Here is a 237,842-nt window from a genome sequence, read left to right as displayed (position 1 = left end):
GGCGCCCCCCGACCCGGCACAGTGGGGTCCGGACCCACAGGGCACCCCCTCAGCCCCACACACTGGGATCCGGATTCATAGGGCACCCCTCAGCCCCACACACTGGGATCCGGATTCATAGGGCACCCCTCAGCCCCACACACTAGGATCCGGACCCATAGGGCACCCCCTCAGCCCCACACACTGGGATCCGGATTCATAGGGCACCCCTCAGCCCCACACACTAGGATCCGGACCCATAGGGCACCCCCTCAGCCCCACACACTAGGATCCGGACCCATAGGGCACCCCTCAGCCCCACACACTGGGATCCGGATTCATAGGGCACCCCTCAGCCCCACACACTAGGATCCGGACCCATAGGGCACCCCCTCAGCCCCACACACTGGGATCCGGACTCATAGGGCACCCCTCAGCCCCACACACTAGGATCCGGACCCATAGGGCACCCCTCAGCCCCACACACTGGGATCCGGACCGTAGGACACCCCTCCAACTCACACATTGGACCCATAGGACACCCCTAACCCAGCACACTGGGGTCCGGACCCATAGGACACCCCGCAGCCCGCACCCTGGGGTCTGAACCCATAGCCAATGGGACACCCCCGACCTGCACAGTGGGGCTCAGACCCATAGGAGACCCCCCAACCTGCACAGTGGGGCCCAGACCCACAGGACACCCCCCGACCGAGCACACTGGGGCGCAGATCTATAGGGCACTACTCAACCCAGCACACCGGGGCTTGTACAGCTGGGATCCCTTCTCAGCCCCACACGCTGTGTGCCAGACCTATAGGACACCCCGCCCCCTGTACACGGGGACCCCTCCTCCCCAGCCCCACACCACAGTGTGCCCTGTGTTCTGGGGGGCACCCCAGAGAGATTGAAATGCCACCAGCTCTTAGCAGAGCGGCCCCTGTGTTTCGAGAGGTGGTGCACATTGATCGTGCCTTGGTGCACAGCACAAAATTTATTCCGCACACGGATGGGGATAATGTGGGGCCGGTGGGGACGGAGCTGCCCAAAGGTGCCGGAACCAGGCAGGCCCAGGGAGGTGGCTAAAAGACCAGAGCATCCCTCGGGCCCCCGCCTTGCGCCCCCTTTATTCCCCGGGCAGCCCTTCAGCCCCACAATCTGGGGTCTGGACCCATAAGACACCCCCCCAACCCAGCACACGGATCCAGACCCATAGGACACCCCCTCAGCCCCACACACTAGAGCCTGGACCCATAGAGTGCTCCCCAACCCGCACACTGGGGCCTGGACCTATAGGACACCCCCAACCCAGCACATTGGGGTCCAGACCCATAGGGCCCCAGTGTGTGGGGCTGAGGGGGTGCCCTGTGGGTCCGGGCCCCACTGTGCCGGGTCGGGGGGCGCCCCCTGGGTCTGGGCCCCAGTGTGCTGGGTTGGGGGGTGCCTTGTGGGTCCGGGACCCAGGGTATGGGTTGGGGGATGCCCTATGGGTTCGAGCCCCAGAGTGTGGGGCTGAGGGGTGCCCTACGGGTCCGGGCCCCAATGTGCCGGGTCGGGGGGCGCCCCCTGGCTCCAGGCCCCCATGTGTGGGGCGGCGGGTTCCCGGGGCGCCGCGCCGCGGGTCAGTTTCGTTTCCCGGCGGATGCGGGGGGGGGGGGGGGATCGAAACCGACCCGGGGCCGCGGCTGGTTTCGGTTCCCGGCCGGGGGGGCGGAGCCGGGGGGGATAAAAGCGGAGCCGGCGGCGGGGCCGGGCGGAGCGGAGCGAGAGACCCGCGGGCTGCGGACATGGTGAGTCGGGGCGGGCGGCCCGCGGGACACAGGGGGGCGGCCCGCGGGCCGGAGCGAGAGCGCGGAGCGGCTGCCTGCCCCGGGGGGCCCAGCCCCACCGATCCGCTTCTTCCCCCTCCCTCGCCAGGCCGGGCAGCGGCTGCAGCCTGGATCCCTGCCCCTGCCAGCCCCACATCTCCTGGTGACCCCCAGATCCAGCGCCCCACGGCCCCTCCCACCGCATCTCTTAGTGACCCCCAGATCCAGCGCCCCACGGCCCCTCCCACCCCATCTCTTAGTGACCCCCAGATCCAGCGCCCCACGGCCCCTCCCACCCCATCTCTTAGTGACCCCCAGATCCAGCGCCCCACGGCCCCTCCCACCCCATCTCTTAGTGACCCCCAGATCCAGCGCCCCACGGCCCCTCCCACCCCATCTCTTAGTGACCCCCAGATCCAGCGCCCCACGGCCCCTCCCACCCCATCTCTTAGTGACCCCCAGATCCAGCGCCCCACGGCCCGTCCCACCGCATCTCTTAGTGACCCCCAGATCCAGCGCCCCACTGCCAAGGGCACCCCCTAACCAAGCACACTGGGGTCCAGATCGATAGGGCACCCCCTGGGTCCTGACAGCTCCGGGGCTCTGACTCCTTGAGGGGAGGGTGCCCGATCCCCCTGGGTCGGATGGCTCTGGGGCTCCGAGTCCCTACAGGGTGGGTGCCTGATCCCCCTTGGCTCTGATGGCTCTGGGGCTCTGACTCCCTGAGGGGCAGGTGCCCGATCCCACTGGGTCCTGACAACTCCACGGCTCTGACTCCCTGAGGGGCAGGTGCCCGATCCCCCTGGGTCCTGACAACTACACGGCTCTGACTCCCTAAGGGAGCAGGTGCCCGATCCCCCTGGGTCCTGACAGCTCCAGGGCTCTGACTCCCTGAGGGGCAGGTGCCCGATCCCCCTGGGTCCTGACAGCTCCAGGGCTCTGACTCCCTGAGGGGAGGGTGCCCGATCCCCCTGGGTCCTGACAGCTCCAGGGCTCTGACTCCCTGAGGAGTGGGTGCCCGATCCCCCTGGGTCCTGACAGCTCCGGGGCTCTGACTCCCTGAGGGGCGGGTGCCCGATCCCCCTGGGTCCTGACAGCTCCGGGGCTCCGACTCCCTGAGGGGCGGGTGCCCGATCCCCCTGGGTACTGACGGCTCCGGGGCTCCGACTCCCTGAGGGGTGGGTGCCCGATCCCCCTGGGTCCTGACAGCTGCGGGGCTCCGACTCCCTGAGGGGCGGGTGCCCGATCCCCCTGGGTCCTGACAGCTCCGGGGCTCTGACTCCCTGAGGGGCGGGTGCCCGATCCCCCTTGGCTCTGACGGCGCCGGGTGTCTCCTCCCCAGGCGTTGTCGCTGCGGGTGACGCTGCTGACGGGCGAGACCCACACGGTGGCGGCCTCCGGCGCCACCCCCCCTGGCGGCGTTCAAGGCCCAGCTGGCCCGGCAGACGGGGGTGCCCGCGGCCCAGCAGCGGCTGGCCTGCCCCGACGGCGTGGAGCTCCGCGACGGCTCCCGATTGGCCGACTACCCGCTGGCGCCCGGCGACACCGTGCTGCTGATGGTGAGGAGGGAGGAGCCCTGCCCCGTTTTCGTGAAGAACCCCAAAGGCCGCACCAGCACCTACAGCGTCCTGCCCTCCGAGGGGGTCGCCTCCTTCCGGGCCCGGGTCCAGCAGCAGGAGAGGATCGACGCCGGGCAGTTCTGGCTCAGCCTGGCGGGGAAACCGCTGGAGGACGGCCACACCCTGGGGGACTACGGCGTGGCCCCCCACTGCACCATCTTCCTGCACCTGCGGCTGCGGGGGGGCCGAACCCCACGGAATGGTCCTGCCTCCCTGCCCCCTTCCTCGGGTCTGATCTCGACTTCGTAGCTACACCCCCCTCGCCCAGCTGTGGACTCGTGGAGGGGGGACCTCTTGAGGTTCGGGGTGGAGCGGTGCCCGGATCTGACACTTATGGGGTGCAGAGGGGGCACCGGGAGAGGGTCCTCCCTCCAGCTCCTCCTCCGCCGTCCGTCCGTCACGCTCCAGCCGGGCCTGGTGGCCAACCTAAGACTGGGCTGGAGAACGTGGTGGAGATATCTCCCATAGCTTCGCTCAGCTCCTACATGGGAACGAGGACCTCCCGACCCTCCCCGTCTGTTGTGCGACCTTTTGTGGTGCCACTTGTGTAGCAAGTTGTGTGTGTTGTGGGTCCCCTGGAGGGCCGAGTGGCCGACGTCGGGCTGGGTTGGAGAACGTGGTGGAGATATCTCCCATAGCTTCGCTCAGCTCCTACATGGGAACGAGGACCTCCCGACCCTCCCTGTCTGTTGTGCCGCCTTTTGTGGTGCCACTTGTGTAGCAAGTTGTGTGTGTTGTGGGTCCCCTGGAGGGCCGGGTGGCCGACCTCCATCTGGACTGGAGAACGTGGTGGAGATATCTCCCATAGCTTCGCTCAGCTCCTACATGGGAATGAGGACCTCCCGATCCTCCCCGTCTGTTGTGCGTCCCTTTGTGATGTCAGTTGTGTAGCAAGTTGTGTGGGTTGTGGGTCCCCAGGCACAGCGGGAGGGAGCCAGGTCCCAATTCTGGCGGACCAGGCGGCCCGTTGTCACCGATCGGACTCATCACCCCGCCATCATCCCGAGACGGTCTCCCACCCGTCCCCGTTGCTGCTCCCTGGCGGTGTGGCGGCCGATGTGTGCCATCCCGGGGGGGGCGGGTCTGGAGTGAATAATTGCTTAGGGGCGGGGCTAAGGTCCGCCCTCCCACCAGGGGCGTGGCCTGTGAAGCAACCAGCAGGCGGATCTGGCCCCGGCCGCTAGGAATCCTGCTTGGCACGCTCCCGGGACCCTGCGCAAGGCGTTGCTGCCCCGATGTCTGTGTCCCTTCGGCTTCTCCTGCCCACCCTGGCAAAGGGAGGGGGCTACTACAATTCCCAACACCATGATCTGTGGTCGGGACTGTACGTGGGGACTCAGCCGGCGATGGGGGGGTGTTACGCCGGGCGATGGGGGTATGTGGGGGGGTCAATAAAGAAATCGCCTGACATCCCGCCTCTTCTTTTCGCGGCTGACTGGGAGCAACCCTGCTGGGGGGCTGGCCCCCCAAAAAGAGAGGGGGTCCCCCCGGTAATTTTTGATGCAGGGGCCACTCCAAGAATTCAGTGAGTGGGCAAGGGTCGGGCTCTTCCTACGATTTGAACAGAGGAGGTGCCGGGACTGGGATGGAGGTCGGGTGCAGGAGGGGGCTCGGGGTAGGGGAGTGGGGTGCGGGAGGAGGTGCGAGGTCTGGCTAGGAGTTGGGGTGAAGGAGGGGGTGGTGACATAAGGCAGGGTGTGTGAGGGGGCGTGGCTGCCGGAGAGGCTGCTGAGTGGGAGGGGGGATGCAGGAGGGGGTGCAGGATCGGGGAGCGGTTTGGGGTACAAGGTCTAGGAAGAGGTTTGGGTACCAGAAAGGGTCTAGTTGACCTGGAGGAGTTTGGGGGTGCAGGTTCCGGGAGGACCTTGTGACCTGGAGCAGGAGTTTAGGGGGTGCAGGAGTTTGGGGTGCAGGGTCTAGGAAGAGATATGGTGCTGGAGAGGGTGTGGGTGACCCAGAAGAGTTTGGGGGTGCAGGATCTGGGAGGATGTTGTGACCTGGAGCAGGAGTTTAGGGGGTGCAGGAGTTTGGGGTGCAGGGTCTAGGAAGAGATATGGTGCCGGAGAGGGTGTGGGTGACCCAGAAGAGTTTGGGGGTGCAGGATCTGGGAGGATGTTGTGACCTGGAGCAGGAGTTTGGGGTGCAGGGTCTAGGAAGAGGTATGGGTGCCGGAGGAGTTTGGGGGTGCAGGATCTGGGAGGGAGTTGTGAGCAGGAGTGTAGGAGGGGGTGTAAAGATTTGAGCGGTGACCTGGGGAAGGAGTTTAGGGTGCAGGGTCTAGGAAGGGGTGTGGGTGCAGGAGAGGGTGTGGGTGACCCGGAGGAGTTTGGGGGTGCAGGTTCCGGGAGGACGTTGTGACCTGGAGCCGGAGTTTAGGGGGTGCAGGAGTTTGGCGGGTGACCTGGGGAAGAGATTCGGGGTGTCAGGTCTAGGAAGGGATACGGGTGCTGGAGAGGGTGTGGGTGACCTAGAGGAGTTTGGGGGTGCAGGATCTGGGAGGGAGTTGTGACTGGGAGCAGGAGTGTAGGACAGGGGGTGTAGGGATTTGGGGGTGACCTGGGGAAGGGGTTTAGGGGGCAGGGTCTGGGAGGGGCCATGGGTACAGAAGCAGACGTACAGAAGGGTCGATGACTGGTCCCAAAAGTCCACAGCTCTCTGGGGCGTCTCCCCCCCCCAATCCTGCCGGGCCCGATTTCCTCCTCCATCCCCCCCCGGTCCACTTCCGGAGTTGAGACCCGCCTCCTACCCGGCCCGGGGAGCAATCTAGGACCCCAAATCCCTTCAGGTCGGAGGAGAAGGCAGTTTGGGGCCCAGCATCTAGGGCACCGGTACCCCGCTGGGAACAGAACCCCAAAGACACCCCCCTGGCGTGCAGGCACACACACCGACGCCCCCCCGGGTAGCGCTGAGTCACACGGGCCTGGCTCGTGAAGAGCGGTGACCGAGGAGGGGACCCCGTCGGATTTAGGGGGTCGCCGGCGAAAACCCCTCGACGCCGCGTTTCCAAGAACCCCGGAGCCAATTCGAACCCCCGAAAAACGTGTGGGCAACTTGCCCCCCAACCGGCCCTGACTTCAGCCAAACGTCCAAGCCGGGGAAGATCGTTTTGGGGGGTCCTGCCCCTCGAAGGCCAAGAGCCGGCAAACTTTCCATCCCTGTGGGGCGGGGGTCTTCGGTTCGGCGCTCTCCCCGGCCGTGGGACGTTCCCTGGCTGGCTCCTTCGTGTTGGGGGTCACACGGAGTCCGAAGGTCAAACACGGGCAGAACCGGCTGTTTGGGGGAGCCCCCGACGCTGAGGGAAACCTCCTGGGTGGCTTCCTTTGGACATTTAAACCCCACAGATTACCCCCTAGCCCAGTGGGTCCCAGTAGGGCCATTGTCCCCCGGTGGTCCGCCACGGTACTGCAGGAGGTCTGTGGGAAGTTTAAAAATACGGCTCGGGCCCACCACGACGCGTCAGATCCTTTCGTTTCCTCTTTTCTCTCTCTCTTTTCTTGGTTCCCTCTCTCTCTCTCTCTCTTTCCCTTTTCTCTCTTTTTCTCTTTCCCTCTCTTTTCTCTGTTTTCTCTTTTCCCCCCTCTCTTTTCTTTTCACTCTTTCCCTTTTCTCTCTCTCTCTCTCTCTCTCTCTCTCTTCTCTCTTTTCTCTCCTTTTCTGTAGTTTCTCTCTTTTCCCCTCTTTTCTCTTTTTTTCTTTTCTCTTGTTTCTCTCTCTCATTTTCCCTCTTTTCTCTCTCTCTCTTTTCTCTCTTTCCTATAGTTTCTCTCTCTCTCTTTTCTATTGTTTCTCTCTCTTTCCCTCTTTTCTCTCTCCATTCTTTTCTCTTTTTTTCTTTTTTTTCTCTTCTTTCCTATTGTTTCTCTCTCTCTCTTCCTCTTTTCTCTCTCCATTCTTTTCTCTTTTTCCCTCTTTTCTCTCTTCTTTCTTTTCTCTCTTCTTTTCTATTTTCACTCTCTCCTTTTCCCTCTTTTCTCTCTCTTTTTCCTATTGTTTCTCTCTTTTTTCTCTCTTTTCTATTGTTTTCTCTCTTTCTCTTTTCTCTCTATTCTTTTCTCTTTTTTCTTTTTTCTCTCTTCTTTCCTGTTTTTTCTCTCTCTTTTCTCTCTTCTTTTCTCTTTTCTTCTTTCTTTTCTATTGTTTCTCTCTCTCCTTTTCCCTCTTTTCTCTCTCTCCCTTTTTCCTCTCGTCTTTCCTATTGCTTCTCTCTCTCTTTTCTATTGTTTCTCTCTCTCCTCCCTTTTCTCCTCTTTTCTCTCTTCTTTTCTCTTCTTTCTTTTCTGTCTTCTTTTCTATTGTTTCTCTCATTTTCCCTCTTTTCTCTCTCTCTCTTTTCTTTTTTCTCTTTTTTCCTATTGTTTCTCTCTCTCTCTTTCCCTCTTTTCTATTCTCTCTTTCTCTTTCCCTCTTTTCTCTCTCCATTCTTTTCTTTTTTTTCTTTTTTCTCTCTTCTTTTCTATTTTCTCCTTTTCCCTCTTTTCTCTCTTCTTTTCTATTTTCTTTCTCTCCTTTTCCCTCTTTTCTCTCTCTTTTTTCTCTCTTTTCTATTGTTTTTCTCTTTCTCTCTTTACTCTCTATTCTTTTCTCTTTTTTCTCTCTTCTTTCCTATTGTTTCTCTCTCTCTTTCCCTCTTTTCTCTTCTCTTCTTTCTTTTCTCTTCTTTTCTATTGTTTCTCTCTCCCCTTTCCCCTCTTTTCTCTCTCTCCCTTTTTCCTTTTTTCTCTCGTCTTTTCTGTTGTTTCTCTCTCTCTTTTCTTCTCTCTTTTCCTTTTCCCCTCTTTTTTCTTTCTTTTCTCCTCCCTTTTCCCCCCCTCTCTCTCCTTTTCCCCTCTCTCTTCCTTTCCTCCCCCAAAGAGGGGCAGTCCGTGAATTTTTAATCGATTGAAAAGGGGTCCGTATGCTCCAAAAGGCCGGGAACCCCTGCCGTACTCTATATTTCTAACTGTGCATACAATGGTGATCTGTCCCCCAAAATACAGATCCAGCAATCTGGGCCGTTAAGATTGAGGGGGGACGGGGGCGAGTTTGTCCCGAGTGGCGTCGAGCGAGGCGTATTTGTGGCCACGCGTCAATTCCACAAAACACCAGTGTGTGAGTGTGTGTGTGTGTGTGTGTGTGTGTGTGTGTGTGTGTGTGCGCGAAACCGACCCACTTTTGATCACGCCGATTTCTGGCGCGCGCTCTCTTGCAAGCGCCGGGCCGGAGTCTCAGTGCATTCCAGCAATCGCTTACCGGTCTCCCCCCAGCGGGTCGTGCCCCCCACGGCAGCTGCCTCGTTCATGCGCCAGGCCCCATTAGCCCGACTCGAGCGGCATTCACGGCTTCCCTTCCCTCTCCGTCTTTATTGATCGCGTCCTGCACCAGCTGCTCCATTAGGCCCGCCCTGCGCCGGGTCAGGCTGAAACGGACGAGGTCGGTGCGTTTCGCCGAGCCTGGGGCTGGTTTTCGGGCCTCCCTCTCCCAGGAGGGAGCAAATTGTGGGCGTGACGTAGACGCATCCGTGCTGTACAGATGGGCAGCGTCGGGCGCTCCGGGGCGGTGTGTGTGTGGGGGGGGGATCCCTCCAGATGCCACAGAGGCGGGCGACGACTTCTTGGCTCTTGGGGAGGTTCAGAGCATGAACCCGCAGCCGGGAGAAGTAGAGGCGAGACAGGAGAGGGAGGAGCGCCCCCCAGCCTGCTTGCAGATGGAGAAGGCCCCACGGCGGGGGCCCGGGGCTAGGGGCTGCTGGCGTTGCTTCTGGGAGTTCTGGGACTACGAGACCCCCAAAGTGATGGTGGTGAAAAGCCGCAAGCTGGGCGTCCTGTACCGAGGGGTGCAAGGGCTGATCCTGTTCTATTTTGTCTGGTAGGGGCCGGGCCGGGGGGCTGGGCGGGGTGGGGGGAGCAGAGGGGCAGGCCGGGGGAACGGCGAGAAAACACACCGGGAGGGGGGGATCGGGGCAGGGCAGAAGAGGCGAGGCAGGAGGGGGGCCGTGTCCGCGGCCTGGCCCGGGGGCAGGTCTGGCCCCTGCCCTGAGCAACGGGCTTTGATCCTGCCTCATCTTCCCTTGCCGGGACGGGGGAGGGAAAGGCAATTCTGGGTTGCAGGGATGTGTGTGTGTGTGTGTGTGTGTGTGTGTGTGTGTGTGTAACTGACCAGAGAATGGGAGGGTGTGTGTGTGTGTGTGTGTGTAACCGACCGGGGAATGGGAGGGTCTGTGTGTGTTTGTGTGTGTGTGTGTGTGTAACCGACCGGGGAATGGGAGGGTGTGTGTGTGTGTGTGTGTGTGTGTGTAACCAACCAGGGAATGGGAGGGTGTGTGTGTGTGTGTAACCGACCGGGGAATGGGAGGGTCTGTGTGTGTGTGTGTGTGTGCGTGTGTGTGTAACCGACCGGGGAATGGGAGTGTGTGTGTGTGTGTGTGTGTGTGTGTGTAACCGACTGGGGAATGGGAGTGTGTGTGTGTGTGTGTGTGTGTGTGTGTGTGTAACCGACCAGGGAATGGGAGGGTGTGTGTGTGTGTGTGTGTGTGTGTGTGTGTAACTGACCAGGGAATGGGAGGGTGTGTGTGTGTGTGTGTGTGTGTGTGTGTGTGTGTGTAACTGACCAGGGAATGGGAGGGTGTGTGTGTGTGTGTGTGTGTGTGTGTGTGTAACTGACCAGGGAATGGGAGGGTGTGTGTGTGTGTGTGTGTGTGTGTGTGTAACTGACCAGGGAATGGGAGGGTGTGTGTGTGTGTGTGTGTGTGTGTAACTGACCAGGGAATGGGAGGGTGTGTGTGTGTGTGTGTGTGTGTGTGTGTGTGTAACTGACCAGGGAATGGGAGGGTGTGTGTGTGTGTGTGTGTGTGTAACTGACCAGGGAATGGGAGGGTGTGTGTGTGTGTGTGTGTGTGTGTGTGTAACTGACCAGGGAATGGGAGGGTGTGTGTGTGTGTAACTGACCAGGGAATGGGAGGGTGTGTGTGTGTGTGTGTGTGTGTGTGGTGTGTGTGTGTGTAACTGACCAGGGAATAGGACTCTGTGTGTGTGTGTGTGTGTGGTGTGTGTGTGTGTAACTGACCAGGGAATAGGACTCTGTGTGTGTGTGTGTGTGTGTGTGTGTGTGTGTGTGTGTGTGTGTGTGTGTGTGTATAAAACTGACCAGGGAATAGGACTGTGTGTGTGTGTGTGTGTGTGTCTGTGTGTGGTTTCCCGTTAGAGCGTTTTGCTTTCTTCCTCTCCGCCACCATCCACACCAGAACCATTTTTAAAAATTTCATCCCATCATTTTCCGTCAAAACGTTCCTCTTCTTTTTTGTCGGCCCCGTTGTCGGCCGGGAGTTGCAACGGAGCAAAATGTCTCCCAGGGGATTTCGATTCCTCCGGTTCCCTCTTTCCTACACCCCTCGCTGTCGGAAACCAAGTCCGTCCATTTGGGTGGGTTATTCCTTTTGGAGGGAAGCGTTTCTTTCCATCGGAGGGCAAAATCAGTGATTTTTTTTGGCCTCTCTCTCTTGCCTGGCCCCCGTTTGATTTTTCGGTGGGGCAGTGGCCCGACCCAAAAAGACGCCCCATATCTGGTTTCTTAAAACCAGACGTGTCACAGGAAAAAGGGCGCCTGAGCCCGAAAAACCAGCCATCCTCCCGGATCAGTCCATAACTAGATTTTGCCCCAACCACACGCAGTGGCTGATCTTTCAGGATCTCAAAATGTAGCTGTAAAAAGAAATGCGAAAAGGCGAGCGTCGAACGTGTTAAAGACGCGTCAGGGGTGGGCGAGTTAGTCTGTACAGAAAAAACAACAAATGGTCGGGTGGAACAAAACACGTCAACGGCATCACGAGCGTCCGTGGTACAGCCCACTTCTTCGGATGAAACGTCAGATTAAAAACTCCAGGCATCTGAAGAAGTAGGCTGTGCCCACGAAAACTCACGATACCACGAAAGTGTTCAAGGAATTCAATTTGGGTCCAAGTGCAATGTGGAAGCAGCGCTAGACAACGCCCGATGTCACGTTTCTGGTGACTTCCGAATCATCGAAAGGCTCCCCGGAGTCTGGCGAGAACATGCCGGCGATATATAGGTTCGGAGAGCCGGGCAGTCGAGACGGTGGAGAGGAAAAGAGGCGAGGACAGGAACGAGACGAAAACGGTGGCGTTCCCAGGACCGCCATTGGTCTGCCTGTGGAAACGTGCAGCCACAAGATGGTGCCCCGTCGCACGCTCGGTCACGTGGGCAAATCCCCAGAGCACGACTCGGTTCCTCGCCGGTAGAAGGCAGGTTGAACGCTCCCGAGAAGGCTCATCGGACGTGTCTTCCAAGGTGCATTGTCAGTCAAGAACAACTCGCTGGGCCGTTCCGCACGGGCCCTTTGCAATGTGCCGGCCACATGCGTCCCTCAGCCTCACACCCACTGCCACAAGAGTGCGTCACGCTACATGCCCCCCTGTATCCTGACAAGTACGAGACGTGCGTAGGAATTGTGTGAAATCAGCAATCCTTTTTTTTCTCTCTTTTGTTGTTTCCCCATCTCTCTTTTTCTCTTTTCTCTCTCTCATCCTTTTTTCTCTTTTCTTTTTCTCTTTTTTCTTTTTTTCTTCTCTCTCTTCTTTTTCTTTCTTTCTCTCTTTTTTCCTCTTTCTTCCTCTTTTCTTTTCTCTCTCTTTTTTTATGGGCACCTCGCCTGGTATACTTTGTGCCGGCAGATCTAAGGAAGTGATTATTCCCCTTTATTCGGCTCTGGTGAGGCCACATCTGGAGTATTGTGTCCAGTTCTGGGTCCCCAATTACAGGAAGGCTGTGGACGCATTGGAGAGGGTCCAGCGGAGGGCGACCGAAATGATTCGGGGGCTGGAGCACACGACCTATGAGGAGAGGCTGAGGGATTTGGGTTTGTTTGGTCTGCAGAAGAGAAGAGCGAGGGGGGATTTGAGAGCAGCTGTCAACTCCCAGAAGGGGGGTTCCACAGAGGATGGCGAGAGGCTGTTCTCAGTGGGGGCAGACGGCCGAACGGCTCCCCCGTGCAACGCACGGTGGGGCGTGCGTGGCACGAGGGAGCGGGAAGGGAGACCCCGCCCACCTTCGCACCTGTGAGATGGGAATAACTGGATCCAGGGCAGGATTCCGACTGGGCCCCAAGAAGTCACGTTGCACGGCCCAGCAGGACGCCGGCGGCCTCGCCAGCTATTGGATGCAGCCAATAGGCCAGGCCAGGGGTTCCCAGCCTGTGGGCCGCAGATCCCTGGGGGTCCACGATGGTACTGCAGGGGGTCCAGGGGAAGTTTAAAAATAAGGATCAGGCCCAATGTGGCGGGTCCGACCCTTTCTTTTTCTTGCTCTTTTGTTGTTTCTCCCACTCTCTCTCTTTTCTCTCTCTCTTCTTTTTCTCCCTTTTTTTCTGTCCCTTTCTTACTTTCTTTCTCTTTTATCCTCTCTCTCTCCTTTTTTCTTTCTTTTGTCTCTTTTCTTTCTTTTTCCCTCTTTTTTCTGTCTGTCTTTCTTCTCGCTCTTCCTTTTCTTTATCTTTTTTCTCTATCTCTTTTTCCTCTTTTTCTCTTTTATTTTCTCTCTTTTCTCTCATCTTTTCTCTCTTCTTTTTCTTTTTTCCTTTTTCCTCTCTCTTCTTTTCTCTGTTCTCTCTTTCTCGCTCTCTTTTCTTTTCTCCCTCTCCTTTCTCTCTTCTTTCTTTCCCCATCTCTTTTCTCTCTTTTCTTTTCTTTCTTTTCTTTTTTCCCCATCTCTTTTCTCTCTTTTCTTTTTTCCTCTCTCTCTCTTTTCTTTTCTCTCTCTCCTTTCTCTCTTTTCTTTTCTTTCTTTTCTTTTCTCCTCTTTCTTTCTTTCTTTCTTTCTTTCTTTCTTTTTTCCTCCTTTTCTGTCTCTCGTTTTTGGTCTCTTTTCTTTCTTTCTTTCTTTTTTCCTCCTTTTCTGTCTCTCGTTTTTGGTCTCTTTTCTTTCTTTCTTTCTTTTTTCCTCCTTTTCTGTCTCTCGTTTTTGGTCTCTTTTCTTTCTTTCTTTCTTTTTTCCTCCTTTTCTGTCTCTCGTTTTTGGTCTCTTTTCTTTCTTTCTTTCTTTCTTTCTTCCTCCTTTCCTCCTTTCCTCCCTTCTTTCTTTCTTTCTTTCTTCCTCCTTTCCTCCCTTCCTCCCTTCTTTCTTTCTTTCTTTCTTCCTCCTTTCCTCCCTTCTTTCTTTCTTTCTTTCTTTCTTTCTTTCTTTTTTCCTCCTTTCCTCCTTTCCTCCCTTCTTTCTTTCTTTCTTTCTTTCTTTCTTCCTCCTTTCTTCCTTCCTTCCTTCCTTCCTTTTCTTTCTCTCTCTCCTTTTCTCTTTTCTCTTTTCTCTTTTCTCCTTTTCTATTTCTTTCTTTCTTTCTTTCTTTCTCCCTCCCTCCCTCCCACAGGGAGAGGGTGGGTCCACAAAATGTCAATAGATTGAAAAGGGGGCCGTATGCTCAATACACCCCCTATCTGAGAGCCGCATGGCCGGTAGCATTGGTAGGTAGGGGATTCTGTCCTCAGAGCAGATCGGGCCGTGTTTCTCCGGGGCGGGAGAGCAGACAACTCACCATGCCGGGGCCCAGGGGACAGTGCGGGGCTCCCAAGGCCAGCAGGAGGTGGGGATGGGGTGTCCCTAACACTGTCCCCCCTACAGGTACGTGTTCATCGTCCAGAAGGGCTACCAGGAGCGCGAGACGGGCCCCGAGAGCTCGGTCGTCACCAAGGTCAAGGGCGTCACCCGCTCGCCCAGCCGGGTCTGGGACGTGGAGGAGTACGTCAAACCCGCCGAGGTGAGGCTGGGGGGCCGGCCCCCTCCCCCGCCAGGCTGCGATGTCGCCCCTCCCTCACAATTTTGTCTCCCTGACGCCCCCTCCACAAAGCAGTGACCCCTCCACTCCGTCATTGTCCCCTCAGGGCTCCCCTTGAACCCTGCGGGGGGGTGGGGGGTGTAGCAGGATCCAGCGTGGGGCGCGCTGGCCCATCTCCCCCACCAGACCCAGAGCTGCCTCCCCACAGCTGGATTGGCTCCTCCAAATCACCAGCTGGGGGGGCTGTGCCTGGCTCATCCAGCCCCCCACACCCACCCAACCCGCCCCTCATGCAGTCAAGTTTGGCCCTCCCAGCCCTCCCGAGAGTACCTCTCTAGGACCAGCAGGCCCCAGGCTGTCTGGCAGTGAGCATCACCCACAGCTGGGGGGGTAGCACCTCCCTCAGGGGCACTGGGCGCCATGGCTTGGGGGGGGGAGGGTCTCCCCACGGCAAACGCGCCTCCCTCTCTCCTCCTGTCGGCACTGCAGGGCGGCAGCGTGTTCAGCATCATCACCCGGGTGGAAGTCACCCCCTCCCAGACGCTGGAGACCTGCCCCGAGGTGAGGGGAGGCTGGGGGGAGCGATGGGGCAAGGCCCCTACTTGGGGGGGAGGCGGGAGAAATGAGGCAGGGGCTTGCCCTAGTGAAAGGGTGTGGGGAGGGCGCTCTACACACGGCGCATCTCGGATCACGGGGGGGGGAGGGAGAACGGCACAGTCCAACTCCCCCCCTCCCCCCCTTCGCAGCCCCCACCCCCCAGGACCCCCCTGACCTTGGTTTTGGTCCCCACAGAGCCAGGAGGTCCCTCACGCCGCCTGCCGTGCCGACAGCGACTGCCTGCCTGGGCACATGGACATGCTGGGCCACGGTGAGCCTGCGGGAGACGAGAGTCGTCCCCCCCCCTTCCCGGGCACTGCCCCCAGGGCCGCCCGCTCAGGCCGTCCGTCTGTCCCCACAGGGGAGAGGACGGGGCGCTGCGTCCCCTATTACCGCGGGCAGGGGAAGACCTGCGAGGTCACCGCCTGGTGTCCCGTGGAAGACGGACACACGGTCAGGTAGCGAAGGGGAGGGGGGCGTGGGGCGGGGCCTGGAGCCCCACTGAATTTGGAGCCCCATAGGGCTGCATAGTTTGCATGGCGGGAGGGAGGATTCTGGGAGGGATGACCCTGTGAGGGTCAAATCACAGCAAATTGCGTAGAAATAGGGCTCCTTCCAGCCCCAAAGGGGTGTGTGGGTCCCCCAAACCAGTCCCACAGGCCCACGAGAAGTCACACAAGCAAAGCCACTTGGACACACCCGCCTTCCCTGGGCCCCAGCCAGCCCCGCTCCTTCCACAGGCGAGAGGTTATGAAAACCCATCGCCCCTGATCAGAGGAGGTGCTCCCAGGCCCAAAAGCGTTCGCTAGGCGGATGCTGTAGAATTTAACAGCGAAAAGTGAAAGAAAGAAAATTGACTTGAAATAGAAGAGAAAAGAAGGAAGGAGGCGGGGGGGGGGGGGGAGAAGAGAAAGAAAGAGGGAAGGAGGCAGCGGGAGGCGAAGAGAAAGAGAAAGAAAGAACAGTCAAGGGAAGGAGGCAGGAGAAGAAAGAAAAAGAAATTGATTGGAAATAGAAAAGAAAGAGGCAGAGAAGGAGAAGAAAGAAATTGACTAGAAAGAAAGAAAGAAAGAAAGAAAGAAAGAAAGAAAGAAAGAAAGACGAGGGAGGGGGAGAAGAAAGAAAGAAAGAAAGAAAGAAAGAAAGAAAAAGGAAAATGGAGGGAAAGAAAGAAAGAAAGAAAGAAAGAAAGAAAGAAAGAAAGAAAGAAAGAAAGAAAGAAAGAAAAAGGAAAATGGAGGGAAAGAAAGAAAGAAAGAAAGAAAGAAAGAAAGAAAGAAAGAAAGAAAGAAAGAAAGAAAAAGGAAAATGGAGGGAAAGAAAGAAAGAAAGAAAGAAAGAAAGAAAGAAAGAAAGAAAGAAAAAGGAAAATGGAGGGAAAGAAAGAAAGGCAGGAGAAGGAGAAGAAAGAAAAAGAAATTGATTGGAAATAGAAAAGAAAGAGGCAGGAGCAGAAAGAAAAACTAGAAATTGGAAAGAAAGAAAAATAAATCGACTGGAAATGGAAAAGAAAACAAAAGAAAAAGAAAGAAAACATCTAGACTACAAAGAAAAGTCAGAAAAAGATACGCAAATTGCGTCCCGTTTTCCACTTTTCTTTCAAAAGAGGCTTTTCTGAAATTTGGCGCGTCTAATATGGTGCCAAATTTCGGAAAAACCTGTTCTTCTGAGCCATCCTCTCTTCCACGTAAAATGAGGTTTGCAGGGATGGGGAAAGAATGCGTCCGCTTTTTTGGAAATTCTTCCGAAAAAGCAGACGCGTTCCTTAGATGGGGCATTGCTTTTCTGGGATAACTCCAGTATCCCAGAAAAGAGCTGCAGTCTAGATGTAGCAAAAGAAAGAAAGAAACTTGACTAGAAATTGAAAAGAAATTGTCTAGAAAGAAAAAAATTGACTAGATTTGACTAGAAAGAACTTGAACTTGACTAGAAATGGAAAAGAAATTGACAAGAAAGAAAAAGATTGACTAGAAATGGAAAAGAAAGAACTTGAACTCGACTAGAAATTGAAAAGAAATTGAATAGAAAGAAAAAAATTGACTAGAAATTGAAAAGAAATTGACTAGAAAGAAAAAAAATTGACTAGAAATTGACTAGAAAGAACTTGAACTTGACTAGAAATTGAAAAGAAATTGACAAGAAAGAAAAAAATTGACTAGAAATTGACTAGAAAGAACTTGAACTCGACTAGAAATTGAAAAGAAATTGTCTAGAAAGAAAAAATTGACTAGAAATTGAAAAGAAATTGACTAGAAAGAAAAAAATTGACTAGAAATTGACTAGAAAGAACTTGAACTGGACTAGAAATTGAAAAGAAATTGACTAGAAAGAAAAAAATTGACTAGAAATTGACTAGAAAGAACTTGAACTTGACTAGAAATTGAAAAGAAATTGACTAGAAAGAAAGAAATTGACTAGAAAGAACTTGAACTCGACTAGAAATTGAAAAGAAATTGTCTAGAAAGAAAAAATTGACTAGAAATTGAAAAGAAATTGACTAGAAAGAAAAAAAATTGACTAGAAATTGACTAGAAAGAACTTGAACTCGACTAGAAATTGAAAAGAAATTGACTAGAAAAAAAAATTGACTAGAAATTGAAAAGAAATTGACTAGAAAGAAAAAAAATTGACTAGAAATTGACTAGAAAGAACTTGAACTTGACTAGAAATTGAAAAGAAATTGTCTAGAAAGAAAAAAATTGACTAGAAATTGACTAGAAAGAACTTGAACTTGACGAGAAATTGACTAGAAAGGAAGTTGCAATTAAAGTTGTTCAAGGGCCCACAGTAGATACAAGAGTTACAAAGTTCCTGGTGCAGACCTACGGTAGAGATGGAACAATCTGTGATCTTAAAAGTCTCTGGAGTGCAATCTTCGGCCGGATGGGCCTTTAGTCCTTCGGGGCAGATTTCATGGCAAGGACGCTCCTGTGCAGGGAATCCCATTGTTCTCGCTGGGCGAAGGCTCTGGAGAGTGTCCCATGAGCAAGTCACCGGCCCACGTCCGTTTCTTGGCCACCAGTTCTGTGGGTCGACAGATTCACAGCAAAGTCCCTTGGCTACGGATTGCCCCATGGGAGGTGCATTGTCAGTCAAGTGCTGTATTCCTGACTAGCCGCCCTTCCACAACAGGCGGGCGAGGCCTGTTGGCATCTCTCAGAGCTGGGTAGAGGGGAACAAGATACCCATCCCAGAAGGGGCGGGCGCATAAAGGGGATTTGGGTTTCGGCGGGGGCAGGGGCCGGCATTTGTGGCCGTGGAAAGACGCTTTAGGGAGGGGACCCCCGTTCCCAGCGAGTGGCTGACTCTGGTTTCTGCCCTGGCCAGCGAGTCCCTGGGGGAGATGGCCGCCCAGTTCACCATCCTCATCAAGAACAACATCCACTTCCCACGCTTCCGGTTCTCCAAGTACGGCCCCGCCCCGGAGCAGTGACCAGCGAACGGACGTGCCCAGACCTGGCAGTGCCAGTCAGGAGCCGCGCCGGGCGGGGGTGGGAGGCACTGGCATGGTGGGGATGGTGGTTGGGGCTGCCGGGTTACGTGGGTACAGCCGGCGGGCGACCTGGCTGGAGGCCGGCCCCCTAGAGCCGGCCTGGCACTGCGGCTCAGCACCCTCTCAAGACGGCTGTGGGGTGCGGGTATAGGTGTCTGAAAACATGGCTCTACAGCTGGGCAGGTGCATAGGGGGGTGTTTGTGCACAGGTGTGTGCACACCTGCCTGGGAGTGCCTGCACCTGCACAGGTATATGTGTACACAGGTGTGTACCTGCACAGGTGTGCATACTTGTGTGTGTGTGTGTGTGTGTGTGTGTGTGTGTGTGTGTGTGTGTGTGTGTATATATGCACCCACACAGGTATGTATGCACCTACCTGGGAGTGTCTTTACCTGCACAGATGAGTATTCACAGGTGTGTACTTGCACAGCTGTGCATACCTGCATGTGCGTGTATGCACCTGCATAAGTATGGGTATGCACCTGCACAGGTATGGGTATGCACAGCTGTGTACCTGCACAGGTGTGCATACCTGCACAGGTGTGTAGCAGCACAGGTGTGTATGCACCTGCATGGAAGTGTATGCTCCTGCAAAGGTATGCACCTGCACAGCTGTGTACCTGCACAGGTGTGCATGCACCTGCATAGGAGTGTATGCTCTTGCACAGGTATGTATGCACCTGTACAGGTATGTGGACCTGAACAGGTGTATATGCATCTATTTGGGCGTGTCTGCACCTGCACAGGTATGTATACCTGTATGTGTATGCACCTGCACAGGTGTATATGCATCTACCTGGGAGTGTTTGCACCTGCACAGGTGTGCATACCTGTATGTGTATGCACCTGCACAGGTGTGTGGACCTGCATAGTTGTATATGCATCTACCTGGGAGTGTTTGCACCTGGACAGGTGTGCATACCTGTATGTGTATGCACCTGCACAGGTGTGTGGACCTGCACAGGTGTATATGCATCTACCTGGGAGTGTTTGCACCTGCACAGGTATGTATACCTGTATGTGTATGCACGTGCACAGGTGTGTATGCACCTACCTGAGAGTGTCTGCACCTGCACAGGTATGTATACCCACAGGTGTGTACTTGCACAGCTGTGCATACCTGCACGTGCGTGTATGCACCTGCACAGGTCTGGGTACGCACCTGAACAGGTCTGGGTATGCACAGGTGTGCATACCTGCACAGGTGTGTATGCACCTGCATGGAAGTGTATGCTCCTGCAAAGGTATGCACCTGCACCGCTGTGTACCTGCACAGGTGTGCATGCACCTGCATAGGAGTCTATGCTCTTGCACAGGTATGAATGCACCTGCACAGGTATGTGGACCTGCACAGGTGTATATGCATCTACCTGGGCGTGTCTGCACCTGCACAGGTATGTATACGCACAGGTGTGCCTACCTGCATGTGTATGCACCTGCACAGGTGCATATGCACCTGCCTGGGAAGGTCTGCACCTGCACAGGTGTGCACACCTGCCCAGGGTCCGGGGGCCTGTGGGTCACATGGAGGTCCACGTGGCATGTTGTTCCCTTGCACGGTGGGGGGCAGGGGGAGGCTACTCTGCAGCTCCGGGCGTGTCTCCCCAGAGGGAACGTGAAGGACGATCAAACCGGCTACCTGAGCGCCTGCACCTTCAACGAGACCACGGCCCTCTACTGCCCCATCTTCCGCCTGGGCTCCATCGTGGAGCAGGCGGGTGAGAACTTCACGGCCTTGGCCGAGCAGGTAGGGTGCGCGGGGGACCCCTTACCCGGCCCGGGGGGGGGGGGGGTTGAGTGGGGGGTCCGGCCAGTCCTGCCCTTCTCTGGGCCCCCTGCAGGGCGGTGTGGTCGGGGTGATCATCAGCTGGGACTGCAACCTGGACCTACCCCGCTCGGCCTGCAACCCCCGCTACTCCTTCCGCCGGCTGGACCCCAAGGCGGCCCGCGGGTCTGTTGGCTACAACTACAGGTACCTGCTCCCGGGCAGTGCCCCTCCCCGCCCCGCAGCACCCCTGCCCCGGAGCCTCGCTCGGCTCTCACCCCCCTGCTCTCTCCTGCCCAGGTTTGCCAAGTATTACAACTGCAACGGGACCCGGGCCCGGAGCCTGGTCAAGGCCTACGGCATCCGCGTCGACGTCATCGTGCACGGCCAGGTGGGGAGAGAGTTCTGCCTGGCGCCGACCTGCCTGCCACCTTCCTCTCCTGCATCGGGGCTGGCACCGGGGGGCCCGGCCTGGCACCTTCCTCTCCCGCATCGGGGCTGGCACCGGGGGGCCCGGCCTGGCACCTTCCTCTCCCGCATCGGGGCTGGCACCGGGGGGCCCGGCCTGGCACCTTCCTCTCCCGCATCGGGGCTGGCACCGGGGGGCCCGGCCTGGCACCTTCCTCTCCCGCATCGGGGCTGGCACCGGGGGGCCCGGCCTGGCACCTTCCTCTCCTGCATCGGGGCTGGCACCGGGGGGCCCGGCTGGCACCTTCCTCTCCTGCATCGGGGCTGGCACCGGGGGGCCCGGCCTGGCACCTTCCTCTCCTGCATCGGGGCTGGCACCGGGGGGCCCGGCCTGGCACCTTCCTCTCCTGCATCGGGGCTGGCACCGGGGGGCCCGGCCTGGCACCTTCCTCTCCTGCATCGGGGCTGGCACCGGGGGGCCCGGCCTGGCACCTTCCTCTCCTGCATCGGGGCTGGCACCGGGGGGCCCGGCCTGGCACCTTCCTCTCCTGCATCGGGGCTGGCACCGGGGGGCCCGGCCTGGCACCTTCCTCCCTTACACTGGGCCTGGCCCTGTCTGGCACCTCCCTCCCCTGCATCGGGGCTGGCACCGGGGGGCCCGGCCTGGCACCTCCCTCCCCTGCATCGGGGCTGGCACCGGGGGGCCCGGCCTGGCACCTCCCTCCCCTGCATCGGGGCTGGCACCGGGGGGCCCGGCCTGGCACCTTCCTCCCCTGCATCGGGGCTGGCCCTATGGGACCCTGCGAGGCCAGGCCGGGCCCCGTCGCCAGCTCCCCTGCCCAGTTGGGGAAGGCCGACACCTCTCTCCTACTGCCTAGGCGGGCAAGTTCAGCCTGATCCCCACCATCATCAACCTGGCCACGGCGCTGACCTCGGTGGGAGTGGTGAGTACGTGCCAGGGCGCTGCCCCCATCTCCTGCCCCCCCCCAGGGCTCTCTTGGGCACTGACCCCTTTTCTCTGGTCTCTCTCCCCACCCCCAAACCAGGGCTCCTTCCTCTGCGATTGGATCTTACTGACCTTCATGAACAAGAACGAGGTGTACAGCACCTGCAAATTCGACCAGGTACCGTCCCGGCTCCTTGCTCCTGCCAGGCTGGGAGGGACCTACCATGGCCCCCTTCCCCGGCACGGTGGTGGGGGGTTACTGTCCACATCACAGCACAGCTGGAGCAAAGCCATCCCGGCTCCCACCACTAGACTCCACTGCCTCTAGTGAGAAATCCTAGCAGGAAGCCATGGACCAAGCCTGAGTCATTAACTGCTCCCTCTCCTCTATCCGGCCAGATGTCCAGTTGTGTGGAGAAGACCCCACCAGCAGGCACCATGGAAGACGCCTGCCCCGGCTGGGTCTCTCGGCCGGCCCCCCGGGTTCCAGACCGCTCTGAGCTTCCTCCGCCCCCCCACCTGCTGCTGTGACATTGTCGGATGTTAGTAGGCATGGCGAGGCGGGGGGGTGCTCCAGATTCGGGGCCGAGGGCGGTGGCCAAGGAAAGCGCCCACTTTGCCGACTCAACTTCCGTGATGCCTGTGCTTGTAGGATTTTGGTTTGCGAAGTTACGCCGACGGTCCCGGCCCTCGTTTTTCGACATTTCGCTCTGGGAGAGGGCGGCAAGGGTCCGCCCCTACTTGCGAGGGGTGGTGGCGTGAAAAATGGCCCATAACAGCAGCCAAGAAACTTCTGAATTCTGCTAGTTGCTTCCAAAGGACCATGGCCAACTTTGTTGAGCACGGGACCGGCTCCCTCCGGGCAGGTCTCTTCACCCAGGAGGACAAAGGATTTCCCTCCCCGTGGGCAAAATTATGGATGGATCCTGCCTCCATCTGTCTTCATGCCTGCTCTGAACTTCAGCCGTATCTTCATGATAAAGGACTCGGAAGGATTGGTTGACCCATCTTGACATCGGACGTACTCTGGAGACGTTGAAGCCGGCAGTTTGTTCCGTCTCGACGAAGAGCCTTCATCAGAACCTTGGGGATTGATGTATGTCACGAGCTTCCTTTAACGACCCTACGCTCAACCTTTTCTTTCTTCTTCCTCAATAAACCCGTAGATGGTAGATTCTAGAGGATTGGCTTGGTGGGTTCTTTTGGGGCAGATCTGAGGCCTACGTTGACTGGGTGGGCGGGCCCTTCGGGACTGGAAGAACCTGTTTGGATCGGGTGAGGTGGGTTTTCAGACCATATTACCTGTGGAAACAGTGGGACTGGTTGGAGTACAGCCAATGCTGGAGTGTCCAAGGGAATTTGGGGCGATTGTTCATAGCACACTAGAACTGGAAGTGGCCTCAAGAGGTCAAGTCCTGTCCCCTGCCTTCATGGCAGGACCAAGCACCGCCTAGACCATCCCTGGTAGAAGTCTACCCAATCTGATCTTCAATATCTCCAGTGACGGAGACTCTACAACCACCCTTGGCCATTTATCCCAGTGTTTCACCACACGGACAGGTAGGAAGTTTTTCTTAGGGTATGTCTAGACTACAGGGTTTTGTCGACAGATACTGTCGACAAAGCTTCTGTCGACAAAGAGCGTCTAGACGACATCCAGTTCTGTCGACAAAGCAAGCAGCTTTGTCGACATAGCAGTGTGGACGCAAAGGACAGTATAGATGCAATAATGCCTTCTATCGACAGAACTCTGTCGACAAAAGGCGTTACTCCTCGTAGAATGAGGTTTACATACGTCGACAAAATGGCTGAGTTTTGTCGACGTTATGTTGACATAACTCAAAGGCAGTGTAGACGCAGATATAGTTTTGTCAACAAAAGTCCACATTTGTCGACAAAACCCTGTAGTCTAGACACACCTTTAATGTCCAACCTAAACCTCCCTTGCTGCAGTTTAAGCCCATTGCTTCTTGTCCTGTCCTCAGAGAACAATTTTTCTCCCTCCTCTTTGTAACACTTGAAAGCTACTATCCTGTCCCTTCTCAGTCTACTGTTATCGAAACTAACCAAACCCAATTCTTTCAGTCGTCCCTCATAGGTCACGTCTTCTAGACTAATGGTTCCCAACCTTTTTGAGCATACGGACCCCTTTTCAATCGATTAAAATTTCACGGATTGCCTTCCTTTCCTGCCAGAGAGAAAAAAAAGAGGAAACAAAAAAAAGAGAAAAGAATAAGAAAAAAGAGAAAGAAAAAAGGGATACAAGACAGAAAAAGAGAGTAAAGGAAAGGAGAAAAAAGAGAGGATGTCTACAGTGCAGGCTTCATGTGCAAGAACCTCTTGGCAGAACAAATCTTCCGCAAACATGTCTTGTACAAAAGCGCATCCACACTGCAAAAGCGCCTCGAAAAAGCAATACGCTTTGCGCAAGAGCGCATCCAGCCTGCCTGGACACTCTCTCAAAAAGGAAACTCCGATTTCTATTTACAGAATGACCACCAAGGCACCTGTGCTTTTTTCGATTGTCTCTTTTTGCACAAAAAAAAAACCCGTTCCCAGCCCCACACGCCTTTTTGCGCAAGATCCCCATCCACACACATCTTTTTCCAGGCCCCGATCTTGCGCAAAAAGGAGTTATTCCTCGTAGAAGGAAGAATACCTACACTGGAAATCCCGCCGTTCTTTCATTTTACTTACGGAAAAACGTGCTTGAAGAGTGGACGCTCCGCAAGTTTTTGCGGAAAAATGGCCGTTTTTGCCTCAAAACGCTGTAGTGTAGACCTAGCCTAAAAGAGAAAAAAGAAAAGAGAGGAAAACAGGAAGAGAGAGAGAGAGAGAGATTGAAAGGGAGAAAAAAATTTAAAGAAAAGAGGGAAACAAGAAGAGAGAGAAAAGAAAAGAAAAAAATACAAGAGAAAAAAGAAAAGAGGGAAAAAGGAAAAAAGAGATGGGGAAAAAAAGAAAAAAAATACATGAGAAAAAAGGAGAAAGGGAAACAGGGAAAGAGAAAAGAAGAAAGGAGAAATAAATACAAGAAAAGAAAGGTGAGGGGGAAAGAGGAAAAGAGAAAACAAGACAAAGAAAGACTTGGGCCCACCGTGGTGGGCCCGATTCTTATTTTTAAAGGTCCCCCATACTCCTGGGGTACCGTCGTGGACCCCCAAGGGTCCGTGGACCACAGGTTGGGAACCACGGCTCTAGACTTTTCATCCTGTGGTTTTCATAGGAACGGCCGTACTGAGTCAGACCAAAGATCCATCCAGTCCAGTAGCCTGTCTGCCGACAGTGGCCAATACCAAATTGCCGAGAGGGAGTGAATCGAACAGGTAACGACCAAGCGATCTCTCTCCTGCCATCCTTCTCCAAACAGAGGCTAGGGACACCAATCCTTACCCATCCTGGCTAATGCCATCAATAGACTTAACCTCCATGAACGTAGCTAGTTCTCTTTTCAGCCTTGATATAATCCTGGCCTTCACAACCTCCTCCGGCGAGGAGTTCCACAAGTTGACTGTGCACTGTGTGAAGAACTTCCTTTGATTTCTTTTAAACCTGCTGCCTCTCGTTCTTATGCGATGGGAACAAGTCAATAACTTTTCCTTAGTCACTTTCTCCACACCGGTCACAATTGTATAGACCTCTATCCTCTCCCCTCCGTCTCCTCTTTTCCACGCTGAAAAGTCCCCGTTCTCTTTAATCTCTCTTCATATGGGACCCGTTCCCAACCCCAAATCATTTCATAACCTCTCACCTGTGGAAGATAGGGGGCGGCCCAGGTACAACCGGAGTGTCGACGGGGGTTGCTTGTGGGATTTCTTGCCGGCCAGAGGGGTGCGTGTGTGACTGGTTTGGTGCCTCACGGAGGATCCCCCCGACTTGGGCTGCAGGGAGCCCTGGTTCTAAGCCGTTGGCCCCGATTTGATCCTCACAGCACTGCCCCACACAACTGTTACAAGGCGGGAGGCCAGGAATGCCCCCAGCCCACTCCGGATTTACCCCTGGGCCGCAGAGCTCAGCCAGGAACTCGCCCTACGGCTGGCCAGCCTCAACACCCCCTAAAACTCCCCACGGCTGGATCAGCTCCTAGGAGGCCAGAATGCAGGTGGGTGGGCGCTAGTCCGGTGCCACGCCCACCTACTTCCCCTGATGGGGCGTTGCCAACTGCACTCCAGTTAGCACCGAGGGTGTGGGGTGGGAACACCAGCCCTGCGGTCCTCAACAGGGGGGTGGGGGCCTAGACACCCAGGCAGGAACAGTGGCTGGTGGTGGTGGGGGAAATTATAGTTCCCTGGGTACCCCGTTACCAGGAGTGCGGGCGCAGCAGATGTGCCAGCAGGGGGCGCTGTGGGAAGGCCGGGAGAGCCGTGTCTAAGCCCAGCCACAATCCGCCACCTTCCCAACCAGGCCTCCCTCCCCCATCACCCACTCCAACCCCTGCCTCCTTTGGATCCGGCCCCCCCATGCACCCTGGGGACCGCTAAGTGCCCGGCCAGCGCGTTAAGTCAATTAGAAAGAGGCAGGGAGGTAATTGAGAGGAAGCTCGGAGGAGCCAAGTATAATCACATTTGCCGGCTCTTCTGCGTCTGCGGCAAAACTCGGCGCATTAGCAGCTTGCTCCCGAGACCTCTGGCGCCAGCCCCACCGGGAAATGGGGCAGGGGCGGCTTGGAAGCCACAAGCCTTTGGCATCTCGGCTGCAGGCAGCTTGGTTTCACAAGCAAGGGGACAGAGTCCTGCTACGTCCCCCCCAGAATCCAAGAGCCGAGTCGGGGACGTCTCCGATTGGCTTGAGAAAGCGGCGGAAAGTTATTTCTGCTCTTAACGGGATGCTGGGTCCCGATCCGCTGCGGGAAGAAGGGAAGGAGACCAGCTGCCTTTGGGCAGGGCTGAGAGGAAGGTCCCAGGAGCAGAAGATGGGGGCGGTGGCGGTCTCTCGTGGTCGATTTCGTCACGAGGCAACGGCGTTAAAGACAGAGCCAGAAGTGCTAAGCCCGCTCACACCGGCACCGTCCGTCCGCTGCCGGGAAAAATAAGGCACATCCACTGAATCATTTCACACGTCTCGCACCGACACACAAGCGTGCGAAAGCACCACGTGCGCCGGGAAGCGGGCGTAGGTTCCGTTGCCGATTCACGTGCTTCCAAACTAGTGAATTCTGCTAGAAAACGGGACAGGGAAGAAAACGACAGACCCGGTTTTGGCATCGAGGGCTGTCGCATGTGGGGTCGGCTGCGGTGTAGCGTAGACACACAAGTGGGCACGTTCACGGTGACTCACGTAGATCAGACGCCGGGCCACGATTTCACTACACGCCAAAGCCCCCGGGGAAGACACACTGGTGGGCAGGCAAATACCACGACCTCCCACGCTGGCATTTTGCACACGCACCGGCTTACTGCACGGATCGGCTGTGCCGTTCATCGACAGCTCTGATCGAGGTTCGAGCTGGCTCACGACAGCTTCCTGGAGGCTTCTATTTAATTCCTGGAGTCTCAAGAGCAATCCATGCTCTCCCTCACAAGGCAGAGACCTGATCTACCTGCAGGGATCGCTACGGCTCACCGAGCCCCGTCCGCCTGCTGTGTGGGGCCTTTCCACCTTGCGCCGGGGGCTGCCGTGGGTGGCCACAGATCTAGAACCGCCCAACCCAGCGTGGGAGTCCTGGGAGGGGAATTCACAGCCGACACGCACCGGCAGGAAGCGCTGCTTCCCAGAACGGCCGGCCGGCGTCTCCTTCAGCGCGATTCCCGACACAGGACCATTAGGGTCGGGTTTCTCGGCCCCGGCCGGCCAGCTCCAGTTCCCAGTCACGCCGGGGGAGGGAAGGCGCAGCTGCTGCACGGGCTGACTGTGCATCTGGCCCTTGCAAGAGAGATCCCTTTCCCCTGTCTGGTCAACCCGTGGCCCACCGGTGGGGGCAGCGGTGGGATCACCGATGGTGGCAGCGGTGGGATGACCCGCAGCGAGAGGCCGCTGTTAAGTCTGAGCTTGGATCTGCTCAAAGACCCCACTTCCCTCCCTGGTGTGGCCGTTCTAAGGCAGAGCCCAGGCACATAGGATGGGGGGCAGGGGGGGTATAGCGTTTAGGTAGGGGGCAGCATTGGCGGGGAGGAAATGCACATAGGTGTTTGATTTAGGAGGGCAGGGGCTTGGTTTTTCCACAGCAGGTCTGGGCTCTGCAGAGATGGGGCCCTGGTGGCTCCCCGCCCGCCCCCCCACCCCAGCACACTGGGGCGCAAGGAATCAGGGAGTGGGTACGGGGCGGGGGCGGGGGGGAAAATAGCTGCAGAATATTTCCATAACAAAAAGGTGGGGCAGGGGTGGGGGTGTGTGTGACGCCAGCTATAAATCGGGGCGGGGAAAAGGGGGCAGAGTCCAACATCTCAAAGGGAGCAGACCCACAGAAATTACGGCTCAGGCGGGGTGGGACGTGACCAGCGACCCCCGGGACAGAAACCGACACACCAGAGCATTCCCAGCTCCCCAGGCGGCCGCAAAAGCAGGCGACCTGCGCCCCCTGCTGGCCAACACCGGGAAACGGGCTCTTCTCCTTTCCAATCAGGGATGCAGGAGGGTCCCCGGAGCCACCCGACAGAGAAAACCGTCAGGCCCCGGGCAAGCGGGGGCCCCGATCCGAATCAACTCGAACGCGTGTTCAAAGGATGCTGCCGGATGCTCCCGTGCCCGCCGCGTCCTCGGCTGTCGCATCGCGCCCCGTACGGCCCCCTGCCCGCCCCCCACAACGGGGGCAGCTCGTTAGAGGCACTTTATTCCCAATTATCAAACATCCCAATAAAAAAACACCCCCCCCCCTCCACTACCCCCACCGTATCAGCCGCCCATCCTGTAGGACAGGGGCACCGAAAGGAGAGCTGCCGGGTGCCAGCGGCCACAGTCCGTGCCAGAGATGGGTGCCCCCCGCCCCCAATTTGCCTGCCAGCCCCATGCATTTGTCCCTCTCCAGCCCCCTCGGGCGGGCCTGGCCGAGCTGGGATTTCGGCTGTCGCGGGCAAGCCCAGGTGCCCACGATGCCCGAGGCTGCTGGAAAAAGGGGCCTTTGAGTGGGGTCTTTGAGCAGGTCCAAGCTCAGACTTAACAGCGGCCTCTCGCTGCGGGTCATCCCACCGCTGCCACCATCGGCGGCCCCCCTCCGTCATCGCCGGAGCTGGGGGTTCATCTGCAGCAGCCACTCGACGGTCTCCAGCAGGTGGGCCATGCCGAAGTGCTGGGCGATGCTGCGGAAGACGTGGATCTGGTCCACGAAGGCCTGCCGGCGCACAGGGAAGAGTCAGGAACATCAGGAAGCCCTGCCCTGATGTGGCGGGGGAGGCGGGAGAGGGCCAGGGTGGGGGAAGAAGGACCTACCTGGGTGGAGATCATCGGGGTGAAATCCCCGGCGCAGCTGCAGTAGATGGGCATGTGAGCCTCCTTCACGCCTTTGCACTTGGGGCACACCTGGGAGTGGAAGAGATTTGCTTAGGGCGGAGATCTGCCATGCTCGCCTCGTGCGGTTCTGGTGCCGGCCACAGGGCGTACCAATGCAGAGCCCTCCCCGTCGGAAAGAACACTCCGTTTGGCACAGAATGGGAAGCGAGTCTGTTTTTGCCAACCTGTGGAACTCCTCGCCAGAGGATGCAGGAAAGACTAGGACATGAGCAGTGTTCAAAAAAGAGCTACATAGATAGATTCCTGGAAGTGAGGTTGGCCAGGATGGGTAGGAATGGAGTCCCTCGCCTCGATTTATCTGGAAACGGGCAACACGACAGGATCACATAATGATTCCGTTTGTGTTCCGTCCCTCTAGGGCATCTGGGATTGGCCACTGTCGGCCGACAGGACACAGAGCTAGACGGACCTTTGGTTTGACCCAGTGTGGGCGCTCTTAGGAACGAGTCCTGCAAAAAGGGATCCGAGTGGACCACAAGCTAAATATGAGGCACCAGTGCGACTCGGTTGCCAAAACCAGCCAACGTGATTCTGGGACGCACCTCCAGGAGTGGGGTGAGCAAGACACAAGAAGTCGTTCTTCCGCTCTACTCCGATTGGCTACATCTACACTGGCATGATTTTCCGGAAATGCTTTTAACGGAAAACTTTTCCGTGAAAAGCATTTTCGGAAAAGCACGTCTAGATTGGCAGGATGCTTTTCCGCATAAGCACTTTTTGCGGAAAAGCGTCCGTGGCCAATCCAGACGCCGCTTTCCGCAAAAACGCCCCGATCGTCATTTTCGCGACTGGGGCTTTTTTTGCCGAAAACACGACTGTGCTGTCTACACTGGCCGTTTTGCGCAAAAGTTTTTCAGAAAAAGACTTTTGCCCGAACGGGAGCAGCATCGTATTTCCGCAAGAACACGGACGATCTTACATGAGATCGTCCGTGTTCTTGCGGAAATTCAAGCGGCCAGTGTAGACAGCTGGCAAGTTTTTCCCGCAAAAATCAGACGATTTTGCGGAAAAACTTGCCAGTCTAGACACAGCCCTTCAGCGTAGCCAGGTGGGCGATGAAATGTTGGCGCGTAAAAAGTACAAAAAGAATACGTTTCATAGCGCTTCAACACAAAAATCGTTTTCTCCAAATGTCAGTGGTGTTGACACCCCTCTCCCTCCAGACTTCTCTCGAGTCCCCCGTGGGAATTCGGACCACTGGTTGAGAAACACTGCTCTAGAGAACATGAGTGAGGAGGGAAGACAAAGAATTGGGCTTTAGTTTGGAAAGGAGAAGACGGAGAGGGGAAGTGATAGCAGTTTTCAAATATCTAAAAGGGCGTTATAAGGAGGGAGAAAAATTATTCTCCTTGGCCTCTGAGGATTGGACAGAAGCAAGGGGCTTAAACTGCAGCAAGGGAGGTTGAGGTTGGACATTAGGAAAAACTTCCTAAATGGCCGGGTGGTGAAACACTGGAATAAATTGCCCAGGGAGGTTGTGGAATCTCAATCATTGGAGATACTGAAGAGTAGGCTGGATAGACATCGACCAGGGATGGTCTAGACGGGGCTTGGTCCTGCCGTGATGGCAGGGGACGGGACTCGATGACATTGCGAGGTCCCTTCCAGTTCTATGATTCCATGGATATCTACCAGGGATGGTCTAACTCTAGACCGTGCTTGGTCCTGCCGGGAGGACAGGGAACTAGATTTGATGACTTCTTGAGGTCCCTTCCAGGTCTATGATTCTGTAGACATCTACCAGGGATGGTCTAGATGGGGCTTGGTCCTGCCATGAGGGCAGGGGACGGGACTCGATGACATTGCGAGGTCCCTTCCATTTCTAGGATTCTATGGATATCTACCAGGGATGGTCTAACTCTAGACCGTGCTTGGTCCTGCCAGGAGGCGAGGGAACTAGATTTGATGACTTCTTGAGGTCCCTTCCAGTTCTATGATTCCACGGACATCTATCAGGGATGGTGTAGATGGGGCTTAGTCCTGCTGTGAGGGCAGGGGACTGGACTTGATGACCTCTCGAGGTTCCTTCCAGTTGTATGATTTTGTAGATATCTACCAGGGATGGTCTAGATGGTACTTGGACCTGTCATGAGGGCAGGGGACTGGACTTGATGACCTCTCGAGGTCCCTTCCAGTTCTATGACTTTGTAGATATCTACCAGGGATAGTCTAGACAGTGCTTGGTCCTGCCATGAGGACAAGCGATGGATTTGATGACCTCTTGAGGTTCTAGGATTCTGTGATTATATAGCCATCTACCAGGGATGGTCTAGGTGGGGCTTGGTCCTGCCGTGACAGCAGGGGTCTAGATTTGATGACTTCCTGAGGTCCCTTCCAGTTCTATGATTCTGTAGACATCTACCAGGGATGGTCTAGATGGGGCTTAGTCCTGCCGTGAGGGCAGAGGACAGGACTCGATGACCTCTTGAGGTCCCTTCCCGTTCTAAGATTCTACGATTGTCTGATTCTCACCAAGTCCTGGAGCGTGAAGGCCATCAGCTTCTTCTGCAGGGCCTCCACCAGAGCCATTTCGATGCCGTCGCGGTCATACTCTGCCTGGCAATTGGAGCACACCCAGCCGGGCGGCACAGCGCTATCCTATGGGCAGAGACAGGGTCAGAGGGACACGTGCCCAAGTCCAGCCCAGCAAGGCCCCGGGCTGGGCAAGCCCCCAGTACCTGAGACACGCCTGGTTCTTTGCATAGGTCCAGGTCCCTGCAGAAGTTGCAGTTGCGGCAGATGACTTCGGAGAGGACGTAGGAGCGGCAGGGGTCGCGGAACTGGGCCTCCTCCGAGAACTCGCCCACGTCCACCAGGCGGAGCAGGTCTCGTTTGAGTTTGTTCACCTGGTTGGTGATGTTGGCGTCCAAGGACAGCACCTACCGGAGGGGAGAGCTGTATGAGCCACCTGCCGCAGACGGGTCCCGGGCAGGCGGAAGGAACTCCAGCCGGAAGGCCCACCTTGCAGACGTATTTGACGAATTCCAGCGCCGGGTTGTTGAGCGGCAGGTAGGAGCCGGGCAGGACCGGGAACATGTCCGAGGGCAGCGTGGCGTGGCGGGAGCCGGTCACCTTCTTCTGGATCTTCTGGATGATGGTGAAGAAGCTCTGGGTGAGCTCGTTGGCAACGTAGTCCTGAGAGAAAGTGATCACGCCTGAAGGGAGAAGAGGCACTTTCAGCCAACTGGATGCACCGGGGTAGCTCGCTTCCTGGCGGGAAGGGTTCACTCACCGGGCAGGGCGCCCGCTTCACCCGCGGGCTCCTGGGAGGCCTGGCTGCCGGCCCGTCTCCGGACCGGGGTGGCGCCGGGGGCATTGCGCCGGAGCTCCTCCTTCATGCTGTGGTACACGGCGACGACGTAGGCTGGGGAAGAGGGGAGCAAGATGGACACTTAGAATCATAGAACTGGAAGAGACCCCAGAAGGTCATCAAGTCCAGCCCCCTGCTCTAGGCAGGACCGATCCCAACTAAAACAACCCAACCAGGCCTTTGTCAAACCGAGACTTAAACACCTCTAGGGATGGAGACTCCACTACTTCCCTAAGTGACCCGTTCCAGTGCTTCCCCACCCTCCTCGTGAAATAGTTTTTCCTAATATCCAACCTGGACCTCTCCCGCCACAACTTGAGCCCATTGCTCCTTGTTCTGCCATCTGTCACTACTGAGAACAGCCTCTCGCCAGCCTCTTTGGAACCTCCCTTCAGGAAGTTGAAGGCTGCTCTCAAATCCCCCCTCACTCTTCTCTCTTGCAGACTAAACAAACCCAACTCCCTCAGCCTCTCCTCGTAGATCATATGCTCCAGCCCCCGAATCAGTTTGGTCGCCCTCCGCTGGACCCTCTCCAATGCGTCCTCTTCCTTTCTGTAGCTCAGAACTGGACACAACACTCCAGATGTGGCCCCACCAAAGCCGAATAAAGGGGAATAATGACATCTCTGGATCTGCTGGCGATGCTCCTCTTAATGCAACCGAATATGCCATTAGCCTTCTTGGCTACAAGGGCGCCCTGTTGGCTCATCTCCAGCTTCTCATCCACTGTAACCCCCGGGTCCTTTTCTGCACAACTGCTACTTAGCCAGTCGGTCCCCAGCCTGTACCAATACTTGGGATTCTTCCATTCAAGTGCAGGACTCTACACTTGTCCTTGTTGAACCTCATCCGATTTCTTGTGGCCCAATCCTCCAATCTGTCTAAGTCACTCTGGACCCTATCTCTGCCCTCCAGCGTATCTACCTCTCCCCCTAGCTTAGTGTCATCCGCAAACTTGCTGCGGGTGCAATCCATCCCCTCATCCAGGTCATTAATAAAGATGTTGAACAAAACCGGTCCTAGAACCGAACCTTGGGGCACTCCACTAGAAACCGACCGCCATCCTGACCTCGAGCCGTTGATCACTACCCGCTGGGCCCGGCCTTCTAGCCAGCTTTCTATCCATCTTACCGTCCATTTATCCAATCCACATTCCCTTCACTTGCTGGCAAGAATATTGAGGGCGATCGTATCGAAAGCCTGGCTAAAGTCAAGGTCTATCACATCCACTGACTTCCCCATGTCCACCGAGCCAGTTACCTCATCATAAGCTAATCCGATTGGTCAGTCACGACTTGCCCTTTGTGAATCCATGCTGACTATTCCTGATCACTTTCCTCTCATCCAAATGCCACAATATGGATTCCTTAAGGATCCCTGCCATGATTTTTCCAGGAATCGAGGTAAGACTGACCGGCCTATAATTCCCTGGATCGTCCTTCTTCCCTTTTTTGAAGATTTGCCTTGCGCCACGCTCCCCGCTATGGCGGGCACCCACCAGGCGAGCCCCCCCGGGGCGCACTCACCCGACACGATCATGAGGAAGTAGTTCTGGCAGGAGGCCGCCTGGGGGAGGTACTGCACCACGTTCCAGTTGTTCTCCAGCAAGTCCTCCACGCTGGTCTCCTCTTGATCTTTCTCCTCCTCCTCCTTGGACTCTTCTTGCCTTCTGTTGGCCTCCGCCTACAAAGGGTCCCGGGCAGAAGAGATCGGCCCCATGCCTGGCCCGGCGGCCCTCCACCCAGCCCTCTGCCCCGCCCGGACTCTTACCTCCGCTGAGGGGGCACTGGAGGGCACCCTGCCCTTGATGCCCCCATAGTTCGTTGGGTCCATCCACAGCAGGAACTCCCAGCAACGGGAGAAGGAGATGGTCAGGGAGTGGAAGATCTCCTTGGAGTGAATGCTGGAGGGAAAGAGACGACGGTCAGCCCTGCTGGCTTTGAGGGACTAGGGGAGTCGGGCACCGGCTCTGCCCTGCAGAGGCCAGGGGAGGAAGGGGCAGCGTCCACGTCTCCACGGGCCCCGGCGCCTTGGCCCACCTGTTGGTGACGTACTCCACGTAGGCCAGGGCGTCCTCGATGCGCCGCTTCTTGGTGCACAGGACGAGACGGTTGAAGTTGGCGTAGACTACCGTGGAGCCGAGGCGCTTGAACTCGGCCACCAGCCTGGGGAGAGGGAAGACGTGAGGGGAAACCTGGATTGGGGAAGGGGGGCCCGATGGCGTGCAGGGACCCGGTAGGCCAGCTCCTCCCCACCCCTCCTGGCCCTCACGCACTGCAGGAAGAGCTTCCTCATCATGGTGTGGAGGGTGCGGTGCAGGGCCGGGTCGTGCAGCAGGGAGGCCGGGGAGCGGAGCCAGCGGTAGAAGTGGATCACCTGGTGGTCGGCGTAGACGTTGTGGTACTGTGTGATCTCCTTCACCCAGCCCACCACCATGCTCTTCAGGATCCTGCCGGGAGAGAGGGAGACCACCGTCTTCTAAATGCCACCAACCTCCTCCAGATGCCACCAGAGGAACCCACATACCACCAGAGGAACCCCAGATGCCACCAACCTCCTTCAGATGCCACCAGAGGAACCCACATACCACCAGAGGAACCCCAGATGCCACCAACCTCCTCCCGATGCCACCAGAGGAACCCACATACCACCAGAGGAACCCCAGATGCCACCAACCTCCTCCCGATGCCACCAGAGGAACCCCAGATGCCACCAACCTCCTCCCAATGCCACCAGAGGAACCCGACATGCCACCAACGTCTTCCAGATGCCACCAACGTCCTCCAGATGTCACCAGAGGAACCCCACATACCACCAGAGGAACCCCAGATGCCACCAACCTCCCCCTGATGTCGGGTTCTTCTGGTGGCATCGGGGGGGATGTTGGTGGTATCTGGAGGACGTTGGTGGCATGTCACCAACGTCCTCCCGATGCCACCAGAGGAACCCCAGATGCCACCAACGTCCTCCAGATGCCATCAGAGGAACCCCACATGCCACCAATGTCCTCTAGATGCCACCAACCTCTTCTAGATGCCACCAGAGGAACCCCACATGCCACCAACGTCCTCTAGATGCCACCAGAGGAACCCCAGATGCCACCAACATCCTCCAGATGCCACCAGAGGAACCCCACATGCCACCAACGTCCTCCAGATGCCACCAATGTCCTCCAGATGCCACCAGAGGAACCCCAGATGCCACCAACGTCCTCTAGATGCCACCAGAGGAACCCCACATGCCACCAACGTCCTCCAGATGCCACCGATGTCCTCTAGATGCCACCAGAGGAACCCCACATGCCACCAATGTCCTCTAGATGTCACCAGAGGAACCCCACATGCCACCAACGTCCTCCAGATGCCACCAATGTCCTCTAGATGCCACCAGAGGAACCCCAGAAGCTCCCCCCCACCCAAGACGGAGTCTGCGCTCTAGCATCCCTGCCCCCACAGAATGGCCAAAACTCAAGGGCGGGGAGATGCCTCCTGCTCCGCCAGCCCCAGAACACCCGGGCCGGAGACGGCCCTTAGCGGCGCTCCCTGCGGAGCCGGGCCGCACCTGAAGGCGTTGGAGCACAGGGCGGTCTCGTCGTAGCTGGCCGGGAGGCCGGCCGCCTGGTTGCCCGTCACCATGTCCTCGAGGGAGGCCTGCGGGAGGACGTCGAAGCTGACGCTGGTGCTGGCTGCGCCCTCCATGTCGTTGATGTGGTGGGACTGCAGGATGGTGTTCACGGCTAGGCTCTGGAGGTCCAGCTCCACACACACTGGAGGAGAAGCCGCCCGTCAAGGAGGGCGAGAGGGGGCGGAGCAGCAATGCCCCTCGCCACGGCCACGCCGGACTCCCGCCTGGGCCCCCACAGCCCCCCAAATCTTGGAGGGAGCGCTGGGCCCAGCCCGGAATTGCAGCTGCGTCTGGGCTGGCACGCCGCACGCCAGCTGGGACCACAACAAGTCTAGGAACCTGTTAGCACCAGGGGGCGCCTCGGCCAACCGCAGGGAGCGTGGGCGGAGCCTGAAACCCGCCACCAACCAGACGGCTCCTCGGCTGGCCAGAGGGGGCGTGGGAGGAGCCAGAAACCCACCGGCTCTCTGGGGGAATGGGCGGAGCCAGAAACCTCCTCAGCTGGCCACAGGAGGTGTGGGCGGAGCCTGAAGCCCGCCGCCAACCAGAGGGCTCCTTGGCTGGCCAGAGGAGACGTGGGAGGAGCCAGAAACCTCAGCCAGCCACAGGGGGCGTGGGTGGAGCCTGAAGCCCGCTACCAACCAGAGGGCTTCTCGGCTGGCCAGAGGGGGCGTGGGAGGAGCCAGAAACCCACCGGCTCTCTGGGGGAATGGGCGGAGCCAGAAACCTCCTCAGCTGGCCACAGGAGGCGTGGGCGGAGCCTGAAGCCCGCCGCCAACCAGAGGGCTTCTCGGCTGGCCAGAGGGGGCGTGGGAGGAGCCAGAAACCCACCGGCTCTCTGGGGGAAATGGGCGGAGCCAGAAACCTCCTCGGCTGACCACAGGGCGTGTGGGCGGAGCCAGAGACCCAACCACCACCCAGGGGGCTCCTTGGCTGGCCACAGGTGGTGTGGGCGGAGCCTGAAGCCCGCCACCAACCAGAGGGTTCCTCGGCTGGCCAGAGGGGACGTGGGAGGAGCCAGAAACCCACCGGCTCCTTTGGGGAATGGGCGGAGCCAGAATACTCAGCTGACCACAGGGGGAGTGGGCGGAGCCTGAAGCCTACCACCAACCAGAGGGCTCCTCAGGTTGTGTGGGCGGAGCCTAGGAGGTCCCGCCCCTCAGCCAATGCGAAGACCCAGGAAACTCGCCAGGAAGCCCCAGGCCAGACACCTGCTAGCCCCAGCGAGTCACTAGGGCCGCCCCACGGCGAGGTGGCAGGGGCTCACCGGTGGAGTAGCAGCCCGGGTTGTTGATCTCCACCGAGGCTCGGTCGTCGAACTCCATCACCAGCCGGTTGTCGTCGGCCTCCTTGCCCCCCAGGTCCGGGCGGGCCGCGGGCGACAGCCACAGCAGGTGGTTGTGCCGCCGCAGGTGGCGGGCGAAGAAGACGTCGGACCCGAAGGTGGAGATGTCGTCGGGGAGGTTCCCGATGGGGATGTGGTAGTATCTACGGCGGGGGATCAGAGCGCGCTAGCACGGGAGAGGGCGGCCGGTCCCGTCCCCCGCCCGGACCAAGCACCGTCTAGATCAGGGGGTCCCGAGCTGTAGGGGGTCCGTGGGGAGTTTAAAAATAAAGATCCGACCCATTGCAACAAGCCCGATCCTTTCTTTTTCTCTCTCTGGCTATGTCTACGCCGCGGGGGGTTTTCCGGGATACCTCCAGTATCCCAGAACCCCCCCTGCTGTATCCAGGGAACGCGTTTGCTTTTTCGCTTCTTTTTGTAGAAGAGCCAATTAGCTCTTTCGGGGAGCCCGGTCTTCCTCGTTCCACAAGGTATAAGGATTCCTCCGAAAGACGAGGCTTTTCCGAAATTTGGCCCACTGCAGACGGGCCGAATTTCAGAAAAGCCTCTTCCGGGAAAAAAAAAAAAAATCGGAAAAAGAGCTTTTTGCATAGCTTTTCCTGACAAAAACCGCAGTCTAAATCTCGCCTTCCTCTCGTTCTTCTCTCGTCCTCTTTCTCTCTCTCATTCTCTCTCTCTTCTCTCGTCCTCTCATTCTCTTTTTTCCTCTCTCGTCCCCTTCCTCATTCTCTCTCGTTGTCTCTCCTCTTTGTTCTCTCATTCTCTCTTTTTTCTCTCCCCCCTCTCCTCTTTTTTCCTTTGTTCTCTCCTTTTTTCTCGTCCTCTCATTCTCTCGTTTTCTTCCCCCCTCTCGTTCTCTCTCATTGTCTCTCCCCTTTTTTCTCTCCTCCCCTCGTTCTCTTTTCCTCTCCTTCCTTTTTTCTCTCTTGTTCTCGCTCTCCTCCCTTTTTCTCTTTCGTTCTCTGCCCCCTTTTTTCTCTCATTCTCTCTTTTCTCTCCTCTTTTTTCTTTCATTTTCTCTCCTTTTTTCTCGTCCTCTCACTCTCTCGTTTTCTTTCTTTCCCCTCTCGTACCCTCTCTCATTCTCTCTCCCCTTTTCTCTCACGTTCTCCCCCCTTTCTCTCTCCTCCCCTCGTTGTCTTTTCCTCTTCCTCCCTTTTTCTCTTTCGTTCTCTGCCCCCTTTTTTCTCTCATTCTCTCTCCTCTTTTCCTTTCATTCTCTTTTTTCTCTCCTCTTTTCTTTCGTTTTCTCTCCTTTTTTCTCATCCTCTCATTCTCTCTCGTTTTCTTCCCCCCCTCTCGTCCCCTCTCTCGTTCTCTCTCATTGTCTCTCCCCTTTTTTCTCTCATTCTCTCTCATTGTCTCTCCCCTTTTCTCGCTCGTTCTCCCCTTTCTCTCTCCTCCCCTCGTTCTCTTTTCCTCTCCCTCCCTTTTTCTCTTTCATTCTCTCCTCTTTCTCTCATTCTCTCTCTCCTCTCTTTCTCTCTCTCTCCTTCTCTCGTTCTCTCCCCTTTTTTCTCATCCTCTCATTCTCTCGTTCTTTCCTTTTCCCCCCCTCGTCCCTTTCTCGTTCTCTCTCATTGTCTCTCCTCTTTGTTCTCTCATTCTCTTTCCTCTCTTTTTTCTCCCCCCACCCACTTGTTTCTCTCCCCGCTCGTTCCCTCTTTCCGTTCTCTCTCCCCCTTTCTCTTCGTTCTCTCCCACTTTTTTCTCTTCGTTCTCTCGTTTCTCTCCTCTCTCTCATTCTTTCCCTCTGTCCCTTTTTCTCTTTCATTTTCTCCTTCCTTTTTCCTCTCTCGTTCTCTCTCCTCCCTTTTTCCTCTCTCCTTCTCTCCCCTCTCGTTCTTTCTTTCTCTTTTTTCTCTCGTTCTCTCTCCTCCTCCCTCTCCCTGTCTCCTCTCTCTTTTTTCTCTCCTTCTCTCTCCTCCCTCTTTTTTCTCTCCCGTTCTCTCTTCTTCTCTCCTTTCTCCCTCTTCCTTTTTCCCCCGCTCTCTCTTTTTTCGTTCCCGCAGGCAGGGGCGGGTCCATGACATTTTAATAGATTGAAAAGGGGTCCGTATGCTCGAAAACGTTGGGAACCACCGGTCTAGATCATCCCTGGTCCATGTCTATCCAACCTGCTCTTCAATATCTCCAGAGATGGAGACTCCACCACCTCCGTCGGCAACTTATTCCAGTGTTTCACCACCCGGACAAGCGGGAAATTTGTCCTAATGTCCAACCTCAACTTCCCTTGCTGCAGTTGAAGCCCATTGCTTCTGGTCTATCCTCAGAGGCCAAGGAGAACAAGTTTTCTCCCTCCTCGTGACACCCTTTTAGATACGTGAAAACCGCTATCGTGTGCCCTCTCGACCTTTTCCTTTCCCAACTAAACAAGCCCGATTCTTTCAGTCTTCCCTCATCACTCGTGTTTTCTAGACCTTTCATCGTTTTTTGTTGCTCTACTTTGGACTTTCTGAAATCTTTCCTGCAATGTGGTGCCCAGAACTGGACACAAGACCCCAAACTTTTCCAAAGTAGGGGAGCAGGAGGGACGGGCGGCTGACCTCCACCCGCCCCATCTGAAGGGCGCAGCCAGCCACGACTCCCCGCACTGGGGCACAGCCCTGCCACCCCCGGACACCCAACCTGCTCATCTCGAAGGCCTGCGACAGGCAGGTGTCCAGGCTGAGGTAGTGGCGAATCATGCGGCGGGCGGCGTGGCGCTGCCAATCCAGGACGGCGTAGCTGATGTCGTCCGTCACCCGCATGGGCACCATGGGGAACTCTTCCAAGACGGGAATCCCGCTCGCCAGCTGCTTCACGGCCCAGTTGGACTGCACGGCGATCAGCGTGGGGCCTCGGCGCTCGTCCTGCACGGGGAAGAGGGGGAGGGGGCCGTGGAGAGGCAGTCAGAGGTGTGCCGCAGAGATGAGAGTCTAAAATGGCCGCCCTTAAAGGGGCAGGCAACTTTTTTTTTTTGGCTCAACAAAAAATGCTTGGCGTTGCTCATAAAAAGATTGGTGTTCCTCGGTCTTAAAAAAACACACTGTTCTGGGGGGGAACAGCTGTAGGGGAGAAGGAGCAGTCGGAGGTGTGCCACAGAGAGGAGTGTCCAAAATGGCTGCCCTTAAAGGGGCAGGCATCTTTTTTTTTTCCCCCTGTTAAACAAAAAATGCTTGGTGTTGCTCAAAAAAATTGTTTGGTGTTTCTCGGTCTTAAAAAAACCCAACTCTGGCCAATGCCAGGTGCACCAGAGGGAGTGAACCGAACAGATCACGACCAAGCGCTCTCCTGCCGTCCATCTCCACCCTCCGACAAACAGAGGCCGGGGACACTGTTCCTTAGCCATTCATGGACTTAACTCCATGAAAGTATCTAGTTCTCTTTTCAACCCTGTCGCTTTCACCACCTCCTCCGGCGAGGAGTTCCACAGGTTGACTGCACCACGTGAAGAAGAACGTCCTTTGATTTGTTTTAAACCTGCTGCCCATTCGTTTCATTCGGCGGCCCCTAGTTCTTATATGATGGGAACGTGTCAATAACGTTTCTTTATTCGCTTTCTCCAAAACCGCTCCTGATTTTATAGTAATAGAGATGTAGCCGTGTTAGTCTGGTCTTAGAATCATAGAACTGGAAGAGACCTCAGAAGGTCATCAAGTCCAGCCCCCTGCTCTAGGCAGGACCAATCCCAACTCAATCAACCCGGCCAGGGCTTTGTCAAGCCGAGACTTAAACACCTCTAGCGAGGGAGACTCCATCTACGAGCTGCATAGTCCTGTCTTTTGTTTCAGCATGATTTTATAGACCTCTATCCTATCTCTTTTCCAAGCTAAAAATTCCCCGGCTCTTTAATCTCTCCTTATAGGGGACCCGAATCATTTTAGTTGCCCTTCTCTGAACCGTTTCTAATGCCACTCTCTCTTTTTTGAGAGGAGACCACATCTGTACGCAGTATTCCAGATGTGGGCATGCCACGGATTTATTTAAGGGCAATACGATATTCTCCGTCTTATTCTCAATTCCTCACATCCTGTTTGCCTTTTTGACGGCCGCTGCCGTCTTCCGAGAACGATCCATGACGACTCCAAGATCTCTTTCCTGATCAGTTGCAGCTAAATTAGCTCCCCATCATATTATGTCTAGTTGGGGTTATTTTTCCCCCCAACGTGCATTATTTTACATCTATCCACGTTAAATTTCGTTTGGCATTTTGTTGCCCAATCACTCAGTTTGGGGAGATCTTTTTGACGTTCTTCACCGTCCGCTTCGGTCTTAAATACCTTGAGCCGTTTAGTATCGTTTGCAAACTTTGGGGAGATCTTTTTGACGTTCTTCACCGTCCGCTTCGGTCTTAACTACCTTGAGCCGTTTAGTATCGTTTGCAAACTTTGGGGAGATCTTTTTGACGTTCTTCACCGTCCGCTTCGGTCTTAACTACCTTGAGCCGTTTAGTATCGTTTGCAAACTTTGGGGAGATCTTTTTGACGTTCTTCACCGTCTGCTTCGGTCTTAACTACCTTGAGCCGTTTAGTATCGTTTGCAAACTTTGGGGAGATCTTTTGGACGTTCTTCACCGTCCGCTTCGGTCTTAACTACCTTGAGCCGTTTAGTATCGTTTGCAAACTCTGAGGAGATCTTTCTGACGTTCTTCACCGTCCGCTTCGGTCTTAACTACCTTGAGCCGTTTAGTACCGTTTGAAAATTTATCGTCCGCCTCCACCAATTTGCCGCCGCCACCACCGCTTGGCACCTTACCTTGTAGGCCAGCAGCAGGCGCTGGATGGCCCGGGAGACCGTCTTGGGGTCGGTCTCGGCCCGCACCTCGAAGGAATGCTTATCCGGCGGGAGTAGCTCCTCGCCCGTTTTCTCCGCCATGTTGCCGCGCTCCGCCGTGTACAGGTTGGCGAGGTTGGGCATTTGGTTACTGCGTACCTGGGACAAGAGCAGAGGTGCGTCAGCACGGCAGACCGGCCCAGGGAACCCGCCGAAAAGACCCCGCTAGTTCCCACCCTTACCGTGTCCAGCACGAAGACGGAGGCCTTGCGCTGGGCGGGGACGAAGAGGCCAAAAAGCGCCTTGCTGCCTTGGGCGTGGTGGTAGAGGTAGATGTGACGGATGCTCCCTAAGAAGGCAAAACAGATAAGTCAGCGTTTTGGGCCGCCTGCCCTGCGGAGACCCGCCCTGGCCGCGAGGCCTCACCTGGCTCCAGGTAGCTGAACTGGGCCAGTGAACGCATCTCCAGGTGCTCCAGGGCGAAGGTGTCCGCCTCCCGGCCTGTGAGATGCCGGACCAGCTGCCGGCTCACCATGCACACGCAGCCCAGGTGGATCACGGCCCGGAGAAGTAACGGCACCTGGGGAGGGGCATCGCGCGTTAGCCTCCTTGAGGACGCAGAGCAGAGCTCCGCCCCCAATTCTGCACGGGAGCAGGTTCCGGGGTCCTGTGGGGGGAGGCCCAGGAGAGCCGGCTTGGGAGGGCGGCCAGGGTCCGGCCAGTGCGGGGACAGGGAGGGCCGGGCGCCGTCACCTGAGTCTCGTACACCCCCTCGATGTCCGGGGCGGCCAGGCTGGCGTTGATCTCGTTGAGGTGCTCCTGGTAGAGGTCCTCGGGGACGGAGTACTCGTAGAGATGGTAGAGCAAGTTGGAACGGGGCAGGACCCTGTTGACCTGCCGGGGAGCGCCGCCGTCAGAGGGCGCCGCGGGCCCGGCGACAGAACCACCGCCGCTTTCCGAGCTAGCTGCGTGGGCCGCCTGACTCGAGCCCGTGCCCCCAGGGAACCGGGCGTGCGGCGGCGTCTCTTGCGCACGTCCCCAAATCGCCGTAACAGTCGTGGCCAAGGCGGGTGCAGGTGGGTTGGCGGGGTGGGGGCCCGCTGGAGCTGTGGCCAGGGTGCCGGGGGCCACTGGGGTGGGGGCCAGGATACAGGGGCCCGCCGGGGCGGGGGCGCCCGCCGGGTTGTGGGCCAGGATACAGGGCCCGCTGGAGCTGTGGCCAGGGTGCAGGGGGCCCGCTGGAGCTGTGGCCAGGGTGCAGGGGGCCCACTGGAGCTGTGGCCAGGGTGCAGGGGGGCCGCTGGGGTGGGGGCCCGGGTACAGGGAGCCCCCCGGAGCAGAGGCCCGGGTACAGGGGGGCCCCCCCGGAGCTGGGGCCCGGGTACAGGGGGGCCCCCCCGGAGCTGGGGCCCGGGTACAGGGGGGCCCCCCCGGAGCTGGGGCCCGGGTACAGGGGGGCCCCCCCGGAGCTGGGGCCCGGGTACAGGGGGGCCCCCCCGGAGCTGGGGCCCGGGTACAGGGGGGCCCCCCCGGAGCAGGGGCCAGGGGTCCAGCGGCGGAGGCTGCAGGGAAGACTGAGGGGCACTCGAAGAGCTGGGGGGCGCTGGCTGGGACCACGGGAGAGGGGGGGGGGGTCTGAACCAAGGAGCATTAGCAGAGCTGAGGGGGGGGACTGGTTGGGATACCGGGGGGCTGCGGGTCGGAAGGGCCGCGGCAGAGCCGGGTTGATGGCCTCCGCCGGGCCTCTAGCTGACAGGGGGTCACCGCCCGAGAGGGGGCAGGGAGGGGCTCCCCCCACCTTGCGATAGACCGCTCCCTCCTCCGGCTTGGCCACCCGCTGGTTGACGTAGAAGACGCGGGGGATGCTCAGCTTGAGGGAATGCAGGTCGCTCCCGATGACGGCCCACAGCCGGAACAGGCCCGGCTGGCTGGTCTCCGCCACCTGTGTGGGGCGGAAGGAGGGCTCGGTGGGCGAGAGCGTAGCTCCTCTACACTGCCCCCCCATGAGCTCAGAAAGCCCCGCCCTCTCCCCGCCCCACGGATGTTCTCAACCGTCAGGCCCGCGGGGACAAAGCCGGCCCGCCGGGGGGGACCGGTACCTGCACGATCTGCCACGGCAGGTCCAGGATGCTGCGGGCCGTCCGGCGCAGGTAGCTGCCCAGCCCCGTGGCGGGCCCGTCCCGGACCGCGCCGCCGCCCGGCGCCGCCTGGCCGTCCGCCAGCCGCCGCTTCTTCCGGCGCGCCTGCCGCTGCCGGGCCTGCAGCTCCCACTTCTTCTTGTGGTAGCGGAGCCAGGCCTGGCGCTCCTCCTAGGGGGAGAGAGCAGAAGGGGGTGACCGGATCCCGGAGAGGGGACGGCTCCCTAGGGGACCGCGCCTTACCTTGGTGGTGCCGGTAGGCGGGGGCGGGCCCAAGATCTCCCGCCACGACTGGGTCAGCTCCAGGCTCTCGGACAGCTCCTGGCTCTCCCCGGCCACCGGGACCCTCTTGCGTTTGCTGGAGATAGGGACGGCCGGCTGCAGGGGCTTGGGCGCCCCAAAATCCTCCATGTCGGCCACCTGGGAGCAGGAGGGGCCCTCCTGGGGCTGGTTGGCAGTGACCTGGGTGGGAACAAGGGCTCTCAGCCATAGTGGCTAGGGTGTAGGGGGCCACAGGGGGCCGCCAGCCAGGGCACCGGGGGCCGCCGGGGGCCAGTGGCCAGGGGGCCGCCGGCCAGGGTTCAGGGGGGTGCAGAGGGCCAGTGGCCAGGGTGCAGAGGGCCGGCGAGGGCAGGGTGCAGAGTGCAGGGGGCCGGCGAGGGCAGGGTGCAGAGGGCTGGCGAGGGCAGTGACCAGGGTGCAGGGGACCGGCGAGGGCAGGGTGCAGGGGGGCGGGGACCGGCGAGGGCAGTGACCAGGGTGCAGGGGAACGGCGAGGGCAGGGTGCAGGGGGGCAGGGACCGGCGAGGGCAGGGTGCAGGGGACTGGCAAGGGCAGTGACCAGGGTGCAGGGGACCGGCGAGGGCAGGGTGCAGGGGACCGGCGAGGGCAGTGACCAGGGTGCAGGGGACCGGCGAGGGCAGGGTGCAGGGGGGCGGGGACCGGCGAGGGCAGTGACCAGGGTGCAGGGGACCGGCGAGGGCAGGGTGCAGGGGGCCGGCGAGGGCAGGGGGCCGGCGAGGGCAGGGTGCAGGGGGCCGGCGAGGGCAGGGTGCAGGGGGGCAGGGACTGGCGAGGGCAGGGTGCAGGGGACCGGCAAGGGCAGTGACCAGGGTGCAGGGGACCGGCGAGGGCAGGGTGCAGGGGACCGGCGAGGGCAGTGACCAGGGTGCAGGGGACCGGCGAGGGCAGGGTGCAGGGGGGCGGGGGCCGGCGAGGGCAGAGTGCAGGGGACCGGCGAGGGCAGTGACCAGGGTGCAGGGGACCGGCGAGGGCAGGGTGCAGAGGGCTGGCGAGGGCAGTGACCAGGGTGCAGAGGGCCGGCGAGGGCAGGGTGCAGGGGGGCGGCGAGGGCAGTGACCAGGGTGCAGGGGACCGGCGAGGGCAGGGTGCAGGGGGGCGGGGGCCGGCGAGGGCAGAGTGCAGGGGACCGGCGAGGGCAGTGACCAGGGTGCAGGGGACCGGCGAGGGCAGGGTGCAGAGGGCTGGCGAGGGCAGTGACCAGGGTGCAGGGGACCAGCGAGGGCAGGGACCAGGGTGCAGGGGACCGGCGAGGGCAGGGTGCAGGGGGGCGGGGACCGGCGAGGGCAGGGTGCAGGGGGGCGGGGACCGGCGAGGGCAGTGGCCAGGGTGCAGGGGGGCGGGGACCGGCGAGGGCAGGGTGCAGGCGAGGGCAGGGTGCAGGGGGCCGGCAGCCAGGGTGCACAAACACAGGGCCCCACGCGGCCCAGCTAACGCATCACCCATTACCTGTCTCTTGCCCTCGCTAGTGAACAGCTCGTTGATTTTCTTCTGCTTGTAGACGTCGTTCTTCTCCAGGAGCTTCTTGTGCAGCCAGTCGGGGTGCCGGATGCGGGGCACGGGGTTCTTCACCTGCAGGGACAGGGCGTGTGATGGTAGCCGCGGGGAGAGGGGCCCGGCGAACCAGCCCCTCCCGGCCCCGCCGCCCCTCACCTGCTGCAGCGCGGCGGGGATGGTGATGATTTTCTGAATGGTGTTGCCCAGTCGCTCGATGTAGTAGTCCCAGTCCAGGATCTGGGGGAAGAGGAGGTGCCAGCCAGAGCGTGACCCCTTACCCGCGTACTAGCTGGGCACCAGGGCCAGGCAACTACCCGAGGGGAACACCTGGCTTGCGGCCACTCACCGTGCGGATGTTGAAGTCCTGCAGGGAGGGGCTCTTCAGCCATTTGCGGAGGTAGTGCTTCCGCACGCTCAGCTCAGCTTGGAAGATGGCCAGCGGGATGGCCCTGGGAGAAGCAGAGAGCGCTGGTCACCCATGGGTGCCTGCAGGGGGGGCTAGAGTCTGCATAGCCCCCTTCCCACTAGGGCTCACTGCCCTTTCCAATCCTAGAACCGGAAGGGACTTCCAGAGGTCATGCAGTCCAGTCCCTGGTCCTTACGACAGGACCAAGCCCCATCTAGACCATCCCTGGTAGATGTCTACCCAACCTGTTCTTCAATATCTCCACTGTCCATCGATGGTAGATGTCTATAGAATCATTGAATACTAGAACGGGAAGGGACCTCGCGAGGTCATCAAGACCAGTCCCCTGCCCTCATGGCAGGACCAAGCACCATCTAGACCATCCCTGGTAGAGGTCTACCCAACCTGTTCTTCAATATCTTCAGTGGCCATTGATGGTAGATATCTATAGAATCATAGACTCATTGAATACTAGAATGGGAAGGGACCTCGCGAGGTCTTCAAGTCTAGCCCGCTGCCCTCATGGTAGGACCAAGCACCATCTAGACCACCCCTGGAAGATGTCTACAGAATCAGGATCCTAGAATTGGAAGGGACCTCGAGAGGTTATCAAGTCCAGCCCCCTGCCCTTGCGGCAGGACCAAGCACCATCTGGACCATTCCTGGTAGATGTCTACCCAACCTGCTCTTCAGTATCACCAGTGTCCATCGATGGTAGATGTCTATAGAATCATAGAACACTAGAACTGGAAGGGAACCTCAAGAGGTCACCAAGTCCAGTCCCCTGTCCTCACAGGAGGGCCAAGACCATGTAGACCAGTTTCTTAAACTGTGTTACGTGGCACACTGGTGTGTCATGGAAAACAGAGTCCAAAATGGCTGCCCTTAAAGGGGCAGGTGACTTCTCCCCTCTGCCCCCAATAACTCCCTCCCCCCTGGCCTTTTTTTTTTGCTCAACCAAAAGTCCTTGGTGTTCCTCATAAAACAAAATATTGTTTGGTGTTCCTTGGTCTAAAAAAGCTTTAGAAACACTCATCTAGACCATCCCTGGTGGATGTCTATAGAATCATAGGATACTAGAACTGGAAGGGACCTCGAGAAGTCATCAAGTCCCGTTCCCTGTCCTCACGGCAGGACCAAGACCATCTAGACCATCCCTGGTTGATGTCTAGAGAATCATGGAACACTGGAACGGGAAGGGACCTTGAGAGGTCATCAAGTTCCGTTCCCTGCCCTCACGGCAGGACCAAGCCCCATCTAGACCGTCCCTGGTAGATGTCTATAGTTTCATGGAACACCAGAACTGGAAGAAACCTTGACGGGTCATTGAGTCCAGTCCCCTGCCCTCATGGCAAGCCCCATCTAGACCATCCCTGGTAGATGTCTACAGAATCCTAGAATCCTAAAACTGGAAGGTACCTTGAGAGGTCATCGAGTCCAGGATCCTGGCAGGACCAAGCCCCATCTAGACCATCCCTGGTAGATGTCTACAGAATCCTAGAATCCTAAAACTAGAAGGTACCTTGAGAGGTCATCGAGTCCAGGATCCTGGCAGGACCAAGCCCCATCTAGACCATCCCTGGTAGATGTCTACAGAATCCTAGAATCCTAAAACTGGAAGGTACCTTGAGAGGTCATCGAGTCCAGGATCCTGGCAGGACCAAGCCCCATCTAGACCATCCCTGGTAGATGTCTACAGAATCCTAGAATCCTAAAACTGGAAGGTACCTTGAGAGGTCATCGAGTCCAGGATCCTGGCAGGACCAAGCCCCATCTAGACCATCCCTGGTAGATGTCTACCCAACCTGCTCTTCAATATCTCCAGCGATGGAGATTCCACAACCTCCCCCAGGCAATATATTCCGGTGGTTCACCACCCAGACAGGTAGGAAGTGTTCCCCAATGGCCAACCTCAACCTCCCTTGTTGCAATTTAAGCCCGTTGCTTCTCCGATCCTCAGAGGCCGAGGAGAACAATGTTAGATACTTGAAAAACTGCAGTCTACTCTCCCTCCACCCCCATACCGTCTGTCGCCCCAGGAAGAGACTCCTACTTCAGCCCCTCGGTGGGAGACTCCTGCGCCCTCCTGGGTGGATTTACCTCTCGGTGACCGGCGCCCCGTCTGGTTTCTTGGAGATGATGAAGCGACAGCTCAGCCCGGCGTCCTTCACCATCTGGTCCCCGAGGAACTCGGCCAAGCGCTTGGCCGTGCTGATGGAGGTGGATTTCTGCTCCCCGTAGTCCTCCAGCTTGCGGGACATGGAGCGGTTCTCGGAAATCAGCTCAAACAGCTCCGAGTCCGGCATGTTGGCAGCCTGGGGGTGAGGAGGGGGAGAGAGGCCTGATGCTTACAGAGGCATTCTGGGAACAGACAGGTTGCAGCTTGCTTTGCTGGGGAGATGGGCTCTGGGGAGAACCTGGATTTACATCGGGGGCCGGGAATGACAGAACTGCCATGGTCAGGTAACTTGAGAACATAAGAACGGCCATATTGGGTCAGACCAAAGGTCCATCTAGTCCAGTGTCCTGTCTGCCGACCGTGGCCAGCACCAGGTGCCTCAGAAGGGGTGGACCAAATAGGTAACGATCAAGCGATCTCTCTCCTGCCATCCATCTCCACCCTCTGCCTTACCCATCCTGGCTAATAGCCATGAATGTATCTAGTTCTCTTTTCAACCCTGCTAGCCTTCACAACCTCCTGGACAGGGCGCTGCCCTTCACAGCCTCCTGCAGCGAGGAGTTCCACAGATGGACCGGGCGCTGCCCTTCACAGCCTCCTGCAGCGAGGAGTTCCACAGATGGACCGGGCGCTGCCCTTCACAGCCTCCTGCAGCGAGGAGTTCCACAGATGGACCGGGCGCTGCCCTTCACAGCCTCCTGCAGCAAGGAGTTCCACAGATGGACCGGGCGCTGCCCTTCACAGCCTCCTGCAGCGAGGAGTTCCACAGATGGACCGGGCGCTGCCCTTCACAGCCTCCTGCAGCAAGGAGTTCCACAGATGGACCGGGCGCTGCCCTTCACAGCCTCCTGCAGCAAGGAGTTCCACAGATGGACCGGGCGCTGCCCTTCACAGCCTCCTGCAGCGAGGAGTTCCACAGATTGACGGTGCGCTGCGTGAAGAATACTTGTGGAGGAGGGGAGCGTTACAAGATAGAACGTGCCACCCCCCACGGGGGTAGAAAATTGTTCCTTTTGTCTTTCAGAACATCACAAAGAACTGCTACCAGCCGAGGGTACGTCCAGACGGCAGAGTTTTTCCGGGATACTGGAAGTGTTTTTCGGAAGAGCCGACGCGTTTTTCGCCATCCCCGTAACCCTCGTGTTACGAGGATGAAGGGATGTGCCGAAACAACTACCAGCATGAATCGGATATACGAGAGTGACTAATCACTTTACTCTTAAGAATCTGTACCAATACACAACCCTAAAAGCAATGCCGCACAAGACCACTTGTTGTCCAGGTTTGCTCCTAAGTAGGTGTGAGGAAGTGCAACAGACGTAACCTCCCTGACCCAGCTCTTTTTTGAACCCTGTTGAAGTCCTAGCCTTCACCACATCCTGTGGCAAGGAGTTCCACAGATTGACTGTGTGCTGCGTGAAGAAAAACTTCCTTTGGTTTGTTTTAAACCTGCTGCCCATTAGTTTCACTTGGTGGCCTCTAGTTCTTATATTATGAGAACACGTAAATAACGTTTCCTTATTCGCTTTCTCCACACCACTCACGATTTTATAGACCTCTATCCCATCCCTTCTTAGTCTCCTCTTTTCCAAGCTGAAAAGTCCAAGTCTTTTTAATCTCTCCTCAGATGGGACCCGTTTCCAACCCCAAATCGTTTTAGTTGTCCTTCTCTGAACCGTTTCTAATGCCAGTAGATCTTTTTTGAGATAAGACCACATCTGTACACAGTATTCCAGATGTAGGCGTCCCATGAATGTTTACAAGGGCAATAAGATATTCTCCGTCTTATTCTCGATCAATTTTTTTAATGATTCCTCTCATCCTGTTTGCTTTTTTGACGGCCGCTGCCCACGGCGTGGATGTCTTCAGAGAACGATCGACGATGACTCCAAGATCTCCTGATGAGTTATAGCTAAATTAGTCCCCATCATAGTGTATGTCTAGTTGGGGTTATTTTTTCCCCCAACGTGCATTACTTTGCATTTCACCACATTAAACGCCCCAAAACGACAAATGAAATTGATCCCCCCGACCAGGCAGGAGAGCGGCCGTTGGAGGCTTCGAAGTGTCCTCGGAGGATCTGCAACCGTCCTTGGGTTACTCATGTCCTCCCAGTTTCTGGTTCCTTGTCCATCAAAGGTCTCCCGGTCTGAGTTGGGAACGTGGCCGGACTCCATAAAACCCCATCCCTGTGGGTCAGTGACGTGAACCCAGCCAGAGTTGGGCAGATAGGAGAACCAGAGAGGTCTACTTCATCACCCGATTCCACCCGTCAGGAACGTCCTACCGGGCTAGCGTCTTCACAAAAGATTAGGGTTGGAGAAGACTTCAAGAGGTCCTCAAGGATCAACTCCAACTCAATCATCTCAGCCAGGTCTTGGTCAAGTCGGGACTTCACAACTTCGACGGATGGAGATTCCGCCCCCTCCCTAAGGAGCCCATTCCAGCACTTCCTCACCCTCCTCGGGAAATCGTTTTTCCTCCTCTCCAACTTCGACCTCCCCCACTGCAGCCTGAGACCGTTGCTCCTCGTTCTGCCATCTGAGAACGGCCGCTCTCCGTTCTCTTTGGCATCAGGGAGTTGAAGGCTGCTCTCAAATCTCCCCTCACTCTTCTCTTCTGTAGACTAAATCCAAATCCCTCAGTCTCTTCCTCATAGGTCAAGAGCTCCAGCCTTCGAATCATTTTGGTCGCCCTCCGTTGGACTCTCCCCATTTTCTGTAGTGGGGGGCCTAGAACTGGACGCAACACTCCAGATGTGACCTCACCAGAGCCGAATAAAGGGGAAGAATCGTGTCTCTAGATCGGCTGGCAATGCTCCTCCTAATGCAACCTAATATGCCGTTAGTCGTCTTGGCTACAAGGACGCCTTGTTGACTCTCATCCAACTTCTCTTCCACTGTAACCCCAGGTCCTTTTCTGCCGAATTGCTACTTAGCCAGTCGGTTCCCAGACTGTAACAATACTTGAAATTCTTCCATCCCAAGAGCGAGACTCTGCGTTTGTCTTTGTTGAACCTCATCCGATTTCTTTTGGCCCAACCCTTCAACGTGTCTAGGTCACTCTGGACCCTCTCCCTGCCCTCCAACGTGTCTACCTCTCCCCCTAGCTTAGAGTCGTCCACGAACATGCCGAGAGCGCAATCCCTCCCCTCATTCAAGTCATCAATAAAGATGTTGAACAAAACCGGCCCTAGAACCGATCCTTGGGGCAACGTGCTTGATACCGACCGCCAACTTAACATCGAGCCGTTGATCACGACCCGTTGATCTCTGACCAGGGCTTCCCTCATCCGATTTCTTTTGGCCCGACCCTTCAATGTGTCTAGGTCACTCTGGACCCTCTCCCTGCCCTCCAACGTGTCTACCTCTCCCCCTAGCTTAGAGTCGTCCACGAACATGCCGAGAGCGCAATCCCTCCCCTCATTCAAGTCATCAATAAAGATGTTGAACAAAACCGGCCCTAGAACCGATCCTTGGGGCAACGTGCTTGATACCGACCGCCAACTTAACATCGAGCCGTTGATCATGACCCGTTGATCTCTGACCAGGGCTTCCCTCCTCCTCGGATGGAGGTCAGGTCACCAAACCTGACACCTCCGCATCCTTGTCTGACCTTCCCGCAGAATGGGAGAGGGGAATCCATTCTTGGGGTCCTTTCCTGGCTCTGTCTCGCAACGTGTTGGAGACATGCCCACCAAGTGAGCCACCTCGGGGACAGTGGGCTACGCTCATCCCGGGATCGGAGTTGCTGGAGAGGGGCAAACATGAACCCAATAGGGGCAACGGTTGCTAAGGGAGTGCTACAAACACGGGTCCTGTTCTAGTGTGCCGTACTGCACTCGGGGAAACTAGGGGACTTCACGCAGCGCACGGTCAACCTATTTCTTCACACAGCACCCAGTCAACCTGTGGAACTCCTCGCCAGAGGATGGGGTGAAGGCCAGGACTTCAGCAGGGTTCCAACAAGAGCTAGATCAAGTCATGGAGGAGAGGTCCACCAAGACTTATCGCCAGCATGGTTAGAAATGGTCTCCCTAGCCTCTGTTTGTCTGGAAATGGGTGACAGAGAGGGATCACTCAATGATTCCCTGTTGTGTTCACTCCTTCTGGGCACCTGGCGTTGTCCGTTGTCGGAAGACAGGACCCTGAGCTGGATGGACCTTTGGTCTTACCCAATATGGCCGCTCTTACAACTTCCCACTCTCCCATAACTCCAGCAGCAGGGATGTTGTCCGTTCCAGGGGACCGTGCCCAACTCCCGGAGGAGCAAACGGGCGGCCACTCACCTTGCTGTACAGCACGTCCAGCCAATAGTCGGCCACCTTGGCCACCGAGGCGTAGACCTCCTCCAGCGTGGTGCCCTTGAGGAAGGCCTCGAACACGGACGACTGGAAGATCTTCACCAGCTGCAGCTCCCCGCGCCGCTTCACCTCGAAGCCTTTCAGCTCTGCCAGGGACCCGTCCTCGTTGAACACGGCGTACCTGGGAGACAGCGGCCGTCAGAGGCCTGCCCAGTGCTGGAGGACGCGGCCTTGCTAGGTTCTTCTTACCTAGACCTCACCAGGTTCTTGGACTCCCCAGCGACCAGCCCCCAGCGACTAAGGGATAAAGCCGGCGGTGGGCAATTATTTTTGCCCAGGGGCCACTTAAAAATGCGTGAAGTAGCCTCAGGCCACACAGGAAGGGGCGGGGCCTACACAGGAAGGGGCGGGGCCTACACAGGAAGGGGCGGGGCCTACACAGGAAGGGGCGGGGCTGCCTTCAAAACACCACATGCTGCTAGCAGGGTGGGAGGAGGGTTCGCGCCCTCCCCCGCCCCCCCCAGGCCTTAATTGATCCAGGCCCCCTGCTCGCCGGCCCCGGATCCGGGCCCCCTGGCCCATTTGCCATCCCCGGGTTAAGCCCAGGTAGCTAGCAAAGCCACAGGCAAGGCGCCAGAGAACCAATCGGCATCCGGTGTTGCAATCTAAGTTGGACACAGATTCCCTGCCTGCTTTCTTTGTGTGGGGGAGAGAAACCAAGGAGTCGAGAGACACAGAATGATTTAAACCCAGGCAGGACTACCATGCCTCCAAGGAATACGGGCATGGAAGTAGACCGAATCAAGAGAAAATCAGAGGTAAGTAACGGGGAAAAAGTGAATCCAGTCACCTTCGTCGTAATTTTTCTTTATTTTATGGTTTGGTCTGAACTCGTGTGTGCGATTCTACGCTCCAATTACCATCTAAGCCTTGTGCCAGAGATTTTTCTCTGTTTTAACTGGTTTTCCTTCGTTGCTCGGTAACATCTCGCAACCAAGTCGGCTCTCTCAAGTCTCTCTTTTGGTTTGGAATAATAAAAAAAAAAAAAATCACTCTCTTTTACGGTGAGGGTTTGCTTCTTGTGTCCTGGAAGATCGGACTGTGTGTATCGGAGAGGTCGGCTACCAGAGACTGCAACTTGTTTTTCTCTTCTCTGTTTTCAAGTACGTTAGGGGCAAAAGAGCTTGGAGTACCTCTGGGAGTGACTTTAAAGTGTCTCTCCCCGCCCCCCCCCCACGCCCCCAGTTTTAGGGATAAAAAGCACTTGATGGGGGCAGCAAATTCCCCAAAATCGGTGTACCGTGATTCTGGGGAGGAAGTTTTTGTTAAAAAAACTTCCTCTCTACATCAGAGGGGTAGCCCTGTGGGTCTGACGAAGTGGGTCTTTGCCCACGAAAGCTTATGCTCCTACACTTCAGTTAGTCTATAAAGTGCCACAGGACTCCTTGTCACTTTTCCTCTCTACAGACACTGGTTCTTGTCAACTCTTTGTGAGCCCCCATCTTCTCCATGCGGACAAGTGGGGAACGGCCCCGACAGGCCATGGTGTCCACCCGGGTCAGCAACCACACCCACTTGCCCCCATCCCGCAGCCATTTTCGGATCAAAGCAGAAATCAGCATAACAGCACCCATACTGAAAGGGGGAAGGAGAAAAAAATCCACGCCCAGAAGAGGGGGACAGAAGGTTTCTCAGCAAAAACGAACTGGTTGAGGGGAACCACAGAAGACCTCCGAAGCACAAGAGTTGGGGTGAGAAATAATGTTGTTACAAAAGAGTCAAGACAGAGGACGACAGTGGACCCCTCAAGACAGAGGACGACGCTGGTTTGGAGGACAACGACGGACCCCTCAAGACAGAGAACGACGGTGGTTTGGAGGACGACGACGTACCCCTCAAGACAAAGGACGAGGGTGGTTTGGAGGACGACAGTGGACCCCCTCAAGACAAAGGACAACGCTGGTTTGGAGGACAACGACGGACCCCTCAAGACAGAGAACGATGGTGGTTTGGAGGACGATGACGTACCCCTCAAGACAAAGGATGAGGGTGGTTTGGAGGACGACAGTGGACCCCCTCAAGACAAAGGACAACAATGATTTGGAGGATGACGGTGGACCCCTCAAGACAGAGGACAGTGGACCCCCTCAAGACAGAGGACGACGATGGTTTGGAGGACGACGGTGGACCCCTCAAGACAGAGGACGACAGTGGACCCCTCAAGACAGAGGACAACGGTGGTTTGGAGGACGACGGTGGACCCCTCAAGACAGAGGACGACAGTGGACCCCTCAAGACAGAGGACAACGGTGGTTTGGAGGACGACGGTGGACCCCTCAAGACAGAGGACGACAGTGGTTTGGAGGACGACGGTGGACCCCCTCAAGACAGAGGACGACGGTGGTTTGGAGGACAACGACGGACCCCTCAAGACAGAGGATGACGGTGATTTGGAGGATGACGGTGGACCCCTCAAGACAGAGGACGACAGTGGTTTGGAGGACGACGGTGGATCCCTCAAGACAGAGTACAATGGTTGTTTGGAGGACGACGGTGGACCCCTCAAGACAGAGGACAATGGTTGTTTGGAGGACGACGGTGGACCCCTCAAGACAGAGGATGACAGTGGACCCCTCAAGACAGAGGACAACGGTGGTTTGGAGGACAACGACGGACCCCTCAAGACAGAGGATGACGGTGGTTTGGAGGACGACGGTGGACCCCTCAAGACAGAGGACGACGGTGGTTTGGAGGACGACGGTGGACCCCTCAAGACAGAGGTCGACGGTGGTTTGGAGGACGACGGTGGACCCCTCAAGACAGAGGTCGACGGTGGTTTGGAGGACGACGGTGGACCCCTCAAGACAGAGGACAACGATGGTTTGGAGGACGACAGTGACCAACCCAAGAAAAGTATTTCCCATGGTGATACCTACCAGAGGTCCAGGAACTAGGAAGAGAGGATGAGCAAGGAAACATTGGATGAAGAAAGACGCAGAAGACTAACGAAGCGAAGAAGCTGGCATAAGACAGAGCGGTGGAAAGATTTCCCAAGACCCGTGCAGCGCTGAGCAATGACCAGCCACCGCCCAGCTCGCCTCGTGCTCCTGTCCATGAACAGCCCAGGTGCCTCCCTCGCGATCCCGCAGAGACACTCACCGTTTCTTCAGCTTCTTGCCCTCCTCCTTGGAGGCGGGAAGGATCATGGCCAAGTAGGGTCCATCCACTTCAAAGAAAATGCTGTTCTCGGAGCGGGTCACGTAGGTGAGCGTCGCCGGGTCGGCCAGCTCCTGGTACTGATCGTTCGTGAAGCCTTCCTGCCAACACAGCACCACGGGACTCCGTCACTGCAGACCCGGCCTGGCGAGCCACCGGGAGCACGGTTCAGGCCAGCGGAGGCAAGGGGAGCAGAGAGTCCCCCACTGGTCCTGACCTGGCCACTCCTCCCAGCTGGGGCTGGCCTTACCTTCACCAGGATGTTCAGCATGGCGCCGGGATAGGAGATGGTCACCTTGGGCTTCTTGGCGTTGGTCGACTTGATGACGAAGTTTTCTGGGAAGCTGTTGGGGAGGACGCACCAGATTCCGTCCGTGTCCAGCTCCAGCGGTCTCCTAGGAAGGGAAAGCACATCGTGGAAGAGGCAACACGGGCCTGGCCGATCTGAAGAGCATGCCCAGCCAACGTGGAGGCACCTCCATGTGGGAGAACGTCTGTGCCCATCTGCAATCCACAAGCCCTCATGCCACGGGGTCTGCAGCCAAGTGCCCCCTTCCGCAGCCCCCCGCCCGGGGGCCGTAAATCCCCTCCGGCACTTACCCAATCTGCTCAATTAGCTCCCTGGCTTGCGTGATGATGTTAGCGCCAGTGAAGCAAACGATGCCGGCCATCTCCATGGAATACCAACGGGCCCTGTCGGCGAGAGGGGCCAGGCTTGAACCGGGGCCAACCAAAGGGCACAGCCAGCAGCCCCAGAAGGGCAGGTTGAAGAGCAAGAAGGTTGCCCCTGGAAGGTCAAAACTCCTATCCCCTTCCCCGGGACCAGGCCGTGGGGCCTTCCTCTCAGTTGGCCTCTTGGGGCCACTACAGCAACGCCAATACGGCTCATGGGGCCTTCCTCTCAGTTGGCCTCTTGGGGCCACCATAGCAACGCCAATACAGCCCGTGAGGCCTTCCTCTCAGTTGGCCTCTTGGGTCCACCATAGCAACACCAATACGGCCCGTGAGGCCTTCCTCTCAGTTGGCCTCTTGGGTCCACCATAGCAACACCAATACGGCCCGTGAGGCCTTCCTCTCAGTTGGCCTCTTGGGTCCACCATAGCAACGCCAATACGGCCCGTGAGGCCTTCCTCTCAGTTGGCCTCTTGGTACCCCCATAGCAACGCCAATACGGCCCGTGAGGCCTTCCTCTCAGTTGGCCTCTTGGTACCCCCATAGCAACGCCAATACGGCCCGTGAGGCCTTCCTCTCAGTTGGCCTCTTGGGGCCACCATAGCAACACCAATACGCCCCGTGGGGCCTTCCTCTCAGTTGGCCTCTTGGGGCCACCATAGCAACGCCAATACGGCCCATGGGGCCTTCCTCTCAGTTGGCCTCTTGGGGCCACCATAGCAACACCAATACGCCCCGTGGGGCCTTCCTCTCAGTTGGCCTCTTGGGGCCACCATAGCAACACCAATACGCCCCGTGGGGCCTTCCTCTCAGTTGGCCTCTTGGGGCCACCATAGCAACGCCAATACGGCCCATGGGGCCTTCCTCTCAGTTGGCCTCTTGGGTCCACCATAGCAACGCCAATACGGCCCGTGAGGCCTTCCTCTCAGTTGGCCTCTTGGGGCCACCACAGCAACGCCAATACACCCCGTGTGGCCTTCCTCTCAGTTGGCCTCTTGGTACCCCCATAGCAACGCCAATACGCCCCGTGTGGCCTTCCTCTCAGTTGGCCTCTTGGTGCTACCATAGCAACGCCAATACGGCCCGTGGGGCCTTCCTCTCAGTTGGCCTCTTGGTGCTACCATAGCAACGCCAATACGCCCCGCGTGGCATTCCTCTCAGTTGGCTTCTCGGGGCCACCATAGCAATGCCAGACCGGGGGTGGGAGGTGGGGGGTGCATGCCAGGATCCCTGTGTCACCCACAGGCCCAGGGACCAGCTGGATGAAGGCACCGACTCCCCGGGGCGACCTGTGCCCAGCACCCACCCTTTGCGCATGACGTAGCCGTAGAAGGAGTTGAGGATGCACTTGTGCGCCAGCTGCAAGGAGTCGTAGAGGATCTCCATGTTCTTGCAGCGCTTCGCTTCCGAGGCATCTCCCGACTCAACGGCCGCGGCGAGCTTCTTCTTCCATACCTGGGAGGAGAGAGCGCCGCACGGGTCAGCGTGGCATATCAACCCGTCTCCCTTCACCTGGGCTGAAGGAGCAAGACTTCACAGAACATCAGAACTGGGAGGGACCTCGAGAGGTCATCAAGTCCAGTCCCCGGCCCTCCTGGCAGGACCCAGCACTGTCTAGACCATCCCTGATAGACGCCTATCCAGTATCTCAAAGGATGGAGACTCTACAACCTCCCTGGGCAATTTATTCAAGTCTTTAGCCACCCAGAGGGTTAGGAAGTTTTTCCTAATGTCCAACCTAAACTTTGCTCGAAGCAACGGGCTTAAATTGCAGCTTGGCCTATCCACAGAGGCCAAGGAGAACACTTTTTCCTCCCTCCTTGTATCACCCGCAAGTTTGCAGCTGACACTAAGCTAGGGGGAGAGGTAGAGACACTGGAGGGCAGGGATTGGGTCCAGAGTGGCTTAGGGTGTGTCTAGACTACATCCAGTTCTGTCGACAAAGAGCATCTAGACTACATCCAGTTCTGTCGACAAAGCAAGCCGCTTTGTCGACATAACAGTGTGGACGCAAAGGACAGTGTAGATGCAATAACGCCTTCTATCGACAGAACTCTGTCGACAAAAGGCGTTATTCCTTGTAGAATGAGGTTTACAGCCGTCAACAGAACTGCTGAATTTTGTCAACGTTATGTCAACATAACTCAAAGGCAGTGTGGATGCAGGTATAGTTTCGTCGACAAAAATCCACTTTTGTTGACAAAACCCTGTAGTCTAGACACACCCCCACTGAGGGTGTGTCTAGACTACAGGGTTTTGTCGACAAAAGTGGAGTTTTGTCGACGAAACTATACCTGCGTCTACACAGCCATTGAGTTCTGTTGACATAACGTTGACAGAACTTAGCAGTTCTGTTGACGGCTGTAAACCTCATTCAACGAGGAATAACGCCTTTTGTCGACAGAGTTCTGTCGATAGAAGGCGTTATTGCATCTACACTGTCCTTTGCGTTCACACTGTCATGTCGAAAAAACGGCTTGCTTTGGCGACAGAACTGGATGCAGTCTAGACGCTCTTTGTCGACAGTAGCTTTGTCAACAGTATCTGACATACCCTGAGTTCTGTCGACCCAATGTCAACAGAACGTGGCAGGTTTGCCGACGGCAGTACATCTCATTCTGCCAGGAATAATGCCTTTTGTCGACAGAAGACGTTATTGCATCTACACTGTCCTTTCGTCTATACCAGGGGTGTCCAAACTTTTTTCAAAGAGGGCCAGATTTGATGACGTGAACATGCGTGAGGGCCGACCATTTTGCCTGACATTCTTTGAACCATTAAAATTAAATGCAAATGAACTATTTTATGCAAAGTTTATTGCAAACGGCATACTTTTCATTTCGTCACATGGATGACCAATCTAAACAGGTGTTAAATCACTCTGCCTTTCATATCTGAAGGCCAGATGAAAAAAAAATCCAGGAAGCTGAAATGTGTCAGGAACATTGTAAAGTACATTACATATTATTGGTAATAAAGGTTGTCTGTCAACTTTTAAGTTCAAAAAATATGAACAGGAACATAACACCAAGTATACATGTTGTGTCCAAATATATTTATAACTGATTTAGACCAATTAACATTAACTGAGATTTTACAATGTATTCATCTCAATACATATGGATTCGTTGGGGGCCATAAAAGATAGATATTGCCAAATTACCTGTGGGGCCGTATTAAACCGGAACACAGGCCGCAATTGGCCCGCGGGCCGGACTTTGGACATGCCTGGTCTATACTGTCATGTCGACAAAGCGGCTTGGTCTGTCGACAGAACTGGATGCAGCCTAGACGCTCTTTGTTGACAGTATCTATCGACAAAAGCCTGTAGTCTAGACGTACCCATAGACACATCGGAGGATTGGGCCGAAAGAAATGGGATGAAGTTCAACAAGGACAAGTGTAGAGTCCTGCCCTTGGGACGGAAGAATCCCAAGTATTGGTACAGGCTGGGGACTGACTGGCTAAGTAGCAGTTCTGCAGAAAAGGACCTGGGGGTTACAGTGGATGAGAAGTTGGAGATGAGTCAACAGGGTGCCCTGGCACACACGACCTACAACGAGAAGCTGAGGGATTTGGGTTTGTTTAGTCGATAGAAGAGAAGAGCGAGGGGGGATTTGAGAGCAGCCTTCAACTTCCTGAAGGGAGGTCCCAACAGGATGGAGAGAGGCTGTTCTTAGTGGTGGCAGAACAAGGAGCAACGTTGCAGTGGGGGACGTCGAGGTTGGATCTTAGGAAAAATGATTTCCCAAGGAGAGTGGGGAACCCCTGGGACGGGTTCCCTAGGGGAGTAGTGGAGTCTCCATCCCTAGAGGTGTTTAAGTCCCGGTTTGACCAAGCCCTGGCTGGGTTGATTGAGTTGGGATTGGTCCTGCCTTGGGCAGGGGGCTGGACTTGATGACGCCTGAGGTCTCTTCCAGCCCTGGGTTTCTATGATTCTTTCAAGTACTCGACAGCTGCTCGTCTGTCCCTTCTCCGTCTTCTCTTTACCAAACTAAAGAAGCCCAATTTCTTCCGTCTTCCCTCATGTCGCCTAGACCAATGGTACTCAAACTTTTCGGCACGACGCCCCCTTTTTGAGAAACCCTCACGCCGCGCCTCCCCCCTCCCAAATAGCAGCCAAACTTGAACCAAAAAAAACCAAAAAAGCAAGGGATGGGGGCCGAAAAACAGACCAATGTTTTAAAAAAAAAAAAAAAAAAAAAAAAAAAAAGTTGCCCTTTTAAGAGCAGAGCAGGCATTGCCCTTTTAAGGCAGCCATTTTGAAGTCTGCCCGGGACGCTCCATCCTTTCTCTGTCCCAACATGGATTTTCTGAATTTTTTTTTAACTAGACAGATGGGGCTCTTTCTTCGGAGGGGGCTAGGTCACCTCGTGCCCGCCGTAGAATTTCTTCACACCCTCCCTCCCACCCAGTTTGGGAACCTACGGTCTAGACCTTTCATCATCTGGATTGCTCTTTTCTCGACTTTCTCTCATTTCTCCACCTTGTCCGGGAAATGTGGGGCCCACGACTGGACTTAAAACTCCAATGGAGGCCTAATCGGCGCAGAGCCGAGCAGAAGAACGACGTCTCGTGTCTTGCTCACTACAAGGCCTCCCCGACTCACGTTTGTTTTTGCAACGGCGTCGCCCTGTTGACTCATATTTCGCTTGTGGTTCACTCTCCCCCCCCAGATCTCTTTCTGCCGTACTCCTTCCTAGACAGTCGCTTCCCGTTTTGTAGGTGGGACGCGGATCGTCCCTTCCGAAGCAGAGAACTTCGCATTTGTCCAGGGCAGAGGGATCCAAGCGCCGTACCTTGTGCAGCCCTTTAAATTCGTAGCGCCGGTCCCGGAAGGCCCGCACCGTGTCCACGTAGAAGGAGTTCTCCCGTTGGCAGATGGTGGTGACACGTTCTTCCACCTTGGTGACGTGCAGCTTCTTATAAGCCTTGCGGCAGTAATCTGCGCCAGAGAGATAAAGCTGTTCTACCCACACCCCCACTCTGCCGGCACCCCCAGCATAGGGGGCTGTGTCTGCCCCACAGTGCCTCATAGGCAGTAAGAGCACACACGTTACTGGCCGACATTAGGTTTCAGAGTGAACGCCCATCAGGCATAAATCAGCTGTTCACACGGTAGGCCAATGTTTCTTAAATTTTTTAAGACCGAGGAACCCCAAACACTTTTCTTTTTCATGGGGAACACCAAAGTTTTTTTTTCACCCGACAAAAAAGCAGCCCCCAAAGAAAAGTTGAGGTTTTAAGAAAAAAAAAAAGAGGCTTGGCCTTTTAAGGGCAGCCATTTTGAATTCTGTTCTCTCCACGGCACACCTCCGACTGCCCTGCGGCATACCGGTGTGCCGCGGAACACACTAAAACGCTGGTGTAGGCCGATCTGCCCGCGTTCTCCACCAACTAGAGCAGGGAGCTGTGCCTCGAGGGCGTGGTTCACAACGTAAAGGGGTTGACACTCCGCGCCAAGCACCCAAACGCTGGAGGGGCCCCCCGAAGATGCTGGCGCAACCGTGTCCGACCTGCTAGGCGCTTCTTCTCAAACTTGGCCTGCTCTTCGCGGGACAGCTCGTGAAAGGCCCGGGGCGGGCCGTTCGGGTAGAGCGGCGGCAGCTTCTCCGACTCCAGCTGTTGCTGGATGCGGTGGTACTCGCTACGGCTGGCGGGCACTGCAAGGGAAGGGCAGCCGTGAGCGCGCCGGGGCAGGAGGCGGGGAACAACCGCTCGAGGCCGGCGCGGCGACACTCACTGAATTCCCCTCGCCACTGCCAGGTCATCCGGCGCTGGCAATTGGCACCCGGCTTGTTAAAATCGCAGGCAGCACACGTGGCCTCGTCCACCATCGCCGAAGGCTGGAGAGGGAGGGAGACAGAGAAAGATCAGAGAATCGGGCCTGCGGCTAACCCTGCAGCCTAGACAGCTAGCAGCTTCAGTGCTCTGTCCCCTTAGAGACATCTCTCCTTTTATAGCAACACCAAGACACTGTTGACGTTACCATCCAACATTAGGTTTCAGAGTTAACATCCATCCAGCCAATATTAGGTTTCAGAGTTAACACATGTCCAGCCAACATTGGGCTTCAGAGCTAATGTCCATCCAGCCAACATTAGGTTTCAGAGTTAACGCCAGTCCAGTCTACATTAGGTTACGGGGCTAACACCAATCCAGCCAGCATTAGGCTTCAGAGTTAACACATGTCCAGCCAACATTAGGTTTCGGAGCTAACGCCTGTCCGGCCGGCATTGGGTTTCCGAGTTAGCATGTCCAACCAACAATAGGTTTCAGAGTTAACACATGGCCAGGTAACATTGGGTTTCGGAGCTAACACCCATCCAGCCCACATTAGGTTTCAGAGTTAACACCAGTCCAGTCTACATTAGGTTACGGGGCTAACACCAATCCAGCCAGCATTAGGCTTCAGAGTTAACACAGGCCCAGCTAACATTGGGTTTTGGAGCTAACACCAATCCAGCCATCATTAGGTTTCAGGGCTAACGCCTGGCCAGCCAGCATTAAGTTTCAGAGCTATCGCCTGGCCAGCCAGCATTAGGTTTCAGAGTTAACACCCAATCTGAGCTGAAGTCTATTGACACTGTTTTATAGCAAGCCCTTCCAAACGCCCGCCTCGACCTCAGGGCCCCGCCCTCCTGGCCCGCTACCTACCTGCAGCCTGTTTGTCAGGATGATATTGGGGTACATGGCCCCCACGTCAAGATGGTAGATGAGGGGACACTCAATCCGGTTTGGGATGTCCTTCAAGGAGCTCAGCTTGGCCTTGATTTCATCACACACCTACGGGGAGGGGAGAGAGGCAGAGGCCAGACAGGAGCGGAAGGGGTCACACCACCTTCCCGTGACCACAGAGCGCCCAAGGACCCGGCCTACGAGCCCATGGAAGAGCATGCTTAGGGTGAGCCTCAGGAGACGCAATACCCCCTCGCTTCTGAGGTCGAGTGCGGGACACAACGGCAACGGGGCCAGGAAGGGAAGAGGCGAACTCAAGACCGAAACGGGGAGCTAACACACCTCCAGGAGATGGGCTTGTGCCCCACCCAGAAGCAGGCCAAGGCCCGAGTTACCTCCTGGAGGTTGGTGACCTGATCCAACGGCAAGCCCTCCTCCTCCTCGATAGCGTGCCGAAGCGTCTTCTCCACACGCTGCAGCAGGAAGTCGAAGGCAGCGGGATTCTGGGGGGAGGCGTGGGAAGGGATGGAGTAACAATGAGGCCATCTCCAGCTCTTCTCACCCCCCCTGGTTGGTGGGGACGTAGCTATGGAGCTGTAGATGGGCCCATACAAACCTACAACTCACTCTAGGAGGCATCTCCCTTCCTTGGCTAAGACATACACTACCTAGGAGGAGAACAGAATCCTAGAACACTAGAACGGGAAGGGACCTTGCGAGGTCATCAAGTCCAGTCCCCTGCCCTCCCGGCAGGACCAAGCCCCATCTAGACCACCCCTGGTAGATGTCTACAGAATCATAGAACTGGAAGGGACCTTGAGAGGTCATCAAGTCCAGTCCCCTGCCCTCCTGGCAGGACCAAGACCATCTAGACCATCCCTGGTAGATGTCTACAGAATCATAGAACTGGAAAGGACCTCGAGAGGTCATCAAGTCCCGTCCTCTACTCTCCTAGCAGGACCAAGACCATCTAGACCATCCCTGGTAGATGTCTACAGAATCATAGAACTGGAAGGGACCTCAGGAGGTCATCAAGTCCAGTCCCCTGCCCTCCCGGCAGGACCAAGCCCCATCTAGACCATCCCTGGTAGATGTCTACAGAATCATAGAACTGGAAGGGACCTTGAGAGGTCATCAAGTCCAGTCCCCTGCCCTTCTGGCAGGACCAAGACCATCTAGACCATCCCTGGTAGATGTCTGTGGAATCATAGGACTGGAAGGGACCTCGAGAGGTCATCAAGTCCCGTCCTCTACTCTCCCAGCAGGACCAAGCCCCATCTAGACCATCCCTGGTAGATGTCTACAGAATCATAGAACTGGAAGGGACCTTGAGAGGTCATCAAGTCCAGTCCCCTGCCCTTCTGGCAGGACCAAGACCATCTAGACCATCCCTGGTAGATGTCTGTGGAATCATAGGACTGGAAGGGACCTCGAGAGGTCATCAAGTCCCGTCCTCTACTCTCCTAGCAGGACCAAGACCATCTAGACCATCCCTGGTAGATGTCTACAGAATCATAGAACTGGAAGGGACCTCAGGAGGTCATCAAATCCAGTCCCCTGCCCTCCCGGCAGGACCAAGCCCCATCTAGACCATCCCTGGTAGATGTCTACAGAATCAAAGAACTGGAAGGGACCTCGAGAGGTTATCAAGTCCCGTCCTCTACTCTCCTGGCAGGACCAAACCTCATCTAGACCATCCCTGATAGATGTCTACAGAATCATAGACCTGGAAGGTACCTCAGGAGGTCATCAAGTCCAGTCCCCTGCCCCTCACAGCAGGACTGAGCATCGTCTAGACCAGGGGTTCTCAAACTCGGTGATACCGCGACCCCACTTTAAGTTGCTCGCAACTCCCGAGGGGGTCGGGACCCACAGTTTGAGAAACGCGGGTCTAGACCATCCCTGGTAGATGTCTGCAGAATCACAGGACACTAGAAATGGAAGGGACCTCGAGAGGTCAAGTCCAGTCCCCTGCCTAACGGTAGGACCAAGCACCATCTGGACCATCCCTGGTAGATGTCTACAGAATCATAGAACTGGAAGGGATCTTGAGAGGTCATCAAGTCCCGTCCCCTACTCTCTTGGCAGGACCAAGCCCAATCTAGACCATCCCTGGTAGATGTTTACGGAATCATAGAACTGGAAGAGACCTCAAGAGGTCATCATGTCCAATCCCCTGCCCTCACGGCAGGACTAAGCCCCATCTAGACGAGTGTTTCTCAACTTTTTTTGAAAAAGGAGTACTTCATACAAAACACAACAAAAATTGAAAACTGTAGCTACTGGGGGTACTTATAGACACGCAACATTTTTTTCTACCGTTGCAACACATTTGTTGAAACGACTTCATCGTAGCCAGGCAGGCGATGAAATTTTGAGGTGTAAAAAGTACTAAAGTAAGAAAGCACTGTAAAACGTAAAACAAAGTCAGTTTTCTCCAAATTTCAGTTGTGGTGACGTACACCCCAGACTTCTCTCGAGTACCCCTAAGGGTACTCGTATCACTGGTTGAGAAACACCGGTCTAGACCAACCCTGGTCGATATCTATCCACCCTGCTCTTCCATATCTCCAGCAATGGAGTTTCCACAACCTCCCTCGGCAACTTACTCCCGTTTTCCACCACCCGGATAGATAAAAATGTCTTCCTAACTTCCAACCTAAACGTCCATTGTTGCAATTTCAGCCCGATGTTTCTTGTCCTATCCTCAGAGGCCCCGAACAATTTTTCCTCCTTGTGAACCCTCGTCGGTACAGGTAGTCCCCGACTTATGAATGCATCGACGTACGACCACCCGCCCTTACGACCCACCTCCCGGACAGCCGGTCCCCGACTTTCGAACAGCGCGCCGCGCTTACGAACAGCGCGGTGTCCCATTTCAACGAATGGAGTCCGACTCCCGAACCGATCGCGTTCCGACCAAGTGTTTGGTACGTAACGCGTTCGTCAGGCGGGGACTCTCTGTACTTGAAAACGGCTCTCGCGTCCCAGGGTCTAGCTCAGCGTTTCTTAAACGTTTTAAGACTGAGGGAATACCAATTTTTTTTTTTATACGGGACAAAGATTTTTTGCTGCGCGCAAAAAAAAAAAAATCGCCTGTCCCTTTAAGGGCGGCCATTTTGAACTCCGGGGAACACCTCCAACTGCCTCACAGCAGGAAACACAGTTTAAGAAACACTGATCTAGCGGCACCAAAGGGGATGGGGGCTTCTCATCCCCCAGCGAGGCCAGCTGGAAAGCCACACCCCCCGGGCGTGCATTCGGGACTGTAGGTAGGGCGTGGAGGAGGACAGGAGGTTGTGTGGGGTGCTGAGGGGACAGGAAGACAGGCGCTGCCCAGGGTGGCCGACTGTAGGGTTCACTCCGATGCTGTGAAGTCCCGAATCCCAGCATTCCCTTTGGGTTGGCTCCGTCTCCGTTCCTTTCCTAACAAGGTTTTTTGGCTCCGTCTGGATTCCGACGCCCAGGTCCGCAAGATCCCAACCCAACCGAAAATTAAGGAGGAAGAACGACTACACCCCACCGCCCCCCCGGAGAAGGGGAGAGCGCGTCCTGGCGCGCACCATTTTAAAGCGGCAGGGGATGTCGCTGCGGAAAACCCCCGACTCCAGCGCCTCCACGTGGCCGCCCACGTAGGTCTCCGAGTCCAGCACGTGCCCGTCGTCCGTGAGCTTGTTGAACTCCTGCTCCTGCTTGTTGGGGAAGATGATGTTGGCGTGGTAGGCTTGCACCATGAGCAGCGCCTCGCACAACGTCCCGGAGCCTTTCCGGAGCACCTGGCGGGGGGAGGAGACAGGCAAAATCGACACGGGGCTGTAGTGATGTTCGGGAGTGGTCGCATGCGCACGGACACGGCTTCCCGGTGGCGAAGTGTGCGGACGTGCCAGCGCCACCTCTCCCTGCATCACCAGGGCTCGTGCGAGACATCGCAACTGCCTGCGTCACCAGTATTAGTGCAAGGGCAGGAAACGTCCTCACGACTGGTAGTACAAGCAGCTTCCCTCGGGGTAAAGATCAAAACCCTGCCAGCTGAAGACGGATCTCCAGGTCTCCTGGACACCCACCACCAATGTTCCCTCTCGTTATTGCCATCTGCACGTGGAATAAATTTTGTTGCGTGCACCAAGGTGCAAGTAGAAGTGCATCACCACAGAAACGCAGCTCTGGGCACTCTACCAATTCGTCAGGCGGCACCTGAATCTCTCCTGGGCGCCCACCACCAATGTCCTCTCTCGTTTTTGCCATCGGCGCGCGGAATAAATTTTGTTGTGTGCACCATGCCGCACACGGACATACACCATCCATAGACACACAGCAGTGGGCACTCTACCAACCATCCAAGCAGCACCTGAATCTCTCCTCAGCGCCCACCACCAATGTTCCCTCTCGTTATTGCCATCTGCACGTGGAATAAATTTTGTTCCATGCACCAAAGTGAAGACAGAAGTGCACCACCCATAGAAATACAGCTATGGACACTAGCAATGAGCCGCGGTGCACCTGAATCTCTCTAGGGGAGCCACCCTGCCAGCTGGAGACCGATCTGCAGGTCTCCTGGACACCCACCACCAATGTTCCCTCTCGTTATTGCCATCTGCACGTGAAATAAATTTTGTTGCGTGCACCAAGGTGCAAGCAGAAGTGCACCACCACAGAAACGCAGCTCTGGGCACTCTACCAATCCGTCAGGCGGCACCTGAATCTCTCCTGGGCGCCCACCACCAATGTCCTCTCTCGTTTTTGCCATCGGCGCGCGGAATAAATTTTGTTGCGTGCACCAAGATGCAAGCAGAAGTGCACCACCAGAGAAACGCAGCTCTGGGCACTCTACCAATCAGTCGGGCGGCACCTGAATCTCTCCTGGGCGCCCACCACCAATGTTCCCCGTCGTTTTTGCCATCAGCGCGCGGAATAAATTTTGTTGCGTGCACCAAGGTGCAAGCAGAAGTGCACCACCACAGAAACGCAGCTCTGGGCACTCTACCAATCAGTCGGGCGGCACCTGAATCTCTCCTGGGCGCCCACCACCAATGTCCTCTCTCGTTTTTGCCATCGGCGCGCGGAATAAATTTTGTTGCGTGCACCAAGCTGCAAGCAGAAGTGCACCCGCACAGAAACGCAGCTCTGGGCACTCTACCAATCAGTCGGGCGGCACCTGAATCTCTCCTGGGCGCCCACCACCAATGTCCTCTCTCGTTTTTGCCACCTGCGCATGGAATAAATTTTGTTGCGTGCACCAAGGTGCAAGCAGAAGTGTACCCGCACAGAAACGCAGCTCTGGCCACCCTACCAAGCAGTCGGGCGGCACCCGAATCTCTCCTAGGTGGCCGCCCTAGCGCTCAGCAGAGCGGGAACGCTGCCCCAACTCACCTCGTCGGGCTCCATGGGGATGATGGTGCACAGGGCGAAGATGAAAGGGTGCACGTACTTCATGTACATGTAGTAGGTCGCGACAGCGTCCGACACCGAGTACGTGGCCAGGGTCTGCCGGGGGAACAGGCGGATGAATTCAGCGGCGCGGCGGACACGGAGCCTTCCCCGCCACATCGGAGGCGGCCCCTTCGCCACCGGTGAACGACCGTGGAACTCGCCACGGCGCCCGGACGGATCCCGCGTCCGGCGATATCGCCCCAGGCCCGTCTCCCGTTACCTGCGGCTCTTCCGTCGCCATCCGGCACATCTCCTCGGGGTCCAGCTCCACCGGGTCGTAGCCCAGCTTGGCTTTGGCTGCCGCTTTGAGGTTGTGGCTTCCCACCGGCAGGTAGCTGTCTCTCTTCACCCACCTGAGAGGAACAACCGTCAGGCCGGGCTGTGTTCGAAAACACGAGCCGGCCCGATCCCGGGAAACGGCGCGTCGGTCCCCAGCCCTCCGACTTTCCCCCAGAGCCAGGAGGGGAAGGGACGGGGTGCCCGGGTACCTCAGACAGTCCATGTGGATGCACTGCGAGGCTTTGTACTCCCCTTGGTTGTCCTTCTGGAACCCAATCTCGTTGTACATATTCAGCCCGTGCGCGGCGGCTCGGGTCTCCACAAACGGCCTGGGGAGAACATAAGAACGGCCGTACTGGGTCAGACCAAAGGTCCATCTAGCCCAGTAGCCTGTCTGCCGACAGTGGCCAGCACCAGGTGCCCCAGAGAGGGTGGACCGAAGACAATGATCAAGCGATTTGTCTCCTGCAGCAAGGAGTTCCGCTGGTTGTGCACGGGGCGCCGAAAAACCAGCCTTTTGTTTGGGTTCAGCCTATTCACGTCATTGGCTGATGCCTAGTTCTTAGGTGAGGGGAACACGTTTCCTTGGGCACTTTCTCCTGGACGCGGAGCTGCCAAATCAAGCTTTTTCATCTCATCCGCATGGCCGTTCTTGTCTCGTGCCATCCTTCTCCCGCCTCTGACAAACAGAGGCCAGGGACCCCATTTCTATCCCCTGGCTAATAGCCTTTTATGGACCTAACCTTCATGAAATTATCTAGCTTCTCTTTAAACTCTGTAATAGTCCTAGCCTTCACAGCCTCCTCCGGCGAGGAGTTCCACAGGTTGACTACACGCTGTGTGAAGACAAACAGAAGCTAGGGACACCATTTCTATCCCCTGGCTAATAGCCTTTTATGGACCTAACCTCCATGAAATTATCTAGCTTCTCTTGAAACTCTATTATAGTCCTAGCCTTCACAGCCTCCTCCGGCGAGGAGTTCCACAGGTTGACAACACGCTGTGTGAAGAAGAACTTTCTTTTATTCGTTTTAAACCTGCTCCCCATTCATTTCATTTGGTGTCCTCTAGTTCTTCTATTTAGGGAACTAATAAATAACTTTTCTTTATCCGCCCTCTCCACACCACTCATGATTTTATAGACCTCTATCGTATCCCCCCGCAGTTGCCTCTTTTCGAAACTGAAAAGTCCCCATTGCTTTAACCTCTCCTCATATGGGAAGGAGGAAAGGGGAGATTAGTCGGGAGGTGACGCCGACCTTCGTCCCCCAGAGAAGAGCGCTCGGAGGGAGGAGACGCCGACCCTCGCAGAGAGGAGACGCTGACCCTCGGCCCCCAGAGAAGGGCGCTCGGAGGGAGGAGACGCCGACCCTCGCAGAGAGGAGACGCTGACCCTCGGCCCCCAGAGAAGGGCGCTCGGAGGGAGGAGACGCCGACCCTCGCAGAGAGGAGACGCCGACCCTCGGCCCCCAGAGAAGGGTGCTCGGAGGGAGGAGACGCCGACCCTCAGCCCCCAGAGAAGGGCGCTCGGAGGGAGGAGACGCCGACCCTCGCAGAGAGGAGACGCTGACCCTCGGCCCCCAGAGAAGGGCGCTAGGAGGGAGGCGACGCCGACCCTCGTCCCCGGGAGATGGGCGCTCGGAGGGAGGCGACGCCGACCCTCGTCCCCGGGAGATGGGCGCTCGGAGGGAGGCGACACCGACCCTCGGAGAGAGGAGACGCCGACCCTCGTCCCCCAGAGAAGGGCGCCCGGAGGGAGGCGACGTCGACCCTCGGAGAGAGGAGACACCGACCCTCGTCCCCCGGAGAAGGGTGCCCGGAGGGAGGCGACGCCGACCCTCGCAGAGAGGAGACGCCGACCCTCGTCCCCCGGAGAAGGGCGCCCAGAGGGAGGCGATGTCGACCCTCGCAGAGAGGAGACGCCGACCCTCGTCCCCCGGAGAAGGGCGCCCGGAGGGAGGCGACGTCGACCCTCGGAGAGAGGAGACACCGACCCTCGTCCCCCGGAGAAGGGCGCCCGGAGGGAGGCGACACCGACCCTCGTCCACCTGGAGAAGGCCTTTCACACCTGGTGGGTTTTCCCGACACGGAAGTCAGAGCTCCGCCCAGTCCCCTCCCCTTCCCAGACGTTGGGGCCTGGATGCCCCTCGGCACAGCGACTCTCTGGGGGCAGGACTCCCCAGGGAAACAAAGGCAGAGGACACAGCCGCCTACCAGCTCCCGGCTGACTTCTCCCCTACGGCGTCCCCTTACCAGTCAAAGAAGTCCCCGTTGTACGTGACCATGATGGTGGGTTTGGTCTCTTGGACGTGCTCAAACCACCTCTGGATTAAGCGGGCCTGGATTTCGGAGAAAAGCGAGACCTGTGGCTACAACGTCACCTGCCCGCTCCCACCCTCTGCTCCTCTTGCAGGCCCTGAGCAGCCGCAGCCCGACCCCACGCCGGGAAGAAAAGCGACTCAGGCGCCGTGATGACATTGTCCGGCCCCAAGGAAGCAGCGTGGTGCCTCCCGGCCGGCTTAGAGCCGGGAGGGCGACAGGGAACAAGACGGATTTCGGCTGCCCCAGCTCACCTCGTCGGGCTCGTTAAAGACGCAAAAGGGCCCCTCGTACTCCGGCTTGGGCGTAAACTCAAAATCTTCAATGTCCTCCGAGACGATCTCCCGGTTTGTGATCAGGTAGCCCTGGGAGGAGGCAAAGCAGAAGAATTAGCGGACGGGTGCCGTGTCCTCAGAACAGCTCCGGCGCCCAGAGATGGGGAGTCACCAGGGCCTGGATTTTGGGGAGTCACCAGGGCCTGGATTTTGGGGAGAGGGCAGCCCAGAGACACGCCAGGTTGGCAGGCAACATCTCCGCCCTACCTGGCCATCAACCATGTAGGAGATCATCATGATCTGGTCCGTCTCCGCGTCGGGGAACTTCAGGGGCAGCTTGGTGGTTTCGATGTCGAAGGCCAGCACCACCGGGTCCTGAAAAAGACCCGAGCCGAGCAGCTCAGCACGGGCGCCTGGCTCCGCGCTGCCAGCCGGATGACGGGAGGCAGACAGACCGCCGGTCAATCCAAGCAGCCGGTAGAAAGAGGCGAGTCCGAAACAAAAGTCCACGTAGCACAGGCTGGTAGGTGGGAGGTCTGAGGCCTAGATAGGTAGGTAGGAGGCGTAAGGGCTAGGTAGGACTAGGGCCTTGGCAGGTAGGTAGAAGGCCTAGGTAAGAGACTGGAGGCCTAGGTAGGAGGTCTTACACCTCAGGCCTAGGTAGGTGGGACGTCTGAGACATAAGGCCTGAGGCATAAGACCTAGGTAGGTGGAAGGCCGGAGGCCTAGGTAGATTGGTAGGCTGGTAAGTAGGAGGCCTGAGGCCTAGGTAAGAAGGAGACCTGAGGCGTGAGGCCTAGGTAGGTAGGCCTGAGGTCTTGGTTGGTAGGTAGATAGGTAGGAGGCGTGAGGCCTAGGTAGAAAGGAGACCTGAGGCGCAAGGCCTAGGTAGGAGGCCTAGGTAGGCAGGCCTGAGGCTTAGGTAGGTGAGAGGCCTAGGTAGGAAGGAGGCCTAGGTAGGTAGACATGAAGTTTTGATTGGTAGGTAGGTAGGCTGGAGGCCTTGTTAGGTAGGTAGGCAGGTAGGTAGGAAGGAGGCCTAGGTAGGTAGACTGGAGGTCTTGGTTGGTAGGTAGGTAGGAAGGAGGCCTAGATAGGTAGACCTGAGGTCTTGGTTGGTAGGTAGGTAGGCTGGTAGGTAGGAAGGAGGCCTAGACAAGTAGACCTGAGGTCTTGGTTGGTAGGAGGCCTGAGGCGTAAGGCCTAGGTAGGAAGGAGGCCTAGGTAGGTAGACCTGAGGTCTTGGTTGGTAGGTAGGTAGGCCGGTAGGTAGGAAGGAGGCCTACATAAGTAGACCTGAGGTCTTGGTTGGTAGGTAGGTAGGCCGGAGGCCTTGGTAGGTATGTAGGCCAGTAGGTAAGAAGGAGGCCTAGATAAGTAGACCTGAGGTCTTGGGTGGTAGGTAGGTAGACCGGTAGGTAGGAAGGAGGCCAAGGTAGGTAGACCTGAGGTCTTGGGTGGTAGGTAGGTAGACCGGTAGGTAGGAAGGAGGCCAAGGTAGGTAGACCTGAGGTCTTGGTTGGTAGGTAGGCAGGCAGGAGGCCTTGGTAGATAGGTAGACCGGTAGGTAAGAGGCCTGAGGCCTAGGTAGGAAGGAGACCTGAGGTGTAAGGCCTAGGTAGGCGGCCTAGGTAGGTAGGCCAGAGGCCTTGGTAGGTAGGTAGGCCAGAGGCCTTGGTAGGTAGGTAGGCCGGCCTGAGGCCTAGGTAGGTGGAAGGCCTGAGGTGTGAGGCCTAAGTAGGAAGGAGGCCTAGGTAGGTAGGCCTGAGGTCCTGGTAGGTAGGCCAGCCTGAGGCCTAGGTAGGTGGGAGGCCTGAGGTGTGAGGCTTAGATAGGTAGACCTGAGGTCTTGGTTGGTAGGTAGGTAGGAGGCCTGAGGTGTAAGGCCTAGGTAGGCCGGCAGGTAGACCTGAGGCATTGGTAGGTAGGCAGACCAGTAGGTAGGTAGGTCCTGAGGTCTTGGTAGGTAGGTAGATAGGAGGCCTGAGGCGTAAGGCCTAGGTAGGTGGCCTAGGTAGGTAGGTAGGCCAACCTGAGGCCTAGGTAGGAGGCCCAGCTAACAACACTCAAGACTTCACTAACATGAAGCGAGCCGAACCGGACACAAACAGGCCCGAGATGGCAAACCCCGAATTGGCCACAGGCGCAGGTGTCACCCAGTCACTGGTACGAGGTACTGGCTGGAAAACAGTCGTTGGGCATGGGTTGAAAGCCCAGTCCGGAAGGATGGTACCACCCCCTCGTCAAAAGGACCACCCGCTCCCTACAGGTAAAAGGGACACACCGACCCACAATCAGAACAGGGTCTAACACGACAACAGGCTGGACAGAGAGGGTGTAATCAAGTCACCCGGTGACGGGTGGCTTCTAGGCAACGTCAGAGGGTGACACAGCAGGAGTGAGGTGTACTTTGTTTGTACCTGTACGTAAGGTTGTATTTTGAAGAGGGTGTCTTTGTCCGGCATTTTCGGGGGTACATTCACATAGTGGTTCCGGGGTACATACACATAGTGGTGCGGTACAGTCTGACAGTGACCATTGTACTTCGTTGGACAACACACCTGGCTGGGCGCCTTGATTTTTGTGGCCGACGGGGGCGCTCCCGGTGTCTGTTGCGTGGACGACTCACACAAAGCCAACGCAACGCACAGGAGGAACCCACCCACGCACCGCTGAACGGTGACCACCGATCTGTCAGGTCTCCGTAACGGTGACATCCGACTGCTACAGAGCCCACCCCGGCACCATGGAGATTGTGAGCCGGTGGTAGGCGATGGAAAAGGCCACCATCTCCTGAGAGAAGCCAACTTCACGCAAACGATAACGAACCACCGATTAGCTCCCCTCCCGAATCGGGGTACTCACCGGGCGCTCCACCAGGTCATCCCGGCGGGTGATCTCCGGAGGGTACGCGCTGCCCCGGTAGCGGACGTTGTACCAATGCGCCTACCACAACGGGAGAATTAGGAGAAGCGAAATATCACCATCGCCTCTACCCTCCCGGCCCACCGGCTTCCTCACTCACCACGTGGATCTTCAGGTCGATGGACAGACGGATGTGGTAGGGCACATCGTACTCCCGCATGTCCACTATGTTGTCCATCTGGTTGATGGTCTTCTTCGAGGGCCCCTCTTCATCCATGGTCAGGCTGCCACCGATCAGAGCGCTGAAAAGAGCGGAGAAAAGCACGGTCCCAGGACAGGTCTTAGGCCCGGAAGAGAAGAAACAAAGCAGCAGCTCTAGGTAGCCGGTTGAAAAACGAAAGGCCGTTTTTCTTCCCGCAGCGCACCGTTGACCTGCGGAACTCCTCGCCACAGGATGTGGGGGAAGACCAGGGAAAGCACGGTCGCAGGACAGGTCTTAGGATCGGAAGAGAAGAAACAATGAAAAAGCAGCTCTAGGAAGCAAGTTGAAAAACGAAAGGCCATTTTTCTTCCTGCAGCGCACCGTTAACCTGCGGAACTCCTCGCCACAGGATGTGGGGAAGACCAGGGAAAGCACGGTCACAGGACAGGTCTTTGGCCCGGAAGAGAAGAAACAATGAAGAAGCAGCTCTAGGAAGCAAGTTGAAAAACGAAAGAGCATCGTTCTTTCCTCAGCGCACCGTTAACCTGCGGAACTCCTCGCCACAGGATGTGGGGAAGACCAGGAAAAACACCGTCACGGGACAGGCCTTAGGCCCGGAAGAGAAGAAATAGCTCCAGGTAGCAGGCTGAAAGGACAGGTCTTAAGCCCGGAAGAAACAATGAAGCAGCAGCTCTAGGTAGCAGGCTGAAAAATTCAGGGCCGGCCCACAACATTTTGGCACCGGAGGCAGGGAGCTCAAATGATGCCACCATGACCCCTCACTTGGGCCAAAACTTGGAAAAGTCCCTTGTGCCCTCCTTCCTCCAGCACAGCACTCCACCATCTCTGCGCATCCAGGAGCGGAGAGAATACATCTGCACCGGCAGCAGACACAAATTTCTACACTCTGGGGCTTAGTGGTGGCCCCCCTCCCCCCGCCCACAGCCTGGCACACGAGGCAGCCACTTCAGTTCACCTCATGGTAGGACCGGCCCTGGAAAAAAAACGAAAAGCCATTTTTCCTCCCGCAGCGCACCGTTAACCTGCAGAACTCCTCGCCAGAGGATGTGGGGAAGACCAGGAAAAACACAGTCACAGGACAGGTCTTAGGCCCGGAAAAGAAGAAACAATGAAAAAGCAGCTCTAGGAAGCAAGTTGAAAAACGAAAGGCCATTTTCCTTCCCGCCGTGCACCGTTAACCTGCGGAACTCCTCGCCAGAGGATGTGGGGAAGACCAGGGAAAGCACGGTTACAGGACAGATCTTAGGCCCGGAAGAGAAGAAACAATGAAGCAGCAGCTCTAGGAAGCAAGTTGAAAAAGGAAAGACCATTGTTCTTTCCTCAGCGCACCGTTAACCTGCGGAACCCCTCGCCACAGGATGTGGGGAAAACCAGGAAAAACACAGTCACAGGACAGGTCTTAGGCCCAGAAAAGAAGAAACAATGAAAAAGCAGCTCTAGGAAGCAAGTTGAAAAACGAAAGGCCATTTTCCTTCCCGCCGTGCACCGTTAACCGGCGGAACTCCTCGCCAGAGGAAGTGGGGGAAACCAGATCTTTCACGGGGTTCAATTAAGAGCTAGATAGATTTGTGGCCGATAGATCGATCTATGGCCATTCGCACCAACAGATGCAAGAGTAGGCACCGGTGACAACACATCCCTCCTAATCCAACGTCTACCTGGACAGCATGGTCGTGTAGGTGTCGCTCGCCTGGTCTCGTTCCCGGTTCTTCTTCACAGCGGGCGAGATCTCCCTCCGCACCTTCACCAGGTCATCCACCGTGTTGAAGGACAGTTGGATGTAGCTCCGCTTGAGGCCCACCAGGTGATTGGGCTGCGAAGGGACAAGACGGACCAATGAGGAAAAAAGAGCAGGACTAGGGGGGAGGGATCGTACCGGCGAGAAGCGACTGAGGAAGAACAGAAGAACGGCCGTACTGAGTCGGACCAAAGATCCAACCAGCCCAGTATCCTGTCTGCCGACAGTGGCCAGGTGTCCCAGCGGGAGTGAACCGAACAGGAAATCAAGCGATCTCTCTCCTGCCGTCCATCTCCACCCTCTGACGCACAGAGGCTACAGACGCCGTTCCTTACCCATCCTAATCGCCATTCATGGACTTAACCGCCATGAATTTATCGAGCTCTTTTTTAAACCCTGTTCTCGTCCGAGCCTTCACAACCTCCTCCGGCGAGGAGTTCCACAGATTGATCATATGCTGTGTGAAGAACTTCATTTCATTTGGTTTAAACCTGCTGCCCGTTCGTTTCATCGGGTGGCCCCGAGTTCTTATATTATGGAAACACGTAAATAACGTTTCCTTATTCGCTTTCTCCACACCGCTCATGATTTTATAGACCTCTATCCCATCCCTTCTTAGTCTCCTCTTTTCCAAGTCTTTTTCATCTCTCCTCCGATGGGACCCGTTTCAAACCCCAAATCGTTTTTAGTGGTCCTTCTCTGAACCGTTTCTAATGCCAGTAGATCTTTATGGAGATGAGGAGACCACATCTGTACGCAGTATTCCAGATGTGGGCGCACCATGGATTTATATAAGGATAATACGATATTCTCCGTCTTATTCTCTATCCCTTTTTTTAACAATTCCTCACATCCTGTTTGCTTTTTTGACGGCCGCTGCCCACGGCGTGGACGTCTCCAGAGAACTATCCACGATATTCTCCGTCTTATTCTCTCTCTCTTTTTTTAACGATTCCTCACATCCTGTTTGCTTTTTTGACGGCCGCTGCCCACGGCGTGGACGTCTCCAGAGAACTATCCACGATATTCTCTGTCTTATTCTCTATCCCTTTTTTATCGATTCCTCACATCCTGTTTGCTTTTTTGACGGCCGCTGGCCACGGCGTGGACGTCTCCAGAGAACTATCCACGATATTCTCCGTCTTATTCTCTAGCCCTTTTCCTCACATCCTGTTTGCTTTTTTGACGGCCGCTGCCCACGGCGTGGATGTCTCCAGAGAACTATCTACGATATTCTCCGTCTTATTCTCTATCCCTTTTTTTAACGATTCCTCACATCCTGTTTTCTTTTTTGACGGCCGCTGGCCACGGCGTGGATGTCTCCAGAGAACTATCCACGGTATTCTCCGTCTTATTCTCTAGCCCTTTTCCTCACATCCTGTTTGCTTTTTTGACGGCCGCTGGCCACGGCGTGGACGTCTCCAGAGAACTATCCACGATATTCTCCGTCTTATTGTCTATCCCTTTTCCTCACATCCTGTTTGCTTTTTTGACGACCGCTGCCCATGTCGTGGATGTCTCCAGAGAACTATCCACGATATTCTCCATCTTATTCTCTATCCCATTTTTTAACGATTCCTCACATCCTGTTTTCTTTTTTGATGGCTGCTGCCCACGGCGTGGACGTCTCCAGAGAACTATCCACGATATTCTCCGTCTTATTCTCTCTCTCTTTTTTTAACGATTCCTCACATCCTGTTTGCTTCTTTGACAGCCGCTGCCCACAGCGTGGACGTCTCCAGAGAACTATCCACGATATTCTCCGTCTTATTCTCTATCCCATTTTTTAACGATTCCTCACATCCTGTTTGCTTTTTTGATGGCCGCTGCCCACGGCGTGGACATCTTCGGAGAACTATCGGTGACAATGCCAAGATCTCTTTCCTGATTCGTTCTGGCTAAATTAGCCCCCATCTTATTATATGTATAGTTTGGGTTATTTTTTTCCCCAATGTGCGTTATTTTACATTTATCCACATTAAAGGACTTGTACCGCCCAGGTGATGGGGGGTTAATTGAGCCACAACTCATCAGGAAAAAGATCTGGGCATCATCATGGAGAGTTCTTTGAAGACGTCCACGCCGTGGGCAGCAGCAGTCAAAAAAGCCAACAGGATGCGAGGAATCATTAACAAAGGGATCGAGAATACGACAGAAAAGATCTTATTGCCTCTATGTAAAACCATGGGACGCCCACATCTGGAATCTGGCGTACAGATGTGGTTGCCTCCTCTCCAAAAAGAGACGCTAGCATTGGAAAAGATTCCGAGAAGGGCAACTAAAATAATTTGGGGTTCGGAACGGGTCCCATCTGAGGAGAGATTAAAGAGATGGGGACTTCTCGGCTTGGAAAAGAGGAGACCGAGAAGGGGACAGGATAGAGTCTATAAAATCGTGAGTGGGGTGGAGAAAGCGAATAAGGAAAAGTTATTGACTTGTTCCCATAATATAAGAACTCGGAGCCACCTAATGAAATTAATGGGCAGCAGGTTTAAAACAAATCAAAGGAGTTCTTCACACAGCGCACAGTCAACCTGTGGAACTCCTCGCTGGAGGATGTGAAGGCTAAGACTTTACCAGGGTTCAAAAAAAGAGGGAGATAAATTCATGGAGGTTAAGTCCATCAATGGCTATTAGCCAGGATGGGCAGGAATGGTGTCCCTAGCTTCCGTTTGTCAGAGAATTGGTGGCAGCGGTGGGATTACTTGATGATTCCCTGGTTCCCTCTCTTTGGGGCATCTGGCAGTGGCCCCTGTCGGCAGACAGGACACTGGACTGGATGGACCTTTGGTCTGACCCAGTCTGGCCGTTCTTACGTGAGAAGGGACCACAGAGGAGGCTGAGATATTCGTGGCCAGGCTGAGGGACAGGTGACTCACCAAGTCGAGATCTTCTTTGGGAACCGTTTCCAGCTTCGCAATTTTTCCTTGGTACTTCTTGGAGAGGAAGGAGGAGACTTCTCGCTCGCAGCCCTGCCAAGAGACGGGCATGTCACTTTTCTTTAAGGAAACATTTTTTCCCCCCCCGGTTGGCTCGTACGCACGTGGCCAAAAATCAGCATTTATCGATAAAACCGTAATCCTTGGACGTCCATTGTAGCGCTGGATTTCTGTCTCCCGGCCAGGACCCCTCTCAAGCGACTGTGCCCCAACCTAATTCACACCCCTCCACGTTCTCCACCACATGCGACCCCCCCCCCAGCCCGGCGTGGGGCCACCCCCCGACGTCCACACCCACCTTCCGGGTTGCGATGTAGAAGTATGGTTTGTAGGGCAGCGCCACCTAGAAAAAAAAGCAGAGACAGTCGGGGGGCAAGACAGGAGACAGCCGGGGGTAGGACGGGAGACCTGTAGTTCAGCACAACCGCCGGTTACGTGGTAGCCGGTCCGACTCACCTTAAACCGGCTCCCGTCGTCCTGGATGAAGTAGTAGTCGACACAGCTGACCAAGCGTTTGTCGTCGTCCAGCGTCTCGGTCTGAGGGGGAGAGTGTGTGTCAGAGACCCCCCCCCGCCCTGCCGGCACAGCACCCCGCTCTCTGTCCCCCCCCGGATCTCCTCGCGCCCCAGCGACTGTCCCTCGCCCCCCCCGGATCTCCTCGCGCCCCAGCGACTCTCCTTCGCCCCCCCCGGATCTCCTCGCGCCCCAGCGACTGTCCCTCGCTCCCCCCGGATCTCCTCCCGCCCCAGCGACTCTCCCCCGCCCCCCCCGGATCTCCTCCCGCCCCAGCGACTCTCCCTCGCCCCCCCCGGATCTCCTCCCGCCCCAGCGACTCTCCCTCGCCTCCCCCGGATCTCCTCCCGCCCCAGCGACTCTCCCTCGCTCCCCCCCCCGGATCTCCTCCCGCCCCAGCGACTCTCCCCCGCCCCCCCCGGATCTCCTCACGCCCCAGCGACTCTCCCCCGCCCCCCCGGATCTCCTCCCGCCCCAGCGACTCTCCCTCGCCCCCCCCCCCGGATCTCCTCCCGCCCCAGCGACTCTCCCTCGCCCCCCCCCGGATCTCCTCCCGCCCCAGCGACTCTCCCTCGCCCCTCCCCGGATCTCCTCCCGCCCCAGCGACTCTTCCTCGCCCCCCCGGATCTCCTCCTGCCCCAGCGACTCTCCCCCGCCCCTCCCCGGATCTCCTCCCACCCCAGCGACTCTCCCTCGCCCCCCCCCGGATCTCCTCCCGCCCCAGCGACTCTGCCCCCTCCCCGCCCCCCTTATCTCCACACGCCCCAGTGACTCTCCCCCCTCCCCCGGATCTCCCCGCGCCCCAGTGACTGGCCCCCCTCCCCGGATCTCCTCAGGCCCCAGCAAGTGGCCCCCACCCCCAGGAATCTCCTCCCACCGCAGTGACCTGCCCCCTCCCCGGGAAACTCCTCTCCCCCCCCACCACTCCCACGCGCCTACAGGGTGCATGTTGATCAGCCAGCCGGTCTTCTCCCCCGGCTCCTTGAGGCGCTCGAAGCCGAACTGGGCGTCCAGCCGGTCGGTGCGCTGGCTGCGCTCCAGGCGCTTGAGGGCGGAGAGCGAGGAGCCATCGTCCCTGCAGGGAGCAGCCCGTCAGCCGGGGCAGGGCTGCCCGGGGGGGGGGGGGTCGCGTGTGGGGGGGAGGGCCGACGGAAGGGGGCGTGGCTGAGTGGGCAGACAGAGGAGGGGCGGGGCTGAACCGTGGGGAGGGGGCTGGAGGGGCGGGAAGAGGCGTGACTGGGATATGGGGCACGGCTGGGGGTGCAGGCAGGGGAAGGGGCCGTGGCCAGAGGATGGGGGGCCCTTGTGAGGGGCATGGCTGTGGGTGGTGGAAGGGGTGGGGCTGGGGGGGCTGGAAGGGGAGTTCAGGGGCCATTTGGAGGGGGCGTGGCCGGAGTTTGGGGGTTATTGGGAGGGGGTGTGGCTGGAGTGCAGGAGGGGGAGTGGCTAGGGTATGGGGGCTGTCGGGAGGGGGCGTGGCTAAGGGTGTGGGAGGGGGCGCAGTCGGGATGGGGGGGTGAGGCTAAGAACACGGGAGGGGGAGGAGGTGTGGCCGGGGTATGGGAGCCATTGGGGGGCGTGGCTAAGGGTGTGGGATGGGGAGGGGGTGTGGCTGAGGGTGCGGGACAGGGCGTGGCCAGGGCATGTGGGGGGGCTGTTGGGAGGGGGTGTGGCTAGGGGGGAGAGTGGGAGTGGCCACTGGGAGGGGGCGTGGCTAAGGGTGCAGGAAGAGGAGAGGGCGTGGCTAAAGGTGCGGGGGCGTGGCCAGGGTATGGGGGGCTGTTGGGAGGGGCTGTGGCTAGGGGGAGAGTGGGAGTGGCCATTGGGAGGGGGCGTGGCTAAGGGTGCGGGAGGAGGAGGGGGCGTGGCTAAGGTATGGGGACCGTTGGGAGGGGGCGTGTGGCCGGGGGATGGGGGCGGTTGGGGGGCGTGGCTAACGGTGCGGGATGGGGAGGGGGCGTGGCAAGGGTACGAAGTGGGGGCCGTTCGAAGGGGGCGTGGTTAAGAGTGCAGGCGAGGAGGGGGCGTGGCCAGGGTATGGAGGGGGCCCTCCCGCTGGAAGGGGGCGTGGTTAAGAGTGCTGGAGGAGAGGGGGCGTGGCCAAGGGTACGAGAGGAGGAGGAGGCGTGGCCGGGTATGGGGAGGGTGGCCGTTAGGGGGGGAACGCGTGGCCAAGGGTACGGGAGGGGCACGGCCTGGGTGGAGGAGAGGGAGGGGGCTTGGCGGATATGCGGGGGGGGCCGTTGGGGGCGTGGCCAGGGCGGAGGCGGGCCGGGGGGCGTGGCTAAGGATGCGGGGGAGGGAGGGGGCGCGGCCGTTCCCGGGGCCGTTGGGGGGCGTGGCCCGGGCCCATTGGGGGGCGTGGCTAAGGATGCGGGGGAGGGAGGGCGCGCGGCCGGGCCCGGGGCCGTTGGGGGCGTGGCCAGGGCGGAGGGTGGCCGGGGGGCGTGGCTAAGGATGCGGGGGAGGGAGGGCGCGCGGCCGGGCCCGGGGCCGTGGGGGGCGTGGCCAGGGCGGAGGGTGGCCGGGGGGCGTGGCTAAGGATGCGGGGGAGGGAGGGGGCGCGGCCGGGCCCGGGGCCGTTGGGGGGGCGTGGCCAGGGCGGAGGGTGGCCGGGGGGCGTGGCCCGGACCCGTTGGGGGGCGTGGCTAAGGATGCGGGGGCGGGAGGGCGCGCGGCCGGGCCCGGGGCCGTTGGGGGCGTGGCCAGGGCGGAGGGTGGCCGGGGGGCGTGGCCCGGGCGCTCACCGCGGGGTGTCGGGGTCCCCGCCCCCGGGCTCGCCGCGCCGCCTCCCGCTGTTCCTCAGCACCATCCCGGCGCCGCCGCCCGCGAACTTTCCCGCGCTGCGGCCGGATCCCGCGAGATCCGCCTGGCCCCGCCCCTTACGGAACCGCCGCCCGCCCGGTCCCCGCCCCCCCCCGGCGCTGCGCCAATCACAGGCCGCGCTGGGCGCACGCCCCTCCCTCAGCCAATGGGCGAAAGGGCCCCGCAGCCGGCCTGATACTGACCCCGCCCCTCGCGGACCTGGCCCCGCCCCCGCGCCGCCTGCCTGGGCTCTCAGAGCCCCGCCCACAGTACCCCCCAGACCGGAGCCGCAGGGCGCATGCGCAGTGGCGCCCCCCGGGCAGCCGGTACCGCAGCGCGATGAGCCCGGCGCTCTCCAAACCGCCGCTGCCCCGCCGGCTGCTCGCGCGCTACCTGCTGCTGCTGCGCATGCGCCCGCTGCTCACCAAGGCGGCCTCCAGGTGCGCGCGCGCGGGCGCGACCCCCCCCCCCCCCGCCGGGGAACCGGGACCCCCCCCCAACCGGGGAACCGGCCCCTCCCCCCCCGCCGGGGAACCGGGACCCCCCCCAACCGGGGAATCGGCCCCTCCCCCCGCGGGAGACCGGGACCCCCCCCCACCCGGGGAACCGGCCCCTCCCCCCGCGGGAGACCGGGACCCCCCCCAACCGGGGAACCGGCCCCTCCCCCCGCGGGAGACCGGGACCCCCCCCCCACCCGGGGAACCGGCCCCTCCCCCCGCGGGAGACCGGGACCCCCCCCAACCGGGGAACCGGCCCCTCCCCCCGCGGGAGACCGGGACCCCCCCCCCAACCGGGGAACCGGCCCCTCCCCCAGTGGGAGACCGGGACCCCCCCCAACCGGGGAACCGGCCCCTCCCCCCGCGGGAGACCGGGACCCCCCCCCAACCGGGGAACCGGCCCCTCCCCCCGCGGGAGACCGGGACCCCCACCTCCAGTAGATCAGGACCAACCCCCCTGCCCTGAGAGATTAGGAACCAGCCCCTCCCTCGGGAGACCGTACTGCCCCCCCAGCTGTGGAGCCAGCCCCCCTCCGGAAGAGACTGGGACTGACTCTCCCCCCCCCCCCCCCCAAGCTGGGGGACTAGCCCTCCCCGGAATAGATCGGGGCCAGGGATCCAGCCCCCCCCATCACTGTGGGAGATTGGGAACCCGCCCCTCCCTCGGAGGGAGAAACTGGTCCTGACCCCCCCCCGCCCGACCCCCCATGAGTGCCCTGCCCTGCTGTGACTTGTGCCGTTACCCCCATTCCCAGCCCCCTTGGCCGGGCCCAGCTGGCACCTCCCTGCCCCGCCTGCCCTAGGGCAGAGTCCTGTGAACACGCTGTGCCCCCCCCCCCCCGGCCTGGCTACCCGGGACTTGGCTTTCACCCCCTTGCTCTTACAGGCCCCCCCATGACTCCCCCCCCCCAGGGGCTGCCGGGGACTTAACTTTTACCCCCTTGCTCTAATGGGCCCTCCCCCTGTGCCTCTCCCCCCCCCCCCCCGGGGCTGCCGGGGACTTGGCTTTCACCCCCTTGCTCTTACGGGCCCTCCCCCTGTGCCTCTCCCCCCCCCCCCCCCCCGGGGCTGCCGGGGACTTGGCTTTCACCCCCTTGCTCTTACGGGCCCTCCCCCTGTGCCTCTCCCCCCCCCCCCCCCCCCCCGGGGCTGCCGGGGACTTGGCTTTCACCCCCTTGCTCTTACGGGCCCTCCCCCTGTGCCTCTCCCCCCCCCCCCCCCGGGGCTGCCGGGGACTTGGCTTTCACCCCCTTGCTCTTATGGGCCCTCCCCCCGTGCCTCTCTCCCCCCCCCCAGGAACTGCCGGGGACTTGGCTTTCACCCCCTTGCTCTTACGGGCCCTCCCCCCGTGCCTCTCTCCCCCCCCCCCCCAGGAACTGCCGGGGACTTGGCTTTCACCCCCTTGCTCTTACAGGCCCCCCCTGTACCCCTCCAAGGGGCTGCCGGGGACTTGGCTTTCACCCCCTTGCTCTTACGGGCTGCCCCACCGTCTGCCAGCCCCTGTCTCCTTGGGCCCGGGTGCAAGGCGCAGCCTTGAGCAGACTTGCTGGACCCGTGGGTGTTTTCCTCCCCGGGGTTCCCTTTTGCCCCGGGGGGGGGAGGGGTATTTGCCCCGGGCTACGTCTAGACTGGCATGATTTTCCACCAATGCTTTTAACAGAAACGTTTTCCCGTTAAAAGCATTTGCGGAAAACAGCGTCTAGATTGGCACAGACGCTTTTCCACGTTTTGCCGAAAAGCGTCCCTGGCCCATCTAGACGCGCTTTTCCGCAAAAACGCCCCGATCGCCATTTTCGCCAGCGGGGCTTTTTTGCGGAAAACACGACTGTGCTGTCTACACTGGCCCTTTTGCGCCAACGTCTTTCGGAAAAAGACTTTTGCCCGAACGGGAGCAGCGTCGTATTTCCGGAAAAGCACTCACGATCTTCCAGGAGATCGTCAGTGCTTTTCCGGAAATTCAAGCGGCCAGTGTAGACACCTGGCAAGTTTTTCCGCAAAAGCTTTTTCCGCTTTTGCGGAAAAACGCGCCAATCTAGACTGGGCGATCTCGCCAATCTAGTCTCCGCCCCTCTGCCTGCAGTGCTGTGTTGTCCGCGCTTGGCAGCCTCTTGTCCCAAGTCATCGAGAGGAGCCGGCGAAAGCCGGGGACGTCCAAGAGCCTAGACCTGAGCGGTCCCCTGAGATTCGCCATCTATGGGTAAGTGCCGTTCCGGAGCCAGCTGCATCCCTCCTCGCCCCCAGCCGGCCCGTGGACTCGGGAGACTCAGCCCTCAGTCGTGGAGGAGTTTAAATTAAGCAGCCCCGTTGCCCACAAGAACCACAGCGCCACGATTTCGTTACTCCCCGGACCAGCTGTTCGTATTTTGTGGGTGCGTATAAGTAATCTCTCCGCAAAACGACTGACCGAGTGTCGTTATTGTACGCACCACAATGGGTCCGTAACGAAGGAGAATCACCCGGATTCGCTGATACCTTAGGGCAGGGTCCCGAACACGGTTCCTGCGGGCGCCATGGCGCCTGCGGGGGCATTTATGTGCACCTGCCAAAACATCTGGGTTGGTCCCTGCCCCGGGCATGCGGCACATGCGCGGTGCCGGCCCAGTGCGCGTGGGTGGCCTCTGCCCCGGGCGCACAGCACATGCGCGGTGCCGGCTCTGGGAGCGGCACCACCCCCGGATGCCCGGTGCATGAGCGGCCCAGGCACCCGGCAGCCACGAAAGGTTGGAGACCCCTGCCTTAGGGTGTGTCTAGACTATGGAATTTTTTTTCGAAAAAAGTGGCATTTAAAAAAAAACAGTCCCCTGCATCAAGACTGCCATCGCGTCCTTTCGAAATGAAACCGAAAGATCGCGGCGGGGTTTTTTTTTGATATTGGTAAGGCTGCTTTTACGAGGAGGAAAGAGCTCTTTCGAAAAAAGGCATCCTGGAACGCAAACACGGCTTTTTCGAAAGAGCGGTCCTGGATTGCCTGGGTGCGCGCTTTTAAGAAAGCGGATCGCTTTTTCGGAAGGCTTGTGGCTGTCGAGACGCTCGCTTTCGAAAGAGGCTTGTACAGTAATGACTCGTTTAACACGTGCCCGCTTAACACGTTTTCGCAATAGCACCATTTTTTTTAGAACGTTTTTCGGATAACATGACCGTCCCTGAAATAACACGAAAATAATCAAGTGGCGGACTACTTCGTGCCGCGGTATAAGTTGGTTAAAACAGGCGTAATACGCACGAGCGGCTGAATTCACGTGGTCGCAGCGCTCCTCCGCTCGCTCACGTGTTTATCTTCGTGTTTTAACAAACCGCAGCGACTCGTGTGGCGAGTCATCTTGTGTTGCTAGATAGCTAATGTTGACGTTGATGACCCAGCACCAACAAAAAACTGACTTTGCCGCCACCCCGTGAAACGCAACCCCCAACTTTTCCGTTACTTGGAATGGGAACATTGACCTCGCGTAGTACGTTTTTTGCTTAGCACGAGCATTTTCAGAAACGCATCTATAGTGTTAAATGAGGAATTATTGTAGGGTCTATCCAATCCCAGCATTTTAGTGCTGTGGGAGTTCCATTAGCAGTGGTCCCCAACCTTTCGGGGCCCCAGCGGGTGCCATGGCGCCTCCGGGCACCGCATTGGGGACCATCGCATTAAAGAGCTATTTCCTGTGTCCGAGCCAAAGACCGTTTTTTTTAAAGTACCTTTTTTTGTGTGTTTAAATATCAGTACCCCCAATACCTACAGTTTTCCGACGCACAGAAATTTTGTCCACCATTGCAACACGTTTGTTTCAACCACTTCATCGTAGCCGGGATGGCGATGAAATTTTGGGGTGTTAGAAGTATAAAAATAATGAAGCATTGTAAAACTTAAAACAAACATTGCGTTTTCTCCAAATTTCAGTGGTGTTGATGTAACCCCCCTCGCCCCTCAACGTTTCTCGGGTACCTCTGAGGGGAGTCACACGATTGGTTGAGAAAAACTGCCTTAGACTACCTGGAAGGGGAAGGTTGGCTTCATAGGATGTGTCTAGACTACAGGGTTTTGTTGACAAAAGTCCACTTTTGTCAATTAACTTATACCTGCGTCTCCACTTCTGCCGCGTTCTGTCGACAGCACGCGGCAATTTTGTTGATGGCAGTAAACCTCGTTTGACGAGGAATAATGCCTTTTTGTCGACAGAGTTCTGTCGAAAAAAGGCACTATTGCATGCAAACTGTGCGTTTTCGAAAGAGAGCCTCTACATTCCAATTGGAAAACGCGGCTTGCTTTCTGCCGCGTTCTGTCGAGAGAACCCGGCAATTTTGTCGACCGCAGTAAACCTCGTCTGATGAGGAATAATGCCTTTTTGTCGACAAAGTTCTGTCGAAAAAAGGCACTCTTGCATGCAAACTGTGCTTTTTCGAAAGAGAGCCTCTACATTCCAATTGGAAAACGCGGCTTGCTTTCTGCCGCGTTCTGTCGCGAGAACCCGGCAATTTTGTCGACAGCAGTAAACCTCGTCTGATGAGGAATAATGCCTTTTTGTCGACAGAGTTCTGTCGAGAAAAGGCACTAGTGCATGCAAACTGCTTTTTCGAAAGAGAGCCTCTACGCTCCAATTTGAAAACGCGGCTTGCTTTTTCGACAGAACTGGTTGGAGTCTAGCCGTGCTTTTTCGACAGAGGCTTTGTCGACGGTATCTGTTGACAAAGCCTCTGTCGGAAAAGGCGTGCAGTCTAGACGTAGCCATAGAGATGGGTCCTTTCCTTTAAAAAAAACTATTCAAGGTCTCGAAAACGTGAGCGATGAGGGAAGACTGAAAGAACTGGGCTTGTTTTGTTTGGAAAGGAGAAGACCGAGGGGGGAGATGGTCCAGTGACGAGCAACCAAATCGATTAAAAATCTAGGAGATGTGAGCTAGGAAGGAAAACTGAAGGAATTGGGTTCAGTTCGGAAAAGAGAAAACTGAGTGGGGTTTTCAAGTATCTAAAATAGTGTTACAACGGGGAGGGAGAAAAATTGTTCTCCTTGGCCTCTGAGGATCGGCCGAGAAGCAAACGTCTTAAATCGCAGAAAGGTCGAACACGGGGGAAAACTTCTTAATTGTCTGAATGGTTAAACACTAGAATAAATTGCCGAAGGAGTTTGTGGAGTCTCCATCACTGGAGATAGTCAAGAGCAGGTTGGATAGACATCGACCAGGGATGGTCTAGAAGGTTCTTGGTCCTGCCGGGAGGGCAGGGGGCTGGACTTGATGACCTCTCGAGGTCCCTTCCCGTTCTAGTGTCCTATGATTTTGTAGACATCTACCAGGGATGGTCTAGATGGTGCTTGGTCATGCCGGCAGGTCAGGGGACTGGACTCGATGACCTCTCGAGGTCCCTTCCCGTTCTAGTGTCCTATGATTTTGTAGACATCTACCAGGGATGGTCTAGATGGTGCTTGGTCATGCCGGCAGGTCAGGGGACTGGACTTGATGACCTCTCGAGGTCCCTTCCCGTTCTAGTGTCCTATGATTTTGTAGACATCTACCAGGGATGGTCTAGATGGTGCTTGGTCATGCCGGCAGGTCAGGGGACTGGACTTGATGACCTCTCGAGGTCCCTTCCCGTTCTAGTGTCCTATGATTTTGTAGACATCTACCAGGGATGGTCTAGACGGTGCTTGGTCCTGCCATGAGAGCAGGGGACTGGTCTTGGTGACCTCTCGAGGTCCCTTCCCGTTCTAGTGTCCTATGATTCTGTAGATGTCTACCAGGGATGGTCTACTCTAGACGGTGCTTGGTCCTGCCGGGAGGGCAGGGGACGGGACTTGATGACCTCCCGAGGTCCCTTCCTGTTCTAGGATTCTGCGGTGGCCACCGACCTCCAGTCACCAGCCAAGTGACCATTCGAGTGTCACTTTTGGTCTGGTTTGCAAGCTACGAACCGAGATTATCTGACTCGGACGTGCTTGGAGAATCTCTCAGCCTGAAGGACCTTGCTTGCTTTACTGGGGGAGGCTAGGGAGTGGCTACACACCCCAGTACGAACAGGTCCCGTGTCTGGTCTTTCGAGGACTCAAATCTCAGCCATCAGGAAATTAAACTGAAGGTGGAGAAGCCAGAAAAATCAGGAAACCCTCAGCGGTACAGGTGTGTTGACCCACAGGACGTGCCTCCGCTGGATCGCTGCTGTGGCCATCGATTGGTTGTGTTGGCTTAGCCACGACCGGTCGGCCTCCGAGCGCTCTCCTGTCGACTCCTACGAGAAGAGGAGGCGGAGGCGGCCGGAGAGCTTCAGGTGCTACTTGTAGCCGGCTCCGCCACCGACGGCCGTTGTGACCTTGGTCACATCACTTATCCTTTCGGCTCTCCCTTCCGATCTGGCCAGTGGGGTAAAGCGCCCTGGATTTCGGCAGAGGGGTGTTGTGTTCTTGTGGTCACGGGGTGGGAGGACACCGGGGGAAGGTCGTTGCCGTCTGGTCACACCCTCTGGTTTGTCAGTTTTCTGTTCACAGGGCCGCTCAGTCACTATTTCTACCTGTACCTGGAGCAGCTGATCCCACCGGATGCCGCTTTTGCCGTGATCAAGAGGCTTCTGGTGGATCGTCTGCTCGTGGCCCCCCCTTTCCTGGTCCTCTTCTTCTTCGTCATGAACCTGCTGGAGGTAGGCGCCTCTCCCTGGGGGGGCACAGAACAGGGACCCTCCGCCGTGTGCCGGCCCGTCACCGCCGTTCCTTGCCTTCCAGGGGAAGGACCTGTCCGCGTTCACGGAGAAGATGCGGAGTAGCTACTGGGCGGCGCTCAAAATGAACTGGAAAGTTTGGACGCCCGTCCAGTTTGTGAACGTCAATTACGTGCCTCTGCAGGTAAGTCGCGCCCGCTCGGTGCCTCTGGGATGTGTCCGGGGTCCTTTTTCCAACCCTCACACGTCAAATCTCCTTCGTTTTTTATTTCTTTGGCATACTTCCGTGGCTCACCTCGGAAGGACTCGGACACGTTTGTGAGACACGGCTTTTCAAGTGGGCATCGCGTCCCCGTTTATCGGTGTTTCTTAAACTTTTTAAGACTGAGGAACACGCAACGATATATATTTTTTTTTTTTATGGGGAGCACTGAGGATTTTTTTTGTTGGGGGTGGGGGAAGCACAGCCCCCTCCCGGACCCTGCGCCCCAACCCCCTGCCCCAGGGCACAGCCCCCTCCCGGACCTTGCGCCCCAACGCCCTGGCTCTGATCACAGCCACCTCCCGGACCCTGCGCCCCAACCCCCTGCCCCAGGGCACAGCCCCCTCCCGGACCCTGCGCCCCAACCCCATGCCCCAGGGCACAGCCCCCTCCCGGACCTTGCGCCCCAACCCCCTGCCCCAGGGCACAGCCCCCTCCCGGACCTTGCGCCCCAACGCCCTGGCTCTGATCACAGCCCCCTCCCGGACCCTGCGCCCCAACCCCCTACCCCAGGGCACAGCCCCCTCCCGCACCTTGCGCTCCAACGCCCTGGCTCTGATCACAGCCCCCTCCCGGACCCTGCGCCCCAACCCCCTGCTCCAGGGCACAGCTCCCTCCCAGACCTTGCGCCCCAACCCTCTGGCTCTGATCACTTCCCCCTCCCGGACCCTGCGCCCCAACGCCCTGGCTCTGATCACAGCCCCCTCCCGGACCCTGCGCCCCAACCCCCTGCTCCAGGGCACAGCCCCCTCCCGGACCTTGCGCCCCAACCCTCTGGCTCTGATCACTTCCCCCTCCCGGACCCTGCGCCCCAACGCCCTGGCTCTGATCACTTCCCCCTCCCGGACCCTGCGCCCCAACCCCCTGGCCCTGATCACGGCCCCCTCCCGGACCCTGCGCCCCAACGCCCTGGCTCTGATCACTTCCCCCTCCCGGACCCTGCGCCCCAACGCCCTGGCTCTGATCACTTCCCCCTCCCGGACCCTGCGCCCCAACCCCCTGGCCCTGATCACGGCCCCCTCCCGGACCCTGCGCCCCAACCCCCTGGCTCTGATCACTTCCCCCTCCCGGACCCTGCGCCCCAACCCCCTGGCCCTGATCACGGCCCCCTCCCGGACCCTGCGCCCCAACCCCCTGGCTCTGATCACTTCCCCCTCCCGGACCCTGCGCCCCAACCCCCTGGCCCTGATCACGGCCCCCTCCCGGACCCTGCGCCCCAACCCCCTGGCACTGATCACGGCCCCCTCCCGGACCCTGCTCCCCCTGCCCCAGGTCATGGCCCCCTCCCGGACCCTGCCCCCCCAACCCTGTCCCAGGGCACAGCCCCCTCCCGGACCCTGCGCCCCACCCCCCTGGCCCTGATCACAGCCCCCTCCTGGACCCTGCACCCCAACCCCCATTCCCAGGGCACAGCCCCCTCCTGGACCCTGCACCCCAACCCCCATTCCCAGGGCACAGCCCCCTCCCGGACCCTGCGCCCCACCCCCCTGGCCCTGATCACAGCCCCCTCCTGGACCCTGCACCCCAACCCCCATTCCCAGGGCACAGCCCCCTCCCGGACCCTGCGCCCCACCCCCCTGGCCCTGATCACAGCCCCCTCCTGGACCCTGCATCCCAACCCCCTGTCCCAGGGCACAGCCCCCTCCCGGACCCTGCACCCCAACCCCCTGCCCCAGGTCACAGCCCTCTCCCGGACCCTGCCCCCAACCCCAAAAAGAGGCTTGTCCCTTTAAGGGCAGCCATTTTGAATTCTGTTCTCACCGCACCGGGTGTGCCGCGGAACACACTTTAAGAAACACTGCCGTATAGTAATTCACCCAGGTCCCCTTGCTAGGGGATTGTCGGTCCCCGACCGGCCTGTTTCTTGACCCTTCTCTCCACAGTTCCGGGTGTTGTTCGGAAATCTCGTGGCTCTCTTCTGGTTTGCCTACCTGGCGTCCATCAAGAAGCGGTAGCGTCGGAGGGGGCGTTCTGGGAAGGTACGACTTCCCCCGCGTCAATCTGAGCGGAGCTGCAGGAATTGACCCTATCGCAAATTCGCTGTGATTCTCCACTCTGCACGCTGCCTTAACGACCGACGGTGCCTAGCGCAAGAAGCGGGGGACCGATCCCTGACCGGGTGCGCTGGGTGCCCCTCGGAGCCAGAGCACACGTTGATTCTTTTCCGATTAAAACCTCCGATAGCGGCTTTCTAAGGGTGCTTCACAAAATCAACAGGTAGGGTAAGAAACCAGTGCAAAACTGGGGTTTGTACTCTCCGGATAATAAAAACCTGCTGTTTCATTCCTTTCTCGTGACGTTTTATTTGGACTCTGAGTGGCTGGGGACGTGGAAGCAGATCCGTGAAGAGGTGGGTGCTTTCGAGTTGCCGGAAGGAATAAGATAAATGTTATATGTGAGAGGGAAAGCGAGTCGGATATAAAAAAGGCCCATTTGCTTCATGTGGATTTTGCTTGGGTCTTTACTGACTATCGTGGCCAGCTACTCAACATGTGAACATTAAGGGTACGCTTAGACGACAGACTTTTGTTGCCGGAAGTTTTGTCGACAGATACTGTCGACAAAGCTTCTGTCGACAAAGAGCGTCTAGACTACAGCCAGTTCCGTCGACAAAGCAAGCCGCTTTGTCGACATGAGAGTGTAGACGCAAAGGAGAGTGTAGCTGCAATAACACATTCTATCGACAGAACTCTGTCGACAAAAGGCGTTATTCCTCGTAGAATGAGATTTACTGCCGTCGACAAAACTGCTGAGTTCTGTCGACGTTATGTCGACAGAAGTCAGCGGCCGTGTAGACGTAGGTATAGTTTTGTCAACAAAAGTGCACTTTTGAGGTTTACTGCCGTCGACTACAGCCAGTTCCGTCGACAAAGCAAGCCGCTTTGTCGACATGAGAGTGTAGACGCAAAGGAGAGTGTAGCTGCAATAACACATTCTATCGACAGAACTCTGTCGACAAAAGGCGTTATTCCTCGTAGAATGAGATTTACTGCCGTCGACAAAACTGCTGAGTTCTGTCGACGTTATGTCGACAGAAGTCAGCAGCCGTGTAGAAGTAGGTATAGTTTTGTCAACAAAACCCTGTAGTCTAGACACACCCTAAGGGTACATCTACATGGCAGCATGATTTGGAATAAGGCTACGTCTAAACTACTGTTTCTTAAATCGTGTTCCGTGGCACACGGGTTGGAGGTCTGTCACAGAGAGCAACAGAGTTCAGAATGAACGCCCTTAGCAAAAAATCCGTGGTGTTCCTCATAAAATTGTTTGGTGTTCCTTGGTCTTAAAAAGTTGAAGAAACACAGGTCTAGACTGCAGTGTTTTTCCAGGATCCTGGAAAAGCAATGTGGCGTCCAAGGAACACATCCGCTTTCCCGAAAAAAATTTCGGAAAAACGGACACGCTTTTCCACCATCCCTGTGAACCTCGTTCTACAAGGTATGAGGGATGTGTGTCAAAGAGCAGATTCTTCCGAAATGTGGTGCTATGTAGACGCGCCACATTTCGGAAAAGTCTCTTTCGACAGAAAAGTGGGGAAAGATTCGCAATTTGTGTATCTTGTTCCGACTTTCCTTTGTAGTCTGACTTTCCTTTGTATCTGACGCTTGAGGGGGTAGCCGAGTTAGTCTGCATAGCAGTGTTTCTTAAAGTGTGTTCTGCGGCAGTCGGAGGTGTGCCACGGAGGGAACAGAATTCAAAATGGATCCCCTTAAAGGGGCAACAACTTTTCTCTGCGGAATGGCCGCCCTTAAAGGGCAAGCCTCTTTTTTTTTTTTCAACTTTTTCCATAAAAAAATTATGGTTTGGTGTTCTCGGTCTTAAAACGTTTAAGAAACACTGCTGTACAGGATAAACTTAAAAAAGCGACAAATGGTTTCGTAGCACTTTATAGACTAAAAAAATATATAGATGGTATCATGAGCTTTCGTGGGCACAGCCCACGTCTTCAGACGACTGGAGTTTTCCTTTGTATGACTTTCCTAGACGTCGTCTAACTGATGTTATTCCGAATAACATAGGGCGTGTCTGCACTGCAGGTAGTTACTTAGACATAATGTCGAAATACTGTCGAGCAAGAGGACTTCTTTGACTCCTGTGATTCTCATTTTACGGGGAGCAAGGGAAGTCAAAGGAAGAGTAGACTGCCTTCAACTTCCTGCTGTGTAGACAGTGCCAAAAGTCGAAATAAGCTGTTTCGACGTCAGCTACGCAGTTGATGTTGCTGAAGTGGTGTAGCTTATTTCGGCTTTAGCCCTGCTGTGTAGATGTGTCCTAAGGGGGAAGGAACGCAAGCCAAAGCAGGGAAAGAGCAGATTAAACACATCTAGGCTACATCTAGACTGCAGGTTTCTTTCGGAAGAAGCTTTTCCGGAAGAGACCTTCTGAAAAATCTTTTTCCGAAAGAGCGCGTCCGTGCTGCCAAAGGGCATTGAAAAAGCGATCTGCTTTTTCGAAAGAGAGCTTCCACACTGAATGGACGCTTTCTCACATTTATACTTTGATTACTGTGGGTGGAGTGACGACCAGGATACCTGTGCTCTTTCCTCTTCTTCCGAAAGAACTCCCTCTTCCCCGTCCACATGTGCCATTTTCCAAATGAGCTCTTTCGGAAAAAGGCTTCTTGTAGAAAGAGGATCATCCACATCAGAAAACTCCCTGTTGTTTTGATTTTCTTTCAAAAGAACGTGAGTGCAGTGTGGACAGAATTGAAGTTTTTTCGGAAGTTTTTCCGAAAAAAACTCTGTCGTGTAGACATACCCTTAGATACATTAGATCAGCGGTTCCCAACCTTTCTGAGCCTAGGGACCCCTTTTTCAATTTATTACACTTTCATGGACCTCTCCCTGGTCCCTGCAGGAGTGAGAAAGGAGGGGGGAAAAAAGAAGAGAGAGAAAAAGAGAAGATAGAGAGAGCGAGAGAGAAAAGAAAAAAGTGAGAGAGAAAAAGGAGAGAGAGAGAGGAAAAAAGCGAGAGAGAGAAAAAGGAGAGAGAGAGAGAGAAGAAAAAGGAGAGAGAAAAGAAAAAAGCGAGAGAGAAAAGGAGGGAGAAAAAGAGAGAGAGAAAAGAAAAAGGAGAGAAAAGAAAAAGGAGAGAAAAGAAAAAGGAGAGAGAGAGAGAAAAGAAAAAGGAGAGAGAAAAAGGAGAGAGAGAGAGAGAGAGAAAAGAAAAAAGCGAGAGAAAAAGGAGAGAGAGAGAGAGAAAAGAAAAAAGCGAGAGAGAAAAGGAGAGAGAGAGAGAGAAAAGAAAAAAGCGAGAGAGAAAAGGAGAGAGAGAGAGAGAGAAAAGAAAAAAGCGAGAGAGAAAAGGAGAGAGAGAGAGAGAGAAAAGAAAAAAGCGAGAGAGAAAAGGAGAGAGAGAGAGAAAAGAAAAAAGCGAGAGAGAAAAGGAGAGAGAGAGAGAAAAGAAAAAAGCGAGAGAGAAAAGGAGAGAGAAAAGAAAAAGGAGAGAGAAAAGAAAAAGGAGAGAGAAAAGAAAAAGGAGAGAGAAAAAGGAGAGAGAGAGAGAGAGAAAAGAAAAAAGCGAGAGAGAAAAGGAGAGAGAGAGAGAGAAAAGAAAAAAGCGAGAGAGAAAAGGAGAGAGAGAGAGAGAAAAGAAAAAAGTGAGAGAGAAAAGGAGAGAGAGAGAGAGAAAAGAAAAAAGCGAGAGAGAAAAGGAGAGAGAGAGAGAAAAGAAAAAGGAGAGAGAAAAGAAAAAGGAGAGAGGAAAAAAAGGAGAGAGAGAGAGAAAAGAAAAAGGAGAGAGAAAAAGGAGAGAGAGAGAGAGAGAAAAGAAAAAAGCGAGAAAAAAAGGAGAGAGAGAGAGAAAAGAAAAAGGAGAGAGAAAAAGGAGAGAGAGAGAGAGAGAAAAGAAAAAAGCGAGAGAAAAAGGAGAGAGAGAGAGAGAAAAGAAAAAAGCGAGAGAGAAAAGGAGAGAGAGAGAGAAAAGAAAAAAGCGAGAGAGAAAAGGAGAGAGAGAGAGAAAAGAAAAAAGCGAGAGAGAAAAGGAGAGAGAGAGAAAAGAAAAAAGCGAGAGAGAAAAGGAGAGAGAGAGAAAAGAAAAAAGCGAGAGAGAAAAGGAGAGAGAGAGAGAAAAGAAAAAAGCGAGAGAGAAAAGGAGAGAGAGAGAGAAAAGAAAAAAGCGAGAGAGAAAAGGAGAGAGAGAGAGAGAGAAAAGAAAAAAGCGAGAGAGAAAAGGAGAGAGAGAGAGAAAAGAAAAAAGCGAGAGAGAAAAGGAGAGAGAAAAGAAAAAGGAGAGAGAAAAGAAAAAGGAGAGAGAAAAAAGAGAGAGAGAAAAGAAAAAGGAGAGAGAAAAAGGAGAGAGAGAGAGAGAGAAAAGAAAAAAGCGAGAGAGAAAAGGAGAGAGAGAGAGAGAAAAGAAAAAAGCGAGAGAGAAAAGGAGAGAGAGAGAGAGAAAAGAAAAAAGTGAGAGAGAAAAGGAGAGAGAGAGAGAGAAAAGAAAAAAGCGAGAGAGAAAAGGAGAGAGAGAGAGAAAAGAAAAAGGAGAGAGAGAAAAGGAGAGAGAGAGAGAAAAGAAAAAAGCGAGAGAGAAAAGGAGAGAGAGAGAGAAAAGAAAAAAGCGAGAGAGAAAAGGAGAGAGAAAGACAAAAGAAAAAAGCGAGAGAGAAAAGGAGAGAGAGAGAAAAAGGAGAGAGAAAGAGAGAGAAAAGAAAAAAGTGAGAGAGAAAAGGAGAGAGAAAAAGAGAGAAAAGAAAAACGAGGGAGGAAAGAGAAAAATAAGAGAGAAACAGAGAAAAGAAAAAAACGAGATAAAAGAGAAAAAGAAAGGAAAGAGAAGAAAAAATGAGAGGGAAAAAAAGAAAAGAGAGAGAAGAAAAAAATGAGAGAGAAAAAAGTAAAAGAAAAGAGAGAGAGAAGAAAAAAACGAGAGAGAAAAAGAAAAAGAAAAGAAAGAGAAAAGAAAAACATGAGAGAAAAAAGAAAGAAAAGAGAGAAAAGGAGAGAGAGAGAACTAGAGTAAAGGAAAAAGTGAGAGAAAAAGATGAGAGAGGGAAGCAAGAATAAAGAAAGAGAGAAAAAGAGAAATGTATTCCAGTGCTTAACCACCCGGACAGTTAGGGCGTGTTTTCTGATGTCTAACCTCAGCCTCCCTTGCTGCAATTTAAGCCCATTGCTTCTTGTTGGATCCTCAGAGGCCAAGGAGAATAATTTTCTCCCTCCTCCTTGTAACACCCTTTAGGTACTTGAAAACCGCTCTCATGTCCCCTCTCGGTCTCCTCTTTTCCAAATTAAACCCAATTATTTCCGTCTTCTCTCATAGCTCATGTCTGCTAGGCCTTGAAGCATTTTGGTTGCTCTTCTCGGCACCTTCTCCAATTTCTCCCTCGCTTTCCTAAAATGCGGTGCCCAGAACGGGCCACAAAATCGTTAGCTGTTAGTGTTAAGACCTCCTGGACGATGAGTGAGGTGCTGGAGGACTGGAGAAGGCATAGAACAGATTGAACCTCTTTAATCCGGCACGCTCTGGTCTGGCAACCTCCGTGGTCCGGCACGATTTGAGTTAGCTGGATGTCCACTTATTGTGGGTGTGGCCAAGTTTCTGGCGGTCCTGTAAAGTTTGTGTACAGCTTTCTTCGTGTTCTGTGGTGTTTTTTAGCTCAAATTTCCCCGTAAATGTCTTCTAAGAACCTTCCGGAGCTAGGGCAGGAAGAAGGCTGCTTAACCATGGGCACTTGTGCTCCTGTACTGGGCTTATAATAGTCTAGTCTTCAGTGCCAAGGTCCCTCCTCATCTGGGTTCTCCAGTCGAAAACCAGACGCCCGGTAATAGGTCGTTTCCTTTCATCTTCTCAGGGCCTCCCTACGGAGAGTTGCCGGTAAGTACCGACCCCCACGTCTCTTGGGGCGCTCAAGGCGATGGAGGGGCTGTGGATCTTCCTTGAGACACCCTGAGCAGGACTGAAGAGGAGACACGCCCCACCTATGGCCCGGAAGCTGGACCGGGCCCCCTGGTGGTGTTTGTCGAGGGATAGCCTTTTCCACGTCCTGAGGCTGGAAAATAGCCAGCCGTCGTTTTCAGCGGCTGCCGCGGTCACCCTGCCCTAAAGCCCCGGTATTGTTCTCAATGTTGCCACGCCGCCAGGGCCCTGCCGTTGCCAAGGAAGCTGTGTAAGAACAAGCCGGGCCTAGTTCTTCCCCCTCAGCCTCCATTCCGGAAGGTTCCTCAGCCCAGCCTCCATTCCGGAAGGTTCCTCAGCCTGCCCTCTTCCTCATTCAGCCTGGGGCCGCTGAGGTGGTCTCGCCCGCCGCTCGGAGCGTCTCCCCGTCCGGGCAACAGCTGAGGCCGCCTCAGCCCCCGTCCTTTGGGCACGGAAATTTCCGCTGGCGTCCGGCCAACGTGTCAGAGCTGTGAGCCGGCCCCAGTGTGTCAGGACTGGGTTGTCCACCTCATGGCTGCTTCTCCACCACCCTGTGGGGCACCAGGCTGATTCCCACAGGCCCAGAGGGCAGCTGTGGGTCCCAGCCCCATTGCAGGTGCCTCCTCTTGGTGACTCAGCCGCCGGCCCGGTTGCTAGTCCCCTTCTGTGGTGTCCTCCGCCCCGGCGTAGGCCCAGAGACCCTCCAACGCACAGTCCCCTCTCTAGCTGCTCCTGACTCTCAGTCCTATGAGCACTGTTCTCTACCCTGTTCTGTTCGGGGTCCCCCCATCCCTCCAGGCTAGGACCCACAAACCTCCTCCCGGCTACCAGCTCTGGCCCAGTTCTGCTCGGGTCTAATCAAGGCTCCTCGTTGCTGCTTAATTGGCGGACTAGGCCTGTTTCTGCCCTCTCAGCACCGGGGGTGGGAGGCAGACCCCCCCCCCACCATATGCCCCCATTTTACAGATGGGTGGTACGGAGAACAGAGGCTCTTCTGGGTTAGCTCTATGCCGAGGTGGAAGTGGGCTGGTGAGAATTTGGCCCACCCATGGCCAAATTTGCTGCCCCTGTTGGTGGGGACACCAGCAATGCCTCAGCTGGACCCTACCGGCAGGAGGGAGCAAAAGGAGCAGCTACCATTGATGAGGGGGTGGGGGGTGATTTAAAAGGGTCCCAGATGCTTGGCTACCACCACCCCGGGCTCCCGGACGTCAGCCCAGAAGGACTGTTTGGTGAGTGTGTCTCCCCTGCTCTGCCCCACCTCTTCTGGGGTCCCAACGCCACCCCCTATTGTTAAGGACATCAGGCAGAACACACAGGTAAGTCCTGGCGTCTACTTTCCGCCCTGGTTTTATGGCTAACATCTGTCACTGCGGTTTAAAACAGAAGGAGGTGTATTTCTTCAACCTGTGGAACTCCTTGCCACAGGATGTCGTGAAGACTAGGATTTTCAAAGAAGAGCTAGATACATTCATGGCGGTTAGGTCCATCAATGGCTGTTACCATTCCTACCCACCCTGGCTGTCCCTAGCCTCTGTTTGTCTGGAAATGGATGACAGAAGAGGGAAACGTGAGGATTCCCTGTTGTGTCCCTCCCTCTGGGGCATCCGGTATTGGCCACTGTCGGCAGACAGGATACTGGGCCGGATGGACCTTTGGTCTGGCCACTCTGATGTTCTTCTCTCCCACCGGCGGCAAAGGGTTAATTGCTTTTTGGAGACGTTACCACACCCCCAGTTGGTGTCGTCTGCATATTTCACCGGGATTCTTCCACATTGATTCGTGTTCATTCTACAACCCTCCTTTAATTCTGCCTCGATCGAGTCCTGGATCGGCTGCTGCATTTTCTTGCCGAGGGGCAAAGTCAAACAGACAGGTCTTGAATGACCCAGCGTGTTCGGTTGACCCTGTTGACTAGAGCTGTCAAGGATTAAAATAATGAATCCCGATTAATCGCGCTGTTAAACATTAGAGTGTCATTCCTATAAATAATTGGTGGGTGTTTTCTACACTGTCAGATCCACTGATTTCAGTTACACAGTCGTGTAGAAAGTGGTCAATTTCTGTTTGGTTTTTTTATGCCCCACGTTTGCCCTGTAGAAAGAAACTCACGTAAGCACAGCAGGGTAATCTCTGGATCGTGCTAATTGAATTTACAGATGTTCAGTGCTGGCCGGGAGAAGACCGAGTCCTCGTCTGTTCATATCATGGAAGAGCGCAGCCAAATTCTTGGAGTGGCTCTCCCCCTTACAAATTATTTGCCCACCCGTCTGTTGAATAGAAGTGAACTCGACTTGATGATTGAAAACTAGCTGTCTAGTCGTCTTCCGGGATAGGAGCGGGATGGAAGAAGTGTTATTGTCTGACACGACCCCAGCTTCTGGTCTTCCCAAATACAGGGCAGAATATTTACTGGACGCTTCCGTACTATTATTATTGATTCAGGGTGTGTCTAGATCGCAGGGTTTTTTCGAAAAAAGTAGCCTTTCTTTTTTAAAAACTTGACCTGCCTCTAGACTGCTGCCGCGGTCTTTCGAAATCAAAAGAACACAGCCGTTTTTTCGACCGTGGTAAAGGAGGTTTTCGAGGAAGAACGCCTTTTTTCGAAAGTGCTCTTTCAAAAAAAGTCATTCTTGACCACAAACGGGGCTTTTTCGAAAGAGAGCATCCCGACTGCCTGAGTGATCTTTCGAAAAAGCGTCTCTCTCTCTCGAAAATACTGGTTGCTGTCTAGATACTCTCTTTTGAAAAAGGCTTTTTGGAAAGATTACAGCCGCACCCCAAGTTACGAACAAGTTACGGGCCAACACGTGGTCCGTAACTCGAAGTGTTTGTAACTCGGATCCCATAGAGTTACATGGCGACCGCGCTGTTCTTAAGCGCGGATCGCCGTTTGTAACTCGGATCTGCATTTACAACCACTTTGGTCGTAAGTGCGGGCGGTCGTAAGTGGAGGTGGTCGTAACTCGGGGAGCGGTCGTATTTTGAAATCGCCTCTTTCGAAAGAGGCTTATAGTCTAGACGTACCTTCAGCGCACAGTCAACCTGTGGAACTCCTCGCCGGAGGATGTGGTGAAGGCTAGGACTTGAAGAGGGGTTCAAATAAGAGCTAGATACGTTCATGGAGGTTAGGTCCATCAATGACTATTCACCAGGATGGGTAGGAATGGTGTCCCTAGCGTCTGTCTGTCTGTCGGTGGGTGACGGGAGGGATCAAGTGTGGATTCCCTGTTGCGATCCTTCCCTCTGGGGCACCTGGTACTGGCCTCTGTCAGCAGACAGGATACTGGGCTAGATGGACCTTTGGTCTCACCTGGCCTGGCCATTCTGGCATTCTTATTATTGATCATTAATTTGGCTAGTTCCTTCTCGTTCTGTACAAGAGACGAAAGTAAAGGGTTCTTTTTTGGACCTGACGTGGTCCACTGCCAGCCGGACATCTCTCTGTGATCACATGATGATTCCGTGTTCTCTCCCTCTGGGGCATCGGCAGACAGCATCCTTGGGCTTAGACGGACCGTCTGATTCAGTCTGGCTGGCCTTATGTTTTTGTGTCTGTTTGCTTCCATATCCACTTTAGCTGCGGATTGATATTTGTTACCTTCGACCACCCCCTTTCTTTTGCTTGTTACCTTTTGTAGGATAGCTGCTGTCCCTTTCCTTCTAAACCAGGATGGAGTTTTTAACCAATCTGGCCTTCTTTCACGATTGTCTCTCGTGCGTGTCTCGAAGGATGTCCGTAACTCCCATGCCGATTTTTCTGAGCAATTTCTTCCCCCCATGTGATTTGGCTCAGCCTTGTTTTCAGCTTCATCAGAACGGCCAGACTGGGTCAGTCCAGTGTCCTGTCTGCTGGCAATGGCCAATGCCAGATGCCTTAGAGGGAGGGAACAGAACAGGGAATTGGCAAGAGATCCCACTGCTGCCACCAACTCCCAGAAAAACAGAGGTTAGGGACACCATTCCTACCCAGCCTGGCTAATAGCGATTGATAGACCTTGTAACCAGTTGGACACGATCCCACTTCCTCCTTTTCGCTGGTGTCTGACGAGACATATTCCTATGCTTCTTCCTCTTCCCTGACCTTGGCTTTCTTAGTTCTACTTCGTTGAGCGTTTTATTGTGCCTTTGGTATGTTATCTGTAGTACAATGCGATTTCTCATACCCAAGGCCACCAGGCCCCATTTAGCTTAGAATCCATATTGTTCACGAACAGTGCTTTTTTTTGTGACGGTACACCCCAGAGGCAGATAACTAATGCTGCTTGTCTTTTGGTATTCAGCTTTTAATCCTTAACGTACTTCAGTGCTTTATAAGATTCAATATCTTGTGATAGACCAGGTTGTGGCTGGTCCTTGGAGCAGCCAAACCCAAGAAAATGAGGATGGGTTCTGGATTTATTTTTTGGATAACAAAAATCAGACTGGAAGCTTCAGAGGGTAGCCAAGTTAGTCTCTACAGGCTAAACTTAAAAAACAACACATGGTCGGGTAGCACTTTATAGACTAACAAAACTTGTAGCTGTTATCATGAGTTTTCGTGGGCACAGCCCAGTTCTTCAGATGACCGGAGTTTTGAGTTTAGGATGTGCAGACACAAAATAAATTGGGGAGAAGGAAGAGGAGGGAAGGGGGCGGGAAACAAGGAGCAGAAGGTATGACAATATCAAAGGGAAAAACAAGTAAGCAGAACGGGTAATCTATAAGCACCTAACGATCGGATAGTTAAAAGAAGCAGATAAGGATCATAGGATAGAAATTAGATAGGAAAGGTACTTGCTTTGATGAGGGTACATAAAATCTGAGACACACCACATGGATTCCAGCAAGAAGCCACAAGGGGTTGTGTGTTTGCTGTGTGCTTTGGAAGCAGGACTTGAAAGTGAAGAGTAATCAGAACTCTGGACGTTCACCGTGTCTGTTTTCAAGACTAGGTCTCTGGGTTGCTGATAACTTTGGATCTGAAAGCAAGCCAGAAAGTAAGTGTGTGTGTCTGTGTGTGTGTGTGTGTGTGTGTGTGTGTGTGTGTGTGTGTGTGTGTGTGTGTCTGTGTGTGTGTGTGAGATTAAACTACGGGGTTTTTTTTGAAAGAGGATATGCAAATTCCCACGGATCTTGCTTTCGAAAGAGGATCTTTCGCAAGCGAAAGTAGTCTGGATGCAGTTTTTTCAGAAAAAAAAATTCGGAAAAACCGCGTAAACCTCATTTTTTTAAGGCTGTGTTTTCGAAAAAGGAGTTTTCCACCCTCCCCGAAGAAAAGTATCCCAGCTACTTTTGCTTTTGAAAGATCCTCTTTCGAAAGTGAGATCGGAAGAAGACCCGTGGGAATTTGCATATCCTCTTTCGAAAAAACCCCGTAGCCTAGACAGATCCTAAGTGACCGTACAGGGATAGAAGCGGTCTGCTATTCAAAGATTTCAAGAGGGTATAACACACACTGTCCTCAGGAGTAAATTGTCGAAATAAAAGGCCTGGTATATAACAAGATATTTATAAACACCCACGTGTTCAGAAACGTGATGCTAATGTTAGTGTTTAACGTGGGAGTAAACATAGCGTTAATGAGTAACCCTGCAACATTGAAAATTATTCTTTCGGGAAGAGAAAACCGTTTGGGCTTGCGGGAATGATAACCGGCCAACACCTAGCACCAAGGAAAATTGCGATAGCAGCAACACTTCTCTGTTACTGTGAATAAATGGAGGGGATGACGAATAATTGCTTCTGCTTTTCTGGAAAAAAAAAATTAAAGCTTCGCAATAGCTAGGCTATTAAAAACTTGGTCTGCTGTATAAAAGGGAAACTGAGGCACATTACCCCGTTAATTTAATAGTGAGCAGTGGGAATCCTTTACCTGGAACCCACAGAGGGAGGCAGTTACGAAGGCTTGGCTGGTTTACAGAGCAACATAGCTAATTATTGGGTAACAGCGCGCAGATAAAGAAATCAGCAAGAAAACTTGTAAAGGTGAACTCTGTTATAGTCCTAGCATTCACAACCTCCTCAGGCAAGGAGTTCCACAGGTTGACAATGCGTTGTGTGAAGAATACTTGTAAAGGAGGGGAGTGTTTATAAGATATAATGTGCCCCCCAGGCACGTTATATCCCTTTATCCCACCTCGCCTCGTGGGCAGAATTTGAACCTATCACCCTTCCCGATCCTCTAGGCCACCCGGGAACCCTTTCCCCTGCCTTAGTTTCAGGGCGCCCTTTATATCACCTCTTCCCGGGTGCGGGACTTGAACCTACCACCCTGCCCTCCCCGGAAAATGTTCTTTTTGTTTTTCAGAACATCCAGAAGAGCTGGTGCCAGCCAAGGGAACGTCAAGACTGCAGAGTTTTTCCGGGATACTGCAAAATGTTTTTCGGAAGAGCCGACATGTTTTTTCAGCATCCCTGTAACCCTCGTTTTGAGAGGATGAAACGATTTTCTGAAAAAACTGCCAGCATGAATGTGATGTATGAGAGTATCCCGTTTTTCTGAAGAATCTGTACCAATAAACAACCCTAAAAGCTCCCCCCCCCCCCATCCAGGTTTGTTCCTTAGTAGGTGTCTGGAAGTGCAACAGTCCTTAACCTCCATAATCTAGCTCTTTTTTGAACCCTGTTAAAGTCCTAGCCACCACCAGATCCTCTGGCGAGGAGTTCCACAGGTTAACTGCGCTGTGTGACGAAAAACTTCCTTTGGTCTGTGTTAAACCTGCTGCCTATTGGTTGAAATGTTGTGGGAGCAAGTAAATAACTTTTCATTATTCACTTTTTCCACCCCAGTCACGATGTTACAGACCTCTCTCCTATCCACCCATCTCTCCTCTTTTCTAAGGGTGTGTCTAGACTACAGGGTTTTGTCGACAAAAGTGGACTTTTGTCGACAAAACGATACCTGCATCTACACTGCCGCTGAGTTCTGTCGACATAACGTCCCCAGAACTCAGCAGTTTTGTCGACGGCTGTAAACCTCATTCTACGAGGAGTAACGCCGTTTGTCGACAGAGTTCTGTCGACAGAAGCCATTACTGCATGTACGCTGTCCTGTGCGTCTACACTGTCATGTCAACAAAGTGGCTTGCTTTGTCGACAGAACTGGCTGTAGTTTAGACGCTCTTTGTCGACAGAAGCTTTGTCGACAGTATCTGTCGACAAAATTTCTGTCGACAAAAGCCTGTCGTCTAGACATAACCTAAGCTAAAAAGTCCCCGTCTTTTTAATCTCTCTTCATATGGATCCCCGCTCCAAATCCTGAATCATTTTTGTTGCCCTTTGCTGAACCTTTTCCAATGCCAATATAACTTTTTGGAGATGAGGAGACCACATCTGTACGCCCATATTCATGATGTGGCCATCCCACGATTTTATGTAGAGGCAGTAAATTCTCTTATCCCTTTTTTTAATGATTTTGCACATTCTGTTGGCTTTTTTTGCCAGCCGCTTCACACTGAGTGGAAGTTTTCAAAGAACGACCCACAACGACTCTCGAGTAGTCTTCTGAAGTGGACCCTTCAGAAGTACCGTCCTGTTGGCACACGGTCAACGCGATGAAGTCACGATCGCTTGGATATCAGCGGCCGTTTGGTTTTAGTTCGGTGAGGAGTCTCTCTGTCTGCCGCGATGAGGGCTAAACCCGGAATCCCCCAATGCTGAACGGATCACGTTCTGAGTCCTACGGGAGAGTGACTGTCCGAAGAGAGGAAGACTTTAGCCTGGTCTCTAAAAGCGAGACTGCGGTGGAAGAGGAGCGAAGGAGGTGATACTTGAGATGAGGCATGACTCTACTGAAAAGTTCTTACAGGTGTCACGGACTCCTAGGGGTAGAAGAGACCTCAAGAGTCATCGAGTCCAACCCCCTACCCAAAGCAGAAACAACCCCAACTCAGTCATCCCAGCCAAGGCGTGGTCAAGCTGGGCCTTCAGAACCACTAGGGATGGAGAGTCCACGGCGTTGTCATGGTTCCCGTTGCCAGGGAGACATTTCCACACCAACAGCGGTCATGCCCTTTCGGCCCCAACAAACCCAAATGCCTCAATCTCTCCTCATAGGTCGTCTGCTCAGGCCACCTCATCATTTTGGTCGCCCTCCGCTGGACCCTCTCCGATGCGTCCACATCCTTTCTGTAGCGGGGGGCCCGGAACAGGACACACCACTCCAGATGTGGCCTCACCAGAGCCGAATCAAGGGGAAGAATCACTTTTCTAGATCTACCTTAGGCAAAACACTTCACAGGAATGGATTTCTATGGGTCTCTATGCAGCCTCCGAAAAAGAAGGCTGTTGAAAGTAGACTCGTAGAAGCCTAGCGTTGGGAGAGACCTCAGGAGGTCATCAAGTCCAAAGCAAGACCAAGCCAACTCAATCAACCCAACCAGGGCTTGGTCAAGCCGGGCCTTCAAAACCTCTAGGGATGGCGAGTCCACGCTATTTTCATGGTTCCTGGTGCCAGGGAGACATTTCCACGGCAACAGCCGTCATGCCGTTGGCCATGGTGGTAGCCCCGTTTCGGCCTCAATGGCCCATTTTCCTGCCCTTCACCCTAACTCATCTCAGCCATGGTTTGGTCACATTGGACCTTCAAAATCTCTAGAGATGGAGATTCCACCCGTTCCAGGCCTTCCCCACCCTCCTTGGGAAATTTTTTCCTCATCTCCAACCTAGACCTCCTCCTCGTTCTGCCAGCCATCTCCAGCCTCCCTCCATCCTCTTTGGAACCGCCCTTCAGGGAGTTGAAGGCTGCTCTCCAATCCCCTCTCGCTCTTCTGTGGACCAAAAAAGCCCAGATCCCTCCGCCTCTCCTCGTTTCGGTTGCCCTCCACTGGACGTTCTCCAGAGCATCCACAGCAGCGCCTGTGCTAGGGAAGGAGTGACAGCACTGGATGAGGAGTCAGGGCTGCTTTCGGTGAGGCCTGGTGGCCACGTGTCAGAGGGTCCGCTCTGCAGGGGAATCCCCACAGATTTCCGACTCCTCGTGGTGGTGGCCCAGTGGCGTGGCTTGAAAATCTCTCCTCAAACATATTTCTCCGTGACGACTGGCCACGGCAGTAGACCTCAGTGCTTGTGGCCAAGAGGAAGTTCTCCTGACCCTACTGGGATGCCTCCAAGTCCTCTACGAGGCATGGGTCTGTCTCCCGGAGGATTTGGTACAGCTTCTCTTGTGCCCGAATCCCCTTCCTCTCCACCAGCTGCAGTAAGGCATCGTTCCGCCGTTTGCTGGTCTGGTGGCTTTTCACCTCTTCCTCTTCCTCGCTGTTGAGGAGTTGGGCGTCCCGGAAGCGGGCCAGCACGGACTCGAGCAGCCCCATTCGATCGCGGAGCTGCAGCCGGTGCTTCGCCACAAAGGCCGCCCCTAATGGAGACACCAGCCCTGCATTATGCTGCTGTACATGAGAGACACGACCTCCTCCTTCCCCAGTCCCTCCCCTCCGCTAGGCCAAAGCACGGGGCACGTTTCTGGTAGGTAAAGACATCCGACGTCATCAGAGGGCTGCTGAGTTGAGCCAACCTTGATGGTCTAGGGCACCCCTGCTAATGGTTCAGGCCATTCCATAGTGGGGCAGAGTTAAGGGGATCACCATGTGGGAGAAGGTTTGAGATGGGAACCGGGAAACCAGTTCTTAGCAGTGGCACTGATTAGAGTGTAGAGCAGTGTTTCTTAAAGGATGTTCTGCGGAGGAGAACAGAATTAAAAATGGCTGCCCTTAAAGGGATAAGCCTCCTTTTTATGTCAACAAATGGCTGCCCTTAAAGGCATAAGTCTCCTTTTTTTTGGTCTGGGGAATGGCCGCCTTTAATGGGAGATATGGAAGAGCAGGTTGGATAGACATCTACCAGGGATGGTCTAGATTGGTGTTTCTTAAAGTGTGTTCCATGGTACCACTGCTGTGCTGTGGAGAGAACAGAATTCAAAATGGCTGCCCTTAAAGGGACAAGCCTCTTTTTTTTTTCACTCAACTTTTCCCTGGGGGCTTTTTTTCCTCAACAAAAAAATCTTTGGTGTTCCCCATAAAAAAAAATTGTTTGGTGTTCCTCAGTCGTAAAAAGTTTACGAAACACTGCTGTAGAGTAACCTCCCTGGCAAAGGAGAGATTGGGCAGAGGTTCGGGCACCAACTTGAGACCAGGGATCAAGTCCTTGGTTTGCCACCGACTTCCGGTGTGGCCTCGGGCAAGTCACTCAGCTCTGCCAGCTGGGCAACAGCTCTGCCTTCCCACACCAGGTGGGTGAGGATAAACACAACAGAGACTGAGGATCAGAGGCGTAATAAAGCTAGCCAGCAAGGGGAGCGGAGAAATGTCACAGCTCAGTGTGGCCAAACGAGTGTAGGAGCATCTCTACCCCACCCAGAGCAAACTTACTCCATGCAGAGGGCAAAGAACAGCATAAGGAATATTTAACATTGGTGTCAATGTACATTCTGTGCCTAGGGCAGGAAGCGGTGGCACAAAGGGCAGAGTTAAGGTTAAGGTTGTTTGGGGCATTTTCAAAAACTTTGAACACTTTGTGGTTTTTTAATCCTCTTAAAACGTTAACTTTGCGTTTCTTGGCTTTCAAAGGTTTTGGCTGTTGCTGACTCCTGGCATTCTGCTCCGATTTCGGCAGCGCAGTGGGAACGGATGCCTCTTGGCAACCTTAACAAGGGTTTTGTGGTCACGGGGATAGAGACGGTGCCCTCGTGTCTATGCTTCAAGCCGGAGGACAGGAATGGGCGCAGACTGTGGAAACTCCAAAGCACAGTTAAAAAAAAAAATCGCACTGACCTGGGAGCCCGATGGAGGGCGAAGCAGGAAGTCTTACATCCCCTGGAAGAGACAAGCGAGGAATTAGTTGAGTGCCTGGTTGATTCGTTCGTGGGGGACTATCAGAGGCTGAGGGCAGTGTCTGATTTCTAGAGTTTCTTGGTTCGCCCGCTGTCCGACCTGTCCTTAAAGCTAGACTGGGGGAGCTTCCTTCCCCGACATAACCGTTAAAGCATTGGTCGTTCTTCCGAAGATCGTTTCTGGAATCTCCATCGATTCGCTGGGATCTCCTGCCCCCTATTCAACCCACCTGCTCCCTGACAGACCCCCCCACAACCTTCACCTCCTATTTTAACCCCCGCTGCTCCTCCTGCCCCCTAACCAATGCCCCTGCTCCCTGACCGTTCCCGGGGAACTCCTGCCCCATACAAAGTCCTCGTCTCCAGATCCTGGAGCGTCAGGGCGGGAGGGCAGCTGAGGGTTACGAAGGGGAGAGACTGCGGACTCGCCTCGCAGGGTTGGTGCTCCAGAGAAGGACACATGGGTTTGCCAGGCCAAATAGGGCTGACCCGGAAGGGGAAGCCCTCCATAAGACCCCTTGGTGGGTGGAGCTAGAGCTACCTAGCCCCTCCCACAGGAAGCAGAAGGGCGGGGCCAGGACTATAAGAGCAGGGAAAGCAGTCCAGATGTGCTTCCTGGCCTCCCCAGGAGGGATGCCCAATGGCCCCGACATCTGAGGGATGACCGGTTCTGGGAGGCAGGCCAACATCACTCCGAACCACGCCAGGCACCGAGTGGACCAGAGCCCGCACCAGGAGACTGGGCTGCACCACCGGGCCTGGGCCCTGAACTCATGGACACTCCAGAGGACCCTGAGAAGCAGGTAGGCTCCCAGGGGAACTAGGACGCAGCCCAGGGAAAGCCAACGTCGCGCCGGCCGGTGAGACGGAAGTCGAGGGGGCAGTGCCTTGTGGCCCGGATCCCTGCTGATCGCCACACCTGGCGTGGCTACCCTTGCTCGGCCCGTGGGCAGGCCTGAGTCTCAAACTGTTACAGACTGGCTCGATGGTTTGCTGCCCCGCCCTGACCCAGGGACGAGACGTTCCGGTTATGCCGAGCCAGTGTAGGGGGTCAGCAGGGCCGCCTGCTGACCCGCACTGGTACAGGCCCACGGACCCTAGCGGCACTAGAGATGAATGAGTCTGCCCCCAGCAGACTTGTAGCTTCCATCTCCCCTGTCCCTAGAGGTCATCATTAGGAGACCAGGCATGCCACCCCCATCCCCATGACAGTCCCATTAAACTCCGGGATGGGGCCTGATGAAAGGGTTCCCTTGTCCTTGGGGGAAGACTGTTATCCACACCCCTCCCTGTAGGGACCACAGATGGTGCTTGGTCCTGCCCTGAGAGCAGGGGACAGGAGCTTGTGGAATCTCTATGGCTGGAAATATTGAAGAGCAGGTTGAGTAGACATCTACCAGGGATGGTCTAGTTGGGGCTTGGTCCTGTCGTGAGGACAGGGGATGGGAGGTTGTGGAATCTCCATCGTTGGAGATACTGAAGAGCAGGTTGGTTAGACATCTACCAAGGATGGTCTAGTTGGGGCTTAGTCCTGCCATGAGAGCAGGGGATGGGAGGTTGTGGAATCTCCATCGCTGGAAATATTGAAGAGCAGGTTGAGTAGACATCTACCAGGGATGGTCTAGTTGGGGCTTGGTCCTGTCGTGAGGACAGGGGATGGGAGGTTGTGGAATCTCCATCGTTGGAGATATTGAAGAGCAGGTTGGGTAGACATCTACCAGGGATGGTCTAGTTGGGGCTTAGTCCTGCCATGAGAGCAGGGGATGGGAGGTTGTGGAATCTCCATCGCTGGAGATATTGAAGAGCAGGTTGGGTAGACATCTACCAGGGATGGTCTAGATGGGGCTTGGTCCTGTCGTGAGGACAGGGGATGGGAGGTTGTGGAATCTCCATCGTTGGAGATATTGAAGAGCAGGTTGGGTAGACATCTACCAGGGATGGTCTAGTTGGGGCTTAGTCCTGCCATGAGAGCAGGGGATGGGAGGTTGTGGAATCTCCATCGCTGGAGATATTGACGAACAGGTTGGGTAGATATCGACCAGGGATGGTTTAGACGGGGCTTGGTCCTGCCAGGCACCTGGACTTCATGACCTGTCAAGATCCCTTCTAGTTCTAGTGTTCTATGATTCTATACACATCTACGAAGGATGGTCTAGACCATGCTTGGTCCTGCCATGAGGGCAGGGGACAGGATGTTGTGGAATCTGTATCAGTGGAGATATTGAAGAGCAGGTCAGATAGACATCTACCAGGGATGATCTAGACCAGAGTTTCCCAACCTATGGGTCAGGACCCAAATATGGGTCGCCATTACATTTCAAAAGGGTCGCCAAGTGTCTGACCAAGCCCCATCTAGACCATCCCTGGTAGATGTCTTTCCAACCTGCTCTTCAATATCTCCATCTAGACCATCCCTGGTAGATGTCTACCCAACCTGCTCTTCAATACCTCCAGCGATAGAGATTCCACAATCTCCCGTCCCCTGCCCTCATGGCAGGACCAAGGTGGCTTTTAAGGAGCCGTTCACACATTTTTTTGAATTGCCCTGGGTCACCAAGTTTTCCTGAATTGTCAAAATGGTTCCCACCTGGAAAAGGTTGGGAACCGCTGGTCTAGATGGTGCTTGGTCCTGTCGTGAGGACAGGGGACAGGAGGTTGTGGAATCTCCATCTCTGGAGATATTGAAGAACAGGTAGGACAGACATCTACCAGGGATGGTCTAGACGGGGCTTGGCCCTGTCGTGAGGACAAGGGATGGGAGGTTGTGGAATCTCCATCACTGGAGATATTGAAGAGCAAGTTGGGTAGACATCTACCAAGGATGGTCTAGATGGGGCTTGGTCGTGCTGTGGGGACAGGAGATGGGAGGTTGTGGAATCTCCATCATTGGAGATATTGAAGAATAGGTTGGATAGACATCTACCAGGGATGGTCTAGGTGGGTTTGGTCCTGTTGTGAGGACAGGGGACTGGACTTGACGACCTCTCGAGGTCCTTCTCATTCTAGGATTCTATGAGTCCCACCACGGAGCGGGCATGGTGGGCACACCCTGGTTGGATGTGGGGGAGGGTGCCTAGCAGTGTTTGGGCCACAGCTTGGTTTGGCCTTGGTGCAGGAGAAATCACTTCTGACGGCCACAAGCCAAAGAAGTCAACGGAAAGTCTCCCCCTGATGTGAATGGGTTGAGGGCCCTCACGAGTCACAAGTCACTGGACCTACCTGGCCTCACCAAGGTCTCCCAGACCAAGCTGCCGTCCTCTTGGCCCTTCACCTTGAGCTGGATTTCCTTCTTCATTTCCCGGGTGTAGATCTCCACAAACGATTGCTGCTCCCCGGGGCTCCAGTAGCAGAAGTCCAGTTGCTGAAGCAAAAGGGAGAAGGCGTTGGGAGACTCGTCCTCCGGAGCCAAGAGCGGGAACGGACAGCCCCAGGCTCCAACCACGAGGGACTCGCCGGGGGACCAGCCAGGTCCGGGTTAGACAGAGGCTCTGGCTTGTGAAAGACTAGCTGCCTTGGACTTTCTGTACCCAATGGGCGAGGCCTCCATCAACCCCAGGAGTTGGGAACCACCACGGCTCATCCATCCTAGGCGTCCCTGAAAGTTCCCAGAGCTGAGCACGCAAGATCCTCAGGGGCTAAAGCCACGAGCCTCTCCCGCAAGGGCGAAAAGCCAACGGACTCTCGGCAAAGGCGGTAGAGCCGCCGTTGACATCTCCGTCGTTCCGAAGCACACTGTGTGGGGCATACAACCTCCACACTGGGAAGGACGGGGTTAAAGGGCAGCACTGGGCCCAGCTAGCTCCTCCCCTCCAACCCTGAAGAGCACACGCCCTCTGGGGACAGGGCTGGGAGTCCCGGTGGGGGCTGACGGTTTGGGTCCCTTTTCCGTTTTTGTTCATGCCTGGGAGAACGGCGGAGGACAACAGGGAGGGTCTACAGCATGGGTTCCCAAACTGAAGGGTGTGCCCCTTGGGGGGGCCATGAAGAAATTGGAGGGGGGCTCAAGGCAACCCAGCCCCCCCCATCAATTGCCCCCCCTCAAGAAAGAGCTCAGTAGGTCTGTCTGCTCAGCCACCAGAACATGTGCAGCTCGGGCTGGCTGGGGCAGATTTCAAAATGGCCCCCTTAAAAGGGCAATGCCTACTCTGTTCTTAAAAGGGCAGGACAATGTTCTTTTTTTTTTTCTCACGTTTTGCTATTTTTGGGGGGGGGGCATGATGCCGAAAAGTTTGGGAACCACTGGTCTATAGCCAAATGGAGCGTCGTGGGGTTGGACTTTCGTCTTCACCTTAGCGGGAGGCTGACCAGCCCATCAAGGACCCTACTATGGGCACGTTTAAACGACCTCCCTCTAAAGAGGGATGTAAACGAGACCGATGGAAATTGCAAGTGAAGCCAAGCTTTGAATTTGCCGCCCTTCGTTTGCATAACGGCGGCCGGACGTTCTTTCGAAAACTGGTATTTCGAAAGTGAAACTGCTATCTAGGCGGGTTCTTTCGGGGGGAAAAAAACCCCTTTCGAAAGAACCGTAACGCCCCAAAAAATGAACTTTCCTGGTTCTTTCGGAAAAGGATTTTTTTTCGAAAGAGCCGAGACTAGATGGCAGTTTTACTTTCAAAAAGCCCGTTCTCGACAGAGCGCGCGGTTGCGCCGTTATGCAAATGAAGCGTGGGAAATTCACATCCCGGCTTCATTTGCAATTTTGATCTGTCCGATTTACATCCCTCTTTCGAAATAGTCTAGATGTAGCCTGTAATTCCTAATTGAACCCTTTTCCCGGGGACAAGACGCACCAGTGAAGGATCTGATGTACTCCGAGCGCTAACGCTCACTCGGAATCCTCGTCCGGTGGATTCTGAGGATCCCAATGTTTCCTTCCTCCATGCTGGTCCGGGAGAGGACCACTTACCGCTGGCGTGATCTCCAGATTTTCCAAACCGGACACCTGGTACCGAGACCCAAAGTACAGAGGGTTGGTCTGAGGAGGTTTGGGCACATGCGTTGATTTCCACGTTGTTTCTTCTTCTTCAATGGCCTGTGAACGCAAAACATTGTTATACCTGAGGAACAATTGACCTTTGTCAATGTAGCCCTCTGGTGAGTGTGTCTTTTAGGCCCTTTGCCCGCGTATGTCACCAATTCTTCAGTGGGCGAACGCCGTATCTCTTAACCCTCAACTCTCCCAGGAAATAAAATGGGTGGAAAGTGATCACAGTGGGAGAAGAGCTGGGTTTTGTTGCTTGACCAAACCCTGCCACCCATTTCCAGCCTCAGATGGCCCAGAGGGAGTGAACACGACGGAACCATCAAGTCATCCCACCGCTGCTACCCATTTCCAGCCTCAGATGGCCCAGAGGGAGTGAACACGACGGAACCATCAAGTGATCCCACCACTGCTACCCATTTCCAGCCTCAGATGGCCCAGAGGGAGTGAACACGACGGAACCATCAAGTGATCCCACCACTGCTACCCATTTCCAGCCTCAGATGGCCCAGAGGGAGTGAACACGACGGAACCATCAAGTCATCCCACCACTGCTACCCATTTCCAGCCTCAGATGGCCCAGAGGGAGTGAACACGACGGAACCATCAAGTGATCCCACCACTGCTACCCATTTCCAGCCTCAGATGGCCCAGAGGGAGTGAACACAACAGGAAACCATTAAGTAATCCCACCGCTGCCACCAATTTCCAGCCTTTGACAAACTATTTTACCTTCTTCAGTGAGTGGTCATTAGGTATCAGGTAGAGGTGGAGCGTGACGTCTGCCATGCTGAGCGTCCGGTAGATCAGCACAAGGGAATGGATGGGGATAAATGTTAAGGCCGACCGTAGCTTTCTCCAAAGTACGCCAAGCTGGGAGAAGCTGGGATTCTTCAGGACGGCAAAAAAGCGGTTGATGCTCGTGGGTCGCTCAGGGGTCATCTGGCCAGCTTCAAAATGGGCAATGCGGCACAAGCTTTCGTCGGCTCCGTCTGCAAAAGAAACCGCAAAGACTTGGGGGCTGGAGCCAGGCAAGCTGGGGGCTGCCACTTCCGGTCCCAGTTGTCAGGTTTAACGTCCCCACCAGCATTGTTATCGGTAATGATGACAGAACCCTGGATCTAAGGATTATCCCACTAATGTCGGCTCTGTGTTCAGCGAGTCCTAAATTCTTGGCCTTAACAGCTTCCTATGCCAGAGAGTTCCGCAGTCGAATTACAGGTCATAGGAAAAACGATGTCCATGGATCAATTTTCGGTTGGCCACCTTTTCATTTCATCGCATGCCCCTTGCTCTGTGGGACAGGAGAACTGAAGTCTTCAATCCCTACGATCTGTGTTTCATAGTCTTTTATCCTTCCTCCTCTTCGCTGTCTCCTTTACGACGGATTATCCCAAAGACACAGTAATCGTCTCCGTATTCATTTCCAACTCAAGACCTTTCCCTTTTATTTTGCATTTGTCCTCATTATATTTGTCGTCCTGTTAATCACTCACCGACTGGAGTTAGATCCCTCAGAAATTCCTCCTAGTTTTCTGGCCCTGGCCAGCCTCGATAACGTGTCCCTTTGTGACAGGGTGGGCATACCTCACAGAAGGGCCAGGAGGGATTAAGAACTTGTGAGCAGAAGAAGCTCCGCCCCCTAGCCGCACTGGGCACGCTCCAACGGCTGGAACAGTATAAAAGGGAGCAGCTCTATTCAGTCCGGGCTGGCTAGTGGAGGAGAAGGACCTGCTACTGAGGTTCCCCGAAGCAACGGGGCAGGACGTGGTATCTCCCGCCCGCGTGAGCTCATTGTGTGGCGGCGGGCTTCTCTCTGGACGCGTGGTGTATTACTCCCCCGCTTGGGTCCTGGTGGTGTAGGGTGGGCACAAGCCACCCTGCCGGGTCTACTGCCCCTGTGACTCTCACCGTTAGGCTGTGCTGCCCTGGACTCTAGAGCTTGTTACAGATTGTGGCCATTGGGCCGTACTGCCTCGGGCCGGGACACATTTCTCTACCTCAGCGCTCGCCCCCGATTATTAATAAATATGAAGTTTCACGGGGCCTGATATGACCTTAGGGTTAGGGTTAGCCAACTGCCGATCCATGTGGGTCTTTTGCCTCCTCCCACATAGTTTCTTTAGCGGCCGGGGCGGTGGTCCGGTTTTGGCTTCCGGCCTCGCCAGGAGGCGGGGCCTCGGTGGGGGAGAGGAGGAGCAGAGATGGGGCCTCAAAGGCAGGACCAATCCTCACTCGATCCTGAGGGGATTCGAACTGAATTGGGCCAGCCCGGAAAACGAGGAAGAGGAGGGAGAGGCAACCCGGCGCTCTAGCGCCGTAGGTCCTCGACTTTTTGCTGCTCACAGACCAGACTGACCGGCACCGACCGACCCCCTCCACGCCTGGGCCGTCGAGGGAGTTCGACACCTCCCCGAGCCCCGCTGGCTGCAGAGGGCGGCTCCCCCCGCGGCTCCCCGTTTCTGCCCTACCTGCGAGGCACACGAAGTGGGGCAGGTGCACGGCGCGCACCCGGTGGGGCTCGGCCCGGATGTGGAAGAGGGGGCCAGCGACCATCCAGTTCTCCTGAGCCGACGGGCTCAGACTCTCCGCCCAGGAGCCGTAGCTGTACTCCACCGTCACGGCCGCGCTCACCTCAAAGCCAAGGCCCGTCTCGGCGCAGTGGAAGGAGCCGGCGTGAGGGAGGTGAGCCCTGGGGAGGGAGGATGGGACCGTGAACTAGAGATCAGGCTTGGACAGCGCTTCTAGGCCGGTGATCCTCCCAGGTTTTCCGGTGGCCTCACGGAGTCACCACCAACCCCACACGACTTCATTCACTTTATAGAACCGGACGGTTGGACGAGACCTCAGGAGTCATCAAGTCCAGCCCCCTGCCCAAGGCAGGACCAATCCCAACTCAATCAACCCGGCCAGGGGTTGGTCAAGCCGAGACTTAAACACCCCTAGGGATGGAGACTCCACCACCTCCTTAGGGAACCATCCCAGCGCTTCACCACCCTCCTCGGGAAATCGTTTTTCCTACTATCCAACCTAGACCCACCCCACTGTAACTTGCGCCCATGGCTCCTTGTTCTGCATCCGTCACTACTGAGAACAGCCTCTCTCCATCCTCTTTGGAACCCCCCTTCAGGAAGTTGCCGGCTGCTCTCAAATCCCCCCTCGCTCTTCTCTTCTGCAGACTGAACAAACCCAAATCCCTCAGCCTCCCCTCATAGGTCATGTGCTCCAGCCCCCGAATCATTTAGGTCGCCCTCCTCTGGACCTTCTCCAATGCGTCCACCTCCTTTCTGTAGTTGGGGGTCCAGAATCCTCCAGATTCTCGGGGTCACCCAATGAAATGAACAGGCAGCAGGTTTCAAACAAACCAAAGGCCGTTTTGCTTCCTGCCGCACACTGTCAACCGGTGGAACTCCTCGCCAGAGGATGATGTGAAGGCCAGGACTTCAAAACAGGGTTCCATAAGGAACTAGATACACTAGCAAGTTTCAAAGGAAGAAAAGGACGCTTTTCTTCATGCAGCCACAGTCAACCTGTGGAACTCCTCGCCGGAGGATGATGTGAAGGCCAGGACTTCAAAACAGGGTTCCATAAGGAACTAGATACACTAGCAAGTTTCAAAGGAAGAAAAGGACGCTTTTCTTCATGCAGCCACAGTCAACCTGTGGAACTCCTCGCCAGAGGATGATGTGAAGGCCAGGATTTCCGAAAGAGACTAGATCAACCAGCAGGTTGCAAAGGAACAAAAGGCCGCTTTTCTTAGGGTTGCCAGGTAGTTTCACCAAAAATACTGAACACGGCCGAATCTCTGGAGGCAAAACGCATCACAGGAACGGATTTCTATGGGTCTTTCTTTGCGCCGCCTCCGAAAAAGCAGGCTGTTGCAAGTAGACTCGTAGAAGCTTAGGGTGGGAAGCGACCTCAGAAGCTCATCAAGTCCAAAGTAGGACCAATCCCAACTCAATCCACTTAGCTAGACCTTCGTCAAGCCAGGCCATCTATGGACGGAGATTCCACCACTTCCCTAGGGAACCCATTCTAGAGCTTCCCCACCCTCCTAGGGAAATGGGTCGTTGACACCCCTTTTTTACCAGCTCGCTGGGAATCTGGGCAAAGGGAGGTTCACAGATCTAGGAGGATGTCTTTTCACGGGCTCTCCGCTGGCTGTGAAAAGCGAGATGCGCACGGGTGTTTATATCATGGATATCGGCAACCCCCTCAGTATGGACTTTGCCCCGGAATGGGAGAAGGCCGGGAGATGGGGAGGGTATGGGCCCACCATCACATGAGGGAAGATGGGGGTCTGTGTCCAGAACCAGAGCCCAAGGCCGGATGGATGGGTTCCCAACGTTTCCTGCAAGAGTTAGCTCCCCAACCCCTCCCAGGGCGGAAGTCCAAGCCCTGCTGGTTCACCACGCCAAGGTGACTCAAGAACTCACCTTGGTCCTCTAGCATCATGTTCCACCTGTCTCCAGAGGCGGTGCAGGTCAGGAGCAACAGGGAGGGTAGGAGAGAGTTATCCCCCGCCCCCCATCACCTACACGAAAAGCTCCTGGTGGTCACCTTTGAGAAATGCCATTCTCACATCACATCCTGGAGCGCCTTACCTGTAGACGGTCTTGTTCCTCTCCGGGTCTAGGACAATCTCTGGCGTTACCTCTGGAAGAGTCTGAAATACAGAGAGGAGGGTGGCTTCACCAGGGTAACGTAACATAAGAACGAGGGGGTCACCAGATGAAATGAACAGGCAGCAGGTTTCAAACAAACCAAAGGACGTTTTGCTTCCCGCCGCACACAGTCAACCTGTGGAACTCCTCGCCGGAGGATGGGGTGAAGGCCAGGACTTCAAACAGGGTTCTATAAGGATCTAGATACACTAGCAGATTTCAAAGGAAGAAAAGGAAGCTTTTCTTCACGCAGCCACAGTAAACCTGTGGAACTCCTTGCCACAGGATGGTGTGAAGGCCAGGACTTCAAAAAGGGACTAGATCAACCAACAGGTTGCAAAGGAACAAAAGGACACTTTTCTTAGGGTTGCCAGATAGTTTCACCAAGAATTCTGAACACCAACGCATTCCTCCCGCCCCCACCAGACGTCGCGGGGGAAGAATGTCGCAGTAGTCTTCCGTCCGAGCAAAACAGAAAATACCGGGCATGTAAAATTTTCTGTTTTTTTTTTTTATACCGGGCCAATACTAGACACCTGGCAACTCTTTATACAGCTCATAGTCAACCTGTGGAACTCCTTGCCAGAGGATGATGTGACGGCCGGGACTTGAACAGGGTTCCAAAAAGAGCTAGATACGTTCATGGGGGATAGGTTCATCCGTGGCTATCAGTCAGAATGGGTAGGACTGATGTCCCTAGCCATCCACCGTGTCCTGCATGGTCCCACGTCACTATCCTTCCCCGTTCAAAGGTATCGATTGCCATGCCTTCGTGGATTGTAACAGCCTCCCCTGTAGATCCCCCCCCCTACTCCAAATTGATTCCCGATTGAGTGGTCTCCTTCTGGTCCTGCTGCATTCCAGGGTAGGGGGAACAATTTGCCAATTTCCATGAAAGCGGCCTTACGCATGTGAAAGTTTTGCAGCCACTGGTCACCGGCCAGCTGTGTCACTACACGGTTCCAGAATCAGCCGTGACACCGGGTTTTTCTCCCATCAGGCCCTGGGAGTCTAGCCCAGGGCTTGCTGGATGATTACCCACAATGCATCCCTGTTCGCGTCAATGGTATCGGGTAGGGACGCTTCATCTGAGGACCAAGATTAACTTTGTGAAAATGGCTGCTAAAAAGTCGACTTGAATAAATCGGACCCAGTTTCATACAGGAGACGTACCCTCGGCGGCGAGTCCCAATGCGGAGGTAGACTATTACCTCCTGACTCTCATGGTGCCGGCTACGTTCAGAGACAGGATCCCCCAGGTCTGATCCGGGTCGGTAATCCCCGTTTTCCCGACTTCCATGTTTTTCCCCTTACCTCTCCGACGCATCTCTTGCATTTTTCCTTCGACAAAGCAGAGGAGCTAAAAGAAGCCACCGTTTTTCTCGCTCCTAGAAGGAACACAGAGGACACCCACCATTAAAGCGTGTCTACTCACCGCAAACCGTTTTTCGCTCACGGGGGTAGCGTTTTGATAACGTGGGCCACGGCCCGGGTCTCCCCCCTAACCCACGCTCATCCTGCAGGGGGCAGGCTGGAGTCCGATTTGGGCCAGGAGGTTCTGGGTCCACGCCCACGTGGTGGCATCTCACGATTGACCATCCGGATGTTACAAAAGAAACCCACGCGTGTAACCCCCGTGGTCTGAAGGCGGAGGAGATCGCCACACTCAATAGGTCGTGATTAATGCCACGGTTGGTGGTCGGTTTCTAGGCGGGTGGTGAAGCGCTGGGATGGATTCCCTAGGGAGGGGGTGGAATCTCCGTCCCTAGAGGTGTTTAAGTCTCGGCTTGGCCAAGCCCTGGTTGGGTTGATTGAGTTGGGTTGGTCCTGCCTTGGGCAGGGGGCTGGACTTGATGGCTCCTGAGGTCTCTTTCCACCCTCGGATTCTGTGATTTTACTCTCCTGCTTTGTACCCTAGAGTAGCAGAGGACTTCCTGTAGCACCTCCTGCTGGAAGAAGCTGGTACTGCACTAGCAGGAGGCTGCTACAGCGTCCTAGCATTTCATGGTTGTTTCGGATGGTTTTGATTCCTGTATCACCCCATTTGTCATTTTTTTTCCCCCCATGGCCTCTTACGTGGCGGTTCCTCGGGTTCTTCCGTGTCTGGAGATGCCGGGTGGAGTAGCTGGCTTTTTCCCTTGCCTGGTGCCGTTACCGTAGGAAAGTCCAAGACTGAAATGGCAGGAGAAATCACATCGTTTGAGATCACGGTCGGGGGACGAACCTGCCGCAGCCCAGGTAGCAAGACAGCAGTTAGGTACCTCTCCCTCCTCGTTTGGGTTAGTAACACCACTTCCTTCCCCCATAATATTGTCTTCCCACAACCTGCCACTGAAGGCTTCTGCTTAAAAACTCCCCAAAGTCACCGATTCTCTGACGGTGGGTAGCACGTTGCCACCACCCCACTGGGAAAACGCCGTTGAGAAGCCAGACAGAAATGCCTTTTTAACCCTCCGTCTGCAGAGAGCTGAAACTAAACGTATTTCTTAATTCAGGGTGCGTCGACACAGCCGGGCTAAATCCGAAGTAAGCGACGCAACTTGAGCTACGTCAATGGCGAAGCTTCAGTCGAAATAGCTTCATTCAGCTTTTGGCGCTGTCTACGTAGCAGTAAGTCTGAGACTGAACATTCTTGCTCCGACTTCTCATAAAAATGAGTCGGAGTAAGAAGTCCTCCAGCTGGATGTAATGTTGACACTCTGGGTGTGTCTAGACCACAAAGAAAAGTCGGAAACAGATACGTCTCCTTTTCTGCTTTTCTTCCAAAAGACTCTTTTCCAACATTTGGCCTGCCTACACGGGGTCATATGTCGGGAAAAATCCCTCTTTCAGAACATCCCTTCTTCCTCATAAAACGAGGTTGACAGGGATGCCCCAAAAAACGTGTCTGCTTTTCCGAAATTTTTTTAGACATGTTCCTCGGGCACAGCAGAACTTTCGGCGTCCCGGGAAAAACTCTGCAGTCCAGATGTACCGTAAGTTGAATTCTTGTGTGTCGACGCAGCTTATGTTGTTTCTGAAGAATGTGCGTTATTCCGAGCTAACGTTGTGTAGATGGACCCACAGTCTGGGTACCTCTAGACTACAGGGTTTTGTCGACAGAAGTTTTGTCGACTGATACTGTCGACAAAGCTTCTGTTGACAAAGAGCGTCTAGACACATCCAGTTCTGTCAACAAAGGAAGCTGCTTTGTTGACAAAACCCTGTAGTCTAGACACAACATTACATGCAATAACACCTTCTGTCGACAGAACTCTGTCGACAGAAGGCGTTATGCCTCGTAAAATGAGGTTTACCAGCGTCGACAAAACTGCTGACGTTATGTCGACAGAACTCAGGTATAGTTTTGTCGACAAAAGTCCACTTTTGTCGAAAAAACTCTTGTAGTCTAGACACACCCTCTCTGGCCTGTACACATACAGCCTCCTGCCTTCTAGGAGAGGAATCTGGCCCTAACCACCCACACCAGGCTAAAATCTACTCGCCATTGCCCTAATTGTCCAGCCTTGCTGATCATTATCTGAAAAAGGGGAGTTTATTCATGCAAGGAGGAAGATAGGATCATAGAATCCTAGGACTGGAAGGAACCTCGAGAGGTCATCGAGTCCAGTCCCCTGACCTCACGGCAGGGCCAAATACTGTCTAGACCATCCCTGATGTGTTTGGTGAGGCATTATTTCATTGCTAGGTGTCACATTATTGGATTTTAGGGGGAGCAGGCAGATTGCTGCTGCACCCATGGGGGGGGGGGGCGAAAGTCTATCCAAAAGGGGCCATGTGAGGTGTCAAATGAAAGCTTAGGTTCTACTCATTCTAGGTAGGCTACTCATGTACTTGTGTGGTGTCTGTATGTGGAGTTATGTGCTGGTCCTGTGAGTGTTCTCTGTCTGAGACTGCTGTAATGATGGATTGTTAAGTCGATGACTATGCTAATGAGCATGGCTCCACGGACAATGGCTCTCAAGGTGCCCAGTACCCACCTGAGGAATGCATCTGCAAATCAGGCAGATCTAATGGCTGCTGGCATGGGACACAGGGATACTTCACTGGGCCATGTGACGCGCTCCAGCTTGGAAGAGACTAGGGATGGCTATAAAATGCCATGAAGCGGACTCCATCTTGGCTTCAGTTCTGCTTCTGATCCCAGATGCAGCCTTGCAAGAGAAAGATCTGGAAAGGATTGGCGACCCATCCGGACATAGGATGGATACCAGAGACAGAAGGGGAAGTTGAGAGCAGCGTTCAACTTCCGGAAGGGAGGTTCCAAAGAGGCTGGAGAGAGGCTGTTCTCAGTAGTGACGGATGACAGAAAGGGCTCAAGTTATAGTGGGAGAGGTCTAGTTTGGAGATTAGGAAAAACGATTTTCTGAGGAGGGTGGGGAAACACTGGGCTGGCTTCCCTAGGGAGGCGGTGAAGTCTCCATCCCTAGAGGTGTTTAAGTCTTGGCTTGACCAAGCCTTGGCCGAGTTGATTGAGTTGGGCTTGGTCCTGCCTTGGGCAGGGGGCTGGACTTGATGACGCCTGAGGTCTCGTCCAACCGTACGGTTCTATAAAGTGAATGAAGTCGTGTCGGGTTGGTGGTGACTCCGTGAGGCCACCAGAAAACCTGGGAGGATCACCGGCCTAGAAGCCCTGTCCAAGCCGAGTTGAGATTGGTCCTACCTTGGGCAGGGGGCTGGACTTGATGACCTTCTGAGGTCTCTTCCAACTCCAGGGGTGTGTCCGGACTACAGGGTTTTGTCGACAAAAGGCCACGGTTGTCGACAAACCTATCCCTGCATCTACACTGCCACCGAGTGTCGACAGAATTCGGCAGTTTTGTTGACGGTGGGAAACCTCATTTGATGAGGAATACCACCGCTTGTCGACAGAGTTCTGTGCTCTCGCGCGGTGGCCTGGCTGAGCGGCGCAGAAGTCGGCCGAGCGCCACGGCGGGTGGGAACAGCGCCGCTCAAAGGTAACAGCCGGCGTTTCAGCGGTATGGGCTACTATGTATATGATAGCGTTGCAGTGTAGACGTTCCAAGACGGGCTACCGCAGATGAATTCTGGGTGTTTTTTTCCCCCACAATTCAAAAGCCCATATTCTATTTTCATTGGCTGTCCCGGCTTCCTGCCAACACTTCCTGCTGACATTCATGGACCCACCGTCACTCGGTTTAACCCTTCCACGCAAGTTATGGCGGGGATCTCCAGTAAAGGATAATACCTTTCCTAGACCCGGAATCCAACCTGTTGCTCTCTTCCCCCGAGCAGCTGTTTTAAAGGGAAAACGTTCAACGGGTTAAAACAGGAAGCTCTTACCTGGAAGAAGGGAGGTTGTCGGCATGTGTCCACCACGCACTGCGAAACAGACATCAGAGAGTGAGACCTGGGCCCTTTTCCCGCTCCGCCCCTTAGAATGGAATCTAAGCTCCTCCCACTAGCGAATAAACCCCACCCCTCTACAGGCGGAGCTAGATTGTCCAGCCTATCACCTCCTTACCCATAAATGATAGGAAATCCAGTGTGATGCTGGAGGATTTTAATTTGAGCAACGTCTGGTGAAGATTTCATGCTGCCGGTACGAAACGTGTGTGGAATTTCTCACCATCCTAGACACTAATTTCGTAACAAAAAATGTTGCAGGCAATCCCAGGGGGGCGGGGGAGGGAGAGGAGAGGAATTCCCGATTAGATCTTGTCCACACAGATAAAAAAAATACCAATTGGAGATCTATACGTTAACGGTCGCTGAGGCGACCAGCGGTTACAATCCGATGATTGTAATGTGAAAACAAAGTCCCGGCTCTTAATATAGAATCGGTGCCGTGTTAAGACCCGTTAGGAGGCAAATCGTTTGGAAGAAGAATTTAATTAAAAAAAAAAAAACCGGGAATGATAAACGGGAATCTTTTCGCAACACCTGATTAGATGCCCCACAGGATCACATAAGAACAGCCAGACTGGGTCAGACCTAAGGGCCAACTAGCCCAGGATCTTGTCTGCGGACAGTGGCCAATGGCAGATGCCCCAGAGGGGGCGGACACAACTGATAATCCTTACATGATCCCTCCCGTCACCCACCTCCAGAGAAACAGAGGCTAGGGACACACTCCTACCCAGCCATTGATGGACCTAACCTCTGTGAATGTATCTAGCTCTTTTTTGAACCCTGTTCAAGTCCTGGCCTTCACCACATCCTCTGGCGAGGAGTTCCGCAGGTTGACTGTACTGTGTGAAGAAAAGCATCCTTTTGTTCCTTTGAAACCTGCTTGTTTATCTAGTTCCTTTTTAAGCCTGTTTGAAGTCCTGGCCTTCACACCATCCTCTGGCGAGGAGTTCCACAGGTTGACTGTGCGTCGAGTGAAGAAAAACTTCCTTTGGTTTGGTTTAAACCTGCTGCCTATTCATTTCATTTGGTGACCCCTAGTTCTTATATTGTGGGAATAAGGAAATAACTTTTTGTTATTTACTTTTTCCATACCAGTCATGATTTTATAGATCTCTATCCCGTCCCGCTTTTGTCTCCTAAGCTGAAAAGTTGAAGTCTTTTAAATGTGGACCCGTTCCAAACCCCTCATCATTTTTGTTGCCCTTTTCGGAACCTTTTAAGTTCAGAATTTAACTTTTTTGAGATGAGCTGACCTCATCTGTACTCAATATTCAAGATGTGGACGTTCAATGGTTTTATGTAGCGGCAGTGAGATATTTTCTGCCTTGTTCTCTCTCCCTTTTTTTAATGATTCCTAAATCATTCCTATCCCAGTCTAGAAAAAAAGGCCAGACTGTTTTTTAAAAAAATCGTCTCTATCCTCTTTTTCATGAATCCCAAATCGTTCCTATCCCAGTCTAGAAAAAAAGGCCAGACTGTTTTTAAAAAAAATCGTCTCCATCCTCTTTTTCATGAATCCCAAATCATTCCTATCCCAGTCTAGAAAAAAAGGCCAGACTGTTTTGAAAAAAAATCGTCTCTATCCTCTTTTTCATGAATCCCAAATCATTCCTATCCCAGTCTAGAAAAAAAGGCCAGACTGTTTTTAAAAAAAATCGTCTCTATCCTCTTTTTCATGAATCCCAAATCATTCCTATCCCAGTCTAGAAAAAAAGGCCAGACTGTTTTTAAAAAAAATCGTCTCCATCCTCTTTTTCATGAATCCCAAATCGTTCCTATCCCAGTCTAGAAAAAAAGGCCAGACTGTTTTTAAAAAAAATCCTCTCTATCCTCTTTTTCATGAATCCCAAATCGTTCCTATCCCAGTCTAGAAAAAAAGGCCAGACTGTTTAAAAAAAAAAATCGTCTCTATCCTCTTTTTCATGAATCCCAAATCGTTCCTATCCCAGTCTAGAAAAAAAGGCCAGACTGTTTTTAAAAAAAATCGTCTCTATCCCCTTTTTCATGAATCCCAAATCGTTCCTATCCCAGTCTAGAAAAAAAGGCCAGACTGTTTTAAAAAAAAATCGTCTCTATCCTCTTTTTCATGAATCCCAAATCGTTCCTATCCCAGTCTAGAAAAAAAGGCCAGACTGTTTTGAAAAAAAATCGTCTCTATCCTCTTTTCCATGAATCCCAAATCGTTCCTATCCCAGTCTAGAAAGAAGGCCTGGCTGTTTCTTTTTAAACTGTTTTAAAGGGGATGTGAAGGGAGCGATACAAAAGAAAAATATACATTCCGCTAATGGAAGAAAGGGAAAGTTGACACTAATGGATTGAAATCAGGAATTGTAGACAATTGATAAGGGAATCCAAAGGGTGCTGTCCATGGCAGAGGAAGGAAGACTAAACAGGAGTTTTAAAGCTACAGGAAGATCGTAAGGAATCGGAGAATGGCATCGGTTCATTACAAGTTGGATATGGTAGAATTATCAATAATAATAAATGTCAATAATAATGGAGAAAAGGAGGGGCGGAGGATGGGTTTCCTTCCTCTTCCCTCCTACCCATGCTGGGCATGTTCCAGTAGCTGTTTCCCCTATAGGACGGCTATCTAGGGATGGCCTCTCCCCACCTCTAGCAGCAGGGGGTTAGCAAAACACATCTAAGAAAGAACAAACGTAACGTCTCCAGTGCCGGTTGGGGGCCCCTGGGTCTGCCTGGCGTCGGGGGTTGCTCTGTCTCTCCTTGATCTGGATGGTGTGATCCCTCGGGTGCTCCCCAAAGATAAGCCCTGGGGAGGACACTCCCCCTCCCTCCCACTCTGTCCCCCCCCATGCAGCCGCTTCTCGCCCTCTGGGCCTCGCCCTGAGCTTACATTTTAGAATCAAATGGACGACGCAGCCATCGGTCAGCCCCGAGCGCCGCAGGGTCCAGTCATTGTTCAGCTGTCTGCTTGGATTTGAGGCTATCAGACGCATCTGGTCGACTGCAATTCCTTCTCGGTCCTCGATCTTCCTCTTCAGATCCAGCACGGTCTCGTCCAAACACACGGCCACCGACAGACTCTCGCCCGTGAGGGTTTTCACAAAGATTGTGGCTGCAGATTTCCCCGGGCGGGTTGGCTCCATGCTGGGTCACCCGGCTGTGCTCAGATCCGGGGGGTGGCTTTCTCCGAGCCCCCCTGCTCTGGATTCCGGGCTGTGTTCTGCCCCCCAACGAGGGCGAAGGGATCCCCGGGCCCCGTCCGCCTTCTCTCCCGTCCTGCTCCCCGGACCCGTCACTTCCTCAGAAAACGAAACTGCTCGTTGGCCGGCTGCCCGGGACTGGGTGTGTCCAGGGCTTCAAAACAAAACTCCCGAGGCTGCTGGATTTCCTCCTCCGTGGCGGGGCCCCCTTTCAGTGCCCCCTTCGCAGGTTAACCCCTCATCGCCTGCCTCTGCCCCCCAGAGGCTGCCCGCTTCTCTTCGCTCGCCCCCTGCTCTGCCAAGTCCACGTCTGGCCTGCAGCCACGGTGAAGCAATTTCCTTCCCTTCCTCTCCAAAAAAGGATTCCTCTCCCGCTCCGCTCGGCTTGCCTTTCCCCGCCTCTTTCCCGTGTGTGTGTGGGGGGGGAGACTGCACCCCCCTGCCTGCGCAATACGTGGGGCTGTTGGCTTTGTCCAAAGTGCGGATTTCTGGCCGGTCTCAAGTCTGGTGTGACAAAGCCCGCAGGCAAAGCTGGGTTAAGAAAGAAAGCGGGGAGAGTCAGGAAATGTTTTGCAGAACAACACCGGAGAAGCTGGATACAGGAGACCACGTCAAGAACACAGGCCTAGTGGCCTCGTACTGGTACAGGCGACCCCCGACTTACAACTGCCTGACTTACAGGCGATCCCTGATTTATCACCCCCCAACTCACAGGTGACCCTCAACTTACCGCCACCCGATTCACAGGCGACGCTCGACTTACAACTGCCTGACTCACAGGTGATCCCTAACTTACAAGTGCCCGACTCACAGGTGACCTCTGACTTACCACCGCCCGACTCACAGGTGACCCTGACTTACAACCGCCTGACTCATAGGTGACTCCCTACTTACCACTAACTGACTTACAGCCGACCTCCAACTTACAACCACCCAACGCACAGGCGACCCCCGACTTATCAGCTCCCGACTTTCAGATGACCCCCGACTTACCACCATCTGACTTAGAGGCAACCCCCAACTTACAACCGCACAACTTACAGGCGATCCCCGACTTACAACTGCCCAACTCACAACCCCCCACATTTCCAACCATTTTTTTCACACAAGATAGCTCGTAATCCCCTCCAATTGGCGTCGACAGCTCGCATTTACAACAGCTCATGACACAGACTCCATGCATCCTTCCAAAACAGGAAATGTACGTCAGTCAGACACGCAGAATCTCTGCACATCTCGGCCTTCACTTTTTTGTGATTTTTTTTGTGCACGATTTGAACGATTTAGTTTAGTTTTCCTCCATTTCTGTAGTCAAGTCTGGTATTTTTCGGGTATGAAATGGGTTTCCAGGAACAGAACCGTCATTAATAACATTGGGAAATTAGGCTTTGACTTACCACGGTTTGACTTACGATGGTTCTCCAGGAACCAGTGAGGTTGTAAGTGCTAGGGGTCACCTGTACTTTTGTTCTGATACCCCAAAAGTCCCGATGCAGCCATGAAACTGTCAACCACGCGCATATGAGCAACAGCCTGAGTTAGGGGGCGCTGAGAATTTTAACGTATCCTACCCAACGCGACATCGATTGGTAAATAGTATTAGAACGACTAAGTCTCATTTTGCTATAAATTGGGGTGAGTAAGAACAATCGGTGGGAGGGAATCTGTGGGATCGACCCACACATCCTGCTTGTTGTAACTAGACGTGATTCGGCACTTCGCACGGCTACGTCGAGGTGGCGTTCCTATGGGCGTACCTTCTGGCCTAGCACCGTCGGTCACATATGGGTGAAGTCGTGAATTAAGGTTTCGTATTGTAAAGAGTAGATCTTTTAATGACGGTGTATACAGTGCTTTGGGCTGTATTAATTGCTTTTGAATTTATCGTATCGAAGGTTGACATGGTAGAATCATCGTTTTTAACGCTTGAAAACTTAAGCAACTGTATTCACTGGCCATGAATAAGAAAGAGGTTAAGTGTCCTGGTTTCCCTTGGATCTAAAATAAATCGAACCACACGACACCGTGTCCCTGTCCCCCTTTCTCCCGTTTCCTGCCCTCCTCCCGTTCTTCCCCCTTGATCTCTTTTCAACTTCCGGGCCTCGCCAGTCCCTAAAAATCGGGACTCCCCTCCCAGCCTGCTTCGGGCTCTTCCTCCTGCCTAGACCCCACGCCGGCTTCTTGGACACCCGCCTCCAACGCACGGGACCCCTCATTTTTGGCCCCTCCCTAGAGATGAAGGGGTTCCCCCCCCCAAAATCGACAAATGGTCTGGTAGCACTTTATAGACTAACAAAACATGTAGCTGGGATCATGAGCTTTCGTGGGCACAGCCCCCTTCTTCAGATGGCTGGAGTGATGAGTAGGGGACATGAACACTTGAAATAAATAGGAGAGGGGAAGAGAAGGGGGGAGAGAGAGAAATCGACGATGTTGTCTCGGTCCCGTCTGTGAGGTTTGTGGATTTGTTCCTCACCGCCCTGGCCTGATTTTTGGGGGGTCAGCAGCCTCAGACCCCAAAGAGGTTGCCTGGATTGAGGCCTGCCGGGGCCCTAATCCAGCTCACGTTGAAGAGGCCCCGGCTTGTTCCCAAGACAAGTGTATTGTCCTCGCCGGACAACAGAAAGAGGAATAATCACTGGGCGACAGCGCCCCCTACTGGTCGCGCCGGGTATCTCCCCGACAATAGAAAGAGGAATAATCACTGTGCGACAGCGCCCCCTACTGGTCGCGCCGGGTATCTCCCTGACAATGGAAAGAGGAATAATCACTGGGCGACAGCGCCCCCTACTGGTCGCGCCGGGTATCTCCCTGACAATAGAAAGAGGAATAATCACTGGGCGACAGCGCCCCCTACTGGTCGCGCCGGGTATCGCCCTGACAATAGAAAGAGGAATAATCACTGGGCTACAGCGCCCCCTACTGGTCGCGCCGGGTATCTCCCCGACAATAGAAAGAGGAATAATCACTGGGCGACAGCGCCCCCTACTGGTCGCGCCGGGTATCTCCCTGACAATAGAAAGAGGAATAATCACTGGGCTACAGCGCCCCCTACTGGTCGCGCCGGGTATCTCCCTGACAATGGAAAGAGGAATAATCCCTGGGCTACAGCGCCCCCTACTGGTCGCGCCGGGTATCTCCCTGACAATGGAAAGAGGAATAATCACTGGGCTACAGCGCCCCCTACTGGTCGCGCCGGGTATCTCCCTGACAATAGAAAGAGGAATAATCACTGGGCTACAGCGCCCCCTACTGGTCAGGGCGATACCCGGCACGACAATAGAAAGAGGAATAATCACTGGGCTACAGCGCCCCCTACTGGTCGCGCCGGGTATCGCCCTGACAATAGAAAGAGGAATAATCACTGGGCTACAGCGCCCCCTACTGGTCGCGCCGGGTATCGCCCTGACAATAGAAAGAGGAATAATCACTGGGCTACAGCGCCCCCTACTGGTCACGCCGGGTATCGCCCTGACAATAGAAAGAGGAATAATCACTGGGCGACAGCGCCCCCTACTGGTCGCGCCGGGTATCGCCCTGACAATAGAAAGAGGAATAATCCCTGGGCTACAGCGCCCCCTACTGGTCGCGCCGGGTATCGCCCTGACAATAGAAAGAGGAATAATCACTGGGCGACAGCGCCCCCTACTGGTTGCACCGGGTATCGCCCTGACAATAGAAAGAGGAATAATCACTGGGCTACAGCGCCCCCTACTGGTCGCGCCGGGTATCTCCCTGACAATAGAAAGAGGAATAATCACTGGGCGACAGCGCCCCCTACTGGTCGCGCCGGGTATCTCCCTGACAATAGAAAGAGGAATAATCCCTGGGCTACAGCGCTCCCTGCTGGTCGCGCCGGGTATCTCCCCGACAATAGAAAGAGGAATAATCACTGGGCTACAGCGCCCCCTACTGGTCGCGCCGGGTATCGCCCCGACAATAGAAAGAGGAATAATCACTGGGCTACAGCGCCCCCTACTGGTTGCGCCGGGTATCGCCCTGACAATAGAAAGAGGAATAATCACTGGGCGACAGCGCCCCCTACTGGTTGCACCGGGTATCACACTGAGAAGGGACAGGAGGTCAGATGTCTTCTATGGGACCACCTAAGCTGTCACCAATACGGTGGCCTCTCGGCCCCACCAGGGTACTGCGGTGTCCCGAACCTCTCTAGCCCTTTTGGCCCAACTGCTGGCTGCTGGGCAGCTCCTTATATACAGGGCTACCCCCAGCAAACTGCACCCTGATTGGCTCTTTAAAACCCTCTCTCCGATTGGCCCGGTGCTCTGCGCCAGCGTCTCCCCGCCTGGTTTACCCTTTCTTGGTCAATGGTGGCAGACGCCCCACTAAGCCAGGCAAGCTTCATCTAAGGAACCAGTGTCGGGGGTGTGACGGGTACCAACCCGACAGAGGAGGCCCCGCCCCCACGGACCTACTGGGCATGCTCCAAGTGGAGGCCGGCTATAAAGACCTGTGGAGCTGCCCAGTCAGGGCTGATGGCCCCTGGGGAAGGAGGTGCTGTTGGATCTCTGGGGAGGAAGCACCGAGGGACCAAGCCATGGTGGCCAGGCTGTGTAGTGACTCTGTGAGCACTAGGCTGTACTGCCCTTAACACTGAGGGAAGTATCCAGGCTCTGTGACCGCTAGGCCGTACTGCCCTCAACACATAGGGAAGTATCCAGGCTCTGTGACCACTAGGCCGTACTGCCCTTAACATTGAGGGAAGTATCCAGGCTCTGTGACCACTAGGCCATACTGCCCTTAACACTGAGGGAAGTATTCAGGCTCTGTGACCACTAGGCCGTACTGCCCTTAACACTGAGGGAAGTATCCAGGCTCTGTGACCACTAGGCCATACTGCCCTTAACACTGAGGGAAGTATCCAGGCTCTGTGACCGCTAGGCCGTACTGCCCTTAACACTGAGGGAAGTATCCAGGCTCTGTGACCGCTAGGCCGTACTGCCCTCAACACATAGGTAAGTATCCAGGCTCTGTGACCGCTAGGCCGTACTGCCCTTAACACTGAGGGAAGTATCCAGGCTCTGTGACCACTAGGCCGTACTGCCCTTAACACTGAGGGAAGTATCCAGGCTCTGTGACCACTAGGCCGTACTGCCCTTAACACTGAGGGAAGTATCCAGGCTCTGTGACCACTAGGCCGTACTGCCCTCAACACATAGGTAAGTATCCAGGCTCTGTGACCGCTAGGCCGTACTGCCCTTAACACTGAGGGAAGTATCCAGGCTCTGTGACCACTAGGCCGTACTGCCCTTAACACTGAGGGAAGTATCCAGGCTCTGTGACTGCTAGGCCGTACTGCCCTCAACACATAGGGAAGTATCCAGGCTCTGTGAGCACTAGGCTGTACTGCCCTCAACACATAGGGAAGTATCCAGGCTCCGTGACCGCTAGGCCGTACTGCCCTCAACACATAGGGAAGTATCCGTGCTCTGTGAATGCTAGGCCATACTGCCCTGAACACAGAGTGAAGTATCCAGGCTATGTGACCACGAGGCTATACTGCCCTGAACACAGAGGAAAGTATTCTGGCTCTCTAGCCGTAATGAATCCTAGAATCCTAGGACTGGAAGGGACCTCGAGAGGTCATCGAGTCCAGTCCCCTGCCCTCATGGCAGGACCAAATACTGTCTAGACCATCCCTGCTAGACATTTCTCTAACCGACTCTTAAATATCTCCAGAGATGGGGATTCCACAAAATCCCTGGGCAATTTATTCCAGCGTTTCACCACCCTGACAGTTAGGAACTTTTTCCTAATGTCCAACCTCAACCTCCCTGGCTGCAGTTTAAGCCCATTGCTTCTTGTTCTATCCTCAGAGGCCAAGATGAACAAGTTTTCTCCCTCCTCCTTATGACACCCTTTTAGATACCTGAAAACGGCTCTCATGTCCCCCCTCAATCTTCTCTTTTCTAAACTAAACAAGCCCAGTTCCTTCAGCCTTCCCTCATCGCTCATGTTCTCTAGACCTTTCATCATTCTTGTTGCTCTTCTCTGGACCCTCTCCAATTTCTCCACATCCTTCTTGAAATGCGGTGCCCAGAACTGGACGCAATACTCCAATGGAGGACTAACCAGCGCAGAGTAGAGCGGAAGAACGACTTCTCGTGTCTTTCTCATAACACACCTGTTAATGCCTCCCAGAATCATGTTGGCTTTTCTTGCAACAGCATCACACGGCTGACTCATATTCAGCTTGTGGTCCGCTCTGACCCCTAGATCCCTTTCTGCCGGATTCCTTCCTAGACAGTCGCTTCCCGTTCTGTGTGTGTGAAACTTTTGGTATTCGGCATTTAATCCTGAACATACTTCAATGCTTTATAAGGTTCAATATCTTGTGATGGGCCAGGTTGTGGCTGGTCCTTGGGGCAGCCGAACCCAAGAAAATGAGATTGCGTTCTGGATTTCTTATTTTTTGGGTAGCAAAAACCAGAACTGGAAGCTTCAAGGGTAGCCAAGTTACTCTGTACAGGATAAACTTAAAAAACAACAAATGGTCAGGTAGCGCTTTATAGACTAACAGAACATGTAGATGGGATCATGAGGTATCGTGGGCACAGCCCAATTTTTCAGATAACCGGAGTTTTGAGTTTAGGACGTGCAGACACAAACTAAATTGGGGAGAAGGAAGAGGAGGGAAGGGGGCGGGAAACAAGGAGCAGAAGGTATGACAATATCAGAGGGAAAAACAAGTAAGCAGAATGGGTAATCTATAAGCACCTAACGATCGGATAGTTAAAAGAAGCAGATAAGGATCATAGGATAGAAATTAGATAGGAAAGGTACTTGCTTTGATGAGGGTACAGAAAATCTGAGACACGGCACATGGACTCCAGCAGGAAGCCGCAAGGGGTTGTGTGTTTGCTGTGTGCTTTGGAAGCAGGACTTGAAAGTGAAGAGTAATCAGAACTCTGGACGTTCACCGTGTCTGTTTTCAAGACTAGGTCTCTGGGTTGCTGATAACTTTGGATCTGAAAGCAAGCCAGAAAGTAAGTGTGTGTCTGTGTGTCAGTGTGTGTGTGTGTGTGTGTGTATGTGATTAAACTACGGGGGTTTTTTTGAAAGAGGATATGCAAATTCCCACGGATCTCGCTTGCGAAAGAGGATCTTTCGCAAGCGAAAGTAGTCTGGATGCAGTTTTTTCAGAAAAAAAAATTCGGAAAAACCACGTAAACCTCATTGTGTGTTTGCTGTGTGCTTTGGAAGCAGGACGTGAAAGTGAAAAGTAATCAGAACTCTGCACGTTCACTGTGTCTCCTTTCAAGGCTGAGTCTCTGGATTGCTGAGAACTTTGAACCTGAAAGCAAGCCAGAAAATGTGTGTGTGAATGCAGGCTGCCAGGCTGTTCTAATTTTCTCGAAGGCTACGTCTAAACGATGTTTTTTTCCCGAAAGAGGATATGCATATTCCCGCAGATCTTCTTCCGATCTCACTTTTGAAAGAGGCTCTTTTGAAAGTGAAAGTAGTCTGGATGGGTTTTTTCGGGAATTTTTTTTTCGAAAAACCCGCGTAAACCTCATGTTTTAAGAAGGGGTTTTTTTTTTCCCGAAAAAAGTTTTTTCCAAAAAACCCCCGTGTCCAGACTACTTTCACTTCTGAAAGATCCTCTTTTGAAAGTGAGCTCGGAAGAAAATCTGCAGGTATTTGAATATCCTCTTTTGAAAAAAAAGGTAGCCCAGGGTGTGTCTAGACTACAGGGTTTTGTCGACAAAAGTGGACTTCTGTCGACAAAACTATACCTGCGTCCACACTGCCTTTGAGTTATGTTGACATAACGTCAACAAAACTCAGCAGTTGTCGACGTATGTAAACCTCATTCTACGAGGAATAACACCTTTATCGTCAGAGTTCTTTCGATAGAAGGCGTTATTGCATCTACACTGTCCTTTGCGTCTACACTGTCATGTTGACAAAGCGACTTGCTTTGTCGACAGAACTGGATGTCATCTAGACGCTCTTTGTCGACAGAAGCTTTGTCGACAGTATCTGTCGACAAAATTTCTGTCGACAAAACCCTGTAGTCTAGACATACCCTAGGTGGACCCTAAGTGACCGCACAGGGATAGAAGCGGTCTGCTATTCAAAGATTTCAAGAGGGTATAACACACACTGTCCTCAGGAGTAAATTGTCGAAATAAAAGGCCTGGTATATAACGAGATATTTATAAACACCCTCTTGTTCAGAAACGTGATGCTAATGTAACATGGGAGCAAATTTAGTGTTAATAAGTAACCCTGCAACATTGCAAATGATTCTCTTTCGGGAAGAGAAAACCGTTTGGGCTTGCGGGAATAACCACCGGTAAACACCTAGCACCACGGAAAATCACTATAGCACTAACACATGACCGTTACTGTGAATAAATGTAGGGGATGCCAAAAAAATCACGTAGGCTTTTCTGAAAAAAAAAAATTAGAGCTTCACAATAGACAGACTATTAAAAACCTGGTTAATTCGAAAGAACGCGGCTTTTCTTTCGATGGCGGTAAACCTCATTTCACGAGGAAGAACGCCTTCCTTCGAAAGTTCCTCTTTTGAAAGAAGGCGTTCTTCAATGTAAATAGGGCTTCTTCAAAAGAGAGCATCCAGACTCACTGGATGCTTTCTTTTGAAAAAGCAAGCCGCTTTTTCGAAATTTCTCCGTGCAGTCTAGACGCTCTCTTTCGAAAGAGGCTCTTTCGAAAGATGCTTTCGAAAGAGCCTCTTTCGAAAGAAGCCTGCAGTCTAGACATAGCCCCAATGAAATGACTAGGCAGCAGGTTTAAACCAAACCCAAGGAAGTTTTTCTTCACGCAGCGCAGTTAACCTGTGGAACTCCTCGCCCAAGGATGTGGTGGAGGCTAGGACTTTAACAGGGTTCAAAAACGAGCTAGATCATGGAGGTTACGTCTGCTGCACTTCCACAGACCTACTGAGGAACAAAGCCAGACACTGGGTGAGCTGGAACACTATTGTTTTTAGGGTTGTTTATTGGTACAGATTCTTAAGCGTAAAGTGATACTCACATACATCACATTCTTGCGGTCAGTCTTTTCCGAATTATCCCTTCATCCTCGTCAAACGAGAGTTACAGGGATTGTGAAAAAGGGTGCAAGTGTAGACAGACCCAATTTTTCCTTCTTCACTTTTTCCACCCCAGTCATGATTTTGTAGACCTCTATCCTATCCCCCCATCTCTCGTCTTTTCTAAGCTTAAAAAGTCCCCGTCTTTTTAATCTCTCTTCATAGGGGACCCGTTCCAAACTCTCAATCAGTTTTGTAACCCTTTTCTGAACCTTTTCCAATGCCGAGAGATCTTTTTGGAGAGGAGGTGACCACATCTGTACGCCATATTCAAGATGTGGGCGTCCCCTAGTTTTATAGAGAGGCATTAAGAGATTCTCTGTCTTATTCTCGATCCCTTTTTTAATGATTCTGCACATTGTGTTGGCTTTTTTGCCTGCCGCTGCACACTGAGTGGATGTTTTCAGAGAACGACCCGCAACGGCTCCAAGATCTCTCTCTCGTGTCGTCTTCGTGACGTGGACCCTTCAGAAGCACCGTCCTGTTGGCACACGATCAACGCAATGAAGTCACAATCGCTTGGATATCAGCAACCGTTCGGTTTTAGTTCGGTGAGGAGTCACTCTGCCACCATGAGGGCTGAACACGGAGTCCCCCGATGCTGAACGGATGATGTTCTGAGTCCCACGGGAGAGTGACTGTCCGAAGAGAGGAAGAGTTTCGCCTGGTCTCTAAAAGCAAGGCTGTGGTGGAAGACGCGTGAAGGAGGTACTTCTCGGGATGACGCATGGCTCTCCTGAGAAGTTCTTACAGGTGTCATGGACTCCTAGGGGTGGAAGATACCTCAAGAGGTCATCAAGTCCAAAGCAAGACCAAGCCAACTCAATCAACCCAACCAGGGCTTGGTCAAGCCGGGCCTTCAAAACCTCTAGGGATGGCGAGTCCACGCTGTTTTCATGGTTCCTGGTGCCAGGGAGACATTTCTACGGCAACAGCCGTCATGCCGTTGGGCATGGTGGTAGCCCCGTTTCGGCCTCAACGGCCCATTTTCCCGCCCTTCACCCTAACTCATCTCAGCCATGGCTTGGTCACGTTGGACCTTCCAAATCTCTAGAGATGGAGATTCCACCCGTTCCAGGCCTTCCCCACCCTCCTCGGGACATTTTTTCCTCATCTCCAACCTAGACCTCCTCCTCGTTCTGCCAGCCATCTCCAGCCTCCCTCCATCCTCTTTGGAACCGCCCTTCAGGCAGTTGAAGGCTGCTCTCCAATCCCCTCTCGCTCTTCTGTGGAGCAAAAAAGCCCAGATCCCTCCGCCTCTCCTCGTTTCGGTTGCCCTCCACTGGACGTTCTCCAGAGCATCCACAGCAGCGCCTGTGCTAGGAAAGGAGGCCTAACAGTGACGGCACTGGACGAGGAGTCAGGGCTGCTCTCGGTGAGGCCTGATGGCCACGTGTCAGAGGGTCCGCTCTGCAGGGGAATCCCCACAGATTTCCGACTCCTCGTGGTGGTGGCCCAGTGGCGTGGCTTGAAAATCTCCTCAAACATATTTCTCCGTGACGACTGGCCACGGCAGTAACCCTCAGTGCTTGTGGCCAAGAGGAAGTTCTCCTGACCCTACTGGGATGCCTCCAAGTCCTCTACGAGGCATGGGTCTGTCTCCCGGAGGATTTGGTACAGCTTCTCTTGTGCCCGAATCCCCTTCCTCTCCACCAGCTTCAGTAAGGCGTCGTTCCGCCGTTTGCTGGTCTGGTGGCTTTTCACCTCTTCCTCTTCCTCGCTGTTGAGGAGTTGGGCGTCCCGGAAGCGGGCCAGCACGGAGTCGAGCAGCCCCATTCGATCGCGGAGCTGCAGCCGGTGCTTCGCCAGAAAGGCCGCCCCTAATGGAGACACCAGCCCTGCGTTATGCTGCTGCACGTGAAAGACACGACCTCCTCCTCCCCCATTCCCTCCTCTCTGCTAGGCCAAAGCACGGGGCACGTTTCTGGTAGGTACAGACCTCCGACATCAGCAGAGGGCTGCTGAGTTGAGCCAACTTTGATGGTCTAGGGCACCCCTGTTAACGATTCAGGCCATCCTATGGTGGGGCAGAGTTAAGGGGATCACCACGTGGGAGAAGGTTTGAGATGCGAACCGGGAAACCAGTTCTTAGCAGTGGCTAAGTGTAGCTCAGTGCTTCTTAAAGTGTGTTCCGGGGAGGAGAACAGAATTCAAAATGGCTGCCCTTAAAGGGATAAGCCTCCTTTTTTTTGTCTGGAGAATGGCCGCCTTTAATGGGAGATATGGAAGAGCAGGTGGGATAGACATCTACCAGGGATGGTCCAGATCAGTGTTTCTTAAACTGTGTTCCATGGTACCACTGGTGTGCTGTGGAGAGAACAGAATTCAAAATGGCTGCCCTTAAAGGGATAAGCCTCCTTTTTTTTTTTTTGTCTGGGGAATGGCCGCCTTTAATGGGAGATATGGAAGAGCAGGTTGGATAGACATCTACCAGGGATGGTCTAGATCAGTGTTTCTTAAAGTGTGTTCCATGGTACCACTGGTGTGCTGTGGAGAGAACAGAATTCAAAATGGCTGCCCTTAAAGGGATAAGCCTCCTTTTTTTTTTTTGGTCTGGGGAATGGCCGCCTTTAATGGGAGATATGGAAGAGCAGGTTGGATAGACATCTACCAGGGATGGTCTAGATCGGTGTTTCTTAAAGTGTGTTCCATGGTACCACTGGTGTGCTGTGGAGAGAACAGAATTCAAAATGGCTGCCCTTAAAGGGGCAAGCCTCCTTTTTTTTTTTTTGAACTCAACAACTTTTTCTTGGGGGCTTTTCTTCCCTCAACAAAAAAATCCTCGGTGTTCCCCATAAAAAAAAATTGTTTGGTGTTCCTTGGTTTTAAAAAGTTTACAAAACACGGCTGTAGAGTAGCCTCCCTGGCAGAGGAGAGATTGGGCAGAGGTTCGGGCACCAACTTGAGACCAGGGATCAAGTCCATGGTCTGCCACCGACTTCCGGTGTGGTCTCGGGCAAGTCACTCAGCCTCTCTATGTCTAGGCTCCCAGCTGGGCCCCAGCTCTACCCTCCCACACCAGGTGGGTGAGAATAAACACAACAAAGACTGAAGATCAGAGGCGTAATGAAGCTAGCCAGCACGGGGAGGGGAGAAATTTCACAGCTCAGCATTGCAGGACTGGTGTAGAAGCATCCCTACCCCACCCAGAGCAAATTTTACTCTGTGCAGAGGGCAAACGGCATAAGAAACGTTTAACGTTGATGCTAATGTCCATTTTGTGCCCAGGGCACAAAGGGCAGAGTTAAGGTTGTTTGGGGAATTATCAAAAACTTTGAACACTTCATGGTTTTTTTAATCCTCTTAAAACTTTAACTTCGCATTTCTTGGCTTTGAAAGGTTTTGGCTGTTGCTAACTCTCGGTATTCTGGTCCGATTTTGGGAACACAGTGGGAACGGATGCCTCTTTGCAACCTTAACAGGGGTTTTGTGGTCACGGGGATAGAGACGGTGCCCTCGTGTCTATGCTTCAAGCCGGAGGACAAGAACGGGCACAGACTGTGTAAACTCCAAAGCACGGTTAAAAAAAAATCGCACTGACCTGCGAGCCCGAGGGAGGGCGAAGCAGGAAGTCTTACATCTCCTGGAAGAAAGAAGCGAGGGATTAGGCCAGTTGATTCGTGCTTGGGGGATTGTCAGAGGCCGAGGGCAGTGTCTGATTTCTAGAGTTTCTTGGTTCGCCCGCTGTCCGACCTGTCCTTAAAGCTAGACTGGGGGAGCTTCCTTCCCCGACGTAACCGTTAAAGAGTTGGTCGATCTTCTGAAAATCGTTTCTGGAATCTCCATTGCGTCTCTGGGATTTCCTGCCCCCTATTCAACCCCTCTGCTCCCTCACAGACCCCCTACAACTTTCACCTCCTATCCAACCCCCACTGCTCCTCCTGCCCCCTATCCAATGCCCCTACTCCCTGACACCTCCTGCCCCTCTTCTCCGGACCCCCATGGCTGGTGGGCATCTTAGGCTGCAGGGGAGGATAACGAAGAGGAGAGGCCGGGGACTGTGGCAGACTCATTCATTTCTACTGCTACTAGCGTCCAGGGGATAAGCCACAGGCATTGGGAGGTTGTGGAATCTCCATCGCTGGAGATATTGAAGAGCAGGTTGGACAGACATCTACCAGGGATGGTCTAGACGGGGCTTGGTTCTGCCGTGAGGACACGGGATGGGAGGTTGTGGAATCTCCATCGCTGGAGATATTGAAGAGCAGGTTGGGTAGACATCTACCAGGGATGGTCTAGACGGGGCTTGGCCCTGTTGTGAGGACAAGGGATGGGAGGTTGTGGAATCTCCATCGCTGGAGATATTGAAGAGCAGGTTGGGTAGACATCTACCAGGGATGGTCTAGACGGGGCTTGGTCCTGCCGTGAGGACAAGGGACGGGAGGCTGTGGAATCTCCATCACTGGAGATATTGAAGAGCAGGTTGGACAGACATCTACCAGGGATGGTCTAGATGGGGCTTGGCCCTGTCATGAGGACAAGGGATGGGAGGTTGTGGAATCTCCATTGCTGGAGATATTGAAGAGCAGGTTGGGTAGACATCTACCAGGGATGGTCTAGACGGGGCTTGGCCCTGTCATGAGGACAAGGGATGGGAGGTTGTGGAATCTCCATTGCTGGAGATATTGAAGAGCAGGTTGGGTAGACATCTACCAGGGATGGTCTAGACGGGGCTTGGCCCTGTCATGAGGACAAGGGATGGGAGGTTGTGGAATCTCCATTGCTGGAGATATTGAAGAGCAGGTTGGGTAGACATCTACCAGGAATGGTCTAGACGGGGCTTGGCCCTGTCATGAGGACAAGGGATGGGAGGTTGTGGAATCTCCATTGCTGGAGATATTGAAGAGCAGGTTGGGTAGACATCTACCAGGGATGGTCTAGACGGGGCTTGGTTCTGCCGTGAGGACACGGGATGGGAGGTTGTGGAATCTCCATTGCTGGAGATATTGAAGAGCAGGTTGGATAGACATCTACCAGGGATGGTCTAGACGGGGCTTGGCCCTGTCATGAGGACAAGGGATGGGAGGTTGTGGAATCTCCATTGCTGGAGATATTGAAGAGCAGGTTGGGTAGACATCTACGAGGGTTGGTCTAGATGGGGCTTGGTCCTGCTGTGAGGACAGGGGACTGGTCTTGATGCCCTCTTGAGGTCGCTTCTCATTCAAGGGCATGATGGGTACGCCCTGGTTAGATGGACGCGGGGAGTGCCTAGCAGTGTTTAGGCCACAGCTTGGTTCGGGGGAACCAGTCATCGGCCTCGGCGAGGGAGAAGTCACATCTGACAGCCACAAGCCAAAGAAGTCAACGGAAAATCTCCCTCTGATGTGAATGGGCTGAGGGCCCTCTACTTCCCACCACGACCCACAAGTCGCTGGCCCTACCTGGCCTCACCAAGGTCTCCCAGACCAAGCTGCCGTCCTCTTGGCCCTGCACCTGGAGCCGGATTTCCTTCTTCATCTCCCGGGTGTAGATCTCCACAAACGACTGCTGCTCCCCGGGGCTCCGGTAGCAGAAGTCCAGTTGCTGAAGCAAGAGGGAGAAGGCGTTGGGAGACTCGTCCTCCGGCGCCAAGAGTGGGAACGGACAGCCCCAGGCTCCAACCATGAGGGACTCGCAGAGGGTTAGACAGAGGCTCTGGCTTGTGAAAGACCAGCTGCCGTGGACTTTCTGTACCCAATGGGCGAGGCCTCCATCAACCCCAGGAGTTGGGAACCACCACGGCTCATCCATCCTAGGCGTCCCTGAAAGTTCCCAGAGCTGAGCACGCAAGATCCTCAGGGGCTAAAGCCACGAGCCTCTCCTGCAAGGGCGAAAAGCCAACGGACTCTCGGCGAAGGCGGTAGAGCCGCCGTTGACATCTCCGTCGTTCCAAGACACACCATGTGGGGCACACTGGGAAAGGACGGGGTTAAAGGGCAGCACTGGGCCCAGCTAGCTCCTCCCCTCCAACCCTGAAGAGCACACGCCCTCTGGGGACAGGGCTGGGAGGCCCGGTGGGGGCTGACGGTTTGGGTCCCTTTTCCGTTTTTGTTCATGCCTGGGAGAACGGCGGAGGACAACAGGGAGGGTCTACAGCATGGGTTCCCAAACTGGAGGGGGTGCTCCCTAGGGGGCGGGCATGAAGAAATTCCAGGGGGGCACGAGGTGACCCAGCCCCCCATAAATTCCCCCCCGCAGGAAAGAGCTCAGTTGGTCTGTCTGCTCAGCCACCAGAACATGAGCAGCTGGGACTGGCTAGGGCAGATTTCAAAATGGCCCCCTTAAAAGGGCAATGCCAATTTTGTTCTTAAAAGGGCAGGACAATCTTTTTTTTTTTTTTCTTCTCAAATTGTGCTGCTGTTTTTTGGAGGAGGGCATGAGGGTTTCTCAAAAATCAAAAAGGGGGGAGTGATGCCAAAAAGTTTGAGAACCACTGGTCTAGAGCCAAGCGGTGTGTGGTGGGGTTGGCCTTTCGTACCTCTACCCTACCTCAGCAGGATGCTAACTACTAGGCTACCCAGCCCACCGAAGACCCTACTAGGGGGATGTCTAAACGCCATCCCTCTTTCGAAAGAGGGATGTAAATGAGGTCGAAACGGCAAATGAAGCCGGGATTTGACTATCCCCTGCTTCATTTGCATAACGGCAGCCGCGCGGTCTTTCGAAAATGGGTATTTCGGAAGTGAAACCGCTGTCGGAAAACCCCTTTTTCGAAAGAACCACAATGCCTGAAAAAAAAATGAGGTTTACCGGTTCTTCCGAAAAAAAATTTTTTTTTCTGAAAGAAGCGCGTCTAGACGGTGGTTTTACTTGTCAAAAGCCCTTTTTCGACGGACTGCACGGCCGTCATTATGCAAATGACGTGCGGGAAATTCAGATTCCGACTTCATTTGCCATTTCGAGCTGTCCGATTTACATCTTTTTCGGAAGAAGGCTGTCGTTTAGACGTAGCCTACAATTCCAAATTGAACCCTTTTCCCGGGGACAAGAAGCACCAGTGAAGTATCTGATGCATTCCTAGCCCCAACGTTCGCTTGGAATCCTCGTCCGGCGGATTCGGAGGATCCCAATATTTCCTGCCTCCATGCTGGTCGGGGAGAGGACCACTTACCGCCGGCGTGATCTGAAGATTTTCCAAACCGGACACCTGGTACCGAGACCCAAAGTACAAAGGGTCGGTCTGAGGAGGTTTGGGCACGTGCGTTGATTTCCACGTCGTTTCTTTTCCTTCGATGGCCTGTGAATGGGAACCATCATCATATCTGAGGAACAACTGACCTCCATCGACGTAGCCCTCTGGTGAGTGTGTTATAGGCTCCTTGCCCGCGTATGTCACCAATTCTTCAGTGGGCGAGCGCCGTCTCTCTTAACCCTCAACCCTCCCAGCAATAAAATGGGTGCAAAGTGATCACAGTGGGGAAAGAGATGGGTTTTGTTCCTTGACCAAGCCCTTTTCAACCTGTTTTGAAGGTGGTTCTTGCTCATAAGACCATAAAAACGGCCATACTGGGTCAGACCAAAGGTCCATCTAGTCCGGTGTCCTGTCTGCTGACAGTGGACCGAAGACGATGATCAAGCGATCTCTCCTGCCATCCCTCTCCAGCCTCTGACAAACAGAGGCCAGAGGCACCATTCCTAACCCGATGGCTTAACAGCCTTTTATGGTCCTAACCTCCCTGAATGTATCTAGCTCTTTTTTAAACTCTGTTGGGGTATGTCTACACTAACTCGTTAATTCGAGCTTAGTAGGCAAATCAGGCAACTGGAGTCGCAAATGAAGCCCAGGATTTAAATATCCCGGGCTTTATTTGCATGTTCCCGTCCGGCCGCCATTTTTAAATCCCCCTTAGTTCAAACGAACTGCCCGCGACTACACACGACAGTTTAAAGTTAATCCGAACTAAGGATTTCATTCCACGAGGAGTAACAGTTAATCTGAACTAAGGATTTCATTCCACGAGGAGTAACAGTTAATCTGAACTAAGGATTTCATTCCACGAGGAGTAACAGTTAATCCGAACTAAGGATTTCATTCCACGAGGAGTAACAGTTAATCCGAACTAAGGATTTCATTCCACGAGGAGTAACAGTTAATCCGAACTAAGGATTTCATTCCACGGGGAGTAACAGTTAATCCGAACTAAGGATTTCATTCCACGGGGAGTAACAGTTAATCCGAACTAAGGATTTCATTTCACGGGGAGTAACAGTTAATCCGAACTAAGGATTTCATTTCACGGGGAGTAACAGTTAATCCGAACTAAGGATTTCATTCCACGGGGAGTAACAGTTAATCTGAACTAAGGATTTCATTTCATGAGGAGTAACAGTTAATCCGAACTAAGGATTTCATTCCACAAGGAGTAACAGTTAATCCGAACTAAGGATTTCATTCCACGAGGAGTAACAGTTAATCCGAACTAACGACTTAGTTCGGATTAACTTTAAACTGCCGTGTGTAGCCGCGGTCAGTTCGTTCGAACTAAGGGAGATTTAAAAATGGTGGCCGGGAGGGGAACATGCAAATAAGGCCCGAGATATTTAAATCCTGGACTTCGTTTGCAACTCTGGTTGCCTGATTTGCCTACCTAGCTCGAATTAACGAGCTAGGGAAGACATACCCTTATAGTCCTAGCCTTCACAACCTCCTCAAGCGAGGAGTTCCACAGGTTGGGTATGGACAATGATCAAGCGATTTATCTCCTGCCATCCCACTCCAGCCTCAGACAAACAGAGGCCAGGGACACCATTTTATCCCCTGGCTAATAGCCTTTTATGGACCTAACCTCCATGAAATTATCTAGCTTCTCTTTAAACTCTATTATAGTCCTAGCCTTCACAGCCTCCTCCGGCAAGGAGTTCCACAGGTTGACTACATGCTGTGTGAAGAAGAACTTTCTTTTATTAGTTTTAAAGCTGCTCCCCATTCATTTCATTTGGTGTCCTCTAGTTCTTCTATTATGGGAACAAGTAAATAACTTTTATTTATTCACCCTCTATCACTGCAGCCATAAGGGGATTTGCCCCGCTCCCCCAGACTTTACCCTTAAATATTACAGCAATGGGTGGCAGAAGTAACCCATAAGATCGGCCAGACGAGGTCAGACCAAAGGTGCATCCAGCCCAGTGTCCTGTCTGCCGACAGTGGCCAATGCCAGATGCCCCAGAGGGAGTGAACGCAACAGGGAACCATCACGTGATCCCACTGCTGCCACCAATTTCCAGCCTTTGCCAATCTATTTTACCTTCTGCAAGGAGTGGTCATTAGGTATCAGGTAGAGGTGGAGCGTGACATCTGCCATGCTGAGCGTCCGGTAGATCAGCACAAGGGAATGGATGGGGATAAATTTGAAGGCCGACCGTAGCTTTCTCCAAACCACGCCAAGCTGGGAGAAGTTGGGCTTCTTCAGGACGGCAAAAAAGCGGTTGATGCTCGTGGGTCGCTCAGGGGTCATCCGGCCAGCTTCAAAATGGGCAATGCGGCACAAGCTTTCGTCGGCTCCGTCTGCAAAAGAAACCGCAAAGACTCGGGGACTGGAGCCAGGCAAGTCGGAGGCTGCCACTTCCGGCCCCGGGGGTCACCCGTTCAACTTGTCAGGCTTAACATCCCCACTAGCATTGTTATCGGTAATGATGACACAACCCCGGATCTACGGGTTATCCCTCTAATGTCGGCTCTGTGTTCCGCGCGTCCTAAATTCTTGGCCTTAACAGCTTCCTATGCCACAGCCGAATTACAAGTCAAGTCCAGCCCCCTCCCCAACCTCGACTCAATCCTGAGGGGATCCGAATTGAACTGGACCAGCCCCACAAATTGAGGAGGAGGAGGAGGGAGAAGCAACTCGGAGCCTTCCTCCTAGCCGGCTCAGTAGGCCCTTGTGTATTGCTGCTTGCTGACCGGCACCGACCGACCCCCTCTCCACGTGTGGCCGCCGAAGGCGTTCAACACCTCCCCAAGCCCCGCTGGCTGCAGAGGGCGGCTCCCAACGTCTACCCCCATGTCTCCCCGTTTCTGCCCTACCTGCGAGGCACACGAAGTGGGGCAGGTGCACCGCGCGCACCCGGTGGGGCTCGGCCCGGATGTGGAAGAGGGGACCAGCGACCATCCAGTTCTCCTGGGCCGACGGGCTCAGACTCTCCGCCCAGGAGCCGTAGCTGTACTCCACCGTCACGGCCGCGCTCACCTCAAAGCCAAGGCCCGTCTCGGTGCAGTGAAAGGAGCCGGCGTGAGGGAGGTGAGCTCTGGGGAGAGTAGCCAGACAGGAACCCCCCTGTAACATCCATTTTTGCTTGCCTGGAGCAGACAGGGCACACAGAGCAGAAGGCCCAGGCTGCTGTGACCGTGAATGGCTGTAAACAGAGACATGCCAATTGCTGATCAAGAGGCTGCCGAGGAGCGTCCTTGATCGAAACCCATATTGATACGAACACACAGCCGCCCGCAGGGGGAGGAATCTCTCGCCCAGTAAAAGAATATCCGGCACTCCTAATTTAGCTATCTTCCTCTCTTGCAAGTGTAAATTAACTTGAAACTTGCTTGTAAGAACTGGCGCCACAAAACGGACCAGTACAATTCGGCATCTTAGATAAGAAAGAGGATACGGGCCCCCAGGGGTATAAAGATGGGTCCAGCAGCACATTTTCTCTGAGTGTCAATCTACCATCTATCTGCTGGTCGGGTTAGGTGATTGACTTCCCGAGGTTCCAAGGGGACGCCCACCTCGTATTCGTCTTTCCTAGGATTTGAGGGATCAGCCCTGGCCTGACACGCTGGAGTCGAGAGGCACAGTAAGGCTGTGTCCAGACTCAGGGGTTTTTTCGGGAAAAGTAGCCTTTTTTCGAAAAAACTTCCCCTGCGTCCAGACTCAAGCCGCGTTCTTTCGAAATTAAATCGAAAGAACGCGGCTTTTCTTTCGATGGCGGTAAACCTCATTTCACGAGGAAGAACGCCTTCCTTCGAAAGTTCCTCTTTCGAAAGAAGGCGTTCTTCAATGTAAATAGGGCTTCTTCGAAAGAGAGCATCCAGACTCACTGGATGCTTTCTTTCGAAAAAGCAAGCCGCTTTTTCGAAAGTTCAACGTGCAGTCTAGACGCTCTCTTTCGAAAGAGGCTCTTTCGAAAGTATCTTTCGAAAGAGCCTCTTTCGAAAGAGGCTTGCAGTCTAGACATAGCCAAAGGGGTAAAAATTGTACCTGGATGTAGTCCTTTGCTTAAGTATATATATACATAGGCCGTGTCCAGACTCAGGGTTTTTTTCGGGAAAAGTAGCCTTTTCCCGAAAAAACTTCCCCTGCGTCCAGACTCAAGCCGCGTTCTTTCGAAATTATTTCGAAAGAACGCGGCTTTTCTTTCGATGGCGGTAAACCTCGTTTTACGAGGAAGAACGCCTTCCTTCGAAAGTTCCTCTTTCGAAGGAAGGCGTTCTTCAATGTAAAGAGGCCGTCTTCGAAAGAGAGCATCCAGACTCGCTGGGTGCTCTCTTTCGAAAAAGCGGATTTCTCTTTCGAAAGATCCGCCTGCAGTCTAGACGCGATCTTTTGAAAGAGGCTCTTTCGAAAGATGCTTTCGAAAGAGGCTCTTTCGAAAGATGCTTTCGAAAGAGGCTCTTTCGAAAGAAGCCTGCAGTCTAGACATAGCCATAGTGTTAGAGCTCTTTAAAGATTAAGCTGTCACTTGGTACCATTCTTTCTATTTTCTATCTTTACTTTTTTCCTGTGATCATTTTTAAGACCTATATATATATATATATATATATTTGCTAGCATTTAAGAACTAGAGCAATAGCCATTGTAACCATATGCTTTTATAAGTCTTTTAATAAACCTGGAACTGTTTAAGCTTTAACCTGACTCCTTCAGTTGCTGTAACAGAACCAAGCACAATTTAAAAGAACTTCAGCCGGTCATAAAAGGGACAGACATAGGGAGAGCTTGGGCGTTTGGATCTGTGTCACTCCCAGGTGACAAGATCCGTTGGGGCACCTTTCCAGCCTTTCCCAGGCTGCCCGCTGCGAAGGAACTTTGTGTTCTAGCAGTTAAAATCTAAGGTGTAATAAGCTCTTCCTATATAACGGGGCGTCTGTTGGCCTGCTGGCCACTCTCTGCGACGGGACCCCGGTCCTAGCAGTAAAGACACGGACGTTAAACCTTTTCTCGGAAGCATACACACACACACTGCCCTGACCGTCGGCTGACAGGGAGGGAGGATGGGACCATGAACTAGAGATCAGGCTTGGACAGCGCTTCTAGGCCGGTGGTCCTTCCAGGTTTTCCGGTGGCCTCACGGAGTCACCACCAACCCCACACGACTTCATTCACTTTATAGAACCGTACGGTTGGACGAGACCTCAGGAGTCATCAAGTCCAGCCCCCTGCCCAAGGCAGGACCAAACCCAACTCAATCAACCCACCGAGGGTTTGGTCAAGCCAGGACTTCAGAACCTCTAGGGATGGAGAGTCCACCTCCCTAGGGAAACCATCCGTGTGGTTCTCCACCCTCGTCGAGAAATCGTTTTCCCCTAATAGCCACCCTACACCTCCCCCACCGCAACGTGAGACCGTTGCTCCTCATTCTGCCATCTGCCCCCACTGAGAACAGCCTCTCTCCATCCTCTTTGGAACCACCTGGAAGTATATTTGTAGACACCCCCCTTTTTACCAGCTCCCGGGAGTCGGGGCAAAGTGAGGTTCACACGTATACAAGGCTATCTGTTCACGCTCTCCCCAGTGGCTGTGAAAAGTGAGATGGAGATTGTCGATCCCCTAGAACTGGAAGGGACCTTGAAAGGTCATGGAGTCACAGCAGGACCAAGTACCCTCCCTGACAAATATTTGCCCCAAATCCCTAAATGGCTGCCGTAAGGATTGAACTCACAACCCTGGGTTTAAGCAGGCCAATGCTCAAACCACTGAGCTATCCCTCCCCCCGTCAAGAGCGTTACCCCCCCCCTCATCACCTACACGGAAAGTTCCTGGTGGTCACCTCTGAGAAATGCCATTCTCACATCACATCCTGGAGCGCCTTACCTGTAGATGGTTTTGTTCCTCTCCGGGTCTAGGACAATCTGCGGCGTTACCTCTGGAAGAGTCTGAAATACAGAGGGGAGGGTGGCTTCACCAGGGTAACCTAACGCAAGAACGAGGGGTCACCAAAGGACATGAACAGGCAGCAGGTTTCAAACAAACCAAAGGATGTTTTGCTTTACGCCGCGCACAGCCAACCTGTGGAACTCCTCGCCGGAGGATGGGGTGAAGGCCAGGACTTCAGACAGGGTAACAAAAGGAACTAGCTACACTAGCAGGTTGCAAAGGGAGAAAAGGACCCTTGTCTTAGGGTTGCCAGATAGTTTCGCAAAAAATACTGAGCACGGCAGGGGGAAAAAATTGGTTCCTCAAAAAAAAAAAAACAAACACAAGACACGGTTCCTTTAAATCCCAACACACACCACCTGCCCCCACCAGATGTGGCGGGGGAAGAATGTCCAGGAACCTTCCGTCCGAGAAAAACAGAAAATACTGGGCATGTAACATTTTCTCTTTTTTTTTATACCAGGCCAATACCAGACACTTGTCAACCCTAGCATTTCTTCATGCAGCATGCAGTCAACCTGTGGAACTCCTTGCCAGAGGATGGTGTGACGCCCGGGACTGTCAACCCTAGCTTTTCTTCATGCAGCTTGCAGTCAACCTGTGGAACTCCTTGCCAGAGGATGGTGTGACGGCCGGGACTGTCAACTCTAGCATTTCTTCATGCAGCTTGCAGTCAACCTGTGGAACTCCTTGCCAGAAGATGGCATGACGGCCAGGACTGTCAACCCTAGCTTTTCTTCATGCAGCTTGCAGTCAACCTGTGGAACTCCTTGCCAGAGGATGCTATGACGGCCGGGACTGTCAGCCCTAGCTTTTCTTCATGCAGCTTGCAGTCAACCTGTGGAACTCCTTGCCAGAGGATGGTGTGACGGCCGGGACTGTCAGCCCTAGCTTTTCTTCATGCAGCTTGCAGTCAACCTGTGGAACTCCTTGCCATAGGATGGTGTGACGCCCGGGACTGTCAACCCTAGCGTTTCTTCATGCAGCTTGCAGTCAACCTGTGGAACTCCTTGCCAGAGGACGGTGTGACAGCCGGGACTTGAACAGGGTTTCAAAAAAGAGCTAGATACATTCATGAAGATAGGTTCATCCATGGCTATCAGCCAGGATGGGTAGGAATCGTGTCCCTCGCCATCCACCATGTCTTGCATGGTGCCGAGTCACTACCCTTCCCCGCTCAAAGCTATTGATTGTCCTGCCTTCTTGGATCATAACCGCCTATCCTGTAGATTCCCTTCACCCCCCTCCTCCAAATTGATTCCCGATGGAGTGGTAGCTGTCTGGTGTCGCTGGGTCCTGCCGTGTGCCGGGGGGAAGCAATTTGCCAACTTCCATGAAAGCAGCCTTACGCATGTGAAAGTTTTCCAGCCACTGGTCATCAGTCGCCGTGACACTGGGTTTTTCTCCCATCAGGCCCTGGGGGTCTAGCCCAGAGTTCTAGTGGGTGGCAGAGCTTGCTGGATGATTACCCACAATGCATCCCTGTTCGCGTCAAAGGTATCGGGTCGGTACTCTTCCTCCGAGGACCAAGATTGACTTTGTGAAAATGGCTGCTAAAAAGTCGACTTGAATAAATCGGACCCAGTTTCATACGGGAGACGTACCCTCGGCGGCGAGTCCCAATGCGGAGGTAGACTATTACCTCCTGACTCACATGGTGCCGGCTACGTTCAGAGACAGGATCCCCCAGGTCTGATCCGGGTCGGTAATCCCCGTTTTCCCGACTTCCATGATGTTTTCCCCTTACCTCTCCGACGCATCTCTTGCATTTTTCCTTCAACAAGGCACAGGATCTAAAAGGACCCACCGTTCTTCTCACTCCTAGAAGGAACACAGAGGACACCCCACCATTAAAGCGTGTCTATTCACCGCAAACCGTTTTTCGCTCACGGGGGCAGCGTTTTGATAACGTGGGCCACGGCCCGGGTCTCCCCCCTAACCCACGCTCATCCTGCAGGGGGCAGGCTGGAGTCCGATTTGGGCCAGGAGGTTCTGGGTCCACACCCACGTGGTGGCATCTCACGATTGACCATCCGGACGTTACAAAAGAAACCCACGCGTGTAACCCCCGTGGTCTGAACGTGGAGGAGCTAAACGAGCTCAATAGGTCGTGATTAATGCCACGGTTGGTGGCTGGTTTCTAGCAGGGCGCCCCACGGATCGGTTCTAGGGACGGTTTTGTTCAACATCTTTTTGAATGACCTGGAGGAGGGGATGGATTTCACCTTCAGCAAGTTTTTTTTCCCCCCATGGCCTCTTACGTGGCGGTGCCTCAGATTCTTCCGTGTCTGGAGATGCCGGGTGGAGTAGCTGGCTTTTTCCCTTGCCTGGTGCCGTTACCGTAGGAAAATCCGAGACTGAAATGGCAGGAGAAATCACATCGTTTGAGATCACGGTCGGCGGACGAACCTGCCGCAGCCCAGGTAGCAAGACAGCAGTTGGGTACCTCTCCCTTCTCGTTTGGGTTAGTAACACCACTGTCTTCCCACAACCTGCCACTAAAGGCTTCTGCTTAAAAACTCCCCAAAGTCCCCGATTCCCTGCCCTTGGGTGGCACGTTGCCACCACCCCACTGGGAAGACGCCCTTGAGAAGCCAGGAAGATGCCCTCAGCAGTGTCATTTTTAACCCTCCCTCCGGGTTGAAACCAAACGTATTTCTTAATTCCGGTTGCGTCGACACAACCGGGCTAAATTCACAGTCAGCGTCGCAACTTGAGCTACGCCAATGTAGCTTCAGTCGAAATAGCTTCATTCAGCTTTTGTCTACGCAGCAGTAAATCCGAGACGGAACATTCTTCCTCCGAGTTTTCATAAAAATAAGTCGGAGTAAGAAGTGCTCCAGCTGGATGTCATGTTGACACTCTGGGTGTGTCTAGACTACAAAGAAAAGTCGGAAATGGATACGCCTCCTTTTCTGCTTTTCTTCCAAAAGAATCTTTATCCAACATTTGGCCTGCCTACACGGGGTCATATGTCGGGAAAAATCCCTCTTTCAGAACATCCCTTCTTCCTCATAAAACGAGGTTGACAGGGATGCCGGAAAAAACCCGTCTGCTTTTCCAAATTTTTTTTGGAAAAGCAGACACGTTCCGGGTGACCTCCGGTATCCTGGAAAAACTCTGCCGTCTAGATGTACCCTAAGTTGAATGCTTGTATGTAGACAATGTTGTGTGTAGACTAATTTTGCTGGGTAGATATACCCCCATTCTCTGGCCCATGCACACAGCACCTCCTGCCTTTTAGGACACAGGTATCCTTTCATCCTCTGAAAAAGGTGACAAGTATCAGAGGAGTAGCCGTGTTAGTCTGAATCTGTAAAAGCGGCGAGGAGCCCTGTGGCACCTTATAGACTAAGATTCAGTAGGATGGGGGCTAATTTGGCTACGACAAATCAGGAAAGAGATCTTGGAGTTATCGTGGACAGTTCTCGGAAAACGTCCACACAGTGAGCAGCGGCGGTCAAAAAGGCAAATAGGATGCTAGGAATTATTAGGAAAGGGATAGAAAATAAGACCCAGAACATCTTACTGCCCCTGTATAAAACTATGGGACGCCCACATCTGGAATACTGTGTACAGATGTGGTCTCCTCACCTCAAAAAAGATATTTTGGCCTTGGAAAGGGTTCAGAAAAGGGCAACTAAAATGATTCGGGGTTTGGAACGGGTCCCATATGAGGAGAGGCTAAAGAGACTGGGACTTTTCAGTTTAGAAAAGAGGAGACTGAGGGGGGATATGAGAGAGGTCTATAAAATCAGGAGTGGTGTGGAGAGGGCCGATAAAAAAAAGTTATTTATTAGTTCCCATAATAGAAGAACTAGAGGACACCAAATGAAATGAATGGGTAGCAGGTTTAAAACTAATAAAAGGAAGTTCTTCTTCACACAGCGTGTTGTCAACCTGTGGAACTCCTCGCCGGAGGAGGCTGTGAAGGCTGGGACTAGAACAGAGTTTAAAGAGAAGCTGGATAAATTCATGGAGGTTAGGTCCATAAAAGGCTATTAGCCAGGGGATAAACTGGTGTCCTTGGCCTCTGTTTGTTCCAAGGTTTAATCCTTCTTTGGCATGGATGTCGCTGGATAGCCCATGCCTTGATCCTACCTCAGTCCATCTCTCCTCTGTTCACACAGGTTGGCTGTGTCTCGACTGGCAAGTTTTTCTGCAAAATCATCTGCTTTTGCGGAAACACTTGCCAGCTGTCTACACTGCCGCTTGAATTTCCGGAAAAGCACTGACGATCTCATGTAAGATCATCAGTGCTGTTCCGGAAATACTACGCTGCTCCCGTTCGGGCAAAAGTCTTTTTCCGAAAGACTTTTGCAAAAGGGCCAGTGTAGACAGCACAGTCGTGTTTTCCGCAAAAAAGCCCCGATGGCGAAAATGGCGATCGGGGCTTTTTTGCGGAAAACCGCGTCTAGATTGGCCACGGACGGTTTTTGGCAAAAAGTAGTTTTGCGGAAAAGCATCCTGCCAATCTAGACGTGCTTTTCCGAAAATGCTTTTCACGGAAAACTTTTCCGTGAAAAGCATTTTTGAAAAATCATACCAGTGTAGACGTAGCCGTTATGTCTAGCCTACGTTATTTTTTGGAAAAAACTTCACCTGGGTCCACACTGCCATCGTGTTCTTTCGAAATTAAATTGAAAGGACGCAGGTTTGTTTTTTGTTTTTTTTTGACATTGACAAACCTCAACTCACGAGGAAGAATGCCTTTTTCAAAAGAGCGCTTTCGAAAAAAGGCGGGTGTGGACAATGCGCAGAAGCATTATTTGAAAGACGAGTCCATCGGAAAAAAGCACAGGTGCCCTGGTGGCTATGCTGTGAATAGCAATCGGAGTTTTCTTTCGAGAGACGGTCCATGCAGTCTGGCTGCGCTCTTTCGAAAAAGCACATCGCTTTTTCAATCCGGTTTTGAGGTATAGATGCTCTCTTTTGAAAGAGTTCTTTCCAAAAAGTTTCTTTCAAAAGGAGCTTGCACTCTGGGCGTACCCACAGAGATGGATTCTGGATGTTTTCCCCCACAATTCAAAAGCCCACATTCTATTTTCATTGGCTGTCCCGGCTTCCTGGCGACGTTCATGGACCCACCGTCACTGGGTTTAAGCCTTGCACGCAAGATATGGCGGGGATCTCCAGTAAAGGATAATACCTTTCCTAGACCCGGAATCCAACCTGTTGCTCTCTTCCCCCGAGCAGCTGTTTTAAAGGGAAAACGTTCAACGGGTTAAAACAGGAAGCTCTTACCTGGAAGAAGGGGGGTTGTCGTTATGTCTCCACCACCACGCACTGCGAAACAGACAACAAAGAGTAAGACCTGGGCCCTTTTCCTGCTCTCCCCCTTAGAATGGAATCTAAGCTCCTCCCACTAGCGAATAAACCCCACCCCTCTATAGGCGGAGCTAGATTGTCCAGCCTATCACCTCCTTACACACCTATGAATAACAGGAAATCAAGTGTGATGCTGGAGGATTTTAATTTGAGCAACGTCTGGTGAAGATTTCATGCTGCCGGTACGAAACGTGCGTGGAATTTCTAACCATCCTAGCCACTAATTTCGTAACAAAAAATGTTGCAGGCAACCCCAGAGAAAGGGGGCGGAGGGAGAGAGAGAGAGGAGAGGAATTCTCTATTAGATCTTGATAAAAAGAAACCGATCGGAGATCTATACGTTAACGGTCGCTGAGGCGACCAGCGGTTACAATCCGATGATTGTAATGTGAAAGCAAAGTCCCGACTCTTAATATAGAACCGGTGCCGTGTTAAGACCCGTTAGGAGGCAAATCAGTTTGGAAGAAGAATTTAATTAAAAAAAAAAAAACGGGAATGATAAACGGGAATCGTTTCGGAACACCTGATTAGATGCCCCACAAGATCGCATAAGAACGGCCAAACTGGGTCAGACCTAAGGGCCAATTAGCCCAGGATCTTGTCTGTGGACAGTGGCCAATGGCAGATGTCCCAAAGGGGGCAAACACAACGTGATCCCTCCCGTCACCCACCTCCAGAGAAACAGAGGCTAGGGACACACAGAGGCTAGGGACACACTCCTACCCAGCCATTGATGGACCTAACCTCCATGAATCTATCTGGCTCTTTTTTGAACCCTATTCAAGTCCTGGTCTTCACACCATCCTCCGGCGAGGAGTTCCACAGGTTGACTGTGCACTGCGTGAAGAAAAGCGTCCTTTTGTTCCTTTGAAACCTGCTTGTTTATCTAGTTCCTTTTTTAAGCCTGTTTGAAGCCCTGGCCTTCCCACCCTCCTCTGGCGAGGAGTTCCACAGGTTGACTGTGTGCTGCGTGAAGAAAAACTTCCTTTGATTTCTTTTAAAGCTGCTGCCTATTCATTTCATTGGGTGACTCCTCATTCTTATATTGTGGGAATATGTAAATAACATCGCGTTAGTTACTTTTGCCACGCCAGTCGTGATTTTATAGACCTCTCTCCTATCCCCCCTTAGTCTCCTAAGCTGAAAAATTGAAGTCTTTTAAATGTGGACCTGTTCCAAACCCCTCATCGATTTTGTTGCCCTTTTCGGAACCTTTTCAAATGCCAAGATATCTTTTTGGACATGAGGAGAGCACAGCTGCACTCAGTATTCACGATGTGGGCGTCCTAGGGTTTTATACAGAGGCAATAAAATATTCTCTGTCTTATTCTCCGTCCCTTTTTTAATGATTCCTAAATCATTCCTATCCCAATCTCGAAAAGGCGGCCAGACTTTTTTTTTTTAAACTGATTTAACGGGGATGTGAAGGGAGCGATACAAAATAAAAATATACGTGGCGCTAATGAAAGAAAGTAATGAATCGAAATCAGAAATCAGGAATTGTAGATCATTGATAAGGGAATTCAAAGGACGCTGTCTATGGCAGAGGTAAGAAGACTAAAAAGGCGTTTTAAAGCTACGGGAAGAGCATAAAGAATCCGAGAATGGCATTGGTCCGTTACAAGTTGGATAATTATCAATAATAATGGAGAAAAGGCCGGGGAGGAAAGTAATGAATCGAAATCAGGAATTGTAGATCATTGATAAGGGAATTCAAAGGACGCTGTCTATGGCAGAGGTAAGAAGACTAAAAAGGCGTTTTAAAGCTACGGGAAGAGCATAAAGAATCTGAGAATGGCATTGGTCCGTTACACGTTGGATAATTATCAATAATAATGGAGAAAAGGCCGGGGAGGAAAGTAATGAATCGAAATCAGGAATTGTAGATCATTGATAAGGGAATTCAAAGGACGCTGTCCATGGCAGAGGTAAGAAGACTGAAAAGGCGTTTTAAAGCTACGGGAAGAGCATAAAGAATCTGAGAATGGCATTGGTCCGTTACAAGTTGGATAATTATCAATAATAATGGAGAAAAGGCCGGGGAGGAAAGTAATGAATCGAAATCAGGAATTGTAGATCATTGATAAGGGAATTCAAAGGACGCTGTCTATGGCAGAGGTAAGAAGACTAAAAAGGCGTTTTAAAGCTACGGGAAGAGCATAAAGAATCTGAGAATGGCATTGGTCCGTTACAAGTTGGATAATTATCAATAATAATGGAGAAAAGGCCGGGGAGGAGCGGAGGATGGGTTTCCTTCCTCTTCCCTCCTACCTGCACTGGGCATGTTCCAGTAGCTGTTTCCCCTATAGGACGGCTATCTAGGGATGGCCTCTCCCCACCTCTAGCAGTAGGGGATTAGCAAAACACATCTAAGAAAGAACAAACGTAAAGTCTCAAGTGCCGGTTGGGGGCCCCTGGGTCTGCCTGGCGTCGGGGTTTGCTCTGACTCTCCTTGATCTAGGTGGTGTGAACCCTCCAGTGCTCCCCAAAGATAAGCCCCGGGAGGACACTCCCCCTCCCTCCCACTCTGTCCCCCCCATGCAGCCACTTCTCGCCCTCTGGGCCTCGCCCTGAGCTTACATCTTAGAACCAAATGGACGACGCAGCCATCGGTCAGCCCCGAGCGCCGCAGGGTCCAGTCATTGTTCAGCTGTCTGCCTGGATTTGAGGCTATCAGACGCATCTGGTCGACCGGAGTTCCTTCTTGGGCCTCGATCTTCCTCTTCAGATCCAGCACGGTCTCGTCCAAACACACGGCCACCGACAGACTCTCGCCCGTGAGGGTTTTCACAAAGATTGTGGCTGCAGATTTCCCCGGGCGGGTTGGCTCCATGCTGGGTCACCCGGCTGTGCTCAGATCCGGGGGGTGGCTTTCTCCGAGCCCCCCTGCTCTGGATTCCGGGCTGTGTTCTGCCCCCCAACGAGGGCGAAGGGATCCCCGGGCCCCGTCCGCCTTCTCTCCCGTCCTGCTCCCCGGACCCGTCACTTCCTCAGAAAACGAAACTGCTCGTTGGCCGGCTGCCCGGGACTGGGTGTGTCCAGGGCTTCAAAACAAAACTCCCGAGGCTGCTGGATTTCCTCCTCCGTGGCGGGGCCCCCTTTCAGTGCCCCCTTCGCAGGTTAACCCCTCATCGCCTGCCTCTGCCCCCCAGAGGCTGCCCGCTTCTCTTCGCTCGCCCCCTGCTCTGCCAAGTCCACGTCTGGCCTGCAGCCACGGTGAAGCAATTTCCTTCCCTTTCTCTCCAAAAAAGGATTCCTCTCCCGCTCCACTCGGCTTGCCTTTCCCCGCCTCTTTCCCGTGTGGGGGGGGGGGGGACTGCACCCCCCTGCCTGCACAATACGTGGGGCTGTCGGCCTTGTCCTAAACGTGGAGTTGTGGCCGGTCTCAAGTCTGGTGTGACAAAGCCCGCAGGCAAAGCTGGGCTAAGAAAGAAAGTGGTGAGAGTCAGTAAATGTTTTGCACAGCAACACCGGTGAAGCTGAATACGGGAGACCACGTCAAGAACACAGGCCTACTGGCCTCGTACTGGTACAGGCGACCCCCGACTTATAACTGTCTGACTCACAGGCGACTCCCGATTTACAACTGCCCGACTTACAGGCGACCCCCTGACATAGAACCGCCCAACTCACAGACGACCACCAACTTACCACCACCTGATTCACAGGCGACGCTCGACTTAAAACTGCCTGACTCCCGGTTGACCCCCAACTTACCACCACCCAACTCACAGGCAACCCTTGACTTACCACCGCCCGACTCACAGGCAACCCCCAATTTACCACCTCCTGACTTTCAGGTGACCCCCAATTTACAGGGGACCCCCGACTTACAACCACCCAACTCACAGGCAACCCTTGACTTACCACCGCCCGACTCACAGGCAACCCCTGACTTACCACCTCCTGACTTTCAGGTGACCCCCAATTTACAGGGGACCCCCGACTTACAACCACGCAACTCACAGGCAACCCCCGACTTACCACCTCCTGACTTTCAGGTGACCCCCAATTTACAGGGGACCCCCGACTTACAACCACCCAACTCACAGGCAACCCCCGACTTACCACCTCCCGACTTTCAGGTGACCCCCAACTTACAGATGACCCCTGACTTACCACCGCCCAACTCACAGGTGAGCCCCTACTTACCACCAGCTGACTTACAGGCAAACCCTAACTTAAAGCTGCCCAACTCACAGGTGACCTCTGACTTACAGGGGACCCCCGACTTACAACCACCCAACTCACAGGCAACCCCTGACTTACAACCGCTCGACTTACAGGCTACCTCCGACTTACAACCGCCCAACTCATGGGTGACCCCCGACTTACCACCTCCTGATTTTCAGGAGACCCCTGATTTACAAGTGACCTCTGAGTTACAACCACCCAATTCACAGGCGACCCCCGACTTACAACTGTCCGACTTACAGGCGACCCCTGACTTATCACCGTCTGATTTACAGGCAACCCCCAACTTACAATCCCCCAACTCTCAACCCCCCACATCTCCAACCCTTTTTTTCACACAAGATAGCTTCTAATCCCCTCCAATTTACGTCGACAGCTCGCATTTACGACAGCTCACGACGCAGACTCCATGCATCCTTCCAAACCAGGAAAAGTACGTCAGTCAGACACGCAGCCTCTCTGCACACCTCAGCCTTCACTTTTTTGTGATGTTTTTTTGTGCACGATTTGAACGGTTTTGTTTCCTTTTCCTCCATTTCCGTAGTCAAGTTTGGTATTTTTCGGGTATGAAATGGGTTTCCAGGAACAGAACGGCCATTTATAACATTGGGAAATACGGGTTTGACTTGCCACGGCTTGACTTCCGACGGTTCTCCAGTGAGGTTGTAAGTGCTAGGGGTTACCTGTACTTTTGTTCTGATACACAAAAAGTACCGATGCAGCCACGAAACTGTCAACTGCGCGCATATCAGTAACAACGTGAGTTAGGAGGCACTGGGCATTTTAACGAATCCATCACAACGCAACATCGATTGGTAAATAGTATTAGAACGACCAAGTCTGATTTTGCGATAAATTGGGGTTAGTAAGAACAATCGGTGGGAGGGAATCTGCGGGATCGACCCACACGTCCTGCGTGTTGTAAGGAGATGAGATAGAATCATAGGACTGGAAGGGACCTCGAGAGGTCATCGAGTCCAGCCCCCTGCCCTCAAGGCAGGACCAAGCTCCGTCTACATCATCCCTGACAGATGTCTATCTAACCTGTTCTTAAATATCTCCAGAGAGGGAGATTCCACCACCTCCCTTGGCAATTTATTCCAATATTTGACCACCCTGACAGTTAGGAATTTTTTCCTAATGTCCAATCTAAACCTCCCCTGCTGCACTTTAAGCCCATTACTCCTTGTCCTGTCCTCAGAAACCAAGAGGAACAAATTTTCTCCTTCCTCCTTGTGACCCCCTTTTAGATATTTGAAAACCGCTCTCATGTCCCCCCTTAATCTTCGTTTTTCCAAACTAAACAAGCCCAGTTCATGAAGCCTGGCTTCATAGGTCATGTTCTCTAGACCTTTAATCATTCTTGTCGCTCTTCTCTGTACCCTTTCCAATTTCTCCACATCTTTCTTGAAATGTGGCGCCCAGAACTGGACCCAGTACTCCAGCTGAGGCCTAACTAGTGCAGAGTAGAGCGGCAGAATGACTTCCCGAGTTTTGCTTACAACACACCTGTTGATACAACCTCGAATCATATTTGCTTGTTTTGCAGCAGCATCACACTGTTGACTCATATTCAACTTGTGGTCCACTCGGACCCCTAGATCCCTTTCCGCCATGCTCCTTCCTAGACAGTCGCTTCCCATCTTGTATGTACGGAACTGATTGTTCCTTCCTAAGTGGAGCACTTTGCGTTTCTCTTTATTAAACCTCATCCTGTTTACCTCTGACCATTTCTCTAACTTGCTAAGGGCATTTTGAATTATGTCCCTATCCTCCAAAGAAGTCGCAACCCCCACCCAGTTTGGTATCCTCTGCAAACTTAATAAGCGTACTCTCTATCCCAATATCTCCATCATTGATGAAGATATTGAACAGTACGGGTCCCAAAACAGACCCTTGAGGAACTCCACTTGTTATCCCTTTCCAGCAGGATTTAGCACCGTTAACAACAACTCTCTGACTACGGTTATCCAGCCAATTCTGCACCCACCTTATCGTGGCCCTAGCTAAGTTATATTTGCCGAGTTTATCAATAAGACTATCATGGGAATATTCTTTTGAATGGTTCAAAGACTGTCAGCAAAATGGTCGGCCCTCGCGCATCTTCACTTCCTCAAAGCTGACCCTCTTTGAAAAAAGTTGGGACACCCCTGGTCTTGACAGTATTTGGCCCTGCCATGAGGGCAGGGGACTCTATTCGATGCCTTTTCGAGGTCCCTTCCAGTCCTGGTGTTCTCTGATTCTCTGATTCATTACAACTCGAGAGAGGCCTCCACTCTGGGAAATCAGGAGCCGGTCCAATTCGATTGCGGTGAACCAATTGCCGCTAGGTGGCACCGTTGCTCCAACAAGCAGCGAGGGCTTGGCTTGGCGCAGTCCGACTGCAGCAAAGGAAAAGCAGCTTCTAGCTCTTTTGCCATCCACGATTTTCTGCAGCAGGAGAGGGAACTGGCCAGGCGAGTCCAGCCCGTGGCTTTACCGGGGGCCATCAGGTTTCAAGATGACAACGCAGCCAGGTGCCAAGGACCCCGGGTGCTAATCGGCCCAGCTGCGGCAGCAGAACAAACCCACCGGGGCAGTAGACCCTCTTATGTGTTAACCATAAAGCGCCAGAGTTTATGCTGGGCACATGGGCAGCCGCTCGGGGGCGATTCAAATGCTTCTCCACTGATCAGAGTCCCCGCAGCGAGTTTTTTGGTTGATACGGGTGGTGCACATTCCTGGGTGCACGGAGAAAAAAATTATTCCGCACGCTGGTGAGGAAAAATCCACCCATGGGTGGAAAAGAGGAGAGGGAACATTGGCTGACAGGCTGAGCCATCCCCACAGGGCAAGGCGGGGGTAGGGAGGACAACGCTATGATCCTGGAAGGGATGGGGTCTCGGGCAGAGGGGGCGGGGCAGCCTTTGACTGACGCAGCCACCAGCCACGTGGCATATCCATCTGCTGCCCCACCCTGTGGCATCTGGGTTTTGACCACCCCAAACTCCAGGCCAGAAGGGCAGAACTGTTCGCCTCACTGTACGGTCGGAGGTTAAGTGACTTGACCAGGGTCACCAAGGGAGACTGTGGCAGAGCGGGGTGACCACGTTCCAGATTGACCCCTGGGTCAGCTCCTTTAATAGGTTGTGGGGAGGGGGGCAGCTGATCAGCAAAAGAGATGCATTGAGCCCCTCCAGGAGATTCGCTGGAGCCAAGGGGTTGTTTTTCTCGCAGCCGAGTGTTTATTCCTCTCTTTCGCATTTGTCTTACTCCTTGTGACTGCCTTCTTTCTTTCTTTCTTTCTTTCTTTCTTTCTTTCTTTCTTTCTTTCTTTCTTTCTTTCTTTCTTTCTTTCTTTCTTTCCGAAAAATGTAGCTGCTCTTTCCGTGGATCGGTGGGGAGGAAGGAAAACGACAACGGTTTTACCGTCTGGCCCTTTGGAGAGCCGCACGCTAAATGCACGGAGGACCGTGTGTGACGGAAAAGCAAACCTGGCCGGTGCTAGATGCGGATCCTTTAAAACGGTTCAGAGACCCAGCAAAATGCCGCTGGAGAAGCTTCAGAAAAGGGTGCCAAAAATGATGAGGCATTTGGAACAGCTGCCATAGGAAGAGAGAGAAAAAAGATGGGGACTTTGCAGCTTAGAAAACAGAAGGCCTAGGAAGAGAGGTCTATACAATCATGACAGGTGTGGAGAAAGGGGATAAGGAAAAGGTTACTGACTCCTTCCCGTCACACAAGAGCTAGGGCTCACCAAATGAAATGAAGAGGAACATTTTCTTCATGCAGCGCACAGGCAACCTGTGGAACTCCTCGCCACAGGATGGGGTGAAGGGCAGGACTTGAACAAGGTCCAAAAAAGAGCTAGCTACATTCATGGAGGTGAGCTCCATGGATACTTTTTAGCCAGGATGGGTGGGAATGGTGTCCCTAGGCTCTGTTTGTCAGAGGCTAGGAATTGGTGTCAGCGGTGGGATCACTGAATGGTTCCCTGTTCTGTTCATTCCCTCTGGGGCACCTGGTATTGGCTGCTGTCAGCAGACAGGACATTGGCCCTTGGGTCTGACCCAGTCTGGCCGTGCTTGTGTTCTTAAAATGCATGAAGAGTCCATAGCTGGACTGTTAGTGACAGATTGGGGCTCGGTGGGAGGAGCTAGGGAGGGGGCAGAGCACAGTGGTGGATACATAGTGGCTTTGAGAAAACCTCTGGTGGCCACAGGGGACTGGTGAGATCTGGGCTCTCTCCCCAGTGCTGCGGCATGGGCAAATTGCGCCTCAGCTCTGTGCCTCAGTTTCCCCCAAGGCAGATGCATCCTTCCTAAAGCACAGGGGAGACCCGGGCCTGCAAAGCGCTGCCCACAAGCCACCCGTGGATCCCCGGGGCCATGTCTGTCGGGGCTGAGGGAGACCCCAGCTGGGTCAGCTGCCTTGGGCACCAAAGCCCCTAGTGCCCACAGGAGGCAGCCTCGGGGCTGGGGAGGCATGTGGACCACCAGGGACCGGTCTTGGGTGTTGCTCCGGATACGACCGGTGCCCTCCCCAGTGGTTCCCTCTGAATACGGAGGTGCCATGAGACACGTCACTCCCGCGCAGGGGCCTATCACAAAATTCATTCCCCACCAAGATGACGTGAGGAAGAGGGGTTCAGAGATAGGGAGGGGGGCTCAGGGTGGGGGAGTTGGGGGGCAGTGGGCGTGGGCTCTGTCCGGGGGAGGGCTCTGTGGTGGGGCTGGAGATGAGGGGTCCAGCAGGGGGCGCAGGCAGAGGAATGGGGTTCAGGGAGCGGGAGGGTGTCACGTAGTACGGCCGAATCATGCTTTGCCCCTTTCTGGACTCTGGGCACAGGCCGCAGGGGAACGGCCAATCAGTCTGCGGCACGGCACCGGGAGGGGGCGGGAATTCGAGAAACGAACAATTCCAGCCCCCCCGCTTCCAAACCCTGCCTCTTTTGTTGGTCCAGGGACCCCCGCCTACGTGTGCCGTGTCGGGGTCGTTTTCCTGTGGATTGACCCCCTGGAAACCACAGCCAGGATGTGGGTCTGGACACCTCGGGTCCCGAGTCGGTCTCCACAGGATCCTTTCAAATTACCTCAAGAGCCCTTCGAATTACCTCAGGATCAAGGTACCTCAGGATCCCTTCGAATTACCACAGCAGCCTTTTGAATTACCACAGGATCCTGTCGATTTACGTCAGGAATCCTTCGAATGACCTCAGAATCGAAGTACCTCAGGATCCTTTCGAATTACCTCAGGAGCCCTTCGAATGACCTCAGGGTTGAAGTACCTCAGGATCCTTTCGAATTATCTCAGGTGTCCTTCGAATTACCTCAGGATCGCAGTATCTCAGGATCCTTTCGAATTACCTCAGGATTGAAGTACCTCAGGATCCTTTCGAATTATCGCAGGTGTCCTTCGAATTACCTCAGTATCGAAGTATCTCAGGATCCTTTCGAATTACCTCAGGATTGAAGTACCTCAGGATCCTTTCGAATTACCTCAGGAGCCCTTCGAATTACCTCAGAATCGAAGTATCTCAGGATCCTTTCGAATTACCTCAGGATTGAAGTACCTCAGGATCCTTTCGAATTACCTCAGGAGCCCTTCGAATTACCTCAGAATCGAAGTACCTCAGGATCCTTTCGAATTACCTCAAGAGCCCTTTGAATTACCTCAGGATCGAAGTACCTCAGGATCCTTTCGAATTACCACAGGATCCTTTCGAATTACCTCGGGTGTCCTTCGAATTACCACAGCAGCCTTTTGAAGTACTACAGGATCCTTTCGAATTACCTCAGGTGTCCTTCGAATTACCTCAGCAGCTTTTCGAATTACCTCAGGAGTCATTCGAATTACTTCAGGATCAAAGTACCTCAGGATCCTTTCGAATTACCTCAGGAGCCCTTCGAATTACCTCAGGATCGAAGTACCTCAGGATCCTTTCTAATTACCTCAGATGTCCTTCAAATTACCTCAGGATTGAAGTACCTCAGGATCCTTTCGAATTACCTCAGGTGTCCTTCAAATTACCTCAGGATTGAAGTACCTCAGGATCCTTTCGAATTACCTCAGGTGTCCTTCGAATTACCACAACAGCCTTTTGAAATACCCCAGGATCCTTTCAAGTTACCTCAGGAGCCCTTCAAATTACTTCAGGATCAAAGTACCTCAGGATCCTTTCGAATTACCTCAGGTGTCCTTTGAATTATCTCAGCAGCCTTTCGAAGTACCACAGGATCCTTTCGATTTACCTCAGGAACCCTTCGAATTACCTCAGAATCGAAGTACCTCAGGATCCTTTCGAATTACCTCAAGTGTCCTTCAAATTATCTCAGGAGGCCTTCGAATTATCTCAGGTTCAAACTATATCAGGCTCATTTCGAATTACCTCAGGATCCTTTCAAATTACTTCAGGAGCTTGTCGAATTACCTCTGGAGCTCGGTTGGCTTTGGAAAGGCCTCCCCGTCGCACCTGGCATTTACCTCAGGCTGAGGGGATTAGAGGTGCTGTTTTGGAAGGCCGCAGAGCCGAGCGGCTGAATATTGATCTTCCCATGGCGCAGGACTTCCCTGATCTACAGTGCCACTTCTGGGGCCTCGCCACGCTCGGCTGCCGGCGAATCGTTACGGGAAAATGAATGGGAAGCAATAAGGAACAGGCCGAGGGATCTTCCGTCTGCATTAGCTGGCACTGGCTCCTGGCGAGGGCAACATTTCAGCCGCGTTTCCCCCGCAAATGAAAGCTTCTAATGGAAAGCCCAATTGTCCTTTTATTTGCGCCATGAATCATATGAAAGGAACAATCCCATGACCCCCTGCAGCCACATGCGCATGGTTGCCACGGCAAATGTGCGTTCGCTGGGGCAATTAATTTTGTCGTAACGTTTGCTTTGTGTTTCCGGTTAGTCGATCTCGTTTTCCCAGTGGGCCGTCCTCCTGGTGGTAGCTGGCTGGAAACCGGGCCTGGTGCGCCATCTACTGGAGGAGCGTATGGTTCTGAGGAATGCATTCCCCGTAGCCCGCCTCGGTATCTCCACATAGGGCACGTCCTGACTCAACGCTTCCTATCTGGAGTCCTTCTGTTGGGCCGGACGTGACTTTTGGGCTGCTTCCGATCAGTTGTCTGACTGGAGAGCTTCTTCCGTGAAGCATCAAACTGTGCACATCGGTGCACTCCTCGTGCGTCGCACCAGTGTAGCGTGCGAGGCACACCACCAGGCCATCCTGACTTGTGTGATCTGCTTGCACTGAGTGAAATCATTTCTCTATCCCTCCTTGCTGCCTCAACGGAGGCAGCGAAAACGTACGGTAGCCCAATTTCGCCCAGGCAGTGTGAGCAGTGACTTGAAACCAGTCTTCCTACAGTTAAGACTAAAGCTGGTTCCCGAGTTACGAACGAGTTACGGACCAAACACTTGGCTGTAACTCGAGATGTTCGTAAGTTGGACCCCATTGGTTTACATTGCGACCGCGCTGTTCGTAAGCGTGGGTCCCGTTCGTAACTCGGGGACCGCCTTTACCACCACTTCATGGGAGGATTGGTCGTAAATGGGAACGGTCGTAAATCAACCGGTCGTAAATCGGGGACTGGTTGTAGATGCCTAACCACTGAACCTTCCTTCCTCTGCTAAAATTACTCCCTGGCATGTTCCAATGCCAGGCCCTGACTCAGCTAAGTCTGAATGTCACAGATCTCTGGCAGTGCGAACGTTTCGATGACTGTTTTTTGGTTCCCCAATGAAACATGCTGATTCATCGACACTGCCGTTTTTGTGTGTTTAAAACGTCCCGTGTTTGACGTTCTCCACCAAACCATTCTAGTTTTCTAGTTCCCACGGATATTTCCCATGGAAACGGAGTGGCACGGGACAGCATAACGGTTTTCCCAAATGAAACTCTTTGAAATGCCGGAAAACATTTTGATTGAACCCAGCTGAAAACTATTTGGATTTGTTTTGCTCTTGGGAGCAGTTCTGCCAATTTTTTCAAGGACAAAATTCGGGCATCGCTTAAGGGCCGGATCACCGTTTCTTCGATCACATTTGGCCATGCCCTATTCCCGGACGCCTTCTCCACACTGGCATGTTTTGTCACCCAAAACTGCCTTTTGCTGACAAAACCGGGCGTACACATGAGGCTGCGACTTTTGTCGGGGAAAACACCCAGTTTTGGTGACAAAAAACTTCTACCCTTGGGCGAAACTTTTTTCTCTTCCCCTTCCTTTAGAGTCAACCAAAGAGCCAACCCTGTTCATTTTGCCCCCCGACTGATTTTTCTGTGGGTCAGCTCCCCCTCCCCTGACCCAGACAAGTTCCCTATACAGACCCAAGAATGAAATCTCAAAAACACCAGCCAAACTTTTCCTAACCCAAGAAACAAACGCAGGGTGCATCTGCAGGACTGGACCGTCCCGACTGGCTTGCGCCTGTATCCCACTGATGGCTCTTCTCAGTGTTTTGTGATCTCTGCTGCCCTGCACGCCCCGCCCCTTTCAACGCTCTGGGAAGTATCTGACCGCTCCGTTTGGGGAACAACCAAAGATCAAATCGTGGGCGTGCTGTTCTGCCCTGCTAGGAACGCAGCAGTGGGTCTCCGAAGTTCTAGACACGAGGAATCCCTCGCTCCCGTTTTCAGTCCTTTCTCTGCTGAGCATGCTCACTGCAGTGTCCTGACGAAGCTACCACCCTGTCCCAAAAGAGCAGCCAAGGGTTAACCCCTGTCTTGCATGAGACGCGGGGACCAGCTTGCAAGAGTGACACTTGGACCATATGCTGGGGATTTAGCTCGATAATCATCTTCGGGTTTAGCGGCAAAGCTGGACAAAGCGGCCTTTTTGCAGTTATTCTCCATAAGAAGCTCTGGCCAGCTAAGAATGCCCGGGGTTGCAAATGTGGGGAGGAAAACATCTTTGATACGCTTTAAAGATTTGAGAGCTGGACTCTGCATCTGTCCGGCCAAAAATAGCTCCGTTAAAAGCCAGCTGCCGGGAGGGCCCGTGCATGAGATCCACGACCTGCGAGACACGATCCAGAGGACGAGTCAAACGGACGGCCAACTTCTCTTGTACGTGACGGCCTCTCAGCCCTTCCTGCGTGTGTCTTTCGATGCGTTAGCTCTGGGATTTGCCTTTCCCAGCGGGAGCAGTCCAGAAATAGCTGTTCTGCTAAAAAAAAAAGGAAAAAGACACTCCCCATTTTTCCCCTCCCACACCAGAGCCTCGGGGGAGCCAGGGTAATAGATGTTGTGTGCACCAGCCCTGTGGAGGGCTGGCAGGGGGGATAGAGTGCCAGCACGGGATCCTAAATTCTGGGGAGGAAGCCTGCACTTTGGGGGCTGGATTCAGGGAAGCCGGGGGCCGCAGATTCCCCTCTCCTGCTGTAAGAGGTTACATAAAAATGGCCCTAGTGGGTCAAACCAATGGTCGATCTAGCTCAGGATCCTGTCTGCTGACAGTGGCCAATGCCAGATGCCCCAGAAGGAAGGATCACAACACGTCATCCTCACATGATGCTTCTCCTGTCACCCATCTCCGGACAAACAGAGCCTAGGGTTGACCATCAAGTGATCCCACTACTGCCACCAATTCTCAGCCTCTGACAAACAGACGCTCGGGACAGCATTCCTACCCATCCTGGCTAACAGTCACTGATGGATCTGTCCTCTGTGAACTTATCTAGCTCTTTAAAAATCCTGGTCTTCACCACATCCTCCAGCAAGGAGTTCCACAGGTTGACCATCAAGTGATCCCACTATTGCCACCAATTCTCAGCCTCTGACAAACAGACGCTAGGGACAGCATTCCTACCCATCCTGGCTAACAGTCACTGATGGATCTGTCCTCTGTGAACTTATCTAGCTCTTTAAAAATCCTGGTCTTCACCACATCCTCCAGCAAGGAGTTCCCCAGGTTGACCATCAAGTGATCCCACTACTGCCACCAATTCTCAGCCTCTGACAAACAGAGGCTCGGGACACCATTCCTATTCATCCTGGCTAATAGGTATGGATGGACCTAACCTCCATGAATCTATCTAGTTCTTTATTGAACCCTGTTAAAGTCCTGGCCTTCCCCGCATCCTCCGCTGAGGAGTTCCCCAGGTTGTCAGTGCACTGAGTGAAGAAAAACTTCCTGTTAACCTCTTGCGGACTGTTCCTGCCTCAGTTCCTCAGGTCCCAGCGATCTCCCTCATCCAGACAGAATAACTCCCCCCGCTCGCACACCACACGACACCAGACTGCCGCGTGGACATCCCGACAAGTCAATCACCGCACCGCGCCCGCAGCCCCGTTTGCTCTGGCTTCGGCAGCAGCTATGATTTGCGTTGGGGGCCAGATACGCATGGCAGAAGGTTTCACCATCAGCATCGAAAAGCGCAACGCCATTGGCACGGATGCCGGCTTGCGTATTTCGACACTAATGCCCCAGAATGCATTGCCGCCACACCGTTATCTGCTCTCTGGGCCACAGAGCTAGGAAGACGCCGCCGGGTCTGCGTGTGCTGAGGTTTTGCGTTCGGCCCTCGAGCAGGGCAGGATTCCCACAATGCACCGGGGCAGCACAATGAAAAGGGAGGGGGGTTGGGAACACCCTTGGCTGTGATTTATTCCGGAAAGGCACAGACGTTTTCCCGAAGAGAAACGTGTCTCGGCGGAGAAACCAGGTCACAGCCGCTGTCAGCTGGATTTTCAACCGTGCCGAACGTGGCCCGGCCTTAATCAACCGGCCTCGCATTGTTGTGCTCGGTCCGGAGGGGGGATGTGAGAGCTGCCGCCCACTCCCTGGAGGAGGGGATCCTAAGACAGCGGAGAGAGGCTGTTCTCCGGGGTGGCAGAACGAGAAGCAACGGTCTCAAGTTGCAGCGGGGGAGGTCTAGGTTGGAGATTCGGGGAAGCGATTTCCCAAGGAGGGTGGGGAAGCACTGGGATGGGTTCTCTGGGGAGGTGGAACCTCCATCCCTAGAGGTTTTTAAGTCCCGGCTTGACTAAGTCCTGGCTGGGCGGATTGCATTGGGGTTGGTCCTGCTTTGGGCAGGGGGCTGGACTTGATGACCTCCTGAGGTCTCTTCCAGCCCTCGGATTCTGTGACTCTGTGACTCAGGAAAGCTAAGCACGAGGTCTGGATGGTGACGCTTTTCAACGTTCTCAGAAAAGCAGCAAGAATGCTGAATCTTTAACATAGACTTCCCTTCTCCCACGTGTGTGCCGGGCATAGGAGTAATCAGAGCACCTCACTTTTTTGCCGTGCTTTTCCTCGCCTCCTCACGCGACTGAGTGGCGATTTTCACACTCGTCGGGAATAGGGGGGGGAGGTCCTCGGCTCCATTTCACTTCACTGTAATGCCTTCAAACCTGGCAAACCATCCACTGATTCCCCCGGGGGCTGTTTTTACGTCGAGCCTCCGAAAGACCAGCATGTTAGAGCAGGGAGGGCCGGAGGGCCCACCCATTTAACAAAGAGAGCAAAAACATGCCCCAGAATTGTCAAGCGCAAAAAAGCCCCCCAGAACAGAACTGTCGAGCAACAACAAAAAAAGGTGGCTGCCTCTTTAAGATGGCCATGCATTTAAAACCCTGCAGCTCTGACCCAGAGAAGCTGGGGGGAGTTGGCAGGGGGCAGGGGCCTTTGCGGGGCGGATACAGGAGCGGCTTCACACGCCACACTTTTGGGGTTGGCCCGGGCTATGCTAGAGGATGTCACAGCCAGGCTATAGGGGGAAAAAAAAATCTCCAAGTAGCAAAATACAGGTTGAACCTCTGAAATCCGGCACCGTAGATATTGCTGAACTAGATTTCATAGCAGGGAGTGTGAAGAGCAAAGATCCAGCTGGGAGAAGCAGGTACGGCGGCCGAGAGCCGCTTCTGGGGGCCTCCGCTAGTCCAGCAAACTCTCTGGTCCAGCAAATTCCCTAGTACGGCATCTCTCTGATCCTGAGAGTGCCGGATTAGGGAGGTTCGGCCTGACGTTCCCCAAGCGCGTGGCAATTTCTGTGTGGAAGCCGGTAACTCCCGATTGCTCCCGGTCAATTGCAAATCAGTTTGGAGTGGGGAAGTCTGCTATTGAGTTGGACTTCCTGTGGTCCAGCAAACTCCCTGGTTCGGAACAGCTCAGGTGCCGGATTAGGGAGGTCTGACCTGTCGTTCCCCGAACTTCTCTCCCGCTCCTTCCTATTTCAACCGATCCAGAATCCGCCTTCCATGAAACCTTCAGTGGGGTTGGTTTTTTCCTGTCTGCTTTTTCCATTCGAAATTCAGGCCGTGAAATTCTGTCCTGAACTTCTCGGGTAACGGATGAAAACGTGGAATTACGGCATCGCCAGCGGCTGATCACGGAGCAAGAGCGAGGGGAAGGCCTTCCGAGCGGATGTCTGTACTACCAAGTTGTGTCGGGGAAACTAATATCCAAGTTGCCACACAGAAAAAAAGCCGCTAATATGTGTCAACCGATCGTGTTCATGCTGGGGGCTCCCCCGTCGACAGTGGGAGCAATGTATTGTGGGTATGTATCCCGCAGTACCTGGTGCCGGGCTCTGTTGCAAGGTGTTGTGGGATAGCAGGACAAAGTGTGCAGAATCTTGGGACCATGCAATATGTCGCATCAGGCACTGTGTCACATCAACACAAGAAGGAGAAAAGGACAAAAAAAACCAGCGCTGTTGACGAAAATGGTTTTTTTTCTCACCGTTTTGGCACCACACGGCACTTTTTCCTTAAGCGGTTGACAACTTTTGTCTGGTTTCTCTTCACCGACTTCCCTTTCGGTGTGCGAGGGGCGAGGAAAAGCGTGGCAGAAAAGTTAGGTCCTCTGATTACTCCTATGCCCAGGAAACATTTGGGAGAAGGGAAGTCTTTGTTAAAGATTCGGCACCCCGGCTGCTTTTTGAGAACGTTGAAAAGAGTCACCCCCCCGGGCTCTGTGCTTAGCAGCAAATCTAGCAATCCCACATCGGTTTGGAGTGGGGCAGTCTGTTGTCTATATTGCCTGTTGGCTGCCAACACAAGAAGGGGAGAAGGACAAAAAAAGTCCCATGTGGCGCCGATGAAAATGGCTGTTTTTTTCTCACCGTTTTGGCACCACACGGCACTTTTTCCTTAAGCGGTTGACAACTTTTGTCTGGTTTCTCTTCACCGACTTCCCTTTCGGTGTGCGAGGGGCGAGGAAAAGCGTGGCGGAAAAGTTAGGTCCTCTGATTACTCCTATGCCCAGGAAACATTTGGGAGAAGGGAAGTCTTTGTTAAAGATTCGGCACCCCGGCTGCTTTTTGAGAACGTTGAAAAGAGTCACCCCCCGGGCTCTGTGCTTAGCAGCAAATCTAGCAATCCCATGAGTCTGCCTTCCTTTTTTCTTTGGCAGTCCTGATGTTTCTAAAGGGGAAAAAAAATAACCGGTGCTTTGCTGTCTCGGTGCTATTGACTCATGCTCCAACAGACATCAAACAACGGAGGAGCCGCCTGCCATCCTGTTCTTACGCCTGGGAGACTGACCTCGCTCAGCGGGTGACACGATTGTCTGTTTAACCCTCTCAGAAGCGTGCTTTGTTTCCGAGCCGTGTGTTTTCGCTCGGGATTCGGGGGCGGCTTGCTGTTGTACCTGGTTCTTTCGGCGGGTATTATCCAGATTCGCCTCTGAGAGGTTCACCGACCGGGTTGAGTTGACCCTTGATGAACACAGACCACGCTTTTTTTTTTTTTTTATCTTTCCTCGGGAACCCCTGGTGAAAACATTCGGTGGATCCTGACTGCACGTTTTCTCGCCACGCTGAAACGGCCCCGGGAAATACTTAACCCAGAGCACGTCAAAGCCACGGGGAAGGACAGGCGAGCAACGCCAGCAAAGCCCTTCGGTTTGATTGTCAACGCAGGGAAATTTCACACCCACCCGGCAGCCTGCCGGGGGAAAAAAACCCCCACCTTTTACATGGCTCAGAGGTGTGAAAGTTTGCACCCGTGCAGGCAGGAGCCGGGCAAGAGTTAATGGCTTAGGCATGAAAGTGATCGGGCAGGAATTAGTCGGTTTCAACGGCCCCGTTGATTCATTGCTTGCCAAAACGAAAGAAAAAAAAAGCCACGAGAAACGGGTACGTGTCGAAAATCTTAAAATAAAATGACACAGAGGCGCCTTGTATTAGTCTGGCTTCTCCTTTGGGCTTTTTAGAACGGCAGACTGGCATCAGAACGGCCCCACGCAGTCAGACCAAAGCTTCATCCCAATTCCCGTTGGCCCCCGAGGGAGCGAACACAACCGGGAATCCTACCGCCATCCCTCCTTTGTCACCCATGTCCAGCTTCTGACAAACAGCAGGGACACCGTTCCTACTCATCTTCAGGATTGAATGTACCGAGTGGGTTCTTTTTTGGAATCTTGTTAAAATGCGGCTCTTTGCAGAATCCTCCGGCGAGGAGTTCCACAGGTTGATGATAAAGAAAAACGGATTTGTTGCACATCTGCAACCTATTCGTTTCGTTTGCTGACCCCTTACGTCTTGCGTTACGGGAACAAGTCAATCACTTTGTCGGATTCACTTTCTCCGCACCGGTGGTGATTTTATTGACCTCTTTTCGGGTAACCGATTCCATGCAGCGCAGCGATGCTCGCTTACGCGGATGTTCGGAATGGTGGCGGATCAACCTCGTTTTCCCAGAATCCTAGAACAGGAAGGGACCTCGAGAGGGCATCAAGTCCAGTCTCCTACCCTCGTGGTAGGACCAAGCACCATCTAGATGAGTGGTTCCCGGCCTGTGGTCCACGGACCCCTGGGGGTCCGTGACGGTACTGCAGGGGGTCAGTGAGAAATTAAAAATAAGAATCAGAACGACCATTTCTCTCTTTTTTTTTCTCTCTTTTCTTGTTTCCCTCTCTCTTTTCTCTCTTTCTCTCTTTTCTCGCTCTTTTTCTTTTTCCCTTATTTATTTTTCTTTCTTTTTCTCTTTTTTCTCTTTTCCCCTCTTTTTTCCTTCTCTCTTTCTTTTCTCTTTATTTTCCCCCTCTCTCTTTTTCTTTCTCTTTTCTCTCTCTCTTTCTCTCTTTTTTCTTTCTCTTTCTTTTTTCTCTATTTTCCCTCTCTCCTTTTCTTTTCCCTTTTTTCCCCTTTTTTCTCTCTTTTTCTCTCTTGTTGTCTCTCTTTTTATTTTCTCTCTCTCTTTTACTTTTTCCCTTTTTTCTTTCTCTTTCTTTCTCTCTTTTCTTTTTTCTTTTTCCCTCTTCTTTCTTTCTTTCTTTCTTTCTTTCTTTCTTTCTTTCTTTCTTTCTTTCTTTCTTTCTTTCTTTCTTTCTTTCTTTCTTTCTTTCTTTCTTTCTTTCTTTCTTTCTTTCTCTTTTTTCTCTTTCTTTCTCTCTTTTCTTTTTTTCTTTTTCCCTCTTTTTTCTTTCTCTCTTTATTTTCCCTCTCTCTTTTTCTTTTTCCCTTTTTTCCTTCTCTTTTTTCTCTTTCTCTCTCTCTTTTCTCTTTTCTTTTTTTCTTTTTCCCTCTTTTTTCTTTCTCTCTCTCTTTTCCCTCTCTCTCTTTTTTCTCTTTTCCCCTCTTTTTTCTTTCTCTTTCTTTTTTCACTTTCTTTTTTCTCCCCCCTTTCTCTTCCTCCTTTTTTCTCTCCTTTCCCTCTCTCTTTCTTTCTCTCTCTTTTTTCTTTTTCTCTCTCTCTCTCCTTTCCCCTCTCTCTGTTTTTCTTTTTTCTTTTCTCCCGTAGAGAAGGGGCGGCGAGCCGTGACACTTTAATAGATTGAAAAGGGGGCCGTACGTTCAAAAAGATTGGCAACCCCCAGTCCAGACGATCCCTGATTTCTTTCTGGTTCGTTACATGCCACTCTCCGAGAGGAAGGGGGAATGTTTAATATTTGCTCGTCGGTTACCGCACACGGGAAAATGCCTGGTCTCCCGAAAGCTTAAGGCCGGTCTGACTCAGCACTGAACATTGCTGACAGGCGAGGAATGACTGTTTTCTCTCTCCAATCCCTTTGGCTGCATCGGGGAGCAATTCCACAGCAAGATAGACTCTCTCCTAGGGTTTTCGCTGGCTTCTGCATATTGTACCTTGGCCGGCAGGCCTCCTCATCTCTCTTTGACTTCTGTTTTTCCCCTGACGGCTTCTCTCTGTGCCTCCCTCCTCCCTTGCCCTGTTCCTCTCTCAACCACCGGCTGGCGTCAGATTAATTTCCCCTTGATCCTGATCTGCGCCAAGTGGGGGAGAGAAAAAAATAGTTTCGCATTTGCACATCAAAAGGCGGTCGTGGCTGCTATCGGGGAAAATTAATAAGAATTAAGAACCTTGCAAGAGCCGGGCAAGTCAGATCCTCGACACGGAACCAATTAAAAATATTCTCCACGTCGAAACGCTCCTGCTTGCGTTGGGCCGGTGCTGAATAGGCCTTTTTTTTGGGTAACCGATGAAATTATCGGTTCCCCCCCTATTCAGCCAATCCGGGCAACTTGAAAATCCTCTTGTCTTGGGAGGGTGCCGGCTTACAGTCCCGCCGGGAAACACACCTCTCGCCGGAGCCTCAGCAAATAATCCGCGCTCAGGTTAAGCACCGGCATGGGCCAACGTAGACAAGCAATTTGTGCCGAAGCAATGAAAAAGATCCAGGGTAGCTTCCAGGAGAGACGCAGGCGAGGCTGAAACCGTAAAAATGAGCATTGTGGCGGGCTCAGAATTGATTTTTGAACGTGTTTTTATTTAGCTGTGTGCACGATTTAATTTTTTTTGTTGCCCTCCGAGAAAAACGGAGCTGGAAAGTAAACCCAGGAGGGTAAGGGATTGGAGGTTTCTATTTCTGCCACAGAGGCTAGGCCTACACCGCGGAGGAGTTGTGGGGGCATTTCCGGAAAAAGGTAGGCAAATTGCAAAGCGCAATTTGAGTTCCTTTTTCTGCTTCCTTTTTCGGAAGAGGCTTTTCCGACATTTTGGTCTACATCGGGCCAGATGTCGGGAGAAAAAAACCCCTTTTTCGGAAGATCCCTTTTTTCTTGGAAAACGAGATTTAGAGGGATGCTGAAAAAGCACGTCTGCTTTTCCGTCTACACTGGGCCAAATGTTGGGGAACCCCCTCCTTTTTCGGAAGATCCCTTTTTCCTCGTAAAACGAGGTTTACAGGGATGCCGAAAAAGTGCGTCTGCTCTTCCGTTTACGCTGGGCCAAATGTCGGGAGAAGAAACCCCTTTTTTGGGAGATCCCCTTTTCCTTGTAAAACAAGATTTAGAGGAATGCTGAAAAAGCGCGTCTGCTCTTCTGTCTACACTGGACCACATGTTGGGAAAAAAAAAACCCTTTTTCGGAAGATCCCTTCTTCCTCGTAAAATGAGATTTAGAGGAATGCTGAAAAAGCGCATCTGCTCTTCCGTCTACACTGGGCCAAATGTTGGGGAAAAAACCCTTTTCGGAAGATCCCTTTTTCCTTGTAAAATGAGGTTTACAGGGATGCAAAAAAAGCACATCTTCTCTTCCGTCTACAGTGGGCCAAATGTCGGGGAAAAAAACCCGTTTTCGGAAGATCCCTTTTTCCTAGTAAAATGAGATTTAGAGGAATGCCGAAAAAGCGTGTCTGCTCTTCCGTCTACACTGGACCAAACTGGGAAAAACATCCTCTTTTGGAAGATCCCTTCTTCCTCATAAAACAAGATTTAGAGGAATGCCGAAAAAGCGCATCTGCTCTTCCGTATATTCTGGGCCAAATGTCGGGGAAAACCCCTTTTTCGGAAGATTCCTTTTTCCTTGTAAAACGAGATTTAGAGGAATGCCAGAAAAGCACGTCTGGTCTTTCGTCTACACTAGGCCAAATGTCGGGGAGCACTCTCCCCTTTTCAGAAGATCCCTTTTTCCTCGTAAAACGAGGTTTACAGGGATGCCGAAAAAGCGCGTCTGCTCTTCCATCTACACTGGACCAAATGTTGGAAAAAAACCCCTTTTTTGGAAGATCCCTTCTTCCTCGTAAAATGAGGTTTACAGGGATGCCGAAAAAGTGCGTCTGCTCTTCCGTCTACACTGGACCAAATGTCGGGAAAAAACCCTTTTTTCGAAGAGCCCTTTTTCCTCGTAAAACGAGATTTAGAGGAATGCTGAAAAAGCACGTCCGTTCTTCCGTCTATGCCGGGCCAAATGTCGGGAAAAAAACCACTTTTCAGAAGATCCCTTCTTCCTCGTAAAACGAGGTTTACAGGAATGCCGAAAAAACACGTCTGCTCTTCCGTCTACGCTGGGCCAAATGTCGGGGAAAAAGAAACTTTTTCGGAAGATCCCTTTTTTCTTCTAAAATGAGATTTAGAGGACTGCCGAAAAAGCACGGCTGTTCTTCCGTCTACCTAGGGCCAAATGTCGGGACCCTCCCCTCTTTTTTGGAACAACCCTTCTTCCTCAGAAAGAGGTGCCGAAAAAACATGTCTGCTCTTCCGAAAACATTTTCGGAAGAGCAGGCGCGTTCCTTGGATACGGCAGAGTTTTTTCTGGGACACCGAACCCCCCCCATTGTGTACACATCCCCCGATTCACTGCGGAGTTTGGGGGAAGTCCCTTAAACCCACCCGCTGCCTCAGTTTCCTCAGCTGTACAATGGACCTAATCAGACAGTATTTCCCAGAGTTAATAAACTACAGTGCTGGGAAGCTATATTCACGAAGGTGGATGAAACATGTCGCGGGATTAGCAAAGTGCAATTTCTATTCATTTGGAGACACCAGTCCTCGTCGTTATGGCGAATACGTATTGATGGCCCTCACCTCTATGAATTTATCTCGCTTTTTTTTTTTTAATGCTGTTCAAGTCTTTCACGCCATCCTGTGGCAAGGAGTTCCACAGGTTGTCATTATTGTTCACACCTTGCACAGCATCCTGTAACGGGGGCTACGCCAGTCCTGACCTGAAACCGATCCTGCGTCTGTCTGTACATTCGGTGGAAAACGAAGCATTTGGCCTTTCCTGCAAGGCAGCCCTTGTTTCGTATGAAATATCACAGCGATGGGACGGGAATGTTTAGGACGCGTTTCCGACGATCGATGGCAATATCAACAGCCAGGATGTAATAGCTACTCTAACAATACCTTTTTAACAATACCTGCAGGCATTGGATTGTACCTGACTCCCGTCGTAATTGGAAAGGAGCCGTTCCCGGGCCAAGAGGTCATGCGCGGTGGGAAGAAAACGGTTTTCAACTCTTTTGGGCTGGAGTGGAGGACTGGGGGGAGGAGGGGTAAGAAGAAGCCGGCCTGGGAAGGGCTCTTGAAGTTCTGCCCCAACCCTGCACGTTCAGCAATTCCTCCCCCTGTCTTCTACACCTGGCTCTCTTCCGCAGGCTGTACGGCCTACGTGGGCAGCGCGGCCTAGTAGCTGGAGTCAGTACAAAACACGCCTCTCGCTGGGGCAGTATGGCCTAGTAGGCAGAGTCAAGACTAACGAACACATTCACTGGGGCAGTGGGGCCTAGTAGCAGTAGTCACTATTAAACACCTCACTCACAGGGGTAGTGTTGCCTAATAGTCGGAGTAAATATTACCCACCCCAGTCGCTGTAAACACAATTGTAAACACCTGACTCGCTAGGGCAGTGGGGCCTAGTAGCCGGAGTCTGTATTAAACACACCACTCGCTAGGGCAGTAAGGCCTAGTAGTCACAGTCAGTATTAAAACCCCTACTAGCGGGGGAAGTGGGGCCTGGTAGCTCGGGTCAATATTAACCCCTCCCTCCCCACCAGTCGCTCTGGTAGTGTGGCCTAGTGGGCGGAGTCAGTGGGGCAGTGAGGCCTAGTAGCCGGAGCCATTATGACACCCCTCACTCGCTAGGGCAGTGTCTCCTAGTAGTCACAGTCAATTGTAAACACCCCACACACTGGGGCAGTGTGGCCTAGTGGTCACAGTGAGCAGTAAACACAGCGCTCGCTGGGGCAGTGTGGCCTAGTGGTCACAGCGAGCAGTAAACCCGGCACTCGCTGGGGCAGCGTGGCCTAGTGGTCAGAGCGAGCGGCAAAGCCGGCGCTCGCTGGGGCAGCGTGGCCTAGTGGTCAGAGCGAGCGGCAAAGCCGGCGCTCGCTGGGGCACCGTGGTCTAGTGGTCAGAGCGAGCGGCAAACCCGGCGCTCGCTGGGGCAGTGTGGCCTAATGGTCAGAGCGAGCAGTAAACCCGGCGCTCGCTGGGGCAGTGTGGCCTAGTGGTCAGAGCGAGCAGTAAACCCGGCGCTCGCTGGGGCAGCGTAGCCTAGTGGTCACAGCGAGCAGTAAACACGGCGCTCGCTGGGGCAGTGTGGCCTAGTGGTCAGAGCGAGCAGTAAACCCAGCGCTCACTGGGGCAGCGTGGCCTAGTGGTCAGAGCGAGCAGTAAACCCGGCGCTCGCTGGGGCAATGTGGCCTAGTGGTCAGAGCGAGCAGTAAACACGGCGCTCGCTGGGGCAGTGTGGCCTAGTGGTCAGAGCGAGCAGTAAACACGGCGCTCGCTGGGGCAGTGCGGCCTAGTGGTCAGAGCGAGCAGTAAACCCGGCGCTCGCTGGGGCAGTGCGGCCTAGTGGTCAGAGCGAGCAGTAAACCCGGCACTCGCTGGGGCAGTGTGGCCTAGTGGTCAGAGCGAGCAGGAAACCCGGCGCTCGCTGGGGCAGCGTGGCCTAGTGGTCAGAGCGAGCAGTAAACACGGCGCTCGCTGGGGCAGTGTGGCCTAGTGGTCAGAGCGAGCAGTAAACCCAGCGCTCGCTGGGGCAGTGTGGCCTAGTGGTCAGAGCGAGCAGTAAACCCGGCGCTCGCTGGGGCAGCGTGGCCTAGTGGTCAGAGCGAGCAGTAAACCCAGCGCTCGCTGGGGTAGTGTGGCCTAGTGGTCAGAGCGAGCAGTAAACCCGGCGCTCGCTGGGGCAGCGTGGCCTAGTGGTCAGAGCGAGCAGTAAACCCAGCGCTCGCTGGGGCAGTGTGGCCTAGTGGTCAGAGCGAGCAGTAAACCCGGTGCTCCCTGGGGGCAGTGTGGCCTAGTGGTCAGAGCGAGCAGTAAACCCAGCGCTCGCTGGGGCAGCGTGGCCTAGTGGTCAGAGCGAGCAGTAAACCCGGCGCTCGCTGGGGCAGCGTGGCCTAGTGGTCAGAGCGAGCAGTAAACCCGGCGCTCGCTGGGGGAATGTGGCCTAGTGGTCACAGCGAGCAGTAAACCCGGCACTCGCTGGGGCAGTGTGGCCTAGTGGTCAGAGCGAGCAGTAAACCCGGCACTCGCTGGGGCAGTGTGGCCTAGTGGTCAGAGCGAGCAGTAAACCCGGCGCTCGCTGGGGCAGTGTGGCCTAGTGGTCAGAGCGAGCAGTAAACCCGGCGCTCGCTGGGGGAATGTGGCCTAGTGGTCACAGCGAGCAGTAAACCCGGCGCTCGCTGGGGCAGTGTGGCCTAGTGGTCAGAGCGAGCAGTAAACCCAGCGCTCGCTGGGGCAGTGTGGCCTAGTGGTCAGAGCGAGCAGTAAACCCGGCGCTCGCTGGGGCAGCGTGGCCTAGTGGTCAGAGCGAGCAGTAAACCCGGCGCTCGCTGGGGCAGTGTGGCCTAGTGGTCAGAGCGAGCAGTAAACCCGGCGCTCGCTGGGGCAGTGTGGCCTAGTGGTCAGAGCGAGCAGTAAACCCGGCGCTCGCTGGGGCAGCGTGGCCTAGTGGTCAGAGCGAGCAGTAAACCCAGCGCTCGCTGGGGCAGCGTGGCCTAGTGGTCAGAGCGAGCAGTAAACCCGGCGCTCGCTGGGGCAGCGTGGCCTAGTGGTCAGAGCGAGCAGTAAACCCGGCGCTCGCTGGGGGAATGTGGCCTAGTGGTCACAGCGAGCAGTAAACCCAGCACTCGCTGGGGCAGTGTGGCCTAGTGGTCAGAGCGAGCAGTAAACCCAGCGCTCGCTGGGGCAGTGTGGCCTAGTGGTCAGAGCGAGCAGTAAACCCGGCACTCGCTGGGGCATCGTGGCCTAGTGGTCAGAGCGAGCAGTAAACCCGGCGCTCGCTGGGGCAGTGTGGCCTAGTGGTCAGAGCGAGCAGTAAACACGGCACTCGCTGGGGCATCGTGGCCTAGTGGTCAGAGCGAGCAGTAAACCCGGCGCTCGCTGGGGCAGTGTGGCCTAGTGGTCAGAGCGAGCAGTAAACCCGGCGCTCGCTGGGGCAGCGTGGCCTAGTGGTCAGAGCGAGCAGTAAACCCAGCGCTCGCTGGGGCAGAGTGGCCTAGTGGTCAGAGCGAGCAGTAAACCCAGCGCTCGCTGGGGCAGCGTGGCCTAGTGGTCAGAACGAGCAGTAAACCCGGCGCTCGCTGGGGCAGTGTGGCCTAGTGGTCAGAGCGAGCAGTAAACCCGGCGCTCGCTGGGGCAGTGTGGCCTAGTGGTCAGAGCGAGCAGTAAACCCGGCGCTCGCTGGGGCAGCATGGCCTAGTGGTCAGAGAGAGCAGTAAACCCGGCGCTCGCTGGGGCAGTGCGGCCTAGTGGTCAGAGCGAGCAGTAAACCCGGCGCTCCCTGGGGGCAGTGTGGCCTAGTGGTCAGAGCGAGCAGTAAACCCGGCGCTTGCTGGGGCAGTGTGGCCTAGTGGTCAGAGCGAGCAGTAAACCCGGCGCTCCCTGGGGGCAGTGTGGCCTAGTGGTCAGAGCGAGCAGTAAACCCGGCGCTCGCTGGGGCAGTGTGGCCTAGTGGTCAGAGCGACCAGTAACCCCGGCGCTCGCTGGGGCAGTGTGGCCTAGTGGTCAGAGCGAGCAGTAAACCCGGCGCTCGCTGGGGCAGTGTGGCCTAGTGGTCAGAGAGAGCAGTAAACCCGGCGCTCCCTGGGGGCAGTGTGGCCTAGTGGTCAGAGCGAGCAGTAAACCCGGCGCTCGCTGGGGCAGTGTGGCCTAGTGGTCAGAGCGAGCAGTAAACACGGCGCTCGCTGGGGCAGTGTGGCCTAGTGGTCAGAGCGAGCAGTAAACCCGGCGCTCGCTGGGGCAGTGTGGCCTAGTGGTCAGAGCGAGCAGTAAACCCGGCGCTCGCTGGGGCAGCGTGGCCTAGTGGTCAGAGCGAGCAGTAAACCCAGCGCTCGCTGGGGCAGTGTGGCCTAGTGGTCAGAACGAGCAGTAAACCCGGCGCTCGCTGGGGCAGTGTGGCCTAGTGGTCAGAGCGAGCAGTAAACCCGGCGCTCGCTGGGGCAGCATGGCCTAGTGGTCAGAGCGAGCAGTAAACCCGGCGCTCCCTGGGGGCAGTGTGGCCTAGTGGTCAGAGCGAGCAGTAAACCTGGCGCTCCCTGGGGGCAGTGTGGCCTAGTGGTCAGAGCGAGCAGTAAACCCGGCGCTCCCTGGGGGCAGTGTGGCCTAGTGGTCAGAGCGAGCAGTAAACCCGGCGCTCGCTGGGGCAGTGTGGCCTAGTGGTCAGAGCGACCAGTAACCCCGGCGCTCGCTGCGGCAGTGTGGCCTAGTGGTCAGAGCGAGCAGTAAACCCGGCGCTCGCTGGGGCAGTCCTGGCGTTATCCCCTCCCGCCCTGGGCTCTTTTCTGCCCGTCTCCGCTGGCTTCCCTCCGGGCGGCTTCCTTCAGGTCCTCTGCAGTCACCCTCGGTCGCCAGGGTGGGGTACTATGGACTTGGCCACTAGGCCTTACTGCCCCGCAGATGGGGGCGCTATAGACTTGACCACTAGGCCTTACTGCCCAGCAGATGGGGGCGCTATAGACTTGACCACTAGGCCTTACTGCCCCGCAGACGGGGGCGCTATAGACTTGACCACTAGGCCTTACTGCCCCGCAGACGGGGGTGCTATAGACTTGACCACTCGGCCTTACTGCCCTGCAGATGGGGGCGCTATAGACTTGACCACTAGGCCTTACTGCCCTGCAGATGGGGGCGCTATAGACTTGACCACTAGGCCTTACTGCCCTGCAGATGGGGGCGCTATAGACTTGACCACTAGGCCTTACTGCCCTGCAGACGGGGGCCCTATAGACTTGGCCACTAGGCCTTACTGCCCTGCAGATGGGGGCACTATAGACTTGACCACTAGGCCTTACTGCCCTGCAGACGGGGGCGCTATAGACTTGACCACTAGGCCTTACTGCCCCGCAGATGGGGGTGCTATAGACTTGACCACTAGGCCTTACTGCCCCGCAGATGGGGGCGCTATAGACTTGACCACTAGGCCTTACTGCCCCGCAGATGGGGGTGCTATAGACTTGACCACTAGGCCTTACTGCCCTGCAGATGGGGGTGCTATAGACTTGACCACTAGGCCTTACTGCCCCGCAGATGGGGGCGCTATAGACTTGACCACTAGGCCTTACTGCCCCGCAGATGGGGGTGCTATAGACTTGACCACTAGGCCTTACTGCCCTGCAGATGGGGGTGCCACAGACTTGACCACTAGGCCTTACTGCCTCACAGACGGGAGCGCCATAGATCTGGCCACTAGGCCTTACTGCCCATAGACTTGGCCACTAGGCCTTACTGCCCCACAGACGGGAGCGCCATAGATCTGTCCACTAGGCCTTACTGCCCATAGACTTGCCCACTAGGCCTTACTGCCCTGTACACTGGGGCACCATAGACTTGCCCACCAGGCCGTACCGAGTGCCGGTCCTCCAGCCTAGCCCGGCCCGACCAGTAGGGGCTGTAACCGGCCTATGGGGAGAGACTACACACCCCGTGTCAACGCCGAACACCGATGTCAGACACACGCAAGACGTTTTCTGACCAGAAACGTGTCCCCTTCGCCCCACCGATTAAGGCGAACGCACCGGGAAGACGACATCCTGGGGAGAAACGGAATTGAAAGGAGGTTGACGTTCACGAGGATTCGGAAAGAACCGATGAAATCGGGAACGTTTTTTTTCCCCGAGTCGTTCGCCGGGTGGTTCGCTGCTCCTCAACGCTCCGGAGTTCAGGAAACCCGAGCCGTGTGCTTGGACCTGTCCCGGTGATCGGCCAGGTCGTGACGACACCCGAGACCGGAGCCTCCTCCGTCTTATTCCTGGGCCGCTGGATGAAAGACTCCGTTCTCCGGCTGCAACTCACGGAGTCCCCGGGGATTTGTTATTATTGTAGGGTCTTTGCAGACTCCGGCAGGCCCTGCTGAAAACCGTCCCGCTCGGGAAACGAGTCACACTACAGACATTATGCCGGCGCGGCGGCACTTGGCAGAGCGACGAAGAGGCCTTTCCCTCCCTGCTCCCTTGGAGAGGTCGATGGAAAATCGTTTCTCGGGCATCTCGACTGGAGTGTCTGCCCGCCGGACTCTGTCTCTCAGAGGTGGGATCCTTTCACACCTCTGGGCCCCCTGGTCATGTGTACGTTGGCCTATTTACGCTTGAGGGCTGGCCGATGGAGATGGAGAGACCCGGGAGCAAGATTTTCCTGCATGGGGTGCGTTCCTGGCCAATTTCTTCCGGCCCCGAATCGTGGACTCCCGTTAGGACCCCATGATCGGGATGTAGGCTCCATATGGTCCATCATATGGACCATCGTATGGTCCATGATGTAGGCGGTCGCTGTAGCTCTCCACTCGCCGCTGGAAAAATACCGTTTCCTCCCCCTTTTTTCTACAGCCGTCCGGACAAAGATCTCCTTTATGGGCGACGAGAAGCGCTGTCTTCATGAGACCTCAGCCCCGGAGAATTCACGCCTCTCTCCGTATTAGCAAGGTGCCGAACGGTGGACATTGCGCCTGCCGATTTGTGCGTCGTTTGGCTCGGAAACGGGAGCAGATTGTTAGAATCCTAGAATACTAGGACTGGAAGTTCTTCTTCACACGGCGCGTAGTCAACCTGTGGAACTCCTCGCCGGAGGAGGCTCTGAAGGATGGGACTATACAGAGTTTAAAGAGAAGCTAGATAATTTCATGGAGGTTAGGTCCCTAAAAGGCTATTAGCCAGGGGATAAAAAAGCGCGCGGCCACACAGTGACAACGCAACGGAAAAGCGATTGGCTTTTTCGAAAGTGCGTGCCCACGCAGCGACAACGCAACGGAAAAGCGATCGGCTTTTTCAAAAGCGCGCGCCCACACAGAGACAACGCAACGGAAAAGCGATCGGCTTTTTCAAAAGCGCGCGCCCACACAGTGACAACGCAACGGGAAAGCGATCGGCTTTTTCAAAAGAGCGCGCCCACAGTGACAACGCAACGGAAAAGCGATAGGCTTTTTCGAAAGAGCACGCCCATGCAGTGACAATGCAACGGAAAAGCGATCGGCTTTTTCGAAAGAGCACGTGCACACAGCAAAAATGTAACGGGAAAGCGACTGGCTTTTTCGAAAGAGCGCGCTCACAGTGACAACGCAACGGAAAAGCGATCGGCTTTTTCGAAAGAGCGCGCCCACAGTGACAACGCAACGGAAAAGCGATCGGCTTTTTCGAAAGCGCGCGCCCACACAGTGACAACACAACGGAAAAGCAATCGGCTTTTTCGAAATAGCATGTCTACATTGATTGGCGTTTCCGTCGTGATTACTGGGGACGGATTGGACACCTGTGCTTTTTCCTGGAGGCCTTGTCGTTCGAAAAAACACCTTCTCCCGCATCCACACGCGCCCTTTTCTGAAAGAGCTTTTTCGGAAAAAGGCTTCTTCCTCGTAGAACGAGGTTTACCGCTATCGGAAAACCCCCCTCCGTTCTTTCGACTTTCTTTCGAAAGCTAAATATGAGTCAACGTTTTCCATCCATGTGCTGATTTTTTCCTGGCCCATGTGCAGAATAATTTTTTTAGGTGCGGGTGTGCACCACCCATCAAAACCCAACCGTAGCCATGGGCGCTCTGTGGGGAACGCTCTGCGGGGTCCCCTCTCTGGTCAGCGGGGCTGTGTTTGAATCCTTCCAGAGCGGCCGCCCAGCTTCCAGATCACCGATGCCGCGCTTAGTGACTCTGGCGGGGTAGTCCGTTCCACGGCCTGGGTCAACGTGGCCTAGTGGTCAACTCCTGTGCTACCGTTGACTCATTGTGACATGGTGGGCAGAACGCAGCTTCTTCTCCGGCCATTGGCTGACCGTGGGCAAATAACGTGACTGCTTGTGCCTCAGTTTCCCCTTCTAGACAATGAAAATAATGACAGCGTCCTGCATGACAAAGAGCTTTGAGCTCTCCTGATAGCTAGGTCTCTACAACGGAGACCAAAGGCCCGTCCCCTCTCTCGGTGGCGCTGTGATAAATACACCAAAAGCCTGATGAATTCCAACAGCACGGCATCGAGAGGAAGAGAAATACCGTAGAGAGTTGAACCAGGGAGGTTGGGTCTTTGTGGCCTCACACGGCTGAGTATGGTGGGGGAGAAGAGCCACCAAGCAGTGGAGAAGGTCCTCCCATGGATGTATAGAACAGGGTCCTCCCAGACCCATGAAGCCAGGGATGGATCAGGAGAAGAACAGGGTCCTTCTAGACCCATCAAGCCATGGAGATATCAGGAGAAGAACAGGGTCCTTCTAGACACATCAAGCCATGGAGATATCAGGAGAAGAACAGGGTCCTTCTAGACCCATTAAGCCATGGAGATATCAGGAGAAGAACAGGGTCCTTCTAGACACATCAAGCCATAGAGATATCCCGAGAAGAACAGGGTCCTCCTGGACCCATCAAGCCAGGGATGGATCAGGAGAAGAACAGGGTCCTTCTAGAGCCATCAAGCCATGGAGGTATCAGGAGAAGAACAGGGTCCTTCTAGACCCATCAAGCCATGGAGATATCCCGAGAAGAACAGGGTCCCCCCAGACCCATGAAGCCAGGGATGGTTCAGGAGAAGAACAGGGTCCTTCTAGAGCCATCAAGCCATGGAGGTATCAGGAGAAGAACAGGGTCCTTCTAGACCCATCAAGCCATGGAGATATCCTGAGAAGAACAGGGTCCTCCCAGACCTATGAATCCATGGAAACATCCCGAGAAGAACAGGGTCCTTCTAGACCCATCAAGCCATGGAGGTATCAGGAGAAGAACAGGGTCCTCCCAGACCTATGAATCCATGGAAACATCCAGAGAAGAACAGGGTCCTCCCGGACCCATGAAGCCAAGGATGGATCAGGAGAAGAACAGGGTCCTTCTAGACCCATCAAGCCATGGAGGTATCAGGAGAAGAACAGGGTCCTCCCAGACCTATGAATCCATGGAAACATCCAGAGAAGAACAAGGTCCTCCCGGACCCATGAAGCCAAGGATGGATCAGGAGAAGAACAGGGTCCTCCCGGACCCATGAAGCCAAGGATGGATCAGGAGAAGAACAGGGTCCTTCTAGACCTATCAAGCCATGGAGATATCCCAAGAAGAACAGGGTCCTCCCAGATCCATGAAGCCAGGGATGGATCAGGAGAAGAACAGGGTCCTTCTAGAGCCATCAAGCCATGGCGATAGCAGGAGAAGAGCAGGTCTTGTTTCCAGGAGCTGGGGTGTGTGTGTGTGTGTGTGCACGGTGTGGTTGAAGATAGATGTAGAGGTTCAGGAAGACGCGGCAGCGGCATGTTGACACTCGCCGCATTTTGTGTATTGACGGAAGAGGGCGAGGGGGCCTTTGGGAAGATCCGCCATCCCTGTGAGTGATCAGTGGCCATTAGAGAGGCGTAGATCTTCATGGCTTTGCGGCACGGCACGGACGGACGGCAGGGGAGTGAGGGACGGCCCTCAGGGGACACGTTAGCCGTGGCTGTTCCAGAACTTTGCGGCCGAGTGCTTGGCAGGGATTGATGTACAACCATCAAGGAGAGATTGGTCTTCATGGCTTCTTAGCTCCTGTTCACAGGCGAGCTGGGGATGGGGAGAACAGAGGAACGACACACGAGCCAGCAGAGGGGAGGGCAGGGAGAAGAACCTCATTGTAATTCCACATCGTCGAGCCCGTGCCGTAATCGATCCATCTGCCGTGGAGGTTAAAGGAGATGGTTCTTTGCTTGCATCGGACCATGGGCGTGGCTTGTGCTTCAACAAGACATTGGGTTTGGGCCCCAAACTAACCCCCCCCCCAACAAGGAATTGGTATAGTCCATCGGTGGAAGTGGTGGAATTATCAGTAACAATGCAGAGACGTTCGATTAGATGTCTCTGTTCAGTCTGTGGGAGAAAACGGCACCTGATTTCCATGGTCTGATGATTACTTATTTTCCGTAACAACAGTCTTTGTGGCCTCACACGGCTGGGTATGGTGGGGAAGAAGAGCCACCAAGCAGTGGGGAAGGTCCTCATGGACCTATGAAGCCAGGGAGATAGCTGGAGAAGACACGGGTACTCTTGGACCCATGAAGCCATGGCGATAGCTGGAGAAGACACGGGTACTCGCGGACCCATGAAGCCATGGAGATAGCTGGAGAAGAATAGGGTACTCCCAGACCCATGAAGCCATGGAGATAGCTGGATAAGAATAGGATACTCCTGGACCCATGAAGCTATGGAGATAGCTGGAGAAGAATAGGATGCTCCCAGACCCATGAAGATAGCTGGAGAAGACACGGGTACTCTCGGACCCATGAAGCCATGGAGATAGCTGGAGAAGAATAGGATACTCCTGGACCCATGAAGCCATGGAGATAGCTGGAGAAGAATAGGATACTCCTGGACCTATGAAGCCATGGAGATAGCTGGAAAGACACGGGTACTCCTGGACCCATGAAGCCATGGAGATAGCTGGAGAAGACACAGGTACTCCCGGACCCATGAAGTCATGGAGATATCTGGAGAAGAATAGGCTACTCCTGGACCCAGGAAGCCATGGAGATAGCTGGAGAAGAATAGGATAGTCCTGGACCCATGAAGCCATGGAGATAGCTGGAGAAGAATAGGATACTCCTGGACCCATGAAGCCATGGAGATAGCTGGAGAAGAATAGGACATTCCTGGACCCATGAAGCCATGGAGATAGCTGGAGAAGAATAGGATACTCCTGGACCCATGAAGCCATGGAGATAGCTGGAGAAGAATAGGATATTCCTGGACCCATGAAGCCATGGAGATAGCTGGAGAAGACACGGGTACTCCTGGACCCATGAAGCTATGGAGATAGCTGGAGAAGACACGGGTACTCCTGGATCCATGAAGCCATGGAGATAGCTGGAGAAGACACGGGTACTCCTGGACCCATGAAGCTATGGAGATAGCTGGAGAAGACACGGGTACTCCTGGACCCATGAAGCCATGGAGATAGCTGGAGAAGACACGGGCACTCCTGGACCCATGAAGCTATGGAGATAGCTGGAGAAGAATAGGGTACTCCTGGACCCATGAAGCTATGGAGATAGCTGGAGAAGAATAGGGTACTCCTGGACCCATGAAGCCATGGAGATAGCTGGAGGAGACATGGGTACTCCTGGACCCATGAAGCCATGGAGATAGCTGGAGAAGACACGGGCACTCCTGGACCCATGAAGCTATGGAGATAGCTGGAGAAGAATAGGGTACTCCTGGACCCATGAAGCCATGGAGATAGCTGGAGAAGACACGGGCACTCCTGGACCCATGAAGCTATGGAGATAGCTGGAGAAGAATAGGGTACTCCTGGACCCATGAAGCCATGGAGATAGCTGGAGGAGACACGGGTACTCCTGGACCCATGAAGCCATGGAGATAGCTGGAGAAGACATGGGTACTCCTGGACCCATGAAGCTATGGAGATAGCTGGAGAAGAATAGGGTACTCCTGGACCCAGGAAGCCATGGAGATAGTTGGAGAAGACACAGGTACTCTCGAACCCATGAAGCTATGGAGATAGCTGGAGAAGACATGGGTACTCCTGGACCCATGAAGCTATGGAGATAGCTGGAGAAGAATAGGGTACTCCTGGACCCAGGAAGCCATGGAGATAGTTGGAGAAGACACGGGTACTCTCGAACCCATGAAGCCATGGAGATAGCTGGAGAAGAACAGGGTCCTCACAGATCCATTCAACATTTCTTCTTCTCTGGGTTGAGTCTCCAGTGAAAGTTCTCTCACCTTGGCCTGGTGAGCAGTTGATTTTTCCACACCGCCCTTCATGCATTCCCCTCGGCCGTCTTTTCTCAAGAAGAAAGCGTCCGGTGTTTTACGTCCCCCCCCAGATCAGGTTTTCTAGATCAGTGTTTCTCAACAGCGGTACGAGTACTCAAGAGAAGTCAAGAGAAGTCAACACAACTGAAATTTGGGGAAAACGGACTTTTTGTTTGAAGTTTGACAGTGCTTTATTATTTTTGTCTTTTTCACACCCCAAAATGCCTTTGCCCGCCTGGCTATGATGAAGTTGTTTAAATCAATGTGTCGCAACGGTAGAAACAAATTTTGTGTGTCTGAAAACTGTAGGTCCTGGGGGTACTTACAATTTTTTTTAAGGAGTACTTTATAAAAAACGTTTGAGAAATACTTTTGGTCATATTTGTTCCTCTGTTCTGGCTTCTTTCCCGCTTGTGCTCATCGCAGGTATGTCTAAACAATGGTCTTTTTTTGAAAGAGGATGTGCTACATTTTTCAGGGGAAAACACCCCTTTTCCGAAAAACCACGTAAACCTCATTTTTTAAGGAAGAGCGTTTTTTTTTTTCAAACGAGGGTTTTTTCGCTCCCGAAAAAACCGCGTCCAGACTACTTTCACTTCCGAAAGATCCTCTTTCGAAAGTGAGATCGGAAGAAGAGGTGCAAATTCCCGAGGCATGTGCATAGCCGCTTTCGAAAATAGAACGTAGTCGAGACAGGACTGGAAACAGTGCGCCAGCTAAAGGCCTCGAGTAAAACAGAACAACTACCTTCCGTGTGTTACGTGTAACACCCCGGATAATATGACCCCGAAAGAGGGTAGCCTTTTTCCAGCTGCGTCGCATTGTTGACTCTCATTCAGACGGTGGTCGGTCCTGCCGTGACGGACTGCATGTCCTTGTGAGGTCCCCTTCCAGTCCTAGGAAAACTTTTGAAAGTTTTACTCTCTTGTGCCTTGGCAGGCAAAACTCCTGCGAACTCCAAAGATGATCTGGACCAAGGGACGTCAAAAACTTGGCTTTAGATGTTTTCTCCGCTCAAAATATCTTCCTTTTCTGCCATTCCTGCGGGTGGGTCTTGTGGTGAGCTAGAAAGCAGAAGGAAAAAGCTACGTCTACACTACAAGTTTTCTCGGCAAAACATATGCTAACGAGGGACTCATTTGCATGAGTCGCAATCTCATTTGCATCTTTTCTATGGATCCGTTTTTGCGCTGGGGTTTTTGTGCAAGAAGAAGCAGTGGGGACGTCTTTGCGTAAACCCTCCTTTTTCCGGAAGAGGAAAATGCCCCCCCCCCCAAAATGTTTACCGATCTTCCAGAAAAAGAAAACATCCATGCTGCTTGTTTTTGCGCCAAAACCCCACCGTAAAACCGGCTAGGATGAAAATATGCAAATGAGATCGCAACTCATGCAAATGACTCCCTCGTTAGCATATTTTTTGCCGAGAAAACTCGTCGTGTAGACGCAGCCGGAGAGAGGCCAGAGGAACACAAGGGCGCATTCTGGGATCGGTTTGTCACCGATACCGTCGGGAAAACGTGTAACCGACACTTGACACCCGAGATGTAAATCGGAACTACTCAACTTCGGAAGCTCCGGGGGCCACCATGATACAGCACACGCTGAGAGCCGCAACTTAAACGAAGTTGCATAGACATGCAACTCTATATGCAAATATATGCAAATAGCTTCTTTCACGCGGACAGGCATGAATCCAAAAATGAAGGCCAGACTCCACAACACACCCGTTTAAGTCGGTTCTGCTGATATTAATAAAATGCAACATTTACCCGATTTCCACCCGTTTCTGTGTGTGTTTTTTTACCGGACAGAAGCAGCGAATACCAGACACCTGGCAACTCGAGCTGTGGGTTGCGTAAATGCATCAGGCCAATGCTGGACAATTTTGTGTCCTGTGCTGGCTCGCGGAGCAGGACTTATTGAAATTCTCCGTTCCCATGCCGTCCCTCTGCGTGACAGCTAATATATTGAACTTTCAGCTCAAAATAGAACTTTTCCGCGAGTAATTACTTTCGATTTACTTGCAATAAATACCCTGCAATTCCCCTCCCCTCTTTTCCGATAATTGAACTGATTTATTTTTTAACTAAGATTGAACATCCTTCTGGAGCGTGAAATGAACGGGAGAGCCAAAGGGGGGTCGCGCCATCCGAATCATTTATTGCAACTGTCTCTCTCGTAAGCCCAAATTAGCCCTGCTGAGCTCCGAGGACCAATTCCGTCTCCTCCCGGGAGCAAGCCAACGTGTCCTCCTTGAGATCCCGAAGAGGCCTCGGAAAAGTCAGATGTCTGCACGCCACGGGATGAAATGCATCCTCGAATACTCAAGGAGCTGATAGAGGAGGTGTCTGAGCCTTGAGCGAGCATCTTTGGAGAGTCAGGGAAGTCGGAAGAAATTCCAGAAGAGGGCGAATCTAGTGCTCATCTATAAAAACAGGAAATAAGAACAACCCAGGAAACTACAGACCAGTCAGTTTCACTTCTGTGCCAGGGAAGACAACGGAGCAAGTAATTAAGAAATCCATCGGCAAACGTCTAAAAGAAAATCAGGTGCTAGGGAACAGCCAGCATGGATTAGTAAAGGGAAAATCATGCCAAACCAATCGGATCGCTTTTGTTGAGAGGATAACGAGTCTGGTGGATAAGGGAGACGCAGTGGGTGCGGGATACTTAGACTTTAGTAAGGTATTTGATATGATCTCGCATGATATTCTTATCAATAAACTAGGGAAATCCAACCTAGATGGGGTTACCGTAAGGTGGATGAGTAACTGGCTGGAGAACTGTCCTCAGAGAGTCGTTATTAACGGTTCAGTCATGCTGGAAAGGTGGAACAAGTGAAATTCCGCAGGGGGCTGTTTTGGGACCGGTTCTGGTCAATATCTTCATCAACGATTTCGATCTCGGCATAGAGAGGACGCTTATGAAGTTTGCAGATGATCCCAAGCTGGGAGGGGTTGCGACTGCTCTGGAGGAAGGGTCAGAATTCAAAATGACCTGGACAAATTGGAGAAATGGTCTGAGGGAAACAGGATGACGTTGAATAAGGACAAATGCAAAGTGCTCCACTGAGGAAGGAACAATCAGTCTCACACACACAGAACAGGAAGCGACTGTCTAGGAAGGAGTCCGGCAGAAAGGGATCTAGGGGTCAGAGTGGAACACAAGCTAAATAGGAGCCAACAGTGTAACACTTGCAAAAAAGCAAACAGGATTCTGGGATGCATTCCCAGGAGTGTTGTGAGCAAAACACGAGACGATATTCTTCCGCTTTTTTCTTGGTTCCCTCTCTCTTTTCTCTCCTTTTTCTTTCTTTCTCTCTCTCTTTTCTCCTTTTTCTCTCTCTTCTTTTTTCTCTCATATTTCTTTTCTCTCTATTTTCCTCTTCTTTTCTTTTTCTTTCTCTATTCTTTTCTTTTTTCGTTTCCCTCTCTCTTTTCTCTTTTTTATTTTTCTCTCTTTTTTCTCTCATTTTTCTTTTCTCTCTGTTTTCTCTCTTTTCCCACTCTTTTCTCTTTCTCTCTCTCTTGTTTCTACTTCTTTTTTTCTTGTTTCCCTCTCTCTTTTCTCTTTCTTTCTCTTCCATTTTTCTCTTTTTTCCTTTTTTTCTTGTTTCCCTCTCTTTTCTCTCTTTTTCCTCTTTCCTTCTCTCTCTCTCTCTCTCTCTCCTTTCTCCTGTTTTTTCTTGTTTCCCCCTCTTGTCTCTTTTTTTCTTTCTCTCTCTTTTCTCTCTCTTTTTCTCTTTCTTTCTCTCTTGTTTCTCTCATTTCCCTCTCTCTTTTCTCTTGTTTCTCTTTCTTTCTCTCTCTCTCTTCTCTTTCTTTCTCTCGTTTCTCTCTTTTCTCCTCTTTTTTCTTATTTCCGTCTCTCTTTTCTCTCTCTTTTTCTCTTTCTCTCTAATTTCTCTTTTTTCTTGTTTCCCTCTCTCTTTTCTCCCTTCCTTTCTCTCTCTTTTCTCCTTTTCTTTCTTTCTTTCTTTCTTTCTTTCTTTCTTTCTTTCTTTCTTTCTTTCTTTCTTTCTTTCTTTCTTTCTTTCTTTCTTTCTTTCTTTCTTTCTTTCTTTCTTTCTTTCTTTCTTTCTTTCTTTCTTTCTCCTCTTTTTTCTTGTTTCTCTCTCTCTCTCTCTCTCTCTCTTTCTCTTGTTTCTCTTCTTTCTTTCTTTCTTTCTGTCTGTCTGTCTGTCTGTCTGTCTGTCTCCTCTCCTCTCCTCTCCTCTCCTCTCCTCTCCTCTCCTGCAGAGAGGGGGTTGTCCCTGAAATTTTCACACCGTGAAAAGGGCTCCATACACTCAAGCAGGCTGGGAACCACTTCTCTACACATTCCCGGCAAATCCTTTCTCATTCCAGCCAGGCAGCGGAGGAGACCGCCGGTCTCTCCTGTCTGCAGGGAAGACACATTGACTCTGCAACAGCCGGCATTTGTCTCCCGATGGCCCCGGTGTTTACGGGGCGGTAATTACAACCGCCCAGCCGACGCGGTGATCTATGGCGGTAATAGCCGGTGTCGGGCTGAGATGTTGTGGCCAGAGGGACACAGGGGAGAGGAGACGGTAAAGAAATGAACGCAGCGCCGTGAAAATGACAAATGAATGGCTACTTGACCAGTCGAGCATGGGCGAATGAATCTGTCAACACCCGATAGATGCCCAGCTTGTCCCTCTCCCATTGGCCCTCTGAAATATGGAGCCCGTGCGAGCTTTACCCTAAGCTGCTGCAAAATCCGAGTGGCTCTCCTCAGCCAAGCTGATCTGTCAATCAGAGAACGCTAGAACTGGACGGGACCTGGAGTGGACAGCCACTCTATTCCCTTGCCCTCACCAGTTCTCAGCCGCTAATTCCTACCCATCCTGGCTAATCCGTATTGATCCATGAAATCTATCTAGCTCTTTTTGGAACCCTGTTCGAGTCCTGATCTTCCCCACATCCTCCGGCGAGGAGTTCCACAGGTTGGCTGTGCGCTGCGTGAAGAAAAACTTCCTTTGGTTTGTTTTCAGCCTGCTACCGATTCCCCACATCCTCCAGCGAGGAGTTCCCCAGGTTGGCTGTGCGCTGCATGAAGAAAAACTTCCTTTGGTTTGTTTTCAGCCTGCTACCGATTCCCCACATCCTCCAGCGAGGAGTTCCCCAGGTTGGCTGTGCGCTGCATGAAGAAAAACTTCCTTTGGTTTGTTTAAAACCTGCTACCGATTCCCCACATCCTCCAGCGAGGAGTTCCCCAGGTTGGCTGTGCGCTGCATGAAGAAAAAGCTTCCTTTGGTTTGTTTAAAACCTGTTGCCTATTCATGTCATTGGGTGACCCCCTAGTCCTTATATGATGGGAACAAGTACATAACGGTTCCTTATTCACTTTTCCTACACCTGTCATGATTTTATAGACCTCGCTCCTATCCCTCCTTTGTCTCCTCTTTTCTAAGCTAAAAAATCCCCATCTTTTTCATCTCTCTTCATATGGCCTCCACAACATCCTCCAGCGAGGAGTTCCTCAGGTTGACTGTGCACTGCATGAAGAAAACACCTGCTTTGGTTTGTTTTTTGGCGATGAGGCAACCCGTCTGAATGCAGTCTTCAAGATATGGGTGTCCCATCGATTTCTACTGAGGCAGTACATAAAAACGGAAAAAAAGAACGCAAGATCAGCCATACTGGGTCACACCAAAGGTCCATCTAGCCCAGTATCCTGTCTGCCGACAGTGGCCAGTCCCAGATGCCCCAGAGGGAGTGAATAGAAGAGGGAATCCTCATGTGATCCCTCCCCTGTCACCCATCTCCAGACAAACAGAGGACAAACAGAAACTAAGGACACCATCTGTCCTCGTCCTGGCGAATAGTCATCTGTCCTCTGTGAATTTATCTAGCTCTTTAAAAATCCTGGTCTTCACCACATCCTCCAGCAAGGAGTTCCATAGATTGACCATCCAGTGATCCCACTGCTGCCACCAATTCTCAGCCTCTGACAAACAGAGTCTAGGGACACCATCCCTTCCTGTCCTGGCGAATAGTCATCTGTCCTCTGTGAATTTATCTAGCTCTTTAAAAATCCTGGTCTTCACCACATCCTCCAGCAAGGAGTTCCATAGATTGACCATCCAGTGATCCCACTGCTGCCACCAATTCTCAGCCTCTGACAAACAGAGTCTAGGGACACCATCCCTTCCTGTCCTGGCGAATAGTCATCTGTCCTCTGTGAATTTATCTAGCCCTTTAAAAATCCTGGTCTTTACCACATCCTTCAGCAAGGAGTTCCACAGGTTGACCATCAAGTGATCCCACTTCTGCCACCAATTCCCACCCTCTGACAAACAGAGGCGAGGGACACCATCCCTCCCTATCCTGGCTAATACCATGGATGGATCTAACCTTCATGACTCTATCTAGCTCTTTTTTGAACCCTGTTCGAGTCCTAGCCTTTAATAGGCAGCAGCTTTAAAACAAATAAAAGGAAGTTCTTCACACAGCGCACAGTCAACCTGCGGAACTCCTTGCATGAGGAGGTTGTGAAGGCCATGACTGTAACAGGGTTTAAAAGAGAACTTGATGAATTTATGGAGGTTAAGTTAGTTCATGGCTATTAGCCTGGATGGGTAAGGAATGGTGTCCCCTTTGTTTGTCAGATGGGTGGCAGGAGAGAGATGGCTTGATCATTCCCTGTTTGGTTCACTCCTTCTGGGGCACCTGGCATTGGCCACTGTCAGCAGACAGGATACTGGTCTGGATGGACTTTTGGTCTGACCCAGTATGGCCGTTCTTATGTTGTAGCCTTCACCACATCCTCCAGCAAGGAGTTCCACAGGTTGACCATCAAGTGATCCCACTTCTGCTACCAATTCCCAGCTTCTGACCAACAGAGGCGAGGGACACCATCCCTCCCTGTCCTGGCAAATAGTCCTCTGTCCTCTGTGAATGTATCTGGCTCTTTAAAAATCCTGGTCTTCACCACATCCTCCAGCAAGGAGTTCCACAGGTCGACCATCAAGTGATCCCACTTCTGCCACCAATTCCCAGCCCCTGACAGAGGCGAGGGACACCATCCCTCCCTGTCCTGGCAAATAGTCCTCTGTCTTCTGTGAATGTAGCTGGCTCTTTAAAAATCCTGGTCTTCGCCACATCCTCCAGCAAGGAGTTCCACAGGTCGACCATCAAGTGATCCCACTTCTGCCACCAATTCCCAGCCTCTGACAAACAGAGGCGAGGGACACCATCCCTCCCCGTCCTGGCTAATAGACCTAACCTCCATGAATCTATCTAGCTCAGCAAGATCTTCTCGGTCTTGTTCTCTGTCCCCTTTTTAAGGGTTCCTTCATCATCCCTGACAAAGCAGTGCACCGCACAAGCACAGTCCCTCCAAGCACACATCGCCCCTCACGGCACTGTCCCCCGCATTCACCAGCTGCTGGTGAATTCTCCCCATTCACTAGCCCTTCTAGGTATGAAAGTCAGAGTAACGGGGTGTGGATTTTTCACACCCCGGAGCGACGCAGGTCCACCAACGTCATCTTCTAGTGTAGACTTCTCCTTCGGAACGCCATCGCGAGAACGTTTGCTGGACTCGCTTCCTCCCCTTTCATTTGCATTTCCGACGTATTATTAATCACGGCTTAAACGTTACCAATTATTAGAATTATGAATTCCTCCATGAATCAACGCCGCCGTAATTAGATAATAATGAGTTAACGCAGCGAAATCTCCCATGGCATTTTAACGAATGTAATTTAGGGGCAAGAAGAAAAGATGCCGGATGATACCAAGTTGGGAGGGGTGGTTAAAGCGTTGGAGGAGAGGGTCCTAATTCAAAATGATCTGGACAAGCCGGAGAAATGGTCGGAGGTCAATAGGATGAAGAATAAGGACAAACGCAAAGTGCTCCACTGAGGAAGGACCAATCCGGTTCGCACACACAGAACGGGAAGCGACTGTCTAGGAAGGAGTCCGGCAGAAAGGGATCTAGTGGGTATAGTGGACCACAAGCGAATATGAGTCAATAGTGTGATACGGTTGCAAAAAAAGCCAATGTGATTCTTGGAGGCATTAACAGGAGGGTTGTGAGCAAGACACGAGAAGTCGACTCTGCGCTGGTTGGAGTCTTGTGGTCAGTTCTGGGCACCGCATTTCAAGAAAGAGATGGAGATATTGGAGAAGGTCCAGAGAAGAGCAACGAGAATGATGAAAGGTCTAGAAGGCATGAGCTAGGAGGGAAGACTGAAAGAATTGGTGCGACTAGACCAGTCGTTGGTTTTGAAGGTTTTCTTGATAGAATTGGGCTTGCTTATTTTGGAAAGGAGAAGACCGAGATGGGATATGAGAGCAATTTCCAAGGATCTAAAAAGGTGTCGCAAAGAGGAGGGAGAAACATGATTCTCTTTGCTCTCAGAGGATCGGCCAAGAAGCAAGGGGCTTAAACTGCGGGAAGGATGGTCGAGGTTGGACATTAGGAAAAACTTCCTACCTGTCTGGGTGGTGAAACACTGGAATGAATTGCCGAAGGAGGTTGTTGAATTTCCATCACTGGAGATATTGAAGAGCAGGTTGGGTAGACGTCTACCAGGGATGGTCTAGATGGGGCTTGGTCCTGCCATGGGGGCAGGGGACTGGACTCGATGACCTCTCGAGGTTTCTTTCTTTCTTTCTTTCTTTCTTTCTTTCTTTCTTTCTTTCTTTCTCCTCCCCCTCCGTCTTTCTTTCTTTCTTTCTTTCTTTCTTTCTTTCTTTCTTTCTTTCTTTCTCTTGTTTCTCTTGTTTCTCTCTCTTGTTTCTCTTCTTTCTTTCTTTCTTTCTTTCTTTCTTTCTTTCTTTCTTTCTCTCTCTCTCTTGTTTCTCTTCTTTCTTTCTTTCTTTCTCCTCCCCCTCCGTCTTTCTTTCTTTCTTTCTTTCTTTCTTTCTTTCTTTCTTTCTTTCTTTCTTTCTTTCTTGTTTCTCTCTCTTTTCTCCTTCTTTCTTTCTTTCTTTCTTTCTTTCTTTCTTTCTTTCTTTCTTTCTTTCTTTCTTTCTTTCTTTCTTTCTTTCCCTCTCTTGTTTCTCTTCTTTCTTTCTTTCTTTCTTTCTTTCTTTCTTTCTTTCTTTCTTTCTTTCTTTCTTTCTTTCTTTCTTTCTTTCTTTCTTTCTTTCTTTCTCCTTCTCTTTTTTCTTGTTTCTCTCTCTTTTCTCCTTCTCTTTTTTCTTGTTTCTCTCTCTTTCTTTCTTTCTTTCTTTCTTTCTTTCTTTCTTTCTTTCTTTCTTTCTTTCTTTCTTTCTTTCTTTCTTTCTCCTTCTCTTTTTTCTTGTTTCTCTCTCTTTTCTCCTTCTCTCTTGTTTCTCTTTTCTTTCTTTCTTTCTTTCTTTCTTTCTTTCTTTCTTTCTTTCTTTCTTTCTTTCTTTTCCCCCTCCGTCTTTCTTTCTTTCTTTCTTTCTTTCTTTCTTTCTTTCTTTCTTTCTTTCTTTCTTTCTTTCTTTCTTTCTCTTTTCTCCTTCTCTTTTTTCTTGTTTCTCTCTCTTTTCTCCTTCTCTTTTTTCTTGTTTCTTTCTTTCTTTCTTTCTTTCTTTCTTTCTTTCTTTCTTTCTTTCTTTCTTTCTTTCTTTCTTTCTTTCTTTCTTTCTTTCTCCTTCTCTTTTTTCTTGTTTCTCTCTCTTTTCTCCTTCTCTCTTGTTTCTCTTTTCTTTCTTTCTTTCTTTCTTTCTTTCTTTCTTTCTTTCTTTCTTTCTTTCTTTCTTTCTTTCTTTCTTTCTTTCTTTTCCCCCTCCGTCTTTCTTTCTTTCTTTCTTTCTTTCTTTCTTTCTTTCTCTTGTTTCTCTTCTTTCTTTCTCTTGTTTCTCTTGTTTCTCTTGTTTCTCTTCTTTCTTTCTTTCTTTCTTTCTTTCTTTCTTTCTTTCTTTCTTTCTTTCTTTCTTTCTTTCTTTCTTTCTTTCTTTCTTTCTTTCTTTCTTTCTTTCTTTCTTTCTTTCTTTCTCTTTTCTCCTTCTCTTTTTTCTTGTTTCTCTCTCTTTTCTCCTTCTCTTTTTTCTTGTTTCTCTCTCTTTTCTCCTTCTCTCTTGTTTCTCTTTTCTTTCTTTCTTTCTTTCTTTCTTTCTTTCTTTCTTTCTTTCTTTCTTTCTTTCTTTCTTTCTTTCTTTCTTTCTTTCTTTCTTTCTTTCTTTCTTTCTTTCTTTCTTTCTTGGATGATCTAGACGGTGCTTGGTCCTGCTGTGAGGGCTGCACACTGGAGTCGAGGACCTTGCGAGGTAACTTTCTGTCCTAACATGCTATGATTCTATATTGGACTAGCTCCCTCCCTTGGGTTTGCGTGTGTGGTTTAAAAAAGCTCTGCTTTGAATATTGAAGTGCAGACTCTGGTCTGCAGGAAACACCACTCAAACGTAGCGCCTGTTATTATGAATTCCGTGCATGGGGGGACGTTTTGTAGACAAGTCCCTCACCACCGCTGTGGAACTGAGGACAGCATGGGGGCCCTGGGTAGGGGAGTCCAGATTGCTTTAAAAAGAAAGGTTTTCCTGCCATGTTTTGGACTTTGGCTAATTAAAAAGAACAAAGCCATTCATTACACCATAACGAGGTAGCACCTCCCTTTAATACCAAGAGGGGAGCTGACAAGAATATACGGCTTTAATTAGCTCTCAGGATTTTGAGGAAGTGCTTATTATGCTAATCGTTTCAACGCTTCCCCGTTAAAAAGCAAAGAAAAAAAATGCCTACGGAGAGATTTGCTAATGACAGGGAGAGCTCTGTTCGGTAATATAATCATGTAATTCTCTAGAAAATAATTACACATTTCTCTGCCTGTTTGTTATGCAACTCGAGACTTGTTTTGGTACGGGGTAGTCCCAACGGGACCAAGAAAAGGGGATGAAGACCATGAAAGCCCCTTCTCTCTTGAAATCAACTTGGTAATGACTCGGTTGGGTTACCAACATGAGTGCCCGAGCGCCTGGGGCGATCCACTGAGTTTCAGGATCATTTGACTCAAAGTGCCAGAGTGGGGGAATAGCCTTGACATGGTGGCAGAAGTGGGATCTTTGCACTCGAAGTTCCAGGGTGGGAACAGTCTGGACATGGTGGCAGAAGTGGGATCTTTGCACTCGAAGTTCCAGGGTGGGAACAGTCTGGACATGGTGGCAGCGGTGGGGTCTTTACACTTGAAGTTCTAGGGTGGAAACAGTCTTGACATGGTGGCAGCAGTGGGATGTTTGCACTTGCAGTGCCAGAGCGGGGAACAGCCTTGATGTGGTGGCAGAAGTGGGATGTTTAGAGAGGCACTTCTCCCATCCACCTTTCCAGGAGGATTTCAGTGAATCATACGTGGGGTTTTAACTAAGTAATATTATATTCCTGTTTCCTCTCTGTTAAGGTTTCTTTTGGGCCCCCACCCTCTGCACTCGAAGTGCCAGAGGGGGGCACAGCCTTGACATGGTGGCAGCAGTGGGATGTTTGCACTCTAAGTGCCAGAGGGGGGTACAGCCTTGACATGGTGGCAGAAGTGGGATGTGGGGGCACTGCCTTGACATGGTGGTAGGGGTGGGATGTTTAGAGACGCACTCCTCCCGTCCATCACATGGGCATACCTCTGCTCCCTCTGGCTAGCAACCCGGAGCACCCTGCCCTTGTTCCTGCCAGGTCTGGAGACTCAGTAGCATCTCCTGGGTCTCAGTTGCCTGTCTTGACGTGGTGCATGGTGGCAGCGGTGGGATGTTTAGAGACACACCTCTCCCGTCCATCACACCGGCATTCTTCTGCTCACTCTGGCTAACAACCCGGAGCACCCTGCCCTTTTTCCTGCCAGGTCTGGAGACTCAGTACCATCTCCCGGGTCTTGGTCGCCTGCCTTGACATGGTGCATGGTGGCAGCGGTGAGATGTTTAGAGACGCACTTCTCCCGTCCATCACACTGGCATTCCTCTGCTCCCTCTGGCTAGCAACCCGGAACACCCTACCCTTGTTCCTGCCAGGTCTGGAGACTCAGTACCATCTCCCGGGTCTCAGTCGCCTGCCTTGATGTGGTGCATGGTGGTAGCGGTGGGATGTTTAGAGACGCACTTCTCCCGTCCATCACACTGGCATTCCTCTGCTCCCTCTGGCTAGCAACCCGGAGCACCCTGCCCTTGTTCCTGCCAGGTCTGGAGACTCAGTATCATCTCCCGGGTCTCGGGCGATGGTGGGGCACAGCCTTGACATGGTGCATGGTGGCAGCAGTAGGATGTTTGCACTCGGCATGCCAGAGGGGGAAACAGCCTTGACATGGTGGCAGCGGTGGGAAGTTTGCACTCGAAAGTGCCGGAGGGGGGAACAGCCTTGACATGGTGGCAGCGGTGGGAAGTTTGCACTCGAAAGTGCCGGAGGGGGGAACAGCCTTGACATGGTGGCAGCGGTGGGAAGTTTGCACTCGAAAGTGCCGGAGGGGGGAACAGCCTTGACATGGTGGCAGCGGTGGGAAGTTTGCACTCGAAAGTGCCAGAGGGGGGAACAGCCTTGACATGGTGGCAGCGGTGGGAAGTTTGCACTCGAAAGCGCCAGAGGGGGGAACAGCCTTGACATGGTGGCAGCGGTGGGAAGTTTGCACTCGAAAGTGCCGGAGGGGGGAACAGCCTTGACATGGTGGCAGCGGTGGGAAGTTTGCACTCGAAAATGCCGGAGGGGGGAACAGCCTTGACATTGTGGCAGCGGTGGGAAGTTTGCACTCGAAAGTGCCGGAGGGGGGAACAGCCTTGACATGGTGGCAGCGGTGGGAAGTTTGCACTCGAAAGTGCCGGAGGGGGGAACAGCCTTGACATGGTGGCAGCGGTGGGAAGTTTGCACTCGAAAGTGCAGGAGGGGGGAACAGCCTTGACATGGTGGCAGCGGTGGGATGTTTAGAGACACACACCTCCCATTCATCACACCGGCATTCCTCTGCTCCCTCTAGCTAGCAACCCGGAGCACCCTGCCCTTGTGTTTGAGCGGGGAGGCGGGAATCAGACAGAACTTCCGTGCGTTGCTGCATTGGCTGACATGCCGGCGGGCGTGAACTTTTGCCTTTCATCTGCGCTTTCTTTCCTGGAATCTCGAACGATCATTATTGCCCCAAGACACCTTCCAAGAACCACGTGAAGCCCTCGGTTTTGATGTTCTACACCAGTCTCTTTCAAAGCAAGCTCTGGAGACAGCCGGGGCCGCGTTCCAGCAAGTGTGTGCTCCCCGGAGACCTGTTTGAAGCATGATAAATGTATTAGGCAGATGAAAGAATTGATAGCTGTTGATTTCAAGTGCAGCTGTGTCTCACTGGCGGCCGGGGGGCGGGGGGGAATCATTTTGGATCGACCCACCACTAACATGGTTTGATGCTTCAGGGGGTAGCCGAGTTAGTCTGTACTTAAAAAACAACAAACAGTCTGGTAGCACTTCACAGACAAACAAACCATGAAGACGGGATCATGTGCTTTCATGGACACAGCCCTTCCTCAGATGTTTCGGTTTTCTCGGCAGACGCAAATGTTTCGATTTCATGCCCTTTCCGCTATATTTCTAGATCCATTTTTTTAAAAGGGCAGGAAATTTGCCGGGTTCACAAAAGCCGAACGTTTGGGTCTCCGCCACCCAAGAGAATACTCTAACCACTGAGCCATATGGCTTTTCCGTCTCTCCTCCTGAGGCTGTGCCACGTCAGAGAAATACGTTAATATGCTGCAGCACTCATTCCCCTCCAGACACAACCCCCTTGTGGGCCAACCCTCTGCTCAGAGACCCCCTCCCTCTCTGAGAAACCCTTAACCACTGCCCCACAACCCTGCAGTTTATCATAAAATGACCCTGTGGTTTAGCCTGTTTGCCGGCAGGGATGGATGAGTGGAGTGCTGAAATCGCTTGGAAGGCTGGCAGCGTACCTCTGAAGGTCAGGGGATCTGTGATCTTGGGGAGATTTTAAGCAGAAGCCTGTAGAGGCAAGGTATTTTTAAGGCGCCCCCCCCCGTCTTCACTCAAAGTGCCAGAGGGAGGAACAGCCTTGACATGGTGGCAGAAGTGGGATGTTTGCACGCGAAGTGCCAGAGAGAGGAACAGCCTTGACATGGTGGTAGCGGTGGGATGTTTGCACTTGAAGTGCCAGAGAGAGGAACAGCCTTGACATGGTGGCAGAAGTGGGATGTTTGCACGCGAAGTGCCAGAGGGGGGAACAGCCTTGACATGGTGGCAGAAGTGGGATGTTTGCACGCGAAGTGCCAGAGAGAGGAACAGCCTTGACATGGTGACAGAGGTGGGATGTTTGCACTTGAAGTGCCAGAGAGAGGAACAGCCTTGACATGGTGGCAGAAGTGGGATGTTTGCATGTGAAGTGCCAGAGAGAGGAACAGCCTTGACATGGTGGCAGAAGTGGGATGTTTGCACGCGAAGTGCCAGAGAGAGGAACAGCCTTGACATGGTGGCAGAAGTGGGATGTTTGCTCGCGAAGTGCCAGAGAGAGGAACATCCTTGACATGGTGACAGAGGTGGGATGTTTGCACTTGAAGTGCCAGAGAGAGGAACAGCCTTGACATGGTGGCAGAAGTGGGATGTTTGCACGCAAAGTGCCAGAGAGAGGAACAGCCTTGACATGGTGGCAGAGGTGGGATGTTTGCAGGCAAAGTTCCAGAGAGAGGAACAGCCTTGACATGGTGGCAGAAGTGGGATGTTTGCACGTGAAGTGCCAGAGAGAGGAACAGCCTTGACATGGTGGCAGAAGTGGGATGTTTGCACGCGAAGTGCCAGAGAGAGGAACAGCCTTGACATGGTGGCAGAAGTGGGATGTTTGCACGCGAAGTGCCAGAGGGGGGCATAGCTTTGACATGGTGGCAGCAGTGGGACATTTGCACTTGGCGTGCCAGAGGGGACAACAGCCTTGTCCTGGTGCATGGTGGGAGAAGTGGGATGTTTGCACACGAAGTACCAGAGTGAGGAACAGCCTTGACACAGTGTTGGTTTGGAACCTGCGACCTCTTCTCCCAGCAAGGAGTTCCACAGGTTGAACGTGCGCAGTGTGAAGACAAACTTTCTTGTTTGGTTTGGAACGTGCAACCTCCCGGTCCAGTTCTAGAAGAAAACAGCTCTTCCTGGCATCTTCCAGCATTTGTGATGGGGACACGCGGGACCTCTTTCTAGCAGAGGTCTTGGCCGCTCTGGAAATCAGGGACGTCCTGTACCACGTTTGGAAATCCCCAGCACATCTAAGCCCCAAATGCCTGCACTTGGGTTTGGCAGCGAATGAGTTAATGTTGGCTTGGTCTTAGCCTCGTTCGTTTTTCATCTTCTCACATGCTGATCTTACATTTGCGGCCCAGCTGCTGTGATTTTTGCAACCGGGTTGCACTGTTGACTCAGATTTATCTTGTTCCCTAGATCGCTTTCTGCAGTACTCCTTCTTATACAATTCTAACGGATTTTTGGAATCCGAGGGTGGGAAGAGACCTCACAAGGTTGTCGAGTCCAACCCTCTGTCCAAACCCAGCCCAACCTCAACTCAATCATCCCAGCTAAGTTGAGACTTCAAAACCTGGAGGGATGGAGATACCGCCTCCCTAGGGAACCCATCCTAGCGCTTCCCCATCCTCTTCGGGAAATCGGTTTTCCTAATCTCCAACCTCGACCTCCCCTGCTGCAACTTGTCAAGCCCCGTTGCTCTTCCCACGGTTTGATAACAAACAAAAGTGTTTTTATTAAGTATAAAAAGTAGGATTGCAGTGATCGCAGGGGAAAGCAGACAGATCAAAGTACGTCACTAAGCCAAAATACACAAAACACGCCTGCTAATCCTGACGCACCAAGAAAGTTGTTACGTGCAAATTCTTACCTTCACTGTTGTCCTAATTGGGCCTCTTCACTTGGGCTTAATCCTGGACCTTGTTCAATCTTAGATGTTTCCACCCGATACCGTGCGTGGTTAGTGGGAGATCTCCTGGCATTTGTTTACTCCCTAGTATTGTGTGGTTTCTCTCGTTTATATCCCTTTTGCTCAAGACGGGAATTCTTTGAGTTGAGTTCAAAGTTTGCTCACCTCGAGTGGAAAAGTACCAGGTCCAACATGGCTTCCGGCATCAGGTGACCAGGTCACGTGACTTTGTAGGACCAAACACAGTTTGGCTTTATAGGAAAACCAAAACCATTCATACGTTCTTCACTGGATCATCCAACCAATAAATCCTTAATTTACCACAAATTTCTTTGCCTAGAATACGTGGGTGAAGAAAATAGGATCCGACAGAACATGTCTAACGTCTCATACAAGAAAGGTACGTACATTCTAGTGGGATGTACAGATCCGGCCGATTACAACTTTTAAAACGACGTGTCACATGGCGTACCTTATGTACAGCGTTTTTGAACTGTGCGTATTCAGAATTCAATTTTCATAAAGCCAGCAACAGGTGGCCCTCGGAATGGGAGCATTCTGAAAAGAGAAGCAAAAGGTTAATTTCATGTCCGGTGCATAATTCTACCTAGTTCCATGGACGCCAGTTAATGGAAAGTTTACCATAATTGCTCTCTTCTTGCAATCTAATTAAACGATACCTGGAGCCTTATAGGACGGTAATGAAATCTATTAAATGATTATTACTTTTCGGATCCTGACGTTACAGTTGTAATAAATAACACCCTAATTACTACAGAATTTCATTATTGCAATAGATGAGGTGGAATGGTGTTAAATCATTAGCAATCGTGAGCTACCAGGGCCCTGAATTCGGTCTCGTTCACGGAACGTTGTTTACATTCCCGCGAATGTTGACTCCTGGTGGAGGATGAAGACGACCTGAGTCTGTAGGTGCCCATTGGGTGCGTCTACATTGCCTCATCATGCGAAAGGAGACGTGCAATTTGAGTGACGCCAATGGCGTATTTTATTTTGAAATAGCTTCTTTCGTCATTGGGTCTAAATTTGGGTGCCAAATTTTGAAAGAAGCCGCGAATTCCCTTTTTAAGAAGATGTTTAAAACGCAGGCAGGATTTATATGAGTCTCCTTAGTCGACGCTTTGTCATTTCCCCATATGGTGGCGGCATAGGCACACAGAACATTGGGAACAGGGCAGTTAAGTGACGTGACCAAGGCTGTGTACAGTTGGTGGCCATGCCACAAAGTGCATCTCTCGGGTCTCAGATCTAGTCTTAATTCATAGAATCATAGGATACTAGAACTGGAAGGGACTTCGAGAGGTCATCAAGTCCCATCTCCTGCCCTCATGGTAGGACCAAACACCATCTAGAGCATCCCTGGGAGATGTCTATAGAATCAAAGAATGGGAACAGGGCAGTTAAGTGACATGACCAAGGCTGTGCACAGTTGGTGGCCATGCCACAAAGTGCATCTCTCGGGTCTCAGATCTCGTCTTAATTCATAGAATCATAGGATACTAGAACTGGAAGGGACCTCGAGAGGTCATCAAGTCCCATCTCCTGCCCTCATGGTAGGACCAAACACCATCTAGAGCATCCCTGGGAGATGTCTATAGAATCAAAGAATGGGAACAGGGCAGTTAAGTGACGTGACCAAGGCTGTGCACAGTTGGTGGCCATGCCACAAAGTGCATCTCTCGGGTCTCAGATCTGGTCTTAATTCATAGAATCATAGGATACTAGAACTGGAAGGGACCTCGAGAGGTCATCAAGTCCCATCTCCTGCCCTCATGGTAGGACCAAACACCATCTAGATCTTCCCTGGGAGATGTCTATAGAATCAAAGAATGGGAACAGGGCAGTTAAGTGACATGACCAAGGCTGTGCACAGTTGGTGGGTGGCCATGCCACAAAGTGCATCTCTCAGGTCTTAAAAAAACCTTAAAAAACAACGAATGGTCTAGTATCACTGATTCTTTCAGTCTTCCCTCCTAGCTCATGCCTTCTAGACCGCTCATCATTCTTGTTGCTCTTCTCTGGACCTTCTCCAACTTCTCCCCCTCTTTGTTGAAATGTGGTGCTCACAACTAGACACAAGACTCCACCTGAGGCCTAATCCGTGCAGAGTAGAGCAGAAGAATGATTTCTCGTGTCTGGCTCTTAATGCTTGGTCTTGTCCACGAGCCATCCTGTGGTACCGTAGAGACTCATAGTTGTACAGGATCATGAGCTTTCATGGGTCAAACCCACTTCGTCAGATGAATTGGCATGGAAGCGATCGAATCCAGAGTGTATATAACAGCCAAAGCGGTTACCTGTCAATTGTAGGACCAGTGTTGATGATGCTAATTGAGTCAGGACACGGCTGTCCCTTTCGTAGCTTTTGATGTGACTGTTCATAGCTTTTGACGTAAATGTGAATATTAAAAGCAGGGGAAATTGACTTTGTAGTGCGCGAACCAGTTAATGCCTTTACTCAAGCCCAAGTTGATAGTGTCAAATTTGGAAATGAATTCCAGGTCAGCCGTGTCTTAGCTCTGATCTACACTAGGGCGTTATTTCGAAATAACCCCCGTTAGATCGAATTGAGTTGGAAATGAATTCCAGGTCAGCTGTGTCTTAGCTCTGATTTACACTAGGGCGTTATTTCGAAATAACCCCCGTTAGATCGAATTGAGTTGGAAATGAATTCCAGGTCAGCCGTGTCTTAGCTCTGATTTACTCTAGGATGTTATTTCGAAATAACCCCCTTTAGATCGAATTGAGTTGGAAATGAATTCCAGGCCAGCCGTGTCTTAGCTCTGATCTACACTAGGGCGTTATTTCGAAATAACCCCCTTTAGATCGAATTGAGTTGGAAATGAATTCCAGGTCAGCTGTGTCTTAGCTCTGATTTACACTAGGGCGTTATTTCGAAATAACCCCCGTTAGATCGAATTGAGTTGGAAATGAATTCCAGGTCAGCTGTGTCTTAGCTCTGATTTACACTAGGGCGTTATTTCGAAATAACCCCCTTTAGATTGAATTGAGTTGGAAATGAATTCCAGGTCAGCCGTGTCTTAGCTCTGATCTACACTAGGGCGTTATTTCGAAATAACCCCCTTTAGATCGAATTGAGTTGGAAATGAATTCCAGGTCAGCTGTGTCTTAGCTCTGATTTACACTATGGCGTTATTTCGAAATAACCCCCGTTAGATCGAATTGAGTTGGAAATGAATTCCAGGTCAGGTGTGTCTTAGCTCTGATTTACACTAGGGCGTTATTTTGAAATAACCCCCGTTAGATCGAAATGAGTTGGAAATGAATTCCAGGTCAGCCGTGTCTTAGCTCTGATCTACACTAGGGCGTTATTTCGAAATAACCCCCTTTAGATCGAATTGAGTTGGAAATGAATTCCAGGTCAGCCGTGTCTTAGCTCTGATTTACTCTAGGGTGTTATTTCGAAATAACCCCCTTTAGATCGAATTGAGTTGGAAATGAATTCCAGGTCAGCCGTGTCTTAGCTCTGATTTACTCTAGGGTGTTATTTCGAAATAACCCCCTTTAGATCGAATTGAGTTGGAAATGAATTCCAGGTCAGCCGTGTCTTAGCTCTGATCTACACTAGGGCGTTATTTCGAAATAACCCCCTTTAGATCGAATTGAGTTGGAAATGAATTCCAGGTCAGCTGTGTCTTAGCTCTGATTTACACTATGGCGTTATTTCGAAATAACCCCCGTTAGATCGAATTGAGTTGGAAATGAATTCCAGGTCAGCCGTGTCTTAGCTCTGATCTACACTAGGGCGTTATTTCGAAATAACACCCCTATGGGTGAATTTAGCAATGAAGCATCCACACTACCAAGACGGTTATTTTGCAATAACGGGCTGCTTATTTCGAAATCTGTCGTCCTGCTTTCCTCGGGGAATAACGCTGATTTTGAAATAGTCTTTTGGAAACAGCGGGAGTGTGGACGCTGGGGTGCAGCTCTTTCGAAATAACGACTCCCCAGAGTCATTCAAAGTAATTATTCCCCCGTGTTTCTTGGGGCCGTAAGTCCAGGTAGTGCGTCCACATTACGGCAGCCGGTCTCGGGTTAATTTTGAGGCTTCTCTGCAGTGCCGGCATGCTTGCTCGACTTGGTTAAATCGGGCGTTATTAAGCTGATTTGAGTACTTTAGAAAAAATTTCCCAGTGTGGACCTAGCTTCAGGATGGTGGTTTCTGTCCCTTGACCGACTTGGTCGGGCTTTGAACCCGCTGAAAATGCTGGAGGTGTTTTCCACGCAGAGGGGCCCCAGGGCGTAAGCCAATGTTTCTCAACTTTTTTTTATAAAGTACCCTTTAAAAAAATTGTAAGTACCCCCAGGACCTACAGTTTTCCGACCCACAACATTTTTTTCTACCGTTGCAACACATTTGTTTCAACAATTTAATCGTAGCCAGGCGGGCGATGCCGTTTTTGGGTGTAAAAAGGACAACAAAAAATAACGCGCTGTCAAACGTACAACAAAAATTCCGTGTTCTTCAAATGTCAGTGGTGTTAACATACCCCCGAGATTTTTCTCGGGTAACCCTAAGGATATTCGGACCACAGGTCGAGAAACTAGTCTAAGCTATCGCCACTTTTGGAAAGTTTCGGGGGGCTTGTGTGTTTGGACAAACGCGGCGCCGGCTTGTGGGTCTTTCATCCCGCCGGCGAGCAGTAACCTGTGTGGATATTTTCACCGCCTCCTGACCATTCACCCCCTCTCTGCCCAAGGAAACTCCTGCCAGGAGCCGACGGAAAACTCTGCCGTTTAAATGCAAGCGTTCCATGCGAAACCTCGCTCTCCACGTTCAACCCTGGGGATTAACTTTAAATCAGCAGGTGAAGACAGTGACAGTGAATATATTTGTATTAATATGCTCTCTGTAGAGCTGCCGGCTTGGGAACCAACCGCTCCAAAACGCACGGTTAATCAGACGTCAACACGAGAGGTGTAAAATTGGCTGCGTACATTATTCATGGGCGTGTTTGCTTTGCCGCTCATCCGTTTTCCGCTTGCTGCCCGGAGATGGCTCTTTAAAGGTGTAAAACGAGGATGTGTAAAGCTTGATTTAATAACTCTTCGCCGGGATAATGCACTTCCGCAAATGTAGGCTAATCCAGAGCCGGCTGACACCTTCGTGCAACATTTAACCTGAGGCGTAGGCCAACTGGAAGGTTGCTATGGTGACGGGTTGGTGCTTTAAGGCTGACGGTAGCTTTTTGGAACTGCTGACCTGGAATTGGTTTACAAATTCGACACTGTCAACGTGGGCTTGAATAAAGGCATTAACTGGGTCACGCACTACAAAGTCCATTTCCCCTGCTTTTAATATTCGCATTTACACGTCAACAGTGATGCATGAATACATGAATGAAATGCATGATTATCCAGCCTGACTCAGTGGCTATGTCTACACTGCAGCCTTTGTCGGCAGAGACGATGCAAATGGAGCGCTCATTAGCATTTCTTGCGCTCTCATTTGCATAGTCTCGTCTGCTCCGTTTTGCGGAAGAGGTTTTGTGCAGCGTAGACAGGGCAAACCACCTTTTTTGCGCAAGATCCTGTATACCTTCTTTTGTGAGGATTAACGGTGCTTGCGCAAAAGGGTGTTTTGGGCACAAAATGGCCCTGTCTACTCTGTGTTTTTCTTGCGCAGAAACCTTTTCCACAAAACGCATCAGAAAAGACTATGCAAATGCGAGCGCGAGGAATGCTAATGAGTGCTTCATTAGCATTGTCTCTGCCGACAAAGGCAGACGTAGCCCATTAGTGCCATGAACACCGGCCCTACAATTGCTTTGGCTGTTCTAAATACTCTGGATTCTGTTATTTCCACTCCGACTCATCTGATGAAGTGGGCTTGACTCACGAAAGCTCAGGATCCTGTCTGTTGACAGTAGTGTTGTGAGCCAGACACGAGAAGAAGTTGATTTTCCAAGGTGCCAATTCTGTCCTCACTTCTCGGGTATGTCTAGACTACAGGGTTTTGTCGACAGAAGTTTCGTCGACAGATACTGTCGACAAAGCTTCCGTCGACAAAGAGCGTCTAGACTCCATCCAGTTCTGTCGACAAAGCAAGCCGCTTTGTCGACATAACAGTGTGGACGCAAAGGACAGTGTAGATGCAATACTGCCGTCTATCGACAGAACTCTGTCGACAAAAGGCGTTATTCCTCGTAGAATGAGGTTTACATACGTCGACAAAACTCCTGAGTTTTGTCTACGTTATGTCGACATAACTCAAAGGCAGTGTGGACGCAGGTTTAGTTTTGTCGACAAAAGTCCACTTTTGTCGACAAAACCCTGTAGTCTAGACACACCCCTACAGCTGTAGGCGCTCGGTATTTCTGGACAATAGGCCCAACCGTTGTTCATCGAAAATCTCTCGTTGTGCTCGGCCTGGCTTGGAGAGCATCACGTACATCTGTACTAGATACGGACTGGCTCCAGATCTTGCATTGATGCCCAGGTGTGGGAAACTTGGTATTTTGCCGACGTAATGCAGAGGAACATGCCTTGTTCCTAGAGAATAGAGACGGAAGAGGAGGAACGGAGGTGGGCCGGAAGCGGAGCCGGATCTGGGTTAGGCGGAAGAGGCGGAACGGAGGTGGGCCGGAAGCGGAGCCGGATCTGGGTTAGGCGGAAGAGGCGGAATGGAGGTGGGTCGGGAGCGGAGCCGGATCCGGGTTAGGCGGAAGGGGCGGAACGGAGGTGGGCCGGAAGCGGAGCCGGATCCGGGTTAGACGGAAGAGGAGGAACGGAGGTGGGTCGGGAGCGGAGCCGGATCCGGGTTAGACGGAAGAGGAGGAACGGAGGTGGGCCGGGAGCGGAGCCGGATCCGGGTTAGACGGAAGAGGAGGAACGGAGGTGGGCCGGAAGCGGAGCCGGATCCGGGTTAGACGGAAGAGGAGGAACGGAGGTGGGTCGGGAGCGGAGCCGGATCCGGGTTAGACGGAAGAGGAGGAACGGAGGTGGGCCGGAAGCGGAGCCGGATCCGGGTTAGGTGGAAGAGGCGGAACGGAGGTGGGCCGGAAGCAGAGCCGGATCCGGGTTAGGTGGAAGAGGTGGAACGGAGGTGGGCCGGAAGCGGAGCCGGATCCGGGTTAGGTGGAAGAGGCGGAACGGAGGTGGGCCGGGAGCGGAGCCGGATCAGGGTTAGGCGGCAGAACGGAGGTGGGTCGGGAGCAGAGCCCGATCAAGGTTAGGCAGAAAAGGCAGACCAGAGGTCGGCTGGGCACAAAACATCGGATCAGCTGTTCCGCCTGTCCTAAATTTCGCAGCTCTCAGGCAAAGGAGCTAAACATTTTCCTCTTAGCTGAGTCACTGCCCCTTTGCACTCCGTGACTAATCCCGGCGTTCCACTTCCTCAGACAAAGCTCCGGCTGGCCTTTGTTGTATGCTTTTCACTGCAGCCTCCGTGAAGGGCTCGCGGTTGAAATGTGCCGTGAATCTGAAAAGGATTCTGGCATCCCATTGTGCGCATGAAGGATTGGCCTCCTTTCTTTTTTCTTTCCAAGCTTGTGTGCTTGCTAATTGTTGCGAGAAGGGAGGGGTGGGGGAAGCTTTTTCGAAGCAGGAACGTTGCCCCATGTTTCAAAAAAGGTCACAACTTGCTTGTACGTCTTTCGAAAACGAAAAATCCACGTTTCCAAGCCCCGGCGCTGGTAGCTGAGGGGCAACATTGTGTTTTCTCTCGCAGCGCGTTCACAAAACCTGGCCACGTAAAAGTGAATCGTTCAAGGCTCTACACATTTCACACGGCGCCGGGAATCAACAATTCGTCCTTCCGCCTAGAAAACGATGCATATTGCATTGCGGTCCAACGGCCTAAATTCTGACCCGAGTGGAATTTCAGTGGAACGCAACGACTCTTCTTTCATCAGTACATTCGAAATGGACACGCAACAGCGGCCCTTTTGTAAGAGACGCATAACAATTACACACGTTCCGGTACATCAAGTGGCAGACAAATATTCCGGGGTTCAACGTTCATTTAAATCCTTGCCCACAAAATGACTTTCTGAAATCTTCTCCGGGAGCAAATTCTGTATTGACCTCACAACAAAAGGGGACTCCGAAAACATTTTTAGCCGAAAGCAAATTGAGTAGAAAGCTTCTACAAGTTCCTACGGATTTCTCGCGGCATAGAAGGCCGGCTAAATAGGACACGGAAACCGTCAATTATTCCAGTAACGAAGAGATCAGCGGTGACCTCAGACTTCTCCGGGAAATCCAATAGAAGATAATGAATCCATCAAGTAATTTGCTCCTTTTATAGCGGTAAAGGCAGGGAGCGATGATTTTAATTAGCAAAGCGTGCCCTCGTCCAAGCTAATCAGAGGGTTTCAGATCTAGAGGGACGAATTAGCATGGCAAAGGGAGAGGTTAAATTGTGCGGGATTCCATTAGCGACTACGTCTCTGAACACAGCCGCCCAGGAGGGTGAAACTTGGTGGCCACGCCGGGATATCGTGAAGAGCAGAGTGGAGCCAGATGTGGGCGGGCGGGGCTTGGATCCAGGGGCGGGGACTCAGGAGGAAGGGGCGGGGCCTCAGGAGGAAGGGGCGAGGCTTGGCTTCCCCTAGCTGGGTCTTGACCTGCAGCCCGTGGGCGGAGGGATGTTAACCGCCCATGGTGCCACCTTCAGCCAAGCTAGTGATGGGTGTAGTGAGGTCACAACCCGACAGGAGAATGGAGACATCTCATTGGGGAGGCACCAAGGATGAGGGATGGAGGGGCCAGGGTAGGCGTAGCCTGGGAGAAGCCCAGAAAGGGATTGTGACTCAGTGAGCCATAGAAACATAGACAGGTAGGGCTGGACGTGGCCTCCATCAGCCATCGAGTCTAGCTCCTTGCATAGAGGTGGGACCGAGTAAGGCTAGAGCAGTGTTTCTTAAACTGTGTTCAAAATGGCCGCCTTAAAGGGGCAGGCGATCTTTTTTTTTTCTTTGCTCAGCAAAAAATCCTTGGTGTTCCTCATAAAAACAATTATTGGGTGGTGTTCCTCGGTCTTAACAAGTTTACGAAACACTGTCCTAGAGCATCCCTGAGGTCTTCGTTCTATGTTCTCCTCACGCCTCCAGCAACGAGGATCCCACAACCTCCTTGGGAGCCCTGTGCCACCGTTAGGACATTTTTCCTAAAATCAGGACTGATGCATGGGGGGAGGGGAAAAGGGGACATATCTCCCCTCCCGCCCGGGGCCATATGGGGGAGGAAAAAGGTCCCAACTCCTGGGCGTCTGAGGACACCAGTGAGGGGTGGGTAAGGCCTGGAACCCACAGCCAGGGTGTTCCCCTCCCACCCACTGCGCTCACTAGCAATGGGGGTGAGGATTACATGGCCAATGGCCACTCATGTCATACCCCCACCAATTGTGCCTTCCATAAGAACGGCCAGGTGGGGTCAGAACAAAGGTCCATCTAGCTCAGTGTCCTCTCTGCCAACAGTGGCCAATGTCAGATGCCCCAGAGGGAAGGAGCACAACAGGTAATCCTCCCATGATCCCTCTCCTGTCACTCACCCCCAGACAAACAGACCCTACCCATCCTGGCGAATAGCCATTGATGGACCTCACCTCCATGAATCTATCTAGCTCTTTTTTGAACCCTGTGAAAGTCTTAGTCTTCATGACATCCTGTGGCGAGGAGTTCCACAGGTCGACGGTGAAGAAAAACTTCCTTTTCTTTGTTTTAAACCCACCGAATATCTACCCTAACTCTCCCTTCGTGGTGGTTAAGCCCATTTCTTCTAGTCCAGCCACCAGTGGTCCAGAGAATAATCCCCATATATTGGTACATTATCGAGTCTCCCCTCGGTCGTCTTGTCTCAAGACTCAATGTGCCCAGTTTATTTCACCTCAGGAGCAGGTCTTCTAGACCGTTGATTATTTTGGTTCCTTCCTCTGGACTCTCTCATTTACCCGCGTTGTTCTTGAAGTGTAGGCCAAACTGGATGGTCAGAAGACGAAGGTTTTCCTCTGTGAGGAAAAGTTCAGTGACCAATAAATCGATAAATAAAAATACAAATAAATACATTTTTCTAAATTTTCCATGAAAAAAAAAATTGATTTTGGGTGAAAATTCCCAAAACCAAAATATTTTTGTTTTGAAATGCCACGAGGCGCTTCATAATTTCGTTCTCGTCTAACGGCTGGGCTCCTCTGTTGGGTAAAATTGCCCATAATGCACCACTCTTGGCCAGAATCCTTTGCTGTGACGTGTCAGGAGGGATGTAGTGCGGCTGTTATCCCAGCCCGCAGAGGTGAAGAGGAGTATGGGATACCCATAAGGCATTGCAGCAGCATTTCTGAATTGAACTATTTTTGTTTTCAGCTGAAATATCTGGGGTTTGGAGTGTTCAGTTTTTCAATGAAGAAAAAATCAAGCTTTTCCCTCAGAAAACAGACCCTTTCCCCACAAAAACAAATCAAAAACCCAATTTCCTGTCAAATAATTTGGGAGGGAACATTTTCAAATGACAAAAATTAAACATTTTTCTCAAAAAACAGACACTTTTCCCACAAAAATGAATCAAAAATCCAATTTCCTGTCAATATATAATTTTGAGGGGAATATTTTTCAAATGACAAAAATCAAACTTTTCCCTCAGAAAACACTTTTCTCACAAAAATGAATCAAAAATCCAATTTCTTGTCAAATAATTTGGGAGGGAAAATTTTTCAAATGAAAAAATCAAACTTTCCCCTCAGAAAACAGACACTTTTCCCACAAAAATGAATCAATAATCCAATTCCCTGTCAAATAATTACGGAGAGAACATTCTTCAATGAAAAAAAATCAAACTTTTTCTTCAGAAAACACACACTTTTCCCACAAAAGTGAATCAAAAATCCAATTTCCTGTCAAATAATTACGGAGGGAACATTCTTCAATGAAAAAAAATCAAACTTTTCCTTCAGAAAACACACACTTTTCCCACAAAAGTGAATCAAAAATCCAATTTCCTGTCAAATAATTACGGAGGGAACATTCTTCAATGAAAAAAAATGAAACTTTTCCTTCAGAAAACACACACTTTTCCCACAAAAGTGAATCAAAAATCCAATTTCCTGTCAAATAATTACGGAGGGAACATTCTTCAATGAAAAAAAATCAAACTTTTCCCACAAAAATGAATCAAAAATCCAATTTCCTGTCAAATAATTACGGAGGGAACATTCTTCAATGAAAACAAATCAAACTTTTCCCTCAAAAAACAGACACTTTCCCCAAAAAATGAATCAAAAATCCAATTTCCTGTCTAATAATTTTAGAGGGAACATTTTTCAAATGAAAAAGATCAAACTTTTCCCTCAGAAAACACACACTTTTCCCACGAAAATGAATCAAAAATCCAATTTCCTGTCAAGTAATTTTGGAGGGAAAATTTTTCAAACGATAAAAATCAAACTTTTCCCTCAAAAAACAGACCCTTTTCCCACAAAAATGAATCAAAAATCCAATTTCCTGTCTAATAATTTTAGAGGGAACATTTTTCAAATGAAAAAGATCAGACTTTTCCCTCAGAAAACAGACGTTTTCCCCACAAAAATGAATCATACATCCAATTTCTTGTCTATGAATCATTTTGAGGAAACATTTTCAACCGGCCTTACAAATCGCATCTAAATAATCTTGAGTCGACCTTTGACCTTCTCCCTTGCCTGGCCTGAACTACCATATTGTCTAGCTGAGATAATAAGGTGGTTTGGGTGGAGGAGTAATAAAACAGAAAATAGGGTATTCTGATCCTTAATTAGTCTTAATTTTGCAGTGAATAACCAAGAGGATTGCAATCCAATAGACACACACGTGTTCCGGGCACAAAGCCAGGAGTTCTTTTCTTTGCTTTCAAGCGGCTCTGGAGATGTCAGGAAAAAAGAGAGAAATCTATCTATTAAAAACATTTCGTGCCCGTTCATTCTCTCAAGTGCAGTCCTGGCCACTCCATATAAAAGGTAATGCCCAGCCCCCTCATGCGGTTTCAGAAGCTACCCCTTTCAAGTGACGGCGTGCGGGTGATTTAATGGCAGGAGGTTAATAAGAATATGGAATATTTTGATCGTACAAAGTGGAGGATCAAACACCGCCAGGGCGCTCAAGAAAGGAGACTTTTTTTTTCAGGCAGCTCATCTCATACAAAAGACTCCGAGATAAGTAGGAGTTTTATCCTGGCGGATTATCCTGGTTTTTGTATTTCCAATTTGCGGCTCTGCTATGGATAGGTGCGCTCGACATCTAAATACGTAAGTGATGCCGGCACACACGAGCTCCTGCGGATCTAGTGTTTGGTGTCTTAAAGACGGAACTTCAATGCACTGATTAAGTTCTTGCACCCTGTTTGTTGCTTGCGTCTCATGAAACAGATTGGCCGACGATGGTGCATTTTGATCTTGAGGGTGAAGGGTTGTGATGCTTGACTCTGATTTTGGAGGACACCAAACCCAGCATGGAGAAGGAAATGCATTTAGGAACCAATCGTGACCAGTTTGATAAGGAGGTGAATGCTTAGGATGGCCAAGGCATGCTTTCCTTTACCCAGAAACAACATTGAATCAAAGAACGCCGTTTAAATTTAAATGAAGCCGCGATTATTTAAATCCCAGCTTCATTTCCCTTTGCCGATCAGCCTAATCTACATGGCTCCATCAATGGAGCCATGTAGTTTAGACACACCCTCTGGCGTATGAGGGAAGAGGATGCCACCAAAAAGGCCGAAACTTTTCCATTCTTCTCCCCCGCGGCCTTTATTTTCCTCACAGAGGTACACCATGCCCAATCAGCATTCCTGAGTGATCCTTAGTGTGTTTATCCTCCGAGGAAGGCAGGGCCTGGACCTGAGGTCCGGAGACTCTACGACCTGACGCACACAAAGCGTGAGGCCTTTCGAGCCGCCCTTCTCGGCCGAGTGCTCTAAACCCGAGGGTAAAAGTCAGGAGCGAGTCTCCCATGCCAACGGGCCTGCGGGCCTGTCTCCTGCAGTTTGGTGAATTGTTCCGGGGATTAGATGGGAGACAGACGCTTGGAGGAAGCCGAGGGACCTTTTAGTGCAAGTTTGGGTACCTCCTTTGGGACTTTGGTGCCTGTAGGCCTCCGTGACCTGTCTGGTCCTGCAAGAAGAGCACAGAACCGCTCCTGGATTGTCCACGTCCTAGCCAACCTCCTCACCTCAGCACTTTGTTCTCTGGGCCGAACATTTGCTCTGACTGCTTTTTTAAGTCTGGCCCTGGCTCTGTAACCAGAGAGCACCCTTTGGGCCTGACATCAGGCTCCGTTCACCTCAGAAGGCCTCTCCAGGTGATTTCCAAGATGGCCGAAGCCCCAGGCATTCCCTCAAGGCAAGGAGCAATCGGCCTGTCGCGCGGCTATATTTCCCTCTCTTATTTAGCCCTCCTCGGGGGTTAAGACACAGCACAGACCCAGAGAACGCCCGTCGGCCTGACAACAGGCTACGTTCACCTCAGAAGGCTGCTGTAGGCCGTCTCCAAGATGGCTGAAGTCATGGGGAATTCCCTCACAGCAAGGAGCAATCGGCCTGTCGCGTGGCTATATTTCCCTCTCTTATTTAGCCCTCCTCGGGGGTTAAGACACAGCACGGACCCAGAGAACGCCCGTCGGCCTGACAACAGGCTACGTTCACCTCAGAAGGCTGCTGTAGGCCGTCTTCAAGATGGCTGAAGTCATGGGGAATTCCCTCACAGCAAGGAGCAATCGGCCTGTCGCGTGGCTATATTTCCCTCTCTTATTTAGCCCACCTCGGGGGTTAAGACACAGCACGGACCCAGAGAACGCCCGTCGGCCTGACAACAAGCTACGTTCACCTCAGAAGGTCTGCTGTAGGCCGTCTCCAAGATGGCTGAAGTCATGGGGAATTCCCTCACAGCAAGGAGCAATCGGCCTGTCGCGTGGCTATATTTCCCTCTCTTAGGCTACGTCTAGACTGCAAACCTCTTTCGAAAGAGGCTTTTTCGAAAGATGCTTTCGGAAAAAAGCGTCTAGACTGCAAGCAGTACTTTCGAAAAAGCAAGCCGCTTTTTCGAAGGCCAGCACCCAGGCAGTCTGGATGCTGTCTTTCGAAAAAGCCCTGTTGGCATTCAAGAACGCCTTTTTTCGAAAAAGCGCTTTCGAAAGAAGGCGACCTTCCTCGTGAAAGGCGGAGCGCCGCCGTCGAAAGAAAAGCCGCGAACAGACCCATTCCCAGTGCTGCGATGCCGGCCAAAGCGTTCGTTCCACGGGGTAATATTCTTGCTGTCAGAAACCATCTATCCTCATAAAGTAATTAGGCGACGCAACCAGTGCGATTTGGCCATACTCTCAGGAGTATCTTCTCCGCCCAATTCTCCCGCCTCCCCCGTCTCGCATTCATGCATCATGCGGCGATATCTAGCCGCCACAAAGACATTTGCCAAATGAAGACGGAGCTCTTTTCGGAATGGTTCGGCAGCCGCAGGGCGACCGCCGTGTGATACGTCTCTCTCTCTGCTCAGGCCGCCAGCGCATTTCCTCGACAGCTCATTAGCAGTCGACCTTCTGACTCACCTTTCTCCCCGCCTCGTGGGTTTGGCCACAAGTCCTTTCGAACAGCCGCCTGCTTCTTAACTCCCTGCCCGAGGTCTCACGAGGTGCGTTTCTTGACGACCGGCCACTTTACGGGCGGACTCTGAGCGAGATCGGACTGTATTTGTGGTGTTCTGCCAATCCGGAGCCCTGTTGAACATGTTTGCTCGGACGGAGGGGGAAACGAGACGATCCGGAGGTGAGAAACCATCACGGATTTCTTTTCGGAGCCAGAACAAGAATCAGAGAAACCTACGGTTAGAAGAGACCTCCGGAGGTCATTAAGAACATAAGAACGGCCATACTGGGTCAGACCAAAGGGAATACGACCGCGAACATCTTAATTGCCTCTGTAGAAATCCACAGGATGCCCACAACTTGAAGGCTGCATCCAGATGGCGTTGCCTCCTCTCCAAAAAGATCTCTCAGCGTCGAAAAAGTTCGGAAAACGGAAAGCAAAAGGAGGAGGGGATTGGAAGGGGAGCCTTCCGAGGAGAGAGTAAGACTGGGACGTCTCAACTTGGAAATGAGAGGCGACCAAGGAGGAATACGAGCGAGGTCTATCAAATCATGACTGGTGTGGAAAAAAAGGTGAATAAAGAAGCCTCGCCATGACACAAGGTCCGCACATGAAATGAAGAGGCAGCAGGAGTCAAACAAACCCACAGATGCTTATTTTCACGCCAACCTGTGGAACTCCTCGCCACAGGATGGGGTGCAGGCCAGGACGTTCGCAGCGTTCCAAAAAGAGCTAGATACATGCGTGGCGGTTAGGTCCTTCGCCTCTGTTTGTCAGAAGCTGGGGTTGGAGACTCGTCAGCTGAGCTAGACACTGCCGAGGGGAGGCGGATACCGACATCGGTGGAGATAACCTCCCCACGGATGCCCTTGCTGCCTGCCTCCCCTTTATCTGCTTCTGTGGAAACTTGGTTTCAATGCCTCTGTATTCCTGCTCCCCCACGTTTCCCTCATTTCTTCTGGGAGCGTTTCCGGCCGACCAAAGAGAGCAGCTACCGACACGGAAAGTAGGTCAGGCAGGCAGGAGGCAGGAGATCAAGGAGCTGCCGTGCGTGTCGCTGGCTGAGCAAGGCATTATGGGAAGGCCTGTTCTTTTTTTTCCTCTGCAAAGAATCGGAACAGACGGAGTTGAACAATGGCAAGAAAATAATTGGCAGCTTGGGGTTAGACTTTGACGCACACGCGGGGGGATGTGCTCAGCGGAGGGATGGGAGGGCCAGGCCGGCCTGGCAGGACCCGGGGGTTTCAGCCCCTCGTTCCCCGGCTCTTTGCCGGTTGTGGGCCGGGCAAGGCAGTGTGGGGCGAGCAAAGCGAGGGCTGACAGACAGGCCGGCCGAGGGAAAGCACAATGGGCCTGACGGCTGGCCACAGGGAGCGGGCCGGGCTGCCCTCCGCAGACAGACACGTGCCCGGCCACCTCCGGGATAGCGCTGCTCCACGCGCCTCAGCTACTCCGAGTCCCTCCTCCCTCTCGCTCCTCCCTCTTCCTCCCTCCACCCTGCTTTCCCTTCCTTCCTCCCTCCTCCCTCTTCCTTCCTCTATCCCGCTTTTCCTTCCTTCCTCCCTCCTCCCTCTTCTTCCCTCTATCCCGCTTTTCCTTCCTTCCTCCCTCCTCCCTCTTCCTCCCTCTATCCCGCTTTCCCTTCCTTCCTCCCTCCTCCCTCTTCCTCCCTCTATCCCGCTTTTCCTTCCTTCCTCCCTCCTCCCTCTTCTTCCCTCTATCCCGCTTTTCCTTCCTTCCTCCCTCCTCCCTCTTCCTCCCTCTATCCCGCTTTCCCTTCCTTCCTCCCTCCTCCCTCTTCCTCCCTCTATCCCGCTTTCCCTTCCTTCCTCCCTCCTGCCTCTTCCTCCCTCTATCACACTTTTCCTTCCTTCCTCCCTCCTCCCTTTTCATCCCGCTTTCCCTTCCTTCCTCCCTCCTCCCTCTTCCTCCCACTATCCCGCTTTCCCTTCCTTCCTCCCTCCTCCCTCTTCCTCCCACTATCCCACTTTTCCTTCCTTCCTCCCTCCTCCCTCTTCCTCCCACTATCCCGCTTTCCCTTCCTTCCTCCCTCCTCCCTCTTCCTCCCTCTATCCCGCTTTTCCTTCCTTCCTCCCTCCTCCCTCTTCCTCCCACTATCCCACTTTTCCTTCCTTCCTCCCTCTTCCTCCCTCTATCCCGCTTTTCTTTCCTTCCTCCCTCTTCCTCCCTCTATCCCGCTTTTCTTTCCTTCCTCCCTCTCTCCCTCCTCCCTCTTCCTCCCTCTATCCCGCTTTTCCTTCCTTCCTCCCTCCTCTCTCTTCCTCCCTCTATCCCGCTTTTCCTTCCTTCCTCCCTCCTCCCTCTTCCTCCCTCTATCCCGCTTTTCCTTCCTTCCTCCCTCCTCCCTCTTCTGCCCTCTATCCCGCTTTTCCTTCCTTCCTCCCTCCTCCCTCTTCCTCCCTCTATCCCACTTTTCCTTCCTTCCTCCCTCTCTCCCTCCTCCCTCTTCCTCCCTCTATCCCGTTTTTCCTTCCTTCATCCCTCTTTCCCTCCTCCCTCTTCCTCCCTCTATCCCGCTTTTCCTTCCTTCCTCCCTCCCTCCTCCCTCTTCTTCCCTCTATCCCGCTTTTCCTTCCTTCCTCCCCTCCTCCCTCTTCCTTCCTCTATCCCTCTTTTCCTTCCTTCCTCCCCTCCTCCCTTTCTTCCCTCCTCCCTCGTGCTCCCTCTATCCCTCTTTTCCTCCCTTCCTCCCTCTCTTCCTTCCTCCCTCTCTCCCTCTTCCTCCCTCTTCCTCCCTTTATCCCGCTTTTCCTCCCTTCCTCCCCTCCTCCCTTTCTTCCCTCCTCCCTCGTGCTCCTTCTATCCCTCTTTTCCTCCCTTCCTCCCTCTTCCTCCCTCTATCCCGCTTTTCCTTCCTTCCTCCATCCTCCCTCTTCTTCCCTCTCTTCCAGTTTTCCTTCCTCCCTCTCTTCCTTCCTCCCTCTTTCTCCCTCTATCCCGCTTTTCCTTCCTTCCTCCTCTTCCTCCCTCCCTCCCTCTTTTCCTTCCTTCCTTCCTTCCTTCCTTCCTTCTTCGTCAGGGATGGTCTAGATTAGGGGTGGCCAACCCTTTAAACAAAGATAGCCAAAACAGCAGTAGAAAAAATGCAAAGAGCTGCCTCAGAATCGTTGAGAGAGGAGAAAAAAAAAAAAGGAAGAGCTCCCCACCAGCCAGAGCTGTTGTTGAGGGGGGAAAAAAAAGGACGCTGTCCCTTTAAAAACTACGGGTTAGACTTTTTGGCCACATCAGGCTCTCCTGCCAGCCGTCACCATCTTACCAATACCATTTTCTTTTCTTTCTTTTTCTTTTTCTTTTTTCTTTTTCTTTTCTCTTCCTAGTGCACATGTTTTAGGGACACTACAGGATTCCAAGACTTTAACAAGGTCCATAAAAGAACTAGGTATATTCATGGAAGTTAGGTCCATCAATACGTAGTGAGGATGGGCAGGAATGGTATCCCAAGCCTCTGTTTGTCAGAGGCTGGGAATTGGTGGCAGCGGTGGGATCACTTGATGATTCCCTTTTCTGTTCACTCTCTCTGGGGCCCCTGGCTTTGGCCACTGTCAGAAGACAGGACACTGGACTAGGTGGTCCTTCGGTCTGGCCGTTCTTATGTTACCCTGCTTATTTTACCTCTGAATTTGGAACTGGTGCTCTGCCAATGACAGGTTCCACGCCAGCAGCTTTTGAAAGAGCGGCATTTATTACGAAGCCAGCTCAGGAGCCATGGGGAGGAGGCAAGTCCCCAACCTCTGGCCTCTGGGTCTGGCGAGCAGAACTACAACGGCTGTCCTACAGCGCGGCACAGAGCTGGGTTAATGCGGAATTTGCAAGTGACATTTTTTTGCGGTCTGCGGAAACGTTTATGGGGCCACCTGGAGGTTTGGAGCTCTCTCCTGTCTCTAACGAATACCGCGGCAACCCTGCCTTATTGCAGGCCTATTATCGCGCCTCCAAAGCGGAACGACAACAACAACAAAAAGCCATGGGAAAAAGTAAATAAATGCTAATTCAATTAGCCGCCAAACTAGGTTAATGTGGCGCTAACGATTCCAATCCCAGACGGGCGCACGTCAGCCGAAGCAGAGCCGAAGGACGGTGCGGGAACCGCGTCAGCCGTGCCGGCGGGGGGGTAGTAGAAAACTCCGGTTGTAGCTGCTGGGTGAACGACAAAGAAGAGTAATAGTGTAATAGAATCACAGAACGTTAGAACAGGACGGGGCCTCGAGAGGTCGTCGGGTCCGGGACCATCCCCACTAGAGATCAATCCAGCCTGTAATCGTTTCAGTGTTAATTGCATTATGTGCTTTTTTGATTATGTCTCATAGCCTGATTAGCAGAGAGGAACGGGAGATAGTGGTAGAGATGCATCAGGCAGATTGCTTGTATCTGTACCTGATATCAAGGCAGATATAGACCGGTGTGGCCCCGATTATTTTTTCTCACCCATCTCTGGACAAAGAGAGGACAAATAGATGCTAGGGACACCATCCCTTCTCGTCCTGGCAAATAGTCCTCTGTCCTCTGTGACTGTATCTCGCTCTTTAAAAACCCTGGTCTTCACCACATCCTCCAGCAAGGAGTTCCACAGGTTGAGCATCAAGTGATCCCACTTCTGCCACCAATTCCCAGCCTCTGACAAACAGAGGTGAGGGACACCATCCCTCCCCATCCTGGTGAATAGTCCTCTGTCCTCTGTGAATGTATCTAGCTCTTTAAAAATCCTGGTCTTCACCACATCCTCCAGCAAGGAGTTCCACAGTTTGACTATCAAGTGATCCCACTACTGCCACCAATTCCCAGCCTCTGACAAACAGAGGCTAGGGACACTATCCTTCCCTGTCCTGGCGAATAGTCCTCTGTCCTCTGTGAATGTATCTAGCTCTTTAAAAATCCTGGTCTTCACCACATCCTCCAGCAAGGAGTTCCACAGGTTGACCATCAAGTGATCCCACTACTGCCACCAATTCCCAGTCTCTGACAAACAGAGGTGAGGGACACCATCCCTCCCCATCCTGGCGAATAGTCCTCTGTCCTCTGTGAATGTATCTGGGTCTTTAAAAAATCCTGGACTTCACCACATCCTCCAGCAAGGAGTTCCACAGGTTGACCATCAAGTGATCCCACTGCTGCCACCAATTCCCAGCCTCTGACAAACAGAGTCTAGGGACACTATCCTTCCCTGTCCTGGCGAATAGTCCTCTGTCCTCTGTGAATGTATCTAGCTCTTTAAAAATCCTGGTCTTCACCACATCCTCCAGCAAGTGATCCCACTTCTGCCACCAATTCCCAGCCTCTGACAAACAGAGGTGAGGGACACTATCCCTCCCCATCCTGGCGAATAGTCTTCTGTCCTCTGTGATTGTATCTAGCTTTTTAAAAATCCTGGTCTTCACCACATCCTCCAGCAAGGAGTTCCACAGGTTGAGCATCAAGTAATCCCACTACTGCCACCAATTCCCAGCCTCTGACAAACAGAGGCTAGGGACACTATCCCTCCCCGTCGTGGCTAATAGTCCTCTGTCCTTTGTGAATGTATCTGGCTCTTTAAAAAATCCTGGACTTCACCACATCCTCCAGTAAGGAGTTCCACAGGTTGACTATCAAGTGATCCCACTACTGCCACCAATTCCCAGCCTCTGACAAACAGAGGCTAGGGACACTATCCCTCCCCGTCGTGGCTAATAGTCCTCTGTCCTTTGTGAATGTATCTAGCTCTTTATAAATCCTGGTCTTCACCACATCCTCCAGCAAGGAGTTCCACAGGTTGACCATCAAGTGATCCCATTGTAGCCACCAATTCCCAGCCTCTGACAAACAGAGGATAGGGACACCATTCCTACCCACCCTGGCTAATAGTGTGTAGCCACTGATGGACCTAGCCTCCTTGAATCTATCTAGCTCTTTTTTGAACCCTGTCCACGTCCTAGCCTTTAATGGGCAACAGGTTTAAAACAAATAAAAGGAAGTTCTTCACACAGTGCACAGTCAACCTGTGGAACTCCTTGCCTGAGGAGGTTGTGAAGGAGGTTGTAACAGGTTTTAAAAGAGAACTTGATGAATTCATGGAGGTTAAGTTAATTCATGGCTATTAGCCAGGATGGCTATCTAGCTCTTTAAAAATCTTGGTCTTCACCACATCCTCCAGCAAGGAGTTTCCACAGGTTGACCATCAAGTGATCCCACTTCTGCCACCAATTCCCAGCCTCTGACAAAAAGAGGCTCAGGACCCAATTCCTGCCCATCCTGGCTCATAAGTATTGATGGACCTCACCTCCATGAATGTATCTCGTTCTTTTCTGAACGCTTTTCAAGTCCTTGTCTTCACAGCGTCCTCTGGCGAGGAGTTCCACAGGTTGACTGGGTGCTGCGTGACGAAAAACTTCCTTTGGTTGGTTTGAAACCTGCTGCCTGTTCATGTCATCTGGTGACCCCTCATTCTTATGTTACGGGAACAAGTAAGTAACTTTGTCTTGTTCCCTTTCTTCACACCTGTTGTGATTTTATAGACCTCTGTCATATCCTGCATGAGTCTCCTATAGAGATTTTTTTATTAGTCTCTAAGGTGCCATGGGACTCTTTGTTTTTAAATGGGAGGCTCGTTCACACTTCAACGCAAAGAGGTTTTCACGCACCCCGTGCCAAGGTCTCACTGTCCACGAAGCAAAGCCGGCTAGTCAGTTTTGGCCATTGGATCCTCTCTCATGGGGCTGAACCCGACACGCTCAGGATGAAACTGGCGGATGAAAGCCGCGACGTGGGAACCCAAAATCAGCCCCCTCCACTCTATTTTATTCAATCCTCTCCCACTGGCTTCCCGCTAGAGAAGAAGGTGTCTTGCCACCCACGACCAGCGTCCTGAAAACGTTCAGCCAATACAAAATAAAACCCACGTTTGCGAGAAACGTTCTGAAATTTCACGGAAACTAAAATCAGCCTCAGAAAGGGTGGTCTAGCTCCAGGGAGGCGGAGTTTGGGGATCGTTTTTCTTGCTCGATTTTATTCCTGCAAAATTCTCGGGAAGAACGTTCCTCATTCCAACAGGGCGATTACGTAACTTGTAGTTGTTCCTAACTTTCGGCGCCTTCAATAAAAGCAATTTCCACGTTAAGTAATGAAGCTGCCTCTCAATTAACTATGTTTAATTCTCTGAAGCTCATGGCTATAATTAATGGCTAACTTTCGGAAGCATAATTAAACATGGGCCTTTGCTGAAAATGTCCCATTAGAAAACGGGGACGCTGCCATCTTGCGACGGCGGATGCGGGAGGTGAGGTCTTTCTCTGAGGGCCACGTTGATAATTGTAAAAAGAAAACATCCATGCGGATGGAGTCGCAGCAATCCTCATGAGGAACAGTCGTTGAATGGGCCAATAAGTCAGATTTTGAAGGGCTCTAATGCCCTGAGAGACGACCCTAGGGCACCTACAAGCATTTTGAAAAACACATCGGCCCAAAGTGGCTTTCTCAATGCCTGCTCACGAATCACAGAACCGTAAGCGTTGGAGGAGACCTCAGGAGGTCATTGATCCAACCCCTGGTCCAAAGCAGGACCAACCGAACTCAATCATCCCAGCCAAATACATAGGAGAAGGTGTTAATTATTAGAACCAAAGAACACTAGAACTGGAAGGGACCTTGAGAGGTCATCGCGTACAGGATCTTGGCAGGACCAAGCCCCATCTAGACCATCCTTGGTAGATGTCTATACAATCCTAGAATCCTAGAACTGGAAGGGACCTCAAGAGGTCAAAGAGTCCAGACTTGTGCCCTCACGGCAGGACCAAGCATCATCTAGACCATCCCTGGTAGATGTCTACAGAATCCTAGAATCCTAGATCCTAGATCTTGGAAGAACCAAGCCCCATCTAGACCATACTTGGTAGATGTCTATACAATCCTAGAATCCTAGAACTGGAAGGGACCTCAAGAGGTCATAGAGTCCAGTCTTGTGCCCTCACGGCAGGACCAAGCATCATCTAGACCATCCCTGGTAGATGTCTACAGAATCCTAGAATCCTAGATCTTGGAAGAACCAAGCCCCATCTAGACCATCCTTGGTAGATGTCTATACAATCCTAGAATCCTAGAACTGGAAGGGACCTCAAGAGGTCATAGAGTCCAGTCTTGTGCCCTCACGGCAGGACCAAGCATCATCTAGACCATCCCTGGTAGATGTCTACAGAATCCTAGAATCCTAGATCCTAGATCTTGGCAGGACCAAGCCCCATCTAGACCATCCCTGGTAGATGTCTATCCAACCTGCTCTTCAATATCTCCAGGGATGGAGATTCCATAACCTCCCCAGGCAATTTATTCCAGTGTTTCACCACCTGGACAGGAGTTTTTCCTAATGTCCAACCTAAACTTCCCTTGCTGTAATTTAAGCCCATTGCTTCTTGTCCTATCCTCAGTGGCCAAGAATAATTTTCCCCCTCTTCCTTGTGACACCCTATCAGATATTTGAAAACCGCTATCATGTCCCCTCTCAGTCTTCTCCTTTCCAAACGAAACAAGCCCAATTCTTTCAGCCTTCCCTCCTAGCTCATGTTTATGTAGGTCACTCTAGACCCTGTCCCGACCCTGCAACATATCTACATCCCTCCCAAACTTCGTGTCAGCTGGGAACTTGCAGAGGTGGAACACATCCCCTCATCTGGGTCATTCAAGGGAGGTTGAGGTTGGCCGTTAGGAAAAACTTCCTAACTGTCCAGGTGGTGAAACGCTGGAATAAGTTGCCTAGGGAGAGTGTGGAATCTCCAACAGTGGAGATATTGAAGAGCAGGTTGGATAGACATCTATCAGGGATGATCTAGATGGTGCTTGGTCCTGCCGTGAGGGCAGGGGACGGGACTTGATGACCTCTCGAGGTCCCTTCCAGTTCTAGTAGTCCATGATTCTGTAGACATCTACCAGGGATTGTCTAGACGGTGCTTGGTCCTGCCATGAGGGCAGGGGACTGGACTTGATGACCTCTTGAGATCCCTCTCCATTCTAGTATTCCATGATTCCATAGACATCTACCAGGGATGGTCTAGATGGGGCTTGGTCCTGCCAGGAACGTGGCCTTGATGACCTATCGAGGTCCCTTCCAGTTCTATTGTTCTATGATTCTATAGACATCTTCCAGGGATGGTCTAGACAGTGCTTGGTCGTGCCATGAGGGCAGGGGACTGGACTCAATGATCTCTTGAGGTCTCTTCCAATTCTATGATTCTATAGACATCTACCAGGGATGGTCCAGATGGGGCTTGGTCATGCCATGAGGGCATGGGACTGGATTTGATGACCTCTCAAGGTCCCTCCCCATTCTAGGGTTCTAGGATTAATAAAGACGTGGAACAAATTTATGAGAATAAATGGACGAAAAAACACCAGGGTGGGGAGGATGCGGGGGGCTCTTGTGGGGAGTCGGAGGGGTCAGGTTTCTCCCCGACTTTGCTGGCAACAGAAGCAGGCCCACAGAAGTCGTTTTCCACAGTGATGGAACGTGAACAGTTTCAGAAAAAACCGCCCCTCCTCCTCCCACGTCTATCGGGACTCAGCAGAGCGCATAGGTAGGGCTGACCCCGGTCCTGAAATGGTATTTAAGCCCCAGGACTGTGGAGAGCAAGGGGAGCGTTCCTGCCAACCCCCTTCCCTCCCTCGTAACGCCGAAACTATTTCTAGAATTACAATGTCCTTGGGGCGGAGGCGCGACTGTGTTCCACTCAGTAACATCTTATTAATCAGCTGCTCTACGGCCCCCAAATGAATGACTGAGCTCAAGTCGGCAAGGTGGAGAGGGCCATGAATGTCAGATTAGCTCAGTAATTATTGAACGGCTCAGTAATAGAGTTCTCGAGGAGAGACACAGAAAACGACTCCCTGGCCTTCGAATCCGGGGGGAGAGAGAGGGGGGTGTTAGAAGCAAGGAACAGGCAGGAGACAGATTCGTTGAGGAGGGTTGGCTTTGCCTTGGCTAACGAAGGGGGCGTCCTCCTTGCCGCACCATCGCTGGGATCCGTGCCAGCCCCCCACGACGGATATGTCTGCCCCTTCATGGGTGGCCCACCTCAGCGGGCGCTCACTGGACTCAGGGGGTGTGTCTAGACTACAGGCTTTTGTCAACAGAGGCTATGTCAACAGATACAGTCAACAAAACTTCTGTTGACAAAGAGCGTCTAGACGACATCCAGTTCTGTTGACAAAGCGTCTAGACGACATCCAGTTCTGTCGACAAAGCGTCTAGACGACATCCAGTTCTGTCGACAAAGCGTCTAGACGCAAAGGACAGTGTAGACGCAATAACGTCTTCTGTTGACAAAACTCTGTCAACAAAAGGCATCATTCCTCGTCGAATGAGGTTTACCGTCATCGCCAAAACTGCCGAGTTCTGTCGACGTTATGTCGACAGAACTCGGCGGTAGTGTAGACGCAGGTCTAGTTTTGTCGACAAAAGTCCACTTTTGTCGACAAAACCCTGTAGTCTAGACACACCCGGGGGGAGGGGGGCTTTTAAATTGCAGCATGGACATGCGGGCCCAGGGAAGGGCCTCAGACCTTGAGTGGCAGCCCCCGCCCAAAAATCACACACCTGAGTCGGCTGACGGGCGTCGAACTGCAGTGTAGACAGACCCAAACCTCCACCCATGGTAGCTTCTCCTTCCTGCCCTTCATAGAAGGTTCCGGTGTCATGTCGGTCTCCATTTTGGATGCTCTAGGGATAAATGTTCTTTGAGTAACTTTGGTGTTTTTCCTCTCGGGCTTGGTTACGACGTGTTTCCCGCCGTTCCTGGCTGAGGTATGTATCGAATATTTCATTGAATCCCCCTCATATCTGGCCTCTCTACTTCCTTAACCACGTCTCAGCCTCATTCATCCCCCCTAGACGAGCGGTGGGGGAATACCTTGTCGCATCCGGCATCCAAAGAACGGAGGGAAATAGAAGAGCTTCAGCAATGGTTGTTGTGTTGGGAGGGTGAGCTTTGGCCAAGGGTGAACTGGAGCCCTGGGGGAGAGTGGAGGATGGAAAGGATACTGGGGTTCTTGTGATGGCATATCAGACTAGGAGGGGTTGGGTTCCTCCTCCCCCAACAAAGACAGGCCCACACAGTCAGATCCATATACCAGCCCTTCATACTTAATCATCCCAGCCAGGGTTTGGTCAAGCCGGAAGCCGGGCCTTCGAAACCTTTAGGGATGGAGAGTCCACCTCTCTAGGGAACCCATCCCAAAGCTTCCCCATCCGCGTAGGGAAACCGTTGGTCCTAAACTCCAACCTAGACGTCCCCCACTGCAACAGAGAATCATAGATCTGGAAGAGACCTCAGAAGGTCATCAAGTCCAGCCCCCTGCCCAAAGCAGGACCAATCCCAACTCAATCAACCCAACTAGGGCTTGGTCAAGCCGAGACTTCATAGAATCATAGAATACCAGGACTGGAAGAGACCTCGAGAGGTAATCGAGTGCAGTCCCCTGCCTCCATGGCAGGACCAAATACTGTCTAGATCATCCCTGATAGACATTTATCTAACCTACTCTTAAAAACCTCTAGGGATAGAGATTCCACAACCTCCCTACGTAACCCATTCCAGTGCTTCCCCACCCTCCTGTGATAGAGGTCTATAAAATCGTGAGTGATGCGGAGAGGGTGAATGAGGAAAAGTTATTTATTCGTTCCCATCATAGAAGAACTAGAGGACACCAAATGAAGTTAACGGGTAGCAGGTTTAAAATGAAGAAAAGAACGTTCTTCTTCACACAGCGCGTTGTCAACCTGTGGAACTCCTCGCCGGAGGAGGCTGTGAAGGCTAGGAGTATAACCGAGTTGAAAGAGAAGCTCGATCATTTCATGGAGGTTAGGTCCATAAAAGGCGATTAGCCAGGGGATAGAAATGGTGTCCCTGGCTTCTGTTTGTCTTCGCACAGTGCAGTCAACCTGTGGAACTCCTCGCCGGAGGAGGCTGTGAAGGCTAGGACTAGAACAAAGTTGAAAGAGAAGCTAGATAAATTCATGGAGGTTAGGTCCATAAAAGGCTACTAGCCAGGGGATAGAAATGGTGTCCCTAGCTTCTGTCTTCACACAGCGTGTAGTCAACCTGTGGAACTCCTCGCCGGAGGAGGCTGTGAAGGCTAGGACTATAATAGAGTTTAAAGAGAAGCTAGATAATTTCATGGAGGTTAGGTCCATAAAAGGCTATTAGCCAGGGGATAAAATTGGTGTCCTTGGCCTCTGTTTGTCAGAGGCTGGAGAGGGATGGCAGGAGACAAATCGATTAATCGTTGTCTTCAGTCCATCCTCTCTGGGGCACCTGGTGCTGGCCACTGTCGGCAGACAGGATACCGGGCTAGACGGACCTTTGGTCTGAGCCAGTCCGGCCGTTCTTATGTTCCTGGGGAAACAGTTTTTCCTAATATCCCCCATGAGATTGTTGCTCCTTGTTCGGTGGTCTGCTACCCAGACAACAGCCTCTCTCCAGCGTCTTTGGAACCCCCCTTCGGGTCGTTGAAGGCTGCTCTCCAATGCCTGCGTCTCTTCTTGCAGACTAAATACGCCCAGATCCTTCTGCCTCTCCTCGCCAGGTCCACCCGCCGAATCGTTCCGGGGGCCCTCCATTGCATCCGCCTCCGTGCTGCAGAATTGGACACCATTGGATACTCCAGCTGTGCTCCCCCGTCCGAGTTGGCCAACATCTGTATTCGCATGGGCATGGAACACCCATGTGTTTGGCCGGCTTTGGGAACGCCCCGGGGGTTGGGGGTGACAGCAAAGACGCCTGTGCCGCACCAGGCAAGGAATCGAACACACGGGAAAGGCCCCGGGGCCGTAAAAATCCTTTCCCGGGGCCGCTTTTATGTGCCAGCCGGGCCGTGGGAGGAATTGCTTGGGCATCCAGCCGGCTGCGAAATTAGCATGGTTAATTTGCGGCAAGCCGGGGTAGCTGGCTGCGTTGGAGAAACGCAACACAATTAATTAGCCTCGGCCAAAAAAAAAAAAAAAAAAAAAGAAGAGAGAAAAGGCAGCTGAAGTGTTTATTGCAGGATCAAGCTCCCGGTTTTAGAAGCAGATGGGGAAATAAAGTGCCGAGGATGACACAGAGCAAACAGCTGCACGGGGACCAGCCGCCTAATTCATAATTCAACAGCCTAATCAGGGAGCCGCGGCGGTAATGAAAAAACGTGCGGTGGCAAACGATGAGGCTGCTTTGCTGCTGAAAGTGGCGGCTGCCAATTAGCACCCTCTTCGCAGCCGCCCGGGGCCCGGCCGAACGGAAAGACTCGCCGCCGGGAGCCCCGTTTCGGTGCCGAGGGCCACGCATGCGGGACCGAAAAGCAAAGGTGTCTCCGAGGGCGCCGGTCTCACCTCTCCCGCATAGAGAGCACAGGCTGGCGACTGTTGGTTCCTCCTCCCGTCGGGGGCAGGAATCCGCCGCGGCGGGGGGTTCGCCTTTGTGCGGCAGCTAGCGGACAACCCAAAGGGGACACCGATTTCGGGGGCAGATCGAATAGGTTTCTAGGCCAGCGTTCCCACGGAACTGGATGGGACAGGACTTGATGACTCTTGAGGTCCTTTGGTTCTTGGTCCTACTGCGGACGGGACTTGATAACTCTCGAGGTCCCTTGGTTCTTGGTCCTGCTGCAGATGGGACTTGATGACTCTCGAGGTCCCTTGGTTCTTGGTCCTGCTGTGGATGGGACTTGATGACTCTTGAGGTCCCTTGGTTCTTGGTCCTGCTGCGGATGGGACTTGATGACTCTTGAGGTCCCTTGGTTCTTGGTCCTACTGTGGATGGGACTTGATGATTCCTGAGGTCCCTTGGTTCTTGGTCCTGCTGCAGACGGGACTTGATGTCTCCTGAGGTCTCTTGGTTCTTGGTCCTACTGCGGATGGGACTTGATGACTCCTGAGGTCCCTTGGTTCTTGGTCCTACTGCGGACGGGACTTGATGACTCTTGAGGTTCCTTGGTCCTACTGGGGATGGGACTTGATGACTCTTGAGGTCCCTTGGTTCTTGGTCCTACTGGGGATGGGACTTGATGACTCTTGAGGTCCCTTGGTTCTTGGTCCTGCTGCGGACGGGACTTGATGACTCTCGAGGTCCCTTGGTTCTTGGTCCTGCTGTGGATGGGACTTGATGACTCTCGAGGTCCCTTGGTTCTTGGTCCTGCTGCGGATGGGACTTGATGACTCTCGAGGTCCCTTGGTTCTTGGTCCTGCTGCGGATGGGACTTGATGACTCTCGAGGTCCCTTGGTTCTTGGTCCTGCTGCAGATGGGACTTGATGACTCCTGAGGTCCCTTGGTTCTTGGTCCTACTGAGGATGGGACTTGATGACTCTCAAGGTACCTTGGTTCTTGGTCCTGCTGCGGATGGGACTTGATGACTCTCGACGTCCCTTGGTTCTTGGTCCTGCTGCAGATGGGACTTGATGACCTCTTGAGGTCCCTTGGTTCTTGGTCCTGCCTTGAGGGGCAGGGACTGGACTTGATGCCTCTCAAAGTCCCTTCCAGTTCTAGTTTTCTACAACTCTCTGTTCTGCGCCTTTCAGAAAATGCCCGGGGCTGATCGCTCTCAGCCGTCCTCCCGTTCGGTCTCATCTCAAGGTCGGCACTTGGAACGCGGCCTGCTCCGGATCTCGGTTCACAGCCTGGCGTGATGCCGGCGAAGCCGTCAGCCTCTTCCTTTGCGGCGGCCGGGGGACTCAAGCCGAGAGCCCCCTGATTTCCCGCAGAAATGGGCGGTTTGGCCTTCGCAAGAGGGCATCCGCTTTGGGACTGGATCGGGAACCCTCTCGTGGACCCGGAACCGTGGTATCGGGGAAGGCGGGCCCACGATTACGCTTCTCCGCACAGCTGCCCTTCGGACGGCCCCCAACCGTTCACCCGGCCCTCTGGTGCTAGGCGCTGTACGTTCCTCGAATAAAAGTCTAATTTCAGGAGGGGAGGACGATTTGACCGCGAGGCGACGAAAAACAGCCGGAAAGTGTCTTTCTCCTCCGTCCCCGTCCCCCTGGCCGGGGGCAGAATCTTCTGGGCCAGACACCAGGGTGTGTCCACTGGAATTTGGGTGTGGCACGGCAGCACTCCCGGTGCTGCGGGCGAAAATGGCTCCCCGGTGTGTCGGCAGCCACGGTCCCCGACGTGGAAAAAGCAGCTTCAATGGACAGACTCAAGAACACAGCTCCCCTTCCACCGGGCAGCACGGCCTAGGAGTCAGAGCCAATCGTACAGCTCCGTGCACACAGGGCAGTGCGGCCTAGCAGCCGGAGCCAATAGTACAGCTCCCGGCACACAGGGCAGCGCGGCCTAGCAGCCGGAGCCAATAGTACAGCTCCCGGCACACAGGGCAGCGCGGCCTAGCAGCCGGAGCCAATAGTACAGCTCTGTGCACACAGGGCAGCGCGGCCTAGCAGGCAGAGCGAATAGTACAGCTCTGTGCACACAGGGCAGTGCGGCCTAGCAGCCGGAGCCAATAGTACAGCTCTGTGCACACAGGGCAGTGCGGCCTAGCAGCCAGAGCCAATAGTACAGCTCTGTGCACACAGGGCAGTGTGGCCTAGCAGCCGGAGCCAATAGTATAGCTCTGTGCACACAGGGCAGCGCGGCCTAGCAGCCGGAGCCAATAGTACAGCTCCCTGTTCACAGGGCAGTGCGGCCTAGCAGCCGGAGCCAATAGTACAGCTCCCGGCACACAGGGCAGCGCGGCCTAGCAGCCGGAGCCAATAGTACAGCTCCCGGCACACAGGGCAGTGCGGCCTAGCAGCCAGAGCCAATAGTACAGCTCTGTGCACACAGGACAGTGCGGCCTAGCAGCCAGAGCCAATAGTACAGCTCTGTGCACACAGGACAGTGCGGCCTAGCAGCCGGAGCCAATAGTACAGCTCTGTGCACACAGGGCAGTGCGGCCTAGCAGCCAGAGCCAATAGTACAGCTCTGTGCACACAGGGCAGTGCGGCCTAGCAGGTAGTCACAATAGTACAGCTCCATGCACACAGGGCAGTGCGGCCTAGCAGCCGGAGCCAATAGTACAGCTCTGTGCACACAGGACAGTGCGGCCTAGCAGCCGGAGCCAATAGTACAGCTCTGTGCACACAGGGCAGCGCGGCCTAGCAGCCAGAGCCAATAGTACAGCTCTGTGCACACAGGGCAGTGCGGCCTAGCAGCCAGAGCCAATAGTACAGCTCTGTGCACACAGGGCAGTGCGGCCTAGCAGGCGGTCGCAATAGTACAGCTCCATGCACACAGGGCAGCGCGGCCTAGCAGCCGGAGCCAATAGTACAGCTCCGTGGACACAGGGCAGTGCGGCCTAGCAGCCAGAGCGAATAGTACAGCTCTGTGCACACAGGGCAGCGCGGCCTAGCAGGTAGTCGCAATAGTGCAGCTCCTTGCACGCCCGGGACTGGGACGTCCGGTAAATTGGGCGACCTCAAAGGTTTCCTTAAAAGACGCCTCTCCGAATCATCACGGGTTTACACCCTGGGGTCCTGCCTCGGCTTGACTCCGGATTTACGGCTCCGCCATCCAGTTCTCGAATTTTCCGACAACCGTGGCGGCCTCGCGGGGTTCGTATTCCCCTCGAAGAAGATTCGGCCAGGAAGCGAGCAACCCCAACTCAACGTGGCCAAGCCGGGCTTAGACACGTCCGTTGTTCGTGTTTCCGAAAAACCCCTCCATTCTTTCGCAATAGCAGTGTGGACGTTAGGATTGGGTTTCCGGAAAAACGACCGTTTTCCTGGAAAAACTCTGCCGTGGAGACACAGAAGCCCAAATCCCCGACTTTTAAAGTTGACGCCTTAAAAAAAAATCCCACCATGTTTAATTTTCTCGGTACCTTACGGCAGGCAGTTCCGCAGGTTTTTGACGCGTGCTGGCTCCGAGCCTAACCAAAGTGCCGATGTCTACCAGTTGGGAGAAGAGCTTCAAGGAAAACCACCGAACGGGCTTGAGGGCTTCTCTCCTCTCCCTTCTTTGTCTCCCCTTTTCTAAGCTCCCGTCGTTTTAATCTTTCTGTTCCAAACCCTGTCTCATTTTGGTTCCCCTTTTCGGAACCTTTTCCAACTCCAAGAGAGCTTGCGACTCGGCCCGGTCGCGCTCCCGCCCGCCCCTAAACGGTAGCCCCTTCTGAAGGAAATTCAATCACTTCTCCAGCGGAGTCGGCCGGGGGATTTTCCGTGGGAGGAATCTAATTACCCGGCGTTGGACGCTGACCGGGGCTGCCGGGTTAACGAGCTAATTCTTGCAAAAAGCCAGCTCCCCCACGGTTACGACCTCCCGCTTTCTGGCTCAGGCAAAGAAAGCTTGAATAATTCAGGTCGTTAGCAGCACAGGCGGAGAAGAACCGAGCAGTCGGATTTCCGTGCGAGATCTCTGAAGACTGTGTGCCGGAGATCTCTGAAGATTGTGTGCCGGAGATCTCTGAAGACTGTGTGTTGGAGATCTCTGAAGACCGTGTGCCGGAGCTCTCTGAAAATCGTGTGCCGGAGATCTCTGAAGACTGTGTGCCGGAGCTCTCTGAAAATCGTGTGCCGGAGATCTCTGAAGACTGTGTGCCGGAGATCTCTGAAGATTGTGTGCCGGAGATCTCTGAAGACTGTGTGCCGAAGATCTCTGAAGACCGTGTGCCGGAGATCTCTGAAGACCGTGTGCCGGAGATCTCTGAAGATTGTGTGCCGGAGATCTCTGAAGATTGTGTGCCGGAGATCTCTGAAGACTGTGTGCCGGAGATCTCTGAAGACTGTGTGCCGGAGATCTCTGAAGATCGTGTGCCGGAGATCTCTGAAGATCGTGTGCCGGAGATCTCTGAAGACCGTGTGCCGGAGATCTCTGAAGATTGTGTGCCGGAGATCTCTGAAGACTGTGTGCCGGAGATCTCTGAAAATCGTGTGTTGGAGATCTCTGAAGACTGTGTGTTGGAGATCTCTGAAGACTGTGTGCCGGAGATCACTGAAGATCGTGTGCCGGAGATCTCTGAAGACTGTGTGCCGGAGATCTCTGAAGATCGTGTGCCGGAGATCTCTGAAGATCGTGTGCCGGAGATCTCTGAAGACTGTGTGCCGGAGATCTCTGAAGATCGTGTGCCGGAGATCTCTGAAGATCGTGTGTTGGAGATCTCTGAA

At 53.3% G+C, this 237,842-nt stretch overlaps 6 protein-coding genes across 9 annotated transcripts; 3 read left to right on the top strand and 3 right to left on the bottom strand.

Moving 5' to 3' along the window:
- The first annotated feature begins 891 nt into the window (after nucleotides 1-891).
- Nucleotides 892-4,808, top strand: LOC142818415 (ubiquitin-like protein ISG15). The gene is given in 3 exon segments (XM_075897784.1): nucleotides 892-1,008; nucleotides 3,130-3,195; nucleotides 3,197-4,808. Coding segments are annotated over 3 exon segments (642 nt in total). The 3' UTR covers nucleotides 3,656-4,808.
- A 3,289-nt stretch (nucleotides 4,809-8,097) lies between these two features.
- P2RX2 (purinergic receptor P2X 2) lies at nucleotides 8,098-22,437 on the top strand. 2 transcript variants are annotated; one of them, XM_075897868.1, is made up of 12 exons: nucleotides 8,098-9,250; nucleotides 14,011-14,146; nucleotides 14,654-14,725; nucleotides 14,957-15,032; nucleotides 15,123-15,219; nucleotides 18,089-18,169; nucleotides 19,864-20,002; nucleotides 20,097-20,227; nucleotides 20,321-20,411; nucleotides 21,307-21,372; nucleotides 21,475-21,552; nucleotides 21,774-22,437. In XM_075897868.1, the coding sequence occupies exons 1-12, from the start codon at nucleotides 9,021-9,023 to the stop codon at nucleotides 21,903-21,905; spliced, it is 1,329 nt and encodes a 442-aa protein (XP_075753983.1). In that variant the 5' UTR covers nucleotides 8,098-9,020; the 3' UTR covers nucleotides 21,906-22,437. The 2 variants fall into 2 exon arrangements, with proteins under 2 accessions (XP_075753983.1, XP_075753982.1); XM_075897867.1 differs by having other exon boundaries at nucleotides 20,097-20,411.
- A 3,469-nt stretch (nucleotides 22,438-25,906) lies between these two features.
- Nucleotides 25,907-82,809, bottom strand: POLE (DNA polymerase epsilon, catalytic subunit). 2 transcript variants are annotated; one of them, XM_075897865.1, is made up of 49 exons: nucleotides 82,572-82,809; nucleotides 80,764-80,899; nucleotides 79,768-79,848; nucleotides 79,610-79,654; nucleotides 79,252-79,344; nucleotides 76,293-76,447; nucleotides 74,572-74,713; nucleotides 74,412-74,492; nucleotides 71,814-71,921; nucleotides 71,526-71,636; nucleotides 71,206-71,291; nucleotides 69,162-69,281; nucleotides 68,894-69,026; nucleotides 68,614-68,727; nucleotides 66,807-67,019; nucleotides 63,639-63,746; nucleotides 63,223-63,351; nucleotides 62,309-62,411; nucleotides 62,082-62,228; nucleotides 61,365-61,510; nucleotides 57,872-58,020; nucleotides 56,494-56,586; nucleotides 56,144-56,288; nucleotides 55,837-55,994; nucleotides 52,663-52,858; nucleotides 48,296-48,510; nucleotides 46,136-46,238; nucleotides 45,946-46,026; nucleotides 45,742-45,864; nucleotides 44,236-44,454; nucleotides 43,954-44,163; nucleotides 43,653-43,796; nucleotides 42,608-42,748; nucleotides 42,281-42,434; nucleotides 42,097-42,203; nucleotides 41,837-42,013; nucleotides 39,728-39,951; nucleotides 37,022-37,242; nucleotides 35,692-35,896; nucleotides 34,406-34,579; nucleotides 34,170-34,295; nucleotides 33,901-34,033; nucleotides 33,657-33,813; nucleotides 32,053-32,184; nucleotides 31,782-31,975; nucleotides 31,499-31,699; nucleotides 31,293-31,418; nucleotides 28,740-28,829; nucleotides 25,907-26,390 (listed from the first exon to the last, which is right to left on the bottom strand). In XM_075897865.1, the coding sequence occupies exons 1-49, from the start codon at nucleotides 82,634-82,636 to the stop codon at nucleotides 26,322-26,324; spliced, it is 6,783 nt and encodes a 2,260-aa protein (XP_075753980.1). In that variant the 5' UTR covers nucleotides 82,637-82,809; the 3' UTR covers nucleotides 25,907-26,321. The 2 variants fall into 2 exon arrangements, with proteins under 2 accessions (XP_075753980.1, XP_075753979.1); XM_075897864.1 differs by lacking the exon at nucleotides 25,907-26,390 and adding an exon at nucleotides 27,388-28,641 and having other exon boundaries at nucleotides 82,572-82,807.
- A 96-nt stretch (nucleotides 82,810-82,905) lies between these two features.
- Nucleotides 82,906-92,304, top strand: PXMP2 (peroxisomal membrane protein 2). Its single transcript, XM_075897869.1, has 5 exons — nucleotides 82,906-83,069; nucleotides 85,207-85,323; nucleotides 89,579-89,741; nucleotides 89,824-89,943; nucleotides 91,905-92,304. The coding sequence occupies exons 1-5, from the start codon at nucleotides 82,969-82,971 to the stop codon at nucleotides 91,974-91,976; spliced, it is 573 nt and encodes a 190-aa protein (XP_075753984.1). The 5' UTR covers nucleotides 82,906-82,968; the 3' UTR covers nucleotides 91,977-92,304.
- Nucleotides 92,305-96,547: 4,243 nt separating this feature from the next.
- On the bottom strand, nucleotides 96,548-157,634 carry LOC102445807 (NACHT, LRR and PYD domains-containing protein 1a-like). Of its 2 annotated transcripts, none has more exons than XM_075897862.1 (14): nucleotides 156,928-157,634; nucleotides 154,264-154,305; nucleotides 151,281-151,376; nucleotides 150,767-150,840; nucleotides 148,957-149,018; nucleotides 145,953-146,281; nucleotides 145,177-145,436; nucleotides 118,271-118,332; nucleotides 116,138-116,358; nucleotides 114,399-114,658; nucleotides 113,592-113,717; nucleotides 111,902-112,043; nucleotides 108,624-108,665; nucleotides 96,548-107,212 (listed from the first exon to the last, which is right to left on the bottom strand). In XM_075897862.1, the coding sequence occupies exons 1-14, from the start codon at nucleotides 157,178-157,180 to the stop codon at nucleotides 106,950-106,952; spliced, it is 2,232 nt and encodes a 743-aa protein (XP_075753977.1). In that variant the 5' UTR covers nucleotides 157,181-157,634; the 3' UTR covers nucleotides 96,548-106,949. The 2 variants fall into 2 exon arrangements, with proteins under 2 accessions (XP_075753977.1, XP_075753978.1); XM_075897863.1 differs by having other exon boundaries at nucleotides 96,549-107,212; nucleotides 145,953-146,173; nucleotides 156,928-157,632.
- Nucleotides 137,203-141,688, bottom strand: LOC102444196 (caspase recruitment domain-containing protein 8-like). Its single transcript, XM_006116754.4, has 3 exons — nucleotides 141,334-141,688; nucleotides 139,494-139,535; nucleotides 137,203-137,772 (listed from the first exon to the last, which is right to left on the bottom strand). The coding sequence occupies exons 1-3, from the start codon at nucleotides 141,680-141,682 to the stop codon at nucleotides 137,510-137,512; spliced, it is 654 nt and encodes a 217-aa protein (XP_006116816.3). The 5' UTR covers nucleotides 141,683-141,688; the 3' UTR covers nucleotides 137,203-137,509.
- Nucleotides 157,635-237,842: the final 80,208 nt, after the last annotated feature.

This window comes from Pelodiscus sinensis, chromosome 15 (genome assembly GCF_049634645.1).
Source record: "Pelodiscus sinensis isolate JC-2024 chromosome 15, ASM4963464v1, whole genome shotgun sequence".
NCBI classification, from domain to species: domain Eukaryota; kingdom Metazoa; phylum Chordata; order Testudines; family Trionychidae; genus Pelodiscus; species Pelodiscus sinensis.
This window is presented reverse-complemented; position numbering and strand designations above follow the sequence as displayed.

Coding starts and splice junctions, on each gene's coding strand:
- P2RX2 (XM_075897867.1), top strand. CDS start 9,021: ATGAACCCGCAGCCGGGAGAAGTAGAGGCGAGACAGGAGAGGGAGGAG. Junction 9,251..14,010: donor ATCCTGTTCTATTTTGTCTG/GTAGGGGCCGGG, acceptor TCCCCCCTACAG/GTACGTGTTCATCGTCCAGA. Junction 15,220..18,088: donor GAAGACGGACACACGGTCAG/GTAGCGAAGGGG, acceptor TGCCCTGGCCAG/CGAGTCCCTGGGGGAGATGG.
- POLE (XM_075897864.1), bottom strand. CDS start 82,636: ATGGTGCTGAGGAACAGCGGGAGGCGGCGCGGCGAGCCCGGGGGCGGG. Junction 80,900..82,571: donor GGGGACCCCGACACCCCGCG/GTGAGCGCCCGG, acceptor TGCTCCCTGCAG/GGACGATGGCTCCTCGCTCT. Junction 71,292..71,525: donor TCTTTAACGAGCCCGACGAG/GTGAGCTGGGGC, acceptor TCCGAAATCCAG/GCCCGCTTAATCCAGAGGTG.
- PXMP2 (XM_075897869.1), top strand. CDS start 82,969: ATGAGCCCGGCGCTCTCCAAACCGCCGCTGCCCCGCCGGCTGCTCGCG. Junction 89,742..89,823: donor TCGTCATGAACCTGCTGGAG/GTAGGCGCCTCT, acceptor CTTGCCTTCCAG/GGGAAGGACCTGTCCGCGTT. Junction 89,944..91,904: donor TCAATTACGTGCCTCTGCAG/GTAAGTCGCGCC, acceptor TTCTCTCCACAG/TTCCGGGTGTTGTTCGGAAA.
- LOC102444196 (XM_006116754.4), bottom strand. CDS start 141,682: ATGGATGAGCCGTGGTGGTTCCCAACTCCTGGGGTTGATGGAGGCCTC. Junction 139,536..141,333: donor GGAGACCTTGGTGAGGCCAG/GTAGGGCCAGCG, acceptor TCTTTCTTCCAG/GAGATGTAAGACTTCCTGCT. Junction 137,773..139,493: donor GCCCTCCCTCGGGCTCGCAG/GTCAGTGCGATT, acceptor TGTCTCCATTAG/GGGCGGCCTTTCTGGCGAAG.
- LOC102445807 (XM_075897862.1), bottom strand. CDS start 157,180: ATGGAGCCAACCCGCCCGGGGAAATCTGCAGCCACAATCTTTGTGAAA. Junction 154,306..156,927: donor CGTCCATTTGGTTCTAAGAT/GTAAGCTCAGGG, acceptor TCTGTTTCGCAG/TGCGTGGTGGTGGAGACATA. Junction 113,718..114,398: donor ATGACCACTCACTGAAGAAG/GTAAAATAGTTT, acceptor TTGCGTTCACAG/GCCATTGAAGAAGAAGAAAC.